Source organism: Dendrobates tinctorius, unplaced genomic scaffold, assembly GCF_039654945.1.
Source record: "Dendrobates tinctorius isolate UK_male_01 unplaced genomic scaffold, ASM3965494v1 ptg000107l, whole genome shotgun sequence".
Classification (NCBI taxonomy): Eukaryota; Metazoa; Chordata; class Amphibia; order Anura; family Dendrobatidae; genus Dendrobates; species Dendrobates tinctorius.
The window spans coordinates 18,415,549-18,703,906 of NW_027361775.1; the positions used below are offsets into that span (position 1 = coordinate 18,415,549).

At 44.1% G+C, this 288,358-nt stretch overlaps 1 protein-coding gene across 3 annotated transcripts; it reads left to right on the forward strand.

Moving 5' to 3' along the window:
* Positions 1 to 40,348: 40,348 nt before the first annotated feature.
* On the forward strand, positions 40,349 to 206,818 carry TDRP (testis development related protein). Of its 3 annotated transcripts, none has more exons than XM_073589211.1 (5): positions 40,349 to 40,440; positions 50,907 to 51,002; positions 117,129 to 117,188; positions 194,933 to 195,036; positions 205,221 to 206,818. In XM_073589211.1, exons 2-5 carry the CDS (start codon positions 50,925 to 50,927, stop codon positions 205,564 to 205,566), a joined length of 588 nt encoding a protein of 195 aa, XP_073445312.1. In that variant the 5' UTR covers positions 40,349 to 40,440; positions 50,907 to 50,924; the 3' UTR covers positions 205,567 to 206,818. The 3 variants fall into 3 exon arrangements, with proteins under 3 accessions (XP_073445312.1, XP_073445313.1, XP_073445314.1); XM_073589212.1 differs by lacking the exon at positions 40,349 to 40,440 and adding an exon at positions 50,390 to 50,408; XM_073589213.1 differs by lacking the exons at positions 40,349 to 40,440; positions 117,129 to 117,188 and having other exon boundaries at positions 50,735 to 51,002.
* The last annotated feature ends 81,540 nt before the right edge of the window (positions 206,819 to 288,358 follow it).

Consider the following 288,358-nt stretch of genomic DNA (forward strand, 5'->3'; position numbering starts at 1 on the left):
CAGAAAATTTCTGCACAAAAACCTTAATCCCTTCCCAGAAACTGCACCTATTTTTCCGCGGCGGTTTTTGCGCGTTTTTTGCGCGGTTTTGATGCGTTTTTGATGCGTTTTTTACCGCAGCGGTTTCTAAAAGCATGGGAGAAGCCTAAACCGCGGAAAAAAACGCAAAATTAATGTGCATGCTGCGTTTTTTACCGCGATGCGTTTTTTTTTGCGGTAAAAAACGCATCAATGTGCACAGAAAGTGCAAAATGCATAGAAATGAATGGGAAGCTTATTTTTAGCGGTTTTATAGCGGTTTTATAGTGAAAACCGCGGTAAAAACCGCTAAAAAAACGCTGTGTGTGAACACAGCCTAACTGAGGTGGGACAGTCTGTCCATAGGACAATAATCAGTCGTACACTGCACAAATCTGGCCTTTATGGAAGAGTGGCAAGAAGAAAGCCATTTCTCAAAGATATCCATAAAAAGTGTTGTTTAAAGTTTGCAACAAGCCACCTGGGAGACATACCAAACATGTGGAAGAAGGTGCTTTGGTCAGATGAAACCAAAATCAAACTTTTTGGCAACAATGCCAAACGATATGTTTGGCGTAAAGGCAACACATCTCATCACCCTGAACACACCATCCCCACTGTCAAACATGATGGTGGCAGCATCATGGTTTGGGCCTGCTTTTCTTCAGCAGGGACAGGGAAGATGGTTAAAATTGATGGGAAGATGGATGGAGCCAAATACAGGACCATACTTGAAGAAAACCTGTTAGAGTCTGCAAAAGACCTGAGACTGGGATGGAGATTTGTCTTCCAACAAGACAATGATCCCAAACAAAGAAAAATCTACAATAGAATGGTTCATAAATAAACGTATCCAGGTGTTAGAATGGCCAAGTCAAAGTCCAGACCTGAATACAATCGAGTATTTGTGGAAAGAGCTGAAAACTGCTGTTCACAAACGATCTCCATCAAACCTCACTGAGCTCGAGCTGTTTACCAAGGAAGAATGGGCAAGAATTTCAGTCTCTCAATGTACAAAACTGATAGAGACATACCCCAAGCGACTTGCAGCTGTAATTGCAGCAAAAGGTGGCGCAACAAAGTATTAAGTTAAAGGGGCCAAATAGTATTGCACGCCCCACTTTTCAGTTTTTGAATTTCCACAAAAATTTAAAATAACCAATAAATTTCATTCACCTTCACAATTGTGTCCCACTTGTTGTTGATTCTTCACCAAAAAAATTACATTTGGAATCTTTATGTTTGAAACATGATATGTGAGAAAAGGTTGAAAAGTTCCAAGGGGCCCAATACTTTCGCAAGGCACTGTAAATAAAGAAATATATAATAATATGAATATGATGTGCAAGTAAATATAACCAAACAAAAAAATGAGAGAATAAATAATTTTATTGAAACTGCATATGATAATATTCAATGTTAAAATTGTGCACAAACCCTCCAAAAGAGGGGGGAAGAAAAGATGAATTAGAATATGAAACATAACTTCAGTGTCCGATGGGTGAAAAAGCAACTGGAAGACATACAGGTATGTCCAAAGCCACAGAATCTATAGATTCAGACCATCCAGAAATGACAACCCACATGACAAGGAGGTAAGGAGTAATTTAAATTCATAAATAAAGAGGTTTCTGATAAAGAATTGACCAGATTCGACAGGAAATTATCTCCCAATCACCTCATACCATGCACTGTCCTCCCTCCCCCACTGCATCTAGCTCAGTCTCTGATTTTGAACCAGTCACAGAAGAAGAAGTAAGCAGGCTCCTTGCATCTTCTCGCCCAACCACTTGCACCAGTGACCCATTTCCGTCACATCTCCTCCAGTCCCTTTCCCCTGCTGTCACCCCTCACCTAACTAAAATATTTAACCTCTCTCTCTCTTCTGGTATCTTTCCCTCCTCATTTAAGCATGCCATCATACATCCACTACTTAAAAAACCATCCCTCGACCAAAACTGTGCCGCTAGCTATAGACCTGTCTCTAATCTTCCCTTAATCTCTAAACTCCTGGAACGCCTGGTCCACTCCCGTCTTATCCGCTATCTCTTTGATAACTCTCTTCTCGACCCTCTCCAATCCGGTTTCCGCTCTTTACACTCTACTGAAACTGCCCTCACTAAAGTCTCTAATGATCTACTAACAGCTAAATCAAATGTTCATTACTCCATGCTAATTCTCTTGGATCTCTCTGCAGCTTTCGACACTGTGGATCATCAGCTCCTCCTCAATATGCTCCATTCCATTGGCCTCAAGGACACCATTCTCTCCTGGTTCTCCTCCTATCTCTCTGACCGCTCCTTTACTGTATCTTTTGCCGGTTCCTCCTCCTCTCACCTTCCCCTTACTGTTGGGGTTCCTCAAGGATCGGTTCTAGGCCCCCTCCTCTTCTCCTTGTACACTGCCCCTATTGGTCAAACAATCATTAGATTTGGTTTCCAGTACCATCTCTATGCTGATGACACCCAATTATACGCTTCTTCTCCTGACATCACGCCAGCCTTTCTAGAAAACACCGGCGATTGTCTAAGCGCTGCGTCTAACATCATGTCTTCACTATATCTGAAACTGAACCTGTCAAAGACTGAACTCCTTGTGTTTCCTCCCTCTACTAATGTACCTATACCCAACATTGCCATTTCTGTGTGTGGTTCCACTATTACTCCCCAGCAACATGCCCGCTGTCTTGGGGTCATACTAGACTCCGAGCTTTCCTTTGCCCCCCACATTCGATCACTGGCTCGCTCTTGTCATCTGCACCTCAAAAACATTTCTAGAATTGTGACTTTTTCTTACTTTTGACTCTGCAAAAACTCTTACTGTTTCTCTTATTCATTCTCGTCTCGACTATTGTAACTCTCTTCTAATCGGTCTCCCTCTTACCAAACTCTCCCCTCTCCAATCTGTCTTGAATGCTGCAGCCAGGATCATATTCCTCACCAATCGTTACACCGATGCCTATACCTTGTGCCAGTCATTACACTGGCTACCCATCCACTCCAGAATTCAGTATAAACTTATTACCCTCACCCACAAAGCCCTCCATGGCTCAGCACCACCCTACATCTCCCTTGTTTCAGTATACCACCCTACCTGTGCCCTCCATTCTGCTGATGACCTGAGGTTAGTATCCTCAATAATCAGAACCTCCCTCTCCCGTCTCCAAGACTTTACACGTGCTGCGCCAATTCTTTGGAATGCACTTCCCAGGTCAATACGATTAGTCCCAAATCCCCACAATTTTAAGCGTGCCCTGAAAACGCATTTATTCAGACTGGCCTATCGCCTCAACACATTAACCTAATCTATCCCTGTGTGGCACAGCCAAAAGTCTTACCATAACCAGGTTCCCCGCATCATGTTCCCACATGCTTTATGCATCCATTAGCCCTCTGTGTCTGTACTGTTACACACTTAACATTTTGGCTGGTACATACAATCAGGGCAACTGTTACCACCCACCTTTCGTGTCTACCTCTTTCCTCATAGACTGTAAGCTTGCGAGCAGGGCCCTCATTCCTATTGGTATTTGTTATAATCTATGTGATTATTGTTATGCTGTAATGTCTATTGTCTGTACAAATCCCCTCTGAAATGTAAAGTGCTGCGGAATATGTTGGCGCTGTAGAAATAAAATATATTATTATTATTAATAAGAGCTCCCAAAATACTAAGACATCATGAGCCATAAAAATTAGGGAAAAAGTCCCAAATTATCAATTTAACAGGCAATGTTATATTGAAAATGTAAGACCACATATCATTTGGCCAGGTCAAAGAAGGACCTAACCACGATTTATATACAAATAGAAACCACAAATCACAAGTACATGACAAAAGTAACATTAAGGACAAAAACAATCAGACATGGATGTCCTGAATATAATCCAGCAAGAATAGAGATGACTGGAACAGGCCAAAGGATCAGTCAAGAATCCAAGCGATCATGATCAATCGGACGGCACTTTTATGGTGATGCGCCTGGTTTCCTTTATACATCAACCCCCTGTGAGTGCGGCTGATTGCGTATGACGCACTATTCCATCCATGGGAATTAAGTCCCAGGTCACATGGACGGAATAGTAAGTCATATGGCAGAAATGGGTTAATATATACTGTATTTAGGGTATGTTTCCACGGTCAGTTATCGCTGTGGATTGGACACTGCATACATCTGCAGCTTCTAATCCGCAGCGTCCAGATGTTAATGCATAGTGGAGGGGATTTTATGAAATCCCATCTCCACTATGCGTGCAGGTGGAGCTATGGGAAACAGTTGTTTCTGTAACCCCCATAGAAATGAATGGAAAGCCATGAAGGGCTGTGATTGGAATAAAAATCAATACATGAAAAAAATATAAAGGGCATGCATACCGTTTGTATTGAAGAGGTCGTCCACTACTTTTTCATTTATGACTTATCCTTGGGATAGGTCATCACTGTCTGACCGGCCGGGGTCCGACACCCGGCACCCCAGCCGATTAGCTGTTATCGGTGTCAGCTAGGGATGAGCGAGCATAATCGTGGGTATTCGGTACTCGGCGAGTAATGCGGTACTCGCGGTACTCGGAACATAGCGAGTATTTCACTACTTGCCTCGCACTACTCGGATCTCCCACCCAGCAGTTGCCAATCACAGTAATGCCACAGCCTTCCTGGTTGTGGACGGCATTACTATGATTGGCTGGCCGCCCAGCATCATCATAGGCTATGAGTCACCATAACCTGACTCTAAGCCCTGCCGCCACCATTTTCTGCACATTGCATGCAGAACACAGCAAGTGTAGGGAGAGTGTGAGCAGCTGCTAGGGAGAGTTGTGTTTTTTTGTGCAAATCATCCAGAAATCCTCTGTAAAACCCAAAAGCTCTTTTCAGAGCTGAAAGTATAAGGTCAGGGACTGAGTAGTGACAGTTTTCCCAGCTATTTTTGGGGTCTCATTTACCCCTGCAGGGTAGTTTTTTTGTGCTGTTGCGGTGCTGCTGCTGTGTTCATAGCAAACAGGACGCACACACGGTACTGCACAACTGACACGCAACCAGCACTGCCTGTCTTGTGTGGTGACTAGGGTGCGTATTCTCGCCTTAAACCTCAGGGCAATTTTTTTGTGCTGTTGCGGTGCTGTGTTCACAGCGAATAGGACGCACGCACGATACAGCACAACTGACATGCAGTCAGCAACGCTGTCTTGTGTGGTGACTGTGGTGCGTAATCTCGCCTTAAACCTCAGGGCAATTTTTTAGTGGCAGCACCGTTGTCTTGTATGGTTACCTTGTATGGTTACTGGGGTGCGTAATCTCACCTTAAACCTCAGGGCAATTTTTTTCTCCTGCTGTGGTACTGTTTGTAAAACACAAAGCAGTACTAGGCTGTAGTGCTACCTTCCACAAAGCACTAACTGCTCCTTGTTCCCCAATATCTGCATCTGAACATCTGCAACTATAGCAGAAAAATCCAAAATTCCTAAAAAGGCTGTTGTGAAGGGACAGGGACGTGGACGTGGGGTTGTTGGTGCCCAACAAGGCACAGAGTCTGGGAGACTGAAGAAGGTTGATGCATCTAGGTTCCTGGCGAAATTTCCCGGTCTGGAACATAAACGGGTCTGGATGCCAGAAGAACAAGAGCAGATACTGTCTTGGATGGCTGATAAGGCCTCAACGAAATGTTCTAGCAGCACCCAAGCGTCCATGACAAAACAGTCTACTGTCCATACAGATAATGCTGGATCATCCTATTCTCAACCTGTTCCTAGTTCATCACTCAGTCAGGAGTCACAGGAAACATTTGACCCCAACCTTGGTCACTCCGAGGATCTGTTTAATCCATTTCCTTGCATTGCCTCTGGCCTCTCACCGCGCAACATTGAAGAGGAACGTGAGGAGGTATCGTCTGCTGATGATGGCCAAATATTTGAAACCCCACGGCCAGAAGAAATCCACTTTCATCCACGAGATATACCGGGTGAAGAGGTGGAGGCTGATGGTGATGACACACAGTTGCCATCTGGCCAGTCGCCAATATCAACACGGAAGGAGGATGACATGGACGACGAGGTGGTCGATGATGAGACCACCGATCCGACCTGGACCGTTGGCACGCATAGCCAGCACAGCAGCACAGAGGATGAAGGTGAATACGTAGCACCAACAAAGGCACCAAGGGCTACTGGTTTTAGCAGAGTGCGAAGTGTGTCAATTGTTGCCAAGAGCAATCCCTCTGTGCCCCAAGTCAAGGCAAGGGTGCGTTCAGCTGCTGTCTGGAAATTTTTTTCCGATAGTCCTTCTGAACCAAATGTCATCTGTAGCATCTGCCATAGGAAGCTGAGCAGAGGCCAGGGCAAAGGCAACCAAAGCACCACAATTATGCGGAAACACACGGCAGCAAAGCACCCTAGTCAGTGGGCTGAACAACAGGGTACCAAATCAGTATTTGCGACTTCAGGTCAAACCACTGCCATGTCGCCTGTGATATGTTCTTTCCAATCTGCTGGGCATGAAGCAGGTGATCATCATACCTCTTGCTCACAAGCTATGGTTGCACAGACACAGGCCACAACAAGTTCATCCACTTGTTTGTCCCAGGAAAGCGTCCAATTGTCCGTGCCCCAGATGTATGAAAGGAGGCGTAAATACCAAGCCAGGCACCCACAAGCACAAATACTGAACGCGCACATTGCCAAGTTGCTAGCCGTGGAGATGTTGCCGTTTAGGCTTGTGGGGACACAGTCTTTCTGTAATCTTTTGGCTGTAGCTGCCCCACGATACACGGTTCCCAGCCGGCACTATTTTTTCCGGTGTGCCGTCCCCGCAGTACACCAGCATGTCTTAAACAATCTAAAGTGTGCTCTCACCAACGCCGTAACCGGGAAGGTCCATCTTACAATAGACACGTGGACAAGTACTTGTGGCCAGGGACAATACATCTCTGTCATGGCACACTGGCTCAACTTGGTGGAGGGTGGAACAAAGTCTCAAACTGGACCATCAACACATATCCTATCCACGCCACGACTAGCGGGCCCAACCTCAATCAGTGTTTCCGCCTCATCATATACGTCCAGTCTCCCCTCTTCCTCCTCCGCCTCATCATCCTATGCTGAATTACCCTCCACATCACTCCCAAGTTGGGAGCTGTGCAGCAGCGCATCGGAAAAGCAGCAAAACGCTCTGCTGAAGCTGATCTGCTTAGGTGAAACACCACACACTGCAGAAGAGCTGCGGCAAGGAATAAAACAGACTGATCAGTGGCTCTCCCCACTGCAACTCCAACCTGGTCTGGTTGTCGGCGACAATGGGCGTAACCTGGTGGTGGCTTTAAAGCTTGGGAAGCTGGTACACGTGCCATGCATGGCTCATGAGCTTAACCTAGTGGTGCAGAAATTTCTAAAAACACCCTGACTTGCCGCACCTACTTGAGAAGGTGCGCCATATTTGCGCCCATTTCTGCCACTTCTCAACCGCTGTTGCCGGTCTTGCAGCGCTTCAAAAGCAATTTAATTTGCCAAACCACAGACTCACTTGCGACCTGCCAACACGGTGGAACTCAACATGTAATATGTTGGCAAGGGTAAGTGAGCAGCAGAGGACACTTTCTGAATACCAGATTAAACATGCCGTCACACTGAGACTCAGCCAAGACACATAACAACTGTCGAGTGGGTGTGGATCGCTGATATTTGTGAGGTGCTTGATAACTATGAGTACTGCTTGCGAGCGGTGATCAGGCTATTATCAGAGTAACCATCCCTATGCTATGTATGCTGAAAAAAAAAAATCGCTGCAGAATCAAAAAATGGAATCTTTGCGTGCCCAGCAGCTGGGTATGGTGCAAGATTTCACAATGCGTGATCCTACCCAGCCCAGCCAATATCATCAGGTAACATTGCGGGATGAAGATGATGATGAAAATGAGGAGGGAGAGGACTTCTTTTTCATTGGTACCAAGGGGACACCTCATGCTACAGAGGGGAATCCCAACCCCATCTTCATGTCCAGCATGGGTGGGCTGGAGAGGAGGAGGTGGAGGAGAGTCAGTGTGAGGAGAGGATGGGTATTGTTCCTCCTTCAGGGGTCACAGAACATTTGCCTCTTTGCAGCTTGGCACACATGGCACACTTCATATCTGACTGTGCCAAGACCCTCGCGTAATCCACATTTTCAATAGCAACCTATACTGGTTGGACACCTTTCTAGACCCACGGTACAAGGGCAAATTTCCTTCGCTACTGTTGCAGTCACCAAGGGGTTTCACAATGGAATCCTTCAATAAAGCCGTTGTCGATCATTTGATGGCAACAGCACCCCCAGACACCACTGCTAGCAGAGATACCAGCTCTGTGCAACAGTATGCATTAATGGGGAGGGATACGCCAAGCAGGTCCAAAAGAGGTGGTGGTAAAATGTCCACAAACTGGGCCATTTTCAGTAATCCGGCTCATCACCAAGGACTAGCTGGAACAGTAGCAATGTCAAGGAGGGAGAAGTTGAACAAGATGGTCAACGACTATCTAAGTGACATACCTGCATCCTTCCTGACGCTTCTGTACCGTTTAATTACTGGGTATCCAAGCTGCATAGTTGTCCCGACCTCTCCTATGCCTTGGAGGTGCTGGCCTGCCCTGCTGCTAGTGTGATGTCAGAGCGTGTTTTCAGTGCCGCTGGGGCAATCATCACAGATACACGCACACGGTTGACTACAGAGAATGCAGACAGGCTGACTCTGATAAAATTTAACAAGGACTGGATTTCACAACAGTATTTAAGCCCTCCAGATGACAGTATCCCAACCTAAAGTCACCCAAAACTTTATTTTATTTAAAATTGGTGATCACGTCCATCCCTTCCCATACAAGCCCCTTTTCTTCTTCTTACACAAGTTTTCAAAACCTGCTTCTGACACATGTACCTCATGGTCAATAAGCTAAAAGCAATGTTACGTTAATTATTTCCCATCGGAGGCACTTGTGATGAGAATGAGACCCTTCTTCCTTCATCAACCATGCTATCATGCCCCTTGGGCTAATTTTTGGACACACTTTGGCTATACCTGGACACTGGACACTGCAACCTCTATGCTAGTAGTCCTAGCTTCATCATAATTGTTTGGCCCTTCAGACCTGTCTTGCTTCCTTCATCAACTATGAAACAGCCCCTTGGTCTATTTTTTGGAGACAATATGGCTATGCCTGGACACTGAGCACTGCAACCTCTATGTTAGTAGTCCTAACTACGTCATAATTGTTTGGCTCTTCAGACCTGTCTTGCTTCCTTCATCAACTATGATACAACCCCTTGGGCTAATTTTTGGACACACTATGGCTATACCTGGACACTGGACACTGCAACCTCTATGCTAGTAGTCCTAGCTTCATCATAATTGTTTGGCCCTTCAGACCTGTCTTGCTTCCTTCATCAACTATGAAACAGCCCCTTGGTCTATTTTTTGGAGACACTATGGCTATACCTGGACACTGGGCACTGCAACCTCTATGCTAGTAGTCCTAGCTGCGTCATAATTGTTTGGCTTTTCATACCTGTCTTGCTTCCTTCATCAACCATGATACAGCCCCTAGGGCTAATGTTTTGAAGACACTATGTCTATGCCTACACATTGGGCAGTGGCACAACAAGGACAGTAGTCCAAGCTTTATAATTGTGAATCCCTTGTGATGAAGATGATGATGGGTGGCTTCTTCCTGCATTAACCATAACACAGCCCCTAGGGCAGATTGCTCTCCTTACACCACTTACACACTTAGCTGTCAGAAGATCGCCTCTATCATCACTCGCTCTTACGGCACTTCTGATATATCAATGGCACTGCGTAAGTGGCGTACGAGTCCCACTCTTCCGGCAAAAAACCACAGGACTTCAAATAGTGTTTGTACATTGTAGTGAAGCAGTGGTATAAAACCACTCATGCAGCCCCTGACCAGGTGCCCCCATGTTATATACATTTGTTTACAGCATACATTTTTTTTTTACATTTACACATTTTATAGCCTTTTTCTCAGTCCCCAGACCGCTTTATAGGGTCCAGCAGACAATTACTCGCATTTTCCATTGACTATCATTGGACTCGCTGCTCATACCGAATACCCGAGTATTATGGTATACTCGGTACGAGTATAGCGAGTCCGAATACTTCACTACTTGCTCATCCCTAGTGTCAGCAGCTGACACCGGCCCAAATTACCATATATACTTGAGTATAAGCTGAGATTTTCAGCCCATTTTTAGGGCTGAAAGTGCCCCTCTCGGCTTATACTCGAGTCATACCAGGGGGTCGGAGGGGGAGCGCGGGTGTCAGATCATACTCACCCCCTCTTGGCATGGTCTCTGCAGCCCCCTGCTTCTCCCATGGTCTCTGGCACCTGTGTTCAGCGGTCACGTGGTACCGCTCAATATGCGCATATTCATTACTTTAATGAGCGGTACCACATGACCGCTGAAGAAAGAGCTGCGGCGCCGGAGACCATGGGCTGCACATAGATGCGCCAGGAGGGGGTCAGTATGACGGGGGAGCCATGCTATATTCACCTGTCATCATTCCACCACTCTGTCCTCCGCGTCCTCTGGCTGTGACGTTCAGGTCAAAGGGCGCGATGACAGTTAGTGCGCGCCCTCTGCCTGAACTGTCACTGACAGAGGACCTGGAAGACAGCGGTGCACAGCGGTGGAACGGGGACGGGAGAATATCCAGCATCAACACCGGCATCTGGCCCCCATAGCGCGCCAGTGTCCCCGCCTGCTCAGGACACTGGCACCTGGCCCCCAGTGACGAGAGGTGAGTATGTCTTTTTTTCTTTTCGCAGCAGCATATGGGGCCTATTCTATGGAGCATCTTATGGGATCATAACCTTTATGGAGCAGCACATGTAGCCTATTCTATGAAGCATCTTATGGGGCCATAACCTTTATGGAGCAGCATATGGGTCATTCTATGGAGCATCTTATGGGGCCATAAGCTTTATGAAGCATCATATGGGGCATATTCTATGGGGCATCTTATGGGGCCATAACATTTATGGAGCAGCATATGGGGCATATTCTATGGAGCATCTTATGGGGCCATCAAGATATATGGAGCAGCATATGGGGCATGTGCTATTGAGCATTTAATTGGGCCATAACCTTTATGGAGCAGCATATGGGGCATGATCTATGGAGCATCTTAGGCCTCTTTCACACATCCGCCTGTCACCATCAATCAAAATCCGCCGTTTTGCAAAAAAAAACGAATCCGTCATTTTTCTTAGTGGATCCGTTTTTCTTCCTATTGACTTGCATTATCGGTGGATCTTGACAGATGGTCATCTGTAGGATCCATTTTTTCAGGGATCCGCCAAAATTTTGGCGTCCACTGACATGACTGGACGGACGCTGAAACGTTTTTTTTTGCTGGCCAGATCCGCATTTGCCCAGAAGAATTGCCTTTGCCGGAAATTTAACCCTAAATCCCGTTCTGGCGGCTGAGAAATATTCTCTCTCTCCTTTTTCCAGGCACGGGTTCCTTTAAAATTCAACCTTACACGGATCCGTAAACACAACGGTCCGGTGCCATCCGTTTCTTTCAATCCGCCTATGGATCTGTTTTCCGCCATTTTACCGGATTTCGACTGAGCTGAAAAACGGATGTGTGAAACAGGCCTTATAGGGCCATAACCTTAATGGAGCAGCATATGTGGCATATTCTATGAAGCATCTTATGGGCCATTATTAACCTTTGTGCAGCATTATATGGGGTGTATTTTGTATGGAGCATTATATGGGGCGTAATTTGTATGGAGCATCTTATGGGGTCATCATGAACTGTATGGAGCATTATATGGGGCTCTTGATTCAATATGGATATTCAAAAACATTTAGCCTACTAATGTCTCAATTAATTTTACTTTTATTGGTATCTATTTTTATTTTTTAAACTTACCAGTAGCTGCTGCATTTTCCACCCTAGGCTTATACTCGAGTCAATAAGTTTTCCCAGTTTTTTGTGGAAAAATTTGAGGGGTCAGCTTATACTCGGGTCGGCTTATACTCGAGTATATACGGTACTCATTTGCGGAGCTGGCAATCTTCTGATAGTGGCCGCCGCAGGGTACTGCACATCCGCTTCTTATTGATTTGAAAATGGCCATCCATAAGTGACTACTTCCGGCCAATACCCGCCACCAATAACAACTGATCGTGGGGGTGCCGGATATCGTACCCTGGCAGATCATTCATTGATGGCCTATCCTAAGGAAAAGTCATCAAGGATAGAGTAGTGTGACAACATCTTTAAATTTACATGCAAGTTCACAAATACACTTTGGCCAGTATACAAATATATAGACCCACGATGCGTCAGGACAATGCGTTTAATAAATACATGAACTCCACTATTACTTTAAAAGTGAGAAACATAAGGTACTTGGCATTTTTTTTTTATCACAGAGCGCAATAGCCATCCAATCACAAGAAGGTGTACCTAAAGATGGATGGTTCCTATCACTAATTTCCATGTGCCAAAACTGCCTCATCTGAATGGAGAAGTAAAAGGACAGCAGATAAAGCTCCCAATTAAAACCTTTTATCTGAAAGATGGGTGAATAAGGATACTGAGCCCTGGAGGGAGCCATACTTCCCAATATGTACTACAAAAAAAATAAAAAATAGGGCCCGCAATCCTTTAGTATTAAATGTATGCCCAGGTGCATAAATATGCTATGTAGCCAGTATTCAAACATATACAGTAGATAAATATTTATGATCCTAATTAGTTTCTTGCATACCTGTATTAACCTAATAAATAAATCATTTAAAAAATGACTTGGGGTTTTTAATAACCAGCCCAGGTAAAGCAGACAGGTGCGGGCTTATATTAACAGGCTGGGAAAGTCCAGGGTTATTGGACTCTTCCCAGCCTAACAATACAAACCCACCACCTCTGAATTGGCACATCCATTAAACAAGCCAATTTGGGCACTTTGGTTCTTCCCGATTGCCCTGGTGTAGTTACGATCAGGGTAGCAAAACAGCCAAAGAGGGTTAATACATTTGCAAATTACTGTACATACACAATGCGTCAGCACACTGTGGCTAATGAATGCATGAACTCCAATATTGTAATAAACATTAAAAACTTAATGTCCGTTCTAGGGCTCAGCACCCTTATCTGCCCATCCTTACCAGATAAGATTTTAATTGCAAGCTGTGTGCCTAGTTTTCTTTTACTTTCCCATCCTAATGAAGCCTGCCTTGGCACATGGGGAGGTAGGTTATTTGTGATAGGGATTATCCATATTTACTTACACTTTGACATGGTAGGGTGGCTTTTCCACTCTTTGATCAAAAAATGTAAGCTCCTTAGATCTTTAACGTTTACAGCAGTAGTGGAGTTTATGTATTCATTAAATGCAGTGTGCATAATTTATGTGTAAGGAATTGGAATAACCTTTTTAAAGCTAGTTTTTAACACTGATAGCCTACAGTAGTTTAACCAGTAGGAATCCAGATCCTCAGATTTCTACCCAGTGCCAGATTGATGTGCCAATTGCCCACCAGTGATATTGATTCTGGGGGCTTGCTGCTTAGTCACAAAAATATTTCCTGATTCTTTTTAACAAATTTTACTCTGCTTTAGAAAATGAATGAAGAGATGCTTCTTTTGTCTGTACATTTTACATTAAGTGTACAGTGCTCAGTTGGGGGTATGGGCGGCTTGCTCCTGCATAGGGGCCCACCATGGGATTCACTCGTAGTCCTGTGGGCCATTCTGAGACTGCTTCTATCCCCAGTGTAGCTGATCATTAGAAATAATTCATTGTTTACTTTGGCACATCACTATATATACAAGTGTGATTGTGCCTAGGTGCAAATTTTCCCTTCAGCAACTGGGCGTATACCACAGAATGTCTCAGTGGGAACTGTCATGTTTTGATTGGCCAGCATCAATGGGGAATAAGCAAACGCCCAATGAGAACTTCTGTGAAATACACCCAGTTGGTTGAATGGAAAATCTGCATCTTTATTACCAGTGCATGTAACTTTGAAACGGAGGGGCACAACAGAAAAAGAAAAACTGTTCCAGAATCAGTGGAGATGGTTTGAATATAAAAAAAAATAAACCAGTGAAAGGTCTTCTAAGTGGAGAGAAACAACTGCAGACTGGTGGGTGCAATAGTCAGAGTGACTGTACCATGTCTACCGTTTATTGTGTATTAGTTACAGTTTTCCACTTTCCTTGGATAATTTCCTCATGTATTTTTCACTGATATACACTGTAGTAGTTTAAAGCACCACTCCAGCATTTTTTTTCATCACTGTAGTGACACATCAAATCTAAGGTCACCGACCATAGTCTTATACTTACCCGCCACCATCTTCACCTCCTATCAGTGCCTCTCAAGTCAGAGCCACAATGAGGCTCTTGTAAGGAGATGGACCGGGCTGCGGGTACCTTTACAGATCTGGTTCCGGAACTGATGAGGCTGTCTCCCATGTTGCCTGGGGGAAGAAATGAGGGACCAGACCAAACTCATGACCCGGGTAGGAGGGGCCAGATAAAAGAAAAAGCATACGCGGCGGGCAGTTTGGCGTGAATCAGCAGCATACAGCAGGTTGAGCAGTGGGCTCCATCCTCTGAGCACCGAAGTTTTGACCCATCATGCTTATCGGGTCCCGCCGTCTTCAGCGTGACTGTTGGAGAGAGAGGTTTTGTGCGCTCTGTGAATGTAAGAGAAGGAGGTGCTCAGTGACCGTGAGTACTGCGCACGTGCAGAAGGGAGAAAGACAGATGCCGGGCAGAGACACACGGCAAGCCCCGCCAGTTGCTACACTTCAGCCAATGATTGTTCTTGGAAGTACTGCAGCCCTTCTTACTTTGGCCGCACAAGTGTTACGCCCACAGGGTGAGAAGATGTATAGTGGACTCGCTACACCACTGATGGTGCAGTGGTAGCTGTATACCCAATACACAAGAGACAGGAGAATGAGCTTCAAAAAAAACCAAGGATGTTTATTAAAGGAAGCAAACAAACGGAAAAGGTGCCTGAGGGAAGAACCCTCTGGACCATGACACAGAACCAAGTAGTGGAGCACCGGGCAAGGTGTACCCCTATATAGGGATTCCCCCATCACAACACCAGGTGACCTTAATGCCGCGATACACAGACCAGAGGGATGACCCGTACAGACCATATAGAGAGGGTGGCAAAAATCCCGGAAGCTCTCTGTAATCTCAGAAAGGCTGATCTAGAGTAATTAGTAAAAAGACAGCACTAGTCTTAGCATGCAGAGCTCAGTAGAGTGTGGCCTGAATGGGAGACAACAATCCCACAGAATAAACACGTTATTCAGGCACTTCCCTCAAGGTGAGGATGCCTTTATTGCACAAGATATCACAGGACAGACAGTCCTAATAGAAAACAGGTGCCCTGCTGTATTAAGTATGTGCAGGAAGCGGGGCGCACCTCCTAAGAGCATTACCAGGAGACCTGCCAAGAGGATGCAGGTTCTTAGCAGAGAAAGGAGCCACTGATTGTCTGGAGCCACAGACAGGGTGAGTAGTACCAGTGGAGCTGCGAGATAGGTGCCGGTCTCCCTGTGCAGTGGAGACCGGGTCTGTGGTTGAGGGCATGACAACAAGGTTATGGATTGGGGCTCAGTGGAAGGTGCTGGTGACCGACCACTGCCACCAGAAGACGGACCGTCGTTTAAAGGACCCCATCTGTGGACAATTTACCGGTCTTTGCCGGCGCTACAACCCCTGCAGGATCTACTGAGGAGGATCTTAAAGAACATGATAAGTTTTGACAATTGGACTGCTGCTATTCTGCATTTTATACTCCCGGTTTGTTTCTTGCATTAACTCTTTGTTATGGTTGCGGATCGCACTAAATATAAAATATAAGGGAGTGCGATTGCAACCCGGGGTTCACCGTGCAAAGATAGAAACTGCTGCTCAGTAATGGCAGAGCACTAAACACCGGGGGGGATTAACCGCTGAACCGGTGTGTACAGGAGTGAACTCTGTTACCTCACAGAGCCGCTGGAACAAGTGCCAGAGTCTGTTTATTCTCACCGGACTCGGCAGGAGAGCATTAGTGCTAAGACACAGGACTCTGCTCCTAGGACACAGGGTTAGAGCCGCTCTAGTCCCACTAGCGCTCAGCACCGCAACAGCGATGCCTGAACAAACACTTAAAGAATGCTGTGCCCTGTTAGAAGTCACAGGGTGCAGTTGAATGTTGCTTACCGCACTATGTGTGTACAGCGCAGCTCTGGCGGACGCCACTAACCAGCCTAAACTCAGGACTGGAAAGTGCATAGGATGCGCATGGTGCCACACTAACGGATGCCGCAGTACCTGTGGTAGCATAGTGCCTTAGGTAGAGTGGCGCACTCTGGCGCTAGTGTAGGGAAGTGGACTGACCTATGGACCTGTCTGCAGCAGGAAGGTGAATGAAAAATGTGCCATATAAGTACTTGATGTGAACTGGTGAATATGTATGTGGGGAGACAGCTAGAGACAGTGAAAGATGGTAAAGTACTGGGTTTTGACCACTAGTGGGAGACCAGGAACAGCAGGAAAAGGAGACGGTGCAGTACTAAGGTTTGGCCACAAGTTGGAGGCAGAGAGCAGTGAGAAAAGGGCTTAACAGCATCTTAAGGCTAGGAAACCACATAGTCATGGTGGGCGGAGTTACAGGGACTTGAGAAGGGGAATTCCCAGGGAGGGGAATAAATAGGGAGAGAGAGTTCCAGAAGGAAGCCAGTCCAGGAGGAGGAATTCAGCAGATCAGGAGACTGAAGAAGGAAGAGACAGAGGAAGAACTCCGGGAGGGACTGGAAGGAGAAACAGTCAGGGGGTGGCCCTGACAGGAGAGCCGCAGGACAGAGGAAACCCGGGGGTACCAGACGAACGGACTCGGACAGGTGAAGCACTGTGGTGGTGGGCCTAAGGCAGCCACAGTGAAAGAACCGTGAGGGATGTCACTGTAAAGGACAGAGAAGGTTAAAGGTACCCGGACCTGTGCATAGAAGCTGTTGTGCTGCTGTTGTGTTGCTGTGGTCGTCGGGAGGATGGCCAATAAAGAGGACCCCCCAGTCGGCACACATACCTACACTAGCATGTGTGAGGAGCTAAGAGCACTGTGGCACTAGGCAGTGCCACAACTCGAAACACTATAGTGTCCTACAAATAATATATTGGCACTTCTACCACAACAATACACGTTTATGGGCAACAAGATGTAATTATTAACCCAAAATGAAGTGAACCAAAAAAATTATGTAATAAAATAACACAATTTTATTAAATAAAAAAAGAATTAAAAGGACTACATATCATTATACATAACATACCCCTAGGGGAAAAAATGCACAGATCAAGATCAATAATATCCCAATTGATCATAAATATACATTAGATGACACAATATGTTCTGGTATACCAATGAAATACCCCATACCATTGCTAATGCCCATCTACCTAATCATCATCGCTGTAAAATACAATTATCAAGAGTACGCAATATTGTTTTGCAAATTATCAATGCTTAAATTACCTCAAAAGGTCTATTACAATATCCTCAAATACAATTGCTACCCAAAGATAATAACACCATTACTCAAAGATAATAACAGCATTTCTCATAATAGTCTAGAACTAAATGTATCAGCAAAAATGTCTGCCTGAATGACCTACAAAAGTCTGTTACTAAATATCTGAAATAACGATTGCTGCCCAAAACCAGTAGCGGTACCACTCATAATTACCTTAGCAAAGTATGGAGATGATCGTGGTCCTGTGCAAAAACCCCTGCGCCTCGACACGCGTTTCGCCCTCTTGCTTCTTCCAGGGGCGTGCCCGTACCAGATTGTGAACTCTTTTTATATTTACAAAGGGCCAATCAATGAGCTGCATACATCGTCATGTGACATCTATAAACACGCCTCCTAAATGATTTCCAGGAGTGCGCAGTGACAAGCGTGAAGTAAAAATACCTACGTTTCCAAGAGATATCACGGCGCATGCGTCAGTCTTCACATTCCAGGATAATAAATCTACTTCCTGCCATGCGCAGAATGAACCACACGCTGAAACGCATACGGGCCATTGTAATAGCACTGTAAGAAGTACACGGAGTGAAGACAGAACGCGCATGCGCACTACCTCAGATGGAAGCAAATTATAGATCTCAAATTGCCTAAAAATAATATAATTTCCTCAATTAAAAGTAAATATACTCCACCAATAAATCTATAATATATTAATTTATAAAAATATACCCGCCCACAATAAATAACTAGTGAAAAAAACGAAAGTGAATATCATGATAAAATAAAAGTGTTTATGTATATATTTAATTTTTAAAAAAAATCATACAACATAAAATCCTATACTAATTATGGAACCATATACATCAATTTTATTCATACAAAAAGTGAAAGTGCCTATATATTATAAAATAAATAAAGTTTATGCTTACCCATATTTATGCTGTGTTAATTAATTAAATACATCAATATTATTGATTCAATAAAGTGCACGTGCCCTCATATTATTTATTTAATTTTAATATGTATAAATTTCTACTACCAATGCCCTAATATAAGACCATCCATAGATAGCCAAATTAATTATAAATTATCCAAGTGCAAATCACCCAATAACCAATATATATATATATATATATACACTCACTGGCCAATTTATTAGGTACACCATGCTAGTAAGGGGTTGGACCCCCTTTTGCCTTCAGAACTGCCTCAATTCTTCGTGGCAGAGATTCAACAAGGTGCTGGAAGCATTCCTCAGAGATTTTGGACCATATTGACATGATGGCATCACACAATTGGCGCAGATTTGTCGGCTGCACATCCCTGATGCGAATCTCCCGTTCCACCACATCCCAAAGATGCTCTCTTGGATTGAGATCTGGTGACTGAGGAGGCCATTTGAGTACAGTAAACTCATTGTCATGTTCAAGAAACCAATCTGAGATGATTCGAGCTTTATGACATGGCGCATTATCCTGCTGAAAGTAGCCATCAGATGTTGGGTACATTGTGGTCATAAAGGGATGGACATGGTCAGCAACAATACTCAGGTAGGCTGTGGCGTTGCAACGATGCTCAATTGGTACCAAGGGGCCCAAAGAGTGCCCAGAAAAAATTCCCCACACCATGACACCACCACCACCAGCCTGAACCGTTGATACAAGGCAGGATGGATCCATGCTTTCATGTTGTTTACGCCAAATTCTGACCCTACCATCCGAATGTCGCAGCAGAAATCGAGACTCATCAGACCAGGCAACGTTTTTCCAATCTTCTACTGTCCAATTTCGATGAGCTTGTGCAAATTGTAGCCTCAGTTTCCTGTTCTTAGCTGAGAGGAGTGGTACCCAGTGTGGTCTTCTGCTGCTGTAGCCCATCTGCCTCAAAGTTCGACGCACTGTGCGTTCAGAGATGCTCTTCTGCCTACCTTGGTTGTAACGGGTGGCAATTTGAGTCACTGTTGCCTTTCTATCAGCTCGAACCAGTCTGCCCATTCTCCTCTGACCTCTGGCATCAACATGGCATTTCCGGCCACAGAACTGCCGCTCACTGGATTTTTTTTCTTTTTCGGACCATTCTCTGTAAACCCTAGAGATGGTTGTGCGTGAAAATCCCAGTAGATCAGCAGTTTCTGAAATTCTCAGACCAGCCCTTCTGGCACCAACAATCATGCCACGTTCAAAGGCACTCAAATCACCTTTCTTCCCCATACTGATGCTCGGTTTGAACTGCAGGAGATTGTCTTGACCATGTCTACATGCCTAAATGCACTGAGTTGCCGCCATGTGATTGGCTGATTAGAAATTAAGTCTTAACACACAGTTGGACAGGTGTACCTAATAAAGTGGCCAGTGAGTGTATATATATACATACACACATACATACATACACATATATAAAAAACCCTATGAATTTAATATTATTAAAATTACTACAATATTATTTGACAGAATACATATCCTAAAGTGTATATATCTATAATATTCAGTACCAAACTTTCAATACATCATACTTCATTATACAATATATTTATTATAAATAATTAATTTTCAAAAGTGCACAAAAAAGTGAACTACAACCATAAAAATAAAAATACTACAAGCATAAATTCAATAAATAAGCAATTCATGTTCCTTTTTATTTCTTATTTATCTTTTTCTTCATTTTTTTTTCTTCATTCTTGATATTTTTTGACCACTCACGCCTGTCAAATCAGGCAGACTCCGGATACAGCATAAGAAAATAGCACAGGAATGACTCCAAAATATACTAAAAAAATAAAAATTGTTTAATATGAAATCATCAAAAAGAGATGAAAGACAAAAACCCTAACCCAAAAAATACCTCAATAGACATGTCTAACTCAAAGGAAAGCCCCAAAACCAAAGGTTCCATTAAGACCATCTGGACTCAAAGTACCCAAACGGTAGATCCATCTACTTTCTACCCACAACAAAGCTCTAGTTAGATCTCCCCCTCGAACCCCAAATCCACCTGATCTATCGCCTGTTTCTTCAAATCTTTAGCATTACAATTATGTGCAATTATGTGCAAGAGCATGTTAGGGATATCAAGAAGGCAATAAAGAATGAAAAGTTGCACAGTTAAAACCAACTGTTGGTCAGATGTTAAAATATGGTCAGAAAGGTTAATTACCTGATAACGATCCCTAGAGTCACGCCCCTTCTTGGCTTTATGAAATATTTCCGGGAATTTCTTATCCCCAACTCTGACATGTATATCACGGGAAACTTCAACATCACTAATAGAGACATTACTACCACCTTCTGATAAATTTGATATATTGGAAACACTAGATTGTGTTCTCATCTTCTTCGATCCATTAAATTGCCATCTATAAATTCTATTTGAGTCATAGTCATCCACATCCCGTTGGTACTTCTTTAATTTTTCTTGGCTGACCTTATCTTCCCATTTGGAAATATCCCCATCTAAATCTTAGGACCACCTAGTAAATTGATCACCCGGCATATCCTTCATTAGTGACTTTGATAGATCATCCAGCTCTTTATCAATGTCCAAAAGGGACATCGTATTAATATCAATCAAAATCTGGATGAACTCCAAAGAGCACTTTGAAGCAGCTGATGTCCATCTTGTCATAAAATCTTTATTTCCCAAATTGTATGTGGTGTACAACTGGATCCTTAACTCCCTAGGAATAATTTTCTTGTCCAAATAATTCTCTAGTGAGGATCGATTCCACCATAATTTTGTTTTTCCCCTAGGGGTATGTTATGTATAATGACATGTAGTCCTTTTAATTCTTGTATTAAATTAAATTGTGCTATTTTATTACATCATTTTTTTGGTTCGCTTCATTTTGGGTCAATAGTGCCGCAACTCGGCTGTGACTCTGACTCGGCCTGCATACCCCATCTTTAGCATTGGGTGCGCAGGCCATACCGATGTATGCAGATGCCTCCGCATGCATCATTTTGATGGTGTGGTGATTGCAACAAAATTCGACACGTTGCGTTCGACGCAGGTCGCCGCACCATCAAAACGACGCATGCAGAGGCATCCGCATACATCGGCATGGCCTGCGCACCCAATGCTAAAGATGGGGTATGCAGGCCGCATACTGACGTAGGCAGAGCTGAACAGAGGAGGCACTGCAGTGGGCGGAGCTTCATGGTGGAAGTCCGCATCCCTCCGCAGCTCTGCCATACGCTAGTGTGAAACTAGCCATAGACTTGCATTGAAAAGTCACCTCCAGCTCTCTTCAGCAATCACTAGAGCGATCCGGCAGGTCAAAAACTGCTGGAGATCGATAAAAGCGGTGGTGATATAAGGTGAAGACGGTGGCTGGTAAATATGACAGTAGGCACAGGGAACTTAGATTAGAAGCACCACTCCAGAGCTGCAATAAAAAAAAACAATGGAGTGGTGCTTTAAATATCTTCAGTATTCAATTTGTCCAAATGTTAGTTTTTATTCAAATTTGTTACTATTCTATGTTATAATATTAGCAGGTTGGATGCATTGGTTTAATATTGGGTTTAATATTTTATTACCACGCTAACAAGTGCATGTGGATATGGGTCACAGGAACCTGCATAGATTAACTACAATCCATTCCACTGAGCATTCCCCATTGAAAAGCAAGCAGAAAAAAAAAATCAGCATTGAGGTCGGCATCAGAGACATTCGCTCCCTCCTAAACCCTGTAGGCTATATATGACTGGATTAATCCAACATGTAGAGCATTTGTCCTAATAGACAAGATACAACCTCTACTGTGAGAAAAACAGATGGGGCTGAGAGATAAAAGCTGGGTGGGAAATTAGGAATGGATTCATTTAGGTGATGGAGAAGTTCATACTTTTCAGTAGAGTATCTGAGTTTGCAAAAACAAGTGCAAATATTCTTTTCTTTGGCTTTAAAAAGTAGCATCATCACTTTTTTATGATGATAAGTTCCCTTAAATAATGTTGATATAATTTGTATTATTTGTCCCCATATATTAAAGGGGTTGTCAGAGACATTAACATTGATGACCTATCCTTAAGATAGACTATAAATGTTTGATTGGTGAAGGTGTGACACCCGGAACCTCTACCGATCAACTGTTCCTGATGTCAGCGATGGTAAGAACTGTTCAGTTGCTGCACAGCTCTGACGCAATAGTGGCTGCAGCTGGGTAATTAGTACTTCCACCTGCGATTGATTTGAATAGGGAGCTGTGCTGTACAGGTCTGTAACTAAGCAGTTCTGGCAGCTACATCGAGAACAGCCGACTAACAGGGGTGTTGAGCATCACACCCCCACCGATCAGACATTGATGACCTTATCCCAGAGGGGTATCTAGGCTTTCTGGCATCCGGGGCAAGAAAATCGGTTTGGCGTCCCCCCAGCACACATGCAATTTGCACACTTAGTCATGTACCCACGAGCTGCTCTCCCTAATGCTCTCAATGTTCAGTGAAAAACTGAAAGAAGCAGGAAGAGAAGCTCGTTGTCACAGGACCAGGAAGTATGAAAATCGCATACGAGTGAAGTGTCTATGTGGTAACTGCTGGAACCTACAGAGCTGAATCCTGACATTGCAGCTTCTGAATTTTCGCAACAAATGCACTGCACACATTTGGGATTCTCCCTTGCAGATGTACAGTCATGTCAGCACATGTATGTGATTTAAATATTTCTGGCCATATTCCAACTAGACGTGCCTGGCCTCACTCCGTTCATTTTCATTGAGTGAGGCCACACATGTCTAGTCAGCATGTGACCGCATGTATGTAAATTACCGGCATTAGAGAATCCTAACAGCATTCAGTGAGCACTGTGAGAATTCAGAAGTCTGCAGTCACATAGAATGACTGCAGACTCATCACAAACCTGGACAACCCCTTTAATGTTCCTAACATAAATAAATACAGAGAATAAGTCAGTATCCCAAATAATATTTACATCCAGGTACCTTATAGATGATGTCATCTCTGGAGTCGTTCTCCTTCTTTTCTTCTTGTCCAGACCCCATGATTAGTTTTCTCACCCACATCTCATCTCTGCAGACTTCCATTTTCTCCAGTCTTCTGCAGTAAATCTCCACACGATGCCCTTAAAGATAGAAGTGTCATTATAATGCTCCTAAATAAAAATATCTGCAATTTACTGTCGCCTCACACTATTCCCCTCCCTCCTCATACTGTCTCCTCTAGCATCCCACCTGTTCACCATACTGTTTCCTCATATATTTACCCCCTCACTCATATCCCATCACGCTCACTCCCCATACTGTGTCCACATACATTCACCCGTTCGCTCCCCATACTGTCTGCACCCATCTCCCATACTGTCTCCTCATACATACTCTTCAATTTGTGTCCTCAAATCTCCCCACAAATATTAAATCCCCCATCCCCACTCCAAATCCCCCCACACATTAAATCCCATCCCCACTCCAAATCCCCCCACACACATTAAATCCCCCATCCCCACTCCAAATACCCACACACATTAAATAACCCCCCATCCCCACTCTAAATTCCTCCCACACATTAAATAACCCCCATCCCTACTCCAAATCTCCCCACACACTAAGTATCCCCCACCCCCACTCCAAGTCCCCCCACACATTATGTACACCCCCTACTCCAAAACCCCACACATAAAGTAACCCCCCATCCCCACTCCAAATCCCCCACACATTATGTACACCCCCCGCTCCAAATCCCCTCACACATTATGCACACCCCACTCTTCTCCAAATCCCCCCTCCTCTTCTCCAAATCCCCCCTCCTCTTCTCCAAATCCCCCCCTCCTCCTCCCCAAATCCCCCCTCCAAATCCCCTTCTCCTCTTCTCCAAATCTCCCCTCCTCCTCCTCTTCTCCAAATACCCCTCGTCCTCTTATCCAAATCCTCCACTCCTCCTCCTCTTCACCAAATCCTTCCCTCCTCCTCTTCTCCAAATCCACCCTCCTCCTATCCAAATCCACCCTCCTCCTATCCAAATCCACCCTCCTCCTCCTATCCAAATCCACCCTCCTCCTCCTATCCAAATCCACCCTCCTCCTCCTATCCAAATCCACCCTCCTCCTCCTCTTATCCAAATCCCCCCTCCTCCTCCAAATCCCTCCTCTCCAAATCCCCCCTCCTCCTCTCCTCCAAATCCACCCTCCTCCTATCCAAATCCACCCTCCTCCTATCCAAATCCACCCTCCTCCTCCTCCTATCCAAATCCACCCTCCTCCTCTCCAAATCCACCCTCCTCCTCCTCTTATCCAAATCCCCCCTCCTCCTCCAAATCCCTCCTCCTCTCCAAATCCCCCCTCCTCCTCTCCTCCAAATCCCCCTCGTCCTCTCCTCTTCTCCAAATCCCCCCCCCTCCTCCTCCTCTCCAAATCCCCCTCGTCTTCTTATCCAAATCCTCCCCTCCAAATCCCCTTCTCCTCCTCTCCAAATCCCCCTCCTCCTCCTCTCCAAATCCCCCTCCTCCTCCTCCTCTCCAAATCCCCCTCCTCCTCCTATCCAAATCCCCCTCCTCCTCCTCCTCCTCCTATCCAAATCCCCCCTCCTCCTCCTCCTCCTATCCAAATCCACCCTCCTCCTCCTCCTCCTCTTATCCAAATCCCTCCTCCTCTCCAAATCCCCCCTCCTCCTCTCCAAATCCCCCCTCCTCCTCTCCAAATCCCCTTCTCCTCCTCCTCTTCTCCAAATCCCCCCTCCTCCTCTCCTCCAAATCCCCCTCGTCCTCTCCTCTTCTCCAAATCCCCCCTCCTCCTCCTCCTCTCCAAATCCCCCTCGTCTTCTTATCCAAATCCTCCCCTCCAAATCCCCTTCTCCTCCTCCTCTCCAAATCCCCCTCCTCCAAATCCTCCTCCTCCCCCTCCTCCTCCTCTCCAAATCCCCCTCCTCCTCCTATCCAAATCCCCCTCCTCCTCCTATCCAAATCCCCCTCCTCCTCCTCCTCCTATCCAAATCCCCCCTCCTCCTCCTATCCAAATCCCCCTCCTCCTCCTCCTCCTATCCAAATCCCCCCTCCTCCTATCCAAATCCCCCTCCTCCTCCTATCCAAATCCCCCCTCCTATCCAAATCCCCCCTCCTCCTCTCCAAATCCCCCCCTCCTCCTCTCCTCCAAATCTCCCTCGTCTTCTTCTCCAAATCCCCCTCCTCCTCCTCTCCAAATCCCCCCTCCTCCTCCTCTCCAAATCCCCCCTCCTCCTCCTCTTATCCAAATCCTCCCCTCCTCCTCTTCTTATCCAAATCCTCCCCTCCTCCTCTTATCCAAATCCTCCCCTCCTCCTCTTATCCAAATCCTCCCCTCCTCCTCTTATCCAAATCCCCCTCCTCCTCCTCCAAATCCTCCTCCTCTCCAAATCCCCCTCCTCTTCCTCCACTTATCCAAATCCCCCTCCTCCTCCTACTCCTCCTCTCCAAATCCCCCCTCCTCCTCCTCTCCAAATCCCCCCTCCTCCAAATCCTCATCCCCCTCCTCTTATCCAAATCCTCCCCTCCTCCTCTTCTCCAAATCCCCCCTCCTCCTCTCCTCCAAATCCCCCTCGTCCTCTTATCCAAATCCTCCCCTCGTCCTCTTATCCAAATCCCCCTCCTCCTCCTCTCATCCAAATCCCCCTCCTCTTCTCCAAATCCCCCCCTCCTCTTCTCCAAATCCCCCTCCAAATCCCCCTCCTCCTCCGTCAGCTTGACAGCCAGGACAGAGAACCGCCGACTCCCAGGCCGGGGAGGCGGCAGAATGCAGCGGCCGGGGGGAGACACTGCGGACCGCCGCATTAGTAGGCCTGACTGCGCCCCCATGCCGGCTGCGCCCTCTGCCTTATCCTAAGATTCGACCATCAATGTTAAAGTCCCGGACAATCACTTTAAGAAGGAAGAAGGGGCAGACTAGCACAGGATTTCAGTTAGGCAATCTGGGGGTTGTCCTAGCTTAAAGGAGTGTTACCATCTTGGATGCGTATACTTATCTTGGATACATTCCTTTTTTGTGCTGCAGATTTAAAGGAGTTTTCCAGTCTTCTGGAAAAGTCTGCAGACACTGAATGTGACCAGTAGAAGCGCCACTGCAGCGCGAAACAGCTGTCGTCATCTCCACTCCTGCTCCTATCCTCCCTATGCTGATGTTTTAAAGAAATAGAATAAAGAAGACTTTAACCGGTGAGTGCCATCTGTATTTCTTTTTTGGTGAAGTCACTATGTGACGGCAGACTTCTGAATCCTTACAGTGCTCTGCCAAGAGCGGTGGGTCACGTGATGGCAAATATGCAATTTGCATACATACATGAACATGCCAACAGGACGTGCTCATTCTCACTTGATACAAGTGAATTGAGTGTGGTCAAACCGGAAATAAGGAAAACGCATACTTATGGTCATACGACCGCCCGCTTTAGGCAGCAATACTGGAGAATCCCAACAGTGTGCAATGTCCATACTATAAGGATTCAGAAGAGGAATCAGCCATAAAGAGTGGCTGCAGACTTTTGGCAGATGACTGATCAACTCCTTTACAGTAACTCCTATGCATACCTGTTTGTATATCAGTGCACATTGGTCTAGGCAAATCCATTGCAGAATTTTCGCAAAAACTTAGATTTCTGTCATGTATTTGAAGTTTAATGGGCCAAATCTGTGGTTGTTCAGTGTGAAATTCATGTGACCAATAAATATTTAGCAGACTATAAAATCTGTGGCATGTTCTTTAATCCAAACAGATTTTTTTTCTGGAGCATGTAAATGGGTCATAGAAATCCCTTAGTCACATGCATCGCCTGCGGAGTACTCAGCATGTGAATGTGATCTTCTGCTGCACATTTGTCATGGATTGTAATCGTGGAATTCTCCCACTGCAATCATGGTCCCTATGTAATTGTACTCCAAAGAAAGAAAAGTTAGTTGTGTTTTATTATCTATCCCACAAAATCTAACACAAGTAGACTTATCCTTTTTAGGGAAGAGTCAGACGGCCGTATAACTCAGGCGAGGATCGGGATTGCGTCGCTCAGACTGCCGTCGTCTCTCCCGACCCAAGAGTGATAGCTGCATAGAAATACATCCCTCATTGTCGGATCGGGAGAGCCAATGGCGAGTACAAGCATTGCGTTGCAATACCTGTTAGAGCTATACAGCCGTCTGACTTTTCCCTTAGGGTAGGATAACATGACCGTTTTCTCCTCATCCGAGAAAAATGGTTTGATTATTCTGCTCAGACTGTGATCAGAGTTTGATCAGAGTGACATCAGTTTTTCTTGGACATGGATAGAAATATAGAATCATAGAATCGTAGAGTTGGAAGGGACCTCCTGGGCCATCTGGTCCAACCCCCTGCTCAAAGCAGGATTCGCTAAATCATCCCAGTCAGATGTCTGTCCAGCCTCTGTTTGAAGACTTCCATTGAAGGAGAACTCACCACTTCTCGTGGCAGCTTGTTCCACTCATTGATCACTCTAACTGTCAAAAATATAATATCTAATCTGTGTCTCCTCCCATTCAGTTTCATCCCATTGCTTCTAGTCTTTCCTTGTGCGAATGAGAATAAAGTTGATCCTTCTACAATGTGACAGCCCTTTAGATATTTGTAGACAGCTATTAAGTCTCCTCTCAGTCTTCTCTTTTGCAAACTAAACATTCCTAAATCCTGCAACCTTTCCTCATAAGTCAGGGTTTGCAGACCGGTCACCATTCTGGTCGCTCTTTTCTGAACTTGCTCCAGTTTGTTGATGTCTTTTTTAAAATGTGGTGCCCAAAACTGGACACAATATTCCAGATGAGGTCTGACCAAAGAGGAGTAGAGGGAAATAATGACTTCACGTGATCTAGACTGTATGCTTCTGTTAATACATCCTAGAATTGCATTTGCCTTTTTTGCTGCTGCATCACACTGTTGACTCATATTCAGTCTGTGATCTATTAGTATGCCCAAGTCTTTTTCACATGTGCTGTTGCTTAGTCCTATTCCTCCCATTCTGTATATGCTTTTTTCATTTTTATTGCCCAGATGTAGTACTTTGCATTTTTCCCTGTTAAAAACCATTCTGTTTGTTGCTGCCCACTTCTCCAGTTTATTTATATCTTTTTGAATCCTCTCTCTCTCTTCTCTAGTATTAGCTATCCCTCCTAGCTTTGTGTCATCAGCAAATTTAATCAGTTTACCCTCAATTCCTTCATCTAAATCGTTGATAAAGATGTTGAACAATACAGGGCCCAGGACAGAGCCCTGTGGTACCCCACTTGAGACATTCTTCCAACTGGATGTGCAGCCATTTACGACCACTCTATGGGTCCGATCACTAAGCCAATTATGAATCCACCTAACAGTTGCCTTGTCCATTCCATACTTAGACATTTTTTCAATAAGGATTGTATGAGATACTTTGTCAAATGCTTTGCTGAAGTCAAGATATACTATATCTACAGCATTTCCTTGATCCACCCAATCAGTGATTCCATCATAGAAGGAAATTAAGTTAGTCTGACATGACTTATTAGTTACAAACCCATGCTGACTCTGTTTAATCACTTCATTCTTATCCAGGTACTGACATACATGTTGTTTAATAATTTGTTCAAAGATCTTTCCTGGTATAGAAGTCAGACTCACCAGCCTATAGTTGCCTGGGTCCACCTTCTTCCCCTTTTTGAAGATAGGAACAACATTTGCTCTTCTCCAGTCTTCTGGGACTTCTCCTGTTCTCCAAGAATTTTCAAAGATTATGGAGAGGGGTTCAGAAATTTCTTCTGCTATCTCCTTCAGTACTCTGGGGTGTAATTCATCTGGACCTGGTGACTTGAATTCATTTAGGTTAGCTAAGTGTTTCCTCACTATCTTTCTGTTTATAGATATCCTGGGTTCTTCTATTCCCTTAATAGGACAGTGAAGAACAGTTGATGTTACATTTCCTTTCTGAGAGAAAACAGATGCAAAATAGGAATTTAAAAGTTCGGCCTTCTCAACATCCTGTCTTACCATTTCATCATTTAATGTAAAAATCCTATATAAAAAAACGTTCTTTATCTTATCCTTTCTGTCAGTTTGTGAAAATCGCACCACACTCAGATATCATCCAATTTTTTCATGGACCCTTAGACTTGCATTGGACATGTCACAGATTTTTCCAGTGCATCATTCAGTTGAAGGGAAAAAAAAAGTCAGACATGTGCTCAACCCTATAAAATATCATGGGTGCGAGTACTACCCATGAAAACCATGGAAAGCACTTGTGTGATAAAATCGGTTGTGTGCACAAGCCTTTACTTTAAGGAGCTATGATTGAGTCTCCTGTTTCAGTCTTAAAGGGAACCAGTCTCATGATTCATGCTCCCCAATCCATGGGCAGCATGAATCGGAGACTGGTTCCTGCATTACAATGTTTTAATCTGAAACACCACAGTATTTCTGAAAAAAAAAGGTTGAATGGGACTGGGAATGAGGTGTCTGATTGTAGAGTTATGTCCCACCGGCTTCAACCTGTGCACTCAACTAAATTGACAGACCTCTACCCATATACACATAAGGAAAGATCTGTAAGTCTACCTGAGTGGGCAGGGAAAGGCTGGTGGGGACATAGCTATTTGACTAGCCACCTCATCATCATCACCGATTTCAGCTATGGTGTTCTCTGGTATGCTGCAGGGTTTCAAGGTAAACCACAGATGTTGGAAGAAAAGGAGCCAGTCTCTTATTCGTGTTGCCTGTGGTTTGGCAGCATGAATAATGTGGCAAGTTCCTTTAAAGACAACAATAATAGGTTCTACTCCAAGTCTCAACTTGTCCTAATCATCAATGGAGGCACTTTAGTAAACCAAGGATTAGGTACAGTATTTCATTAAGTATGATTAATTATCACTTCTATCCTGAAACACGTCATAAGACCGTCACTATCTGGCTGAGATCCAGATGTGGATCTGAAAGCCATGTTCGGCAGGATATTCATGGTGTTAGGTTGCTCATTCATGTTTGATCATTATTACTTTGTACATGTTCTCCAACAGTCAAGAAAAATATTGAAAACAAACATGCACACAGAGACACTCATGATAACACACAGATGAAATGCCAGGCAGTATTAGAGGAGCTTCTGGAAGAGTATCAATGAAAATAATTGCATTGAAGTTTGTATTACATGAATAATAAAGAAATGTCTAATTAGAAATCCACAAGCACATGCTTTGGCTAGTTTAAAACATGTATACGGCTTAAACCTATAAATATGACGCACAATTAAATTGCTAAAATTATTTTTATTTACTAATTATAAAGCATATCAGAAAAAGGGGGTAAGGGGAAAAAACAACAGGTAGAAAAAGTGTGCAGGGGAGTATGGGGTAATTATCAGTAGGCATCAATAATAAAATTACATACATGATCCAAATATAGGCATAATAAATAATAATAAACTGATGTGATTGTTTATGAATAAATAATTAAATAAATGAATTATTCTTATAAGAAAACCAGTATAAATCAAAAATTACAAAAGTGTACAAAAGCATATTACTGCAAGTACATAGGCCCCCTCACCATGGAAGAGACTCCCAACATGCAAAAGAGGTAGGGGTGTGTGAACTTGAACTAACTCCTATGTGGACACAAAAGTATCCAAAACACACCACTCACAAAAAGAGTGTTGAAAAGGTAACACATTTTATTCAAATATTAATTCACATTAAAAAATAGTCATAGTCATAAATGACAACATGGTACATATAAAGAGGAAAGGAATTTTACCCGGGTAAAGTGCACAACGAGGTGATAAGGGAAATGGGTACAGGCTCTGGGAATATATGTTGCTTATATAAATACCAACATATAGTAGATCAAATCCATAATAGTCAAATTAAAGTGCCTCGTGCAAAGAATAGTATATGTCAGCAGAAATGTAACAGCACATACCCACAATATCACAGATGCCTCGATGCGTGTTTCGCGCTCCGCTTTTTCACTCCCCTGACTATTATGGATTTGATTAACTTTATGTATACTGATATGTTGGTATTTATATAAGCAGCATATATTCCCAGAGCCTGTACCCATTTCCCTTATCACCTCGTTGTGCACTTTACACGGGTAAAACTCCTTTCCTCTTTATATGTACCATGTTGTCATTTATGACTATGACTATTTTTTAATATGGACTAATATTTGAATAAAACTTGTTACCTTTTCAACGCTCTTTTTGTGAGTGGTGTGTTTCAGATACTTTTGTATCCACATAGGAGATAAATCAAAAATTGCATCAAGCCTGCTGGATCAATGTGGGACAAGGCCAAAGGTGTATAAGATACTGTAAGTGTGCAAATATGGCAAGACTAAATGGTCTGCAGCTGGGAAATAAGGAGTTGTAGGGGTTGTACTCACTCAGGTGTGACAGGAGGAAAACAGGAGGCACGTTCCTTTAAAAGTTCCTGTGGATTTATTGCTTCATAAACCCCAGAAACAAAACAGAAAATAAACATCCTTTAGATCAGGCAAAACAAAGTAACAATGTCCATAGCAGGGCTCTGCTTTGTCAGGCCTGTGGGCACACAGGCTGGGTTAGTGTCCAGTATTCAAGCTCAGTCTGGAGCCAAACACACAGGAGGCCTTCTCCCTCCCAACACATAGACCATGTGCCAAACAACAGCCTGCATTATATAGGCTGTAACCACACCCAGAGGTGAGGTATGTGGGAAGCCAGACCCACCCATTTCTCATAGCTACCCGCAACCCAGTCCCAGGTGCAACAAACAAACCACTCAGTGCTTTCATGCACTAGAGAAAATACTCTGAGTTACATCACAGAGACAAGCCATCTCTGTGACATATACCTCCCATCGACTATGTGACCATTAGCCACACTACAGAGTGTTGACTATATATAACAGGGTTCACAGCATAGATGGTAAACATAAGGGTTATAATTACCACAGATTCAAAGGAGTATTCAGTAAATCAAAATAAATAAGTAAACTGAGGTAGAGAGTGTATAACATATAAGGTGCCTGTTCTGTACATAGTAAAGTGCACATGCAAAAACTAGTAAGCAGCAATTTATTGACCATCAAGTGGAGACTGCAACAGCGTGAACCTGCCCAACTCATGTTTCGCCTGAGCTTTGATGCATATTGGGCAGGTGCAGGCTATTGCGGGGTCCTCTTGGTAGTATACTGCTGCTTACTAGTTTTTGCATGTGCACTTTACTATGTACTGTACAGGCACCCAGGGCTGGCGTTAGTGCAAGGCAGACTAGGCAGCTGCCTAGGGCCCCACTCCCTTGGGGGCCCCAGTGTCTACAGCAGAAGCTCCACTGATAATCAGTGAAGTTTCCGATGTAGAGACTGGTTGAGGACCTGTAGTGACATCATGATCATGTGACCTGCCATGTGACCATGATGTCACCACAGGCCTTGAACTCATTGGCCAGTGTGCCTGTCCTCCTGCACGGAGCCTCTGAGGGGAAGGGAGAGCTATAGTGTGGAACATCTCATTCCCTCCAGCATAAAGCAGAGCATGTATCTGAGGTGTGTGTAGTCTGTGTAATTGAGGTGTGTAGTGTGTGGTATGTGTAGTGTGTGCTATGTGTGAGCTATGTTTATGTGTCTATATGAATCACATGTATCAAATGAGCATATGTTGTGCAGCTTGTGTGTGCCATGTAAGTGTGTGTATAAGTGTGTGCCGTGTACATGTGTTTAAGTGTGTGCCATGTATGTGTGTACCATGTACATGTATTTATGTGTGTGCCATGTACATGTTTGTGTATAAGTGTGTGCCATGTACATGTATTTATGTATGTGCCATGTATATGTGAGTGTATAAGTGTGTGCCATTACGTGTGTGTATAAGTGTGTGCCAAGTACATGTGTGTACAAGTGTGTGCCAAGTACATGTGTGTACAAGTGTGTGCAATGTACATATGTGTACAAGTGTGTGCCATGTACGTGTGTGTGTATAAGTGTGTGCCATGTATGTATGTGTGTACCATGTACATGTATTTATGTGTGTGCCATGTACATGTTTGTGTATAAGTGTGTGCCATGTACATGTATTTATGTATGTGCCATGTACATGTGAGTGTATAAGTGTGTGCCATTACATGTGTGTATAAGTGTGTGCCAAGTACATGTGTGTACAAGTGTGTGCCAAGTACATGTGTGTACAAGTGTGTGCAATGTACATATGTGTACAAGTGTGTGCCATGTACGTGTGTGTGTATAAGTGTGTGCCATGTATGTATGTGTGCCATGTACATGTATTTGTGTGTGCCATGTACATGTTTGTGTATAAGTGTGTGCCATGTACATGTATTTATGTATGTGCCATGTACATGTGAGTGTATAAGTGTGTGCCATTACATGTGTGTATAAGTGTGTGCCAAGTACATGTGTGTACAAGTGTGTGCAATGTACATATGTGTACAAGTGTGTGCCATGTACGTGTGTGTGTATAAGTGTGTGCCATGTATGTATGTGTGCCGTGTTCATGTATTTATGTGTGTGCCATGTTCATGTGTGTAGGCCTCTTTCACACATCCGGTTTTTGTAATCCGGCACGATGCGGCGACATTTTTCATAACCGGATCCAGCACCGGATCCAGTTTTGTCCCATAAGCTTTCATTGTCGCTGCATCGTGCCGAATGGTTATGCGTCGTGTCCGGTTGTTGCCGGACACGGCAAAAATTAGCTGTCCGGCATCTGCAAAAAACGTTCTCTGCAACGTTTTTTGTCAGCGCCGGACCGGCTTTTTCCACAGCGCATGCCCGGACTCTGTGAATGTTAACCCCACAAGTGCCCGGCGAGAGAGAGATCTCTCTCTGTCACCCGGACACTTGTGAGAGATCTCTCTCGCCGGGCACTTGTGGGGTTAACACTCACAGTGTCTGGGTGAGAGAGAGAGATCTCTCTGTGGGGTTAACCCCACAAGTGCCCGGCAAGAGAGAGATTCTCTCGCCTGGACACTCTCTCTCTCTCCACCCCACTCTCCTCTCCTACCCTCCCCTCACCTCCCTTTCAGCCGCTGTCTCTCTCAGCGGCTGCCTCTGTCCACCTCCTCCTACGGCTCCTTTAAATCTTGTCCGAGCCGTATCAGATGCCACACACACATCCGGTGTCACGGCTGCAGGCCAGATCCGGCGGCCGGACCCCACACACCGGATGTGTGAAAGTAGCCTAAGTGTGTGCCATGTATGTGTGTGTCTGCCATGTACATGTATTTATGTATGTGCCATGTACGTGTGTGTATAAGTGTGTGCCATGTTCGTGTGTGTATAAGTGTGTGCCATGTATGTGTGTGTGTGTATGCCATGTACATGTATTTATGTATATGCCATGTACGTGTGTGTATAAGTGTGTCAAGTATATGTGTGTGTGTGTATAAGTGTGTGCCATGTACATGTGTGTGTGTGTGCCATGTACGTATATGTATAAGTGTGTGCCATGTATGTGTGTGGAAGCTTGGCATAAGACACAGAACACCAGGATTGGCAAATTCGCCACTGGCACCTTGTGCTCTTCACATATGAAAGCAGGTTCACACTGAGCACGTGACAGAGGCTGGAGACGCAGTGGAGAGCGATCTGCTGCCTGCAATATCCTTCAGCATGACAGGTTTGGCAGTGGGTCAGTAATGGTGGGGGTGGCATTTCTTTGGAGGGCCGCATGGTGTTGGGCTGTGAGCAAAACCCCCATCTGTGGACGTCGGGCACGCAGACCATCTTCATGGAGTCGGTTTCTAACCGTTTGTGCAGACACATGCACATTTGTGGCCTGCTGGAGGTCATTTTACAGGGCTCTGGCAGTGCTTCTCCTGTTCCTCCTTGCACAAAGGCTGAGATAGCGGTCCTGCTGCTGGGTTGTTGTTATCCTACGGCCCTCTCCACATATTCTGGTGTACTGGCTTGTCTCCTGGTAGCGCCTCTGGACACTACGCTGACAGACACAGCAAACCTTCTTGCCACAGCTCACATTGAGGTGCCATCCTGGATGAACTGCACTACCTGAGCCACTTGTGTGGGTTGTAGAGCCTGTCTCATGCTACCACGAGTGTGAAAGCACAACCAACATTCAAAAGTGCAGGTCCCCACCTGCAGAACCACTCCTTTATTTGAGGATGTCTTGATAATTGCCAATAATTTCCATCTGTTGTCTATTCCATTTGCACAACAGCATGTGAAATTGATTGTCAATTAGTGTTGCTTCCTAAGTGGACAGTTTGATTTCACAGAAGTTTGATTTACTTGGAGTTATATTCTGTTGTTTAAGTGTTCCCTTTATTTTTTTGAGCAGTGTATAATGTGAGGTAGCGCTGTCATCTAAGTAGGGGATACAGATCCGGCACAGGTTTTCCTAAAGCATAACACAGTCCATGCGGTTTATTCCTCCTTCATAAATCCACAGACGCAACATAAACAGCATTACAGCATAGCGTCCATTATAGCTTCACTCTGGTTAAGCCTGTGGTCACACACAGGTTACTCAATGTCCATACTCAGGCTCTTCAGCCTCATCATTATCTCACCCACGTCAGGGTTCTCTCATGGCTGTTGCTCCACGCTGCAGACATCCACTCTCTCCTCTGGGACTCTCAGACGCTGGCAGCCATTACACCCAGCCACACACAGACTGTTAGCCAGGAGACAACTCTCCTCACGGGACCTTCCGCTCTGGATCAACCAGGTCCCTGCATTCACCCCATGTGACTCACCCTGGCCACATTATATGGTCCATAGCCACGCCCACTGGGTCACATGACTATGACCTCATCACAGGTCCTTCAACCACTCACATATACACTTTACAATAGCGTTAATAAACGTACCCCCTGGGTGGGTTTGGAGGTAACTAGTTCCTGACACATTGAACCAGCACCTCAGCAGTATCACTGCTGATTAACACACACATAAATCTCCATCTCAAGGCCACCCACCTTGAGATACATAACGGTCAATCCGTATTTAGCCATTCATCCATTCTCCTGGGACATCCATACAGCGCCCCCTAGTGGACACAGTGGTTACTACACCACAATATATAAACATGTTGGCAATCATTCAGCGAATAAGCAAAATGCTGCTCATTCATCGGGTGATTGGATTGTTTATGGCAGAACATAAATCATTATTCTTGGCAGCACATTACAGGTGTATATCCTGCTAATCAGAGCTGTGGAGTCGGTAAGCCAAACCTCCAACTCCTCAACTTCCCTGACTCCTGACTCTACAGCACTGGTCACTACTGAGCATCTACATAAAGTGCAACATAGATTCATCTCAGCTAAAAGCCAAGATCCTTAGATAAGGAACAGAACTGACATTTATTGGAAATTTCATAACTTTCCCAAATTATTAAGAAAAAGTTACATCACATCCTGCACCCAATGTATTATATATAGAGATGGATGAACCCAAACAGTAAAGTTCGGCGTCTGTACTGAACACTTACTGTTCGGGCTCGGACACCAAACATGGACTTCACCAGGAAGTCCATGTTACTGTCCAGGCTGAGAACCACTGGTGACTAAGCTGCTGCGAGCGCAGAGTCAGTGACCGGTGGTGATGTCGTCCATGTCACCTCCGGTCACTGACGCTGCGCTGACAGCAGTTCAGTCACCAGTGGTTCTCAGCCTGGATGGTCGCATCTTGGCACCGCCCAGATGGAAAACTATTCATCCACTCGGACATGGATTATGGTGTGGGACAGAACGACCGACAGGTGAGCGACATTGTTGTTTTTTTATTTTAGTTATATTACAGGGGAATGAGGAATTACCGTATTTTTCGGACTATAAGACGCACCGGACCATAAGACGCACCCCAATTTTCAGAAGGAAAATAGGGAAAAAAATAATAATGTGTCAAATGGGGGTCCGTCTTACAGTCCGAATTCAGATTACCTGGGAAGGGATCCGGCACAGGTGGAGGAGTGGTCACAGGGGTCATTCAGTGGTCCAGGCTCGTGCGGTGGCGGCTCTGTGCTGGGGCAGTTGGTTGTGCTGGAGCAGCTGGGCTGTACTGGGGCAGCTGGGCTGGGCTGTGCTGGGGCAGGTGGGCTGTGCTGGGGCAGCTGGGCTGGGGCAGCTGTGCTGTGCTGGGGAAGCTGGGCTGTGCTGGGGCAGCTGTGCTGGGACTGGAACAGCTGGGCTGTGCTGGGGCAGCTGGGCTGGAGCTACTGTGCTGGGGCTGGGGCAGCTGTGCTGTGGCTGCTGTGCTGGGGCTGGAGCAGCTGGGCTGGGGCAGGTGGGCTCTGTGGGGTGAGGGTGGCGGCTCTCTGTGCTCCGGTGCAGGGGCAGCGGCTCCGCCGGCATTTCCACCAAGCCCGGAGGCCCCCGCACATCCCTTGCTGGCCGCCGCCATGTTGCGGTGGCCTCCGGGAACATGGATGCCGGGAAGATGGCCGCTGGTCCGGGGACGGCGCATACACAGGTTCAGATCTCGTCCCGAGATCTCGGGATCAAGGGATGTGCGGGGCCTCCGGGCTTGGAGGAAATGCCGGCGGAGCCGCCGCCCCTGCACTAGAGCACAGAGAGCCGCTACCCCTGCAACGGAGCACAGCCCGCTGCCACCACCGCACTACAGAGCCCCACGGCACCCGCACCAGCCTCGGAGGTTAGTATATTGCGACCATAAGATGCACCCCCCACTTTCCCCCAAAATTTTTTGGGAAAAAAGTGCGTCTTATGGTCCGAAAAATACGGTAGGCGTTAGGTGAGTATAACTGTATTTGTTATTTTTAAATAAAAATGAAAAACTGTTTAGTAATATTTCTAATAAGGGACTTTATTCTGGCTGTGTCTTTATTTATCATGCAACTACTGGATTAGTAATGGAAAGGTTTCATATAGAAGCCTCTCCATTACTAAGCCGTGGGTTTGATGTCACTTGACAATACAGAGGGCACTTCAACACCACAAATATGAACCCCAATTGCCACTGCTACAGGGCAAGTGGGAAGAGCTGGGCAAAGCATCAGAATTGGCGCATCTAATTTTTTTTTTAAAAAAAGTGCGTCTTACAGTCCAAAAAATACAGTATAAAATGTATTTAAGGAGTCTGTCCATTTGATACCGACTCCACCAAAATGGACACTGACTCCCACCTGACAGCCCTGCTGCTTATAACATGATACTGTTTGGGGATAGATTGAGCTACTAGTGTTCTGTCCCCATCATTCTTCATTAGCTGGTGTAAAGATGTTGAGAAACAAGAGCCAAACGACCTCAATATTGTCGATCACACTCATTGAACGGCCTCAAATCAGCGCATGTAAATACAACCAAAATGTTTGAGTGTCATGGTGCAATATGTTAGCATTGGGGGCCTTATTTTGTTTTGTTTTTTTTGCCTAGGGCCCCACTTTGTCTAAAACCGGCCCTGCAGGCACCTTATATGTTATACACTCTTTACCTCAGTTAACTTATTTATTTTGACTTACTGAATATTCCTTTGAATCTGTGGTAATTATAACCCTTATGTTTACCATCTACACTGTGATCCTTGTTCTATATAGTCAGCACTTCTTATTTCCCAGCAGCAGACCATTTAGTCTTGCCATGTTTGCACACTTACGGTATCTTATACACCTTTGGCCTTGTTCCACATTGATCCAGCACACTTGATGCAATTTTTTTTTTTATTTATACTGGATTTCTTATAAGAATAATCAATTTATTTAATTATTTAATTATTCATAAACAATCACGCCAGTTTATCATTATTTGTTATGCCTATATTTGGATCATGTATGTAGTTTTATGATTGGTGTGTATTGATATTTTATCTATGCATGTAATTACCCCATACTCCCCTGCACACTTTTTTTACCTGTTGTTTTTTCCCCTTACCGCCTTTTTCTGATATGCTTTATAATTAAATAAACATAATTTTAGCAATATAGTTGTGTGTCATATTTATAGGTTTATGCTAATTCAGTGGATACACAACTTCTACAATATTAGTCTGTATTTATACTAAGTGTATACAGCTTGAAATGCAGAGTTCAAGTTGGTAATACATCTATATCTACAGATTATACAGCTTTTTAATTAATAATTTATAACACTGATGGGCTGTCTCCTAGTAAAGTGTAAGAAGCACATAAAGGATCCCCACTGAAATATTTACTACTGGTGACATAAAAGCGTGTGTATTTTCAAGACTATAGATTTCACTGGACTTTTGCATTCTCAATGGATAAAATGAGCGCATAGTGCATACTTCAGATAAAGGCAGGATCAGCAATACGGACGGCTGTCAGTCAGTTAGTATCAAGGCACGGATACAGCTGCCACTCTCTATACATTGAGAGGTGACTGAAACCGCGCCGACACCTTCCCTATAACTGAAAGCCCAAAGTGGCCAGGGTGAAAAGAGTTAATTTCTAAGCAGTGGGGCTCTCAGTGCTTATGCTGTACAGTGTCAGAAAGCTAATAACCTGCAGATTATCCCCATATCTGCAGGTTAATAGTGTTATTTTATATGACAGGTTCTCTTTAGCTCTTAGTTCTGCTAGATATCCATCAGACAAAAAAGGTTATTTTATGAAAACAACACCAATCAGCCCAATAAGTGAGATATCCCTGGAATCAAGCTTTCTTTTTATGCTGCTATCAGATTATTTTGCGCATGCGCAGGTCAGGACGACCTCGTGACTTCCTGCCTCGCTCCCACAGGTGACGCATAGCGTTCCACGCTTGCGTTCCAAGCGCGAGGAACGGGAAGTCACAATTTTACTGCAGAGGAAGACTGCGGACCTGTGCATGCGCAATATCAACCCGCTGATGCCGACATTTGAATCAGCTGTGCAGGGGATATTTAAAGCCGCACAATTTTGAAAGCACACATGCCCCTGTTTGAGGAAGCCTGTGAGGCGAAACGGCGCTGTCAAGGGTGGCTGTGATAGACCTGACCAGTACCTGTAACATATGTAAGTTCAGGAGATCATTATGCCCTTAGGTGACTAGCGCTTTATATGCAGCAAAATAAAGAGATTTAAGTGGCTAGCAGCTTTTCATGCAGCAAGTGGATGAACATTCCTAATGAAACTGAATCACCTTTTTTTCCCCTCAATTGTGACTTGGTAGGTGCACTGAATATAGGACTGTGCTTTTTCAATATGGTGGCTAGCATTTATTTGCAGCAGGCAACTATTGGCACTTTTCCTGCATATTTTGCACACAAAATTTTATTGCTTTAAGCACTTTATTTTTCTGAGGTATAGGTGACTGGAATTTATATGAAATAAGTGAATGCTCCTTCTGAGTGGCACTATACACAATTTTCTCAACAGTGGATTTTTGTGCAGTTAATAAAAGGCTGTGCTTTTTTCAATAGGGTGGCTAGCATTTTATATGCAGCAGACAATTATTGGCACCTCCTTGCATGTAGCACTTTTTTCATTGTGAATTTTGCACATAATCTGTCTATTACATCAAGCATTTTATTATAATTTTTGCTATCTATCATACAATAAGTTTTTGAATACATGAGTTTTATGGTGTTTTCCTGTCATATTTTCTGATATGGTTTCTGGTCTGTGTATTATCATGGCATTTTGTGCATATTCCCTTGTTTATTTTATGTATTGAGTAAATAATAAATTTTGAAGAAATTTTATTATCATGCCTCTTTTTCTGCCAATTACTAATGGTAGTTATGGTTTATGAATAATTTTTGAGGTGGTATTTATACATCTTGGACACTTTTGATACATCAGATTAGGCCTCTTTCACACTTCAGTTTTTTGCATCAGTCAAAATCCGCCAAAAGGACGGATGCTGGATCCGTTTTAGAACTGATGACAACGGATGCCACCCATCCGTTTTTTTGACGGATCCGCAAAATGAAGAATTTTAAAGGAATCACAGCCTGGAAAAAGAGAGAGAGAGAGTTGCAAGCTCCGTTTTGAAATCTTTGAGGATGGTGACGGACAGCAACTTTTGGCGGATCCTCGAAAAAAACGGATGCAACGGACAGCAATCCGTCACAATCCGCCATTAATGAAAGTCAATGGAGAAAAAAAACAGATCCTCAAAAGAAAATTGAGGATCCGTTTTTTTCAAAACCTGGCGGATTGTGACTGATTGTAAAAAACTGAAGTGTGAAAGAGGCCTTATACAGCAAAAAGCTGCTGACAGACTCCCTTTAAAAGGAATCTGTCACTGGGTTTTGGCTACCTCATCTGAAAGCAGCATAACATATCAAGAGACCCTGATTCCAACAATGTATCACTTAGTTTACTGAGTCCAGCAGTTTCACCGTCAGAGTTTTTAAATGCAATATGTAGCATAGCTCAGAAGGCTAACCTTGCCCACACCACAGCTTTCTATGTACATTGTCTATTGACAGTGAGCTCCTTAACAGAGGAGGGACCGTGGTCAGTGTAATAGTCACATGAGCTATAGTCCAAACAGTCATAATGTTCTGGTGATAAAATATTCATTGCAAGTAAACAACAGCACAGTCTAATAAGGGACACGTTCCTGAAATCTGTGTGTTCAACCGCTATTTCCTGCTGTCTTCAGATTACATAGTCAAAACCTGCTGAAGTATTCCCTTTAAGTCACTGTGCCTCTCATCTGAGATGTGCAATGTTATAACGGTAAAGTTATTCCCAAACTCAGTCTGCTCAGGCTATACTTTCCATTGCCAATGTCTCTATCTCAACACATTCAGCATACTAGTTCCCTGACATCTTAAAGTATAGTGACATTTAACAGGAACAGTGGAGGTCAAGATAAGGTCTGGAAGAGCAAGCAAAATTTCAGAGAGCTGCTCTCAGAATTGCCAGAGAGGCAAATCAGAACCCCTGCTTGACTGCAAAAGACCTTCAGAAAAATTTAGCAGATGCTGGAGTTTTGGTACAATGTTCTACTGTTCAGAGACACCTGCACAAATATGGCCTTCATGGAAAAGTCATCAGTTAAAAAAACACTCCTGCGTCCTCACCATAAAATTGAGCATCAGAAGTATGCAAAATAACATCTAAATAACACTAATGCATTTAGGAAAAATGTCTCGTGGACCAATGAGGTTAAAATAGAACTCTTTGGCTGCAATGATCATTGGTATGTGTGGGAAAAAAAAGGGCACATGCTACATAGGTGGCTTTATCATGGATGGCTTTAGGTCCTATTCCATATTAGGCTTACCACCATTGGCTCCTTTTCAGCTGTACTGTACATTTTCCATTAACAGAAATGCTATTACTTTATAGGATATTTCTTTATTTGTCTTTGCTACTTCACTTTCTGTTGCTGGTACCACAGTCTCACAGAGACGCCTCATTTGCAGAGTTTTATCTACCAAATAAAAGGTTTGGGGTCATTAAGCAGCTTAATACCAATAAAGCCTGATTTACAATGTTGCTTTTGGCAAATCAATAAAACCTTGGGGGGGGGGGGGAAGGAGGGGGTCTCTGGGAAGTAGAACTATGCACAAATACATGGTATCAAGTAATCAGATGTTAGCTTTATTAAGTAAAATCATAGTGTGCCCGTGCACAACAGTTGTGCCGTACATCTCATGACAGCACAAAAGACACTTGTGGTTTTCCTGATGGTGTCGGCCACACTTCTCAGGTACTTGCTGAAAGAGTAAACTACGCCATATTACAGTAAGCAGTACCAGTTATTGCCGTGTTCTGTAACTGGCCCATTTATCGGAGACAATCCCATTCATCGATATGGGACAGATTTTTCGTTGCATACATTTCTGCAACAAAATCTGCCGCCCGGAAATTCATCCTTAGGCCACATTCACACTTTCAGTATTCGTTGAGTTTTTTTACCTCAGTATCTGTAAGGCAAAACCAGGTGTGGGACAATCTGAGGAAAAGTATAATAGAAACACGTCACCACTTCTGCATTTTTTAACACACTCCTGTTTTTTTTCAAAAACTGATGTAAAATACATGTTTTAGTGTGCTTTTTTTGTCTCTAGTTGGTGTCATACTTTAACCCCTTCCCAATATGCTGCGTATATGTACTGCACCAAGAAAGCTGCGTTCCTGCATAGCGAAGTACATATTCGCCAATGCTATTTCCAGTCATCACGCTGCATTGTGCAGTAACCAAATTAAAATGGCTGCTGGCCATCCATGCTGTACTGCCCCCCCCCCCCTCCTGTGGTTGATCGCTGTGATTGGCTGGTCAATTCTGACCAGGTAATTACAGTGATGTCACAATAAAGTTTTAAAAAAATAAAAGTGACACATGCTGTGATTGGTGCTGTCTGAGAAGCTGCCAATCACAGCAGTCACAATGGATGGGGTGATCGTGAAGTGACCTTGGCTCATTAACCCCTTTGGTGCTGACTGGCTGAACAATAGTTGCTGAACATTCAGCGCCAAAGGGGTTAATCTAAAATAGCAATCACCACTCTGCATGCCATTTTTACCTCAGGGTTGATGTGCAGAGTGGTTGTATACCCCCTGTGTTACCTGAAAGAGACAATATCATTGGTGGCCAGTGCAGTGTCTCCTGCCTCCTGCGATGTTTCCTGCCTGTGTGCTGGCTGCTGTGTGACCAATCAGTGTTCACTGCAGCAGTTCCCCCAATCCTTGTTCCAGTTCTCCCCTCCAACACCAATTTCACTCCCAATTGTGTTTTTGGTGCACTTTTAATAAATCTTATGGTGGCCGAGACAAATTTTTCACCCAAAATCCCACATCATCATTATCCTCCCTCTGCTACTTCCCTCTTTAGGAACCATGTCATTTTATTATTTGTGTGTGCACCCCCTCCTTGTTGCCATCATGTACCCAATTGCTATGACTAAATGTATTTTTATAATCATATACCATAGACCACTTTTCGGGTTTTCTTCTTTATTTGTTAGCTCTAATTTTACGATTAGGCCATGTGCACACGATGCAGATATCCAGCGGATCCGCAGCGGATTTTACCGCGCAGAAACGCTGCATATCCGCATTGTGATGTACAGTAGCATGTTAGTCAATTGAAAAAAAAAAAAAAAAAAACGCTGTGCAGACGCTGCGGATTTTTCCACGCGATTTTCTTGTGGTTCAAAATATGCAGCATGTCACTTGTCTTGTGCGGTTTTCCACATGCTCCATTCTCCAAATCCGCAGGGGAAAACAGGAAGAGATCCGCAGGAAAAATGCAGGTCATTTGACCTGCGGATTTCTTCAATTCTGCGCGGAAAAATTCGCAGGGCTAAAAAGTACGTGTGCACTTAGCCTAAGTCTATCCGATTCATCCATGCAGACATACATTTATTTACGATGAGGGTAACACTGTTGAGGAATTATCTGCACAGATATAGATGTTAAATAAATACACAAACCTCAGTGACATAATCTGAATGTCAGCAAAAAGGTAGGCTGTACAAGCAGCCCCCCTAAGGCGAGAAGCCACAAAGCACCCACTCCAAGAGTAATATATTCATGCAAGGAGAAAAATGGAGCAAACAGGTGTATATAGTAAAAAAGTAGTCATCTTTATTAAGTAAGTACAAACAAGTATAATGACAAGTGATAATAAATAAGATCGTGAGAACAACAATACCGCAGGATAAAAAGCCAGAAGCCCCCGGACGCAGTGACAGCCGCCATGCATGTCGTGGCGTATAAAGATGTGTAACTCAATAATAAGTATCACCACGCAGCATCCACCTAGACAGTGCTGCACCGCAGAATGTAAATGTAGAGGTATCAAAAAAGGCGCTGCATGCGCCAAGTATAGAGAGCGGTGTCTTACCACTGGTGGAGGCAGAGGCTGAAGGAGTCCGGGGCCAGGTTGAGGGCGAGCCCGACGCGCGTTTCGCGTGTTTAAACACACGCTTTCTCAAGGGAAGTGTCTTGAGAAAGCGTGTGTTTAAACACGCAAAACGCGCGTCGGGCTCGCCCTCAACCTGGCCCCGGACTCCTTCAGCCTCTGCCTCCACCAGTGGTAAGACACCGCTCTCTATACTTGGCGCATGCAGCGCCTTTTTTGATACCTCTACATTTACATTCTGCGGTGCAGCACTGTCTAGGTGGATGCTGCGTGGTGATACTTATTATTGAGTTACACATCTTTATACGCCACGACATGCATGGCGGCTGTCGCTGCGTCCGGGGGCTTCTGGCTTTTTATCCTGCGGTATTGTTGTTCTCACGATCTTATTTATTATCACTTGTCATTATACTTGTTTGTACTTACTTAATAAAGATGACTACTTTTTTACTATATACACCTGTTTGCTCCATTTTTCTCCTTGCATGAACAGATATAGATGTGTTGTACCTCCTTGTCCTTCACAACATCTGTTTAAATGTGCGCCCAAACAGTAGGTTTACACCACATATGGTGTAATTTCCCCTGAGTACGCCGATACTCAACAATTTTTTTTATGTCCATTTTCTCCTGTTATCCTTGTGAAAATAAAAATTTTTGGACTAAACGAACATCATCGATCAGTTCCTTTGAAGGTTTTAGTTTCCAAAATGGGTCACTTGTGGGGTCTTCCACTATTTAGGCACATCAGGGGCTTTCCAAGTGCGACATGGCATCTGCTCTCGATCCTAGCCAATTTTGTGTTCAAAAAGTCAAAAGGTGCTCCTTCTCTTCCGAGCCCTGTTGTGCGCCCAAGCAGTAGTTTTCCCTAACATATTAGGTATTGTTGCACTCTGGAGAAATTGCAAAACAATTTTTGGTATCCATTTTCTCTAGTTACCCTTGTAAAAAAAAAAAAAAAAAAAAAAATTGGATCTAAAGTAAAATTTTTGTGAAAAAAGTTGTGTTCATTTTTTTTTTTTCCTTCCACATTTCAGTTCTTGTGAAACACCTGAAGGGTTAATAAACTTCTTGAATGTGTTTTTGAGAACTCTGAGGGTGCAGTTTTTAAAATGGTGTCACTTTTGCATATTTTCCATCATATAGGCCCCTCAAAGTCACTTCAAGTGTGATCCCTAAAAAAAGGGTTTTGTGAATCTTGTTCCAAAAATGAGAAATCCCTGGTCGACTTTCAACCCTTCTAACTTCCTAACAAAAAAAATTAGCGATCACCGTCTTCACAGCGCCATCTGGTCATCTACTCAGTCACGTGACTCCAGGGTAGGCTCCGTAATCTTACACTATTAGGCCACGTTCGCACATTCAGTATTTGGTTGGTATTTTACCTCAGTATCTGTAGCCAGGAGTGGGTGATAAATCCAGAAGTGGTGACGTGTTTCTATTATACTTTTCCTCTGATTGTTCCTCTTCTGGTCTTGGCTTATAAATACTGATCAACTATTGGTAAGTGTGAACGTGACCTTGTAGTGATTTCCAGTTACACAGTGTGATCCCATTGGTTGGAGTCGCCATAACGTGACTGAGGAGAAGACTGGGGCGGCACTGAAAACCAAGTGATGACGGCGATTAGTGAATATATCAATACACTTACATTTCCTAAAAAAATGGAATCATAATGTACCCTAGAATGGTATCAGTAAACACAGCAGCACACCACGTAAAAACAAGCCCTCACATATCTCCATTGGCAGAAAAATAAAAACCAGAAAATGGTGCCAGAAACCAGAATTTTTTTTTTAACTTCTGATTTTTCTCTCAACATTAAATTTAAAAAAATCGTTACAAGTTTGGTGTTGCTGCACTCATACAGACCTGGCGAATCATGGCGACAGGTCATCTTTATCATACAATGATCGCCGTAAATAAAACCCCCCAAAAATACAATAACTGTGTTTATTCACTGCATCTTTATATTGCACTGTGAGGAACAGGCGCCATTTCAGTTTTCGTATTCAGCACCATAAGCGACGCTGCCAGATGTCTCCTTTGACATTGTCCACATCTCACTATTACTTTACAGCCACCGCACTGTGATCCTAAGCTTCCTCCTCCATTATCCTTCTGCAAATGACCTGAAGGGGAGGAGCAACATCACAGACATGCGAGCAGACCCCGCCCACATTTACTGCAGTCGTAAGGCGAGCTGGCCGTACACTAGTACAAATATCAGCAGCTGCTCCCCCTAGTGTATAAAAGTTGAAAATATCAAAACGTTTTAAAGAATTTGTCAAATTTCCTAGCATTAAAACAATGACATTTTATTTTCTTAAAATGTCAGTACTTAACAGTTTTTCAATTTTTTTTATTTTTTTGGGGGGTGACAAATTCCCTTTAAATGTTGCAGATATTTGCGGTGGATTTCACCCACTGTAATGCAAACTCATCATATGCAGATTTTCAGGTCAGTATTTTATACAAAGTATTTTTGTAACATGCATTCAGCAGTTGTTCTGATTCTTTAGTCATCCAGAAACTGTGGGAAAAAATGTAACATGTTCCATTAGATGCTGTAATACTGGCGCAATGCTTCTAGGGGAGATTATGGTGCCATACGGAAGCACAGAGATTTAGGGCTTTGTCTGGGGCTGAGCAGATGGCGCTGCAGTGTACATGAAGCTTTAAGCCGGTTACAGACACCCTACGGTGATCTAAGTTTAGTATAATAGAGCTATGGAAGGTCAGTGTATTAGGGCAGCAATGCTGATACTATTATATGGCTGCAATGCGGCCTCCAACAGCCGGCGCTCAGTCATACACTATTAGTTATCAATTCCATCAAGTGTCGGACTGGGGTGCCAAGAGCCCACCAGTAACATCAGCTCCAGGGCCCCACCCAGTAACATCAGCTCCAGGGCCCCACCCAGTAACATCAGCTCCAGGGCCCCACCCAGTAACATCAGCTCCAGGGCCCCACCCAGTAACATCAGCTCCAGGGCCCCACCCAGTAACATCAGCTCCAGGGCCCCGCTTTTCAGCTCCATGCAAATATGACTTTATCCTTATAACCATGGTGGTTGCCCACTTTTGTACAGGGGCCACCGGAGCATTCTCCTGTCCTGTGGGCCAGTCTGAGCCTGATTCCTTCTATGTTTAATTGGAAAAAAATATATACATGATTTATTTCACTATTTTACACGCAGCGCGTTTCGAACAGTATCTTGTTCTTTCTTTGCGAAAGAACAAGATACTGTTCGAAACGCTTTGCTTGTTACTCACAACCATGTGACTCTATTTTACTGGATCTTTTGGACTTGCTTTTATTCAGAATAAATTGGAATTTTGGAAGCTGGATTTTTTTTTCTCTTTTTTGCTTTCAATTAATCAGCCCCTTTATGCTCAATTCTTAATTGTACTTCAGCTTTTTTTCAGATTTTTGGTAGTTTTTATCAGTTTTTGATTTGTACCAAATACAGTCATGGCCGAAATTGTTCCAGAAAATGAAGTATTTCTTCTAGAAGATTATTGAAATTACACGTTTTGTTATACGTGTTTATTTCCTTTGAGTGTATTGGAACAACACAAAAAATACAGAGAAAAAGGCAAAATGGACATAATTTCACACAAAACCCCAAAAATGGGCAGGACCAAATTGTTGGCACCTTTCCAAAATTGTGGGAGAACAACTTTGTTTCAAGCATGTGGTGCTCGTTCAAACTCACTTGTGGCAAGTAACAAGTGTGGCCAATATGAAAATCACACCTGAAACCAGATAAAAAGGGGAGAAATTGATTCAACCTTTGCATTGTGTGTCTATGTGTGCCACAAAAAGCATGGAGAACAGAAAGAGGAGGAGAGAACTGTCTGAGGACTTGAGAACCAAACTTGTTGCAAACGATCAACAATGTCAAGGTTACAAGTCCATCTCCAAAGATCTTGATGTTCCTTTGTCCCTGGTGCTTAACATAATCAAGTAGTTTACAATCCAATGCACTGTAGCTAATCGCCCTGGACGTGGATGGTTGAGAAAAATTTATGAAAAGTTGCAATGCAGGATAGTCTGGATGGTGGATAAGAAGCCCCAATCAAGTTTTAAAGAAATAAAAGCTGTCCTGCAGGCTTAGGGTGCATCAGTGTCAGCGTGAACTATCCATCAACATTTGAATTAAATGAAACGCTATGGCAGGAGACCCAGGAGGACCCCACTGCTCATGCAGAGACATAAAAAAGCTAGATTGCAGTTTTGAAAAATATATTTTCGAGTAAGCCAAAATCCTTCTAGGAAAGAGTTTTGTGGACAAATTAGACCAAGATAGAGCTTTTTTGTAAAACACATCATTCTGTTTACCGAAAAACAGAATGAGGCCTACAAAGAAAAGAACACAGTACCTACAGTTAAATATGGTGGAAGCTCAAAGATGTTTTGGGCTTGTTTTACTGCCTCTGGCACTTGCTATATTGATTGTGTGCAAATCATCATGAAATCTGAAGATTACCAAAGGATTTTGTCGTGATGTAGTGTAGTGGGAGAAAGCTGGGTTTACCTTCCTAGGGCATGGACCTTCCAGCAGGGCAATAACCCCAAACATACTTCAAGAAGCTCCCAGAAATAGATGGAAACAAAGCCCTGGAGAGTTCTGAAGTGGCCAGCAATGAGTCGGAATCTAAATCCCCTTGAACACCTGTGAGATCTTAAAATCACTGTTGGGAGTAGGCACCCTTCAAATATGAGACCTGGACCAGTTTGTAAAAGAAGAGTGGTCCAAAATTCCAGTTGAGAGGTGTAAGAAGCTTGTGATTGTTTTAGGAAGTAATTGATTGCAGTAATTTATTCCAAAGGGTGTGCAACCAAATATTAAGTTGAGGGTGCCAACAATTTTGTCCTGCCTATTTTAGGGGTTTTGTGTGAAATTATGTCCAATTTGTCTTTTTTCTGTTTTTTTTTTCACACAAAGGAAAGAAACGCGTGTAACAAAACATGTAATTGCAATAATTTTATAGGAGAAATACTTCAATTTCTGGAATAATTCCAAGCTGCCCTCACTGTACTTTTCATTAGGGAAGCTGCCACCTGCTTCACTCTGGCGGCCGGGAGCGACACAGCGGGCACCTGGGAGTGAGCCGCACTCAGATGCTGTGACTGCCTTGGCAGATTAGTGAGGTAAGGTACAAATGGAGGGGCCGGGACTGCAGGACCCGACTACCTGGGGCTCGTAGTCTGCAGCCATGGTGACACGAGACTCCGTGGTGCTGCAGCCGTACCTACCCCGGAGCGGGCGCTATATAGGCCGCGTGTCACCGGACCTTATATATTTGGGGATCGGGGGAGGATAGCGCAGAGGACCAGCCTCCCGGCCTCGGATGACAGTCTCCGCAGGCGCCATGTTGGTGAGGTAGAGGTGACACAGCAGCTGATGGAGGGGCTGACTCCATGACGGCGCCCCCCGGGCTCCAGCCGTGACGTCACGCCGCCCCCCTCAGTCCATTCATTGTTATGGTATCTGCCTCCTTCCTGTGACCCCGCCCCTCCATCGCCCCGCCCCTCCGCCGGCCGCCGCAGGGCTCCTGTTTCTAGGATGGAGTTACCGCTGTGCCCCGTATAAAGTTTCCCAGCTCCGGTGTTGTGTGCCCGCAGTGACTCTCCCCTCTCCGCACACAGGCCCGGGACCCCGGCGACATGTGGAAGCTGAACAAGAGCAAAGTTCTCATAGAAGAGACACCTGATGAAGAAGGGCAGGCTCCGCCGGACCCCCAGGTAACCGGGAGGGGCCACTGTGCCCCCAGATGAGCGCTGCTGGCGATGGGGAAGCCAGGCATGGAGGTAGCAGAGCGGAGATCGTGCCAGAGCTGCGGCTACACAGCGCGCTCCGGGGCCGACACTACTGACAGAGGGTGACAGTGCTGACAGCACGATGCTAGAGCTCACTACATAGCGCCATCATCAGCACTGTCCCCACTGGGGCTCACAATCTACATTCCCTACCAGTTTGTCTTTGGAGTGTGGGAGGAAACCCCGAGGAAACCCACGCGAACACGGGGAGAACATACACACTCCTTACAGATGTTGTCCTTGGTGGGTTTTTAACTTAGAACCCCTGAGCTGCAAAGAAACACCACTGCGCCTCTAGCTATTGCCGGGGAGCCTTGTCCGACTTGTGACCCAAATGTCAACTCATTTTTAAATGTGTGATTCTGTGTTGCTACATATCCAGCTCTGCTACACATTACATATCTACCTCTGCTGCACATTACATATCTACCTCTGCTACATATCCAGCTCTGCTACACATTACATATCTACCTCTGCTACATATCCAGCTCTGCTACACATTACATATCTACCTCTGCTACATATCCAGCTCTGCTACACATTACATATCTACCTCTGCTACATATCCAGCTCTGCTACACATTACATATCTACCTCTGCTACATATCCAGCTCTGCTACACATTACATATCTACCTCTGCTACATATCCAGCTCTGCTGCACATTACATATCTACCTCTGCTACATATCCAGCTCTGCTACACATTACATATCTACCTCTGCTACATATCCAGCTCTGCTACACATTACATATCTACCTCTGCTACATATCCAGCTCTGCTACACATTACATATCTACCTCTGCTACATATCCAGCTCTGCTGCACATTACATATCTACCTCTGCTACATATCCAGCTCTGCTGCACATTACATATCTACCTCTGCTACATATCCAGCTCTGCTACACACTACATATCTACCTCTGCTACATATCCAGCTCTGCTACACATTACATATCTACCTCTGCTACATATCCAGCTCTGCTGCGCATGCTGTGTGTTGCATATTCTGCTCTGTATGTTGCACAGTTGGCTCTGCCATGTATACTTCATGTTGCATAGCCGGCGCTGCTGTGCCTGTCGCCTGGCCGGCGCTGCTGTGCCTGTCGCCTGGCCGGCGCTGCTGTGCCTGTCGGTGTGCTGGGTCATTGGTGCTGTGCCTGTCGCCTGGCCGGCGCTGCTGTGCCTGTCGGTGTGCTGGGTCATTGGTGCTGTGCCTGTCGGTGTGCTGGGTCATTGGTGCTGTGCCTGTCGCCTGGCCGGCGCTGCTGTGCCTGTCGGTGTGCTGGGTCATTGGTGCTGTGAGCTTGTCATCATGTATTTTTAGTAGTCTCTCCTTCTGGGTCAGCTGTGTTTTCCCAGATTATGATGTGCAGTTTACACTAAGCAATGCCAGCAGAGGCACAACATGCAGCACCCTTTCCTGCCTGGGGCACAGAGGGAGATGATGACTCTGCCCATCTCTTTTAGCTCTGTCTGGCAGCTCATGTGTTATTCCTGCCTCGGCAGTGCCCAGGAGACCCACACCACAAGGGTTTGCTCCCCTTGTCAGGCTGGGGTTGTAACTAGCAACAAGATACAGGGCCATCACTTCTTGTGCCAGTTCCAGCAGTGGCACATGGATGCTCGGACGGGGTGTACTTACTATACCAGTACAAGGCTTGCCAGCTCCTGCCCTTGTCCTGACTTTATAGGACTCATTTGCACATTGTTTCCACTTTGTGACTTGTTACTTTGGTTTGTTGATGTTTCCTGTTGGTGGCTTTGTATTATGTAAAGGAGGAGAGACCGATTTGGGGAAACTAATGGCTTGTACCATCCTAAATATATAGGGAGAAGCCGCAGAGTTCTTTGCAGCGGGTCATGTAGCGTCTTCTGTCCCGTGTGGAGCGGATCAGTTCCTGGATGTTATGGACAGTTCATTTACAGTACGTACAATAGGCCTGGAACCAATAGCATTTCTGAATAATCGGTTCCTTCCATACCTCCTAGCTCTTAATAGGATGGAAATTGCACAAGCAGCTGAGGTGAATCTGTGACCCCAAGTGTATGTGGATTGGGGACATTTTTGCTGGTGGGGAGGTGGCAGCAAAACCTGCAATGGTAAATATCTGTATGGATTTCTTGGGACTGAAGCCGCACACTTCCTGAGTTGCAGCAGTGGTAACATGTCCGGCATACTGTGAATCCTGCTGAGTGACCTGTTCAGGATGTGATGCCTCCAAGCATTCTCCTCAATATTTTCTTTTGCATTTGTGCAAATTACCTCTTCGCCAGCTATTGGAAGTAGCAATCCTAAAAGTTAATATCGACGTTTTAACAAGTCTTGTCACATGACTTCGGATAAAAACCGAATCAGAATCTCAATTTACAGACACGTGTTTCAGGGTGTTGTCACTCCTCAGTGTAAAGCATGAGATCTGATGTGGCTGTATAGCCCTTTAACATCCAGCCAATGTATTTTAGTTGAAATAACAATAAAAAAATTGGAGCAAAAAACAGCCAAATTAAAGGATTAAACAATGTTTGGGCAAAACTGGCCTGTCATGAGTTTCTGCACAGTGAGTGAATTTGCTCACTCAGCTCTCTCCAGATTTCTACCTCCTCTTCTCATTTTGGGTTCCTACTTGTTGTGAACCCCGTTGATTACACGACTGATGATTTATCCAGACCATGTGTTATGCAAAGGACTGTAATATACAGTATATTCAGGGTCACTTATTGACTGTCAAGATTCTCCTTGTGACGTCAGTTGATCTTGGGGTCACAGCAGCGGGACCCAGAGCTGTGAGCTGATTACTTGGTATGGCAGAATATAAAAAGTCGCAACCTGCAGTCATGTGGTAACAGATCTGTATACCATCAGTGTGGCCTAACCATGGTACAATGAAGGGTATAGTGCCAATCCCATGTCCTTTAGGTTTATACAGTGGCTTGCGAAAGTATTCACCCCCTTGGCTTTTAACTTGTTTTGTTAAATTACAACTTGTGTTTAAATATTGTTGTAATCTGATTTTCATGTGATTCATCAGCACCAAATAGTCTAAGTTGGTAAAGTGAGAAAAATATAGGCATGAATTAAATTTATGGGATCAAATAACAAAAAATTGGCATGTGCATATGTATTCACCCCTTTTCCTACAAATAATGTAAAGAGTTTCTGGTACAAGCAATTACCTTCACAAGTCACATGATTAGTGACAAAAGTCCCCCCTGTGTGTAATCTAAGCATCACATGGTCTGTCAGTATATATACACACACCTTCTCTGAAAGATCAGAGGCTGCAACACCATTAAAGGGAATCTGTTACCGGAAGTTGCAGGCCTATGTAAATGGCCTGGGTCCGGTCCGATGGGCGGTGTTTCTTCTTTTTTTCTCCACCCCATCCGTGGCCCCCGTCCTCGCTCTTCTCCGGTATTCTTTTCCATTTTTCGCTGTGTTCCGGGACATAGTGTACCGGCGCATGCGCAGTAATGATTTTCAGCTTTGCCTGCAGTTGGGCAAAGCATACAGCGCATGCGCGAAGCAATATTGCTTTGCGCACGCGAGAACGATGGAGAAGAATACTGGAGAAGAGCGCGGACGGGGGCCGCAGATGAGGTGGAGGAAATGAAGCACCGCCCATCGGACCAGACCCAGGCCATATACATAGGCTTGCAACTTCCGGTGACAGATTCCCTTTAAGCAAGAGGCACCGCTAACCAAACACCATGAAGACCAAGGAGATCTCCAAACAAGTCAGGCGCAACGTTGTTGAAGTACAAGTCGGGGATGGGTTATATACGTGTATATATATTATATAAACAAAAAATAACCCAATCTCTGATTTCCCCCCCCCCCCCCCAGATCACCACAAATCCGTTATCCTCAAATGGAAAGAGCATTGTACCATAACAAACCTGCCATGAGAGAAGGCCACTCACCAAAACTCCCAGACCAGGCAAGGATGGCATTAATCAAATTAACCCTGAAGGAGCTGTAGAGTTTCCAAGCAGAGACTAGTGTATCGGTCCATATGAATACAATAAACCGTACACTCCATAGAGGTGGCCTTTATGAAAGAGTGGGCAGAATAAAGCCTTTACTTACACTCAAAAATTGTAAGGCTTTTTTTGAGTTTGGCAATCCTCCAAAATGTATGGAGGAAGGCGCTGTGGTCAGGTGAGACCAAAATTTAAATTTTTGGCCACCAAGGTAAACTCTGGCGCCAAACAAACAGCTCATCACCCGACAAATACCATCCCCACTGTGGTGGTGGTAGCAGAATAATGCTGTGGGGATGTTTTTAAGCAGCAGGGACAGGAAAAATGGTCTAAGTATAGGAGAAGATGGATGGTGCAAAATATCAGGATATCCTTGTGCAAAACCTTGTCTGTCGGTGATTTGTAGGAAAAAAACACCGTGAGCACAACTGGAGGATGGTGAAAAAGGTTAGGTTCCCAAACCGTAACCGTAGAAGTTATAAACCTAGCACTCAACTTGGATGTGATCAAAAAGAAGATTTATTGTAGTACGCATACAAAACGTTTCGGTCAATTGTGACCTTCTTCAGTTACGTGCTGTATTAGGTATTCAGCAGGGGATTATATAGCCCTATATAATCCCCTGCTGAATACCTAATACAGCACGTAACTGAAGAAGGTCACAATTGACCGAAACGTTTTGTATGCGTATTACAATAAATCTTCATTTTACCCTTCGCCACGACAGCACCCACTGGAGGTATCGGATCCGCCCCATTTGGAACAGGAAACCCTACAGAAAGATAAAAGAGGGCGGTCCGCCTTTCCTCCTCAGTTTTGTTTCTTGTTCCCAGGGAACCTCATGATATCCTTCAGGAAGACATACCTGGGCCAAATGCATAACGCCTGTGCGGTATCCACGAGAACGGCAGGGGCTGCGGTCCAGAGGCAGCGTCTGGGGAGATTCCGTTAGACGGCTCCCCCCTCGTCTGACGGATGGGGGGTGATGACCGGGTCCGGGAAGGGCTGCCCGGTCTCACCTAGGAGCGTGCCAGGTGGCAACAAGCTCGCAGGGGCCGCCGCTGCAGGAGCGGTAAGTGCGCCAGTGGGGCGAAGGAAAGAAAAAAAAGAAAAGAGAGAGCATCAGCGGTGGCGGCAGCGTGGGGAGAGGCGCAGGCTGCACACAAAGGCGGTGGCATGGTAGCCGGCCGGCTCGGATGCTCCAAAGCCCCGGAAGTAATGGGTGAACTTCCGGGGCACGATGGCTGAGAAGCGCGTCTGAACCCGGGGAGGAGGAGCGACTTCCGAAAAAAAAAAAAAAAAGAGACAGGAAGAGCTATTTAAACAAGTGCCGCCGGTTAGCGGCAAAGAGCCATGTTGTCTCCAGGGGAGGTACACGCTCCAGCAGGAGACTCTGCGGGGGGCAGCTCCTCCAGGGACTGCGCTACCAGGACAGACACCGTTCGCACGAGCGAGGTGGGAGAGTCAAGACCCAGGACGTGGTCTCAGCCATCTGATCCGGTAATAAAGGCTTCACTGGATGAGTGTGCAATATATATACTCTGCCTATGAAGCTGACTTCTCCTCCCCCCCCCCCCCCTCTTTCCTTTTGCCATGTCTCCCCTCTTCCAGGCGAAGAAAAAAGAGAAATCCAAACATAAAGAATGCGCTTTATGCGCTCAGCCTCTCCCTGACTCCTACCCCAAAAAGCTCTGTAAGCAATGCACCAGAGAAACTAGACAAGGGTCGGCAGTGTCATCAAAGGACATTCGGGCCATAATTAGGGAGGAGATGCAGACTATGGCCGGGGTCACACTAGAGAGGAATACGGCCGAGTGAGAGGCGTTAAAAGCACGCATTACACATGGACAAATGATTCTCTATGGGGCAGCTCCCATCAGCCGTATATTTCTCATCCGTATTCTACGCTCCGTGCCAATCGCAGCATGCTACGCCCGTAGTACACCAATGAAAGTCTATGGGTGCGCTAAAAATACGCATTACATACGGACCACACATGTGACTTGCGAGAAATACGCACCAGGCGTCTTTTAGCAAAGCCGGCAATTCAGTGCGCTATACAGTAAACTCACACTGACAGTTTTAATAAAGAAACAGAAGAATATATATATATATATATGCATTCTATGTGTCTATATCTATTATTTCGTTTCTGTTAGAATCTCTGTCATAGGGCTCCATTAAATGTCCATTTTGCAAGCCGGCGAGAAAATCTCAGCATACGGACGCCATACGGATTACATACGGATGCTTACATGCGCAAAATACGCGACCACACCTTGCTTACGGATGACATACGGAGCACTATTTAGGGGTCATTCATCCGTATTACGCCTGTAAGCTACGAACCGTATTTTGCGTCGGTTAGGCCTCTTTCACACATCAGTTTTTTGCCTTCAGGCGCGATCCGGCTTTTTTTTTGTAAAACCGGATCCGGCAAAATGCAATGCCGGATCCAGTTTTTCCCCATTGACTTGCATTAGCGCCGGATCGTGCCGGATGGCATTGCGTTTCATCCGTTTTTTTCCGGATTCGGCAACTTGTCTCATTCCGGCGTCTGGAAAAAACGGCTACTGTAACGTTTTTTGTCCCCGGCGAAAAAGCCGGAAGCGCCGGATCCGGCGCTTCCAGCTTTTTGCTACGATGAAAGTCTATGGGCGCCGGAATGCGCCGGATCCAGAAAAAGACGGATCCAGCCACCGGATCCGTTTTTTTTAAGTCTGCGCATGCTCAGATCCAATTGGCCAGCCCCCAGGAACAGATATAACCTGCTAGACGGATCCAGCAAAAAAACGGATCCGTTTCTACAGTGCTCCAAAATTTATGCCGGTTCCGTTTTTTCTAAAAATAGCCGGATCCTGCCTGACGGCAAAAAACTGATGTGTGAAAGTAGCCTTAGTGTGACCTCGGCCTATCACCCGTGACAGTACTCCCTCAGAGACTAGGAGCAAAAACAAGTGACCCTCAGCTCAGAGTCAGAGGAAGAACAGGGGATAATCTCTGATTCCTCACTCACATCATCATCATCATCATCAGACATTGAGGGACGTTCATGTTTTCCCCTAGATAGTGTGGATAACCTAGTCAAATCCATGAGGAACACTATGGGGTGTGAGGAGACAAAGGGCTGGGTATTAAGACGCGAGACTCTTGCGAGTTTCTCACAAATGTGACCCCGGCTTTATTGTTTGCTTCACAATGTAAAGAATACCAAAATGTATTTATATGAACTGATGCAAACCCTCAAAAAACAAAAAGTGAAATTCCAGGTTTTGAGGTAGCAAAACACGAAAAATGCCCAGGTAGGTGAATACATTTGCAAGCCACTGTATTATATATGATAAAAAAAAATTCTAAGAAAAAATAGGCAGCACTCAATAGCAAATTCCATGCAAAAAACTGGTATATTTATTGGTACATGTGAACAGGTGGCAATGTTTCTGCTGAAGTGCAAGGGAGACCTTTCTTCAGTTTTTGCATGGAATTTGCTGTTGAATGCTGCCCCTTTTTTGCTTTTTTAATATACCACAGGTTGGTGGGATACAACCCATTTTCTGGCTCCTATTCCTGTTTTTCCCTGTTTTATTCCATATACAGTATACTGTATTTATAGAGACACATCCATGTTTCTGTATGTACCCACGTATCATTGCTCTTATGTAGGAGAAAACTAAAGCAGGCATTATAGATGAGTTTGTCACAATGGCTTCACAAAAGTGGCTACTGGCTGGAAAACTAGCGTACATGCATGGATACATTCCATTATATGCTGTAATGACCCGTATGGTTGAGCAAAGAGAATTTAAAGTTAAGTTCCAAAGCTTTCAACCATATTAAACCATTACAAGTGACATACTGTGCGTGGCTGGTGCAGTGTAAGGAAGAATCCACATAATGCGTGCCCGATAATGCCGATCTGGAGCATACAGTTCTTTTGGAAACATAAAAAGGCACTGTATGGCTCTGTATGAAATTGAAGAAACAGTAAGCCTCTATAGAAGTCTATGGGACCTGCCCTGCACTCAATTACCAGTCAACCCCTCATTTACTTGTGTGTGAGGCTTAAAGGGGTGGTCCGAAGTCCAAGTTAATTTTCCTCCTAAATCCCTGTCTAGTTAATGCAATAATCTGAACTCTTTTCTAATATACCTGAATAAAAAATTCAATAGCCCTCCCTCCCTACACTGTCTAACTCCTTCTATTTTTTTTTTTCTGCTTCCCTTTTGATGACGCTTACATTTGAGAATCCCAGTGCATGCTGGGATACTCTAAGGAAGCATCATGAAGGGGTAGAAGCGGCAGTCACCAGTGACGCTCGTTTCAACGTCCGGGCTAATCCTAGCGCGATGTGTACAGTGCCGGCACGCTGTCTGTGGCCGGCTCAGATCAGCAGTCACGAGCCGGCAAGAGAGCAGTGTCAGAATACCCGGCGTCGAGACTTGTGACGCCTCTGCCAGGGGCGACGCATGAAAACGCTACCATTGGCTCTAAAAGAAGGGTAGAGAAAACTCCTCAGAAATACGAGCAAGAAGCACTACTCTTTTCTGGCTATAGCCTGTGTTTTTCATGCAGAGGAATTTAATCATAAAAAATGCTATGTGTGAACGTATTTCCTTTGTGTTAATTTGTGCAGAAAATCTTCTGTTTAAGCAAAGTGGATATGATTTCTTGAAAACTGCATGCCCACTGTGCAATAAAAGACACCGCTGAACTGTGTGTTGTTTTTTTTTTGTTTTTTTTTATTTTTTTTTATTTGTGTGTGTGCTTTTTCTCTATAGGCGTCTGTGGAGAGCTTGAAAAAATGCCAAACACTGTTTTTAGATTCAGTATCAAAAGTTGTCTGTACAAAAAGAAAACTACATTAAAAACTGGAAACCGAAAATGCATCAAATGAAGGAGAAAACGCCGCAAAAAACACAATAGTCAGAAGATTGTTATTGTGTGTTTTGTTTCAGAAAAATGCAGCATTTACGCTACGTGTGAACTCGACTTAAGCCTGCTCTCTAATTCTCTACTTTGTAAGTTTTCCCCTTTGTGTCATAGTCTGGTGATATATCTGACACTCAGGCAGAACAGTTTTTGCTTACACTAAATTTGCTTTCCCGCTACATGTCAAGTTAAGAGATAAGACTGGAACAGCTTGTCATTTAGTACTGTTTGGTCATCTGCAGCTTACTAGATAACAGGCCATGAGGGAGTTTTGTTTGGGACTTAGGATGCATTGATATTTCTTCAAAAAGCCACATCCTTGAGAAGACCATACTCCTGTCCAAAGCCGGTTTCTTCATACAGATTTTCAGGTCTATATACAGTTGTGCCTCAAAAGCTTACATACCCCGGCAGATTTTTTTGCTTTCTTGGCCTTTTTTCAGAGAATATGTATGATAACCCCAAAACTTTTTCTCCACTCATGGTTAGTGGTTGGGTGAAGTCATTTATTGTCAAACTACAGTGTTTTCTCTTTTTAAATCATAATGACAACCCAAAACATCCAAATGACCCTGATCAAAAGTTTATATACCCCAATTCTTAATACTGTGTATTGCCCCCTCTAACATCAATGACAGCTTGAAGTCTTTTGTGGTAGTTGTGGATGAGGTTCTTTATTTTCTCAGATGGTAAAGCTGCCCACTCTTCTTGGCAAAAAGCCTCCAGTTCCTGTATATTCCTGGGTATTTTTACAGTAAAAAAGACTAATAATTCATCTACAGGAAATCATTACATACCCTTTCTGTTATTCATTTAGTAGCAAGTCTCTTCCATTGGGAAGAGTCGGTCCAAGTATAAGCCAAGGCACCTACCATAATTTTGCTATGAAAAACTGGGAAAACGTATTGACTCGAGTATAAGCTGGGTATACATGGCTCCTCATCCCTATCCTTGTATGCCTGGCTTCTCATCCCTGTCCTTGACTGCATGGCTCCTCATCCCTATCCTTGTATGCATGGCTTCTCATCCCCATCCTTGTTTGCATGGCTCCTAATCCCTATCCTTGTATGCATAGCTCCTCATTCCTATCCTGGAATGCATTGTCCCCTCATCTTTATACTGGTATGCATGGCTCCTCATCCCTATCCTTGTCTGCATGGCTCCTCATCCCTATCCTGGAATGCATTGTCCCCTCATCTTTATACTGGTATGCATGGCTCCTCATCCCTATCCTTGTCTGCATGGCTCCTCATCCCTATCCTTGTATGCCTGGCTCCTTATCCTCGTCCTTGTATGCATAGCTCCTCATTCCTATCCTGGAATGCATTGTCCCCTCATCTATATACTGGTATGCATGGCTCCTCATCCCTATCCTTGACTGCATGGCTCCTCATCCCTATCCTTGACTGCATGGCTCCTCATCCCTATCCTTGACTGCATGGCTCCTCATCCCTATCCTTGTATGCATGGCTCCTCATCCCTATCCTTGTATGCATGGCTTCTCATCCCTATCCTTGTTTGCATGGCTCCTAATCCCTATCCTTGTATGCATAGCTCCTCATTCCTATCCTGGAATGCATTGTCCCCTCATCTATATACTGGTTTGCATGGCTCCTTATCCCCGTCTTTGTTTGCATGGCTCCTCATCCCTATCCTTGTATGCATGGCCCTCCATGAGAAAAGCATTAAAAAAAGAAAACCCTTGCCTTCCCTGCGTGCCCTCACATCATCTTGTTCTGGCTTGTAGCAGCTCCTGTGGCCGAGCGATCACGTGTCCTCGCTCATTAAGGTAATGAATATTCGAAACACAAGATGCTGCGAGGGTGCACGGGGAAGGTAAGTAGGGGATTTTTTTTTTTTTTTTTTACAGCTGCTCGAAACCTGCAGCTGTGTCTGTGCGCGCTCTAAGAGAAATGAATATTCATTGCCAGTGTAGTGAATATTCATTTCTCTTTAGCAGAAGGCCGAGTTATAGCCACTGCGGCCTGCTCCTGCCTCCTGTGATCCGCTGCTCCGCTGCCCCTGCCGGCTTCTGGGACAATGACTAGTGTATAAGCCGAGGAGGGCGTTTTCAGCACAAAAAATGTGCTGAAAAACTCGGCTTATACACGACTATATACTGTAATCCATTAAATGCAGAAAAAAGTCTGGTCTGGAGTGTTACTTTTTTCCAATATTTATAATGGGTTGACTATTGATAGCTGCTGCACCTTTGCACATATTTATGACCTCACATCTGAGCCATGAATACGCATTTTGGTGTAATTTTCAGAAGTTTAGCTGTGTGTCCACGATCAGTTATTGGTGCGTTGTTGACATAGAGTATTTTTGCTCCATCAAAAACGCAACATCTTACAGTTCCATTAAAGTGGATGGGATTTATAGAAATCTCATAAACACTGTCCGATTTCTTTTCTACGCAGCATAACCTGAAATCCGGAGCGTTTCAAATCAACAACGTGTCAATTTCTCCTGCCGGTACTGTTTCCGGTTTTTACCATAGACTTGAATTAGATGTGGAAAATCTAAGAGTAAAAATTGCCTGTGTTTTTAGTTTTATTTAAGAAGTGGAAGCGCATCAAAACGCATGTAATCTGCACATGACTGTATCAATAAAGTTTTATGAAAGGCAAACGCCTAAAAGTGTCTTTGTTTAAAAGATGACACACCAACAAGAGGCAAAAAAAGGCAAGATTCAAAATCTTGATAAAAATGTATTTATAAAAAACGCAAATAATGTAATTTACTTAATAGGTGCAGAAAATCAGCTTGTCGTGGGAAGGTAGCTAATCTGGTCTCTTAGGTTATGCTTCATAGATCTACTATGTAAGGGTACTGTTACACTTAGCGATACACCAGCGATCCCGACAACGATATGGATCGCTGGTGCATCGCCAAGTGGTCGCTAGTGAGCTGCCACACAGGCAGATCTCACCAGCGACACAGCAGGGGTCGGGGGTCGATACTTACCTGTCAGACGAGGCGATCCTGACGTCCTCCCGCCCGTGTCCACGCGTCGCTCGTCGGCGCCACAGGAAGCTGACGACGAGAAATGGTCCAGGACCTTCTCGCGCGATCAGCGATAACCAGCGGGGGAGCGGTTGGAGGTAAGTATCACACACATAGCGCTATCGCTAGCAATATCGCTGCTACGTCACAAAACCAGTGACGTTACAGCGATATTGCTAGCGATATCGCTTAGTGTGACTGGGCCTTAAGAGCTACCAGTTTTGGGTAATGCACCATTTGTTTCATGGGTATTTGATCCACAATTTTATTTGGCAAGATCTTTTTTAGGCCTAAGGAAACTGAATCCTGATTTCCCTGACTAGAGGATAAGGCTGTGGATTCAACTGCAGATTTGTCCGCACAGATTTGCAGGTAAAACCGCAGGTAAAGTGGCCTGCGGTTCTCCTGCGGTTTTCCCCTGCAGATTGACACCTGGGCAATGGAACAGGTGTCAAACCGCTGCAAAATCCGCAGAAAGAATTGACATGCTGCGGATTTAAAACCGCAGCGAAACCGTGCGGAAAAATCCGCAGCATGTGCACTGCGGATTTGAAATCCCATTGCCTAACATGGTACTGTACACTGTCTGCGGAACTGCTGCGGATTCGCAGGGCCAAATCCGCTGCGGCTCCGCAGCAGAATCCGCAGCGTGTGCACACACCCTTAGAGTGGTTTTAATGACCTGGGACACACTTAGATTCGACAAAAGGATTATGTTGACTGTAACCTCATCCTCTGTGGCCATATTGCCCGGACTGTCATGGAAACAACAAAAACTCTCACTGTCGCCCTGATCCACTCCCGCCTGGACTACTGTAATGCTCTATTAATTGGCCTCCCTCTCACTCGACTCTCCCCTCTCCAGTCTATCCTTAATGCAGCAGCAAGGGTTGTCCATCTGGCTAATCGTTACTCAGACGCGTCCGCTCTTCGCCAGTCGTTACACTGGCTGCCAATTCATTACAGGGTACAATTCAAAGTACTTGTTCTCACCCACAAAGCTCTCCACAGTGTGGCACCCCCTTACATCTCCTCCCTCATTTCTGTCTATCGGCCTAACCGACCGCTGCGCTCTGCAAATGACTTTCGGCTAACCTCTGCCCTAATCCGTACCTCCCACTCCCGACTCCAAGACTTCTCCCGTGCTGCGCCAATCCTCTGGAATGCTCTACCCCAAGATATTAGGACCATCCACAATTTGCATAGTTTTAGGCGCTCGCTCAAAACACATTTGTTCAGAGCGGCCTATCACATTCAGTAATCAAAGTCCTGTTTGTGTGTGTGTAGCCCATTCACTATCTCCATCTAACCCCCACCCCCTGAAGATGGCTGGACCGTCATTGTAAATACATCATTGTAAATACAAACCTGTGCTTTGTATCTCCCCCACCTCATTGTAGATTGTAAGCTCGACGAGCGGGGTCGTCTTATTTCGCTTTAATTATTGTATTGTTAACGTTGTTACTTATGACTGTTGTGTTTGAAACTGTTCAACTGTAAAGCGCTGCGGAATGTGTTGGCGCTATATAAATAAAGATTATTATTATTATGTTGTCTACCATGGATGCACATTACTGGATATATGCATTAGGATTCAAAGGGAATTGGTCATCACATTTATGGCTCATGCTCATATTGCTGTATTTTCAGTCCGAGTGCGATCTGACAATACATCAGCTCGCACTCGGACCAATGTTCTCTTATGGGGCTGTGCACATGCCCAACTTTTATTCCTTGGACAGAGTCTGCCTCTGGACAAAAATTGCATCATGCTCAATTTGCATCTGATATTTGAAACGCACTCGGCCATGCAAGTCAGTGAGTCCGTGGGAAAAATTGGAAGGCTACGAGTCCTAGTAGGGTCTTAATTTCATGTACAGATAGAATGGAGGAGATGAAGAATTTTTTTTCTCTATCATCTCCTCTTCTGAGAAAATCGGACGCTATGATCCAAGTTTAGGAGAATTTTTTTTTTTTTTTTTTTTTTTTTTTCAGAATGAAATATATTTTTCAGTGTCATCATTTTGGGTTACATAGAACTTGTTGATGAACTTTTTTCATTGACTCCAGAAGATGTTCACAGGCAGTGTTATAGCTTTACTAACCCCTTCACGACCCAGCCTATTTTGACCTTAATGACCTGGCCATTTGACTTTTAGGTAATAACTCAGGAACGCTTCATCGCATCCTAGCGATTCTGAGATTTTGTTTACGTGACACATTGGGCTTCATGTTATGGTAAATTTAAGCCAATTTTTACATTTATTTGTTGAAAAATCGGAAATTTGGCGAAAATTTTGAAAACTTCGCAACTTTAAAATTTTGAATTTTTATTCTGTTAAACCAGAGAGTTAAGTGACACAAAATAGTTAATAAATAACATGTTTACTTTACATCAGCACAATTTTGGAACCAAAATTTTTTTTCTGTTAGGAAGTTATAAGGGTTAAAAGTTGACCAGCGATTTCTCATGTTTACAACAAAATTTACAAAACCATTTTTCCAGGACGTCCTATCCTGACAGCACCATGGGGGTTGTCCTTTCATCCTTCCATGGACAGGAAATGCACGAGAGGTTAAAAGGTCCCCTCCCACACCACACTCCAGTGTTTTTCCTGTCCCTGTAAGTACAGGCACGGGAGCGCCGCAGCCGCGGCATACATACTCTATTCTTCCGACAGGTATGTCCATCCACCCAGCTCTCCTGCTCTCCTGCTGTCTGTCTATGAAGGACACACAGTGCATCACCCAGCTTTGCACATAGACTTGCCTCTGCACCTAGCATTCACATGGTATGCCTTTCAGCTAACCCCAGCTTACCCCAGTGTTATTTATGACCTTGTTTACTCTGGCTTGATCATATACATCTGGTCCACTCTTAATTGTCTGACCAAGAAGAGCAGAGACCACTCCTCTCTGCTTCACACCTGACTGCACTTAGTTGTACATATATTGCAGAGCACAAGTCTGCATAAAGACTTCAGTCTGCAGTGTGATTTCCTATAAGTGTGTTCTAGAAGTGTGAAGATTAATTTAAGAATTAAAACCAGAATTGGAACTGAAGGTAACTGGACACAGTCACTGTAAACAATGTTTCTGTTTGTTTTCACTTTCACCCCAATAATCCTTCACTTTCTGCTAATTCCCCTAATCCCTACTCCTAGTAAGGAACTGTTCATCTCTTCTTCAATCCTCCCCATCCACCTCACCTCCGCCTCAAAACTGTTCCTTAACATACAATCCTCTGTCTCCAAAAACAGACAGCCCCCTCATGCCCTCTCCTGCTCCCACCTGCTAACACTTTCTCTGCTCCTTCTCACTGCTGGTGATATCTCTCCAAATCCTGGTCCTCCTCACCACATTCCCACAGTCATTTCTACCTCCCATCCACACTCTATCACAACCTTCCGTAACCTCTCCAACCTTATACCCATTCACCCAGCCCCCGCTTCCCCAGTCCCACTAACAGGAGCTCTGTGGAACGCTCGCTCTGTCTGCAACAAGCTTTCCTACATCCATGATCTTTTTGTTACTACCAAACTCTCCTTCCTCGCCATCACCGAAACCTGGCTCACCCCTTCTGACACAGCCTCTCCTGCTGCACTTTCATATGGTGGCTTCCACCTTTCTCACACTCCCCGCCCCAGCAGCAAACATGGTGGAGGAGTTGGTTTTCTCCTGTCAGATACCTGCTCCTTCACCCCAATCCCACTGCCACCCTCTGTTACCCTCCCTTCCTTTGAGGTGCACTCTGTGCGCATCTACTCCCCCTCCAACCTCCAACTGGCTGTCATCTACCGCCCCCCAGGGCCAGCCACCACCTTCTTTGACCACTTCACCACCTGGTTACTTCATTTCCTTTCCGCGGACATCCCTACTATCATCATGGGCGACTTCAACATCCCCATTGACACTTCCCTCTCAGCTGCCACTAAACTTCTATCTCTCACTTCCTCCTTCGGCCTCACTCAATGGTCTTCTACAGCCACCCACAAAGATGGCCACACACTGGACCTCATCTTCACCCGCCTCTGCTCCCTATCTAACCTCTCTAACTCACCTCTTCCTCTCTCTGACCACAACCTGCTCACATTCTCTTCCCTCTTCACTCCATGTCTACAATCCCCACCCCACAAACTTTCACACCCTCGCAGGAATCTTAAACACCTTGACCTACACTCATTCTCTGAATCCCTCCTCCCTCTTACAGATATAAGTTCCTTACACAATGCGGATGACGCTGCCTCTCTATATAACACCATAATAGCTGTAGCTTTGGAATCCGCTGCCCCACTTACACATACCAAAACTCGCAAAATCAACAGACAGCCCTGGCACACCAGCCTGACCAAAGAGCTGAGGCGAGCTTCCAGGGCTACTGAGCGCAGATGGAAAAGATCCCACTCCAACGAGCACTTCATCGCATTCAAACAGTCCCTCACTACTTTCAAGACCACACTCGCCACAGCTAAACAAACCTACTTCTCATCTCTCATATCCTCCCTGTCTCACAACCCTAAACAGTTATTCAACACCTTCAATTCTCTCCTCCGCCCCCCAGCACCTCCTCCCTCCCCACTCATCTCAGCTGAAGACTTTGCCTCATTTTTCAAGCAGAAAATTGATAACATCAGGGACAGTTTTGGTCAACAACCCCCAGAGCCCTTCCTCCCGACTTCCCAGCCCTCCACCTTCAAAACCAACTTCTCCACCATTACAGAAGATCGACTCTCCACTCTACTCTCAAGATCACATCTCACCACCTGTGCACTCGACCTGATCCCATCCCACTTCATCCCAAACCTCACCACAGTCTTCATCCCAACCCTAACCCATCTCTTCAACCTATCACTAACAACTGGTGTTTTCCCCTCAAGCTTTAAACATGCCTCCATCACACCTATCCTCAAAAAGCCCTCTCTTGACCCATCCTCTGTATCTAGCTATCGCCCTATATCACTTCTCCCATATGCCTCCAAGCTACTGGAACAACACGTCTACCTTGAACTGTCCTCCCATCTCTCTTCTTGCTCCCTCTTCGACCGCTTACAATCTGGCTTCCGGTCACACCACTCCACTGAAACTGCCCTTACTAAGGTCACCAATGACCTCTTAACTGCCAAGAGCAAGCGACACTACTCTGTCCTCCTCCTCCTGGACCTGTCGGCTGCCTTTGACACAGTGGACCATTCCCTATTATTACAGACCCTCTCATCCCTCGGCATCACAGACTTGGCCCTCTCCTGGATCTCATCATACCTAACAGACCGGACATTCAGCGTCTCCCACTCACACACCACCTCCTCACCTCGCCCCCTATCTGTCGGAGTCCCACAAGGTTCAGTCCTTGGGCCCCTGCTGTTCTCTATTTACACCTTTGGCCTGGGACAGCTCATAGAATCTCATGGCTTTCAGTATCATCTTTATGCTGATGATACACAGATCTACATCTCTGGACCAGATATCACCTCCCTACTAACCAGAATCCCTCAATGTCTGTCCACTATTTCATCCTTCTTCTCCACTTGATATCTGAAACTCAACATGGACAAAACAGAATTCATCATCTTTCCCCCATCTCACGTGACCCCCCCCCCCTACGAACCTATCAATTACAGTAAATGACTGCCCACTCTCCCCAGTCCCACAAGCTCGCTGCCTCGGAGTAATCCTTGACGCTGATCTCTCCTTCAAACCACATATCCAAACCCTTTCCACTTCCTGCCGACTTCAACTCAAAAATATTTCACGCATCCGTTCATTCCTCACCCAAGAATCTGCAAAAACCCTAGTCCATGCCCTCATCATCTCTCGCCTTGACTACTGCAACCTCATGCTCTGTGGCCTCCCCTCAAACACTCTCGCACCCCTCCAATCTATTCTAAACTCTGCTGCCCGACTAATCCACCTGTCCCCCCGCTATTCCCCAGCTTCTCCCCTCTGTCAATCCCTTCACTGGCTCCCAATTGCCCAGAGACTCCATTACAAAACCCTAACCATGACATACAAAGCCATCCACAACTTGTCTCCTCCATACATCTGTGACCTCGTCTCCCGGTACTTTCCTGCACGCAACCTCCGATCCTCACAAGATCTCCTTCTCTACTCCCCTCTTATCTCCTCTTCCCACAATCGCATACAAGATTTCTCTCGCGCATCACCCCTACTCTGGAACTCTCTACCACAACATATCAGACTCTCACCTACCATCGAAACCTTCAAAAAGAGCCTGAAGACCCACCTCTTCCGACAAGCCTATAACCTGCAGTAACCACCGATCGACCAAACCGCTGCACGACCAGCTCTACCCTCGCCTACTGTATTATCACCCATCCCTTGAAGATTGTGAGCCCTCGCGGGCAGGGTCCTCTCTCCTCCTGTACCAGTTATGACTTGTATTGTTTAAGATTATTGTACTTGTTTTTATGTATACCCCTCCTCACATGTAAAGCGCCATGGAATAAATGGCGCTATAACAATAAATAATAATAATAATACAGGCCTAAAGGATCTTACCGGGGCCAGGAGGTGCGGGGTCCTAACCGCCAACTCCTCCGGGTCGGACGATGTAAGCGGCACCCCCCTAAGGGGGGTTCTCCGCCGGGTGTCCCGTGGAGCGTCGCTCCGGGACTCATCCCCCGCTTCCCCCAGCGCGGCTCCCGCGAGGCCCAGAATGCAGAGCGGCGGCGCGTCACGTCCGGGCGCCCAGGGATGACGACTTCCGGTCGGGGCACGGAGGACGCGTCAGAGGGCGGCAGAAGCAGCGTTCCTGCGCAAGACAAGGTAGGATAAGAGCGGGGGGAAGCGGGAGACCAGCGCACCGGCTCCAGGCAGATTGAGAGGTGACAGACGCCTAAGTTTCTGTGAAACGCCGCCAGCATGGATGCTAGGACCAGTGACCGGCCAGAACCAGCGTCCGTGAGTAAAGGGCACAGGGGCAGGATGGCCGGAGACAGGAGCTTTTTTTAAAGGGAGGACTCCTGTCTTTTTAGGATAAGGCGACACCAGCGCCAGCAACAGCCAGGACATCAGGCAAACCTAAATGCCCCATCTGTGCCAGTAAACTGCTGAGCGCATGGAAGAAGCCCCTATGCGAGGATTGCACACTCCGAATCGTCAGAGGCGAGCAGGCAGCCTTTCTCACGGAGATGCGTGCAGTAGTCAGAGATGAAGTTCAAGCCTCGGTCTTTGGAATACTACCTACTCAGTCTTCCGGCCGGTCCCAGTCCAAAAGACCTAGATGGGAGTCCGACCTATCATCGGAAGAAGAGATACGGGGCACAGACTCGGAGGAAGAGGGCGAGATTACCTCGGAACCCCTAGAAACAGGGAAAAGGTACCTCTTCACATCAGAGAACACGGAAGAGCTGCTCAGGGCAGTAAGAAGTATAATGCAGATCGAGGAAACCCCGAAAGAACAATCCATCCAGGACACAATGTTCGGGGGACTTAGAGCCAGGATTCGTCAGGTCTTCCCAGTTAATGACCATATCCGGGCAATGATCCTGGAAGAATGGGAAGATGCGGAGAAAAGACTGATCGTGCCGCGAGACTTTAAGCTGCGACTTCCATTTAACCAGGAGGACATCAGCACTTGGGACGAGGTGCCTAAGATCGATTCACCGGTGGCCAAGGTGTCTAGAAAGACTTCGATTCCTTTTGAAGATTCTTCCAGTCTCAAGGAGCCCATGGACAAAAAAGCTGACGTGCTCTTAAAAAGAGCTTGGGAGGCCTCAGCGGCAGTAATAAAAGCAAATATAGCCGCTACATCGGTCGCTAGATCCATGCACCTATGGATCGACCACTTGGAACAACAGTTAAAGGATAAAACCCCTAGGGGTGATATCCTTGAGAGTATTCCCCTGTTGAAAATCGCGACCGGTTTTCTGGCAGATGCTTCTGCAGAATCGGTACGGTTTGCGGCCAGAAATAATTCCCTATCCAACGCGGCCCTCCGAGCCATATGGATGAAAACCTGGTCGGGGGACTACCAATCTAAAAATAAGTTATGTTCCATACCCTTCTCGGGCGGGAAGGTATTTGGGCCAGCTTTGGATAAAATTCTAGAGAGTGCCTCCGACGACAAAAAAGGTTTTCCAGAGGAAAAACCAAAAAGGCAGTTTCCCTTTCAGAGATCCCGCCCATACCAGAGGCAGGAATATAGAGGGAAAGGGAAATCTTCTCGCTGGGAGTACTCGAGGGGGGGAAGAAGTAGAGCTCCCCCGTCTCGCTCCGGACAAAGTTCCAGGAGCAGAAGGCAATGACGCCATGCCGGTAGGGGGGCGCCTAAAACACTTTGCAGGGGCATGGCAGCGCATCTCCCAGAACCCATGGGTCCTCAATACAATTGCCCAGGGCTATACCCTCGAATTCACAAGATCCCCTCCAGCACGATTTGTGGTTACAAAACCCCGTTCCGAAGCCATGATAGACCCTATATGGGCAGACATAAGAGACCTGTTAAAATCGGAAGTAGTAATTCCTGTCCCAGAGGTAGAGAGAAGTCAGGGCCACTATTCTACACTCTTCACAATAAAAAAACCATCGGGGGAAAGCCGAACTATCATAAATTTAAAGCCATTGAATCAATGGGTTCGTTACAAAAGGTTCCGAATGGAGTCCCTCAAAACCGCCATCCCGCTAATAGACCAGAACGCGTCCATGTGCACTATAGATTTAAAGAGCGCATATTATCACGTTTCCATCCATCCTCAATCGCAGAGGTTCCTGCGTTTCGCCCTAGAGAAAAGAGGCAAACACTACCACTTCCAGTTTCAGGCTCTTCCGTTCGGCCTGGCATCAGCACCTCGTGTTTTCACAAAACTGGTGGCCGAAGTCGTGGCAGACTTAAGACAAAGAGACATAATCATTGTGCCTTATTTAGACGACTTCTTGGTAATATCCCGGTCAGCGTCCGAATTAAAAGAACAACTCAGCTCAATAATTTTCAGCCTCGAGAGCCTAGGTTGGATCCTAAACAGAGAAAAATCAGATCTGCGGCCCAGCACCCAGAAAAAATTCCTAGGGGTAATGCTAGACTCCAGAAGAAGGGTCTCGTTCTTGCCGGATTGCCGGAGGTGAAGAAGAAGCCCATCATGGACAAGGTGCGGCAGTTCGGCCAACATCAGGTTTCGATAAGGACCGCGATGGAAGTCCTGGGCACCCTAACCGCATGCATACCCTGTGTCATGTGGAGCCAGGCTCACACAAGAATCCTACAAAAGGAGATCCTTACGAAATGGGACAGACGGCAGTCCTCGCTGGACAAGAAGTTCCGACCGTCTCCGGCGCTGAGATCATCTCTGAAATGGTGGATCAGCAACAGAAACATCAGCCGGGGGGTTCCTTGGATCCTGTCTCCATGCGTGACCATCACTACAGATGCCAGCAGGGAAGGATGGGGAGCCCACCTAGAAGGAAGATTCTTACAAGGAACGTGGCCCAAGAGTATCAGCTTACAGTCCTCAAACTACCGAGAGCTGCAAGCAGTCTGGGAGACTCTGAAGAGAAGCGGTTCAAGACTACAGAACCAACACATAAAGATCATGTCGGACAACGTGACCACAGTAGCCTTCCTACGCCACCAGGGGGGCCCAAGGCACGGGAAACTTCAGAAGCTAGCAGCTCGCATCCTCACCTGGGCAGAAAACAATTCTCGCTCCCTATCAGCAGTGCACCTGGAAGGCTCCCAAAACAGGATAGCCGACTATCTAAGCAGACAAGAAGTCCGAACCACCGAATGGGAGCTAAAAGAGGAGATCTTCAAGGATCTTTGCCATCGCTGGGGGACACCCCAGCTGGACCTCTTCGCGACAAGGAAAAAACGCCAAGCTGAAGAGGTTCTACTCCCTCAACCCGGCGGACCATCCGGAAGAGATCGACGCCCTGGACCAGAATTGGGGAAGGGGACTCCTATACGGGTTTCCACCGATTGCCATAATACCGAGGGTCCTCAGGAAGATCCAGGAGGAAGGAGCCCGGGTGATGCTGGTCATACCTTTTTGGCCCAGGCGGAGTTGGTTTCCCCTCCTCAGAAAGATGGCTCAGAGGGGGACACTCCACCTACCAACAATACCAGACTTGCTCTCCCAGGGTCCAGTGTTACACCCAGACCCAGGAAGCCTGCAACTGGCAGCATGGATCCTGAGAGGGACATCCTAAAGTCCAATGGCCTCTCGGACCAGGTGATCTCCACATTGCAGGCCAGCCGAAAACTGGTGACAAGAGCGATATATTGTAAAATCTGGAAGAGATTCTGTACAGAAAGTGGTAGTGCCCCTCTAGACCTATCTCGGCCTGATATCCCTCAGATCCTGGACTTCCTACAGGCCGGATTCGATAGGGGCCTGACCCCGAGCACACTCAAAGTCCAGATAGCGGCCTTAAGTACCTTCTTTAATTTCTCCCTATCCTCCCATCCATGGATAGCGCGATTTACTAAAGCCACCCAGAGGCTAAGACCCACATTGAGGAAAACTGTCCCCCCATGGGACCTAAATCTGGTACTCAACGCGCTGTGTAGGCCCCCTTATGAGCCAATTTCAGAGATAGACATTTCAAAGCTCACACAAAAAACTGCTTTTTTGGTAGCTATCACCTCAGCTAAACGTTTAGGTGAGATCCAGGCCCTCTCAATCCAGAATCCCTACATTCAGATCTTCGAGGACCACATAATGCTCAAACTAGATCCAAAGTTTCTCCCTAAGGTAGTATCGCCGCAGAATCTAAACCAAGAAATAATCCTGCCCTCGTTTTGTCCAGCCCCAAAGAATGATAAAGAAAGATTGTTTCATTCTTTGGATGTTAGACGCACGGTCGCCCGTTACCTGGAAGTCACCCAGGACTGGCGACAGGACACAAAACTATTTGTCCAGTACGGCGGAAAAAATAAAGGTAGAAGTGCGGCTACACAGACTCTAGCGAGGTGGATAACAACAATAATCTCCTCGGCGTACGAGGCCGAGGGCTTGCCGGTACCTGAAGGGCTTAGGGCTCATTCCACCAGGGCGATAGCGACTTCATGGGCTGAGAGGGCGGGTGCCTCAGTAGAACAGATATGCAGGGCCGCCACCTGGTCTACACCAAATACTTTCTGTAGACACTATAAGTTGGACACTCTATCATCTAGCCAGGCGACCTTCGGTCGCAGAGTGCTACAAGCAGTAGTCCCACCCTAAGCGAATTCCTACTTTGGTATTCCCCATGGTGCTGTCAGGATAGGACGTCCTGGAAAACGGAGATTAGACCTACCGGTAATGTTATTTCCAGGAGTCCATCCTGACAGCACTGGTAGTTCCCTCCCTATGATTTGTATTGGTATCATTATGCTTGTACTAAATCTAAATAAAATTTAATTGCATCATACTGGTGTGGTACTTGGAAAAATCACTGGAGTGTGGTGTGGGAGGGGACCTTTTAACCTCTCGTGCATTTCCTGTCCCTGGAAGGATGAAAGGACAACCCCCATGGTGCTGTCAGGATGGACTCCTGGAAATAACATTACCGGTAGGTCTAATCTCTGTTTTTTAAGGGACCACCTCACATTTGAAGTCAGTTTGAGGGGTCTATATGGCTTAAAATACCCAAAAGTGACACCATTCTAAAAACTGCACCCCTCAAGCTGATCAAAACCACATTCAAGAAGTTTATAAACCCTTCAGGTGTTTCACAGCAGCAGAAGCAACATGGATGGAAAAAATGAACATTTAACTTTTTAGTCACAAAAATGATCTTTTAGCAACAATTTTTTTTCATTTTCCCAAGGGTTAAAGGAGAAAGTGGACCCCAAAAGTTGTCCAATTTGTCCTGAGTACGCTGAAACCCCATATGTGAGGGGATGGAACCACTGTTTGGGCGCAGGGCTCGGAAGGGACGCCATTTGACTTTTTGAATGTAAAATTAGCTCCAGTCATTAGTGGACACCATGTTGCATATGGAGAGCCTCTGTGTGCCTAAACATTGGCGCTCCCCCACAAGTGACCCCATTTTGGAAACTAGACCCCCCCAAGGAACTTGTCTAGATGTGTAGTGAGCACTCTGAACTCCCAAGTGCTTCACAGAAGTTTATAACGCAGAGCTGTGAACAGGAGCAATTGGACCCCAAAAGTTGTTGTCCAGTTTGTCCTGAGTACGCTGGTACCCCATATGTGGGGAGGAACCACTGGTTGGGCACACGTCGGGGCTCGGAAGGGAAGTAGTGACGTTTTGAAATGCAGACTTTGATGAAATGGTCTGCGGGCATCATGTTACGTTTGCAAAGCCCCTGATGTGCCTAAACAGTAGAACCCCCCCCCACAAGTGACTCCATTTTGGAATCTAGACCGCCCCCCCCAAGGAACTTATCTAGATGTGTTGTGAGCACGTCGGGGCTCGGAAGGGATGGAGCACCCTTTTGACTTTTTGAACGCAAAATTGGCTGGAATCAATGGTGGCGCCATGTCGCGTTTGGACAGCCCCTGATGTGCTTAAACAGTGGAAACCCCTCAATTCTAACTCCAACCCTAACCCCAACACACCACTAACCACAACTCTAATCCCAACCCTAACCCTAATTCCAACCCTAATTCTAACCCTCACCCTCATGGAAAAATAAAAATATATTTTCATTATTTTTTTTCCCTACCTATGGGGGTGATAAAGGGGGGGGGGTTAGTCACTATTTTTTTTTTTTATTTAGTTCACTGTGATAGACCCTATCACAGTGATCAAAATGTACCTGGACTGAATGAGTGAATGAATCTGTCGGGTGCCGGCCGGCAGATATCGGCGGGCGCACTGCGCATGCGCCCACCATTTTAGAAGATGGCGGCGCCCATGGGGGAAGGCCCGGAGATGGAGTGACACCGTGACTCGGGAGGTACTGGGGGAGGGAGTGGAAGTACACATCCCCAGGGTGAAGTACACCTCCCCACGTACCTGCAGGTTGGATGACCTTTCAGTGACCTCCGGTCACCCGACTCGCAGGAACGTGATTCCGCCATGACGCCAATGTGGCATCATAGGTCGGAATGGCACGGATTTTCATGACTCCTACGTAGGCGTCAAAGGACGAGAAGGGGTTAAACACACCAAAATAGCAGCAACACCTGCATTTTAACCCAGCATTTTGGCTGCAGAAAATAAGTGCAAAAACATTGTGTGTGAACATAGCTTTAGAGGTATTTTCTAGGCTTAATGGAGTTGTTTAAAAATCAATAATGGTTGAAATTGCAAAGTGCGTGTAAAAACAAGCAACTTTGCAAGTTTCATCCTCTCCATTCTCAAGGACATGCAAAGTGCTTTTTAAAAGAGCTTGATGTACTGGCCGTATCACTGGAGTTTACCTTCCGGCCAGCTTTAAAGGGAACCTGTAATGTAAAATAATGGTATTAACCTGCAGATATGGGGTTAGTCTGCAGTGTAATGGTGTTCTAACACCATCTGGCGCCAGCACTGGGAGCCTGCTGCCAGGATGAAATTAACTTTATCCCCCTTTGCTGCGTTCAGCTTCTAGTCATAGGTGTGGTACTGGTATGGTTTCTGTCACCACTCGGTGTATAAAGAGCGCTGGCTGTAACTGCACCTTCAGCACTGATTGGTAGCCGGCCCTAAGGCCCCTTTCACGCGTACCGGAGACATGTACACAAGTAGACCCATTCACATAAATGGGTCTATGCACATGTCAGTATGTTTCCACGGACCGTGTGTCCGTGGGCAAAACACGCTGACATGTCCATTTTTTGCCGTCATCATGGACGTGCACACGGAGAACACACATTTCACATTGATGTGACACGGATGGTTGCCGGGGAGGAAGCCCTACTGTAAGCGCTGTTCCCCGGCGGCTGTTGCTGAAGCCGGCCGACACTCTCCCCTGCTCTGCCGCCGGGAGATTTCCTCCAGGAATTCCCGGCACAGAGCTCAGCGAGTCCGCTCCCGGCTCTGCCCCCTGTCTGCTGGACTCCATGACCCGCAGCAACGATGGAGAAGCCCGGCTCAGAGCTCCTGCAGCTGGAGCCCTCCTGGTATCCTCCGCTGTGTGCTCCCCTCTCAACTGGTGTCAGACACCAGCCCTGTCCTCCAGCCCGGGAGCCCACACTAACCCGAGGACTCCCCGGTGTTTATCAAGTCCAGGTTGGTGATGCTGGCGATGGCAAAGATATCCGCAGCCAGAAACAGAAATGATGGTCAGTTTATCCATATCTCTCCCCCCCCCCCCCCCCCCGCCACCGCTGGGCTTCCCGGTGCCTGCTCCCCTCTCAGATGGCCGCCGGCAGAGTAGGGGAGAATGATGACAGCCAGTTTCAGCACTTGCCGCCGGGGAACAGCACTTAATATAACGCTTCTTTCCTGGCGACTGTCCGTGTGGTACTGATCTGGCACATGGTTGCCAAATGTGTGCCACAAGTAGTGCACATATGGAGACATGGATATCTCCGGTACCGTTTTTTCCGGATGTGTGAAAGAGGCCTATTGCTAAGCCTGCTGTCAGTCAGTGACGTGGGCGCAGTCACAACCGTCGCTCTTTATACACTGAGTGGTGATTAAAGCCGCGCTGGCACCACCCCTATGATTGGAAGCCAAACACTGGCGAGGGGGATAAAGTTCATTTCCTCCCAGAAGCTGGGCTTTCAGTGCCAGCGTCGTACAGTGTCAGAACACTATTGACCTGCAGGTTAATGCCATTATATTACACTCCTTTGATGCTGCTGCATTGTCCGAGAGTGCACAGTTCAGTCCACCTGCGCAGCCATGCTACTGGTCTGAGTTATTAATCTTCAGGTTGGCACCGTCCCCCCGGCAAACAGGAAACTGGAAGGCAGGGGAGCGATGCTTTCCCAAAGATGACACTTTAGAACAACTCTGGAAACAGGATTTCATAACCCTAACTATTTATATGTGCATGTAGCTCTTTCACAGACAAGTCCAGCAATACCTTTACATGGCCTGTCCCCTGTTCCTTCGTTACTGAGAAATCAGAGTTTGAATTGATATGAAAATGAAGCTGAAGAACTAGTTTGCAAATCTGAAGCCTTTGTCACTCCAGCTCTATTACCCGCTCAGTGCAGCTGCCTCCTGCTTGACTGATGGCCTCTTTCCCTGAAGTCACACAGCATAGCTCTGTTGGCCAAGCAGGAGGAGACTCTGGGTAGGAAATAGAGCTGGAGTGACAGAGGCTTCAGATCTACACCCCAATTTTCATATCAAATGGGGTGATAATTAGGCTGTGTGCACACGCTGCGGATTTTGCTGCGGTTCCGCAGCGGTTTTGGCCGCTGCGGACCCGCAGCAGTTTTTGCTGCGGTGTACAGTACCATGATTCCCTATGGGAATCAAAAACCGCAGTGCAGACGGTGCGGAATTTTCCACGCGGATTATCTGCGGTTTTCAATCCGCAGAAAGAATTGACATGTCAATTCTTTCTGCGGATTCTCCTGCGGTTTGCCATCTCCTCCATTTGAGGAGATGAAAAACCGCAGGGCAAAACCGCAGAGCAATCCACAGGTAAAACCGCAGGTCTTTTGACCTGCGGTTTCACCTGCGGATTTTACAAAATCCGCGCGGATGAATCCGCACCTAATCCGCAGCGTGTGCACACAGCCTTAGAATATTCTCTGACAACCCCTTAAATAAGAGTCTCTTGAATACATTCTAGAAGAAGCCCATATTTTCAAAGATGTGGTTTTGCTTTATGTTTGAAGTCTTGTTTTATGAGCTCATCATTATGTACTGTATACTACTAGATTTCACCCTGAAAAGCCCCATCAAATAACTGTACAAGTATACAAAAGAGAATGCTGTGTGCAGCAATTCTTATTCCCCCCCGTGTATATGAGGGCTTGCTGCACAGTTTAAAACCTTCGTCCTGTCAGAGGTTTGCATTGGGTTTTCATCAGAGATTTCACCTTTTCCTGTGAAATTACATGTGAGCCATTTCATCAGCATGTACTGTAACAGAAAATCCACAGCAGATTTATTCTGCCATGTCTGAACTCGCCTTAGGATTATGTTCCAGCAGTGCTTACAATATAGTTTATTTTTTATTTGATTGCCATAAAGCCTTTGTGTCGTTAAAAGCATGTCCAACCAAGTGTTTTGCACATCGGTGCCTTCATCAGTGGGTTCCCAATGGAGGAGACTTGTTACTGAATGAATGGCAGAAAGGGTATGTAATGATTTCCTGTAGCTGAATTATTAGCCATTTTTACAGTAAAAATACTTTCTGGTCCCATCTGACTTTACGTCACCCTTAATGTTTCTATTAATTATTTATCAATTGGTTAATAATTTATATTGTATACTTCAGAGCTACTATGTGGTGGAACCTTGTGTCAAATTAGAATATCAGATTTCTAGATGATGGACCCAAAATGGATTTTTTTTTTAAATGCTTTGTATATCAATATTATGTGATTTTATATTTTATTTTATTTACATATTGCCAGATTATCCCGCAGGAAACAATACAGGCAATCTGCTGGGGTGTTGGAAGAGGAAAGAGTTAACTTGTTAAGTGTGCCCATCAGACTAACCAGATTTTTTTCAATGCCGTTAAGTAAGATAACTTGCATATTTGCATTGATTAATAGGACTCATTGGGTCTATTCAGACTGGGTATTATGAGCGTAAAGGGGTTGACCACTACTAGACAGCCCCTGCTTAATCACATCAAGGACAAATATAAAATAAGTGATAATGACCTCCCGCAGGGTCACGTGACATTGTTGTGTCCCGTCAATGGTGCCCACTCAGTCGCTGCTTATTATGTACAGCAGTCACATCATCACATGTCACAACAATGTCACGGGTATTGTTGATAATAATGGCAGGATCGGTTCACTTTAAATACAAAGATTTTAGCTACAACCAGATTGATATCCTGAGTATTCATTATGGAGACAATTCCTAGAGCTGGCCAATTACATACAGTGAAAACCATAACGGATTTTATCCAATTATTCCCCTTGAAGAATTTTATTTGGCAACTAGCTGAAGAGCCCGGCGTTGCCTGGGCATAGTAACCAACTGTGATTAGTTATAACAAATTATAATGATTATATTGCACAGAAAAACCGTGTATCTAGTCCTATTCTGTGTGATACTGTCTGCTGAGCCGTGTATCTAATACTATTCTGTGTGATACTGTCTGCTGAGCTGCGTATCTAACCCTATCCTGTGTGATACTGACTACTGAGCCGTGTATCTATTCCTATCCTGTGTGATACTGACTGCTGAGCTGTGTATCTAATCTTATCCTGTGTGATACTGACTGCTGAGCTGTGTATCTAATCCTATCCTGTGTGCTGTCTGCTCAGCTGTGTATCTCATCCTATCCTGTGTGATAGTCTGCTGAACCGTGTATCTAATCCTATCCTGTGTGATACTGACTGCTGAGCTATGTATCTAATCCTATCCTGTGTGATACTGACTGCTGAGCTATGTATCTAATCCTATCCTGTGTGATACTCACTGCTGAGCTGTGTATCTAATCCTATCCTGTGTGATACTGACTGCTGAGCCATGTGTCTAATCCTCTCCTGTGTGATACTGACTGCTGAGCTGTGTATCTAATCCTATCCTGTGTGGTACTGGGCTCCCCCTGCAGTCTGTGTCAGAGGGTGGTCTGTGTTGGCACGGTAATAAATTGTGTTATTTCCGGCTTTACAGAAGGACGATAACACCATACAAATGATAAGAATAATAGGCCTCAGTTACCACAACTGTCTACAAAGAAAACTGTTGCTGATAGCAACCAATCACAGCTCATTTTTCATCTTTTAAACAGCTCTGGGACAGCGTGGCGAGTTTTGAGTGGCGACTTTTATGTGGTGAGGTTGGTGTATGTGTGCTGAGGGTGGTATATGTGTTGAAGCACATGGTAGTGTGTGGCGCATTTTGTGTGTGTGTTCATATCCCCGTGTGTGGTGAGTATCCCATGTCAGGGCCCCACCTTAGCAACTGTACGGTATATACTATTTGGCGCCATCGCTCTCATTCTTTAAGTCTCCCTTGTTCACATCTGGAAGCTGTCAATTTGCCTCCAACACTTTTCCTTTCACTTTTCCCCATTATGTAGATAGGGGCAAAATTGTTTGGTGAATTGGAACGCGCGGGGTTAAAATTTCACCTCACAACATAGCCTATGACGCTCTCGGGGTCCAGAAATGTGACTGTGCCAAATTTTGTGGCTGTAGCATATTTTTTTTTTTTTTTTTTTTTGGGGGGGGGGAGTGTTAGCCCTTGTTAATAGCCGGTAAAGGCTATGAAGACAGCTGTGATCTGATTTTAATAGCCTGTGAAGCTCTGTGTTTATTACCCTCTTTCCAGACTATAAAAATCAGCCCCTGGCTGTTGGCTTTGCCACAGCTGGTTAAGAAAATTAAGGGGAACTTCATGCCATTTTTTTTTCTTTTATCTGTTAGCTAAATACATGTACGGTAAGTAAGCTACACACACACTGCACCACTGCACTGATTATCTCAATGACATCTATCTCCTATCTATTTCTGGAAATAAGATTGTTTTATTAGTTAACTAGTTTGAAATGAGAGAGATTTAAGGTACTGTCACACTAAGCGATATCGCTAGCAATATCGCTATAACTAGTGACGTTATAGCGATATTGCTAGCGATATCGCTGTGTGTGATACTTACCTACGACCCGTTCCCCCGCTGGTTATCGCTGATCGCGCGAGAACAGGCTGGACTGTTTCTCGTCGTCAGCTTCCTGCAGCGCTTCCTGTGGAGAGACGAGCGTGGAGCCGGGCGGGAGGACGCAGGATCGCCTAGTGTGACAGGTAAGTAGCGACCACCGTCCCCAGCGATGTCGCTGGTGAGATCTGCCTGTGTGGCAGCTCACTAGCGATGTACCAGCGATATGACGCGGTCAGGATCGCTGGTACATCGCTAAGTGTGACAGTACTTTTACTGTCTGTAAAAGCTGATGTTAAAAACTCATTGCATAAGCATGTCAGACTGATGCTACTTGCTAAAAATCGCATTGTACTAGCATGACACTCATTCTACTTCTGGATCAATATTGGACCGAATTTTTAAAGCTAGTGTGACTCTGGACTAAGTAATGAGTAACATATAGAATTAAAATTCCCTGTTCTTGAAGAGTATTTTTAGTAAGAGGTAAAAACAAGCACTTTTGCAATCACTTGGCAATTTTACCTATTTAACAAGATGAGGCAACCCATTTATTTTTTACTTGATTATAGTATTTAGTCCTCTGATCTCCATAAAGAGAATCTTCTACGGATTTGCTCGTGTTGTATCCTTCCCTCTGTTATCGGTTACACTTATTGAGAGCCACTCGATTGCTACATCCCTCTGGCCAAATGTCACAAGTTTTTCTCTGGCTCTAGTGTAGTTGTCTGATTTTACACCAGGACCACAGGTCTGTTGGTGATGGTAGACTGCTGGGCTTTCCAGATGCAAAAAAAAGCAAATTGTGGAATCTGTTTTGTAGGACAAGCTATGGTCTGCCCCAATTAGTCAGTCTAAAATTGTTTACTCTCAGAAAGTAATGGGCAAATTGTGGCCCGCGCGTCACATCCGGCCCTATCCCTGTGTGTGTCTGGCCCGTGAACAGGCACAGGCAAACAGACTAGAATGGATTCTCCAGCAGTCCGGGTAGAAATGCAGCATGTACTAGTGAAGAGTCTTAGGAAGGTCGAGAGGAGGTGGAGCTGCCATGGTGCAGTTTGCATAAGGATTCAGAGTGGGGCAGAGAGGAGGTGGAGCTGCCATGGTGCAGTCTGCATAAGGATTCAGAGTGGGGCAGAGAGGAGGTGGAGCTGCCATGGTGCAGTCTGCATAAGGATTCAGAGTGGGGCAGAGAGGAGGTGGAGCTGCCATGGTGCAGTCTGCATAAGGATTCAGAGGGGGCAGAGAGGAGGTGGAGCGCACATGGTGCAGTCAGCATAAGGATTCAGAGGGGGCGGAGCGGCCATGGTGCAGTCAGCATAAGGATTTAGAGGGGGGGCCGAGCGACCATGGTGCAGTCAGCATAATGTTTCTGAGGGGGCAGAGAGGAGGTGGAGCTGCCATGGTGCAGTCAGCATAAGGATTCAGAGTGGGGCAGAGAGGAGGTGAAGCGGACATGGTGCAGTCAGCATAAGGTTTCAGAGGGGGCAGAGAGGAGGTGGAGCGCACGCACATGGTGCAGTCAGCATAAGGATTCAGAGGGGGTGGAGAGAAGGTGAAGCGGACATGGTGCAGTCAGCATAAGGATTCAAAGGGGGCGGAGCGGCCATGGTGCAGTCAGCATAAGGATTCAGAGGGGGTGGAGAGAAGGTGCAGCGGACATGGTGCAGTCAGCATAAGGATTCAGAGGGGGCGGAGAGGAGGTGGAGCGGATATGGGGCAGTCAGCATAAGGATTCAGAGTGGGGCAGAGAGGAGGTGAAGCGGACATGGTGCAGTCAGCATAAGGATTCAGAGTGGGGCAGAGAGGAGGTGGAGCTGCCATGGTGCAGTCTGCATAAGGATTCAGAGTGGGGCAGAGAGGAGATGAAGCGGACATGGTGCAGTCAGCATAAGGTTTCAGAGGGGGCAGAGAGGAGGTGGAGCGCACATGGTGCAGTCAGCATAAGGATTCAGAGGGGGCGGAGCGGCCATGGTGCAGTCAGCATAAGGATTTAGAGGGGGGGCCGAGCGACCATGGTGCAGTCAGCATAAGGATTCAGAGGGGGCGGAGAGGAGGTGCAGCGGACATGGTGCAGTTAGCATAAAGATTCAGAGGGGGCAGAGAGGGGGGCGTAGCGGCCATGGTGCAGTCAGCATAAGGATTCAGAGGGGGTGGAGAGAAGGTGCAGCGGACATGGTGCAGTCAGCATAAGGATTCAGAGGGGGGGCCGAGCGACCATGGTGCAGTCAGCATAAGGATTCAGAGGGGGCGGAGAGGAGGTGCAGCGGACATGGTGCAGTTAGCATAAAGATTCAGAGGGGGCAGAGAGGGGGGCGTAGCGGCCATGGTGCAGTCAGCATAAGGATTCAGAGGGGGTGGAGAGAAGGTGCAGCGGACATGGTGCAGTCAGCATAAGGATTCAAAGGGGGCGGAGCGGACATGGTGCAGTCAGCATAAGGATTCAGAGGGGGCGGAGAGGAGGTGGAGCTGCCATGGTGCAGTCTGCATAAGGATTCAGAGGGGGCAGAGAGGAGGTGGAGCGCACATGGTGCAGTCAGCATAAGGATTCAGAGGGGGCGGGGCGGCCATGGTGCAGTCAGCATAAGGATTTAGAGGGGGGGCCGAGCGACCATGGTGCAGTCAGCATAAGGATTCAGAGGGGGGTGGAGCGACCATGGTGCAGTCAGCATAATGTTTCTGAGGGGGCAGAGAGGAGGTGGAGCTGCCATGGTGCAGTCAGCATAAGGATTCAGAGTGGGGCAGAGAGGAGGTGAAGCGGATATGGTGCAGTCAGCATAAGGTTTCAGAGGGGGCAGAGAGGAGGTGGAGCGCACGCACATGGTGCAGTCAGCATAAGGATTCAGAGGGGGTGGAGAGAAGGTGAAGCGGACATGGTGCAGTCAGCATAAGGATTCAAAGGGGGCGGAGCGGCCATGGTGCAGTCAGCATAAGGATTCAGAGGGGGTGGAGAGAAGGTGCAGCAGACATGGTGCAGTCAGCATAAGGATTCAGAGGGGGCGGAGAGGAGGTGGAGCGGATATGGGGCAGTCAGCATAAGGATTCAGAGTGGGGCAGAGAGGAGGTGAAGCGGACATGGTGCAGTCAGCATAAGGATTCAGAGTGGGGCAGAGAGGAGGTGGAGCTGCCATGGTGCAGTCTGCATAAGGATTCAGAGTGGGGCAGAGAGGAGATGAAGCGGACATGGTGCAGTCAGCATAAGGTTTCAGAGGGGGCAGAGAGGAGGTGGAGCGCACATGGTGCAGTCAGCATAAGGATTCAGAGGGGGCGGAGCGGCCATGGTGCAGTCAGCATAAGGATTTAGAGGGGGGCCGAGCGACCATGGTGCAGTCAGCATAAGGATTCAGAGGGGGCGGAGAGGAGGTGCAGCGGACATGGTGCAGTTAGCATAAAGATTCAGAGGGGGCAGAGAGGGGGGCTTAGCGGCCATGGTGCAGTCAGCATAAGGATTCAGAGGGGGTGGAGAGAAGGTGCAGCGGACATGGTGCAGTCAGCATAAGGATTCAAAGGGGGCGGAGAGGAGGTGGAGCGGATATGGGGCAGTCAGCATAAGGATTCAGAGGAGGTGGAGTGGGTATGGTGCAGAAAGGATAAGAATTCAGAGGGGGCGGAGAGGAGGTGGAGCTTCCATGGTGCAGTCAGCATAAGGATTCAGAGGGGGCGGAGAGGAGATGGAGCTGCCATGATGCATTCAGCATAAGGATTCAGAGGGGGGCGGAGAGGAAGTGGAGCGGACATGGTGCAGTTGGCATAAGGATTCAAAGGAGGCGGAAAGGAGGCATACCAGAGGGCGGAGCTTTTCATTGTTGTGTACATCTGACCTGCGTAGAAATATGTAGAGGTGCAGGTCAGATGACCACAGCACGCTGCCCTTGACTCTCTCCAAGTCCTGACTTGTCACAGTGAGCACACCAGCCTCAGTACAACCCACTACACAAATCTGTAGTTTTATGAAAGGCATGTCCTAGGTAAGCATAGTGCAAGATATTGGGCTTCATACACATTTGACATGTAGAGTGCACGGATCCATTTGTGCAAATGGGAGAATTCATTAGCCGCTCCTGCGCTGTAAATAAATAAAAAAAAAAAAAGTGTGGGTTCCCCTGTATTTTTGCTAACTAGCCAGGCAAAACTCACAGCTGGGGGCTGCAACCCACAGGTGTCATCTTCAGCAAGGCTAGTTATCAAAAATAGAGAGGTCCCCATGCTGTTTTTCAATTATTTAAATAATCTCCCCATTTTTGGCAACCAGCCTTGCTAAAGCAGACAGCTGGGGGCTGGTATTCTCAGGCTGGTAAAGGGCCATGGATATTTGCCCCCTCAGCCTAAAAAGAGCAGCCTGCAGCTGTCCAGAAAAGGTACTTATTAGATGCGCAAATTCTGGCGCTTTGCCTGTCTCTTCCCACTTGCCCTGTAGCGATGGCAAGTGGGGTAATAGTTGGGGGATTGATGTCAACTTTGTATTGTCAGGTGACATCAAGCCTCGAGGTTAGTAATGAAGAGGCGTCAAAAAGACACTACCATTACTAACCCATAGTTGCATTGTAAGAAAACAGACACCCAGAAAAAGTCCTTTAATTGAAAGAATAACACAGACTCCTTTTAATAATCTTAATTAAACCATACTTACGACCTCGCCTAATTCCGCTGCAGCTCTCTGACCGGCGGGGATGATTTCGCCACTGATCAGAAGCGGTGTTTGCAACACTGTCATTCATGGCAAACAGTGGATGTTTGGGCCCCCCCATTCAAGTGAATGGGGTTCTGGTACCCGAACTTTTTGTAACTTCGGCCAAACCTGTCGGACCTGAACATCTAAGGGGTCCACCTATCTCTACTGGAGATGGGCTGCCACTACTGCAGCCTGTAAATAGGGATCAGTACAGTGGCGAAATGGTAGAGCTAAATTTGGGGTGAGTAACATCATATTTTATTTTAATTCAGCCCTGGAGATTAAATGCTAGAAACTTATAACTGGAAAACCTCAAAGGAGTTGTCCGTCCTTTTGGTTACAAGTCTGTAGACACACTATGTGACTGCAGACTTCTGAATCTTCACAGCATGTGCACTACGCGCTGTGAGGATTCTCTGGTGCCGGGCGGACACGTGACCAAGTATGCAATATGCAATCATTACATCACTAGTTAAAGTATGTTATGTTAAAAAGACAATTAAAGTAGTGAAAATGTGTTTGCTTTGCTGTAGGGGTAACACGTAGTCAAAATTGTTGGTACCCCTCGTTTAATGACAGAAAAAACCCACAATGGTGACAGAAATAACTTGAATCTGACAAAAGTAATAATAAATCAAAAATCTATGAAAATGAACAAATGAAAGTAACACTTTGCTTTTCAACCATGCTTCTACAGAATTAAAAAAAATAAATAAAACTCCTGAAATAGGCCTGGACAGAAATGATGGTACCCTTAACTTAATATTTTGTTTACAACCTTTTGAGGCAATCACTGCAATCAAACAATTCCTGTAACTGTCAATGAGACTTCTGCACCTGTCAACAGGTATTTTGGCCCACTCCTCAAGAGCAAACTGCTCCAGTTTTCTTGTGTTTGAACGTTGCGTTTTCCAGATGGCATGTTTCAGCTCTATTCAAAGAGCTGATTTAGGTCAGGGCTCTTAGAAGGCCACTTCAGAATAGTTCAGTGTTTTCCTCTTAGCCATTCTTGGGTGTTTTTAGCTGAGTGTTTTGGGTCATTATCCTATTGCAAGACCCATGACCTGCGACTGAGACCAAGCTTTCTGACACTGGGCAGCACATTTCTCTCTAGAATCCCTTGATAGTCTTTAGATTTCATTCTACCCTGCACAGATTTCAGATACCCTGTGCCTGATGCAGCAAAGCCGCCCCAGAACATAACGGAGCCTCCTCCATGTTTCACAGTAGGGACAGTGTTCTTTTCTTGGTATGCTTAATTTTTCCATCTGTGAACATAGAGCTGATGTGCCTTGCCAAAAAGTTCCATTTTTGTCACGTTTGTCAATAGGACATTCTCCCAGAAGTTTTGTGGCTTGTCAACATGTAGTTTGGCAAATTCCAGTCTGAATTTTTATAATTTTTTTTCAACAATGGTGTCCTCCTTGGTTGTCTCCCATGAAGTCCACTTTGACTCGTACAACGATGGATGGTGCGATCTGACACTGATGTTCCTTGAGCTTGAAGTTCACCTTTAATCGGTTTAGAAGTTTTTCTGGGCTCTTTTGTTACCATTCGTATTATCCGTCTCTTTGATTTGTCATCAATTTTGCTCCTGTGGCCACGTCCAGGGAGGTTGGCTACAGTCCCATGGAGCTTAAATTTCTGAATAATACGTGCAACTCTAGTCACAGGAACATCAAGCTGCTTGGAGATGGTCTTATAACTTTTACATTTAACATGTTTGTCTATAATTTTCGTTCTAATCTCCTGAGACAACTCTTTCCTTCGCTTCCTCTGGTCCATGTTGAGTGTGATACACACCATGTCACCAAACAGCACAGTCAGTATCTGTAGCCCTTTATACAGGCCCACTCACTGATTCCAAGATTGTAGACACCTGTGAGGCTAATTAGTGGACACACCTTGATTTAACATGTCCCTTTTGTCACATTATTTTCAGGGGTACCATCACTTCTGTCCAGGCCTATTTCATGAGTTTTATTTATTTATTTTTTTAAATCTGTGGAAGCATGGTTGAAAAGCAATGTCTGACTTTCATTTGTTCATTTTCATAGATTTTTGATTAATTATTATTTTGTCAGATTCAAGTTATTGCTGTCACCATTGTGGGTTTTTCTGTCATTAATTAAACGAGGGGTACCAACAATGTTGACCACGTGTGTATGTTGACTAGCTTCTAGTAGATTTTACTATAAAGCTTATTGTAACCTGTATTCTTACCGTATATACACATCTAATTAAAATAGTATTTTCAAAAACAATAAAATATTGAGCTGCATTAAGTTCAGTTGATTGGTTCGGCCCTCCACAACTGTCCCAGTTCCTCATGTGGCCCCTTGGGAAAATTAATTGCCCACACCTGGGTTAGAGCGATCGTTCATGTCATCATTATGTCATGCAGTACCTTGAGCTTTTTACACAGGGCGATGTGTTACTGATGAACACAATTGTTCCGATCACCCAATGAACAAGTGTTCCACTGTCTCGTCCGGTCATCAGCGGTATGTCTACACGTTCAGCTAATTGAGAACGGGGTTCCTGTAAACGTTTGTTCCTTGACTGTCTATTCCCCCGATTACACCTCAAGGCTGGCCTTCCATCTTACATGAGTGTCAGCTAAAAGCTATTCCTGCTGACCCCATTACACATATGTATAATACTGTTATTATTGTGCACACCTGACTCTGCCAAACATGCACATGTTCTCAGTAGATCGAGGGGAAGAAACCGCTGCAAGACACATTTGGCACCAGTTTATTTCCCTTAAGAATATAAAGATTGAGAATGTCGAAATATTACACGACAGACCCTTTCCATGACTTCTAGACCCTTTCTCACAATAAACATCCCCAGCAATCAACAAGTCATTGGCTATCCTGGAGATAGATGATAACTTGCAACCAGTAATAATAATTTTTATTTAGCGCTTACATATTCCGCAGCTCTATACAGTTTGCACACATTATCATCACTGTCCCCGATGGGGCTCACAATCTAATTTCCCTATCAGTATGTCTTTGGAATGTGGGAGGAAACTGGAGTACCCAGAGGAAACCCACGCAAACACGGGGAGAGCATACACACTTCTTGCAGATGTTGTCCTTGGTGGGATTTGAACCTCTGTGCTGCCCTAACCAAGTTAAAGAAGCACTGCCATTAAGTTTTATTACATACCTATAATGTAGGGTGAGTATTTTAATATACCCACTTATCGCTGCTCTCTCTGGGATCCAGCGCCGTACTCCTTCTCAGTGACGTCACTGCAATTGTGACCAGCTGGCTTACTTTATGCTCTATGCGTGAATTGGAGGTCTCTTTTATAATGCAAGTCTATCTAGCTTCATTCTGATGCTCCATAGATTTATACTGTACAGTTCATGCATAGCACAGCGTGACCCGGAGAGTCTGCAGAGCAGTGACGTCACTGAGAAGAGTCGTAGAGTTGGAAGGGACCTCCTGGGCCATCTGGTCCAACCCCCTGCTCAAAGCAGGATTCGCTAAGGCCGGTTTCACATTTGCGTTTCCGGGCGCAGCGACTGCCTGCGCACGGCCGGCGCTAAGCCCCGCCCCGTGCCGCGCCTCCGCTGGTAGCTCCGCCTCCAGGCGCATGATGCTGCATGCGTCATGTGTCCCCTATCTTTATCACTGAGGACGCAGGCCGTGCGCAGTATGCATTTTGGCGGCGCCTGCGTCCTTTTGACGGTGCACCGACCAGAGCCAAACGCAACCTGTTGCAATTTGGTTGCGCTCGCCGCACCGTCAAAAGGACGCAGGCGCCGCCAAACGCATACTGCGCACGGCCTGCGTCCTTAGTGATAAAGATAGGGGACTCATGCAGCGTCATGCGGCCGGAGGCGGAGCTACCGGCAGAGGCGCGGCAGGGGGCAGGGCTTAGCGGCGGCCGTGCGCAGGCCGTCGCTGCGCCCGGAAACGCAAATGTGAAACCGGCCTTAATAATTCCAGTCAGATGTCTGTCCAGCCTCTGTTTGAAGACTTCCATTGAAGGAGAACTCACCAATTCTTGTGGCAGCCTGTTCCACTCATTGATCACTCTGTCAAAAAGTTTTTTCTAATATCTAATCTGTGTCTCCTCCCATTCAGTTTTCATCCCATTGCTTCTAGTCTTTCCTTGTGCAAATGAGAATAAAGTTGATTCTTCTACAATGTGACAGCACTTTAGATATTTGTAGATCGCTATTTAAGTCTCCTCTGTCTTCTCTTTTGCAAACTAAACATTCCCAAATCCTGCAACCTTTCCTCATAAGACAGGGTTTGCAGACCGGTCACCATTCTGGTCACTCTTTTCTGAACTTGCTCCAGTTTGTTGATGTCTTTTTTAAAATGTGGTGCCCAAAACTGGACACAATATTCCAGATGAGGTCTGACCAAAGAGGAGTAGAGGGAAATAATGACTTCACGTGATCTAGACTGTATGCTTCTGTTAATACATCCTAGAATTGCATTTGCTTTTATGCTGCTGCATCACACTGTTGACTCATATTCAGTCTGTGATCTATTAGTATACCCAAGTCTTTTTCACATGTGCTGTTGCTTAGCCTTATTCCTCCCATTCTGTATATGCTTTTTTCATTTTTATTGCCCAGATGTAGTACTTTGCATTTTTCCCTGTTAAAAACCATTCTGTTAGTTGCTGCCCACTGCTCCAGTTTATTTATATCTTTTTGAATGCTATCCCTCCTAGCTTTGTGTCATCAGCAAATTTAATCAGTTTACCCTCAATTCCTTCATCTAAATCGTTGATAAAGATGTTGAACAATACAAGGCCCAGGACAGAGCCCTGTTGTACCCCACTTGAGACATTCTTCCAACTGGATGTGCAGCCATTTACGACCACTCTTTGGGTCCGATCACTAAGCCAGTTATGAATCCACCTAACAGTTGCCTTGTCCATTCCATACTTAGTCGTTTTTTCAATAAGGATTGTATGAGATACTTTGTCAAATGCTTTGCTGAAGTTAAGATACACTATATCTACAGCATTTCCTTGATCCACCCAATCAGTGATTCCGTCATAGAAGGAAATTAAGTTAGTCTGACATGACTTATTAGTTACAAACCCATGCTGACTCTGTTTAATCAGGAGAAGACCGGCGCTGGATATCCGAGAGAGCAGTAGGAGAGTATATTAATACACTCACACTATATTACATTTACATATACACAGATTTAATGAATAAAAAAATGAATAGGAATGTTTCTTTAACACTCCTAAGATGGGGATTCAGTAATCACTTTCTGCCATGGCTTACAGCCCCCTACTATGTTGTTCTATTAGGCCGGCGTCACACTAGAGAGGAATACGGACGAGTGAGAGGCGTTAAAAAAACGCATTGCACATGGACCAATGATTCTCTATGGGTAGCTCCCATCAGCCGTATTTTTGTCACATATTTTATACGGTCCGTGCCAATCGCAGCATGCTGCGATTGTCAGCGTATTATGACTGTAGTACGCCAATGCAAGTCTATGGGTGCGCAAAAAAAAAAACGCATTACACACGGACCACCCGTGTGACATGCGAGAAATACGCACCCGGTGTCCTTTAGAAAAGCCGGCAATTCAGTGCGAGATACAGTAAATGACAGTTTTAATAAAGAAAAGAAAGAATAGATATATACACACAGAATACATATACAGATAAGAATGTATGTATATATATGTGTGTATATATCCTTTCGTTTGTGTTTGAAAACCTGTCATTGGGCTCCATTATATGTCCGTTTTGCAAGCCTGCGAGAAAAAAAACGGTATACGGATGCCATACGCATTAGATGCGGATGGTTACACACCCTGACAACGGCTGACATACGGAGCACTATTTAGGGACCATTTATGCGTATTATGGCCGTAAAATACGGTCTGTATTTCTCTACATTGTGTGTGACTCCAGCCTTATGCAGGCTTTTCCTACATCTGTTTCTTATAGGAAGAGCCAACTGGATGCAAGACCTGCATCATATCACATATCACACAAATCACATATCGTATAAACCCTGGTCATGCTCATCCACAATAACCAAAGTATAAAGGTTACCTGGGTAATATTGGTGTACACAAGAACCGTTCTTTATCATTTCTGTGACACCCTGCAGTATAGTTACTATTTGAATAATACTACTACTGTGTATATTTCATATTCTTTAGTCATCACTGTAAAAGGAACACTGAAATAAGAAGACAAGGTGTTTTTATGACATGTACTGTACCTTTCATCGTTGTGAAATATGAAAACACCTTGTGAACTTGCCACTTCCTTGACAGGTAGATTTGACTTTTAATACTGTTTATACTGTATATTTTGGCCAGCTGTAATAAAGAATATTGGACAAAATCCATATATTGTATCCATAATTGAAAATAGTTTTTTTTCCATTGTCACAGAATATTTCATGTTTAGACACCTCTGCAATCATGGGATTCTGTTTGTTGAAGTGAATCTGTCAGCAGATAATTGCTATGTAATCTGAAGACAGCAGAAGATGTCTGAAACACAGAATTTAGCGATGTCCCTTTTTTGGCTGTTTTCTGGTGTTTACTTACAATGAAGGTTTTATCGCCAAGAGATTATCACTGCCTGGACTACAGCTCATGTAACTGCTAGATCAACCACACCTTTTCCTCTGATAAGCAGCTCACTGTCAATAGACAATGTACACAAAAAGCTGTGGTGTAGATGGGGTTAGCTGCATCTAAAAAGTCTGAATGTGACAGATTGCTGCTGACAGATTGCCTTTAAAGGGTAGATTAGAGCCTCCACCCCTATATCATCTAAGGATGATATCGTATTGAGTCTTAAAACAGTAACCTACACACAGTGTCAGGTCGGCACCGTTATACTGATTAAAATGATATCTTGGTTGGCGAAATCCATCTTGCGGTTGTTTCTTTAATCTTTATTTTCAGTTTGTAGTTAATGAGATTCTCCTGCCTTAAGGCTGAGGTATGTGGTGCTCTGATTAGATATTTGTAATGCAGACTGCTGACAGGTCACTGATCCCTCACTGACCTGCCCCCTAGTTTGCATAATGAATATCTGTATATACTTAAAAAAAAAACCAAAACACTTCTACGGGCTGGTGCCCGCTGCGCTTGCGCAGTAGTTGCTATCGGTGTCAAGCTGTGATCCGAGAGCTGCTACTGCACATGCGCCGGCGGCGCTATCTTGAGGAGGTTTTTTTTTTTTCTTCAGTAGGATGGTGCCGCCGGTGCATGCGCATTAGCAGCTATCAGATCACAGCTCGACACCGATAACAGCTACTGCGCAGGCTTGGCGGGCGCCATTTTAAAATTGAATAAAAGGTATTATTGGCACACAAAACATGTGATTTTGCTGCAGAACAGGGGCCATGGCTGGCACCTGACTGCAGAAGAGTTTTTTTTTTTTTTTTCAGTCTGCATTATGAATACCTAATCAGAGCGCAACATACACGAACCCCGCCTTAGGGCACGAGAATCTCATTAACACAAAACTGAAAAGAAAGATTAAAGAATAATCATAAGATGGATTTCATCAACCAAGGTATCATTGTGTCAGTATAACGGCACCGACCTGACACTGTGTGTAGGTTACTATGCACAATCCTGCTGACAGGTTCCCTTTAATGACTGAAATGTATATCAATAAGAATTCTCACTCATTGTTTTTGCTGTGGTGTTTTTTTGTCCTTTTTCCACTGTATTTGAAGCATTGATGCAGATTTGAAGTTGAGTAACAGTAGGGATTAGTGTGCATGAAATTATATTCACTTTACTTGGACTGTTAAAATAAGCAGAGCTCCTGCACCCAAAAAAAAAAAAAACTGCAGAAAAAAACAGTATTTTGACTATGATGGAACATGTCCTTTTAGGTTAATTTTATTTTTAATGCCATGGCTTTTATTAGGTTAAAAATAACTGACTAAATGTAACTCGTCCAGTTCTGTATCCAAATTGTCACAACTACTGACTACATGCGTATCACTGCTGGGCTCAGTAATTGGCTGCAGTAGTCATATGCAGTGAGGTCTTGACATCAACACTCCAGCCCGGAAGCAAAGACAATGGCAAGTGGAGAGATGCTGGAGCAGCGGTTGGCGAGTAGTTGCTCTTTTTGTTTTATTTTTTTATCCCTGTAAAGCCTGGGAGATAAAAAGAAAAAAAAAAAAACTCCCTCGTAGTAGTTGAGAGATAAACTTGATGTAATGCATTAAAGGGAACCTGTCACCAGAAATAACGCTGTTAATCTGCAGATTAACCGCATATCTGCAGGTTAACAGCGTTATGATGCTGTCCGTCGCCTGCTTGCAGCCGCATGCAGCTGGGAGAAAATGATTTTTGTGTTGTTTTGGGATTCGTGGGGGAGCTGTGGAGACCTTGATTGCTCGGGTGGAACTAAAGAAGTCTCACCAACCCCGGAGCTTGATTGGTTTCCCCTCTGTGTAATGGTGGGAGATGAGGAGGTAGTATCCTTTGAGGCCGACATTCCTGAGATAGGGGAGACCGAAGGAAAGTTTGGGCCCACCCAACATAGGGACCTAACTTTTAAAAGATGCCTTCAATTAGGTAACCGTTATAAACAGCATAGCACAGGAGCCGGAGGCTGACACCAGGTTTCCCTATTTCATGTTTAGTGGGGGATTAGTTACTAAGGTAAGAGAGGAGATAGTGGAATAATTGTTGGTACCAGGATCCTATAGACAGAGGGTGTTGGACGGCCCATTCACAAGTCTTGGGTGGCCATCTGGGGGTGGACAAAACTCAAGAACGAGTCAAATAGTTCATTGTATTGCCCCAAATGTCACAGGGAAATCCTAAGGTATTGCAAGTCCTATTACACCTGCCTGCTATCTGCTCTCACCTCTTCTTTCTGAAATCCACTCATGCCACTACCTACCAAGGCAAGATCGGGACCCCATTGAAACTCCATGTTTGCTGGTTACGCCTGAAGGGGACATTGAAGACCTCACAGTGGCCAAAACACTGTCAACGGCCAGAAGCAGCAATGTCCAAAATTACTGCAGCAGAACCAGGACCTGTTCTCATATTTTCCGGCGTGTACAGATATCGCAGAACATGATATTCTGATGGAACCCCATGTGCGGGTGAATTTGAAGCCCTACCAAATTCCAGAGACCCCCTGAGAACTGATCTCCTAGGAAGTGGAGCATATGATGAATCTCGGAGTCATTGAGGAATCTAAGAATGGGTGGTCTAACACCATTGTCCTTTTTTCCAAAACCCGATGGAGAATGGAGATTCGGTATTGATTATTGGAAGCTGACCAAAGTCTCCAAGTTTGGCTCATATCTAATGCCGCGTGTTAATTAGCTGATCGAAAAAATTGGGACAGCAAGATACATAACCACCTTGGCCCTATCAAAGGGATATTGGCAAATCCCCATTTCACAAGAAGCCAAAGAGAAGATGGTTTTCTCTACGCTCAATGGTTGCTTCCAATATGTCTGGATTCAATTCGCACTGCAGGGAGCTCCGTCCACCTTCCAGAGGACGATGGACTAGATCCTCACACCCCACAAGAATTACGCTGCGGCGCAAATTTACAATATCGTAATCTTCAGCCTGGATTGGAGAAGTAATCTGGGAAAGATCCAGGCAATATTTGATGCACTCAGGAAGGTGGGATCTCTTTAAATACGAAAAAATGGGGAAAGAGGATGCAAAATACCTTGGATATACAGTATATAAGGCAGAAGCAAACTCAAACTCCAGATCAATAAAGTGGAGGCCTGAACTGGCCAAAACCAGTATTAGAGAAACAAGTTAGGGCATTTCTGGGAATCGTAGGGTACTACAGGAGGTTCATTGCAAAATTTGCCCTGGTGGCTGCACCCCCTGACCTACCTTCCTAAGTCATGGCCAAATGGACATCGGAGACGGTCTTTCAAGAACTGAAAGTAATTCTGTGTAAGCAGTCAGTCCTGATTGCTCCTGACTTTAAGAATTAATTTGTACTCCAAATGGACGCCTCAGAAGAAGTTGGATTAGGAGCTGTCCCTTCTCAGTAGATACACGGAGAGGAGCATTCTGTTCTCTACTTGAGTAAGAGTAAGAAACTGTCGGCATGTCTGAAATGATTCCATGCTAGAAATGAATGTTTGGCCAAAAAGTTGGCGGTCACATTGCGATACTATCTCTTAGGGCGAAAATTTAAATTGGTGTCAGATCATGCCACACTCAAGTGGATCAGGAAGAAAAAGGGGGAGAAATGCTCATGTTACCGCTGGGTTCTACCCATGCAGGATTTCCGCTTCCATGTAGAACATAGAGACGGGACTTACATGTTAATGTTGATGCCCTCTGGAGAATGCCATGTTTATCCACAATAGAATGTATTGGATGCGGTAAATCCGCATTGTTCAGTCAACAGATACGGCTTTGCCTGATTTCAACACTGCGCTTTGGACGCTGCTACTAACTGATCGTGGGCACGTAGCCTCAGAGGTTCACATTTTATCACCACTGACCCTCCACAATTACATCACTAAAACACTTATCTGAAATGCACACTTAATGCCAGTTTTCATACAAGCCCCATAGTGTTCCTTAACATACAACCCTCTGTCTCCAAACACAGACAGCCCCCTCATGCCCTTTCCTGCTCCCACCTGCTAACACTTTCTCTGCTCTTTCTCACTGCTGGTGATATCTCTCCAAATCCTGGTCCTCCTCACCACATTCCCACAGTCATTTCTACCTCCCATCCACACTCTATCACAACCTTCCGTAACCACTCCAACCTTATACCCATTCACCCAGCCCCCGCTTTCCCAGTCCCACTAACAGGAGCTCTGTGGAACGCTCGCTCTGTCTGCAACAAGCTTTCCTACATCCATGATCTTTTTGTTACTACCAAACTTTCCTTCCTCGCCATCACCGAAACCTGGCTCACCCCTTCTGACACAGCCTCTCCTGCTGCACTTTCATATGGTGGCTTCCACCTTTCTCACACTCCCCGCCTCAGCAGCAAACATGGCGGAGGAGTTGGTTTTCTCCTGTCAGATACCTGCTCCTTCACCCCAATCCCACTGCCACCCTCTGTTACCCTCCCTTCCTTTGATGTGCACTCTGTGCGCATCTACTCCCCCTCCAACTGGCTGTCATCTACCGCCCCCCAGGGCCAGCCACCACCTTCTTTGACCACTTCACCACCTGGCTACTTCATTTCCTTTCCGCAGACATCCCTACTATCATCATGGGGGACTTCAACATCCCCATTGACACTTCCCTCTCAGCTGCCACTAAACTTCTAGCTCTCACTTCCTCCTTCGGCCTCACTCAATGGTCTTCTACAGCCACCCACAAAGATGGCCACACACTGGACCTCATCTTCACCCGCCTCTGCTCCCTTTCTAACCTCTCTAACTCACCTCTTCCTGTCTCTGACCACAACCTTCTCACATTCTCTTCCCTCTCCACTCCATGTCTACAATCCCCACCCCATAAACTTTCACACCCTCGCAGAAATCTTAAACACCTTGACCTACACTCATTCTCTGAATCCCTCCTCCCTCTCACAGATATAAGTTCCTTACACAATGTGGATGACGCTGCTGCTCTATATAACACCACAGTAGCTGTAGCTTTGGAATCTGCTGCCCCACTTACACATACCAAAGCTCGCAAAATCAACAGACAGCACTGGCACACCAGCCTGACCAAAGAACTGAGGCGAGCTTCCAGGGCTGCTGAGCGCAAATGGCAAAGATCCCACTCCAATGAGCACTTCATCGCATTCAAACAGTCCCTCACTACTTTCAAGACCACACTCGCCACAGCTAAACAAACCTACTTCTCATCTCTCATATCCTCCCTGTCTCACAACCCTAAACAGTTATTCAACACCTTCAATTCTCTCCTCCGTCCCCCAGCACCTCCTCCCTCCCCACTCATCTCAGCTGAAGACTTTGCCTCATTTTTCAAGCAGAAGATTGATAACATCAGAGACAGTTTTAGTCAACAACCCCCAGAGCCCTTCCTCCCGACTTCCCAGCCCTCCACCTCCAAAACCAACTTCTCCACCATTACAGAAGATTGACTCTCCACTCTACTCTCAAGATCACATCTCACCACCTGTTCACTTGACCCGATCCCATCCCACTTCATCCCAAACCTCACCACAGTCTTCATCCCAACCCTAACCCATCTCTTCAACCTATCACTAACAACTGGTGTTTTCCCCTCAAGCTTTAAACATGCCTCCATCACACCTATCCTCAAAAAACCCTCTCTTGACCCATCCTCTGTATGTAGCTATCGCCCTATATCACTTCTCCCCTATGCCTCCAAGCTACTGGAACAACACGTCTACCTTGAACTGTCCTCCCATCTCACTTCTTGCTCCCTCTTCGACCGCTTACAATCCGGCTTCCGGTCACACCACTCCACTGAAACTGCCCTTACTAAGGTCACCAATGACCTCTTAACCGACAAGAGCAAGCGACACTACTCTGTCCTCCTCCTCCTGGACCTGTCCTCTGCCTTTGACACAGTGGACCTTTCCCTGTTATTACAGACCCCCTCTTCCCTTGGCATCACAGACTTGGCCCTCTCCTGGATCTCATCATACCTAACAGACCGGACATTCAGCGTGTTCCACTCACACACCACCTCCTCACCTCGCCCCCTATCTGTCGGAGTCCCACAATGTTCAGTCCTAGGACCCCTGCTCTTCTCCATTTACACCTTTGGCCTGGGACAGCTCATAGAATCTCATTGCTTTCAGTACCATCTCTATGCTGATGACACACAGATCTACATCTCTGGACCAGATATCACCTCCCTACTAACCAGAATCCCTCAATGTCTGTCCACTATTTCATCCTTCTCCGCTAGATTTCTGAAACTTAACATGGACAAAACAGAATTCATCATCTTTCCCCCATCTCACGTGACCCCCCCCCCCCCCCCCCCCAACGAACCTATCCATTACAGTAAATGGCTGCCCACTCTCCCCACTCCCACAAGCTCGCTGCCTCGGAGTAATCCTTGAAGCTGATCTCTCCTTCAAACCACATATCCAAGCCCTTTCCTCTTCCTGCCGACTTCAACTCAAAAATATTTCATGAATCCGTTCATTCCTCAACCAAAAATCTGCAAAAACCCTAGTCCACGCCCTCAACATCTCTCGCCTTGACTACTGCAACCTCCTGCTCTGTGGCCTCCCCTCGAACACTCTTGCACCCCTCCAATCTATTCTAAACTCTGCTGCCCGACTAATCCACCTGTCCCCCTGCTATTCCCCAGCTTCTCCCCTCTGTCAATCCCTTCACTGGCTCCCCCTTGCCCAGAGACTCCAGTACAAAACCCTAACCATGACATACAAAGCCATCCACAATCTGTCTCCTCCATACATCTGTGACCTCGTCTCCCGGTACTTTCCTGCACGCAACCTCAGATCCTCACAAGATCTCCTTCTCTACTCCCCTCTTATCTCCTCTTCCCACAATCGCATACAAGATTTCTCTCGCGCATCACCCCTACTCTGGAACTCTCTACCACAACATATCAGACTCTCACATACCATCGAAACCTTCAAAAAGAGCCTGAAGACCCACCTCTTCCGACAAGCCTATAACCTGCAGTAACCACCGATCGACCAAACCGCTGCATGACCAGCTCTACCCTCGCCTACTGTATTCTCACCCATCCCTTGTAGATTGTGAGCCTTCGTGGGCAGGGTCCTCTCTCCTCCTATACCAGTTATGACTTGTATTGTTTAACATTATTGTACTTGTTTTTATGTATACCCCTCCTTACATGTAAAGCGCCATGGAATAAATGGCGCTATAATAATAATAATAGTGGCTAATGTCTGAACCTCTGCTGTGTGGAACTTGCAGCAATAATGTGGCCAGATACATTTTTGTAGCGTGAAACATAAATTGGGCAAAAGTTCCCCTAAATGAAGATATGTATGTTTTACACTGTAAGCTTCAGAAAAGACAATAACTATTAGTATGGAACTGGAAAACCTAGTCCATGAGCAAGCTCCAGTTGGCTTCTACCTGCCTTGCTTTGCTTGATTGACAGTTTTTTCCTTAGATATGTAAATATGTCAGTCAAGCAGAGCTGTGTGTGAAGATGGTGGGAGTGCACTCAGTGATGCCAGCTCCACTTTAAATGATCTCATCTCTGAAGTGCCGCAGCATTTCAGAGTAAAACCATAGATATCTACAATTGATTTGGGCCGTGATTTGAGCAGCATGAATCCCTGGTTACAGATCTGTGTATGTGTGTGTGTATATATATATATATATATATATATATATATATATATATATATACACATACACAGATATATATTTATATTATTTCTTTTTTTTTTTCAGACCCATATACAGTATATTGGTATATAAATCCAAGTGTAGCTGTCAATTGTAAGTGATTGCCCCCGGTTTATCTTAAATGAATGACATATGGAGCATTATAATAAAACTTCTTCACAAGATTGTATTTGGCGTCCATAGTTTCTATGCAGACCTATAGGCCACAAACTAACTGTATAGTTTCATCTTTATACTGCACTCATCATACTGTCTACTATTTGGTGATATGAATTGATATAAACTTGGCGCCAAACACACATTTTTAATGGCAAAAATTGTCCTTGGGCCTCATGTACATACGGTAGTTGTAAAATGGATGGATGTTGTCCATATATATAACACCTTGGAGGCAAGGAAAGGTTTTTCTTACATATTCCCTGTGGCATTGGGGGGCTTTGGCTTTATGATCTGGAACTGTAGGGCATCTGATCAGTGTGGGGCTGAAAAGCTGGGATAAAGCAATACTTCTTTTGCCCCATTAATGATTTGTCTGCCCATGGTTGATTACACAGCAAATTGTCTATTCTGATTTGGGGGTGCAAGGTGGGATTTTGAATTTAATATCTTTGCAATTCAGGAGAGTGAAATCCAGGGCAAATCCGATGCAGAATAGGAGAAAAATACAATATTACCCTTAGGTCTTATTCAAATGACTTTATATCTTGTATATCATCAGTAGTTTACAGATTGTGTCATGGTCAAAATTTCTGGCCCAGCGGCAGGTTTCCTGAATTGAATTTACAGTACAAAGGCATATACAGTGCCTTGAAAAAGTATTCATACCCCGTGAAATTTTTTACATTTTTTTTTTCATGATGCAACCACAAAATTAAAGGGGTTGTCCCATGAAAATAGCACATTTTAATCAATAGATATTGGGTTATTATTAAGTTCCATAATAAGACGCGCTAAAAAAAACCTGTTCCTGCACTGAGATAATCTTATAAATGTGCCCCTGCTGTGTGCTGTGTAATGGCTGTGTCTGACCATACAGTGACAGGGTCTGATCATACCACACCTCCTGGGCAGGGGAAGAAGCAAAAGAGAGGATACAGACAGGACAGTATGGGGCCACGGCTGCTGTTTTCTGTGAGATAAAACATTTCCCATCTTTGTACATGATGTAGAGGCTGAAATTTTTGCCCATTCTTCTTTGGAAACAAGCTCTATCTCCGTAAGCATCTGTGAACAGCAATTTGTAAGACTTGCCACAGATTCTCAATAGGATTTAGGTCTGGAGTTTGACTGGTCCATTCACACACATGAATATGCTTTGATCTAAGCCATTCCATTGTAGCTCTGGCAGTATGTTTAGCATCATGTTCCTGCTGGAAGGTGAACCTATGACCAAATCTCAATTCTTTTACAGCCTCTAAGGGTAGGTGTCCACAATCAGGAATAGTAGCATTTTGGACACAGCGCACTTGCGCTATGTTCAAAATGCTGCAATCTAGGTTACAAGCACAGTGGATGGGATTTATAGAAACCCCATCCCTACTGTGCTTCTATTTGGCGCTGCGTAAACTCACCCACAGTGCGGGTTTATGAGCATTTCAATTTCTGTTGCGGAAATGCCAGTCTCCACAACAGAAATTTCCACAATAGAAATGTCTAATGCGGTAAATCCACATTGTTCAGTGGACACATGCGGATTTACCTGCGTGATTAGAATGCAGAGTTTCAGACGCCGTGAAAACCCAAAGCGCTGCTATTTCCTGATCATGGGATCGTACTCTTAACAGATTTTTCTCTAGAATTGTCCTGTACTTAGCTCCATCCATTTTTCCATCAACTTTTTCTTGTCCCTGCTGAAGAAAATCATCCTCATGATGCTGCCACCACCGTGTTTGACTGTAGGGATGGTGAATTCAGTGTGATGTGCAGTGCTAGTTTTCCAGCACACACAACGCTTTGATTTTAGCCCAATATGTTCTAATTTGGTCTCGTTTGACCAGGACATCTTCTTCATCATACTAGCTGTAACCTTGTCTACATGGCTCTTGCAATCTGCAAATGGGACTTCTTATGGCTTGCTTTCAAAAATGGCTTTCTTTTTGCCACTCTTCCACAGAGCCCAGTTTTATAGAGCATTTTACTAATAGACATATTCTCCCACCTGTGGATCTCTGCAGCTCCTACGGAGTGATCATGGCCCTATTGGCTAATTTGTGAGCTCCTTGATAGGGATTTCACTTTAGGTGGGCAGCCATATCTTGGTAGTTTTGTCATACTCCTTCCTTTTTGAATGACAGATTGAACAGTGCGCCTTCAGATATTCAGAGCTTGGCCTGTTATTTTTTTATTCATAACATAACCTTGTTTGCTCTTCTTCCCAACTTTCCCCCCGACCTGTCTGGTGTGTTCCTTGGTTTCCATGATGCTGTTTGATCCTTATTGTTTTTAATCAAACCTCTGAGGCTTTCATGGAACAGCTGTGGTTATACTGAGACTAAATTACACACAGATGGATACAATTTACTTATTATGTGACTTCTGGGGCGGTTGGTTACTACGTTTTTTTTTTTTTTCTAGAAGTATCGGAATATTGAGGGCTGAATACAAATGCACAGCATAATTTTCAGATTTATTTTTGTAAAATAAAGAGATAACCATGTATCTCATCCTTTACATTTCACAAATACTTGCGTTTTTTTCTCACAGAAAATCCCAATAAAATACATTTAAGTTTATGGTTGTAGCGTGAAAAAAATATATATTTGAAAAAGTTTATGGGTATGAATACTTTTTCAGGGCAGTGAATCTAATGTTAGTTTTGGTCAGAAACCAGTGGCCATGGCAGGACTTGCAGCCATAATACAGATTGTAAATTATGGCCAAAATATAGTCATGTCATTGGGAATTCACACTCTAACATAAGGTTATAATATGTTATAACCTAATGTGATACTAATATTATCACATTTTTAACATACTAACTTGTTCTAAAAGTTCAAACATAATTTGAGGAAAAACATGAATGAAGTAAAAAAAAAAAATACTGTGTGAGTTAAATCACAAAATAGATGCAAAAACAGGTCACTTCTTGTTCATTCTGAGCAGGAGTTTGCTTCTTGCTAGTTCAACATGTTAGAAGATCTTCTTTGATCTAGTCAATGTTGTATTTGGTTATAAAGGAAGTGTTGAGACATGCAGAGATGACAGAGATGCACTGACATGTTACCCTTTTCATCAAAGAGAGACTGTGTATATTGAAGTGTTTTTTTTCCCCAACGTATATGCTTAGATTTACACAGCCTCTGTTTTGTCTATATCTCAGAGGAATTATAACAAACACTAGTTTTCCTCATTATGCCTTTTTAATATTGTTTGTGTTTTTTACTTATGGGAAAGCCAATCTTGCATTTCTTTTTGTAGTAGATGTTAAAAAATGTAGCCTTAAGGCATGGAAGCAGACTGGTCTTTGAACTGAAATGTGAGATGTATAAAGACATGCTGTTGAAATAAATACATTGTGTGTCTTGAGACGATTACAGATGTACTACAGTCATGGCCAAAACTTTTGAGGCCGACACAAATTTTGGTTTTAACAATTTTGCTGCTTTTGTGTTTTTAGGTCTTTTACAAATTGTCTCTTCAGAGAGGAAGAGTACTAGAACTCTAGTGACACTTATTGGAAGTAGCAATCCTAAAACTCAGTATCAACCCTCTAGCTAGCGAGCCTTGCCACATGACGTGGGATAAAAGCCAAAATCTCAATTTGCAGACACTGTGTTTCAGGCTACTGCCCCTCATCAGTGGAAAGTGTGAGATCTGGTTTGGCTGGGTGAAAGGCATATGACCGGGATCCAAAAGGTAACACTTCTATTTGCCAAGAGTGACATGTCAAGCCTGACATGCCATGGTGAGGAGACTTTTAGCCTTGCAATCAGGGCTGTGGAGTCGGAGTCGTGGAGTCGGAGTTAGTTTTGGTCGGAGTCGGTAGAAATGTACCGACTCCGACTTTAAAAAAAAAATGTATTAATATTTCATAATTGAACTTTCATATGAATTTTATAAATGTTACTCAAATATATATGTTCTATCAAACTATGAACAACAGTGGTAAGCAGTTCTGCTGGAGATAGAGACATTTCTTACTTCTTGTGTGTCACTGTTCTCCACTGCCCTTATCTAATCTTATACTTGGTTAACCTCATGCTGCCCCAACCCCCCTACTTACAATGTATGAAACTGAAAGTGAAAATGTGTTGCAAATTCTTAGTAGTAAAGCTCCTCCTCTAGACTAGATCATACTAGGTGTGCGTCTTCCAAGCATCTCACAGCTGCCTGCTACTCAGAAGAGGAAGACTGTAAGAAGTATTATCCTTTCAACAAACTTTGCATCAGTTAACTGTGAGTACATGAGGAATAATAACAGTATTACTGACCACTATATCAGTTGTACGACTTGGCAATAATTTTGTACAATTGTTTTTAGGAAAAACAATTGTCATTTGGATTGTGAATGCAGAATTAAAAACCTGAGAATGTCAAAGAAGCATCACATTAAATCAGCTGTATTTGAACATTTCACCATCACTCAAGATAGAAAACATTATGTCTGTCAGTGTATGACAAATGATCCAGACGAAAACAAATGCTGTGAAGCCAAGATGAGTGCATATTCAGGCAAAGATAAAAATGCTCCTACCAGAGCTTCTAATCTAAAGAGACATTTACAGCGCTTTCATCCAGAAGTACTGAAAGCAGTGGATGAGAAAGACTGCATCCAAACCAATGAACCAGTGCCCAGCTCTTCCAGCCAAACAAAGGAGCAGAGAACTTTGCAGCCATCAGTTGCAAGATATTTTGTCAGTGACAAAGTTACTGTGACAATGACAGTAGATACATTTAAAAAACAGATCATAGAGCTTGTTTTAAAGGATAGTGTGCCTATTTCATTATTTTCACGACCAGCTTTTATGTGTCTGAATGGGGAAATGGCCCGCAAGCTTGGTGTTTCTCTGGAGAGAGAGTATTAGAAAATTAGTAATCGAAGAAGCATTTAAACAAAAGGAAGAACTTAAAAAAACTCTCAAGGGACGCTTTCTGTTTCTTAAAATGGATGCCTGCACACGTCACAGAGTGAACTATTTTGCCATCAATGTCCGATTTGTTTGTGACAAAAATGAAATGGTTACCAAGACATTGACAGTAAAAGACACCAAAGCTCATCACACCAGTGAGTTTCTCCAGGTCTTGGTGGAAAAGGTTCTGCAAGACTATGAACTTAAAAAAGAGCAAGTTCTTTCTGTCGTAACTGACAATGCTTCAAATATGATAAGTACTATTAAGCTAATGAATGAGAGTAATGATGGTGACCAGCAGCTAGAAGAACATTCTGGGTCCACAGACACAGAAATGTTTGAAATAGAGGAACACAGTATTGTAACTGAGGAGCAAACTGAAGTTGCTTCTTATGAACAGCAACATGATAGTTTAGATGAACTTGTTGAAACTGTGTCAATATGTTCTTTCATTCATCACATGCGCTGTGTTGTGCATACGCTACAGCTGGCTATAAGAGACAGTCTGCAAGAAGGACATGCTGCTGCACTGATTGGCAAGGTGAGAAAATTGGCTACTGTTGCCAGAACCCCTAAAGTTGACTCAATTTTGAAGAGACGTGCTGGAAAAGGGGCAATTATTGATCAAGCCACACGATGGGGCAGTACTTACTTAATGATTCAGCGCTTGGTTGAACTGAAAACCTTTCTTGTAGACATGGCTAACCCTCAACTGATGCTAAATGAAAGTCAGTGGAATCAGGTGACTGAGCTGGAAAAATTGCTAGAGCACCCATTTACAGTGACTAAAAAATTACAAGCAGAGGACTTAACTCCAGGTATTTTCTTAAAGGTGTGGAAGAACCTGATGTTTCGCCTGTCCCAAAGAGGAGGGTTAATTGCAAGTGGCATTGCTACATCAATGAAACGGAGAGAGGAGCTACTATTACAAAATAACATTCTTTTGGCAGCTGTTTATGTAGACCCAATGCATCGGATTCTTCTAGATGATCAACAGCTAAGTAAAGGAAAAGAAGCTCTGTTTGAAATAGCAGTAAGGATGAAAGGGTTGCAGAACAGTCAGGAGGAACAAGAAGAATTTGGTCGTCCTGCCACATCTTCACCCTCATCATCAACTGATGAAGAATTTAATTTCGAAAAATATTTGGATCACAAGGACCGTGCAAAGCGTTCCCGCATAGAAGAGTCATCCCCATCAAGGAACACAGCCAGTACATTTCAGCAGAATTTTTCATGTGCACTAAAAGAAATTGAGAAATTTGACCGTTCATCAAAAATAACAGTGCAACAAGCGATTCCTCTGTTTCCTGACATTGTCAGAGATGTTGCCTGAGTGGTTACTGCTTTGCCACCAACACAAGTTAGTGTAGAGAGGTTGTTCTCTGCTCTCAAAATAATTAGATCAGATTTGAGGGCATCCATGAAGGAGGATCTGACAGAGGCAATACTTTTTCTGAGGACAAATTTATAGATTTCTTCTTATTAACTGCATAAAAGTGTTTATTGCATATTTACTTACAGTTTAGAAAAGTTTATAAAAGTTATTTGCTATATTCTAATTGTATTCTAATAAATGTAGTTTTTGCTCTAAGTGGTCTGATTACTTATATGATGGTGAGAAACTGAATAAGCACGATGTTTAATATTTTACAACAGTAAATTTGTTGTTATGAATTGGCCATTTATGAAGGAGCCGGAGTCGGAGCCTGATAAAATCCAGGAGTCGGAGTCGCAACTGTGGCTTACCGACTCCACAGCCCTGCTTGCAATGCTCCTCTGAGAGCATTTCAAGATCTTTTAGTCATGTTTCTATGATTATTTTATATTGAGGCATCTAGTGAGCGTGTGCAAAGGTCATTGTGGAGGGAAGGGAAGCAGGAGGAGCTGTGACATCTCCTTTTAGGATTGGTGGATACTGTGTTTTCAGCGGAGGCTTTATCAGTCATTGTAATCCTGCTTCTGATGATAAGGAGTCAGCTGAAAACTGTTTCTGAAAGGATAGGAAGTATGCCTCTAAAATAACCTCAGTGGCCAGTGTGAGAACTGAAAGTTTACTGTTTTTAATAGAAATCGTGATGTGAAAAAAAAAAAAATTGCCAATTTTGTTTTTAAATCCAGTCATCTGAACATGGCTTGCAGAAATCGAGCGCATTTATGTAAATAAAATCTTGATTATTTTTTTTTTAGATGCAGAGATTTTTCTAAAAAAAATGTGCAAATGTGGCGCCCCTGAGTGTTCAGCCGCCACAGAGGTACTGCACCTCCTCCTGAGGTGTGGTGCCCCACCATCCAGGTAAGGTGGAGACACCTGACCATGCTCCAACACCTGCATCCCACACAACACAGCAGTGTAGCAAAGCACCCTTTGATGGCTCTCTGCTTGCAACATGAAGCGTGCTGGGAGGCGGGTGGAGTTTAGTCTGCACTAAAAGAGCGGGAAGAGCGTAGGATTTAGTCAGTTTGTCACAGGAGTCTGACGAGGTCAGTCTGTGAAAGGAGATCCCCTGAGTGGGATGGATAAAGGAAGTGCTGCAGCCGACCTCAGTGACCTGGGTCCACTGGCACAGGAAAGGAACTTGGATAGAAAGCCTGACTCTCCATAAGAAGGAAAGTATTAGTACGGAACGTGAGGAGAAGAAGAGAACTAAGGATTAGGGTTAGAGGAGAACCCTTCCCAAGTTCTGAGCGCAAGGCCGGGGTCCGGTCCCCGAGGTTGTATGGATACTAATGGTCCTGCAGCAGACACCGGAGGAATAGAAGTTGTCACCACTTTATTCCCACACCAGACTTGGGGGCACAACAGCATCTATAGTGAGCCGGGATTAGGTAGTACGGAGTTCCCGAAGCAGGCTACAGCTGTCTGCCGTACAAGTAGAGTTAATAGGAACATCTGACAGGAGGAACTCCAGTGTAACTCAGTACTGTGAGTACTTCACTAAAGGCGCTAAGAGGGAGACGTTCAGAAAAGGCATCTAAGTTGGCGGAGTGTTGGAAAGGAGTACTTCATCTTGCCTGGAGGTTGGCTGAGCTCCTGACCCGGAGGACACGGCACGGATGCGGGCTCTTGTGCCACAACAGACTGTGAGTAAAGCTTTGGAACTACATGCCCTGGTGTCCTCCACTTATTCCTGCGTCAACCTGCCCGGCACTGCTACATCCCCTGCGCCCGACACTACACCATCTGTGTCACTTCATCTCACTGCCCTGGTACTACAGCCCTACCTGTGAAGGGCTACACCATCATTGCTGCACCACATCTGTCCCAGAGGATCTGTCTGCAGCGTCGGCTTAACACCTTCATTGCCGAATACCACAGGTGGCGTCACAAAACATTCATTCATAAACTTTAATCATCATAAGCACACCGAACATTCCCCCCTTTTACAATGGGCGCCCAGGGCCACGGGCCGGGTCCCAGCTGCCGTGACATCTCCCATTGAAGCTCATGTTGTTCGTCACCAGTTTACGTTGATTTTTTGTATTGACAAGGAAATAGGGGAAATTATTTAATGTTTAATATGATTTTAGTATTTTTTTATGTTCTTTATGTTCTTTATGTGCCCTAAAAAGATCAGACATTAAGATGGGTGATGGTGGGAGGAATTTAGTAATGTTAAAGCTTTTCTTATCCTGTGACTGGAGCCGCCATCAGCCCCGATCATGTGACTAGATTTCCCCCAACCTATTGGTCTCATATCCAGCTTATCGGTGACCACATATCGCCTGATCCAATGGAGGCTGTTAGATTACCGCTCCCTCCATTGTATAAAATAAAAATATCAGAAAACAGCCGCACTCGAGATATGATTTTTCAAATGCATATAGAAAAATTTATTGAAGTCACCACAGAAAAAATCAAGTGTTGAGGTAACGTTTCGACCCTGTATCAGGTCTTTCTCAAACCTCACTTTAAGTAGAACAAAAGATTGAGATGGAGAGGCCACAGCGGAGTAAATGCAAGAGGATCATAAGAAGGGCTATAAACCATACAGGGAAGTCCGGCAGGGCACAAGGAGGGACAGAAGTCCTGGTATGTGCTGAAGGTCTGGGGCAAATGCGCAAAATACGTGACCACACCTTGCTTACGGATGACATACGGAGCACTGTTTAGTGGTCATTCATCCGTATTGTAAACTACGGACCGTATTTTGCATCGGTTAGTGTGACCCCGACGTTTGGTCCCAGTGATATCCGGCACTCGGTCAAGGTGAATTTCCCACAGTGCAGAGGAGCCATGGGTAGTATATGGCTTGCTATATATTTCAGGTGGGAATTCTGTGAGGGAGCCCCTTAATTGACCTTGGATTTTGAGGCAAAAGAACACATCTTAAACAGACATGTGAACAAAGCCCAAACGAGTGTAGCAAAGAATAAGAGTGCTGTAGACCATTGGCGGAGTTAAGAGTGAGTAAAAACCAAATAAAAGTATTTTGACGTTAATTCTGCAAGTGTAATGATTGTCAGTATGGCTTTAGTATAACCATTACACTGGAATCAAGCTAAGACCGATGCATTGAAGCTGGTCCCGAATTACAGAAGCGATTGGGATCTGAGCTGATAGACGAGCATCGCCTTCTCCTTCATTACTATTGTGCATAAAATACAAGACGCTTTGTAAACTACCGTCTTAGGCCTGTTTTACACGTCCGTTTGTGTCCATCAGTCAAAATCTGCCGTTTTGCAAAAAAAAACGGATCCGCCATTTTTCTTGGCGGATCTGTTTTTTTTCCCATTGAGTTGCATTACCGGCGGATCTTGACGGATGGCCATCCGTTGGATCCGTTTTTTTGCGGATCCGCCAAAATTTTGACATCCGCCGACATGCCCGATCGGATCATGCAACGTTTTTTCGGGCGGCCGGATCCGCATTTCTCACTGCGCATGCCCAAAAGACTTCACTCAGCCGCAAATTTAACCCTAAACTCTGTTCTGGCGGCTGAAAAATTCTCTCTCTCCCTCTCTCCCGCTCCCCCCCCCCCCCCCTTCCCCAAGCAGCGGTTCCTTTAAAATTCATCCTTTGACGGATCCGTTAAAATAACAACAGTCCGGTGCCAAACGTTGTGGTCAGTACAGGAACGGATCCGTTATCCGCCATTTTAGCGGATTTTCACTGACCAAAAAAACTGATGTGTGAAACAGGCCTTAGCAGCGACCGGGAATGGGCCATTGTGTCACTTTAGTCACAGGAGAAGAGGAAACGACAGGGAAGGGCAGGGACAGTCATGAACTGTGTGGCTGGTTGTCGGCTCAGTAAACATTAATAATATAACACATTGCTAATGATCATTTATCTTCTAGTTTTCTGTAAATATGCGCCAGATACATTTTTACCACAAGTACTAGTTTAAAAAAAAATATATATAAGCAGGTTAAAGTTTATTTAAGGAATCCATGTAATTGCATTTTCCCCAATGTGTGTCTTGAGGTTTATTAATCTGTCTTATTGCCAGTTTAGCTTGCAGCATTCCTTGAATAGTCCACATTCCTGTCAATAAACAGGTTTGGCTTTCTTTTTTCATTGAGCAACAGAAAACCATAAAATACATCAGTAAAGTTGTACAGAAAGCATGTTTTATGGCTTATACTAGATATCCATGTGTTTTACTAAATCGGTAATGCACGGTGGCTTAGTGGTTAGCACTGCAGCGCTGGGGTCCTGGGTTCAAATCCCACCAAGGACAACAACTGCAAGGAGTTTGTATGTTCTCCCCGTGTTTGTGTGGGGATTCTCCGGTTTCTGCCCACACTCCAAAGACATACTGATAGGGAATGTAGATTGTGAGCCCCGTCGGGGACAGTGCCAATAATATCTGTAAAGCGCTGTGGAATTAATGGCGCTTTATAAATGAGTAAAATAAATATACACTTTGTACAATTCATATACTAAATGCCTTGGGTTCCTTTCACATAGCGTTTTTGCCAACAAAGTGAACGTGTGCTCTATCACGCATCATTTTCGGGCTTGTATGCCTATTGGAGGCGGATATACAGACGCAGTCTACTACTTCTGAGTGACCGCTTCCAGTAGGCGTATACGTCTGAAAATGATGCACGGCGCACTTTCACTCTGTCAGAACCATTATAGTCTATGGCCCCATCAATGCTTATGTATCGATCCCATTTTGCAGGGGGTTCAGACGCAAGCCCCAACGGAACCAACAAATGTGGGGGAAAACTCTGTGCGACCCTCACGTAAAATTTTTTTAGATGTTGACTTCATGTGAGTAGGAGATAAAGCAGTGCTGTCCAACCTATTGAAGGGATTAACCCCATCCCTATAGATGAGTGTTGTTGGTTAATGCTTGTAAGCACAAACACTTTTGCATTGCCTAGGAAACCGACCAACTGATACTGTCTTAGCCTTGAGGAAAAAAAGACATGAATCTGACCATAAACAGTCACAATACATCGGATATAGTAAACCAAAATTATACTTTATTTAGATCAGGTGATAACCAATAGGATAACAAAACAATGTCTAAATATATATAAAAAAGCATATAGTAAAAAATAAAGGGCACACATCCAGAAAAGTATTGACTATGTATGGTATATAGCAGATGCTAATACATGTTTAGCTAGTATAGAACTCATACATGTAAAGAGCCAATGCAGAAAGACAGGGTTGTAATCCTAAGCACATAGTTTCATAAGAAAAATTGTCCTAGTTCCTGCAGCATATTGCCCCCCTGACAAATGCGGTAACCGAAACATGCGTCGGGGTGGACGCCACTCGGAAGATGGAGACTGATACTGTAAGTCACTATACCATACTATACTATATATGTTTCTCTAAGCATGTAGATTCCTGCAATGGTATACACCATAGGTGATAAATACTGATTCATATAGGACCAATATGTTGCAGGAAGATCGATTTTTCTTATACTATATGCTTAGGATTACAACACTGTCTTTCTGCATTGGCACCTTACATGTATGTGGATTCTATACTACCATCCATGTATCAGCATCTGCTATGTACCGTACAGTATAAGCTGATATAATTTTTTCTGCACTAGCGCGTTACCTATTCATTTTGTCACATATTTTGTTGGTAGATTTGATATGAGCTATATATTGGATCTTCATCTATCTTAAAGTGCCAATCCTTATGGACTTCATGTTGTTAGTTCTGTATTGATTTCCTTCCTCTGGACATTAGTCAATACTTTTATAGGTGTGCGCCCCATGTTTTTACTATGTTTTTTTTATATATATTTAGACATTGATTTGTTACCCTATTGGGTATCACCTGATCTAAATAAAGTATAATTTTAGTTCACTATTTCTGACGTATTGGGACTCTTTATGGTCAGATTTGTTATCTTTTTTTTTTTCTTCTCATGGCTATTTACTGACTGTCCTGTTATTTGACATGCGGTACATGGTCCAGTCTTGACGGTGCGCCGACCTGCACCAAACGCAACCTGCTGCAGTTTGGTTGCACCGAGTTTTTTTTTTTTTTTTAAACCAACTTCGGAATTTTTTTTTCACCACTTGATAAAAAAGATCCTAGACATGTTTGGTGTCTATGAATGCGTAATGACCTGGAGAGTCATAATGACAGGTCACTTTTAGCATTTAGTGAACCTAGCAAAAAAGCCAAGCAAAAAACAAGTGTGGGATTACACTTTTTTTTTTTGCAATTTCACTGCGCTTGGATTTTTTTTCCAGTTTTCAAGTACACGACATGCTAAAACCAATGATGTTGTTCAAAAGTACAACTCGTCCCGCAAAAAATAAGCCCTCACATGGCCATATTGATGGAAAAATAAAAAAAGTTATGGCTCTGGGAAGAAGGGGAGCGAAAAATGAAAACGCAAAACCGGAAAAAGCTCCAGTCATTAACGGGTTAACACTGCAATGTGTAGAAGGTTTAATTTTTTGTTCTGTTTTTTTTTTTTTTGCTCACTAGAAATCCATGATCAAATACTGATGATAAAAACTAAAATACTGATCAAACAGTGATGAAAAAAAAATTGAGCCCAGTGCTACAAAAATAAATACTACAATTTACAGGGACCAATGTGAATATGGTCTTAGCCTGATGTAGTTAATGTTTAACCCATTAGTTCATTCTTCACTGTATATTTTACTTGTGTAGTTTTGTTTAAAATTAACCAGTAATAAGAATTCCTGTCTAATAGCCCACAATTGTAGTTTCACTGCCATTGGCTATAACATGTTTAGACTCATGTACAGAAGTTAGGCTAATTTATGCTTGGTTCTTGGATCCAGACATTTGTCAACCCTTATGTATTGCAATACTTCTGTAAAGGTACAAATTTACCTCTGTAAAAAAAAATACACAGGCCTTTTAGTCTTACATTTTTATCGCTTGAAAAATCTTGGTCATTAAAAGGTCGTCCACTACTTTTAGGCTATGTGCACACGCTGCAGTTTCTGCTGCGTTGTACAGTACCATTGTTTTCAGTGGTAATACCAAAAGCGCTGTGCACATTTTTCCGCGCGGATTTGCTGCGGGTTACAATCCGCAGCATGTCAATTCTTTGTGCGGATATCGCTGCAGTTTCACACCTTCACCATTGTAAGGTGTGAAATCGCAGGCTAAGCCGCAGGTCTTTTGACCTGCGTATTTTTCAAAATCTGCACGGAAAGATCCGCAGCACTTCCAACTACGTGTGCACATAGCCTTAGGGTCCCGTTACATTTAGCGATGCACCAGCGATCCCGACAACGATATGACGCGGTCAGGCTCGCTGTTGCGTCGCTAAATGGTCGCTAGTGAGCTGCCAAACAGGCAGATCTCACCAGCGAAGTAGCAGCGGTCGGCGGTCGTTACTTACCTGTCAGACGCGGCGATGATGACGTCCTCCCGCCCGCGTCCACGCGTCGCTCGTCGGCACCAGTAGGAAGCCCAGCAGGAAGCCTCTGATGAGAAACGGCCAAGGACGTTCTCACGCGATCAGCGATAGCCAGCGGGGGAGCCGGTCGGACGTAAGTGTCACACATAGCGATATCGCTATTAATATCGCTGCTGCGTCACTAAATCAGTGACGCTTGAGCGATATTGCTAGCGATATCGCTATGTGTGAAGCCCCCTTTACACTGATGGCCTATCCTTAGGATAGGTCATCAATGTATGGTCATACGGGGTCCGACACCCTGCACCTCCACCAATCAGCTGTTATCGGTGTCTGTGGCTGCTGGCTAGAAGTACTCACTTATGGAGCTGCTCCATCCAGGAGGCAGATGTGCAATATCCTGTGGCAGCCATTACAAGTAGGCGGAGCAACCCATCAAGAGAGTACTCCCATTCGGCGACCGCCACCGTTATCGGCTGATTGGTGGGGATGCCGGGTGTCATAGCCCAGCCAATCAGACATTGATGTCCTATCTTAAGGATAAGCCATCAATATTAAAGCAGTAGACAACCTCCTTAAGCCAGAGTTTTCTGGTAGATGTGCAGACCTATACAGTATGTTCATATGGAGTTTTTATGGTTCCAAAATAAAGTACATGTTTTTGTACTTGAGACCCTGTTTTCATAAAAAAAAAAAAAACCCATAAGGGCCTCATGTTATTGGCTATTATAACATTTATTGTGTAGTCTCCGAGCAAGTGAATGAGTAGGAAGACCAGCACCACTGTGAGACCTGCAGCCGACTTGCAAATCTGTTAAGTGAAAGTTGTTTGCACCTTGCCCCTGGAATCTTGGGTGCTCACTATTAGAAAAAAAACAGTTCAGATACTGTCCATTCGCAAAGAAAAGAGGTGGCACTCCCTGTTCATTTTATTGATTCGTTTTATTTTATTCACTTTATTGGTCCAATTTTAAAACATATCAGCAGGAAAGTATTCGTGTGGTACACACCGGATGACGGCTGTTTCATGCCTCCTGCACGTCCTATGTTTATTGTGTACTCCTATTAAATCAGAGCTGAGCTGCGGCACGTGAGGACAGCCATTACAGTGTGTGGCGCTGTACTGCTCTGCCTCTGTGCATTGTGCACATCCGGTCCTGTTGGAGCGGAAAACAGCTGACAAGTGGGTGGGGGTTAGGACCTGCCTGGTGTAAGAAGAAAAAAATGGACAGATTTTGTATCATCATATGCCAAGTTCATTGACAAAATAAAGTATAAAAATATTTTCCCTTATTGTAAACCCCAAAACAGAAAAAAAATAAAATGACAGAATCAGTCTCTTTTGGTTATATCCCCTTGCAAAAACATGGGATAAAATAGAACAGAAGTCATACCAGTTAAAACTGCAGCCAACCTTACTAAAGTAAAAAAAAAAAAAAAGTACAGCTCTCAGAGTGTGGTGTCCATGTCCAAAAGGTGATCTTTGTTTAATGCAAGCAATTTAAAATGTATTACCAGTTCATTTTTAGTGAACAACGTAAAAACATACCTAAACAAAACACCAGAATTTATTCTATATGTAATATATTTTTCTTTTTTTGCAATTCCAGTTTACCTGTTATAAAGTGGTGTCATTCAAAACTAAATCTTGTCCCACAAAAATTCAAAACCTCATATGCCTGTATCAATGGAAATATAAAAAGTTCTGCCTCTTTCAAAGTGTGGAAGAAAAAGAAAAGCAAAATGACCATGTCCACAAGGGGTTAATCAGCCAGCCAGATAATAATTAAAATTCTTACTTAATGCCACATTTACACGTTCAAAACTCCTGGTATTGACTTACAAATACTGACCAAATACTGAACATGTGAACGTGGTCTAAGAGAAAGGAGACTGATCGATGTTTTTAAACAACCCATTAGGGCTATTTATTGTGGGCCTGTTTTGAGACCTGTAAGGCTGTGTTCACACACAGCGTTTTTTTAGCGGTTTTTACCGCGGTTTTCACTATAAAACCGCTAAAAATAAGATGCACAGTCATTTCTATGCATTTTGCACTTTTTGTGCACATTGATGCGTTTTTTACCGCGAAAAAAACGCATCGCGGTAAAAACCGCAGCATGCACATTAATTTTGCGTTTTTTTTTTCCGCGGTTTAGGCTTCTCCCATGCTTTTAGAAACCGCTGCGGTAAAAAACGCATCAAAACCGCGCAAAAAACGCACAAAAACCGCCGCGGAAAAATAGGTGCGGTTTCTGGGAAGGGATTCAGGTTTTTGTGCAGAAATTTTCTGCAATGTGTGCACTTAGCCTAAGGCTATGTTCACATGTGTTTTAGGTATTCAGTTTTTTTTCCTTCTTTCCTTAAGGAGACCGATCTGCAATATGTCAGACACAAACCGTGCCCAACTGATCCCATTGAATATAAAACAGTTTGTCATTTTTATCAAAAAGTATAGTGCAGCCTGCTGGGGTTCTTTTTTTTTTTTTTTTTGTTTTGGAATAATAAAAGCCATAATGTATACGCTGATGTAGCCTAGAACTAATAATTACAGATTTGCCAGCATGACCGGAAGTGGAATATTTGGAAATACTCTACTAACTGGTAACTATTCTCTTTGTAGAGTAAAGACCAGTTGCTCCAAGCCGACCTGCAGTCCCCAGTGTCACAGCTTGCTACAAAGGTATGTTACTAGATTTGCAATAAGTTCAGTTATCTTTGCATTAAATTCAATTTATTATATGTATAATTTTCTTGATGGTGTATATATTTTTTTTTTTTTACCTGTATGGTTTATCCTACTTAATCCATGCAGTGAATGATCAGTGGAATAAAAGTGGCTGTAGATCTTGGGCCTCATTCACATGTCCGTGTTTCCGTACGTGTACACACGTAGTACCCATTATAAACTATGTTGCTGTGCACATGTCATGTTTTTACATGGACCGTGTAAATCACTCAGAGACATGTCAGTTTTATTTACCTGCAGTGCAGCATGGATGACAAGAGCCAATACAAGTCCGTGGGTCCATGTGCCATCCGTGTGCTGTACATGTTTAGCCCCTTTATGACCTATGATGTATATGTATGCCATAGGCCGACTCCCCCTCTTTGATGCTGCTTCTGCTCTGGGTCCGCATCTATTCAGGCATATGTGCCCCTAACAGTTGCGGGTGGAATCACGATCCACCCGTAGCTGTAACATATTAAATGTCGCTGTCACTTTCTAACTGCAGTATTTAACATGTGCTCGTCACTAACTCCACCCATCGGCTCCCGTCACATGATCGCAGGGCGCAGATGGGTTGGCATAACGGGGTCTGCAGGAGTCCTCTGTGCTTATTACCGATCTGCTGTGAGCAGCCCCTGTGGTCGGCGTTCATAGCAGCCCTACCATGTGTAGCACAAGCGAATAGACGATTGCAACTTCAAGTCTCTTGAGACTACTGAAGCAAGTGAAAAGTAAGAAGAAAATGTTTTTAAAAATGTAAAAAAAATAAAGGTTCAAATCACCCTCCTTTTTTCCCCCATTCAAAAATAAAAAACAATAAAAAAATACACATATTTTGTATTGCTGCGTTCAGAAATACCCGAGCTATCAAAATGCAACAAGAATTAATCAGATTGGTAAATGGTGTAAAGAAAAAAATAAAAATATCAGAATTACAGGTTTTTTTTTTTTTTTTTTTTAGTCGCCACAATATTGCAACATAAAAACATCAGCTCAGCGCGCAAAAAGTAAGCCCTCACCCAGCTCCAGATCCCAAAACATGGAGACGCTACAGGTCTCTGAAAATGGTGCCTTTTTAAATAAAACAGAACCTAGACATGTTTGGTATCTGCGAACTCGTAGAGACCTGGAGAATCATAATTGCCTCCCAAACTTTACCTTAAGCACACGTGGAGAGTCCCCAGGATGTGCCCTGCCCCTTGGTAAAGTTTGGGAGGCAATTCATTGGACTTCTTTAGGTCAGCAGCACTTATATATGTATTTCTCTGTTATTTACCTAACTTTTAGGTTGCTGCCTTGTCTTAGCCCCTTGGATCTATTTGCACCTGCACTTTATTCTATACATGATTCCTCATATTTGCACACTGCTATATCTTTTTGATTGCAATTTTTACCTTATGTAGCGGCATATACATTTGGCATTTTGAGCATTGTGGTTTTAGAATATATCTTCAATATTTATTATTTTACCGCCTTACTGCTATATTATTATTTTGCCATCAATGTTCTCCCTCGTGTGGTGCCCCCTTTCTAGTATTTGTCCCTCACCCCACCTTACTCTTTTGTTGTATACCTCCTTAATAAATATTTTCATATATTGAATGATTGGACATGTCTTCAGTTTTCTTCCTTTGTTGGTTACGCTATTCTTTAATACATAGGAAAAAAAATGATTATACACATCTTCCCTCCACTCGTACGCCGTGCTTCGTCCTCTTCTGAAGCTGGCAGCTGACTTCATTGTCCAAGAGAAGGAAGCGCATGACGTCACTGCCATGTGCCTCCAGTTACGTGCACGCCGACATCAGCTAATTGCCTCTGGCTGGCAGCTTGTATCGCAGTGCACTGAACCAATGGGTCTCTGCACTGCAGTACACTTCAACTGAATGTGCATCCTGGGACGCACATCCAGTTGAAGTTTGTGCTAGGGTCGACCGACCTCGCTTCCACGTCCCAGATACTTATGCCCCTGTTAGTGCATCCTTCTTCCCAGACTACACAGCTCTTCTGTTCACTATATTGCCTGCTTGGGATAGAAGAGCATGTGACGACCTATGCTTCAACCTCCTCCAACTGAAAAATAATGATCATTGGGTTAGATGTTTCTCATTTGGACAGGTCTGATCATGTTTTGCCGTTTTACGAACAGAATCATAGAATCGTAGAGTTGGAAGGGACCTCCTGGGCCATCTGGTCCAACCCCCTGCTCAAAGCAGGATTCGCTAAATCATCCCAGTCAGATGTCTGTCCAGCCTCTGTTTGAAGACTTCCATTGAAGGAGAACTCACCACTTCTCGTGGCAGCCTGTTCCACTCATTGATCACTCTAACTGTCAAAAAGTTTTTTCTAATATCTAATCTGTGTCTCCTCCCATTCAGTTTCATCCCATTGCTTCTAGTCTTTCCTTGTGCAAATGAGAATAAAGTTGAGCCTTCTACAATGTGACAGCCCTTTAGATATTTGTAGACAGCTATTAAGTCTCCTCTCAGTCTTCTCTTTTGCAAACTAAACATTCCCAAATCCTGCAACCTTTCCTCATAAGACAGGGTTTGCAGACCGGTCACCATTCTGGTCGCTCTTTTCTGAACTTGCTCCAGTTTGTTGATGTCTTTTTTAAAATGTGGTGCCCAAAACTGGACACAATATTCCAGATGAGGTCTGACCAAAGAGGAGTAGAGGGAAATAATGACTTCACGTGATCTAGACTGTATGCTTCTGTTAATACATCCTAGAACTGCATTTGCCTTTTTTGCTGCTGCATCACACTGTTGACTCATATTCAGTCTGTGATCTATTAGTATACCCAAGTCTTTTTCACATGTGCTGTCACTTAGCCCTATTCCTCCCATTCTATATATGCTTTTTACATTTTTATTGCCCAGATGTAGTACTTTGCATTTCTCCCTGTTAAAAACCATTCTGTTAGTTACTGCCCACTTCTCCAGTTTATTTAAATCTTTTTGAATCCTCTCTCTCTCTTCTCTAGTATTAGCTATCCCTCCTAGCTTTGTGTCATCAGCAAATTTAATCAGTTTACCCTCAATTCCTTCATCTAAATCGTTGATAAAGATGTTGAACAATACAGGGCCCAGGACAGAGCCCTGTGGTACCCCACTTGAGACATTCTTCCAACTGGATGTGCAGCCATTTACGACCACTCTTTGGGTCCGATCACTAAGCCAGCTATGAATCCACCTAACAGTTGCCTTGTCCATTCCATACTTAGTCATTTTTTCAATAAGGATTGTATGAGAGACTTTGTCAAATGCTTTGCTGAAGTCAAGATATACTATATCTACAGCATTTCCTTGATCCACCCAATCAGTGATACCGTCATAGATGGAAATTAAGTTAGTCTGACATGACTTATTAGTTACAAACCCATGCTGACTCTGTTTGATCACTTCATTCTTATCCAGGTATTGACTTACATGTTTAATAATTTGTTCAAAGATCTTTCCTGGTATAGAAGTCAGACTCACCGGCCTATAGTTGCCTGGGTCCACCTTCTTCCCCTTTTTGAAGATAGGAACAACATTTGCTCTTCTCCAGTCTTCTGGCACTTCTCCTGTTCTCCAAGAATTTTCAAAGATTATGGAGAGTGGTTCAGAAATTTCTTCTGCTATCTCCTTCAGTACTCTGGGGTGTAATTCATCTGGACCTGGAGACTTGAATTCATTTAGGTTAGCGAAGTGTTTCCTCACTATCTTTCTGTTTATAGATATCCTGGATTCTTCTATTCCCTTAATAGGACAGTGAATAACAGTTGGTGTTACATTTCCTTTCTGAGAGAAAACAGATGCAAAATATGAATTTAAAAGTTCAGCCTTCTCAACATCCTGTCTTACCATTTCATCATTTTCATCCTGTAAAAATCCTATAGCATCTTTGACTTTTCTTTTACTTTTGACATATCCCCAAAATCCTTTATTATTGCTTTTTACATCTCTTGCAAGCCTCAATTCATTTTCAGCTTTAGCTAATCTGATTTGTGCCCTGCAGATTCTGCAGACAGCATTATATTCTTCTTTAGATATGCCTCCCTCTTTCCATTTTATAAACATTTTTTTCTTCCTTTTTAGCATGTGCTTAAGTTCTGTGTTCACCCATCCTGGTTTCCTTAAATGCTTCCTATTCTTCCCTCTTTTCGGAATTGTTAACAACTGTGCTTTGAGAATTTCATTTTTCAAGATTTCCCATCCTTCCTGGACATTTTTGTCTTTAAGGATATCCAGCCATTGGATTCCTCCAATTATCTTTCTGAATCCCTTAAAATCTGCCTTTCTGAAATCTAACCTTGACGTCTGAGTCTTCACAGGTCTTCCGCCTCTAGTTATCCAAAATTCTAAAATAGCATGGTCGCTACCTCCTAGGGTTCCAGCCACTTTTACCTCCTCAACCATTTCCTCCCTGTTTATAAGGATTAGATCCAAGGTAGCAGTTCCCCTTGTTTTCTCCCCTACCTTTTGGAAGATAAAGTTGTCAGCAAGAGAGGATAAGAATTTCCTTGACCTGTTAGTTTTGCCTGAGAGAGATTCCCAACAAATGTCTGGATAGTTGAAATCTCCCATGACAACTATGTCATATTTTTTGGAGAACTTGGCCATTTGATGCATAAAGAGTTCATCCATATCTTCAGCTTGCACAGGCGGCCTGTAGTAAATGCCTACAATGGTGTCCTTTCCATTGTTCTGTCCTTGTATTCTTACCCAAACAGTTTCCACAGAACTCCCAGTCTCTGAAGCTTCAATCTCTGTGCAGATATATGCGTTTCTAACATACAATGCAACACCCCCTCCTCGTTTATCAAGTCTGTTTCTTGCAAATAAGTTGTATCCTTCTAGTCTTGTATTCCAATCATGTGTATCGTCCCACTAAGTTTCAGTGATTCCAATGACATCATATTTCTTTTCCTGTGTTAGTAGTTCCAATTCTCCTTGTTTGTTGCCCATGCTTTGTGCATTAGTATAGAAACATTTTAGTTTGTGATTGGTTTCTCTTTCTCCAATATTTTTATTAATTAGATTCTTTCGTCTTTGTTCTTCCTTTCCACTTCTATTAGCAGAGTTCTCAATAGCATTTGTCAGGTGTATGGCTTTTTCTGGTCTTTTGCTTCCCTTCCCATGTTGTTCTAGTTTAAAGCTCTCCTTACAAGTGTAGCAAGGCGACTTCCAAATACATGCTTTCCAGTCTTCGTAAGGTGCAACCCATCTCTAGCAAGTAGTCCATCGTATAAGTAGTTCACTCCGTGATCCAGAAATCCAAATCGTTGCTGACGGCACCATCGACGTAGCCAGTTGTTCACCTGCAGAATCTTATTCCACCTCCTTGTTCCATGGCCATCCACTGGGAGGATGGAAGAGAAGACCACCTGCGCTCCCAGTTCTTTCACTTTCTTGCCTAAGTCTTCAAAGTCTCTGCAGATGGTTTCCAGGTCGTTTCTTGCGGTGTCATTTGTCCCCACATGTAGTAGCAGGAATGGGTAGTCATCTGTAGGTCTGAAGAGTCCTGATATCCTGTCAGACACATCTTTAATTTTTGCACCTGGAAGACAGCACATTTCTCTTGAAGTTATATCCGGTCTGCAGATAGCGGCCTCTGTTCCTCTCAACAGGGAATCCCCCATGACCACCACTCTCCGTTTCTTCTTCACAACATTTTTCTTTCTCCATCCAGGAGGACTCTGAAGGCGTACAAGGTTGCTGTTTGTTGGCAAAGTCTTATCCTGATGTATTTCTTCATCATTTTCCTGCGTGAGAGCCTGGTACTGGTTCCTGAGCAGTATGGGTGCTGACTGCCTCCTGATCCTCCTGCTTCTCTGGGTCACATGTCTCCATTCCTCTGTTTCTTCAGGTGCACTTCGAATTTCTTCTCTTTCTGTAACATGAAGAGATAATTCTGCTCTGTCCAAGAACTCTTCACCTTCCTTAATGATCTTCAACGTAGCCAACCTCTCTTCGAGATTTTGCAACTTTTCCTCCAACAGGGACACAAGCTTGCATTTGTGGCATGTGAAGTTTGGCTTTTCCACTGGTAAGTCTGTGAACATGTAGCAAGAAATGCAGCTCACCAAATGGCTCCTGGCCTCTTCCATCTTGAGATTTCTTAAAAACGATGAAAGATGAGCCAAAATTTCCTCTTTTCAGCTGCAACGGCCAAAACCCAGAGATCGTTGAGCTCGCGGAGACTCTTCACTTATCCCAGAAGGCACTGGGAATATGCAAATGATCTCCTCAAGACTCTTCCCCTGGTTTTCCGATTTCCTCTTTTCAGCTGCAACGGCCAAAACCCAGTGATCGTTGAGCTCGCGGAGACTCTTCACTTATCCCAGAAGGCACTGGGAATATGCAAATGATCTCCTCAAGACTCTTCCCCTGGTTTTCCGATTTCCTCTTTTCAGCTGCAACGGCCAAAACCCAGTGATCGTTGAGCTCGCGGAGACTTCACTTATCCCAGAAGGCACTGGGAATATGCAAATGATCTCCTCAAGACTCTTCCCCTGGTTTTCCGATTTCCTCTTTTCAGCTGCAACGGCCAAAACCCAGTGATCGTTGAGCTCGCGGAGACTCTTCACTTATCCCAGAAGGCACTGGGAATATGCAAATGATCTCCTCAAGACTCTTCCCCTGGTTTTCCGATTTCCTCTTTTCAGCTGCAACGGCCAAAACCCAGTGATCGTTGAGCTCGCGGAGACTCTTCACTTATCCCAGAAGGCACTGGGAATATGCAAATGATCTCCTCAAGACTCTTCCCCTGTAAATACTGTGCAGTCTGTGAGTATTGCTCAACTAACAAGCAGACCGCCAATAAGTGGATCTAACACTTATACATTAGCAAGTGTCACAAAATCATGTCCCAATAGATTTGTTAAAAATCTAAAAAAGACAAAGCAGCAAACCCTTTTAAGCTACTTAAAGCCATAGCCATTTTTAACAACCCATAATAAATGGGTCTAAGATTGGATATGACAATTTGAGACTTGATGTACTCATGGTACTAAATCTGCTCCGTTATGATTAATTAGGCTCCGTAAGATCTGAAGAAAGAAATTGGAAAAAATGAAACCTGTTTTTTTTTTTGCTGCTTCTGTAAAAGTGCCATCAAAATATAAAATGAATTAACCCATATGGCAAACAGAGGCAAAAAAGTTGAAACAGTAGAATTGTTTTTTTTGTGTTGTTGCAATTCCACCAACAGTTCAATTAGTGATCAAAACATCGTATATGCCCAAAACGGGGCCAATAAAAAGTTCAGTTCAGCACACAAAAATCCATCGATGGGAAAATGAAACCATTACGGGTCTCAGAAAATGGAGACATAGACCAATTATTTTAGTTATTTATGTTTTTGTTAAAAATTTCAGTTTTTTTCTTGCTTGCAAAACAAGCAAAAAAAAAAAAACCTTTATAGGTTTGCTATCGCCGTAGTCATACTGACCTGTAGAGTCGCACTGCCTGGTCATTTTTACCACACTTTGAACACTGCAAAAAAACAAAACTTGGACAAAACAATTTTGGAACTGTATTTTTTTTTTTTCCCATTCCAGCACACATCAATTTTTTTCCTATTTTCCAGTAGATTGTATGGCCAAATGAATAGTGTACTGAAAAAAAAACAAGCCCACATACAGCTATGGAGACTGAAAAAATTGCCCGGTTGTGCAGGGTTAGTTATTTTGCCATTTAAGCCCCATTCCTCAAAGCAATAGGAGAATGAAATGAGCACATAAATGTTTGGGTGAGCGTTTCTGTGCCAGGGCTGCCTGAATTGCATTCTTTCCATGATATGTGCTGCATTCCATCACCATCATCAGTGGGGTTTATCTTTTTCATCAGCCCATTGCAGCTTGTACCAAGCCTTCACTTACTCATCAGTATCTATTTTCTCTTCTGAACACAAATTTCCATTTTATTAAAAAAAAAAAAAAAATCTAGGGACACTACTGAAAGTTTGTAGATGGGTGATATTTATGATGGAAATGGGTGAAAATCGGCACAGGGCAAGCCCTAGATATCCCCTATTAGCACACCATCCGAATTACAAGGTAATGTGACGGGATGTTTGATTCAGAGCTATCTCGGTGCATACACAGCAGTAAAAGGTTACATTTTATGATTTTACATTAGTTTCTACAACATAAGCTTGCATTTATGCACACGACAGAGAATGGAGCCAGCAAATCTACCCAGTGTGAACTTCCCCTAAGGATAAAAAAAAATGTAAAGGGAAAGCTTGCTTGTTCCTGATTATTACCTGCCAGTGTAAACATGCCAGAAATCACCCAACAACGAGCATAACGCTCATTCTTCTGGTAATTAGCTCGTTTATGCTGGCCAAAAAAGTCATCAACAGCAGCACGTCTCCTCATGTAAAAAGGGGATGTGCTGCCAATTATATACTTTATGGATCACAACGATCATATTGGCAATCATTCTGTCCCCGCCGTTGTACGTTCGCCTGTGTGAGCAGGCTGGTTAATGAGTGATAGATTTGTATATAGGGGATCGGCATTTGTTAATGGTACTTTGAGGGGTTGAAATACACGTCTAACTGTTCCTTAAAGGGAGTCTGTCACCTAATTTTTGGCCTATCAGTTGTGGCCACAGCCATCAGGGGCTTATCTACAGCATTCTGTAATGCTGTAGATAAGCCCCCAATGTAACCTGAAAGATAAGAAAAATGAGTTAGATTATACCCACCCTGGCGTTCGGTCTGGTCCGATGGGTGTCGCCATCCCGTCCGCCGCCCCCCATCTTCATACCATGATGTCCTCCACCTTGCTTCTCCCTCGGCTCCTGCGCAGGCATACTTTATCTGCCCTGTTGTGGGCAGAGTAAAATACAGCAGTGCGCAGGCGCCGGACCTCTCTGACCTTTCCCGGCGCCTGCATACTGAAGTACTTTACTCTGCCTTCAACAGGGCAGAGAAAGTATGCCTGCGCAGGAGCCGAGGGAGAAGCAAGGAGGAGGACATCATCGTATGAAGATGAGAGGCGCCGGACCGCGACACCCACTGCACACAACTCCGCCCCCGGTGAGTATAACATAACCTGTTGTTCTTATCTTTCAGGTTACATCGTTGGCTTATCTACAGCATTACAGAATGCTGTACATAAGCCCCTGATGGCGGTGGCCGCAGCTTATAGGGCTAAAATTGGGTGACAGATTCCATTTAACTGACTTCTTAGAAACTGTCAAGTCTTTTTCTGTTTTAGAAAATACTTGCATTCTCCATGAACTTATAACCCTTTAGATTCCTTTCCTGTAATCCTGCGTCGTGACATTCCTCTTTTATTCTTTTATTCCTTCTAGCAATTTAGGAATGACTTGACAAGTGATATGAGAACTCCCAGTTGTCAAAAATGTGTGTGTCTACAGAGTTTGGCAATTGGCAACACTGATTGGACAGTGTGAGACTCTGTAGAGACACGCCCCCAACTAGTGACACCCACTTGTCAATTGTATTTAAAGCTCAACCCAGACTTCCTCTTCATGTTCGGTTTGTCCAAAGGCGGTGACAGTGATGCCAGCACTGATTGGTGTCGGGCATCACGTGTCACAACACCGCATCACAGCCTTGTGAACGCAAGTGCCAACTGCGCTGGAACAGAGTAGTCTAAGAAGGCGGTTGTGCTAGTAGTGGACAACCCCTTTTAATATCGTAAGAACAAACTAACCGGTAACCTTAGAAATTTGTGAGTTTGATCCGAGTGTGATCAGTGTGCTCTGATTTTCTCTCATGAGGAGAAGATGGAAAAATTGTCTCTGTTCTGTCAAGCCACGTAAATCGGACTGCAGCCAGATGTTGTCACAGTGCTGTCTGATGTTTTCCATGCAGCCATTGATTTGCATGGCCGAGGGGGCTCTGAATATTGGATCAAATTTGAGCATGCTGCAATTTTTTTTTGTACTCAGTCAGACGCTGTTCGAGGTAAAAAACCTGACATGTGCAGGGCCCCATGAAACAACATGGACACGAGTGCTATTTGTCAAAACGATGGCACTCTTTCGATTAATACGACCGTCTGCCCGAGCTCTTCAAGTGATAGTAAGGCTGTGTGCCCACAGTGAGGTTTTAGTGAATTTTTGACTCTAGCAGAGTGGATGGGATTTCTAGAACTCTCAGGCCCTCTGTGCTTCTTTCTGAGGCCTGTTTCACATTTCAGTTATGTGCTCCGCATAAACTGACCTGCCGTGTGGATTTCAAATCGGCAACATATCCATTTCTCTTATGGGTACGCTGTTTTCTGTGTCCATTTTCTCCCTAGACTTTCATTACATGCGCAAAATCTGAAGATAATAAACCCCAATACGTTTTTAGTGTGTTTCCGTTTTTGAAACGCATTAAAAACACATGTAATCCGCATCTAAGTACATCAATAAAGTTTTGTCAAAACCAAATAAGAGGAAGTGTCAAAAACAGTGCAGCTTTATTTAAAACATGACATGCCAACAAGAGACAAAGAAGTGCAATGTTACAGATGTGAAAACAAACAATGAAAAAAATGCAAGCAACCTAATTTACTTAATACGTGCAGAATATCTGCAGCTTCAAAAATTCACCAAAAACTTATTGTGGTTACATAGCCTGAAGGTTTTGTCTCGAGATCTTTGTCCTGAGCGCCCTGCTCCTCGGCCTCCCCGCTTCTTGCGTGTTGGTGGAGAGTGCGATCCTGCCTGTTCGCCAGTTCAGACCGGCGGCAGTGTTGCGCCGTTGGTCTCAACTGCGTGCCCCCGATGCTTCTAGATGAAGCCGATGCACCATTGGGGTACTGCAATTAAACTGAAACTGATGGAGATAAGGAGCTAACTGCGCACTCCAGTGCCAACCATCTTCAGCTGTAAAGCGCTTGTAAGCGCTGCGTATATTCGGCCACCACTTCTAGACTGCAGCAGTGGCTGATAACCTAGGCAGCATGCCATAAACAGTAACATAAAAAAAAAATCACTTCTGATAGAGGCGCTATGATGGCAGAGTGAGCAGGGCTAAACCATAGGCATCCAGCAAGTGTATTCTGTACAAACATCTGTACCTACCTGTGGACATGTACCTGTTCTGTGTTTTTGTGGATGCTAAGCCTTATATAATTCTACTGCTGAATTCAGAAGGTAATCTAATGTAGATTACATAATGTATAATACCACACTGTCATTTCCATACTGGAAACTTTTCTTGAAGTGGATGATTGCGCAATGTAAAAATGCTCCATCCCAGAGGCTGCCGTCACGGAGGACTTATCTCTGATTATGTTTGCTAAAACTTGACATTTACAAGGTGCTGTGAGGTTACCATAACCTCTCCAGCAGAAGGAAGCACTGCTTCCTCCAACTATTGATTCCTGTGTAATAATTGTGCATCTGTTGCCTTTTATTATTTCTCATGGTGTTTGATCTGCCTATGCTGCTTTTATTTCTCAATCATCATAATAGCGTTGCCCTTTTCTCTCATCACTTAGATTGCTTGTTCGTTCAAGCTTCTATGCAATTTTTGAGGGAAATTGTTCTTATGAATGATCTTGGTAGACATGCGAGCCCTGTAAAGCAATGAAGCACAGGCTGAATGGAAAGCTTGCCACACTTTTCTGAACCTCTCATTTCAGAAATATGGACTTTGTTTGGACTGTATGTCATGTTTTTCCATGTTCATCTGTTACAGGGGTTGCGCCAAGTAGATGACCGGTGGGACTTATCCTGAGATTGAGACTCTGCAGAGCCCAGTCTAAATAGAGTGGCGGTCGAGCATGCACACTTACCTTTCGTTCTCTGTCGGAATACTGGAGATAGCCGAGTTCTGCTCAGCAGTCCCTTAGAGAATGAATGGAGGAGAGGGGCGCATATGTGTGACCTGTGCTCCGTTCAGATAGGGCTTTGCAGACCCTGAATCTGTAGATAGCTGATAGCCCCAGCAGACTGAACGATCAAAAAGGTATCCCATATCTTATAGATAAGTTATTCTCTATCTACTTAGTACAACCCCTTGTAAGGTGGCCATAAACATACATTAGCACCAATCTTCCTGAGAGCAGTAGGTTTGTATGGGGACCTTGTCATCTCTAGCTAACATGTCAATAACCTGCCAATCTGCATATTGCCCTTTTGTGTTTTATGAAATATATGCTCAGAAATACATTTTATGAGCAATTCCAAGGTTCTAAAGACTACCAACTAACTTAATGCCTACTTTATAAGTCCGAAAAATCACAACAGTTTTCCTGATGCCGTCCAATCTGCAGGCACCATGTTATAGTTCAGGGGAAGCGGAGCACACTGATATGCAGATTTGTGAGAAAAGATTCCGTAATAATCTATGTTTTAATCTTCTGCTCTTCCTGGGGTTTTGGGTCCAGTGGGCGGAACGGTCAGTGACTGACAGCTCCTGTGTGCATTCTCATACAAAGACAGCTGTCAGTCAATGATAGGACCGCCCACTGAACCCAAGATCCCAGAAAGAGCAGAGGATTAAATGATTAAATCACATATACTGAATCTTTACTCACAAAACTATATATCCGTGTACTCCACGTCCCCTGCTCTATAACATGGTGCCTGCAGAATGGGCGGCATTTTCATGATGGCAATTTCTCTTTAAGGTTGCTTTTGATAAAATGAGCACCTTAGGGATGTTCCAATGTGGAAGAAAAGGCTACTAGGCTCAAAAATCAGCCCCATTGATCAAGTAAAAAAAAAGCCTTGTGAATAGAAATTATAATTTGAATATGCCCTCGCCACGGTCTTTTTGCTCCTTGCATAGTTGTCGCTAATCCTCATAGAAAGACACTGAATTGTCCTTAATTGAATAATTTTCTTAGTAGAAGATGAGCTGCTTTGGAGAATTTCCGCACTAAGTGGTTAACCGCATTATTGGTCACAGGTTAGGTAATTATATAGCAGTATTGACCATCTACCTTTATCATTAGGTATGCAATATGTGAAAAAAGTAAACCAGTGGGAACTCCTTTAAAAAATAGCGTAAAATATGGATATTTAGTAGGGGACCTAACACAGAGACTGGGCAGTTGCCATGGGACTGAAGTGACCCAGCTCCCATGAACTTTTTATTTTTATCAAAGGAATCAACGCTTTCATAATGTAGGGTGGACATTCGCTTTAGAAGTGAAGATTGAATTTATTTGGAAGGAAACTGCGTGGTGAATACAGGCTGATTGTGAGTTTATCGTCCTGCTGATGTACGATCACTGTCTGCGCTGTAAATGTTACATTTGTCATTTTGTCCATGCAGCTGGTTAAAATGTAAACTGCTCAAAAAATAAAGGACCACTTAAACATAGGATCCTATGTGTTTAAGTGTTCCCTTTATTTTTTTGAGCAGTATATTTGTGACTGTTCACACCGTGACCAGATACTAATGTGATGGCCGTTCTCAATTTCTGTTTGCATATGCTATAACCTTGAAAGACAATACTGCAGTTTTGTGTATGTACAGTAACTACATGTGACCAATCCCACCTAAAAATAGACAATTGGCAGAGCAAACACGGACATTTTTTTTCCATTTGAGATTTGCTATACAAATCAAGTAGACTATCAATATTTGATATTAAAGCTGATCGGACCCCTATAATTTGCTAATTTATCCTTTTGGCAGAAATCATTCAGAAGGGTTTTGTATCTTTCTGTTGCTGAGCCTAAGGCCGGCGTCACACTTGCGAGTGTTATGTGAGAAACTTGCGCATCAATACCCGTTGCAGCCACCGGCACTTGGATTGGAGTGTGTGGCTGCATGTATTTCTATGCAGCCGCACATTCTGGTCCCGAGTGCCCGTGGCAGCTCCGGGTATGCGAGAGGCTTGCGCGAGTTTCTCACATCAAACTCGCAAGTGTGACCCCCGCCTAAGAGTACATTTGTCTGTGTTTCTTGCACTCAGCTGGTGAACAGTCTCTTCTGTGCTGTCATCCGACTTAAAGGTGTCATCCTTTATGAAAAAAACCTTCTGTCATGTGCACAGTTCTGTGGTTTAGTTAGTTAACTTCTCGAGGCTCCGCACCGTGTCTCTACCTCTGACCCAGTCTCTGTTATTCAGCTGCAGTGGTAACGTCATGTCGACATTGCTGTAGCTAATCGCTGAGCTCAGTCAGCTGTGGCGGTGTCGATGTGATCACTGCAGCCAAGAAACAGAGTTCATGGCAGAGATGAAAAAACAGCGCTGGACCCTGGGAGACTACGTAAAGCAGTTTATCTTCAGCAAACTTTACATATCAGGAATTTTTTTTGTCAAAGGGGACTAACCCTTTAATCCTCACACATCATTTTACAGCATTATTTACAGAATTTTCTGAGGGGTTTTAACAGCACTTTACTTTTTGCTTTTTTTGTGGTCAGATGATACTTAAAAGCGACATATCTTTTAGTTCAATTCTGTCTCTTCAGCGCCTCACTTCTCCTGCTCACTTCCATTTCCATAGACTTTTATAAACCACAACTCACATCTCATCCCTCTGTGAGCTGGAAATCTGACTTTACTGAAGACTGATTTTACCTTTACCTGTGGAATTGAGAATGAACAATTAGTCCAGTTGGAGAATGAAGCAAGTTGCAAATTTTTGGGGTAATGCACTGCCGTGGAAAAATTTTGTGACTTTTAGCGGTTTTTACACCATTTCTGGCCAGCTTTGATAAAGTGGACATAATTGGCTTGTAACTGTGTGAGGTGATCCCCAACTTGTCAAATTCATGGCAAGTGGTGGTGTACCTTATGCAACAAACCTTGCTCTAGTCCTTGACTGGGGTAAGATTTGTGGTAGTCGTACACAGAGGTGCTCACTATTTCGCACCTTGCCTGATTCATTTAGAAGTGTGTGTGCCTAATATATATATATATGTATTGTGATAAAATACTCCGGGATCGCCTTTGCTGGGGTCAAAGGTCACGTGCGTTCAGCATGAAACTCAGGCGCAGAGCTGGGATACGGGTGTAACTGACCCTGGGTCAGGTTTATTAACGGTGAAAGCAATGCAAAAGGAAATAAAACATAAAACAAATCCTTGCCTGTCCGGCACTAACTAAACAATGGACAACCTAACTACCAACTGGCGGGCTTCTCCCGTCCAGCCAAACCACAGTTGCAGTGGGCACTGCTTCCACTCACGTGTGTCTCCCACACCGCAGGCTCTCTGTGTTCCCAGGCTGAGACACTCACCCAACCACCTGGCATCCTTTTATATCCACCTCCCATTATTCATTAGCAAGCAGGTGCGATACTGACCAGACTAGGCCACATAGGAAAGGAATCTGGGCGAGATATACCTGCCCTCATCCACTATTCCCACATGATTCTCACAAAATATATATATATATATATATATATATATATATATATATATATATACACACTACCATTCAAAAGTTTATGGTCACTTAGAAATTTCCTTATTTTTGAAAGAAAAGCACAGTTTTTTTCCAATGAAGCTAACAGTAAATGATTCAGAAATACACTCTATACATTGTTAATGTGGTAAATGACTATTCTAGCTGCAAACATCTGGTTTGTAATGCAATACCTTCATAGGTATAGAGAGGCCCATTTTCAACAACCATCACTCCAGTGTTCTTATGGTACTTTGTGTTTACTGACTGTGTAAGAAGGCTAATGGATGGTTAGACTACCCTTGAAAACCCTTGTGCAAGTATGTTAGCACAGCTGAAAACAGTTTGGCTGATTAGAGAAGCTATAAACCGGACCTTCCTTTGAGCTAGTTGAAAATCTGGAGCATTACATTAAACTCTCAAAATGGCCAGAAAAAAAGAACTATCATGTGAAACTCGACAGTCTATTCTTGTTCTTAGAAATGAAGGCTTTTCCACGTGAGAATTTGCCAAGAAACTGAAGGTTTCCTACAATGGTGTGTACTACTCCCTTCAGAGTAGAGCACAAGTAGGCTCTAACCAGAGTAGAAAGAGAAGTGGGAGGCCCTGTTGCACAACTGAGCAACAAGACAAGTACATTAGAGTCTGTAGTTTGAGAAATCGATGTCTCACAGGTCTTCAACTGGCAGTTCATTAAATAGTACACGCAAAATGCCAGTGTCAACGTCTACAGTGAAGAGGCGACTCCGGGATGCTGGCCTTCAGGACAGAGTGGCAGAGATAAAGCCATATCTGAGACTGGCTAATAAAAGGAAAAGATTAATATGGGCAAAAGAACACAGACATTGGACAGAGGAAGATTGGAAAAAAGTATTATAGACCGACGAATCCAAGTTTGAGGTGTTTGGGTCACACAGAAAAACATTTGTGAGACGCAGAACAACTGAAAAGATGCTGGAAGAGTGCCTGACGTCATCTGTCAAGCATGGTGGAGGTAATGTGATGGTCTGGGGTTGCTTTGGTGCTGGTAAAGTGGGAGATTTGTACAAGGTAAAGGGGATTTTGAATAAGGAAGGCTATCACTCCATTTTGCAACGCCATGCCATACCCTGTGGACAGCGCTTGACTGGAGCCAATTTCATCCTACAACTGGACAATGAACCAAAGCACACCTCCAAATTATGCAAGAAGTATTTAGGGAAGAAGCAGGCAGCTGGTATTCTATCTGTAATGGAGTGGCCAGTGCAGTCACCAGATCTCAACCCCATTGAGCTGTTGTGGGAGCAGCTTGACCGTATGGTATGCAAAAAGTGCCCATCAAGCCAAACCAACTTGTGGGAGGAGCTTCTGGAAGCATGGGGTGAAATTCCTCCAGATTACCTCAGCAAATTAACTGCTAGAATGCCAAAGGTCTGCAATGCTGGAATTGCTGCAAAGGATTCTTTGACAAAAGCAAAGTTTGAAGGAGAAAATGATTATTTCAAATAAAAATCTTTATTTCGAACCTTGTCAATGTCTGGACTAGATTTTAAATTCATTTGGCAACTCATTTTATTAATAAAAGTACGAGTTTTCATGGAAAGCACAAAATTGTCTGAGTGACCCCAAACTTTTGAACGGTAGTATGTACATATATAATTATTTTTTTTCTTTTTCAATGAATGATTAGCTTTTTTTTTTCCATTTGATCTTGGAATGTTTTGAGCTCTGATTTTTTTTTTTCTGGTGCCAGAACTGAAGATTTGAGCTTGCTGTGCGGTTACGTGCCATGCAACTCCACTGATCTCTCTGAGAGACCAACTAACTCGTGTCAGGATTATGTTCACTTGCATTAGTACAACTATGTTACATCTGATTAACCCTTTTTTATTCCTAAAACCATCAGGTTTTCTGGCACCTATAGACAGTGCACTGTAGTCAGATGTAGAGGTGTTTCACCAGTATTTCCTTTTTCCCAGCTATCATGCCTTAAAGGGAATCTGTCAGCAGCTTTTTTTTTTTTTTGGTACCTCATCTAAGAGCAGCCTGATATTATCAAAGTGAAGTTGAATCCAATGATGTATCATTTAGATTACTGGCTGCAGCCGTTCTCACATAATCAGACGTTATAGACTTCGTAATGCAGCGGAGCTGAGAAAGCTATCCCCACCTACACCAGGTTTTCCCTGTACAAAATCCAAAGAGAGTGAGCTGCCTATCAGAGGAGGGGGGATGTCAGACCAGGGCTCACTCCAGCTAGTCACAGCAATAATAAACTACTGGTGCTAAAACAATCATTGGAAGCAAGGAAAACCAGAGCTTGATAAGAAAGGCATCGCTGCAATCTGTATTTTAACCCCTACCTCATGCTGTCTTCAGATTTCGTTTAAAAAATCCGACATATTCCATTTTAAAGAAGAACTCCTCCCATCAATCAATTTAATATATTGCAATCATCATATTACATAGCACTGTGTACATGGGCTAGTTTCACACTAGCGTTCTCGGGCGCAGGGCCGCCGCTTAGCTCCGCCCCCGGCCGCGCCCCCTCCGGTCAGCTCCTCCTAGGATCGCATGACACTGCATGCGATTAGCGTACCGTATATTTAGCGTTTGGTACACTGACCGTGCGCTGGTCTGATTTTGCTGGCGCTGCGCCCTTTTGGCGCCGCGCTCAGTGCACAAAAATGCAGCACAGCGCGTTTTTGTAAGTACACAGTCAATATATTGCGGTCATCATATTCTATAAAGATGATAAAACGTTGATGGGAGTGCTTCTTTAACTATTGCTTGCATGATTAGTTCTTTCAATACTATATTTAGTCCATATAACACTGTAAATTAGGAAATTATTGGTCATGACTAGTGTATCCTGTAGAAAACTACAACAACAAATTCTGTGCCATTAGTTGAATTATTTCCCACACTGATAAACTATAATAAATGGTGAACATGGTTGTCTTGTTACTAATCTTGTGTCTCATCTTACTGCCGGGGCCAGTTTGGAGCAGTTCAGTTGATTCATTATTTCATAACTGAAACATTAGCTTAAGATTTCTCATCTTTTAATCATTATTCTTTGGTGAGTAAATCGTGTTACATTTCTCCTAGCTGGGACTATAGATTAACTGATTAACACATTTTCCACTCATTGTGTGTATATGCACAGTATATGTGTGTGTGTGTATGTATGTATGTATGTATGTGTGTGTGTGTGTGTGTGTATATATATATATATATATAATTTAACCCCTTAACTACCACCAATACGCCTTCCAAAGACTGTAGTTAAGAGTACTTATTCCTCATTGCCGCTTTTTAACGGTGCTAATAAATAAGGGTGGTAGGTGACATCCTGAAGAACATGACCAGGGCCAATTTTTCCGGTCCGCTGTCACGTGATCACTGTTATTCACCGAATAACAGTGATATCATCTCGGTCCTCTGGCTCTCCGTGTTATCTTCCTTGAAAGAAAAAATGGAGGGCTTATGTGAAGTACGTCCGCCGAGATCTGCTGCCCAGTACCCAGCTTCACTAGGGAATTTTTCCTATTGGTTCCTGTTGATCACTATGATAGACCCAATCACAGTGATCAAAATAAAAAATAGTAAAACAAATTCCACTTTGTCACCCCCTTAGTTAGATAAAAATTATAAAATAAAAAAATTTGAATTTTTTTTCCATTCTTTGCAGTTGGAGTTAGATTTGGATTTTTTCAAAAGTAAAAAAAAAATGATGATGATGTGATGGCTAGTATTGAGCACAAGTGATTGCTACTTGAGTTTACATTGGGTGCTCTGGTTGGCATGGAATATCGCGGATCTCTGCATGTTTTTTTGAGAGTCTAACCACCGCAAAACATGCGGGGCGGTGACTCTAGCATGTCACTCGAGCACCCGCGATATTCGGTGCATACCACAGCACCCAATGCAAACTGGAGTAGCGAGCACATGTGCTCAATGCTAATGACAACATATTCAATATGATGACTTAATGTTATCAAATTCTGTGTCCTACTTGTGGGTTCAATGTCCTCATTATATCCCTGGATAAAATCATTGAAGAGTGTCGTTTCCAAAATGAGGTCAGTTGTGGGGGGTTTCCACTGTTTAGGCACATCAGGGGCTCTCCAAATGTGACATGGCGTCTTCTCTCGATTCCAGACCCATTTGCTTTCAAAAAGTCAAATGGCGCTCCTTCCCTTTTGAGCCCTGCCGTGCACCCAAACAGTGGATTTTCCCCACATATGGAGTATTGGCGTACTCAGGAGAAATTGCACAACATATTTTTGGTCCATTTTCTCCTGTTACCCTTGTGAAAATAAAAAAAAGTTTGGGTCTAAAGTAAATTTTTCCTTTCATATTGCTCCAGTTCTCGTAAAGCAACTAAAGGGTTAATAAACTTCTTGAATGTGGTTTTGAGCACCTTGATGTGTGCATTTTTTAGACTGGTGTTACTTTTGGGTATTTTCTGTCTTATAGATTCCTCAAAGTGACTTCAAATGTGATGTGGTCTCTAAAAAAAATGGTTTTGTAAATTTACTAAAGTAGACACAACAAAGTAACAGACGTTTACTGGGAATTACTAAGATCATTGATTCTTTTTCCCTGCACTATAGAAAATGAAAGCTATGTGGAATGGAAAATACAATGAAAATGAATTAGTCAGATTTTAGATTTTGCATTTGCTGACAAGTTGGCTGATTTTCCTTAATCTAACAGCAGAAAGGCAGTCCTATTCCACGTTGGTCATTTTATGGCAAAGTTTACAACCTCCTTTCTCTTTAATGAGAGCTACTTGGTCATCCGTCAAAATTGGATTATTGTGTAGAGTGCCTTAATGGATAGGTTTATCCCATATCAGACTTCAGGTTTTGTGCCAGAGATCTGAAGCAGCACCAAGTGATCTAGTCAGATCAATTTGCTTGAGGAGATCAGATTATATGATCAGATGATTAACCTTACCTGACTGCAAATACCTCTGAATCAGCAGCTCCTACCTACATGTGCAAAGTATCTGTCATCTGTTATGCAAAAAGTAAAACTGACTTCGCTATTTGGAGAAACATCAGTCTTTTCACGGTAGTTGTTTTTTTTTCTGTAAATCCTCGCAGAATTTTGTGGGTCAGTAGCAGATCTCTTTATAGGCTGTGTTGTATTATGTTACATAATGACTTTAGACAAAGAACTCTAATTTGAGACATTTCAATTGACATCCTGCACCTTGCTTTGGGCATGCGGTGCAAGTTCACATTTGGTGGTCGGGTAACTAGTACAATATAGTATCAAGGAGCTGCAACCTCTATTGTAATATATTAAAAAGTATACCGGTATTTAAAATCCAAAGAGCTGACACATAAAAGATGGCGGGTGAGACAATCGGGGGGCATTTACATACTAATATGTGAAGATAAAATTCTAACCAATTTATTCGGGTCAAGAGTATATCATATATTTGTGTGTGTATGTATGTATGTATATGTATAAAATATATATATATATATTGTGGTGTAGTTACCACTATGTCAGCTAGGGGGCGCTGCGTGGGTGTCCCAGGACGGGTGTACAGGCACATTCAGTGTGGTAACAGGAGCAGGGTCCTAAATGACCATTATGGGTCTCAAGGTGGGTGGCCTTGGGATGCAGGCTCCAGGGTGTATTGATCAGCAGAGGTACTGCTGATCTTTCTGTTACACTCTGTCAGGGAAGCCTGTGTGTGTCTATACAACGTTTAGTGATGTCATAGTCATGTGATCACCTGTGGATGTGGTTACAGGGCTATGTAATTGAGGTGTTTGGCACATGTGAGAGAGTGTGGAGGGAGTCTGTCTGAGTGTGGACAGACTTCCATGTGTCCAGGGGGGACACTACAGAGAGTGTATATGGGGAGGACTACAGCTCCCAGCATGTGCTGAGACTCTCAGTCCGAGTCTGAAGCCACGGACATTTCTGTTCCTTTGCCTGAAGTGAAGCTTACATTTCAGTGTTATGCTGTCTATGGTTTATGGAGTAATAAACCTGGTGGAATTTTAAAGGAACGTGCCTCATGTTTGTCTCCCGCTGCACCTAAGCGAGTCACATCCCTACAATTGGTGGAGAATGCGGGCAGCGACTCCCAGAAGCACGTGTGGCAGTGCTGGCGATTCTGAGCCAGGAGAGCAGACGGTCTGACAACCGTGAGTAATACTGACCGAGGTCAGAGAAAGTGACTGTGTTAATATTTGTGGGATACCTCTGAGGAGAAGAGGCGTCCGAGAACTGTGTGGCCGACACAGATAACAGACAGGAGTCTGTGGTGCACTGACCAGGGTCAGTGAGAGACTGTGTCCCTGGAGGGGTCAGTGTTGGGAGGAGCCCTGAAGCACGTGCTATGACCTTGGACCTGGTGAGGCGTGTGTTGGGCAGTCTCAGGTGGAGACGGATGTCCTGAAGAGCACTCGCTGAGCCCCTGGACCTGGTGAGACCGGTGTGTTGGGAAACCCTGGGAGGAGGGCTGCTCCCTGAATAGCACCCGGTGTGCGCCTGTGTGTTGGACGGTCTCAGGCGGAGACGGTACGTCCTGAACAGCACACGGACAGGACATGAGAGACTGTGCATGTGTTTTTGTTTTTTTTTTCTTTTCCTCTGCAAAACCTGAAGGTGCTTGCTGTGGCTCAGTGGGGTCACGAAGGTCTCGCAGCACAGGGACCTGGTGTTTTTCCTTTTTTGGGATCTGCCCTGGGAGCATTGGTAGCAGACGCTGTCTGTCTACACCATCCTGCTGCAGCTTTATTGCATATGACTAAGCGGATACAGTAGTTGTGGCTTTACACAACTATTAAGGGTGAGTACCCTGTATCATTGCTTCATAACCCATTATACCTGCACTGGTAAGGCCCTATGGGTGCACTTTTGTGGTTTTTATCTTTGAGGGTGACAAGCGGTTTCCGGTAACCCGGCGGGGTTAAGAAGGGGACAAGCGGCTTCTGGTGGATCGGTGGGTCCACGAAGACTGCGCAGCAGGAGCTGCAGTGACACCAGCCGCTGTGTATGTGTGTGAACAGCAGCCGGAGGTGCCGGTGATCAGTGACAGCAGGAGCTGTGGTGGTGCCAACAAAGACTTGTGTGGTATCGTTAAAAGACAAACTGTACTGTGTGAACTGTGGCATAAGAAGTTCTGCAGAACGGACATGGGGAAATCCCAAAAGGGGGCGGTGACCCAAAAGGGAGTGGTAACCAAAAAGGGGTGGAGTCCCAAAAGGGGGCGGTGACACAAATTGGAGTGGTAACCCAAAAAGGGGTGGAGTCACAAAAGGGGGCGGTGACCCAAATTGGAGTGGCAACCCAAAGTGGGCTGGTGGTCCAGAAAGTGGCTAAGTGTGCAAGTGTGAAGAAGTGACAGCACTGGGTGACTCAGTAGGTATGTCTGGAGTACCGCAGTGTATGTGCAGGTCTTTTTCAGAATGTGGAATATCCTTTCCGGGTAGTAATGATGGGCCACAGATGTGTACAGTGATGCTGCACCGGGAAGGAGCCTTTGGTCGGCTGGACTCAGAGAGTCAGGTGACTCTGACAGGAAGGCCTCTCGTTTTCTCTCTGACCGAGAAAAACGTCAGGGTTCGCTGTAAACACGGGGTCACGGTGAACTATGCAGTAGACACAGTAGTGTTTGAGGGGACCAAAGGTGGTGAGTGCCAAGGTAGAGGTATACCACGGGACTTAGTCTATGCCTGGGAGAGGGGCCGGGACTTTCTTTTGTTTGATGACGTTTGGTCGGACGGTGGAGATGCTTCGACTGTGGGGCAAGCAGACACTGAAACAGTGACGGCTCCTGACATGGACAGGTCAGAGGTAGAACTGACCAGAGGAAGAAGTACATCTGCCCAACTGACGGACCTGACGTCTCGTGATAAGACAGATGGTGGGCTGGGAGATGAGACTACTGGACTAGACACATTGGTGCTGGACGGTAACTAGAGGGTTCACTCGACTGGTGTGACTGACCCAGTGGTACCCTTTGATGATATAATTAAAGAGGTAGTGGTGAGACACGTGCTGGCCAAAAGAGAACAAGATCGTGAGATACAGCTTATAAAGGAGACTGTAACAGAACATGTCGAACGGGAAAGAGTCCTAAGGCAAGCAGCTGAGCACTGAGTGGATGAGCTGGAGAAGGAAGTCTCTGAGCTCAGAGGTCACCTGTCAGCGTGTAAAACCATGAACAAGACCCTGTTGGAAGATATGGAGGTGCTCAGAGAGGCCCAAGAGAAGCATCAACAGGAGATTCTCAGGAGAGAGGATCAGCGTCGCTACCTGGCAGAGGAGCGAGATAAAGTTCTGCAAGAACTCAGTGGAGTAGTAAAAGGTCTTCTACAGGAGAAGTGGATGGGCGAAGACGTACAGCGGCCTTGCCCGACTGATAGCAAGGCAGAACTGCCAAAGCCCATCTTGGAAAAGGGTCCTGAAGACTGTAAATCTCAGGAAGATGGTGAGCCAAGAGCTGCACAAGACAGTCACCCGGTCTTGGCAGATACCTTGAGGGCAGTGTCCGTGGGAAACCCAGAGCCATCTGTCCAGGATGAGAGCAAGTCCATGACCTTCAAGTGCGTGATGGAGGTACCCGAAGACGTGCGAGAAGCGTGTGCCAGCGAAGGTGTGCATGAGACCTTTAAAAAGGCAGTAAAGGCCTATAGTGTGAGCTGGGCACCAGAAACAGACCAGTTGGTGATACTGGCAGAAACGGAAGACACAGAGAGAAGGGTGGCTGTCTTGAAGGAGATGCACCTACAATGTCTCCGCACGAAACAGATGCTCGTGGAGCGTAATAGGAAAGCCGCTCGACGTCTGGAGCTTGCAAGGGAGGCTCAAAGTCGGCTGGGCTTTGTGGAAGACATAATTCCGGTACCCAAAAATCTGGTGGGGAAAGTTGTTGGCAGACTTGGAAAGGTAATGCAGGAGATGGTGAATCGATCCAGTGTGAAGAGAGTGAGGATCCCACCTGCTGCTGAAATCCAAGCCGCTGTTGAAGATGACATGGTTCCTGTCATTGTGGTTGGTTCGGTGGAAAGCATTGGGAAGCTTCGCATGCTCCTGGAATATCGGGTAGCGTACCTGAAGGAGATTGAGCAGCTAAGACAGGATCGACTGCAGGTGAATAAGCAGATACAGAATGTCAGGTGGCGTCCCCCTCCAACCCAAGGTGTAAGGACCCGAAGGGATCCTCCAAGGAATGAAAGGACAGGTAGTCGAAGGCAAGAACGTCGAGAGTCCGCAAGTGGCCGGTCTAATCTTAGTAACATAGGCACGAGACTTGGTGGTGGACATAGCGACAGAGGGTCAGACTCAGACCAGCCAGTTGGCCCAGCTGGACGTGGGACTCATGACCGTGCGAACTGGGAGAGCCAGTCAGTGAGAGAAAGGTCGCGTGATGGAGCACACTGCAGACAGGCGGAGACTAAAGAGTGTCTGGTCACACTGACGGACGTTGACGGGAAGGCCCAAGGCCGAGATACTGACCGCTGGGGGCAGGGGAGGCCTAACGTAAATATGCAGTATGACTACCGAAACAGACGGAGATGGTCCTCCCGACTGGTAGGGCAAGGTGACATGGGTGCCAGGTCTCAAGATCCCTGGGTGATGTCATGTGTTCAACCCCACAAGTTTGAACAGAGGGGGGAGGTATGTGGTGTAGTTACCACTATGTCAGCTAGGGGGCGCTGCGTGGGTGTCCCAGGACGGGTGTACAGGCACATTCAGTGTGGTAACAGGAGCAGGGACCTAAATGACCATTATGGGTCTCAAGGTGGGTGGCCTTGGGATGCAGGCTCCAGGGTGTATTGATCAGCAGAGGTACTTCTGATCTTTCTGTTACACTGTTTCAGGGAAGCCTGTGTGTGTCTATACAACGTTTAGTGATGTCATAGTCATGTGATCACCTGTGGGTGTGGTTACAGGGCTATGTAATTGAGGTGTTTGGCACATGTGAGAGAGTGTGGAGGGAGTCTGTCTGAGTGTGGACAGACTTCCATGTGTCCAGGGGGGACACTACAGAGAGTGTATATGGGGAGGACTACAGCTCCCAGCATGTGCTGAGACTCTCAGTCCGAGTCTGAAGCCACGGACATTTCTGTTCCTTTGCCTGAAGTGAAGCTTACATTTCAGTGTTATGCTGTCTATGGTTTATGGAGTAATAAACCTGGTGGCATTTTAAAGGAACGTGCCTCATGTTTGTCTCCCGCTGCACCTAAGCGAGTCACATCCCTACAATATATATATATATATATATATATATATATATATATATATATATATATATATATATATATATATATATATATATATATTAGTTCTAAAGTGCATAAGTAAATAAATTCACAAAGCTACCAGAGAGTTAAATATTCCTACTATCAGGCTATACAAAATTAGTGAAAGTATACATGCATTTTAGCTAGTGAACCTGCACATACAAGTAGCCCCCGAGGTATGAAGTAAATGATTACATGTAAACCATATAGGTGAATAGCTTACTCGCCCACCAAGCACCCGAGGCGCATTTCGCCAGTGCTCCATCAGGGGTATGTAGTACAGTATATTAGCAGAATGACCCCATAATCACTTGAAGGCATTCTTTTAAGTTCATGTTCATGTAGGCTCTTTACTTAATGGGCCAATAAACAGAAATGTTAATAATAAATTCAGAAAAATGTATATTTGAAAATGTTCTCCCAAACTATTGATAGAGGACTGAATTTTAAAGGGGTTTAAGAGTCTACAAAATGAAGATGACTTCATTAAATGTAAAAAAGAAAAAAAAAACCCTTTCCCCTTTAATCCGCCACTTTCTCTGCCTTTGTTTAATTGATTGCATCGATGAGAAGCTGTTGGTGCAAATGACCACTGCCAGCCAATCACTGGACTTAGTGATGATGTGGATAGCATGGTCCCTCAGTAGTTAGCATTGCAGCGCTGGGGTCCTGAGTTCAAATCCCACCAAGGACAGCATCTGCAATGAGCTTGTATGTTCTTGCCGTGTTTCCTCCGGGTTCTCCGGTTTCCTCCCACACTTCAAAGACATACTGATAGGGAATGTAGATTGTGAGCCCCATCAGTGATAATGTCTGTAAAGCGCTGTGGAGTATGATGGAGGATATAAGCAAAGAATAATAAATAAATGATTCTAGCATGTATGACAAACAGCTGATGGGGCCTGTAGCAACATATGGCTGCTGGAAATGTTTTGTTACGATAGCGTTACCAAAATCTACTGTAAGAGATAGTACAAGACAATGGTCTTCAAGGATATGGCTCACAGTATCTCTTAATGGGAACTTGTCATCAGATCCATGCTGTCCTACAGGATGAATCGGAGCCTGGCTGTGTGACTGTTGCCAGGCATGTTTTAGTCTGAAATGCTGCTGTGTGGTTTGGACTATATGAAAAGACAAGGCTAGTCCAATGATGTTACCGGCGTCTTTTCCCTGCCTTTCTCCAGTAGATTGACAGGTCTCTCCCTGTGTACACACATGCTGCAGCATTTCAGAGAAAACATGGTTTGAAAAGTCGGACGTGTACTATATGAAGAGACAAGGCTAGTCAGCTGATGTTGCTGGCATCTTTTCCCTGCCTTGCTCCAGTTGATTGACAGGTCTCTCCCTGTGTACACACATGGTGTGGCGTTTTGAAGTACAGTAAAACATATCTGGCTGAAATCGTGCATCTGGACTCTGATTCTTTCAGCCTATGGTTGACCTTTAAGGTTCCTATTTACATTAGAGATCTGTCAATCAAGTGATCACAGCTGACGGCTATCTCTCTATACATTTTCCTATACACAGGATTACTTGGCTTGGCTGAGACTACCAGACCCTTCTGGCTGCAGTTATCTGGAGGGAGAACAAAAGGATTGGCCTTTGGAAAACGATGAAGCCGGATCCGTCTCTCCCCCAATATCATCTGTCAGGGGAGAGTCGAAGGATCCCATACTCATTAGCTTGTCGGCCAATCCTGTCAATATTAATGTATTTTGACTAACTTTAGTCTATTTTGCATAAATTGTGAAAGGGATGAATTTACAGAATTATCACCTCTCATTGTTGGTCCAAGTTATTAGATGGTTGTTACCGATCCCATGTTTATAGCACACAGTTTTAAATTCCTCTAGTTTCCTATACAGCGGTTCGCTTGACCTGGTGTTATAAAACGTTCAAATTTAATTTAAAAAAATAAAATCCAGATCTAATTTGGCAGGCGGCACTGAATGTCTTTATTTTCTAGGCAGTTTATACGGTTCCATCAGTGGTAGTGTGTGTGTGTGTGTGTGTGTGTGTGTGTGTGTGTGTGTATGGGCCCCAGTCTAAATTTTGCATCAGGGCCCATTGGACTCTAGATTCACCACTGCCACCTGCTATGATCAGTCTGTAAGCAGGTTGCGGGATGCAGTGATGGACAGGAGACAGAACAAGGGTTAATAAGTTTAACAATTTAATTTAACAAAGTATAAGCTCCTCGCAGAGAGATTAATGGTTAAGAGTTAATGCAAGAAACAAAACAGAGTATAAAATGCAGTTTAGCAGCAGTTCAATTGTCAAAACTTATCCTGTTCTTTAGGATCCTCCACAGCTGATCCCGCAGGGGTTGTAGCACCGGCAACGACCGGGAAGTTGTCCACAGATGGGGTCCTTTAAATGGCGGTCCGTCTTCTGGTGGCAGCAGTCGGTCACCGGTACCTTTCGCTGAGCCCCCAGTCCATAAACTTGTGCGGCGAAAGTAAGAAGGGCCGCAGTACTTCCAGAAACAATCGTGGGCTGTAGTCAAGCAACTGGCAGCGCAGGCCGTGTGTGTCTGTCTGGCACCCGGCTTTCTCCCTTCCGCATGTGCGCGGTACTCTGTCATCGAGACACGGAGCCTCTCTTGCCTACAGTCCTGCTGAAAATGGCAGGAGCCGACAAGCACGACTGGTCGCAGCGTCGGTGCTCATGGGACGGAGAACACTGCTTACCCTGCTGGTTTGCGCCAAACTGCCCATTGCTGCGCTTGCTTTTTCTTTTATCTGGCCCCTCTTCCCTCCAGGCAACATGGGAGGCAGCCTCAACAGTTCCTGACCCGGCTCGATACAGATACCTGCAGCCCAGTCCAGCTCCTTACAGGTGTACGAATTAAGCTTATTTGTGAGGTTCACCTGTTATTCCAAATTGTAAAATGTACTAAGTAATTGTAGAATTCTGTTTTATTCTTTGTCCTAATGAATATATGTATATTAAGGAATGTATCCAAAAACATTCCAACATTGATGCATTGCAGACAAGGAAACTGCTGCGCTGGTGACTTTAGTTTGCTATCTCTGCATGAAATCCTTTGGATGAAACTGTGGAGCACGGTGTCTGGGTAACTTTCTCATTTTAAAAACATACTGTAATAATGGAAGATGGAATCTTTTGTTTCTCAGTAACATGCAGCACTAAGGTCTTATTCGTTCATCCCTTCATGCGTTATGGATATCATTTAATTCGCTGAATGCTTGATGCCTACACCATGAGGTTTTGGCAAGTAAAGGATGTAATCCATTGTGTTTTATGGTCTATCTTAAAATACAAGTGAGTACATTGCTTTCTTCAGTGAATATTCCAATTACATCTCTACCTGTTCTAGACAAAGCTCAAAATACCCACCCAACAGAGGGGCTGGCCAGTTATACAAGTTCACCGACATGTCAACCAGTTACTTCTGTATGGCCTCATTCCGACATCTGTTATTTTTCATGTATGCAAAGAAACTGATTTTCATCACTTTTGGTCAGTGTCTGTTTTTACCATCAGTGTTGGGTCAATGATTTTCACATATGAAAAAATAAATGAATAAATGTATTAGAAAGTTTCTCCTATTCATAGCAATGTTAATCATGGACCATGCATGGATTACACACTGATGCCACCCGTGATCTTCATGGACCAATAGACTTGTAGGGACAATTTTAATACCTGACTCTGGTCAAAAACGTCTCCTTGATTTATTTTTTTTTGTGCGGAGACACTCTGCAAAACCAGACGTGCCATAGACTTTAATGGTTACATGTTCTATCCATGAAAAACACAATTACAACACATACATGAAAAACTGACCCCCCCCCCCCCCCCCCGGCTGTAATTTACTGGCGAATGAATGAGAAGCTGGGGGCCCATGCTCAGTGACTAGCAGTGATGTTATTGACACCTCTCCATTACTAAGCCTTACAATTGAAAGGTGACATTAGCCCCGCAAACATTAACCCCATTTGACACCGCTACAGGGCGAGTGGGAAGACCCGAGCAAAGCTCCAGAATTGGGCAGCTGCAGGCTGCTGTTTTTAGGCTGGGGGGGCATATCCATGGCCCCTTGTCAGCCTGAGAAAAGCAGCCCACACCTGTGAGTTTTACCGGGTTGGTTCAAAACCATGGGGGGAACCCACATCAGGTTTTTCATTCATTCTCCTCTTCGCGTGCCAAACGCCGGCAGCTCAGGGGAAAATGAGAGCCGCGTTCAGCACCTGCCGCCGAGGGACAGCGCTTACAGTAGCGCTTCTTCCCCGGCGGCCATCCGTGTGGTACTGAGGCGGCACACGTGTGCCGCACGTATTACACACACGGACAAACGGACACTGATATCTTTGGTACCGTTTTTTCCGGTACCGTAAATATACGGACATGTGAAAGAGGCCTTAGTCTGTTTCAGTAGGCTCCACAATCATGGAGAAGACTGCTGACTTGACAGATGTCCAGAAGGCAGTCATTGACACACTCCACAAGGAGGGTAAGCCACAAAAGGTCATTGTTAAAGACGCTGGCTGTTCAGAGTGCTGTATCCAAGCATATTAATGGAAAGTTGAGTGGAAGTAAAAAGGGTGGTAGAAAAAGGTGCACAAGTAACCGGGATAGCTGCAACCTTGAAAGGATTATTGAGAAAAGGCCATTCAAAAATTTGGGGGAGATTCACAGAGTGAACAGCTGCTGGAGTCATTGCTTCAAGAGCCACCACACACAGGCGGATCCAGGACATGGGCTGCAAGTGTTGCATTCCTTGTGTCAAGCTCTCATGACCAATAGACAACGCCAGAAGCGTCTTACCTGGGCCAAGGAGAAAAAGAACTGGACTGTTGCTCAGTGGTCCAAGGTGTTGTTTTCAGATGAAAGTAAATTTTGCATTTCATTTGGAAATCAAGGTCCCAGAGTCTGGAGGAAGAGTGGAGAGGCACACAATCCAATCTGCTTGAGGTCTAGTGTGAAGTTTCCACAATCAGTGATTGTTTGGGGAGCCATGTCATCTGCTGGTGTAGATCCACTGTGTTTTATCAAGACCAAAGTCAGCGCAGCCATCTGCCAGGAAATTTTAGAGCACTTTACGCTTCCCACTGCCGACATTGCTCAGTTTCCACCATCCCCCTTATTAGATTGACAGTTCTGGCTCCATGTAGCAAGAGAAAGGCAGAGATAGATGGAAAACAAGGAGCTGGAAAGATGTATAGAAATGATGATCCCCGCCATGATGCACAAGCGCCTATACATGGTATGAACAATGATTGTGTGCTAACAGAGAGCCTTTAATTCTCCTACAAATATGTGAATAAATTGACAACTGGGTAGACTGTCCCTACACCTCTGTGTTAATTGTCAATCTCTGAAGAAGCGAGCAACTTTTACAAGGGAAATTCAACCACTGGGTCGTCATTTTTTTTTAAAAAAGGCGGCTAAAGGTAAACCTTTTGTAATCACAAACTCTAGACTTTGAAGGTAAAACTTTTGTTGATTGACTTGTCAAGAGAAATCTCAGTATAAATCCCTTGCTTGCTGAAGTTTATACACGTTAGTGTTTTTTTTTTTTTTTTTTTAAATGTATCTTCTTTCTCCTGTTAAAAATTATTAAAATTCTTCTCTTATTAAAATTTTTCTAATCCTCGCAGGCTTCAGCACTGCTTCTCTGTTGTTGCCTTGGTCATTATTGACCGGATTCTGCAGTAACATCATGCCTACAGCGCACATGACCACTGCAGCCGATCGCTAGAATCAGAGTCTTGTGCGGCCTACATCAACAGTCGCTGAACTTAGTGATTAGCTGCAGCGGTGATGTGCACTGTAGTCATGACCTCATCACTACAGCCAAAATGGCTTGGAGGAGCAGCAGAGAGCTGACTCGACTGGAGGAGGGTGAGTATTATCAGTGTCTATTTTACATGAATAAAAGCGTGGGGACCAGTTTTGTTAATGTGGAAACCCCCTTTAAGATCTCATGCTCTGTGATATTTTGTTGCTCGATGTAGGACAGAAAGTAGAATGCCAGAGATCTGTTTAATAGTACAGGGGAGCGGTTCTGCGGTGATTCACGCCATTGACATCTACTTTATAAACAGTTCAAACGCTCGAGATTTCATCCAGTTTATTAATGCTTCCTAGAATATCCCACTCTCTAATCTTTCCATTTCTGGATTTACCTTGCAGTAATCTTTGCTCCTACTATAATATAAAGCAGTTACGCTGCTTTACTTGTTATAAACTTGTGGATTAGGGAAATCTATTTTATTCACCATCTGGCCTTATATACGGCAGTGCAGTGTGCAAGGGGTTTACTGAGCGTGGCTCAGTGGGTAGCATTGTTTCCTTGCCACACTAGAGTCCTTTCAGTCCAACCTAGTGCACATATGATAATTTCCCCTGACAAATAAGTGGTCTGCTCGTTTGTTGGGTGATTGGCAGCCTAGGATTGCTTGTTTGCGATAATCATGCGGTTGTAAGCGGACCTTTAAATGGGACAGGAAGGTAATAAATGCTTCCTATCCCTCTACAGCACTACGGAATATGTTTGCATAGTATAGGCAACAGCAAGCCCTTACTGGATCTACCTTCAATAATTGAAGTGAACATTAGGACGTTATGAATAGTTCACAGGATTTCCGTGGAGGAATGAAAGCCAATGTCTTGCTCAAGTTGGTTATGAAGTAGTTTCTATATACAGCTTCATCAGCAGGTGGAAAAAAGATGGTTATTGGCAATGGTTGGACGTCAATGGTTCTTGGATGCAATTTCATACATGCATTGAGATAGTTTGATGCTTGATAGCCTTACTCTTCCTGCTTCTCGTAAAGATTTTTTGACAGCAGATAGTCATATATAATCTGATTTTGCCGTTACTGTTGATACATAAATTAATCACTAACAGCCTCTAATTTCTCAGTTGCTGACCATTTTTACAAAATTGACAAATCTCCAAACTACATAATGGATATATATGGATATATAGCTAAAGGCCCCTGTTATGAACGAGTCACCGTAGGAGGCAAAAACAGAAATGCTACCTAAGTCCAGAAAATCAGAGAAGTTGGCAGCTATCGGATTGCAGACCCCTGAACCTATCAACAACAACTAGCAGTAGCCGTGGGGGGTTCCTACGGTGCCCTAGACCCCTCGATCACAGCCGGAGAACTACATAGCCTAAAGACAGAAAGGGAAATTTAAACTGCCCCGGAGCAGACCCCAAAGCAATAGGCAGCCCTCAACATATAATGACGGTGAAGCAAGAAGAAAAAACACTAACACAGAAAGATAGACTGAGCAAATGATGGGGCCCAAGCTAACTAGATAGGACAGGATAGAAAAGCTGCTGTCTGCAATCCGCCAAAAACCCTATCAACACAAGAGCCAACAGACTGACAGGGGAAAAAGGCCCTGAAGACGCTAGGCTTCAAAAAGACTATGTCAGTACTCAGGTATTTTCTGAAGACCGAGCAAAAAGACACAAACGAATTCAGCTCACCCCAGCAGGGAATGGCAGAATCCAGAAAAGCAAGGCAAAATAAAACCAAAACACAAATGCAAAAAGCAAGGCAGAAAACTTAGCTTTTGAGGAGCAGGAATCAGACTGGTCTCCTAGAATCCCTCAGAGAAATCACCAGCCAGGCAGAAGGGCGTCGGCTGCCTTATATCCAGTCAGCAACTCCCGTCACCTCCACCAGCTCAGGTGTTTGGCAATCAGCCTCACTACCTTCCTTCAACAGAAGAGGGAGTTCATCAGACCTCAATGGTGAAGGGGAAAATGAACTCACAACAGGCCCCCATACACAAATTGGTGGTCAAAACTCATTCTATGAATGCTACAATTGTTTTACATTTTCACATTGCCTATAAAAATGTATAAAGACATTCAGTTCCCCCTCCCAGATTAAATCTGGATTTTTTTTTTTAGATAAAATGTAAATGTTTTGTAACATCAGGCCAAGTATAGGAAACTAGCTGAACTTAAATTTGTGTGCTATAATCATAGGATTGGGAACAGACCTCTAATAATTTGTATCATTAATTCTATGTGCTCGTCACTTTCACTATTTAATGTAAAGTAGAAATGAAAAGGTCCCAACTTACATTCTACTAAAGTAGGTTGTCCCTGCCAATATGATCGTCTGGCAGGCTTATGTGTATGGGAGTATCTCAACTCGCCAATGAAAGATGTTGGGGGAGAAAATGTCCCATTTTGGACAAATGATCCTTTTGTTCTTCAGAAGATAAAGAGGAGTCTGGCAGTGGTTCTCACAGCAAGGACATTCAGCTCAGGGTGATCGGCTGAGCCATTGGGAACCTGGAGCAATCACTATTAACTGAACAATTGTTTAGGTATTGGGGGTCGGGATAGGGGCTTAAAGATCAAGCCTAGTCTGGCGTTAAAGGGAATCTGAGAGCAGCATGTTTTAGAGGCAGAGAGCCTTATTCCAGAGCTATACCACTTACTGGACTGCTCAGTGCAGTTTTTATAGAATCAATGTTTTTCCTGCTGTAGATGTAGTAGTGGTCAGAATGCTGAGCTTTATATAATCCCGACCACAATAATGATTGGGAATTTCTTGTATACACTGTGCATTGTCAGCAAACTGCCAATCAGCTGTAGGGTTACACAGATTAGCATGACTGGCCATCACGGGAGACCTAGTCATGCAGTGATAATCTCCTGTTGATAAAACACTGATTGTTTTGAACCACAATATACGTCTTAATATTTGACACATCCTTGAAATCCGAGTCTTTCTCTATATTATGCTGCTCTCATATTAAACTGCAAAAGTCTGTGGACAAATTCCCTTTAAGTATTTTAAAGATAATAATGACACTCCAGGAATTCTATGAAGTGAAGTAATCTTTGATAGGTCATTCTGTGATAGAAGAACTGGCACCAACTTTCGCCTTATTGTAGAAAAGCTGGGGGACCGTCTTCCAAGCAGCAGGGATCTCGGGCGCCAGTAAAAACAAGTAAATATTTTGAAATGTGTGAAAGGAAAAAACTGGCACTCACCATCCCTTAAAATCTTCCTTTATTCATGAAGTTTAAAACATGGCCATTCAGGACCCATTGAAGCTCAGAGGAGCGCTAAGGGGCCATCGCCCTAACTGAGATTCATTCTCAACCTGCTGCCATGTTTTCAACTTCATGAATAAAGGAAGATTTTAAGGGACGGTGAGTGCCAGTTTTTTCCTTTCTCACCTTCCACAAAATTTATTGATAGGTCGATATAGAGAATATTCCCAAATCGCGAAGGGCGGATGTTTGTCATTTCAGACCTTTAACGGCCGTCTACTGACCTCTTCACTTTATCATTTACCTCTCAATGTGCCTAGGCCTCAAATGAAATGACAAAGATTTTTTTTTTTTGTTAACGTTTATCAGATTTGTTCATTTTGGCATAATAAACTGACTTCCAGTCTGTTAGGCATGTATCCAATATATGCCTAGGGTGATATATGTCCCTCCCATTGTCTAGACATCTAGTTGCTGTGGTTGCTACGCTAACACCTACGGACGCATTCACACTCCATGATTATCGTTAATGAGCACTCCTAGGTTTGCTCGCTTCACATTAATCCTGCAATCTAAGCAGGCTACCGATGAACGAGCAAAATACTTGTTCGTCAGGTGAAATAATCTTTCGTGCTGCACAAAAGATCATCGTTCTCGCCATCACGTTTTCCTGTGTAAACAGGCTTCACGCTGCTGAGAACAATTACAGATCTTTCTGTGTGCATCGTTAAGTGCGGCCTGCCTGTGTAAACAGGCCATCACACGAATGCCGATGGGTAAATATTTACCCATTGGCTGTCATTTATGCCACACATCAAGTGGTGTAAAGCCATCATAAGTAGTTACATGGCTGAGATCAGAGTTATGTCCCATCCCGGCTGTTGCGATGGGATGATGGCTGTAATAACCCACTACACTACACTACATACCTTTACATCCACAGGATTCGATTGTACATTTATTTGTGGTAAGAACACTGCATCTTTGTGTGCACAGCTCATCCATGTGCCGGGCTTATAATGCATGGTTAAGGTTGCCCAAATTTTACTAACATCCAACTGATGATAGTGACTATTTCTAAGTATTTATGAAGATAATTGCAAAAAGAGAGGGACATCATAGCTCTATCCGGCTATGTTAGAAACAATATGGTAAATGCAGAGGTCTGCATCTGTGTGATTGAGGAGGGAATGGACATGGGTCTAATTGATAGCAGACTGGTGCTAATTTGCCTTAACAGATCCTACTGCCATTTCTCCGTCCGTCCACGCTTATTCTAATTGTGTACTGTAAAATATCGATCTAACTGCTTTATGGCTCCTGCGTAACCAGACCAGTAATAACAAGTCCTATCTGCCTCTGCCTGGCACCCTGACATGCAGTATTTGATATTCGGGGACCATCAAACCCTTCCCATAAATGAGAGCCTAGCGTCCATCTTTTGGGTCATGTATATTTTGTATTGTCAAAGACAATCTATTTCCTGAGACTGTTCACATTTTATTTCTAAAAACGATGCAAACAATAGAACGCCCTTCACCAGTTTCACAAGTCCGGTATCTTCCATTACTGCTTCACGTGCTGTCCCAATCTTTGGTTTCATCTCCTCGTTAGACCTCGAATGTTTCCAGCTCTCACCATCCCACGTCTCAGATCACTGACACTGTCGACAGGATGGTTGACGGATACACTCTCACCTTTCAGTGCCTTCTCATCAGATAACATGGTGCTCGCATTACAGTGGCAGCATATCTTTGTGTACTTCAGTGAATGTGCATATTAAGACTGGATCGATGATATATTTTATGACATAGTCCTGTGGATTTGGTACTCCTTTTCAGAGTGGATTTAAGACTGAAAATACAACAAAAGTAAAACAAATCCAAGTGAACAGGAATTTTCCGAACACAATTGTAAATCCATGGCGTGACACAAACTTCACCCATTCTAATTAGGATAAGAAAATACATTTTCAGTACCCTGGTCCAGTGGTCCTATCAGCATTCCATGGCCGCTGGGTGGGAGCCTTGCCCACCACCTCCTACTGTACCTCACAGCACCTATGGCTCCTCTTTTTGCCTGGCACAACATCATTGTTGCAGCTTGACACAATGTTTCCCCAGGCCAGCAAGTGAAAAGAGGAGCCATGGATTCAGTTGGATGGGAGGTGGTTGGCAGGGCTCTTGTCCAGCAACTACGAAATATTGCCCCACATGGTGGACCACTCGGTGTGATTGGTCAAAAGTTTATGCATGAATCCATTTTGCAAGTTCCTGCCCCACCACTTCTCCTTACTGCTTCCAGGGTCCGCTGCTCATCTACACCCACATGGTCGACCACTCAACGTGATTGGTCAAAAGTTTATACATGAAACCATTTTGCAAGTTCCTGCCCCCACCGCTTCTCCATACTGCTTCCAGGGTCCGCTGCTCATCTCCACCCACATGGTGGACCACTCAATGTGGTTGGTCAAAAGTTTATACATGAAAGCATTTTGCAAGTTCCTGCCCCACCTCTTCTCCATACTGCTTCCAGGGTCCGCTGCTCATCTCCACCCTTCCTCCTTTGGCGGGATTGGTACGGGACTGATGCCCAATTAGTGGCTACAGCACCAAGATGTTTCAGAGACAGTGGTACGGAGGAGCGGTGGGAAATCAGTAGGTTGGAATATCATGATTTTTATAACCTGAGGACGTCTTGAAATATAACCCTTTAGCTGTTGTAATAATGGAAACAATGGCACTTGTACAGTCTGTAAATGAGCATAATCCCTCGTTTTTATTTTTTTCTTTTACTTTGTGTTTTTTTTAGTTTGAACTGTGTTTTGATTTTTTTTTTCTTTTTTCCCTTTAGAGCAGCTTAATAATAATATTTAGATAAATGGAGATTTATTTTTACAAGCTTCTGGAAGTTGCTTATCTATGGAATTTAGAAGTCAAGCAACTTTAAAGGAGACAAATCAACATCTTCACATCTGCATCCGTAGCTCCCCTCTCTGTGTGGATGAAGTGGTTTATATTGTTTTTGCTTTTTGCAGCGGTTCCAACTTTTAAGTGGCCATTAATGACAATGCCAATGTAAACACTTAGGGTGTTAGTCTCTATATTAAGGGGCTTAGTGCATTTTATTTTTTATTTTTGTCAAGATGCCCAATTTTCTTGACTATTTTTATGCAGTTTATTTACATAGCGGCACAGATAAAAACTGTCTTGTCGCTACACATTTGTAATACATGAGAACACTACTGGCAAGAGAATGACTGTCAGGATAACTTGTATTTGGACAAAAGATTAAAAAGAAAAAAAAGCTGCTAGCTGCCAGGTCTTGAGGTTCAACTAGGTAGAGCGAGCAAAATACTCCTTAATTCATGCCTGTGGTTATGCAGGAGATGAAACCTAGTTTGTTCTTTTCACGGTCATGACCCTTTTGCTCTGAATCTCACAGATCTAACTCCTGATTTTAATGGATGTGTAAATACATCCATTGACCTCTATGGGTCCGAGTGCTGTCCTAGACCAAATCGGACAGCACTCAGACCCTTGGATGTGTGAATGTAGCTTCACAGTGCTGCACAATTAGGAAATCATATGAAGTCCTCATTATATGATTTTTTTTTTTTTCTGCTGACTGCTAAGAGAAAAATATAAGCGCTAAACAAAAATTTTTGTAAATCCTCCCAGGATTATAAGATTTCTGCAGTCCATAAGGAATAGAAATACCGAACACCCTGAAAAAAAATTAAAATAAAAGGCTTCTTCGGACTTTTTCATGTTTTGAGCATCACCTTCAAAATTACGGTATTCAAGCTCTATAGAGCCCTGATTGAACTGTTATTTTAAGATCCAGCCACACATATAATTTGAGGTCAAAACTGTGTCTTTACCCCTTTAGAACATTATCACTGTTGTTTTAAGGCATTCCCTTGCCTTTTGTTCATCGTTATTTCATTACCGGATGATAATACATATTCAGGTTTTTCATAATCTGCCACTACGTGTCTGTACATGAGAAAACACTATGTGCTCTATATATGATTTGAATATAGCATTTTCACCAGTATTCCCTTCTGTAGACTCAAGAACTTGTTAGTTTTCCATGAACTCTTCTCAGGGACGGGCAGACGCCATCTATGATCTATATGGGAATAATGAGCACAGGAAATTCTGCTCCACTAGCTTTATCTCTTATGTACAAAGCAGCAACATTATGGAGAACATTATGCAGCAGTAATCAGCAGTGTAGCTGTAAATCCTGCACTGGGGTGAAGTAGCAGGAGAATAATTGAAGCAACAGTGTCTTAGTGTGTCTGATTATTTTCATCTATGCAGATGGATTTCCCAGGGAATTTAGAGAGTTGGGGAGTTGATAAAGTAGAGGAGTCATATTTTCCTGTAATAGCATACATTGTTTCATATTTACACTTGCCCTAATACTTTATATAAGTAAACTTAAACAACTGTTTTAATAAAACATTCATTTTAGTCTTTACCTTCAGTGACCATTTCCCTCAATGATCTGCTCTCCGCCTGTTACACTGCTCGGATCACTGCTGGATTCTCTTACTGTCCCATAAAAGTTTAATTAGTAAAGCATCCAGGCAACCGTCCTTATGTTTAGTTTCTTTAAACTTCTAAAGGATTGTATCCACTTCAGACTTGTAAAAGTACTTGCTACTTCAGTTATGATTTAGGCTGTGTGCACACGATGCGTTTTTGATTCATTTTTGCTGTGTTTTTTACGTGGATATATGCTCCAAAAATGCAATGGAATACTTATTCAAGGTAATTCAATGACAATCTTGAAGTGTTGTGCACATGATCAGTAAATGTCCGTCCATATTTGCAGCATTTTGTCTTCTGCAACACCTCAATTCTTTTTGCGTTTCTGCAGCGTTTTTGACTCATTAGCTTCATTTAAGTCAGTCAAATCTGCATCAAAAATACAGGTGTAAAAAGGTTTGTGTATTTGCTGCCAAAAACGCTGTGAATTGTCACAGGAAATTATGTCAGAAGGTGGAAGAGTGTGTGGGTGGAGAATGTGTGTCTGTGTGTTTGTGTACCCAATGTCATGGTCACGTGTGACTGGACACACCGCCTCCAGCAGAGCGACTTTATTTGACACGCGTGACCCTGGATACACCGCCTCCAGCAGGGCGAATTTAAATAATAGAACATGCAGCCGGATACACTGTCTCCAGCAGGCGAATTTCAGTAGTACACGTATGTCTGGATACACCGCCTCCAGCAGGGCGAATTTCAGAATAAAGGGGAAAACCAGGACAACAATTACAATGGTGGCCCTGTGATAGGGAACGGGGACGTGGAGACCTCCTGCACTCCCCTGAGTCAGTGTCTCTACACGCCTAACGATCCTTAGGCCGGTTCCGCACCGGGCACCGATCAAGATACCTGAAATCCCTAGCTCGCCCTGAACCAATCCCTTACTAGTGAAGTGGACGGTGCAGAAACTAATCCCACCACTGCACTAAAACACACATTGAGGAAAGTGACAAACAGGGAAACACCACTTAGCTTTGCTCTGTTGCTAATGCTCCAAGCAACAGAGTCCGACACCTGAGTGCATCTTTTCCTCCAACCGGATCCAACACTTGAGTGCAGCTTTCCAGCAAGAGTCCCGCATCTGAGTGCAGCTTTCCAGCAACAGAGTCCAGCATCTGAGTGCAGCTTTCACCATAGCTGCCACTCCACCAAGCTTTGCAAGAACTCCTCGCTGACACCATAGCTGCCACTCCACCATGCTTTACAAGAACTCCTCCCTGACACCATAGCTGCCACTCCACCAAGCTTTGAAAGAACTCCACCCTGACACCATAGCTGCCCCTCCTCCAAGCTTTGCAAGAACTCGCTGACACCATAGCTGCCACTCCAGGATTCTGACTGGGTTGCCTGGGAATTTTCTCAAGTTCCTTCCTTCATCAAGGATGGTTGGAAAACACCAATATCACCAACAGTGAGTGAGAACACCTGACACACCTTTTATAGTTGGGAGCCAGAGTCTCACACCTGTTAGAGATTCCCGCTCACCACCAAACTAGAACAAAAGACACCACTGTGCAATAACACCAATGACCACCGGGGGCAAAACCAACTCCAAGCAACCAGCTCAAAGGAAAAAAAAAGGTTACTTATTCAAAACCTGTCATATCCAACCTGGATCATGACACCCATGCAATGAACAGCCCATAGTGATTGTACTTTGGCCGCGTCTGATGGAGGAATTTTCAAATATATACTCGTCTATAAGCCGAGATTTTCAGCACATTTTTTTGTGCTGAGAAGAATGCCCCCCTCATCTTATACATGAGTCATTGTCCAGAAAGCCGGTTGCTGTGGCACAGTGACGGTGGCTTCAAGAAGACATCATACTCGCCCTCCTCGCACCATCGTTGCTTCACTGTCCCTGCATCTGTTCCCCAGTGCTGGGCAGTTACATGGTACTGCTCATTAAGGTAATGAAGATGCACGCATCTCCACTCCCATAGGCATGGAGCGCATATTCATTACCTTAATGAGCGGTACCACGTGACCGCTGACCACAGGAGGAGCTGCCAGCGCCAGGTCAACGGAGATGCAGGGACAGCGCTAGGAGGGTGAGTAGGAAGAGGGGGGTGTGAGTCATGCGGGAACGGGGGAGCCGAGCTATGTGGAACCGGGGGAGTTGAGCCATGCAGGACCGGGGAGCCACGCATAGCAGGACAGGGATAAGTGGACAATGCATACCCGGCTTACAGCTCTGTCAAAAATTAAGAGACCACTTTCAAATGTTCAGTTTGTCTGATTTTTCTCTTTATAGGAATATTTTTGAGTAAAATGTAAATTGTTCTTTTAGTCTATAAACTTCTGACAACATGTCTCTGAATTTCCAAGCAATAAATTTTGTATTTTTTTTTCTGACAAAGAAAAAAGGCCAGAATTAAAGAAAAAAAAAGCCCAGTACTTACAGACCTCAAATAATGCTAAGAAAACAAATTCATAATCATTTAGAAACAACAATACTAATGTTTTAACTCAGGAAGAGTTCAGAAATCAATATTTTGTGGAATAACCATGATTTTTAAAAACAGATTTCATGCGTCTTGGCATGCTTTCCACCAGTCTTTCACACTGCTTCAGGTGCAAAAATTTAAGCAGTTCTTCTTTGTTTGATGGCTTGTGACTATCCATCACCCTCTTGATTACATTCCAGAGGTTTTCAAGGGGGTTCAGGTCAGGAGAATGGGCTGCCCATGACAGCGTTCTGATGTGGTGGTCTCTTAATTTTTGACAGCGCTGTATACTCGAGTTAATAAGCTTACCCAGTTTTCCGTGGCAAAATTAGATGCCTCGGCTTATACTCGGGTCGGCCTATACTCGAGTATATAGTTACTTGTTTTGTACTTTTCTTTTCACTTGACTTTTTTTGAGGACTTCAAAAAATAGTAATTAAAACACACAGTAATTCCATATTGTGACATAAAAAGGCATGAACAGTACAACATTGAATTAAAGCTTATTGGCTCTGTGTATTGAATTCTTCTTTACATTTGAACAATTATACTTGGAGATGATACTTTACAATTATACGTAGAGGAGACAGAAGGGGTACCAACAGCAGTAGACTTAGTGTGATTGATCAGTGATTTAAGCTACAGAGAGGAAGAGGACAGAAATTATAGTGCCACCTATTCGAAGTAGCAATCCTAAATATCAGTTGCGACTCATTGAAGGGCCTTTTCACATGACTCTGCAAATGAGTGCCATGGATGTGACGTCATCAGAGGACGGAAGGTGTTGGTCTTCTTGGTAAACACCGGAAGTTGCCAAAAGATGCGCTGAGGCAAAATCTGTTTCTTGTGTGGTAAGTTTGGCAGCACCTGATGCCGCACATTCTATTGCTGGAGGAGATTCAACAGCGCCTGAAAGGTCTGGTTGTGGTCTTGGTGAACCCTAGGTGCCAAGCATCTCCGGTGTAGGAATTTTTTTTTCATGTTAGTGATATATGAATCTTTGGCAGTCTGCAACCTTTGCAGCAGGAAAGTAACCATGGACTTTCATGCTTGAGTAGTCTATGAACTATGGCTTTTCATCAGCACATTTAACAACCTCACCAGCTTATTTGGGAAAAGTAAGTTTGCCAGCATCTGAGCAAAGCTCAAGTTGTCCTTTTATGCCGTCCCTCACACTTGTCTTTCAGGTAGCTTGGCCACATCCTCAAATAATATTTGGCCAATATAATCATCACCAACATTGTCAGCACAGAAAGGAGTGCCCACCTTGTGCTGTTACGTGGAGGAGAAAGTGGTCTGCTCTGTCGACTGGTTTCTGAGCTTGTATGTGCACCGCACCACTGACAAGTGGAGCAGGAAATATGAACAAGGAAAGTACGGTACATAGTTTTTCACAGCTCGTATGGTGAATATTTTGAATGGCAGCAATGCACCAAAACCAGGACAACCACCGCCATGTGTCGGATATACTCTTCTTTACATTCACCCCCACCCAAAGACTTTTCGTTCACAGAAGGTATTGCACTGCCATGCAGTTATATACTTTGCAAGTATGGGCGACAGAAGCCATACAGCGCAAGAGTTGTTGCTGTGAATCAAGGTACATATTTCACACAGGATGGTTCCCTGTCAACAGCAATTGGGCATTGTCATGAGTGAAAATGCCTGGAACATTCTGGCTTCCTTACCTTTTGAGGAAAAGTAACTCTCCCCCCTTGGATGTCTCACTTTGTGAATTTAATCATGCAAAAATTCTTAAACGGCTTGAGAAAGGTGGTAGCTATGGCCAGGAAAGTGTCTGGGGATTTCAACCATTCTTATATGGCGAAGCACACCTTCCAGGCGTTGCAGAAACTGAATGATCTGCCTGAGTGCCACCTGATTTTTTGATGAATTAATTGCTACTTATGTTGGAGCATCTGTATGAGCAGCATGAAGTGGTGACTGATTATGTCATTCAGAATGCAAACTGTAGACTGAATCCCACCATTGGCAGCTATTGAAGGACGTATATCTCATACTGAATGTCTTTGAAAAAAAACTGCTAAATTTGGTATCAACAAAGTTATGTGCCTCACATTTATCTCATAAAAACTACTCCCAAGCTAATAAGGATTCAGCAGAAGATGGAGGAAGAATAGCTACTTATACATAATCTTACCTGCCCTGGCTATTTAGAGACCATCAAAATCAATTTTACATGCAGTTGGGTGGAGTGGACGGAGAGGAAGAGGAACAACAGCACTTGGATTTGGAGGGGGATATAGAATTATTCCAGGCAGATGCAGTTCAAAGTGAAATTTATAATGTTAACGATGATGTTTACCTTAACTACTAAACGCCGTAGCATGGTTTGGAAAGTGTACCAATGGGGCCTTCATTTGTTCTGGTGAGCATGTTTTTGGATAACTGGTGTACCATTAGCATCATGTTAAGGAATGACTATGGGATAGCTCTTAGACTACTGGTATAAAATCAAAATGGGAGAAATTTTGTCTGACTTCAGGTAAAATTGGTGTATTAGGCTGGTTTCACACTTGCGTTTTTTTGCGCTGTATTTTAGCATGCGTTTTTTCCCCCTATATTTTGCATAGGATGCGCTTATGTGCGCATACACATGCGTTTGTATACGTTTTTACGCGCATGCGTTTTTTTGTGGCGTGCGCTCGGGCGCACAAAATGCATCCTGTTGCATTTTTTGGGCGTCCGACTTGCTTCAGAAAAACGCATGCCCACTATAAGTCTATGGGTGCGCATATGTGCGCATTGGCATGCTCATGTATGCGTTTTTTTGCGCATGCGTTTTTTTGTTTACCATTAGTTAGACAATGGAATTTAGGTGTTTGGGTTAGAGTTGGGGTTAGTTAAGGGGGGTTAGGGTTAGGGTTTGGGTTAGGGTTAGTAGGGTTTGGTTAAGGGTTAGTTAGTATGGTTTGGTTTAGGGTTAGTAAAGTCATGATTAGGGTTAGTGTGAGGGGCCAACTAATGTTGGAAAAAATGCAAACGCGGTAAAAACGCATACAAACGCATAAAAACGCTGCGTTTTTTTCATGCATGCTCATAAAAATGCTTGAAAAAAACGCAGCATTTGTAAGCGTTTGTATGCGTTTTTTCTATGCGTTTTTTTGCGTGAAAAACGCGCTGCAAAACAAAGCAAGTGTGAAAGTAGCCTTAGTAGATTACGCTGTGTGCTGATAGCTGAGAGACATCTTATATAAAAACAACTCCCTCCTAGGGAATCACCAAGCAATGTGTAGAGCCATTAGTGAGTGTGTGTACCACTAGTGACTTGTGAGGTTTCCTGGTCCCATTGTGGCCAGTCCTGTATCCAAAGTCCCCTGGTGCCGGAGCAACCGGTGCCTGAACATTGTTCCACGGTCCGTGTACGGCCAAACCCTGATCTAGTATCCTAGACCATTGTGTCTGAACAAGCCCTAATCCGTGTCAGTAAGTGTTCTGTAGAGGTGCCAGAACTTACTAGTCTGAATGGAAACCTAGCCCTAATCAGTGTCAGCGTACCTGACCCCTGTGGTTAGCAGCTGCAGTACCCGGACCCTGCCCAGGAGTGGTACCTGGTGGCCACCTGCAGTCCAGTCTGTCTCCACCATCTGGAGCACCAGGGGAACACCAGCTCAGCTATACCCCTTCCTAGATAGATTAAAAAACATGTCGCATGCACAAATGTGAACAAGTCGGTCGGACAGTGTTCACACCACCCACTGACTGAAACACAACAAGAAAACACAAAATGACAAATTTGCAAAAATACTCTGCAGTAAAAAATGACAGTAATCTGCAAGTGCTGGATAATAAATACAGGGTATTTAGTTGATACGTTTTTTGCAAAAAGTGTATACCAAGCTGCTCCACCTCGTCACGGTAACCCTTCACGGAGCAGTCCCTATCTAATGTATTTAAAACCTGAACATGTGAACAGTGTCTAAATGAACAGGATACAGACAGGCGCCTGTTATGAATGGGTCACCGAGTAGGGAAAAATAAACAACAAGCTAAGTCTCAGAAAACCACAGAAGTTGGTAACTATGCAGATTGCAGATCCCTGAACTTAACCGCACAACTAGCAGCAGTCGTGGAGCGTTCCTACGATGGTCCTAGATGCCTCGTCACAACCGGAGAACTACATAAGCCTAAAGCAGGAAAAGAGGAAAACTAACTGCCCCAGAGCAGACCCCAAAGGAAAGACAGCCCCCCACATGTATTGACGGTGAAACAAGATGAAATTACAAACAAAGGCAGGATAATAGGCTGAGCAAACGATGGGGCCCGGCTAACTAAACAGGACAGGAAAGGAAAGACACTGTCTGCAATCTGCCAAAAAAACCTACAAAAATATTGTCCAACACTTCTGATAACAAAATTAACCCTGAAGTCACTAGACTTCTACACCTAAATCAGCACTCTGAAATATTCCTAGACAGAGCAAAAAGAGGCTAATCCAATAAGGGACAAAAAGCAGCTTGGCAAATACTGATACATAGGAGTGGAAATTCAGCATAGCCCCAGCAGGGGCAGGCTGACCACACAAGAAACTGAACTGACCAGCAAGCGCAAGTGAGAACAAAAGCAAAAAACAAACTTAACTTGAGAAGACTGGAAGAGAGCTGAAGTCCAGGACCTGAGAAGCAGACTGAATCACCAGCACTAGGATAGAGCGTCCGCTGTCTTATATCCAGTCTGATACTCCAGAAATCCAATCGTTATCTTCCTCATCAGGTGGAAGATCACTACAACTTAAACCAACCTCACTACCTCCTGTCACCACCAGAGGGAGAACGGGAGGGGAACTCTCAACTGGTGGAGCCGAAAATGAGTTCATAACAGGCGCCTCTTAGTATGGGCTCATGGTGTAAGACAGCTCATTTATGTGCATGTCACACAAGAGAGGGGTGGGGTCTCCCACACCATGCAAAGCAAGGAAAAAACGTATTAAAAACATGTCACATATGTTTTAAATACATTAGATAGGGACTGCTCCATGAAGGGTTACCGTGATGAGGTGGAGCAGCTTGGTATACACTTTTTGCAAAAAACGTATCGACTAAATACCTTGTATTTGTTATCCAGCACTTGCTGATTACTGTCATTTTTTACTGCAGAGTATTTTTGCAAATTTGTCATTTTGTGTTTTCTTGATGTGTTCCCTTCCTAGATAGTCCTGGTCCTGTGGCACAGTATGTCCACAAATCCATACGTACCATCATAGGGTGTAACTGTTTGCTTGTCCTTGGGCACCGCTGATCCCTAGTCCTCTATGCTCGGAGCTGTATCGGCAGCTGAGGCAGCAGCGAGAAATCCAGGAAAAAAATTGAGCTATCTTATGACACTAGATGCCCGACTGGAAGTCTTGATGTCTAGACAACCTGAAACTCCTGCTCCCGAATTGGAACCGGTCCTGTCAGATCCGCCTCTGCACTATGGGAATCCATAACAGTGCCATGTATTTCTGGAACAGTGCACTTTGAAATTTTCAGCCAGCGATTTTCCTCTGATCTAGCCATGGTGGGATTCCTAATGTCTTACCTAGCAGGAGATGCCCTGGCATGGCTCATTCCCGTATGGGAGGAAGGGGCGCCTATCATGTCTGACCTGCAGGCCTTCCTGGTGGCCTTCCAAATGGTCTTTGGTGAGCCAAACTAATAATCTCCCTTCCAAGCCTACAGGAGCAGACCAGACAGATGTTGGGAAACAGTCACTTCTGGCCCTTTCCTTTCAAAGACCACCCACTCGCAAGCCTGTTGATGCATCTGAAGGTTGACAGTGTTTGGCAGGCGAAGCAGAAGCGGAACTCAGTCGTGAGATGCTATTGCGGTATCCCTGTGATTGTGTGGAACATCCTGACGGTCTTTGTCCAGTTAAGTTTAAAGAACTCCAAAGCCTTGGGCCAGTGGGAGAATCTGCCCTTGGCTGGAGTATTACCTCTCCACTGATGACTATGACTGTGTCCGTAGAAAGTGGAGACCAGTTCAGCGGAAGAGTTTGTGCTTCAAGTCGTGAAAAGTCTGTGCCATACTACCGTCTGACATCTCCAGAATCCAGTGAGGGTGTTACCAAGTGACAGATGAGCCCTATTCAGAGACAGTCAAGTCATGTCTGAACAGCTTGAGCTCCAGATCGGAGCGTTATACATGGAGAAGATCGCCTTCCATGTGCTGTCTGGTATGCCCATGGGTTGACCAGCCCTTACAACCCAAGTGCTCGTTCTAGTCTGGGGACCCCGTTCGGTGATTTGTTTGGGACAGTCGCGTCACAACAGGTGTCTGGTCACCATATGTCCTGGTCAGTCAGCAATGTTGCCATCTTCTCCACCCGGTCTGTTAGTCGCCGAGTCGTGTGCTGGTGCCTCCAATGAAGGGAAGGCCCAACGATTGTAACAGTGATCTGCCCACAGGAACATGACGTGTTGTCTTGGATACCAGGCAGGACCAGAGGAGGTATCTTCAGTCTCTAGGTGGTTTAGTGAAGAGAACGCTTGAAGAAAAAGGTGAGTACTGTAGCGTTATTGCTGGTGCCCCTGCGTGGTGTCACCTTCCGCCTCCATGTAGGGAAGCCAGCTAACTCACCACCCAAGCCCCACTGCATTGCCAAGCAAAGTGTACAGTCATTTCTGAGTAAGGTGTACTACTAGTGAGTTATGAGGTGTTCTGGTCCCGCTGCTGCCAGTCTCTTGAACCTGTATCCCTGGTCCCTTGTGGCCAGTCCTGTATTTGAAGTTCCTTGGTTTTGGTGTGGCCAGTACTGTATCCCAAGTCTCCTCGTTCCAGAACGGCCTGGGCATAAACCTCGTCCCCTCATCCCGTAGCGGGGAATGCATGAATCTCGTCCCGTCGTCCATTAGCAGCCAGTGCCTAATCATTGTCCCCCAGTCCGTGTATGGTCAAACAGTGATCCAGTATGCTAGACTGGCGTGTCTAAACCAAGCTTGAATCCATGTCAGTAACCGTTCTGTACAGGTGCCAGAGCTTACTAGACTGAACAGAGACCTAGACCTAATCAGTGCCTGGGGTCAGAAACTGCAGTGCTGGGCTCTGCCCAGGAGTGGTACCTGGTGGCTACCTGCAGTCCAGTCTGTCTCCACCATCTGGAGCTCCAGTTAACACCAGCTAGCCACTTAACTACGTCTCTTCCTGGGCAGCCCTGCCTCTGTGGTGCAGTGGGTCCACAAATCCATATGTGCCACGGTAGGGCATAACAGTGTGCTTAGCCGTGCCATGGCTGCAACAGCCTTTTTGTTGTTTGCTTCACAGTAAAAAGAAAACCAAATGTTTACAGTTCTAGGCATGTTCCTTATATGAACTTATTCAAACCCTCAAATAACAGTGAAATACCAGGTCGTGAGGTAGTAAAACATGAAAAATGCCAGAGGGAAGGGTGAATACTTTCACAAGCTTTATTTAAAATCATCGTGATTTACATTTCCACCTTTTTATGGGTAACATTTTATGAGGACAGATCTGTACCATTTCAAGTGTTACATGTGCTCATAGTCATGGTGAATTGAGTATGATGATGCATTAAAGGCCTCCACGTCAGAAAAAGATGGAAGTATTTAGCATGTTGAATATCAACATCTGACCATGTTCTTATTATATCCACTAAAAGAGGAATCTGGCAGGGGATTATTCCCACCTCTCCATGACCAACACATGAATTACTTGTCCATATAGGGTGTGCATTTGAATGGGGTGGGCTAAGGACACATCCTGTTGGAAGTGTATCTCACATAGTGTGTACAGTCTCATAGACTATCACAGGTATGAGTGCTAGCCATGAAAAATGAGGATAGCACTTGTACATGAAAAACTGAAATGTGAAAGATCCCTTAGGGTATGTGCACACGGTGCGGATTCTACTGCGGATCCGCAACGGATTTGCCTCTGCGGATCCGCTGGCATTGTACAGTACAATGCAATTCAATGGGTTTTGAAAACTGCAGTGCACATGCTGCGGATTTTTCTGCGGTTTTAAATCCGCAGCATGTCAACTCTTTCAGCGGATTCCGCAGCAGTTTGACACCTGTTCCATTGTCCAGATGTTAAACCGCAGGGGAAAACCGCTGGCAAATCCGCAGGAAAACCGCAGGTCACTTTACCTGCGGTTTTACCTGAAAATCCGCACGGAAAAATCCGCAGCTCAATCCGCACTGTGTGCACTCACCCTTAGGGTGAGTGAGTCGTCAATTTGTTTAATAGTTTATAGAAAAAAATTACACTTGCCACGTATCGGTGATTAAAGGATGTTCTCAAGTTTGAAATTTATTCCATATCCAGTAAATATTGAATTTTACCCCCAGCAATAACAAGAACCGGGGCTCTTACTGAATGGAGCAGTGGCTGATCATACACACTGCTGTTTCATTCATTCTAATGCACAATATTCGGCAATATCCGGAGCTATCTGTAGAATGAATGGAGTGGTAGTGCGCATGATCGACCTTTGCTCCATTCAGTTCGGGCCCTTCAGAGTTATCTGATGGATAGGTAATAACTTTAAAACTTGAAAACACCCCTTTTAGGCTAGTTTCACACTAACGGTTTTCTGCGCTGCGTTTGGTGCGCACATCAAACGCGTGACAAAAAAGCATACAAACGCTTGTAAACGCTGCTTTTTTTGTCGCATTATCGTGCGCGGTAAGGCAAAAAAAACGCAGCGTTCGTATGCGTTTTTTATGCGCATGGTGTCACAATCACAGGAGCAAAATTCTAGAAAAATTCTTGCATCAGACACCACCAATGGGACAGCAGTGGGCTTGTGTTATGGAAATTCTTTATATAGACCCAGTTTACAGCTGAATTCTTCACATTTCCTTGGATTTTCTCTTGACAACATGGATCTGCGCTGGAAGACTTTTTACTTCAACTTGGATCTGGACATCAGGATGGCTCAGGCTTATGCAGTTGCTTGCCATCAACAAAGGGAGAGAGAGACACAGCGAAGACTCCAGCAGCGGCGTTTGTGGATACATCCGATTGTTGATCTCCGGGAGAGCCGTGGAGCGTACCACACCCTCTACAGCGAGCTACAGGCAAACCAGGATAAATTTACTGATTACACACGGATGTCCCAACAAAGCTTCATGTATTTGCTTGGTCGTGTCCAAGATGCCATCCGGAGACAGAACACACAGCTCCGTCGTGCGATTCCTCCTGAGGAACGGCTCCTGGTCACCTTACGGTACGTAGTATTTAAAATACAATGCCTGCCTAATTTTATTTGTTCTCTCAGATGTACTATGAAGTATTGTTCTTCCATGTACTTAGCCACAGGCTGCAGCATTATTGTTATGCCATGTAGTAAAGAAAAGGCTGCATATTTATGTTGATGCCTTTTTTTTTTTTTTTTTGTAAATTTATGTTTTGGTGATGTAAAAATCCAGATACACAAATATTAATTTTTGTTGTTTCTCTGTTTCCCAGATTCCTGGCTACTGGAGAGACCCTCTCTTCACTGCACTTCCAGTACCGGCTTGGAATCTCCACCTTGTCGGGAATAGTTGCGGACACATGCCGGGCTTTGTGGGACATTCTCTTTCCAGAGTTACCGCCCCTCCCCACCGTGGAAAAGTGGATTGAAAATGCAGAAAGATTCTGGACAGTCTGCAATTTCCCCAACTGTTTGGGTGCGGTGGATGGGAAACACATCCGGATTATAAAACCAAAAAGAACTGGATCAGAGTACTATAATTACAAAAAGTACTTCTCTACAGTGCTCATGGCCATTTCTGATGCAGACTGTAAGTTTGTTGCAGTGGACATTGGTGCATTTGGGCATGGGAATGACTCCCAGGCTTTTAAGAACTCAGACATGGGCCGGAGGTTGTATGGCAACCAGTTCAATTCCCCCATGCCACGTCCTCTTCCCAACACTGAAGGTCCACCACAGCCCTTTGTAATGGTTGAGGATGAGGCATTCCAGAGGTGCCAAAACCTACTCAAACCCTACTCCAGCCGAGACTTGGACCACAACAAAAGAATTTTTAATTACAGGCTGACCAGGGAAAGAAGAACTGTAGAGTGTGCCTTTGGTATACGTGTCTCTAGATGGCGCATTTTAACCACAGCCATTAATCTGAAACTGGAAACAGTGGATGAGGTGGTGAAGGCCTGTGTGGTTCTACACAATTTTGCTATGGTTAGAGAGCACCCGAACTTTGAACTTGATGATGCCGCTCCTAACCCCTTGCCAGAATTAAATCAGCACCCTCTCAGGTCATCCGTTGAAGTTGGCCAAATGAGGGACCAATTTGGGGCCTACTTCAACTCAGATCTAGGATGGGTGGCCTGGCAAGACCAAATGGTGTAACAAAGTTTACTTTTGTGTTTATGTTAATAAAAAAAATTTGTTGATACCTGTACCGAGTGCACTCTGTCTGTTTACACTTCAATATAATAATCAACTGGCCAGGTGTAGTATTGAATTCATGATGCTGTGTTTTGTGCATCCTTCATTTAATAGTACTCAAGACCAGGTGACTATACATACACACAACTTGTATGATCTTTATTATCTTTACACTTTGATTTTTGTGTGATGCGACGGTGGAGATAATACAACTAATATTTGTGTCACCTGTCATGATGTTACAGTTATTCATTTTGGAATGCAGGAGCATCCATAACGATTTATGACACCTAAAAACACTGACTATCCATATTAGTTGGATTAGCATCACTGTGGCCAGTTTAGAACTCAAGACTGTATACATAATAAAGTTGATACAACTTCTACAATACCCAGGCCTGGTGTCATGCTGAAGTGAGGACGGCAGAACTAACGCATCCACACTTCAGACGCTTATCACACATTGTCAGGAGAATACACATAAGAGGTTAACTGCAGCAGTGCTACAGTCTGAGTTATATGTAAGCAGACTGAAGCGACGCTGCTGGTTACAACTCATGTGTATTCACCTGCCCAGGTGTGATCGTTCTGATACAAGGCCAGGGTATTGTACATATGGCGGGTATTTTCCACACACTCTGAATAGAGGATGAGGTTAATTACAAGGTCCATCTATAATAACCTTAGATTGTATCAAAAAAAGTTAAATGATGTTAAAACACACCATAGTGAAGTTACTGTTTTGGATACAAACCAAGGTACCAATAGATAGGCCGTGCACTCAACATCATCCTCTTTTCAATCTGTGTTTTATTACCTGACTGAAGAGACTTATGTGGAAAATACAAGTCATATAGATTTCTGGTTTTGACTACACATATCTCCAAGATTGACACACGGAAATGTGTCATTAATGGAGCTATGTGTTGACAAAAAAGAAAAATGTACGGTGCAGTGTGTGTATGGCGCAGTGTGTGTTGGCGGCGAAAGACACATTAAACCAAACTTTTTTTGAACAATAAAAATTGCACATTTTATTTTTTTAAACTAAAAAAGGTTATTTTTCTTTTGAAGGACGTTTGGGGGAAGAGTGGGATACTTTGGGGGTGTGGCGAGACGAGGAACGGCTGGAAATTGAGGAAGGGGTTCTAGATGAAGGCGCTACTAAAGTACTGGGGGAAGGGAGATCAGGCATGGAACTGGAGGCTGGTTGAGAAACATTGGAAGGAGAGGGGGGACTGACTAACAAAGTCTTTTATTTCTTCTTTGGGGCAGGAGTCACCTGCCTGTACCGACTACCACCTTGTGACCGCCTTATAGTTGTTGACCGCCTCAAGATGTTGGATCGTGTCTGTGAAGAATAAAATATGGAATGTGGATCTCCCCTGGGCTGCTCGGTGGAGGTGCTGGCGGTGCTCCTTGCAGGAGAACTTGTGGTGTCGGTGCTAATTGAAGGTGAAGTGTGCACGGTGCTTCTGGTTTGAGAATAGGTGGCGGTGCTCCTATCAGGCAAAGCGGTGCTCCTGTGATGAGGAGTGGTGGCGGTGCTCTGTGTAGGCGAAGCGGTGGTGGTGCTCCGAGTAGGTGAAGCGGTGGCGGTGCTCCTCTGAAGAGGGGTGGTGGCGGCGCTACGATGAGAAGAGGTGGTGCTCCTCTGATGATGAGTGGTGGAGGTTCTCCTGGAATGATGAGGAGTTGTGGCTGTGCTCCCATGCTGATGATGCGAAGTGGTGGTGCTCCGATCCGGAGATGATGTAGTCTCTGTGGTCCGAACAGAAGAGGTGGCGGTGGCCCAAGCAGATATTGCGCTGGAGGTGCACCAAGATGTGGAAACGGTGGCAGTACTGGTGCTCCAGACAGGAGCAGCGCTTGACATGGTGGTGGCGGGGGTGGAGTGTCCAGCAGCACTCAGCATTGGTGTGGTGTAGTGGTGTCCGGCTTGGCTAGGAATGCAGGTGGCCATGCTGTGGTATGCAGCAGAAGTCGGTACTGTGGTGAAGCGAGTCAGTGGTGGCACAGGTGGGAATGACACCACTGACTGCTGCACTTAATGATTCTGCTGCATAGCCTGCAAGAAAGCAGTGTTGCAGGCGTGTAACACATTCAGCTGTTGCTCAGGACTAAGGTGATCCTCCTTGCCCCGTTCAATTTTACTAAAGAAATGGTGCGCTGGTCTATTGAGGTCGGCCTCCAGCTGTTCAAGGCGCTGGTCGGAAGAGTGGATGAGGTGTTCCATGTGGTTAAAACTACGTTCCATTAGTGAAAAAACACTTTCCACTCTTTCGGCCAGCGTCTTGAGGCTGGCATGAAAGGCTTCGCTCAAGTGCATGAACTCGGGCATGACATTCCTGTCCGAGACCCTCTGCCGCTGGCGGGTAGTGCTCGCATAACCAGTGGCAGAGACCTGGGACAGGGGAACACCTGATTGACCAGCATCCTGGTCACCAGCTGTCTGTGTTGCTGACCTGCAACTTAGAATTGTAGAGTTGGAAGGGACCTCCTGGGCCATCTAGTCCAACCCCCTGCTCAAAGCAGGATTCGCTAAGTCATCCCAGACAGATGTCTGTCCAGCCTCTGTTTGAAGACTTCTATTGAAGGAGAACTCGCCACCTCTCGTGGCAGCCTGTTCCACTCATTGATCACTCTGTCAAAAAGTTTTTTCTAATATCTAATCTGTGTCTCCTCCCATTCGGTTTCATCCCATTGCTTCTAGTCTTTTCTTGTGCAAATGAGAATAAAGATGATCCTTCTAAAATGTGATAGCCCTTGAGATATTTGTAGACAGCTATTAAGTCTCCTCTCAGTCTTCTCTTTTGCAAGCTAAACATTCCCAAATCCTGCAACCTTTCCTCATAAGACAGAGTTTGCAGACCGGTCACCATTCTGGTCGCTCTTTACTGATCTTGCTCCAGTTTGTTGATGTCTTTTTTAAAATGTGGTGCCCAAAACTGGACACAGTATTCCAGATGAAGTCTGACCAAAGAGGAGTAGAGGACAATAATGACTTCACACGATCTAGACTGTATGCTTCTGTTAATACATCCTAGAATTGCATTTGCCTTTTTTGCTGCTGCATCACACTGTTGACTTATATTCAGTCTGTGATCTATTAGTATACCCAAATCTTTTTCACATGTGCTGTTGCTTAGCTCTTTTGCTCCCATTCTGTATTTGCTTTTCATTTTTATTGCCCAGATGTAGTACTTTGCATTTTTCCCTGTTAAAAACCATTCTGTTAGTTGCTTCCCACTGCTACAATTTATTTATATCTTTTTGAATCCTCTCTCTCTTCTCTAGTATTAGCTATCCCTCCTAGCTTTGTGTCATCAGCAAATTTAATCAGTTTACCCTCAATTCCTTCATCTAAATTGTTGATAAAGATGTTGAACAATACAGGGCCCAGGACAGAGCCCTGTGGTACCCCACTTGAGACATTCTTCCAACTGGATGTGCATCCATTTACGACCACGCTTTGGGTCCAATCACTAAGCCAGTTATGACTCCACCTAACAGTTGTCTTGTCCATTCCATACTTAGTCATTTTTTCAATAAGGATTGTATGAGATACTTTGTCAAATGCTTTGCTGAAGTCAAGATATACTATACCTACAGCATTTCCCTGATCCACCCAATCAGTGATTCTGTCATAGAAGGAAATTAAGTTAGTCTGACATGACTTATTAGTTACAAACCCATGCTGACTCTGTTTAATCACTTCATTCTTATCCAGGTACTTACATACATGTTGTTTAATAATTTGTTCAAAGATCTTTCCTGGTATAGAAGTCAGACTCACCAGCCTATAGTTGCCTGGGTCCACCTTCTTCCCCTTTTTGAAGATAGGAACGACATTTGCTCTTCTCCAGTCTTCTGGGACTTCTCCTGTTCTCCAAGAATTTTCAAAAATTATGGAGAGGGGTTCAAAAATTTCTTCTGCTATCTCCTTTAGTACTCTGGGGTGTAATTCATCTGGACCTGGAGACTTGAATTCTTTTAGTTTAGCTAAGTGTTTCCTCACTATCTTTCTGTCTATAGATATCCTGGATTCTTCTATTCCCTTAATAGGACAGTGAAGAACAGTTGATGTTACATTTCCTTTCTGAGAGAAAAAAAATGCAAAATAGGAATTTAAAAGTTCGGCCTTCTCAACATCCTGTCTTACCATTTTATCATTTTCATCCTGTAAAAATCCTATAGCATCTTTGAATTTTCTTTTACTTTTAACATATACACAAAATCCTTTATTATTGATTTTGACGTCTCTTGCAAGCCTCAATTCATTGTCAGCTTTAGTTAATCTGATTTGTGCCCTGCAGGTTCTGCAGACAGCATTATATTCTTCTTTAGATATCCCTCCCTCTTTCCATTTTATAAACATTTCTTTCTTCCTTTTTAGCATGTGCTTACGTTTTGTGTTCATCATCCTGGCTTCATTAAATGCTTCCTATTCTTCCCTCTTGTCAGAATTGTTAACAATTGTGCTTTGAGAATTTCATTTTTCAAGATTTCCCATCCTTCCTGGACATTTTTGTCCTTAAGGATATCCAGACATTGAATCCCTCCAATTCTCTTTCTGAGTCCCTTAAAATCTGCCTCTCTGAAATCTAACCTTGATGTCTGAGTCTTCACAGGTCTTCCTCCTCTAGTTATCCAAAATTCTAAAATAGCATGGTCGCTACCTCCTAGGGTCCCAGCCACTTTTACCTCCTCAACCATTTCCTCCCTGTTTATGAGGATTAGATCCAAGGTAGCAGATCCCCTTGTTTTCTCCCCTACCTTTTGGAAGATAAAGTTGTCAGCAAGAGAGGATAAGAATTTCCTTGACCTGATAGTTTTGCCTGAGAAAGATTCCCAACAAATGTCTGGATAGTTGAAATCTCCCATGACAACTGTGTCATATTTTTTGGAGAACTTGGCCATTTGATGCATAAAGAGTTCATCCATATCTTCAGCTTGTACAGGCGGCCTGTAGTAAATGCCTACAATGGTGTCCTTTCCATTGTTCTGTCCTTGTATTCTTTCCCAAACAGTTTCCACAGAACTCCCAGTGTCTGAAGCTTGGATCTCTGTGCAGATATACGCATTTCTAACATACAATGCGACACCTCCTCCTCGTTTATCAAGTCTGTTTCTTGCAAATAAGTTGTATCCTTCTAGCCTTGTATTCCAGGCATGTGTATTGTCCCACCAAGGTTCAGTAATTCTAATGACATCATATTTCTTTTTCTGCGTTAGTAGTTCCAATTCTCCTTGTTTGTTGCCCATGCTTTGTGCATTAGTATAGAAACATTTTAGTTTGTGATTGGTTTCTCTTCAATATTTTTATTATTTAGATTCTTTTATCTTTGTTCTTCCTTTCTACTTCTAATAGTAGAGTTCTCAATACCATTTGTCAGGTGTATGGCTTTTTCTGGCCATTTGCTTCCCTTCACACGTTGTTCTAGCTCTCCTGATGAGTATAGCAAGGCGACTGCCAAATACATGTTTTCCAGTCTTCGTAAGGCGCACCTCATCTCTAGCAAGTAGTCCATCGTATAGGTAATTCACTCCGTGATCCAGAAATCCAAAACCTTGCTGACAGCACCATCGACGTAGCCAGTTGTTCACCTGCAGAATCTTATTCCACCCCCTTGCTCCATGGCCATCCACTGGGAGGATGGAAGAGAAGACCACCTGCGCTCCCAGTTCTTTCACTTTCTTACCTAAGTTTTCAAAGTCACTGCAGATGGTTTCCAGGTCATTTCTTGCTGTGTCATTTGTCCCCACATGTATTAGCAGGAATGGGTAGTCATCTGTAGGTCTGAAGAGTCCTGATATCCTGTCAGACATATCTTTAATTTTTGCACCAGGAAGACAGCACATTTCTCTTGAAGTTATATCCAGTCTGCATATAGCTGCCTCTGTTCCTCTCAACAGGGACTCCCCCATGACCACCACTCTCCGTTTCTTCTTCACAACATTTTTCTTTCTCCATCCAGGAGGATTCTGAAGGCGTACAAGGTTGCTGTTTGTGGGCAGAGTCTTATCCTGATGTATTTCTTCATCGTTTTCCTGCGTGAGAGCCTGGTACTGGTTTCTGAGCAGTATGGGTGCTGACTGCCTCCTGATCCTCCTGCTTCTCTGGGTCACATGTCTCCATTCCTCTGTTTCTTCAGGTGCACTTCGAATTTCTTCTCTTTCTGTAACATGAAGAGATAATTCTGCTCTGTTTAAGAACTCTTCACCTTCCTTAATGATCTTCAATGTAGCTAACCTCTCTTTGAGATTTTGCAACTTTTCCTCCAACAGGGACACAAGCTTGCATTTGTGGCATGTGAAGTTTGGCTTTTCCACTGGTAAGTCTGTGAACATGTAGCAAGAAATGCAGCTCACCAAATGGCTCCTGGCCTCTTCCATATTGTCAAAGAGATTTCAATGCGATGAAAAATGAGCCAAAATTCCAGTGATCGTTGAGCTCGCGGAGACTCTTCACTTATCCCAGAAGGCACTGGGAATATGCAAATGATCTCCTCAGGACGCTTCCCTTGGTTTACCGATTTCCTCTTTTCAGCTGCAACGGCCAAAATCCAGTGATCGTTGAGCTCGCGGAGACTCTTCAATTATCCCAGAAGGCACTGGGAATATGCAAATGATCTCCTCAGGACTCTTCCCCTGTGGCTGTCGGATGGCTGGGACGGGTCCGAGGTCGATCGATGAGGAACCGCTCCAGGGACAGATGGCAGGGTGCTACTCCAGGTGCTGTTGAAACAAAAGTTAAAAATTGGTGTCATGCATTTACAAGAAGGATCATCTGTGGAAGATAAAATCACCGATTATGTTCAATGAAAACCCAGAAAAAAAAGAAAAAGAAATTATACTTGCGCTCTGGTGGCAAGGACCGGTCGTAGGAATTCCAAAGCACGATGATATCGGTACTTGGTTCTGCTCCTTGCCGATGTGCTGTCCCTCAGCACGAACATCAGTGTTGAAACGGTCCTTCATAGAGCGCCAACGTGTGTGGACTTTGTTCACTGTTGAAAAAATAATAAAATAAACATTATATACAATGCACAGCTGGCAACATCTTGTATAATCACGCACACCTGATTTCCCTTGTCAAACAGTCAATGCGGCATAAAAAAAAAAAAACAATACACAATGCATTGACTGTTGAACCTGAGGACACTTGTGTGTTCACTGCCAGAATATATCTTGCAGTAAACACACAAGTATCATCAGGTGCAAGAGATAAAGCATGAACAATACAACATTACAATTCACAATTCATTCAATCTTGATCCTGAGGACACTGTTATGGTCCCTGATAGAATCTATCAGGAAACAAAACAGTATCCTCAGGACAAAGACTCAATGAGGCATCACACAGCAGGGAAATACTTACTAAACGCCTTCTTTAAAGTTGCAGAGGCGCTGTCCCAGCCCTCCATCAACGCAGTGGCCACCTCATTCCAGAGCTGCCGGGTCACCACAACGTCCTTGTACTGCTGGTCACGGCTGTCCCACAACGGGACACTCTCCTGGACAAGGATGATCAGTTGTTCGTTGTCAATGTACAGGTCTTCATCCCGTTGTGGAACCTAGAAAAGAAATACATTAGAATCGTGGAAATTGTGGAGAACTGTATAGAGAAAAAAAAAATAGAACATGAAAAACAGGACATAAAAACAGGAATAGAAAACAGAATTTAAAATAAAAGGTAACTTTAAATAATGGATACTTAAATTGCGTCTCCTCCCCGCCGGGCCTTGTGTACGCTGCTCCGGCTGTTCCGGCTCACTTGGTTGGTCCGTCGCTGAGGTCTGTAAAAAAGAACAGAAATAATTACCGATTTGTAGAGGCAGGTATACTTACACAAAGGCAGCAAAATACTCACCTCACGCTCTGCTTCTTCCAATTCTTCCCTGTATTGGGATCCAGAAGACATGCTGGAAAAATAAAAAAAAAAACATTAGTACATAATATATTTTAAAGGACAGGCTCACATAAATTGATTTTAGAATACTCACATTATAGCTGCTGTGTTCTCCAAAGTAGTGGATTGTCTCTGGCTGGGTGGATGTTGTCTTGTCTTCTTTGTCTTGCAGTCTGTCTGGAGAGTAATGATCTGGCACTACATACCCCTTCTTTTATCTACCCTCCTTCAAAACAATGTTGCTTGTTTAGGGGGTGTATTAAACAAGTGTCTAGACATTGTTTACTCTGAAATCGCACGTGCTCAAAAAGCGCTGACATGCGCACTTCACAGCGCACGTCAGCGACACCATAGACTATAATACAATTTTTTGCGCATTTCGTGCGCTGACGCACGCATGTGATTTTTTTTTTTTTTTAACGACGGGCGGAACAAAGAATGCAACATGTAGCGTCCGGCGCGGCTGGTCGCACACCTGGAAAATGCGCAGTGCAGGCAAACGCTGGGGCCCGCGTGCAATCGCTGGACACTGCGCATGCCATTTTAAAGATGGGGGACAATTGTGCGTGCGACCGATAGCGCACAATGCACTGCGCGATAAAACGCAAGTGTGAAACCAGCCTTAAAGGGAATCTGTCGCCACATTTGACTTATCCAAACAAGTATTAATATAGGCATACAGGTTTTAGAATGCTGATGAATGTCCTTCCTGTATGTCTCATATCAGATGTGGTGTTGTGGATAAATCATCTTTTAGCACTTTATGTAAGTGACCTCTTCCAGGCTTTGGGGAGGACCCTGCCTGGAAGACCATTCTGCCCCCAGAGCTTATTATAAAAGGAGGGGAGTTATCATTTGTGAGTGATTATACCTGATATATCTGCAGGTTCCTCTCCGCTTCCTTCTCACAGGCAGACAGGATTGCAATACAGCAGAGCTCAGAGAGAAGCAAGAAATGTGTTTACAAGAAGACAAAGTTCAGTTCTGCTGTTTTGTGTTACTTGTCTCACTTGTAGCTCCACCTTCATGTAAAATAAAGATAAAGATGATTTATCCACAACAAAACATCTGATATGAGGCATACAGTTAGCACTTTTTTCAGCAGTTTATAACCTGTATTCCATATTAACTCCTTTACCCCTCAAGCCCATTTTCACCTTCATGACCATGCCAAATTTTAAAATTCTGACCAGTGTTACTTTATGTGGTAATAACTCTGGAATACTTCACCGGATCCCAATGATTCCGAGATTTTTTTCATGACACATTGTACTTCATGATAGTGGTAAAATTTGTTGAATATGACTTCAATTTATTTGTGAAAAAATCAGAAATTTGGCAAAAAATTAAAAATTTTGCAAATGTTCTAACTTTTTATTCTTATGCCCTTAAACCAGACAGGTATGTCTCAAAAAATAGTTAATAAATAATATTTCCCACATGGCTACTTAACATCAGCACAATTTTTGAAGCCTAAATTTTTTTGTTAGGAAGTTATAAGGGTTAAAAGTTGACCAATGATTTCTCATGTTTCCATCAAAATTTACAAAACCATTGATTAGGGACCACATCACATGTGAAGTGACTTTGATGGGCCTATATGGCAGAAAATACCCCAGATTGACACTATTCTATAAACTCATGGTGCTCAAAACCACATTCAAGAAGTTTATTAACCCCTCAGGTGCTTCACAGGAACTGGTGCAATGTGGAAAGAAAAAAATAAACATTTAACCTCTTTTCACAAAAATTTTACTTTAGACCCACAGTTTTAAATTTTCACAAGGATAACAAGAGAAAGTGGAGCCCAAAATTTGTTGTGCAATCTCTCCTGAGCACGCAGATACTGCATATATGGGGGAAAACTACTGTTTGGGCGCACAGCAGGGCTCTGAATTGAAGGAGAATGCTTGACTTTTTTAATTCAAAATTTGCAGGAATTGAGAGAGGACACCATGTCACGTTTTGAGAGCCCCTGATGTGCCTAACCCCCCTATAAGTGACCCCATTTTGAAAAGCAGACCCCTCAAGGAATATATCTAGATGTGTAGTGAGCACCTTGAACCCCTGGGTGCGTCACAGAAATTTATAACGTTGATCTGTGAAAATAAAAAAAACTTCTAATTTTTCCCACAAAAATGTTCTTTTATACCCAATTGTTTTAGTTTCACAAAGGTAACAGGAGAAATTGTGCCATACTATTTGTTGTGCTATTTCTGCCAATTACACCCATATCCCATATGTGGTCGAAAAATACTTTTGAGTCACAGTACAAAGCTCAGAAGGGAAGAATCTCCATATTGGAGTTTGCTGGAATGGTTTGAGGCTGCCGTGTCACGTTGGCAGAGCCTGTGAGGTGCCAGAACAGCAGAAATCCCCCATAAGTTATGTAACGAATGGAAGAGGAGGAGATGGTGAAGTTCACATTCGTTTTTTATTTTTAAAATGGAACCTCGGGACCACGGTCCAGGGGGCTCCGAAGGGGACGTAACTAGTGAGCCCCGGGTACCCGTAGTAAAGTCCCTCAGACAGGACCAGAATGGAATACCTGGAGCACACAACTGCTACCTCCACACGTGGCAGCTGTCCCAACGGGACCAGGAGGGATGACAGAAACAATAGCAGAGTCCGTAATGAGGCGGGTCCTGGATCTGGGTAATTGGTAGATAGCAGGCTCCAGTAACCTTGTCACAGTTCTCGGACTCGGATGGCTGTTGGCAGAACGGGATGGCTTTTGCACAGATGATTGCAGAGATAGTCAGGGTTATCAGGATACAGATTATCTGTGGATACAGATAGCATGAGAGAATGCATAGAGACTGCAAATGCTGTGCAGACTGGTTAGCAACAGAACCGGATGTAACAATGGTTGATACGCATTGCTCCGGCGCTCTCCCTATGGAGGAGAAGCCAGAAATAGCAGCCACTGCGCTGCCATTGGATAATTACCAGATTTTGAAAAATGCACGCTGTCCCTTTAAGAAGCCAGGGGAACGCGCGCGCTCGAATAGCTTTGCTTATAGACCTGCTGGCCTCCGGCCAGGAGCTGGAGGAGGGGGAGGGAATACAACGCCGAGGAGCAGCAAGAGAAAGGCAAGGAGCACGCAGCTGTACAGGGACAGTGTGCAGACCAGGAGATGAGAGACCAGCATGGGGTGCAGCGGCAGACCGGGGCGCAGGGCCAGCATGGGGAGCGGGTATAACAAGTTACATCATTTTACAAACTACACTTCTCAATAAATTCCCTCTAGGGGAGCAGCGAACATGTGTCTCAGACATTTATACCTTTGGGCGTTGAAAAAAGAATAATTACATTCTTAACAATAAAATGTTTTAGCCCCCAAATTTTAATTTTTATAGGGCTAATAGGAAAAAATAGACCTTTGAATTTGGTGTTATTTCTCCTTAGCATGCCAATTCCCTACATGTAATCGGGAAATACTTTTGAGGCACAGAGCAAAACTCAGAAGGAAAGGAGTGCCATAATTTAATGCAGATTTTACTGTTAGGGTATGTGCAGACGATTAGTAAATGCAGCTGGTTGAACGCAAGAGAAATTTCACCCATAGAATGCATTGGACATGGAGAATCTGCAGGGTTCAGTGAACACATTCGGATTCACCTGCGTTCAATAAACTGCAGCACTTTGGACGCAGCGGACATGTGCTGCATCCAAAGTGCTGTCACTTCAAGATCGTGTGAACCCAGCCTTATGGTTTGTGGGTGCCATAAAGCACCTTGAAAGCTCCTGAGGTGCCAGAACAGTAGAACCCCCATAAATGACTCCATATTTCAAGCTATACCTCTGTGAATTCATCTAACGGTGCAGTGATCATATTGGCACCGTGGGTGTGTCAAAGAATTTTATATCATTGGGCAGGGAACAAAAAATAATTTACATTTTGACCACAAAAATTTTGTTTTAGCTTCAGACTTTCCATTATCACATGGGGAAATGAGTAAAATTGGCACCAAAATTTGTCACACAGTTTCTGCTGACTGTGGCAATACCTCATATGTGGCTGTACACTACTGTTTAGCCACATCGCGAGAATCTGGAGGGACAGAGCGCTATTTGCCTTTTTGAGCACCCATTTTCCTAGAATAGTTTGCTGACTCCATATACAGAGCCCCTAACTGCTATAAGTGACCACCTCAAGTGACCCCATTTTGGAAATTACACCCCTTTGGGAATTTATGTATAGGTCTAGATTTTGACTCCATGGCGTTTTCCAGAAACAAGCAGCAGTGGATGTTGCTGAGTGAAAATAGCAATTATTGCTATTGTAGTGCCTGTACATTGTAGTGCTTACTACGTTGTAGTGCCCAGTACATTATGCCCAGCTTGTGCTACTGGAGAAATTCACTCATATATTAAGTGGGCTCTCATCGCTACAGAAATGCCAAACGTGGACGATATATGAGGTTTAGACACACTGTTGGACTCAGAAGGGAGGGGGCATTTGGATTTGCGAGTGCAGAATTAGCTGGATTTCTTGTGGTGGTCAAGGAGCCACAGTGCTTTTCCAGAGCCTTTATACAGTCAGTCATGTGAGGGCTTGTTTCTTGCGGGACAAGTTGATGTTTTTATTAGTACCATTTTCGGGCACTTAACATTTTTTTATGTGGCACATTCCTTACACAGTGTTGTCATTTGGTGAAGTCGGAGCCGAGATAAAATGGATGACTCCAACTCTTAAAATATATAATAAATTGGGTACAGTAGTACAATGCAGGATGTGCTGTGTTTTCATATTTTGGGAAAGTAATTAAATGTCTGTTCTGTTCCTCATCTAAGGATCTCTGCTTTTAGTTGAGATGAATCTGTGCTGCACTTTATGTACATGCTCAGTAGTGAGGCAGTGCTGTGGAGTCATAGTTGAGATGAATCAATTGTATTTTTATATGGTATGCATGGCTGAATTCCACCCTCTTTACCATGCTCCTGAATGCCCCATGTGAACTGCATTGTATTTTTTATGATATGCATTGCTTACCCATCTTCTTGTATCCATAATTGTACTTCATTCTTGTTATCTCTGCCACACATCTAAGTGGTCTGTATAACTCCTTCCCCCTTTTATGACCTTTGCTTAACTATGTGCATTTGGCCTGGGCAGTCACACCCCACTTTCCTTCACAGCTGATTGTGTTTAGCTGCACATATATTCAGCACCATGGGTCTGCTCCAGACATAGTCGGCTCCATCTACTTCAAAGTACATATTTCTAAGTACTCTGAATTAGACTAGAATTGGACTGGAATTGACTGTAAGGTAACGGACTATAACACAACAACAATGTTTCGCCTTCTTTTTACTATCACCCCCATACTACTCTATTTCTCCCTAACTCCTGCAATCCCTCCACCCAGTAAGGAACTAGTCCATCCTTCCCAGCCATCTCACCTCTTCGTCACAACTGTTCCTCTACATACAATCCTTTTTCTCCAGACACACACGGCCACATCATGTCCTATCCTGCTCCCACCTTCTAATACTTTGTCTACTACTCCTCATTGCTGGCGATGTATCCCCAAATCCTGGTGCTCCTCAACACATCCCCACACTCATTTCTAACATCCTGTCAAGATACTCTACACTTTTTTGCAACCATCACAACCTCATACCTATTCATCCAGCCCCCACTCCCCCGGTCCCCATACCTGGAGCCCTATGGAATGCACGCTACGTCTGCAACAAGCTATCGTTTATCCATGACCTCTTTATCACCAACAAACTCTCCTTCCTTGCCATTACTAAAACCTGGCTCACTCCCTCTGACACAGCCTCTCCAGCTGCGCTTTCCTATGGCGGATTCCATCTCTCTCACACCCCTCGCCTCAGCAACAAACGTGGTGGAGGAGTTGGCTTGCTCTTCTCGATACCTGCTCTTCTCAGATACCTGCTCCTTTACCCCAATTTGTGTGCCACCCTCCGCTACTCTTCCCTTGTTCGAGGTGCACTCCGTCCGCATCTATTCCCCCTCCAACTGGCTGTCATCTACCGCCCCCCAGAACTAATCATCTCCACCTTTCTCGACCACTTCACCACCTGGCTACTCCATTTCCTTTCTGCTGACATCCCCAACATCATCATGGGCGACTTCAACATCCCCATTGACACTTCCACCCTGGCTGCCTCTAAACTTCTATCGCTCACGGCTTCCCTTGGCCTCACTCAATGGTCATCTGCGGCCACTCACAAAGATGGTCACACGCTGGACCTTATCTTCACCCGTCTCTGTTTCCTCACTAATCTCAATAACTCACCCCTCCCCCTGTCTGACCACAACCTACTGACATTCTCTTCCCTCTCCTCTCCTACTGCGCAACCCCCGCTCCATAAACTCGCTCACCCTCGCAGGAATCTCAAACACCTCAATTTACAATCACTCTCTGAGTCCCTTCTCCCTCTTACAGACATACAGTTGTGGCCAAAAGTATTGACACCCCTGCAATTCTGTCAGATAATACTCAGCTTCTTCCTGAAAATGATTGCAAACACACAAATTCTTTGGTATTATTATCTTCATTTAATTTGTGTTAAATGAAAAAACACAAAAGAGAATGAAGCAAAAAGCAAAACATTGATGTATTGGCACCCTCAGCCTTATACTTGGTTGCACAACCTTTAGCCAAAATAACTGCGACCAGCCGCTTCCGGTAACCATCAATGAGTTTTTTACAATGCTCTGCTGGAATTTTAGACCATTCTTCTTTGGCAAACTGCTCCAGGTCCCTGATATTTGAAGGGTGCCTTCTCCAAACTACCATTTTTAGATCTCTCCACAGGTATTCTATGGGATTCAGGTCTGGACTCATTGCTGGCCACCTTAGAAGTCTCCAGTGCTTTCTCTCAAACCATTTTCTAGTGCTTTTTGAAGTGTGTTTTGGGTCATTGTCCTGCTGGAAGACCCATGACCTCTGAGGGAGACCCAGCTTTCTCACACTGGGCCCTACATTATGCTGCAAAATTTGTTGGTAGTCTTCAGACTTCATAATGCCATGCACACGGTCAAGCAGTCCAGTGCCAGAGGCAGCAAAGCAACCCCAAAACATCAGGGAACCTCCGCCATGTATGACTGTAGAGACCGTGTTCTTTTCTTTGAATGCCTCTTTTTTTTTTTCTCCTGTAAACTCTGTTGATGCCTTTGCCCAAAAAGCTCTACTTTTGTCTCATCTGACCACAGAACATTCTTCCAAAACGTTTTAGGCTTTTTCAGGTAAGTTTTGGCAAACTCCAGCCTGGCTTTTTTATGTCTCGGGGTAAGAAGTGGGGTCTTCCTGGGTCTCCTACCATACAGTCCCTTTTCATTCAGACGCTGACTGATAGTACGGGTTGACACTGATGTACCCTCGGACTGCAGGGCAGCTTGAACTTGTTTGGATGTTAGTCGAGGTTCTTTATCCAACATCCGCACAATCTTGTGTTGAAATCTCTTGTCAATTTTTCTTTTCCGTCCACATCTAGGGAGGTTAGCCACAGTGCCATGGGCTTTAAACTTCTTGATGACACTGCGCACGGTAGACACAGGAACATTCTGGTCTTTGGAGATGGACTTGTAGCCTTGATATTGCTCATGCTTCCTCACAATTTGGTTTCTCAAGTCCTCAGACAGTTCTTTGGTCTTCTTTCTTTTCTCCATGCTCAATGTGGTACACACAAGGACACAGGACGGAGGTTGAGTCAACTTTAATCCATGTCAACTGGCTGCAAGTGTGATTTAGTTATTGCCTACACCTGTTAGGTGCCACAGGTAAGTTACAGGTGCTGTTAATTACACAAATTAGAGAAGCATCACATGATTTTTCGAACAGTGCCAATACTTTTGTCCACCCTCTTTTTTATGTTTGGTGTGGAATTATATCCAATTTGGCTTTAGGACAATTCTTTTTGTGTTTTTTTTCATTTAAGATAAATTAAATGAAGATGATAATACCAAAGAATTTGTGTTTGCAATCATTTTCAGGAAAAAACGGAGTATTATCTGACAGAATTGCAGGGGTGTCAATACTTTTGGCCACAACTGTAGCTTCCCTTCATAACACAGATGCTGCTGCCACTTTTTATAACACCACAATAACAGCAACACTTGATTCGGCTGCCCCCCTCACGCAGAGCAAAACTCGTACAATCAACAGGCAGCCCTGGATGACCAGCCTGACCAAAGAACTGAGACAGGTTTCCAGGGCCGCTGAGTGGAGATGGAAGAGAACCCATTCTACTGAGCACTTCAGCTCATACAAGCAGTCCCTTGCCAGCTTTAAGTCCACGCTCTCTGCTGCTAAACAAACTTCGCATCTCTCATATCCTTCCTGTCTCACAACCCTAAACAACTCTTCAACACTTTCAATTCTCTACTCCGTCCCACAACACCTCCTCCCCCTCCTCTCATTTCTGCTGAATACTTTGCCTCCTTCTTTAAGCAGAAGATCGACAAGATCAGACAAAACTTTGGCCCGCAGCCCCAATGCCCCTCTTAGCCGCTCAGCCCTGTTCTGCAAAAGCCAGCTTCTCCACCATGACAAAAGATCAGCTCTCCACCCTTCTGTCAAGATCACACCTCACCACTTGTGCCCTCGACCCACTCCCGTCTCACCTCATCCCTAACTTGGCCACAGTCTTCATCCCATCTCTAACACACCTCTTCAACCTTTCACTTACAAATGGTGTCTTTCCCTCATCCTTCAAACATACCTCAATTACACCCATCCTCAAAAAGCCCTCCCTTGATCCATCCTCTGTGTTTAACTATCGCCCGATATCTCTTCTCCCTTACGCCTCAAAACTACTGGAACAGCATGTATATCTTGAACTATCTCCCACCTCTCCTCCTGTTCCCTCTTTGACTGGTTACAATCTGGCTTCCGACCGCATCACTCAACTGAACTGCCCTAACTAAAGTCACTAACTACTTACTAACCGCCAAGAGCAAGCGACACTACTCTGTCCTCCTGGACCTGTCCTCTGCCTTCGCCACCGTAGACCATTCCCTCCTGCTACAGACTCACTCATCTCTTGGCATCACAGACTTGGCCCTATCCTGGATCTCATCATACCTAACAGACCGAACATTTAGTGTCTCCCTCTCACACACCACCTCCTCACCTCGCCCCCTGTCTGTTGTTGTTCCTCAAGGCTCTGTCCTAGGACCCTTACTATTCTCCATCTACACCTTTGGCTTGGGACAGCTCATAGAATCCTACGGTTTGCAGTATCACCTCTACGCCGATGACATGCAGGTCTACCTATCTGGACCCAACCTCGCCTCCTTACTGACTGAAATCCCACAATGTCTGTCTGCTATCTCAGCCTTCTTCTCTGCTCGCTTTCTCAAACTGAACATGGACAAAACAGAATTCATCATCTTTCCCCCATCTCACTCTACCCCTCCACCAGACCTATCCATCAATGGCTCCTTTCTTTCCCCAGTCCCGCACGCTCGGTGCCATGGGGTGATTCTCGACTCTGCGCTCTCTTTCAAACCACATATCCAAGCCCTTGCCTCCTCCTACCGCCTCAAACTCAAAATATTTCCCGGATCCGCTCATTCCTCAGCCACGAAACCACAAAAACACTAGTGCATGCTCTTATTTCCTGCCTCGACTACTGCAACCTCCTACTTTCTGGCCTCCCCTCTAGCTATCTGGCTCCGCTCCAGTCCATCCTACACTCTGCTGCCCGACTAATCCACCTGTCTCCCTGCTATTCCCCAGCCTCCCCTCTATGCCAGGCCCTTCAGTGGCTTCCCATTGCCCAGAGGCTCTAATTCAAAACCCTAACCTTGACATACAAAGCCATCCACAACCTGTCTCCTTATTACATCTGTGACATGGTCTCTAGGTACCTACCTGCACGCAACCTAAGATCATCTCCAGATCTCCTTCTCTACTCCCCCCTTATCTCTTCTTCCCAAAACCGCATACAAGACTTCTCCCGTGCTTCCCCCATACTCTGTAACTCTCTGTCGCAACACATCAGACTCTCACCATCAACGGAAACCTTCAAGAATAACCTGAAGACCCACCTGTTCCGACAAGCCTACAATGATCCTTGGTCTACTGAACCACCGCACGACCTGCTATACCCTTTCCTACTGTATCCTCACCCATCCCTGTAGACTGTGAGCCCTCACGGGCAGGGTCCCCTCTCCTTATGTACTTGTGTGTCCCTTGTCTTACACATGTTTATTATACTTGTCTATATTTCCCCTTTTCACATGTAAAGCGCCATGGAATAAATGGCGCTATATAAATGCATAATAATAATAATAATAATAATCATCTGTGCTGCACTTTATGTACATGCTCAGTAGTGAGGCAGTGCTGTGGAGTCATAGTTGAGATGAATCTGTGCTGCACTTTATATACATGGTCAGTAGTGAGGCAGGGCTGTGGAGTTGTAGTTGAGATGAATCTGTGCTGAACTTTATGTACATGCACAGTAGTGAGACAGTGCTGTAGAGTCGTAGTGGACTTTAATCTGTGCTGCACTTTATGTACATGCTCAGTAGTGAGTTAGTGCTGGGGAGTTGTAGTTGAGGTGAATCTGCTGCACTTTATGTACATGCTCAGTAGTGAGGCAGTCCTGTGGAGTCATAGTTGAGATGAATCTGTGCTGCACTTTATCATGCTCAGTAGTGAGGCAGTGCTGTGGAGTCGAAGTTGAGATGAATCTGTGCTGAACTTTATGTACATGCAAAGTAGTGAGGCAGTGCTATGGAGTCGTAGTGGACTTTAATCTGTGCTGCACTTTATGTACATGCTCAGTAGTGAGGCAGTGCTATGGAGTCGAAGTGGACTTTAATCTGTGCTGCACTTTATGTACAAGCTCAGTAGTGAGGCAGTGCTGTGAAGTTGTAGGTGAGTTGAATCTGTGCTGCACTTTATGTACATGCTCAGTAGTGAGACAGTGCTGTGGAGTTGTGGTTGAGATGAATCTGTGCTGCCCTTTATGTACATGCTCAGTGGTGAGGCAGTGCTGTGGAGTCGGAGGCGAGATGAATCTGTGCTGCCCTTTATGTACATGCTCAGTAGTGAGGCAGTGCTGTGGGGTTGTAGTGGAGATGAATCTGTGCTGCAGTTTATGTACATGCTCAGTAGTGACCAGTGCTGTGGAGTTGTAGTTGAGATGAATCTGTGCTGCACTTTATGTACATGCTGAGTAGTGAGGCAGTGCTGTGGAGTTGTAGATGAGATGAATTTGTGCTACACTTTATGTACACGCTCAGTAGTGAGGCAGTGCTATGGAGTTGGAGTTGGGAGTCAGGGAAATTGAGGAGTTGGAGGTTTAGCTTACCGACTCCACAGCTCTGCAGAGAAGCAGTGTGACTAAAGTGAGATCAAAATATGCTTAGTTTTGACCTAGTGAACAGGTCCTTTTAAGGCTGCATGTTTTTTTACTAGCACATTGATAGGCTTCTTCTTCCACATATCCACATTCACCCTCAGGTAAGATGGGTGAGATTTTGAGTAATGACCACCCATTTTTAAGGGGAATATTTTAACCTAAGGCTGTTGTAAAATGTGTTTTGTAATGCTTCATAACGTTTAGTAAGCTGGGTTGGAAAGCATAAAACTCCTTTACGTGGCCCCTCTGTATGTCAATGGTCTGTAGTATACAATAAAAGGTTGTTCTTAATTGTTTAAGTAATGCTGGATGAATTCCTGGAAAGAAATCTGGCCCTTTCATCCCTCCTTGTCCTTTTCCTTTTTCCTGCCTATTGTAGGTGGTGTTTTTCACAGCATGGTATAGTCAGACACTTGGCAAGAGATGTAGGGGCATGCATTTTCTCAGTATGAGTGAGCACAGGAGAGGTTTACACCGTAGAGTTCAAGTATTGTCAGTTTTCCGCTGCTTGAGGAAGTAAAGGAAGGAAGTATCCTGAGCTCAATATAACAAGAGGGAAGCACTCTTAAGACAGCCAGGCCGTAACTGACAGAAAAACATTTAAACTTTTATGATCCTCAAAGGTATGCTTCTGTAATATTTATCTGGTTGTAGCAACAATATGTAGTCTAGGCTAGTTTGCTTGTCTCTGAACAGGTATTTTGCATGCTTAATTTCCCAGAGAAGCATTGCGTGGCTTATAAGATGTCTTACACTGGCATGTCACTCTCCACAAGGAGAAAACTTACACCTTAGAACTTAGAGGCCTGTAATACAGTCAAATCAGATCTCATGCTTTGGACTGTGGAGGGGCAACACCCCGAAACACGTTTTGAAATTGAGATTCTGGTTTGGCAAGGCTCGATAATGGGTCGATATTGACTTTTAGGATTGTTATTCACAATAGGTGGAACAAGAGTTAAAGTCCTCATTCCCTCTGAAGAGGTAATATGCATATTTGTGTTCAAATACTTACGGATCACACTCTTCTCCCATACACAGCTTAATTCCAGGCCTCATCTGAAACAGATGACCACATCTCTGATTAGTCAGCTCACACCAAGTCTTTTGTGTAGACCAATGGTTGCTTTCCCAATGTAAGCCTCTGAGAATCGCATTGAGGCTCTCATAGACTGACATTAACCCCTTTCTGACATGTGACGTTCTATATCGTCCATGGGACCCGGGCTCCTATGCCCATGGACGGGATAGTACGTCATAGCCTACATGCTGCGCTCACGGGGTGAGCGCCGCTGATCGTGGTTGGGTGTCAGCTGATTATCACAGCTGACACCCGGCACTATGTCAGGGACGGTCACGGACCGCCCCCGGCACGTTAACCCCTGGCACACTGCGATCAAACACGATCGCAGTTTACCAGGGGTTTAGGGAAGCATCGGCAGGGAGAGGGCTCCCTCCGTGCTTCCCTGCGACCCCCTTAGCAGCGCGATGTGCAGCACTGCTGCGGGGGCCTCCTTCCCTGCAGGTCCCCGGATCCAATATGGTGGCGGGGGCCTGCAGGGAGCCGGCTTCCTCACTGCCTGCAAAGTGCAGGCATGAGGAAGCCTTCTGCAGTGCCTGTGTCAGATCGCTGATCTGTCACAGGGATCTGTGATGTGTCAGATCAGCGATCTCACACATGACAGTGATGTCCCCGTGGGACAGTGTAATAAAGTTAAAAAAAAAGTGTAAAAATAATTTATAAAAAATCGCTAAATTAAAAAAAAAAAATTCCCTAATAAATTAATTTTTTGGAAATAAATAAAACAATAAAAGTACACATATTTAGTATCGCCGCGTCCGTAACGACCCGCCCTATAAAACTGTCCCATTAGTTAACCACTTTAGCTAACCCCTTAAAAAATAAAAATAAAAAACAGAGCAAAAATAATGCTTTATTATCAGACCGCCGAACAAAAAGTGCAATAACGCACGATAAAAAAAGACGGATATAAATAGCCATGGTACCGCTGAAAACGTCATCTTGTCCTGCAAAAAACGAGCTGCGACACAGCATTATCAGCGAAAAAATAAAAAAGTTATAGCGCGCAGAATAAAGTGATGCAAAAATAATTATTTTTTATATAAAATTGTTTTCATTGCATAAAAGCGCCAAAACATAAAAAAATGACATAAATGAGGTACCGCTGTAATCGTACTGACCTGAAGAATAAAACCGCTTTATCAATTTTACCACACGCGGAACGGTGTAAACGCACCCCCCCAAAAGAAATGTTTGAAATGCTGGTTTTTGTTCATTCTGCGTCCCAAAAATCAGAATAAAAAGCGATCAAAATATGTCACATGCCCGAAAATGGTGCCAATAAAAACGTTACCTTGTCCCGCAAAAAAATAAGACCTCACATGACTCGGTGGGTCAATATATGGAAAATTTATAGCTTTCAAAATGTGATTCAAAAACTATTTTTACAATAAAAAGCGTGTTTTAGCGTATGACAGCTGCCAAACATAAAAACCCCCCTTTACCACCCCCTTAGTTAGGGAAAAATAATAAAATTAAAAAAAAGTATTTCTTTCCATTTTCCCATTAGGGCTAGGGTTACTACTGAGATTTGGGTTAGGAGTCTGTGGTTAAGGTTGGAATTAGAGTTGGGGGGTTTCCACTGTTTGGGCACATCAGGTGCTCTCCAAAAGCAACATGGCGTCTGATCTCAATTCCAGCCAATTCTACGTTGAAAAAGTCAAATGGTGCTCCTTCCCTTCCAAGCTCTGCTATGCGCCCAAACAGTGTTTTACCCCCACATATGGGGTATCAGCCTACTCAGGACAAATTGCAAAACAACTTTTGGGGTCCAATTTCTCCTGTTACCCTTAGGAAAATAAAAAATTGGGGGCAAAAATATCATTTTTGCGGGAAAAAAAATATGATTTTGTTCTTTTCACGCCCGGGCGTTATAAACTTCTGTGAAGCACTTGGGGGTTCAAAGTGCTCACCACACATCTAGATAAGTTCCGTGGGGGGTCTAGTTTCCAAAATGGGGTCACTTGTGGGGAGTTTCAACAGTTTAGGTACATCAGGGGCTCTCCAAAGGCAACATGACACCCGCAGACCATTCCATCAAAGTCTGCGTTCCAAAACGTCACTACTTCCCTTCCGAGCCACGACGTGTCCCCATACAGTAGTTTTCTCCCACATATGGGGTATCAGCGTACTCAGGAAAAATTGTACAACAACTTTTGGGGTCCAATTTCTCCTGTTACCCTTGGGAAAATAAAAAAAATTGGGGACTAAATGATCATGTTTGTGGAAAAAATGATTTTTTTATTTTCACGCCCGGGCGTTAAAAACTTCTATGAAGCCCTTGGGGGTTCAAAGTGCTCACCACACATCTAGATAAGTTCTTTGGGGGGGTCTAGTTTCCAAAATGGTGTCATTTGGGGGGGTTTCCTCTGTTTTGGCACATCAGGGGCTTTCCAAACGCGACATGGTGTCCGATCTCAATTCCAGCCCAAAAAAAGTGTCAAATGGCGCTGCTTCCCTTCCGAGCTCTGCCATGCGCCCAAATAGTCGTTTACACCCACATATGGGGTATCAGCGTACTCGAGACAAATTGCACAATAACTTTTAGGGTCCTGTTACCCTTGGGAAAATAAAACTTGGGGGGTGAAAAGATCATTTTTGTGGAAAAAATATGATATTTTAATTGTACGTTATAAACTTCTGTGAAGTCCTTGTGGGTTCAAAGTTCTTTCCACATATCTAGATAAGTTCCTTGGGGGGTTTAGTTTCCAAAATGGGGTCACTTGTGGGGGTTTCCACTGTTTAGGCACATCAGGGGATCTTGAAACGTGACATGGCGTCCGATCTGAATTCCAGCCAATTTTGCATTGAAAAAGTCAAATGGCGCTCCTTCCCTTCTGAGGGCTGCAATGCGCCGAAACAGTGGTTTCCCCCACATATCAGGTATCAGCGTACTCAGGACAAATTTCACAATAACGTTTGCAGTCCAATTTCTCCTGTTACCCTTGGTAAAATAAAAAAAATTGGTCCTGAAGTAATTTTTTTGTGGAAAAAAAGTTAAATGTTCATTTTTTTTTAAACATTCAAAAAGTTCCTGTGAAGCACCTTAAGGGTTAATAAACTTCTTGAATGTGGTTTTGAGCACCTTGAGGGGTGCAGTTTTTAGAATGGTGTCACTTTTGGGTATTTTCTATCATATAGACCCCTCAAAGTGACTTCAAATGTGATGTGGTCCGTAAAAATAAAATGGTGTTGTAAAAATGAGAAATCACTGGTCAACTTTTAACCCTTATAACTTCCTAAGAAAAAAAATTTTGGTTCCAAACTTGTACTAATGTAAAGTAAACATGTGGGTAATGTTACTTATTAAGTTTTTTGTGTGCCATATGTCTGTGATTCAAGGGCATAAAAATTCAAAGTTGGAAAATTGCGAAATTTTCAAAATATTCGCCAAATTTCCGTTTTTTTCACAAATAAACGCAAGTTATATGAATGAAATTTTACCACTAACATGAAGTAAATTTATGTCACGAGAAAACAATGTCAGAATCACCGGGATCCATGTAAGCGTTCCAGAGTTATTACCTCATAAAGGAAGAGTGGTCAGAATTGTAATAATTGGCCCGGTCATGAACATGCAAACCACCCTTGGGGGTAAAGGGGTTAATTAATCAACTTCTAGTTCACATAGAAGACATTCTATAGCCGGAAAGTCTGAATTGCAGTCATATGGTTCAGATCAGGGCTGGTATGGGGCTGTGTATGGGAGAAGACACTGATCGGTAAGTTCGTATGCACATTATCACAATCGAAGCAGATATTGCAGTTTCTAAAGTCTGCTTCTGTTAAAGGACATTCTGCCAGTTTTTTTCTTTTTCTACATTGGAGACACTAAGTAATTTTCACTTTTTTGTGTGTAAAATCTGTCCTTAAGACCATTCTAGATGAGAATATTATTCTTGACATTTCAAGTACCAGGTTAATATTATGTTACACTGCTGTCTGGCTGCCTTACTCAAAGCTCAGCTACTGGGAGAACATTAACTTATTTCCGCCCGGGACCCACCGCCTTTCAGTCATAGTTGTGCTCGGAGGAGCTAGAGTCATCGCTCAGACCATTTGTGAGCACCAGCTGTAAACACGCCCTGACACTTTAATAGACAGCTCATTCTGCCCAGTTTTGCTGCAGAGCAAGTTTTCAATCAAAGTGCCAGGCGGTGCTTACAGCCACCGATCACTGTGCACTCAGTGGTGACTGTAGCCGCTCTTAAGGCCCCGTTACACACAATGATGTCCCAGCGATCCCACCAACGATCCGACATGGATGGAATCGCTGGGACATAGGCTGATCGCTGGTGATCTGTCACATAGACAAGACTCATCAGCGATCAGGACCAGCGAGCAAGCTGGTATCTAGGGTAAACAGCGGGTATCCAAGAGCCGCGCGGCTCTTAGTTACCCGCTGTTTACCCTAAATACCAGCGTGCAGCGTCGCTGATCGTTGGTCTCCCACTGCCACACGCAGCGATACGTACTGGCCAGCGGGAGACCAATGATCAAAAAATGGCCCAGGACGATCCTGCACGATCAGCAATACCCTGCGGGGGGGGGCGATCGCTGATGGATGTCACACACAGCGAGATCGCTTGAGAGATCGCTGCTGCGTTAGGGTGGTTTCACATTAGCGCTTTTTAAGCGCACGCACGGCCGGGGGTAGCTCCGCCCCCGAGCCGGCTCTCTGCCCGGCGTGCCCGCCCCTTGCTTGTAGCGCCGCCTCCTAGCGCACAGCGGCGCCTGCGATCGGCGCACCCTATCTTTAGCATAGGGTGCGCAGATCGTGCGCAGGCCGTGCGCTAGTTGCGCTTTGACCTGCGCTGCGCACTTTTGACGGTGCGCCGTGCGCGCCAAAATCAAACTTTTCAGCAAGTTATCAGCAAGAACAAGTGAAGTCTATCATATTTACTGCCTGTTTCTGTATGATAAATGTTCTGGAAGACACAAAATACACTTCCAAATATACACTTTGTATTCATCAGCTCACCCTTGAGCAGACACACTTACCTGCTCTCACCAGATATGTCTGCCAAGTAATTTAAAGTACACTCAATAGGAGAACTGAACAAAGGAGCCTTTATTTTCTGCTGCCTACATAAGTAGAGGTTTGCTTTTAGACTACTTATTCTGTATTGTTCAGATAACTGGGACAAACATTTAAAATTCTTCAAGGCTGTTCTTGTTATGTGAAAACTCTTTCTCCAGAAGGTGATAAAACTTCATGTTCCAAGCACTGGAATAAAACACTCACAGTGTTTGCCTGCATATTGATTCTGGGAATGAGTTCTTTGCAGAATTCATATTCGCCATGTAAATCAAAGAGAGACGCTGAACCATCTGCTGCGCCAATCTTTATTTCACTGTCCAGATCACATGAATAACCTTTTTGTCATTCATTTCCAGGTCCAGGGCGCCAGCTTTCGTGGCTGGAAGGATGTGACGTCCATATTTAACAAAGACGATGAACAACAACTGCTAAAAGGATCAAAGTCTCCAAAGTCAAAAGTGTAAGATTCAAAGAGATAAAAATTAAGCTAGTCTCTACTCCATATTTGTCATGTTACCATAATCCGTAATAATGCATAACATTTATATGGCCGTCTTGAGTATAAATGCTTAATGATTGAATATATCCATCATGCTGATCGGGCAACTACTGCAGCTATACTCGCAAGATTAAAAATAATTTAAATGATGACTCACAAAATATGATCACACTATAACAAATGTTTTTTTTAAATGGATTTTATTAGACAAGCAGAAAAGTACAAAAATGTGTGTATAGTATTTGCGTGTGTATGTGTGTACAAATATTACCGTATACACTACCATTCAAAATTTTGGGGTCACTCAGAAATTTCCTTATTTTTTAAATAAAAGCACAGTTTTTTCCAATGAAGCTAACATTAAATGATTCAGAAATAAACTATATACATTGTTAATATTGTAAATGACTATTCTAGCTGCAAATGTCTGGTTTGTAATGCAATATCTTCATAGGTGTGCAGAGGCCCTTTTCCAACAACCATCACTCCAGTGTTCTTATGGTACTTTGTGTTTGCTAACTGTGTAAGATGGCTAATGGATGGTTAGAATACCATTGAAAACTCTTGTGCAAGTATGGTAGCACAGCTGAAAACAGTTTGGCTGATTAGAGAAGCTATAAACCTGACCTTCCTTTGAGCTAGTTGAGAATCTGGGACATTGGACAGAGGAAGATTGGAAAAAAGTGTTATGGATAGACGAATCCAAGTTTGAGGTATTTGGCTCACACACAGAAGAACATTTGTGAGACGCAGAACAACTGAAAAGATGTTGGAAGAGTGCCTAACGCCATCTGTCAAGCATGGTGGAGGTAATGTGATGGTCTGGGGTTGCTTTGGTGCTGGTAAAGTGGGAGATTTGTAAAAGGGATTTTAAATAACGAAGGCTATCACTCCATTTTGCAACGCCATGCCATACCCTGTGGACAGCGCTTGATTGGAGCCAATTTCATCCTACAACAAGACAATGACCCAAAGCACACCTCCAAATTATGAAAGAACTATTTAGGGAAGAAGCAGGCAGCTGGTATTCTATCTGTAATGGAGTGGCCATCGCAGTCACCAGATCTCAACCCCATTGAGCTGTTGTGGGAGCAGCTTGACCATATGGTACTCAAAAAGTGCCCATCAAGCCAAACCAACTTGAGAGGGGCTTCTGGAAGCATGGGGTGAAATTTCTCCAGATTACCTCAGCAAATTAACTGCTAGAATGCCAAAGGTCTGCAATGCTGTAATTGCTGCAAGGGGAGAATTCTTTGACGAAAGCAAAGTTTGATGGAGAAAATTATTTCAAATAAAAATCTTTTTTTTGAACTTTGTCAATGTCTGGACTAGTTTTTAAATTCATTTGGCAACTCATTCAATTAATAAAAGTATGAGTTTTCATGGAAAACACAATTGTCTGGGTGACCCCAAACTTTTGAACGGTAGTGTATGCGTGGGTTTCCTCCGGGTACTCCAGTTTTCTTCCACATTCCAAAGACCTACTGATAGGGCTCACAATCTGAATCCCCTATCGAGGACAGTGCAAATAATGTCTGTAAAGCGCTGTTGAATTAATGGCGCTATATAAATGAGTAAAATAAATAAAAGAGAGAAGAGAGAAGTGCGGCTGTGCTGCTCTGCTGGTAAGGAATTCACAGGATTCAGATGAATAGAAATTGATTGCAGTTTAGTTTATACCCAACGCCGCATTTCTAGGTCAAACTTACCCCTTTCTCAAGGAGCCATAATAAAGAGAGTTCCTTACCAGTAGGGCAGCACACCCACATTTCTCTTTGGTACATATTGACATTGGTCTATCCAACCAGCGGATCAGCAGCAGCTGGGGTATTCTTATCTAAGGCTATTTAATTGCTGTGGTTTCACAGCATCACAAGGTGAGCCCAAAAATCCACAATAAAACCACATGCTATTTGGTTAATGCCCTATATCCATTTTTTTTCAATACCTAGGCTCCTAGCATAAAGTTAACTTTTCACTTGTCTTCCCAGAGCCAATATGGACCAAAAACTTAATAGTTTATAAAAAAAAAAAAGCATAGATGATACGTATCATTATTATTTTTGTGAAAATCCCTGCTATAAAAATGTCACCTTAGTTTGTTTACCTGTATGGAAAAGGCTCTAAAAAATGTACATTTTTATTTCACCATCTCCCAGAAACCAGAATAAAGCCATAAAAAAATCACATAGCACACACCTCAAAATGATACAAATTAACATCAACTCATCTCACAAAGAACAATCTCTTCTTCAGCTGTGTTGATGAAAAAATGAATTTATGGCTCACAGAATGTGATGGCTTAAAAGCATTTAAACTATTGTATATACTCGTGTATAAGCCGACCCTTGTATAAGCCGACCCCCTTAATTTTGCCACAAAAAAAACTGGGAAAACTTATTGACTCACGTATAAGCCTAGGGTTAATGGTGGTCCAAGAAGATGCTCCATAGATAAAACCGCCCATATGCTGCTGCACAAGGGTTAATGCTGCCCCATAAGATGCTTCATAAATACCCCCATATGCTGGCCCAAGAAGATGCTCCATAAATACCCCCCATATGCTGCTGCACAAGGGTTAATGCTGCCTCATAAGATGTTCCATAAATACTCCCTATATGCTGTTGCACAAGGGTTAATACTGCCCCATAAGATCCCCCATATGCTGCTGCACAAGGGTTAATGCTGCCCCATAAGTTGCTCAATAAATACCCCCATAATATGCTGCTGCACAAGGGTTAATGCTGCCCCATAAGATGCTCCATAAATACCCCTTATTTGCTGCAGCCACTGCTGTAATAAAAAAAAAAAAATGACATACTCACCTCTCCGTCGCTGGGGGCCAGGTGCCGGTGTCTTAAGCCCCCGGCACCGGCGACATTTACCGGTCCCTGTTCCATCGTCATCCACCACTGTGTCTTCTGGGTCTCTGCAGTGACAGCAGAGGGCGCACACTGACTACGTCATCGCGCCCTCTGCCGTCACAACAGGAGGACCCGGAGACACAGCGATGGAACCGGGACAGGTAAATAGTCTGCCCCGTCATACTCACCCCCTCCTGGCGCAAGGTGTTCTCTGCTGCGGCAGCCCCTGCTTCTCCCTCTGTCGTCTGCTTCCTGCATTCAGCTGGTCACGTGGTACTGCTCATTAAACTCATAAATATGCGCATATTCATGAGTTTAATGAGCGGTACCACATGACCGCTGAACGCAGGAAGCAGACGTCAGAGGGAGAAGCAGGGGCTGCAGAGATGTGCCAGGAGTTGAGTATGGTCTCTGACCCCCTGCTCCCCCTCCAACCCCCCGGTATATGACTCGCGTATAAGCCTTGGGGACTTTCAGACCAAAATAAAGGGCTGAAAATTTCGGCTTATACACGAGTATATACCGTATGTGTTTTTTTTTTGTATTTAAATTGACTTTACTGTACAATTACACTGCTCAAAAAAATAAAGGGAACGCTAAAATACCACATCCTAGATATCACTGAATGATTATTATTATTATTTATTTATTGTTATAGCGCCATTTATTCCATGGCGCTTTACAGGTATGGAGAGGTATACATAAAAACAAGTACAATAATCTTAAACAATACAAATCATAACTGGTACAGGAGGAGAGAGGACCCTGCCCGCGAGGGCTCACAATCTACAAGGGATGGGTGATAATACAGTAGGCGAGGGTAGAGCTGGTCGTGCAGCGGTTTGGTCGATCGGTGGTTACTGCAGGTTGTATGCTTGTCGGAACAGGTGGGTCTTCAGGCTCTTTTTGAAGGTTTCGATGGTAGGTGAGAGTCTGATATGTTGTGGTAGAGAGTTCCAGAGTAGGGGTGATGCGCGAGAGAAATCTTGTATGCGATTGTGGGAAGAGGAGATAAGAGGGGAGTAGAGAAGGAGATCTTGTGAGGATCGGAGGTTGCGTGCAGGAAAGTACCGGGAGACGAGGTCACAGATGTATGGAGGAGACAGGTTGTGGATGGCTTTGTATGTCATGGTTAGGGTTTTGTAATGGAGTCTCTGGGCAATTGGGAGCCAGTGAAGGGATTGACAGAGGGGAGAAGCTGGGGAATAGCGGGGGGACAGGTGGATTAGTCGGGCAGCAGAGTTTAGAATAGATTGGAGGGGTGCGAGAGTGTTTGAGGGGAGGCCACAGAGCAGGAGGTTGCAGTAGTCAAGGCGAGAGATGATGAGGGCATGGACTAGGGTTTTTGCAGATTCTTGGGTGAAGAATGAACGGATTCGTGAAATATTTTTGAGTTGAAGTCGGCAGGAAGTGGAAAGGGCTTGGATATGTGGTTTGAAGGAGAGATTAGCGTTCAGGATTACTCCGAGGCAGCGAGCTTGTGGGACTGGGGAGAGTGGGCAGTCATTTACTGTAATTGATAGGTTCGTAGGGGGGTCACGTGAGATGGGGGAAAGATGATGAATTCTGTTTTGTCCATGTTGAGTTTCAGAAATCTAGTGGAGAAGAAGGATGAAATAGTGGACAGACATTGAGGGATTCTGGTTAGTAGGGAGGTGATATCTGGTTCAGAGATGTAGATCTGTGTGTCATCAGCGTAGAGATGATACTAAAAGCCATGAGATTCTATGAGCTGTCCCAGGCCAAAGGTGTAAATAGAGAACAGCAGGGGCCCAAGGACTGAACCTTGTGGGACTCCGACAGATAGGGGGCGAGGTGAGGAGGTGGTGTGTGAGTGGGAGACGCTGAATGTCCGGTCTGTTAGGTATGATGAGATCCAGGATAGGGCCAAGTCTGTGATGCCGAGGGATGAGAGGGTCTGTAATAATAGGGAATGGTCCACTGTGTCAAAGGCAGCCGACAGGTCCAGGAGGAGGAGGACAGAGTAGTGTCGCTTGCTCTTGGCGGTTAAGAGGTCATTGGTGACCTTAGTAAGGGCAGTTTCAGTGGAGTGGTGTGACCGGAAGCCAGATTGTAAGCAGTCGAAGAGGGAGCAAGAAGAGAGATGGGAGGACAGTTCAAGGTAGACGTGTTGTTCCAGTAGCTTGGAGGCGCAGGGGAGAAGTGATATAGGGCGATAGCTAGATACAGAGGATGGGTCAAGAGAGGGCTTTTTGAGGATAGGTGTGATGGAGGCATGTTTAAAGCTTTAGGGGAAAACACCAGTTGTTAGTGATAGGTTGAAGAGATGGGTTAGGGTTGGGATGAAGACTGTGGTGAGGTTTGGTATGAAGTGGGATGGGATCGGGTCGAGTGCACAGGTGGTGAGATGTGATCTTGAGAGTAGAGTGGAGAGTCGATCTTCTGTAATGGTGGAGAAGTTGGTTTTGAAGGTGGAGGGCTGGGAAGTCGGGAGGAAGGGTTCTGGGGGTTGTTGACCAAAACTTTCTCTGATGTTATCAATCTTCTGCTTGAAGAATGAGGCAAAGTCTTCAGCTGAGATGAGTGGGGAGGGAGGAGGTGCTGGGGGGCGGAGGAGAGAATTGAAGGTGTTGAATAACTGTTTAGGGTTGTGAGACAGGGAGGATATTCCAGTTGCAAATCTTTATTCATTACATAGTGTAATGCGTTGAGAACAATAAAACATAAAAATGATCAATGTAAATCAAAATTAATATCTCATGGAGGTCTGGATTTGGAATGATATTCAAAATCAAAGTGTAAAATCAAATTACAGGCTGATCCAACTTCAGTGGAAATGCCTCAAGACATGGAAATGATGCTAAGTAGTGTGTGTGGCCTCTACATGCCTGTATGACATCACCTGGGCATGCTCCTGAAGAGGTGGCGGATGTTCTTCTGAGGGATCTCCTTCATGACTTGGATTAAAGCATCAGTCAACTCCTGGACAGTCTGTGGTGCAACATGGCATTGGGGAATGGAACGAGACATGATGTCCCAGATCTGCTCGATTGGAGTCAGGTCTTTGGAACGGGCAGGCCAGTCCATAGCATCAATACCTTCATCATGCAGGAGCTGCTGACACACTTCAGCCACATGAGGTCTAGCATTGTCATGAATCAGGAGGAGACCAGGGTCCACTGCACCTTCATATGGTCTCACAATGGGTCTGAGGATCTCATCCCATTACCTAATGGCAGTCAGGGTAACTGTGGCTAGCACAAGAACGGATGTGCAGCCGTCCAAAGAAATGCTTCCCCACACTATTACTGACCCACTACTAAACCGGTCATGCTGAAGGATGTTGCAGGCACCTGAACGTACTCCACGGTGTCTCCAGACTCTGTCACGTCTTTCACATGTGCTCAGTGTGAACCTGCCTCTCATCCGTGAATAGCACTGGGTACCAATGTCGAATCTGCCAATCTAGATGTTCTCTGGCAAATGCCAATTGCCCTGCACAGTGTTGGGCTGTAAGGCCAACACCCACTTGTGGATGTCCTGCCCTCATATCACCCTCCTGGAGTCTGTTTATGACAGTTTGAGCAGACACATGGATGTTAGTTGCCTCCTGGAGGTTATCTTGCAGGGATCAAGCACTGCTCTTCCTGTTCCTCCTTTCACAAAGGAGGTAGCGGTCCAGCTGCTGGGTTGTTGCCGTCTTATGGCCCCCTCCATGTCTACTGGTGTACTGGCCTGTCTCCTGGTATCTTCTCCATGCTTTGGACACTGTGCTGACAGATACCGGTACCCTTCTTGCCACAGCTTGCATTGATGTGCCATCCTGGATGTGCTGCACTACCTGATCAACTTCTGTGGGTTGTAAGCACCGCCTCATGCTACTGTACAGCACCCCTGGAGGTGAAAGCAATGATAAAATGCAAAAGTGACCAAATCAACAGCCAAAAAAGATGGGAACAGAGAAATGGTCTGTGGTCACCCCTGCAGAACCACTTCTTTATAGGGGTTGTCTTACAAATTGCCAATAATTTCTACCTGTTTGTTCCATATGCACAACAGCAGGAGAAGTTGATTCACAATCAATATTGCTTCATAACTGAACAAGTTGATTTCACAGAAGTGTGACTGTCTTGGAGTTACATTGTGTTTAAATGTATCTTTATATTTTTGAGCAGTGTATATAATTTTGGTATCACCACAATGGTACTGCCCCCCTAGAATAAAATTAACCTTTCACTTATTCCACTTGGTGGGTGAGAAATGTTTTTTTTTTTTTTTGTTTTTTTATTATTTTTGCTTTCCAACACCCTTGCCAAAACAAACTACTAAAGTTTTTCAACACATTAGCTTTGCATCAAAATAGTACCATTAAAAAATGCAAATAAGGGCTCATGTATTGACTAAAAAAATAAACCGATATGGCTGTTGGAACACCGTAATGAAGATTAAAAAAAATTGTCATACTCAAGACCCAAGATAACTAGATCTTTAAAGAGAGTCCATCACCCCCTAAATGCAATTTGAACGGGCTATACATTGTAGGGGGCTTGATCCCAATAACAACCATACTGGCACTGTACCTATTACTGTTAATAGAAAAAAGGGAAGAAAGTTCCAGCGCAAGGAATGGAAAATTAAAAATCCATTTTATTGTGCCAATGCATATTAAAATTCCAGCAGGTACAGCATATCAGTCGGATGACTGCAGAACAACGCGTTTCGACGCCTCAGGTCTTAATCATGTTACTGTTAATCTTTCAAAATACTTGAAAAACCCTTCCCTTCACAAGTGTTTGAAGAAATGAAAGACTCCTCCAAAAACTTCCCAAATCAGAAGCATTTCCTAAGGCACTTTGCACTTGATAACGTGTTGTTTTTGAAAAACAGTTCTATATGCACATACCCTAAGAGTGTGTGTACACAACATTTTTTTTCTGTTTTAAAGCCCAACTACAAAAGTGCTTATTGAAAAGAATGAACATGTGCAATTCCATGGAAAATTAGTTGCTATTCAGTCTTTTGAGAGGGTTTTTTTTATAACACAAGTCGATGAGAAAACTCAAGACCTTTTCTAGTGTTTTGTCAGCTTCAGTGCTTAAAAAGCCACTTGCAGTTTCTTTATAATGGAGCCTGGGGTAAGTCTATAAAATCTGGAAGTAATAAAGCCAACCTCAAAAATGCTGGATAAACACTCAAAAAATACACCTGCTGCCAAAAAACATTTGAAAAGCACTGAGGAAGCAGCAAAAAATGCTTAAAAGACACTTTTGGAGAAAAAACCTCTGGTGTTTCCTAAAGCCTTCTCCTCCTGAAAAACTGGGTGGGTTCACCTGTGTGACAAAGATGTCTTGTGCACATACCTTATAGGGGTTGACCACTACTAGGACAACCCCTACTCATTCCCCACACTTGGCCCCGACAAACAATAAAGTTTATATTCACCTCCCGTGCCGGTGCCGATCCTGTGGTGTTGGCACTCGCTTACTCCGGCTGTTCTGACACATGACCCAGGCACCCAGTCAGCGCTGGCATCGCTGTTCCTGCCTTTTTTTGAATTGAACATAAAGAAGTAGTCCGGGCTGCAGCTGATCTCTGACTTACCCTTCATATTCAATTCGACAGAAGGTGGGGACAGTGACGCCAGCGGTGACTGGGTGCCGGGGTCATGTGTCAGAACAACTGCACGGGAGCCCCGGGGAAAGCGAGCGCTGACACAGGCAGTGAGTATAATATTTTATATTTAATTGGGGCCAAGTCTGGGGTATCACAACGTGCACTACTTGAATATTTGGTCAGTTTTTTACCTCAGTATTTATAAGCCAAAATCAGGAGCAATAAGAAAAGTTCTGGATTTCTCACCCACTCCTGGTTTTGGCTTACAGATACTGATGTCAAATATTGAACGTATTGCCTAATGTGTCTGTCTAGAGTTTATAAGGTACCGCATGCTGCAAATATGCTTTGGAATCACCGCTTTAGATATTGTCTAACTATCATGGAGCAAAAAAAAAACTAAATGTGTAAAAGCATATAGCTCCAACCAACATGGCATATCAGTCACAATGAGGAGCTGCTTTTTGTTCTTTTTTTTTTTCATCTTCTTGGTAATATGTTAGCACAACATGGTGCCCCTATGTTTCCTTTAGTAGCGTTCACAGATCTGGGTGACCTGCCTTAGTACCGTTCATTTTTTTTTCGGACATTGCAGTGACCTATAAAGTTTCAATGAACCATACACACATCAGTTATTAAAATAAATCCATGTGTCTGATCCGTGAGACTCCGCACGGGTCCTAGTCTCAACTATTTTTTGAAAGTAGCAGACTCTGCCATTAAAGTCTGTATAAAAACAGGTGACACAAGGAAGGAAGGAATACTTCGTACTTCAGACTTCCACCCAAGTTTCATCCATTTCTAACTGATAAATTGGTAAAATCCAATGAATAAAACTAAGTTCAGAAATCTACCCACTTCAATGGGAAAAAACTGATGCAACTAGATTACGCCTGAGAAAATAATCAGTCTATCTCTCGGATGGCTCAATAGTTAGTGCTGTTGCTTTGTAGCACTGGGGTTCTGGGTTCAAATCCCACCAAGGACATCTGCAAGGAATTTTTGTGATTTATTTATTTTACTCACCAATAACTCCACAGCACTTTACAGAATCACTGCCCCCATTGGGGCTCACAATCTAGATTCCCTATCAGTTTGTCTTTGAAGTGTGGGAGGAAACAAGAGTACCTGGAAGAAACCCACACAAATGTGGGGAGAACAAACTCTTTACAGATGTTTGTCATTGGTGGGATTTGTACCCTGGACCCCAGCGCTGCAAAGCTGCAGTGCTAACCACTGAGCCACCATGCTGTTTCCATGGGTTTCCTCCAGGTACTCTGCTTTCCTCCCGTACTCCAAAGACACACTGTTAGATAATTGTGAGCCCCAATGGGGACAGTGATGGCAATATCTGTAAATGTGGAATATGTTGTTGCCATGAAAGTAAGCATAATAAATAGATGTGTGAATCAAGCCTTACACAATTATGTTGATGTGGTCAACGTGTATTCCTATATCTCTTTTTTTTTTTTAACACTGATATTAGCATCATGCTTTTAGATTTGATTATACCTAGGAGCAGAATAATGACTTGGTGGTGTTTTAGTTGGCATAAACCAACATAATTATTCTGTTTAATTACCATACTATTAAGCTTGTCATGTGAGACCGCTAAATGCTATTGACTTTGCACAAATGAGCTTACCCTTAGTTTTCACAACCTTACAACCCCTTTCTAACCACCGTGTCTTTTCTCCTCATATGCAGACCTTCTGTGAAGACAAAAGATGAAGTAAAACCCGAGAAGAAATCTGGCTTTTGGGACAGTTTGGCAATTAAACAAAATATTCAGCCTAAAAAAGCTGACGAGATTGAAGGTTGGGAGCCTCCTCAAATTATGGCTGAAGACCCCCATTCCTTTCCAGAGGACCCTTTAGATGACAACCATTCTTGGCAAGGCTGGGAAGAAGAAAGCAAAGGATCCTCTAAGTATACAACTTTGGCAAGTTCTGGAAACAGTTCTAGGTGGAGTATCAAGTCGGCGGGCAAACTTGTCAGTATTAGACGGCGAAGCAAAGGCAACCTCACTGAAAATTGGGAAGAGTTAGAATGACATAGCTAGAAATCTCCTAATATGCAATATCTTTCCACAGGTTTCATGTCATTTTATACCAAAATCTCCGAAGTATTGTATACCTATGTGTTTTTATATTTAAAGGAGTCCTTCGAGAATCAATTTGCACTCGTAACCTGTTTTTTTATATTAGAACTTAGTAGTCTAAAATGGCTCACTTTTCTTTCAAAAGAAAAAAAAAAACCCACCTGTGAAAATGTTAGGGTGGCCTTGATTGTGCCTACATAACACTTGGATAACTGAAATGAAAGTTGGTGTTACCAAAAACAGTAATTCCGTAGAGAATGTATACACTGGTTGTAACTTAAGATTGCCTTATACTGTTAGCAGTACAGGGTATCTGCCTTGCACATTATACTGTCAAGTGCCTGTATTTCACCTTGATAATGTATTTGAGATGCACAGCTTAATTTATTGATAAATTAATTTACGTTATTGTTTCTTTTGACTGAAAAATGTACTTTTTTTCTTCTTTTTGGCATTTTTACTTTTAGAAAAGAATTACATAGAATAAATGTGTGTTTCATACCATTTTATTAGATCAGATTTTCTTTTCTCCTAGTAGAGTACACAACATACTTTGCATATGACCAGTAGATTATGTCTGGTTGTGTATTATCTATGTAACGCTGCCCCTTTAAACTGGGCTTTATACCATTGTGAAACTACTGGACCCAGCATGCTTGGCTATTTAATGAAATGTGTTGGGGATCACTGACTTTAGTGTTTTTAAGCTCCGTACAGAGGAAAGATTTTTCCTTCTTTTCTCTGCTGGGATCTGCTGGAGCTTAAAAATATAACTGTGAACGAACCTTGGGACTGACCGATCGTATTGGGGATCTACAGCCGCTGTAGAGTCGCAGGCTTTCTACCTCTGCTGTAGACCAAAAAATGGGGTTTCATTGTTATTGCCTAGAAGAGGTCATTTTAAAAGGCTTTTGCATGTTAGACTCATTTTGTTTAGATGATATTTTTGTATATATAGGAAGTCAAATGTCTTTTTAATGAGTATTGGATTGTGATCCTTGCCCGTTTGTAAATATGCATGGTTAGTTGCAGAGACTTTACCAAGGTGACATAACTTTGACTGACGGCTTCAGTCAGTCTCTCCATGCAAAGTAGCATCCGTTCTATATGTTTAGTGCATTTTTTGTTATTGTCTTTGTTTAAGTAACTGAAGAATATCCTTTGTATTTTTTCATCTTGAATAAAGAATTCAGTTGCACCCACATCATTGGTGGTGATTTACTTATCTAAATGCTTTTATAGATGAAGTAGAGATAAAAAACGTACATATTCTTTTGTATAAAATGTGACGAAAGCTTTGAAAAGACACTATTAGGCCGGGATCACACTACCGTGTGTGATGCGAGAAACTCGCAGGAGTCTCTCGCATCAACACCCGGCACTGTCGCTGGCACTCAGGACCGGAGCTGCGACTGTATGTATTTCTATGCAGCCGCATCTCCGGTCCCGAGTGCCAGCGGTAGCGCCGGGTGTTGATGCGAGAGACTCCGGCGAGTTTCTCGCATCACACATGGTAGTGTGATCCCTACCTTACTGTAAGATGTAGTTGTATACCTTTTTAGTGTGACTGCACTTGTAAATGGGATTGTCCAGGACAGAAGTATTGGTCATCTATTCATATTATAGGTTGTCTGCATGTTATTTTGGGGGCAGTAGTCTCCTGGCACCTCCACTGATAAGCTGGGCTGGGAGCGTCTAGAACGAGCTGATGTACCGAGGCCAAGATCTTCTAGTACGAACTGATGTACTGAGGGCTGGGAGCGTCTAGAACGAGCTGATGTAACGAGGGCCGGGAGCATCTAGAACAAGCTGATGTACCAAGGGCCGGGAGCATCTAGAACAAACTGATGTACCGAGGGCCAGCAGCGTCTAGAACGAGCTGATGTACCGAGGGCTGGGAGTGTCTAGAAATAGCTGATGTACCGAGGGGTGGGAGCATCTAGAAATAGCTGATGTACCGAGGGTTGGGAGCGTCTAGAACGAGATGATGTACTGAGGGCCAGGAGCTTCTAGTACGAGCTGATGTACTGAGGGTCAGGTGCATCTAGAACGAGCTGATGTACCAAGGGTTGGGAGCATCTGAGCTGATGTACCAAGGGTTGGAAGCGTCTAGAACGAGCTGATGTACCAAGGGTTGGGAGTGTCTAGAACAAGCTGATGTATCAAGGGTTTGGAGCATCTAGAATGAGCTGATGTACCAAGGGCTGGGAGCATCTAGAACAAGCTGATGTACCGAGTAGAACACATCGCTTAGTGGCAGCTGCTGGGTACTGCACCTTATCTACAGTTCAAAAGAACGGGACTTAAAGCAAATAATGTGAACAGGAACTAAAGAGAAGTACTTGACATCAGTCACTCAGCAATGTACATGTTGATGTGTTTTGCCCCATACATTACATAGGACCCACTGCTGGAGCAGATTTCGGCTGATTTGGCAAGGATGCCAGATATTTGACCCCAACCACTCTCATATTCCATTCTGGACAATCCCTTTAATAGAGAAGAAAAGAGAAGTGAGGTACCTTGATATTTTAAAATGTGTGCATATTTAAGGCTTTCTGCTATTTTATTATGGGTTTTCAGACATTCCAACTTCTTTTACTGTTGACTATATACTCCTATGAACTATTTTACATTATTAGATATTTTGAAGGTTACATCTAATTTCATTAGACTAAAGACACCATAACTAGGATGTAGCACTTCTTTATGATCACTGTTGAGGGATGCGGAGGGTGGTGAGGTTTGACTTCCTGGACCCCACTATCATGAGAATAAGGGCAGCTACTCTGATTTAGTGATTTGTCCCCTTCACTGATTTCCCCTGAACAACTGTATCACAACTCCACTATAGTGAGAACTGGAAAATCGTAAAAGTGAGCGTAGAGCTAAATAGTCAATGTGGCCTCTTCATTCTCACATTTTGAACCCCGACTGATCTTAAAGTAATGGTGCATCCTTTTAGTATCCTATTACTTTATATCTTGGTGATGGTCCAAGAGAACCTGTCAGCAGGTTTTTAGACCCCATACTAACATCATCACAGCAAAGTTCCTTTAATGATGATCACTTCCAAACCTTTATATTATAATTCTGTGTATCCATTAGTTCATAAGGCAAATTAGTGGCCCATCATAAATGTTTACATGTTACATGCATCACCTGTAATAAAGAGGTTATACCCCACATACATTATACAGAGAGGGTTGTCTGTCTTGGCCTTTTCTTAATGGCTGGACATGGCTATTTCACACAAGGTGATTGGTTTAAAAATTGGGTGCAACTATGGAAACATATGTTATATTATGGAAAATAATAACCAATATGACCAGACACTCTTGGCCTTAAAGGAAATATGTCACCAAGTTTTTGCCACCAAATCTGAGAGCAGCATAATGTAAAGACCGAGATCCTGGTCCCAGGGATGTATCTCTACCTTGGCTATTGCTGAAGATTTGATAAAATCATGAGCTCTATGTAACCCGCCCCACCACTGATTGGCAGCTTACTGAATATGCACAATATACACATGAAGATGTCAATCAAAGGCATGGGTGGGATTATACAGTGCTCAGCAGAAAACTGGTAGATCTACAGCAGATATTTTATCAAAACTGCTTTAAGCATAGAATCGTAGAGTTGGAAGGGACCTCCTGTGGCCATCTGGTCCAACCCCCTGCTCAAAGCAGGATTCGCTAAATAATCCCAGACAGATGTCTGTTCAGCCTCTGTTTGAAGACTTCTATTGAAGAAGAACTCATCACCTCTCGTGGCAGCCTGTTCCACTCATTGATCACGCTAAAGGTACTGTCACACTTAGTGATGTACCAGCGATCCTGACCAGCGATATGACGCGGTCAGGATCGCTGGTACATCGCTAAGTGGTCGCTAGTGACCTACCACATAGGCAGATCTCACTAGCGACATCGCTGGGGACGGGGGTCGCTACTTACCTGTCACACCAGGCGATCCTGCGTCCTCCCGCCCAGCTCCACACGTCGCTCATCGTCACAGCAGGAAGCGCCGCAGGAAGCTGACGACGAGAAACAGTCCTGGACGTTCTCGCGCGATCAGCGATAACCAGCGGGGGAGCGGGTCGTAGGTAAGTATCAGACACAGCGATATCGCTAGCAATATCACTATAACGTCACAAGTTATAGCGATATTGCTAGCGATATCTCTTAGTGTGACATGCCCTTAACTGTCAAAGTTTTTTTCTAATATCTAATCTGTGTCTCCTCCCATTCAGTTTCATTCCGTTGCTTCTAGTCTTTCCTGGTGCAAATGAGAATAAAGATGATCCTTCTACAATTTTACAGCCCTTGAGATATTTGTAGACAGCTAATAAGTCTCCTCTCAGTCTTCTCTTTTGCAAGCTAAACATTCCCAAATCCTGCAACCTTTCCTCATAAGACAGGGTTTGCAGACCGGTCACCATTCTGGTCGCTCTTTTCTGAACTTGCTCCAGTTTGTTGATGTTTTTTTTAAATTTGGCGCCCAGAAATGGACACAGTATTCCAGATGAGGTCTGACCAAAGAGGAGTAGAGGGCAATAATGACTTCACGTGATCTAGACTGTATGATTCTGTTAATACATCCTAGAATTGCATTTGCCTTTTTTGCTGCTGCATCACACTGTTGACTCATATTCAGTCTGTGATCTATTAGTATACCCAAATCTTTTTCACATGTGCTGTTGCTTAGCTCTATTGCTCCCATTTTGTATATGCTTTTTTCATTTTTATTGCCCAGATGTTGTACTTTGCATTTTTCCCTGTTAAAAAACATTCTGTTAGTTGCTGCCCACTGCTCCAGTTTATTTATATCTTTTTGAATCCTCTCTCTCTTCTCTAGTATTAGCTATCCCTCCAAGCTTTGTGTCATCAGCAAATTTAATCAGTTTACCCTCAATTCCTTCATCTAAGTCGTTGATAAAGATGTTGAACAATGGAAGGCCCAGGACAGAGCCCTGTGGTACCCCACTTGAGACATTCTTCCAACTGGATGTGCAGCCATTTATGACCACTCTTTGGGTCCGATCACTAAGCCAGTTTTGAATCCACCTAACAGTTGCCTTGTCCATTCCATACTTAGTCATTTTTTCAATAAGGATTGTGTGAGATACTTTGTCAAATGCTTTGCTGAAGTCAAGATATACTATATCTACAGCATTTCCCTGATCCACCCAATCAGTGATTCTGTCACAGAAGGAAATTAAGTTAGTCTGACATGACTTATTAGTTACAAACCCATGCTGACTCTGTTTAATCACTTTATTCTTATCCAGGTACTTACATACATGTTGTTTAATAATTTGTTCAAAGATCTTTCCTGGTATAGAAGTCAGACTCACCGGCCTATAGTTGCATTGGTCCACCTTCTTCCCCTTTTTGAAGATAGGAACAACATTTGCTCTTCTCCAGGCTTCTGGGACTTCTGTTCTCCAAGAATTTTCAAAGATTATGGAGAGGGGTTCAAAAATGTCTTCTGCTATCTCCTTCAGTACTCTGGGGTGTAATTCATCTGGACCTGGAGGCTTGAATTCATTTAGGTTAGCTAAGTGTTTCCTCACTATACTTCTGTTTATAGATATCCTGGATTCTTCTATTCCCTTAATAGGATAGTGAAGAACAGTTGATGTTACATTTCATGTCTGAGAGAAAACAGATGCAAAATAGGAATTTAACATTTCGGCCTTTTCAACATCCTGTCTCACCATTTCATCATTTTCATCCTGTAAAAATCCTATAGCATCTTTGACTTTTCTTTTACTTTTGACATATCCCCAAAATCCTTCATTATTGCTTTTGACGTCTCTTGGCTGTGGAGTCAGTAAGCCAAACCTGCGACTCCGACTCCTCAATTTCCCTTACATCGACTCCAACTCCGACTCCCACACATATTGCTTATATTTAAGTGAAAAATTTATTGTAGTATAATGTGAACATCAGACATTTAATCATTTTTATCATCCAATAATCAAGATATTTAGATAGTACAGAATATATATTTATTGGAATACAACTTTAGAACACAAAAAACTGTAATAAATTGTATATATGTAATATACTATGTAATATCGATTACATATATACAGTACAGACCAAAAGTTTGGACACACCTCATTCAAAGAGTTTTCTTTTATTTCATGACTATGAAAATTGTAGATTCATTCTGAAGGCATCAAAACTATGAATTAGCACATGTGGAATTATATAATTAACAAAAAAGTGTGAAACAACTGAAAATATGTCTTATATTCTAGGTTCTTCAAAGAAGCCACCTTTTGCTTTGATTACTGCTTTGCACACTCTTGGCATTCTCTTGATGAGCTTCAAGAGGTAATCTCCGGAAATGGTCTTCCAACAGTCTTGAAGGAGTTCCCAGAGATGCTTAGCACTTGTTGGCCCTTTTGCCTTCACTCTGCGGTCCAGCTCACCCCAAACCATCTCGATAGGGTTCAGGTCTGGTGACTGTGGAGGCCAGGTCATCTGGCGTAGCACCCCATCACTCTCCTTCCTGGTCAAATAGCCCTTGCACAGCCTGGAGGTGTGTTTGGGGGTCATTGTCCTGTTGAAAAATAAATGATGGTCCAACTAAACGCAAACAGGATGGAATAGCATGCCGCTACAAGATGCTGTGGTAGCCATGCTGGCTCAGTATGCCTTCAATTTTGAATAAATCCCCAATAGTGTCACCAACAAAGCACCCCTACACCATCACACCTCCTCCTCCATGCTTCACGGTGGGAACCAGGCATGTAGAGTCCATCCGTTCACCTTTTCTGCGTCGCACAATGACACAGTGGTTGGAACCAAAGGTCTCAAATTTGGACTCATCAGACGAAAGCACAGATTTCCACTGGTGTAATGCCCATTCCTTGTGTTCTTTAGCCCAAACAAGTCTCTTCTGCTTGTTGCCTGTCCTTAGCAGTGGTTTCCTAGCAGCTATTATACCATGAAAGCCTGCTGCACAAAGTCTCCTCTTAACAGTTGTTGTAGAGATGTGTCTGCTGCTAGAACTCTGTGCATTGACTTGGTCTCTAATCTGAGCTGCTGTTAACCTGTGATTTCTGAGGCTGATGACTCGGATGAACTTATCCTCCACAGCAGAGGTGACTCTTGGTCCTTTCCTGGGGCGGTCCTCATGTGAGCCAGTTTCTTTGTAGCGCTTGATGGTTTTTGCCACTGCACTTCGGGACACTTTCATAATTTTTCCCAATTTTTCGGACTGACTGACCTTCATTTCTTAAAGTAATAATGGCCACGTTTTTCTTTACTTAGCCGCTTTTTTCTTGCCATAATACAAATTCTAACAGTCTATTCAGTAGGACTATCAGCTGTGTATCCACCAGACTTCTGCACAACACAACTGATGGTCTCAACCCCATTTATAAGGCAAGAAATCCCACTTATTAAACTCGACAGGGCACACCTGTGAAGTGAAAACCATTTCCTGTGACTACCTCTTGAAGCTCATCAAGAGAATGCCAAGAGTGTGCAAAGCAGTACTTTGAAGAACCTAGAATATAAGACACAGGATTTTCAGTTGTTTCACACTTTTTCACACTTTTTTGTTAATTATATAATTCCACATGTGTTAATTCATAGTTTTGATGACTTCAGAGTGAATCTACAATCTTCATAGTAATAAAAATAAAGAAAACTCTTTGAGTGAGGTGCGTCCAAACTTTTGGTCTGTACTGTGTGTACATATATATTGTGTGTGTGTGTGTGTGTGTGTGTGTATATATATATATAATATAGCACTATGACTTATCTCAGCTAAGACAAAGCCTAGATCCTCAGGCTACATTCACACCATGGGCGTAGCCAACATCAAACCTGTGGGGGCAGAACCTCATACTGCATACCTCAGCTGCTGCAGAACCTCATACTGCACACCCCTACACTTGAAAATAAAGCCTGCACCTTAAGAAGATGTGATGGTGATGAATGCAGTCTATTTATTCCAACTATGAATTGATGTTGATGTGTTACTGAAGACGAGCAATGCCTGTCCTGGGCGTCCTTTTGGGCAGCTATGAGGTGTACCTGACTGGTGCTAAAAAAAGGAGTGTTAGTCTGTGTACTACCCGGTTTTCATTCTTTTTGGTACAGATACGATCTGGATAGACAGATATGGATAAATGGATAGATAGAGCAGATTTCTAATCTGTTTTAGCTATTGAAAACATTATCTATGAGCTCAAAAACCTTTCAGGTGATGCAGTTTTTTAAAAAGCTGATCGGCTTTTGCAGCTGAAAAACGTATCCTCAAAAAACGCAGGAAAAACGCTGTGTATGAATGTAGCCTTAGATCAGGAATATAACAGCCATCTATAGGACATTTCATAACTTTCCCAAATTCCTATGAAAAATATTCAGCACATCCTGCATTGAATTACTGAACCCAATTTATTATATATTTTAGGAGTCGGAGTCGGTCCATTTTATACAGACTCCGGCTCCACCAAAATGAGCACCGACTCCGACTCCACAGCCCTGCTTGCAAGCCTCAATTCATTGCCAGCTTTAGTAATGTGATTTATGCCCTGCAGGTTCTGCAGACAGCATTATATTCTTATTTAGATATGCCTCCCTCTTTCCATTTTATAAACATTTCTTTCTTCCTTTTTAGCATGTGCTTAGGTTCTGTGCTCATCCATCCTGGTTTCCTTAAATGCTTCCTATTCTTCCCTCTTTTCAGAATTGTTAACAATTGTGATTTGAGAATTTCATTTTTCAAGATTTCCCATCCTTCCTGGACTTTTTTGTCCTTAAGGATATCCAGCCATTGGATCGCTCCAATTCTCTTTCTGAATCCCTTAAAATCTGCCTTTCTGAAATCTAACCTTGACGTCTGAGTCTTCACAGGTCTTCCTCCTCTAGTTTTCCAAAATTCTAAAATAGCATGGTCGCTACTTCGCTATTTTACAAGCAGCAGTGATACATTGCTGGAATCAGAGGCTCTGCCCTTACATCATGCTCTTTTTAGATGAGGTAGCTAAAACCTGGTGACCGATCTCCTTTTAAAGTGTTTGTCCAGTCCAAATCAATGAATCTCCCCAGTGCATGCACTGTGTGCTCTGAGGATTCGCCAGTTTCTGAACCAGGACAGGAGAGTATGTATGAGTTATACATACACCGGGCCAGGGCCCGTCAAGTGGCGGCGGCAGTCCGTCTAGTGACACAGCGTCCATTTGGCGTGGCCGACTAGAGGGCGTAGCCTTGGCTCAATACAATTGTGTGGAAGCGAAGCTGCGCCCTCTGGCTGGGAGTATGTATAACGCATACATACTCTCCGGCAGTGCTTTTTTTGCGACGGTACGGCGTGCCGGAAATCTGAAGGTGCTTCAGCCGGGGTGGGGGAGCGGCGGCAGGAGCCGGTGGCTGGGAAGTCATACTCACCCCACCCGTGCCTCCCTGAACGTCTCCTGCATCCTCCTTGTCCCAGCGCTGACAGCTTCTTCCTGCCTTCAGCGGTCACATGGTACCGCTCAATAAGCTCATGAATATGGACGCCCATTGGCGTAGAAGCATATTCATGAGCTTAATGAGCGGTATTATGTGACCGCTGAAGGCAGGAAGAAGCTGTCAGCGCTGGACAACGGAGGATTCAGGGACGTTCAGCGACGGCACAGCAGGGTGACTATGAAGGAGGAGGTCGGGGGCTGCACAGAGGACGATGGGGACTGCACAGAGAAGGTTGGGGGCAAATATTGCGTACCGGCAAATAATTTTTTACAAAAAAAGGCCTGCTCTCCGGTCACTGGTCAGAAACCAGCGAATGCCCGCAGCGCAGAGGCGTGCACTGGGGAATTCATGTCTGCAGTCACAGAGAGTGAGTGCAGACTTAGCAATTTGGTCCAGACATCCCCTTTAAAACAGTCCATGAATACCTTTTACTTTCATGATGTGAGGCACCAGTTACGCTCAGGTGGTTCTCTTGAAATCTCCCCCTTTACAAATCTCACACGTCTGAGTCAGTATATTCATATACTATATGCTTTGCATCTATATTTCACTAAGATAAGCTCTTTATTCAATATTCTTGTAAATGAAATCTTCATGACTATTGTAATCACTTGCACATAAGGTTTTATTATTCCTTCACCAGAAACTGATTTCCGTACATGGATATTTGCAAGTAATTTCATTGTATTTGGATTTTACAATTACTGAGGACATTTTGGAGGGTCTGTGATTGAATGGATCCATGTTACTCATCCGCATTTGAACTTTTCAATTACAATAACAAATTGAAGTTCTTTGCTTTCCTCATGTCATGACAGCTGACAGCTAAGAAGTAAAACAGATCACTGACAGATTATTTTATGTAACTTTTTTTTGTAATAAACTTTTGTGTAGTGATCTATGCTGATCATATTGGTAAAACAATAATGGGTGGCTTCAGATGAGTGACTGTCAGAGCACGACAAATCTGTTCCTCTTTCCTGGTTCCACAAATACACTGTAATTGCTGTAAGTGAAGCTACAGTGGGTACGGAAAGTATTCAGACCCCTTTAAATTTGTCACTCTTTGTTTCATTGCAGCCATATGGTAAATTCAAAAAAGTTCATTTTTTTTCTCATTAATGTGCACTCTGCCCCCCCATCTTGACTGAAAAAAACAGAAATGTAGAAATTTTTGCAAATTTATTAAAGAAAAACTGAAATATCACATGGTCATAAGTATTCAGACCCTTTGCTCAGACACTCATATTTAAGTCACATGCTGTCCATTTCCTTGTGATCCTCCTTGAGATGGTTCTACTCCTTCATTGGAGTCCAGCTTTGCCTAATTAAACTGATAGGACTTGATTCGTAAAGGCACACACCTGTCTATATAAGACCTCAGCTCACAGTGCATGTCAGACCAAATGAGAATCATGAGGTCAAAGGAACTGGCCAAGGAGCTCAGAGACAGAAATGTGGCAAGGCACACATCTGGCCAAGTTTACAAAAGAATTTCTGCAGTACTCAAGGTTCCTAAGAGCATAGTGGCCTCCATAATCCTTAAATGGAAGAAGTTTGGGACCACCAGAAGTCTTCCTAGACCTGGCCATCAAGCCAAACTGATCAATCATGGGAGAAGAGCCTTGGTGAGAGAGGTAAAGAAGAACCCCAAGATCACTGTGGCTGAGCTCCACAGATGCAGTAGAGAGATGGGAGAAAGTTCTACAAAGTCAACTATCACTGCAGCCCTGCATCAGTCGGGCCCTTATGGTAGAGTGGCCCGATGGAAGCCTCTCCTCAGTGCCAGACATATGAAAGCTCGCATAGTTTGCAAAAAAACAAATGAAGGACTCCCAGACTATGAGAAATAAGATTCTTTGGTCTGATGAGACAAAGAACTTTTTGGTGATAATTCTAAATGATATGTGTGGAGAAATCTAGGCACTGCTCATCACCTGCCGAATACAATCTAAACAGTGAAACGTGGTGGCAGCATCATGCTATGGGGATGTTTTTCAGCTGCAGGGACAGGACGACTGGTTGCATTTGAAGGAAACATGAATGCGGCCAAATACAGAGATATCCTGGATGAAAACCTCTTCCAGAGTGCTGTGGACCTCAGACAATGACCCCAAGCACACAGCTAAAATAACAAAAGAGTGGTTTCAGAACAACTCTGTGACCATTCTTGACTGGCTCAGCCAGAGCCCTGACCTAACCCCTATTGAGCATCTCAGGAGAGACCTGAAAATGGCTGTCCACCAACGTTCACCATCCAACCTGACGGAACTGGAGAGGATTTGCAAGGAAGAATGGCAGAGGATCCTCAAACACAGAAGATTCATGGCTGTACTAGCTCAAAAGGGTGCTTCTACTACATACTGAGCAAAGGGTCTGAATACTTATGACCATGTGATATTTCAATTTTTCTTTTTTAATAAATTTGCAAAACTTTCTACATTTGTTTGTTTTTTCTGTCAAAATGGGGTGCAGAGTGTACATTAATGATGAACTTTTTGAATTTACCAAATGGCTGCAATGAAACAAAGAGTGAAGAATCTAAAGGGGTCTGAATACTTTCCATACCCACTGTACATATCCCATGACTCCCTGTCAATGAGACTATTGTAGGTAAATGGATGCACAAGTAAAACAAAATGCTGGAAATAATGGACAAAGCAAAACTCTATGGTTATCCAGAGTATTTTTTTTATTAAGATTTAAGAACCAGCATGGTAATACAGACCAATCATTTTAATGTATATTAAATGGGAATCTCACAGAATTTGTACTTCTGTAGACATAATGTATTTTTATTAGGATCTGTTGTCTCTAGCGTCATATACAATGTAAGGAGCCGTGATGGATCTGTTGTTCTAAAAGATCCCAATATTTTATAATGGGTCTCTGGTTTCCATTTTTTGTTGTGGATAGAATGACAGCTAAGTGTTGGAAACTTGATGCAGAACTAAGTATGAAAAGAGCTTTTTGCTGTATTCAAGAAAATGTCATCAGTAATCAATTTTTAAATAAAAATATGTTTAAAGGGAACCTTACTGCTCTTCCCACTGCAGGTGATTGATGGATCATAGAGAGAGACCTGTCAATTGCTTGTAGCTGGGAAGATCCAGCCGGGGTCAGCACTAGTCTCGTGTCTGGCTATGGTCCGCAGCTGATAATTCAAAGTATATTCTCTCTGAAAAGCTGGAGCGTTTCAAAGAATAATATATCTGGCAGCAGTTGTGCAACCATGCTGTGAAACATCGCCTGACAGGTTCCATTGTTTGTTTGTTTTTTCTTTAGAAATCTGTGTATCCTTATAATTTAATGTATAATTTAATAAAATCTTGAAAGCTTGCAATGTCACACTAACCATTAATATTGATACTGAACTCATATTTCCGACTTTATATAATACACTTTTCAATAGTTATCTCATTGTCATTAAACACAGGATGACAAAGACAGAGAAAACTTCTGTATAGAAATAGTCCTAAAATTACCTTAAAGGGCTTGAATTTCAAAGTCCAGCTTCAGCTTCCAAATTTTGGGATCCCAGAATGCAGAACCGGATCCCAAAACTCTCAATAACCCACAGTACAAGAGCGAGATCTCGCTCTATGTTGTAACCCAGCACTGCAGCGTACTTTACTTAAAGGAGTATTCCCATCTCCAAGATGCTATCCCAATATGTAGTAGGTGTAATAATATTAGCAAATACCTCCAAATACTGTGTTACGACCACTAATAAAATGACAGGTAGTTGTTAGTGGTCGTAATCACGGATACCTAAGTTCCTGCAATGCTGCACATGTGAAAAGAGACATAGCGAATGAAAAAAAAACTATACTACATTTCTAATTGGAGGTATTTGCTAATATTATCACTATTACACCTACTACATATTGGGATAGGATCTTGGAGATGGAAATACCCCTTTTAATTGTTACCGAATGGTACCTCCTCTAGTGATATTACCATTCGGTACCGCTTATAAAATACATAGCAGGATTGGTTTAGGGCAAAGAGCGATAGCTCGCTCTTTGCAAAAGGAGCCGTGAAGAGTTGTGGTATTGCCAGAATCCCACAACTTAGAAGTTTGGACATGACTTTTACTAGAAAGTTGGGCTCTTTCAGGGGTTTTAGGTGCACTTACGAGCACTTTTGACAATGTCACAACAAATCACCAATATGGGGCTCTAAACTCATATGTTAAATAAGAGCGCTTTAAGGGTGAGTACACACAGTGCGGATTCCATTGCGGATTTGCAGGTAAAACCACAGGTAAAGTGACCTGCGGATTTGCCAGTGGTTTTCCCCTGCGGTTTGACACCTGGACAATGGAACAGGTGACAAACCGCTGCGGAATCCACAGAAAGAATTGACATGCTGCGGATTTAAAAACGCAGCAAATCCACGCGGAAAAATCCGCAGCATGTGCACTGCGGTTTTGAAAACCCCTTGGATAACATTGTACTGTACAATGTTAGCGGATCTGCAGCGGATCCGCAGAGGCAAATCCGCTGCGGATCCGCAGCAGAATCCGCACCGTGTGCACATACTCTAAGTATCATAAAATAATATAGATGCTACATCATCTTTTGATGGATCTATGACTCACAAGAGGTTGACAGCTTTACAAACAATGCTAGAGTTTAACCAGATATAGCCAACTAAGGTCTAACTCCCATTACATTTTGCAACGTATGCATCACGTGAAAAGAAAAAAGATATAAATCACTTATAAAAATAGAACTTAATACAAATCAGTTGGATACTACAATGTTTCTGTATGTTTTATTTTTAGGTTCATAAAAGCATTGAAAAAGAAGGAATGTCTGAAAACAGTAGCGTAGCTACCGTTGGCAAGAAGGGGTGGTCACCCCGGGTCCCATGCTCTGAGGGGCCCACCTGTGCACATCGCGCCCATACAGTTACACTCTGCGGCAGAGCAGGGAGACTGTCTCTCTGCACTGCCACCTGGCCGCTATGGAGCCCCAGTGCAGGAGGGGGCCCAAAGCCAGCATCGGACCCCCCTCCCGTTATCGCAAGTTCAACTGTATCTTCTGGATGCCGATACAGTTGAAGGCACTGATGAGACAGGGAGTGTCACACTCTCTCTCCCATCATTCCCCTCTCAAAGACGATGTTCCTGACTCAGACACTGACAGTGGGCGCAATGACGTCTTTACTTGGCGTCCGCTGTCCTGAGATGAACAGGTGCTCGGAGCAGCGAGGAAGCCTATGGGGAGTGCATTATACTATATAAAGTCTGTCTATGGTGGTGCATTATACTATATTAAGTCTTAATATGGGGGTGCATGATGCTGTATAGAGGCCTATGGAGAGTGCATTATACTATATAGTGTCTGACTACAGGGGTATTTTTTACTATAGAGACCTATGGTGAGAGTATTATACCAAATAGAGTCTGCCTATGGGAGTGCAATATACTATATGGAGGCCTATAGGGGTGCTTTATACTGTATGGAGGCCTATGGGGAGTGCATTATACTATATAGAGTCTGCCTATGGGAAGTGCATTGTACTATAGAGGCCTATGGGGGTGCTTAATGCTTTATGAAGACCTATGGGGAGTGCATTATATTATGGAGGTCTATGAGGAGTGCATTTTACTATACTGAGGACTATGGTGTAGTATAGTAAATTGGGGCTATTGTTAGGGGGCCATCATACAGTGTGGGGATTATAAAACTGGGCCTCATACAGCGTGGGAAATAATGCGGGGGTCTTTGTACATTGTTGGAGCCGTCAAACAGTTTGGGGGCTACTAAGAGGTCAGTATACTGTGTGGGGGTACATTACAGTGAGGGGGCATTATACAATGTACAAGAGAACGTCAATCTGTATAGAGGGGAGCTGTGCTGGTGGGAGACACGGGACATTATTAAATGTTAAGTGGGCACTTATTGTTAAAGGGGAACTTAGGTTATTGTGACTGTCAAAGGGGCACACATAGGGCATTATTACTTTCTAGGGGCAAAATATGGGCACTCTTTTCTAGAGAACTTACAGCATTACTATATTCTAGAAGTCGGTTTTACCTTCTAGAAGCCACACAGAAAATACAATAACAGGGACACATGGCATCAGCAGCTCAGTGTTGGGGTATATCAGCAGAACGAGGAGTTTTTACAGGTTGGGGATAGATGGGTATGGTGCCTGATATGTGAGCAAATGTCTTTGTTGTATACTCTGCAGCTGTGTCGTGGCTGGAGTAGTTGACTTCTTGGTCAGAGCCAGATGATAAAGACAGGAAAAGTGAACGAATCCATCAGTAAGAATGTCACCTGTAAGTCACTATCTGTAACTGTACTGTAATCTCTTATATGTTCTGCAGGACTGATATCTACCACTTTCTGGTCACCATATGACTGTAATATCAATATTGGTTTTTGCATAGTATAGAGATTACGTTCAGTAAGCGCCGTCATCTGCTGAGGTTCTCCTACATCCACTATTAGGGTGCGTCACCCAGTTGTAAGCAGGGTTACCTGGGTAGGGGCCCACTCAGAAGTTTGGCCCCTCTCCCCCATACCAAAACACTAGCTACGCCTCTGTATGAAAAGGTGCCAAAGTTACACAGTAGAAGACAACACATGGAGTGTGAGTATTCCACATTGTGGAGAGGAACTTTTCAATAATTGTCACATAAACTATTACAATTCCTGCTGCCATTTTTCCAAGGTGCTTTGTAAAAATAAAAATCGTATTATAATTCTTGTCCATGGACAACTACTACAGTTTTCCCTACCACCAGCTTGAATAGATTCTCCCCTATGGGTCAAGTTAGTCGCTTGTAGCACCAAGTGATATTTCTATATTGTTTCCTATGTACACTACCGTTCAAAAGTTTAGGGTCACTTAGAAATTTCCTTATTTTTGAAAGAAAAGCACATTTTTTTTCCAATGAAGCTAACATTAAATGATTCAGAAATACACTCTATACATTGTTAATGTGGTAAATGACTATTCTAGCTGCAAACGTCTGGTTTGTAATGCAATATCTTCCTTCATAGGTGTATAGAGGCCCATTTCCAACAACCAGTGTTCTCATGGTACTTTGTGTTTGCTATCCGTGTAAGAAGGCTAATGGATGGTTAGAATACCCTTGAAAACCCTTGTGCAAGTATGTTAGCACAGCTGAAAACAGTTTGGCTGACTAGAGAATCTATAAACCTGACCTTCCTTTGAGCTAGTTGAGAATCTGGAGCATTACATTTGTTGGTTCCATTAAGCTCTCAAAAGGCCAGAAAAAAAGAACTTTCATGTGAAACTCGACAGTCTATTCTTGTTCTTAGAAATGAAGGCTATTCCATGCGAGAAATTGCCAAGAAACTGAAGATTTCCTACAACGGTGTGTACTACTCCCTTCAGAGGAGAGCACAAACAGGCTCTAACCAGAGTAGAAAGAGAAGTTGGAGGCCCCGCTGAACAACTGAGCAACAAGACAAGTACATTAGAGTCTGTAGTTTTGAGAAATCGACTCCTCACAGGTCCTCAACTGGCAGATTCATTAAATAGTACACGCAAAACGCCAGCGTCAACATCTACAGTGAAGAGGTGACTCCGGAATGCTGGCCTTCAGGACAGAGTGGCAAAGAAAAAGCCATATCTGAGACTGGCTAATAAAACAAAAAGATTAATATGGGCAAAAGAACACAGACATTGGACAGAGGAAGATTGGAAAAAAGTGTTATGGACAGACAAATTCAAGTTTGAGGTGTTTGGATCACACAGAAGAACATTTATGAGACGCAGAACAACTGAAAAGATGCTGGAAGAGTGCCTTACGCCAGTAGATCAGGAGGACGCAGATCAAAATACAAATATGCAAGAACCCTGTCATTCCTCCGGTCGACTATGGTGAGCAGAAGGTAAGTATTCCCCACCCCATTTACTAAGTAAAAATGTTTACATGTATAACCTTTTCTTTTGGTTTCAGCCAGGGCCAAGCAATAGCAATGTATTAATTACATTTTTTTTTATATCACAGCACTGTCTGCAGCACTCGGGAGCCTGCAGAGTTGAACCCTTCTGGAGCAATCCCACAGGAGTCCGCCACCGGGGACCACTTGGACAGACCCGACCCATCTGCACCGTCCCTGCCTTCCCTCACATCTAGTCCCTCGGTCCCATCCACCCACGCTGGAGCATCGTGGCAGACTTCGATACATGAAGCTGCTGGTGACGAGGTAGCTTTTCCTTTACCCCTCCCCTCTGACACTGATGCCACCTATAGAACACCTTTGATTTCTGTCCGGCAGCGCTAGAGGGGTCAGGAAAGTAATTATGCACCCGAGTTCTTGCATCTAAATGCATCCTTCCAGAACTCGCTGAAGCTGTTGTCCGAGCAAATGAGTGCTGGATTCAACCTCATTAACAATAGCATGCTCGAATTGAGCACGTGTCTGGATAGGATGCATTTCGATGCAAGCAAATCGCCTAATCATTCGTTTTTCCAGGCAGTAGTCAAGCGCATAGACAAGCTATCTTCTGACCAGCAGATGCAAGTAATGCAAGCCTGTCAGTTTGCTCTAGCGCAAGTTGGCTCCCAAGCCCCTCCACCCGCCCCGGTAATTCCTCCTGCATCTGCCCCCCCTCCAGCCACTGTCCCACCTCCCCCTCCTGTACAATACCAGCTTCCTGCCCTGTATGAGCTTCCTACCCCACACCAGCTTCCTGCCCTATACCAGTTCCCAACCACACCTTCTGTGTCTCCACTCCCTGCCCAATACCAGTCTCCTTCCACACCCATCATGCCCCAAATACAATCTTCTCCACCCACCACTTCTAATGTCTCCCAATCCCTCTACTCCACCCCTTCACCTCCCACTGCTGAAGTGGTCCGCTCTGTCAGCCCCTCCAGTACTATCTCCACCCCAAATTTTCTTAATTTATAAATCTGTATAATAAATACAAATTTATTATTTTTTTTAAACAAAAAAAGCTTTATTGTCTTTCAATTAATTAATGATAAGGTACAAAACTTTGGGTAACAAAGTACAAAACTTTAGTTAATAAAAAAAATTGATGGTGTAATCACAAATATGAAAACTGCAATAAGTTTGGTACTCCAACATATATTATATCAAAAGACAAAAATATCAAGCCCTCTCATCCTGCCAATTCTACTCTTCCTTGAAGTGAAAAAAAGTACTCTGCAAATTTGTCCCTCATTCTTGAAACTGCCACAGGACTTCGAAAAGTAATATCCTGATAATCCGCCAAGGTGGTTTCTACAAAATTGTCATCCATGGCAATCTGTTCCTTGCATATTAGGAAATTGTGCAGGACCCCACACCAGCTTTCACCACCTCATCCACAGTGTCAGTCTTCAGGTTAATAGTGGTCAAAAGAACTCGCCATTTGGATGTGAGAATGCCAAAAGCACACTCAAGCATTCTCCGCGCTCATGTTAAGCGATAATTAAAGACTCGTTTCATTGGCGTCAAGCCACTACTTGCGTATGGCTTCAGCAGGTGTTGCAAGAGTTGGAACGCTTCATCTCGAACACATACAAATGGCATTGGTGGCTCAGAGGTTTCAGGAAGAGGTCTTGGTGGTGAAAATTGGAAGCTGCCCCATATAATAGACACCCCATTGCAGACAATTTAAAAACTTGAGATTGGAGCGGCCATAGGCCCCAATATCGACCACTATGAACTTGTATTGTGCGTCTGCAATGGCCATAAGCACGATGGAGAAATATTTCTTGTAATTAAAATATTCAGAGCCAGATGCAGCTGGTTTGACAATCCAAATATGCTTACCATCCACTGCACCCAAGCAATTTGGAAACTGACAAATCTTTAGAAAGTTTTCAGCAATGTCCAGCCAACTCTCCGTTGTGAGATGTGGGATATATTCCTCATGTAAACAGTCCCACAATGCGCCGCAGGTGTGTTTTACAATCCCCGATATGGTGGAAATCCCGAGCCAGAATTGGAAATGAAGTGAGGAAAGGGATTCGCCAGTTTCAAGGAATCTGTTAAGAAAGGCAAGACAATAATTACTACAAACTACCAGCAACAACATTAGTTATAAGTCTGATTTAACAGGAGATACAAAAAAAATGGCTTACCGAAGAGTAACCATCAAACGCTCCTGTGAAATTGAGTCATTTTCTGTTCAGTGATTGGGTGGATCCAAAAATGATGCGCTTTCTTTCTCGCTCATTTTCAAGAACGCTTCCAAACGATTCGCATCAAAAGTAAAATCCACATAGATCTTCACAATGTTCGCAATCACACCTTCCATTTTTGCCACTTGCTCTACAACCTGTCAAAATGGGGTGTAGGAACATTGTATATACAGGTTTTCAGTAGCGAATAATGTTTGGGAGCCTCCCATTGGGCGTTTTTAAAAAAACGAATCCGTCGAAAAACGGATGAAAAACTCATGCGACTGATCAGTTTTTTCTCCGGATACGCTAGTCAGATCCGTCGAAAAAACGGATCCATCACATCAGTTTTTCACAATCTGCGACGGATCTGTCGATCTGTCAAGCCAACGGATTGTGACTGATGGCAAAAAACTGATGTGTGAAAGAGGCCTTAGGGAGATTGCAACTGGCCACTGTGTTATCAACGTGCAGTCTCCGTCAGGCAGGGGAGCAGGCATTTTCCTGCTCTCCTCCTTTGCTGTGTTCTGCCTCATGAATCCCGGTGGGCCCGTTCAGGTGACGAGGCCGGGGCGTCAGCCCCCTCTCCTCCCCAGCTGCTACGCTACTGCCCAGAATGGTTTAATCAGTGGACAGTCCCAAAAAATGTGAAATATAGAACCTCTAGACAGGGCGCAACGCCAGCAAAGGGAAGGAATAGATGTGTCCATTTTATGTAAAAATTAAGGTACCAGAGATGAAGGATTTCGTATTGATTTTCTTAGGATGAAATACAAGATGCAGTCTTGACTGCTCTGGTCCAAATATTTCTCCTTTCTTCCATGGTCACTGTTTTATCCAGATTTTCCTCCCAATTGAGCATATTAGAGTTTCTAGTTGGGGAATCTGTGTCTGGAGCCTGTAGAATATTATAGGTACTAGAGATTAAACCTCTGGTTGTTGAACTATTCTTACACAGTCTCTCAAAGGAGGTAGGAATGGAGATCTGCAGACCAAGGAATAATGATGATGCAAAGTGCCTAATTTTAATATATTGAAATAATGTAAGAGAATAGAGGAAGAAATTTGTTTTCAGCTCATGATAGGAATGTAGAATTCACGTTTTATAGTTAATTATGTCAGTGAAGTTAAACGAGCCAGATTGAGTCCATACCCCTGTAAATGAGTGGGTTAAATTTTCAGGGAAATTCGGATGGAAAAGGAAGGAAGTTAGGGCAGAATTTGTTGATGTCAGACTGAATTTTTTTTTTAGAGCAGACCCTCCATATATTTCTGGTGTGCATCATTGGACCCAATAGGTCTATTGACGGGGGATTGTAAACCCTATTCCTGATCAGGGAGTTTGGGTGAGCTGGGGCTAACCATAATTTTTTAAATCTCCATCCATTTCGTATAGACAGGTTTAGAAGAACACGATGGGATCGTGCGGAGGTGTGATGCCCAATAATAATGAACAACGTTAGGTGCCGCTAGACCTTCCATCTTTTTATCTGCCAACATTACCGACTTTGGAATTCTATGACGTCTTCCTGCCCATATGAAATTTAAAGTGACTGCTTGAAAAGCACATAAATCTCTGAGCAGGACCGATATAGGTAAAGTCTCAAAAAGATAACATTTTTGGGAGGATAGTCATTTTTATTGCTGAAATGCATCCAAATAGTAAGAGAGGAAGTGATTTCCATTTTGTCAGTAAGGATCTCATTTCTGTATGTAATGGAGGGAAACTGTTCTCATATAAAGTGGAATACGAGGTTGTGAGATTAACCCCTTAAGGACTAGGGGTATTTCCAGTTTGGCGTTTCCATTTTTTGCGTCCCTTCTTCCCACGGCCATAACGTTTTAATTTTTTTGTCAATATGGCCATGTGTGGACTTGTTTTTTGGGGGATGAGTTGTAATGGCTCCATTGATTTATAATATCATGTACTGGAAAATGGGGCAAAAATTTCCAAATACGGTGAAATTACAAAAAAAAGTGCATTTCCACAACTATTTTTTGGATTTTCTTTTACCATGTTCACTAAATGCTAAATCTGGCCCCCCCAATATGATCCTCCAGGTCATTACTAGTTCACAGACACCAAATAAGTCTAGGTTCTTTTTATCTAAGTGGTGAAAAAAAATTCCAAAACTTTGTTAGAAAAACAAAAAGCACCTCCATTTTTCGTGATATCAGGTTGGGTGAGGGTTCATTTTTTCCGTGCCAACATGATGTTTTTAATGATACAATTTTGGTGCAGATATGATCTTTAGATCATCCATTATTGCATTTCAATGCAATGTTGCGGCGACCAAAAAAACGTAATTCTGGCGTTTTTGCCTTTTTTCTCACTACGCCGTTTAGCAATCAGGTTAATCCTTTTTTTACTGATAAATTGGGCGATTCTGGATTCGGCAATACCAAATATGTGTATGTTTGATTTTTTTATTGTTTTATTTTGAATGGGGCGAAACGGAGGTGATTTGAACTTTTTTTTTTTTTTTAATATTTTTAAAAATATTTTCTTATACTTTTGGTATGCTTCAATATTCTCCATGGGAGACTAGAAGGGGCCACAACCCGATCGACTCTGCTATATAACAAAATTACTCACTTGCTATGAACACCGACCGTCGGGTGTCGCTCACAGCAACCCGGTAGTGACAACCATAGAGGTCTCTAGGAGACCTCTGGTTGTCATGCTTATGAAAAGGTGACCCGCGATCATGTGACGGGGTCACCGGTGTGCGGATTTCCGGCCTGATGGCCGGAAGCACAAGTTTAATGCCGCTGACAGCGTTTGACCAGGGGCGCACCTATAATGAGGCAAGTTGAGCCTGTTGCCTCAGGCGGCAGGCAGCTGCTGTGCACAGGGAGCCACATGCGCTCTGCTACCCGCAGCACCTATAATTTAGCCTCTGCACGCTACCCACAGCACCTACAATTTAACCTCTGCACACGACCCGCATCACCTACAATTTAGCCTCTGCACGCTACCCACAGCACCTACAATTTAGCCTCTGCACGCTACCCACAGCACCTACAATTTAGCCTCTGCACGCTACCCACAGCACCTACAATTTAGCCTCTGCACGCTACCCACAGCACCTACAATTTAGCCTCTGCACGCTACCCGCAGCACCTACAATTTAGCCTCTGCATGCTACCCGCAGCACCTACAATTTAGCATCTGCACGCTACCCACAGCACCTACAATTTACCCTCTGCACGCTACCCGCACCAACTAGAATTTAGCCTCTGCACGCTACCTGCAGTACCTACAATTTAGCCTCTGCACGCTACCCGCAGCACCTACAATTTAGCTGCTGCATGCCGCTTGCGACCCTGTTGGATGTTGAAATGGGATATGTGAAGTCAGAGAGGTGATTGCTTACAGTGTGCCCTGCCATCTGTGAGATATACTAACTGGAAAGCGATATACTTGAATCGCTCCGATGTGTGTTAGCTGGAAAGGCAGAGCGCTGTTTAGGTGTGGTGCCGGTGATCCCCGATTCATACCACATAGCGGTCGAGGATAGGCGCCCAGGCCCGGATTGATAATCTGCCCAGGAGGGCATTTGCTCGGTGGGCCGGCGGCTCTGATTTGCAAATTTGCCACGGGCCCTTTACAACTTTTGAACAAGCCGGTCAGCGCGCGCTGCCTCTTGTGCACGCGCTGACAAGGACGCGCGCCAGCCCTCCTTAAAACGCGCACAGTGGCTGAGGCTGCCCCTGTTGATGACGCGTACACGGCTACTGTGGCGGCACTTGTCGTGACGCGAGCACGGCGGCCGTGACGGCACGGCACTCAGCGGGGACAGCGCACACAGGGGCTTTATATAAAAGGTTTTTTTTCCTGATCACTGTCACCGGCGAAATTCAGGATCCACTCCAGCCTCCTCTCCTCTGCATGTCCGACACTGCACATGCTGCAGCTCCTTATCGCTTTCCCCCTCAGCACAAGGATCTGGGTAAGTCCCAGCCAAGATCAATGTGTCCATATACTGTACATACTATATGTAATACTGCTAGTGCTGTATATATAGAATCATAGAATCGTAGAGTTGGAAGGGACCTCCTGGGCCATCTGGTCCAACCCCCTGCTCAAAGCAGGATTCGCTAAATCATCCCAGTCAGATGTCTGTCCAGCCTCTGTTTGAAGACTTCCATTGAAGGAGAACTCACCACTTCTCGTGGCAGCTTGTTCCACTCATTGATCACTCTGTCAAAAAGTTTTTTCTAATATCTAATCTGTGTCTCCTCCCATTCAGTTTCATCCCATTGCTTCTAGTCTTTCCTTGTGCAAATGAGAATAAAGTTGATCCTTCTACAATGTGACAGCCCTTTAGATATTTGTAGACAGCAATTAAGTCTCCTCTCAGGCTTCGCTTTTGCAAACTAAACAATCCCAAATCCTGCAACCTTTCCTCATAAGACAGGGTTTGCAGACCGGTCACCATTTTGGTTGCTCTTTTCTGAACTTGTCCAGTTTGTTGATGTCTTTTTTAAAATGTAGTGCCCAAAACTGGACACAATATTCCAGATGAGGTCTGACCAAAGAGGAGTAGAGGGAAATAATGACTTCACGTGATCTAGACTGTATGTTTCTGTTAATACATCCTAGAATTGCATTTGCCTTTTTTGCTGCTGCATCACACTGTTGACTCATATTCAGTCTGTGATCTATTAGTATACCCAAGTCTTTTTCACATGTGCTGTTGCTTAGGCCTATTCCTCCCATTCTGTATATGCTTTTTTCATTTTTATTGCCCAGATTTAGTACTTTGCATTTTTCCCTGTTAAAAACCATTCTGTTAGTTGCTGCCCACTTCTCCAGTTTATTTATATCTTTTTGAATCCTCTCTCTCTCTTCTCTAGTATTAGCTATCCCTCCTAACTTTGTGTCATCAGCAAATTTAATCAGTTTACCCTCAATTCCTTCATCTAAATCGTTGATAAAGATGTTGAACAATACAGGGCCCAGGACAGAGCCCTGTGGTACCCCACTTGAGACATTCTTCCAACTGGATGTGCAGCCATTTACGACCACTCTTTGGGTCCGATCACTAAGCCAGTTATGAATCCACCTAACAGTTGCCTTGTCCATTCCATACTTAGTCATTTTTTCAATAAGGATTGTATGAGATACTTTGTCAAATGCTTTGCTGAAGTCAAGATATACTATATCTACAGCATTTCCTTGATCCACCCAATCAGTGATTCCGTCATAGAAGGAAATTAAGTTAGTCTGACATGACTTATTAGTTACAAACCCATGCTGACTCTGTTTAATCACTTCATTCTTATCCAGGTACTGACATACATGTTGTTTAATAATTTGTTCAAAGATCTTTCCTGGTATAGAAGTCAGACAGTCAGTATCACCTACATATGTTATGTAGGTGATGCTGTAGTAGCAGTGTAACCTATATAATGTATATACAGCACTAGCAGTATCACCTATATAATGTATATGCAGCAGTGTATATACAATATGTAGGTGATACTGCTGCTGATTTATATAATTGCACTATCACCTATAGATTGTATATATAACCTTTGCAGTATCACCTATATGATATATACAGACTGCTCTCTATACATTATGTAGGTGATACTGCTCTATATACATTATATAGGTGATACTGCACAGTATTTCCTATACATTGTATATACAGCATTCTGTGTACATTATGTAGGCGATACTGCAATTATACACAGCAGTTGCCGTAATATAGATGGACTGCTGTGTATAATTGCAGTGCCACCTACATAACATATATGCATATACTTTCAAACATACGGAAGCAAATGCCAAATATTTTTTTTAAAAAATAGATAAATCTATGTTGAACAAAAAATTACATAAAATGTAAAATTTTAATGGGAAAAACAAGTTACAAAATAGATCTGCAAACACAGGGGTAGCTATACCTAAAGTATATGGTATGTTTGGTATCACTTTTTAGAATTAATATCCTTTTTATAAAAGGATGAAAAGGTGGTAAAAAATGAGCAAAAAAAGTACTTCCCTTATGTGAATTTAACCCATATTCATTACATCAAGAAAAGGGGTTAGACTCTCTCAGGACATATATTTGCACGGTTAGTGCTTGTGAGAGTCAACGTACAAAAACCAAGTCCCGTAGTATCAAGGGTATACATAGTGGTAAGGTGCATCGTGCCACTATAAGTGTTAGTCGCAGTCTCTGACAGGCAGGAATCCAACGGTGGCACCGACAACAGCGGCACATGCAGTCTCTGTCCACGATAAAGAAACAGCCTCTGGGGAAAACAGGATGCTGGGCGGTAAGCAGGGGTCCTGCTCTCACCACTCAAAGTCACAAGTTGACACTCAGAACGTGTCACCACAGGGACAGTGCCGCGCTCCTTGGTCAGTCCAGCTAATACTCTCAGGGGCTCAGATCTGTCACTACGCACGCAGGCCTGTACGCACTAGCAACAGTCTCAGGCTTTTCAAAGGAGTCGCCTCTGGTCACGGAGGCTGGTGGGTCCACGTTTACACAGAGTGCACTCACCGCATACTGTCGGTCATCTCAGTCCTCAGCAGGAGGTCTCTTTTGAGTATACGGTCACTCTTGGGCAGAGCGGGTACGGTACTCACTGTCTCCTAGTGTACGGCACCTGGCTTAGTGCTGCACATTCCGCTCAGCTGGCACAGCTCCGCACACTCCGCTCTGCTGGCACGGCTAATTCCCCCAGCACTACAGCTCCTATTCCGGGAACCAGCAGCACGGCCTGTCACAGGGCCAGCACTCTCTGGAGGGGGAAGCAGAGCGTGCTCTCCTCTGCTTTGCGCGCTGCACTTACTTGGCGCCAACTCCTGCTGCAGCGTGCACTTTTCCTTCTTATACCCCTGTGTCAGCGTGCTCTCTCTGGGCTCTCCCCGCCCCCTTCTGTCAGCAGGTAACGCCGTCTCTCCTCTCCTTCCCTCCTGCAGCAGGGGAAGGTCCTCCTCCCTCAGGCTTCCCCCCAGAAACAGAGGATGCAGCCCTTTCAGTTCCGGACCAGGCATGCAGGTACTACCCACAATCCAGTCCACCTCCTTACACTTTAAATGTCTGAAAAGTGAGGAGACCAATTCCTGGAGTTTTGGCAGAGGAATATTGTCCCATTCTTGTCTGTTGTAGGATTCCCAGCTTCTCTACAGTCTTTGGTATTCTTTGATGGATTTTTCATTTCATAATTCCTCAAATGTTTTTTATTGATAAAAAGGTATGGACTTCAGGTGCCCAGTTCATCACTCAAACTTTTCTTCTGTGAAGCCATGCTGTTGTGATGAAAGCAGTATGTGGCTTAGCATTGTCTTGCTGAAACATGCACGGCTTTCTCTAAAATAATTGCTGTCTGAATTGTAGTGTCACAGTCCTGTTAAGGTCGGCATGCAGCCACCGCTGAGCAAGGACTCACCCACACTGCAGAGGGGCCTGGGGTCAGACACGGCTGAATAGTTCAAGCAAACAGGACCTGGAGAAGCTAAAGTCAGTGAGCAGTGAAGGACCTACGGTCATGTGACCACAAGGGGGCGGGGCTTAGCGTCCTGCTATCAGAGATAGGCAAAACACTAATACAGGAATTCTCAAAGTCAGACAAACCGGGTCATACACAGAGATAACAGTAAAGTACCAGGGATGAGACAGAACGGAGAGTCGGGGCCAAGCAGAGATCAAAACCAAACAGACATAGAAAAGGTACCAAGCAGAATCCAACAAGCAGTATCCAGAGAACAGACAGAGTCATACACAGAGTATCAGATAAATAAGAACACAGAACAAACACACTCGGGTCACCACACTATGCCAAGGGCAAAAGTATGACTGACGGGGATGGGAGCGTCCTGAGGCTATAAGTAGCTATCCCAGAACCAGGGAGAGGCCACAATCATAAGCCCCAGGTGTGCAGGTAAGCCTGCACTGGGATCACAACCTTTAACCCCAGAAATGCCAGTCATCAGCACTGGTTCCAGACATTAACCCCACGTGTGCGAGTCAAACCCGCACTGAGATCATGACAGGTAGCATATGTTGTTCTAAGGCTATGTGCACACGTTGCGGACTTGCTTGCAGAAACTTCCCCATCACTGCCTTCCCCCATCACCCCCATCATTGCCTTCTCCATCACCCCCATTATTGGCTTCTCCCCATCACCTCCATTATTGCCTTCTCCCCATCATTGCCTTCTCCAACACCACCATTATTGCCTTCTCCCCATCATCCCCATCATTGCCTTCTCCATCACCACCATTGTTGCCTTCTCCCCATCACCCCCATCATTGCCTTCTCCATCTACACACACACAGACACACAGCATCATTCACCTCTGCACATTCCCCCGTAGCGCTACGCATGCACGCATACCCACACTACCACTCATCTCTACACACACACACAACACACGTACATACAAAAAAAACACACACAGAGCATCTCTCACCTCTCTGCACGCTCTCCCGCAGCATCACCGCCTCCTACTGCTTCCTCTCTCTGGCACAGCCAGCCACTGAATGATTATGTCATCCAACGTCTTCCAGGCAGGAAGCAGGATGCCACAATAAAATACTTTTTTTTTCTTTATTCCTGGAGTGTCGTAAATCTCCTTTTCCTGACTCCGCTGCTATTTTCTCTTGTAGGCAGCGGAGCTGCTGGGATCTCTCCCTGCCCACCGCACATGAGGGCAATCTGGCCAGGGTTCCCCCAGAGTCTCAGGCCCAGAGAAACAGGCCAGATTGCCCTCATTATTAGCTGCCCTGGAGCCTCTGGACCCCGGTGCAGCTGCACAGGCAGTATGTCCGCCCTTGTGGGGGTAAACCATTGTTTGGGCGCATGGCAGAGCTCAGAAGGGAAGGAGCTCCATTTGACTTTTCAATGCATAGCACAGTGTCAGATCAGCAATCTCACAGGCAGTGAAGGTGGCTTGATGGCACCTGTTCTCAGCAGGCACTCGCTAGCAACCTCCATGCAGGACCCGGAAAGACCCCGCTGCCATCTACGAGCTGGAACAATGAGATCGCATCGCATTGTTCCGGAGGGAGAACGCAGAAAGCCACTTCCCTGCGCGATTCTCTATGCCACTATCAGTACTGACAGTGGCATCAGAGGCGTTAAATGCCCATGATCAGTGCTAGCACAAATCGTGAGCATTGCTGTGGGGTGTCAGCTGTCACAGTTGACACCCGCATGAAATCGCCGCGGCGCTCAGCGTGAGGCCGCGCGATTGTGAGACCATACTAGTCCTACGGTTTGCGGGAATGCAGTTCCCGCAAAGCAGTACTAGTACAGTGCATGTTGGGAAGGGGTTAAAGACTAATTTTAAGAGAATATATGTTCACTTCTTCTGATTTAATACCTTGGTTATATTTATGATTATGGTACAAATAGTTTACAGGAGAACACCAGAAAAGAATTGACATTGGGTCCCCTTATAAAATCGAACCAGCAAAGGCTAGGTAGATAGCTGCGGGCTGATATTAATAGCCTGGGAAGGGGTCATGTATATTGGCACTCCCCCAGGCTAAAAACATCAGCTCTCAGCCGCCCCAGAAATGGCTCATCTTATAGATGCGCCATTTCTGGCACTTAGCCTCGCTCTTCCCACTTGCCCTGTAGTGGTGGCAAGTGGGGATCATATTTGTGGGGTTGATGTCACCTTTGTATTGTCAGGTGACATCAAGCCCATGACTAAGTAATGGAGAGGCGTCTATAAAACACCTTTCCATTACTAATCCTATAGTTTTATGGTAAATAAATACACACAGCCAGAATAAAGTCCTTTATTTGAAATAATCACACATACTCGTTTATTGAATCTTAATTTACCATACTTACTGAACGCCTAATCCCCGATGCCATCGTCTCCTGCAACAAAAATAAAATAAACCAACATATAATACTATCCTGTCCAAGTAGTCCATTTAATACTGAGTGTCCCATGGCGATTTCACGTGTAGGACAGTCACATCGGGAGATGTGACCGCTCTACCCGGCCTCCGGCGATACACTGACAGGAGGTAATTGCTCTCGCAGTGCATCACTGTGCTGCCATGAGAGTTCACTGGAGTTCATCAGCTCCGGAGCTCTCACGGCACTACCGCTGTGAGAACTTTCTCACGCAGCAATGCTGTAAGTGAGTGCACCGGAGTTGATCAGCTGATGTACTCCGATGAACTCTCACGGTGGCTAAGTGATACACTGCAGGAGCGATTACCTCCTGTCAGTGTATAGCCGGCGGCCGACATTGACGTGGGACACTCGGTATTAAATGGACTATGGCGAACAAGGAGTATATGTTGGGTTATTATTTTTGATTGCTTGAAGGATGCGTGGGCATCGGGGATTAGGTGTTCAGTGAGTATGTACATTGTATGTGATTATTCTAAAGGTAACTCCACAGGCCCAGTCAGATTTGACAGCAGAGATGTCATTCACAATACTGACAGCTCAGCACACTCCTGCCTCAGATTGGGCAGCTGAGCTGTCACTCGCAATCCTGACATATTAGCACTCCCCTGATCCTAAAGGGTGGCTGAGCTGTTGACACACACGGAAAATGCCACACCTACACTTACAGACTACAGACTAGAAAGGTTCTAGCAGCACAACTAAAATCACCACCTAGGACATAACTCCCTAAAAGGCCATTGAGGGGTTTCTCGTACTTCTGAGGAACCAGAGGGGAGGCCGCAACACACTACAACAAGGGAAAAGGAAAGTGTGAAGTAAGAAAAAAAAGCCAAGGGGGGAAACTAAAACACATTCATATAGGGTAGAGAGGGAAAGCTAAGGAGAACCAAAAATAAAAGAAATAAATCTAACCTCACAGAAACCTAACAGTGATGAAAAGAAAAGGTGCTGGGAAGGAAACCAAACAGCCTCACTGCAAGAGTACAATTGGAGTTTATGAAGCAAGGTAAACACTTTAGCTGCAGGGCTGGAACTCCTGAACACACTTCCACCAAGAAGTGTAGCCAGCAAAGAAGTGCAGTGAAGGATGGACATATAAAACCACACCCAGAATGTAATAGGGCAAACCAAAATGGGAAAATGATAAACACCTGGAGAGGAGCAAATCAAGAAAAGAAAACAAATAGAAATCATCAGCTTCTGAATAGGGAAGAATAGCTCAGCAGACAGATAAACTGACCACGCAGCAACAGGTCACCAGATGGAATCCCCAAACCAAGCTATTACTCTCTTTTATTATTACGTATAAGGTGACTTGAAAATTGACTCTTCAGCAGTTTTCATTAGTACCAATTAATTTTCTAGCATACTCCAAACTTTGAGATGTGTTGCTGCCATCAAACTCTAGGTGAGTTATTTTTTCAACTGAAATAGAAAAATCTCTAACTTTCAACTTCCTAAATGTTCAATCTTCCACTGTGAATAAAATATGGTTATAGGAGATTTAAAAATCATTGCATTCTTGTTATCTTTACGTTTTACACAGCATCCCAACTTTTTAGGAACTTTAGTTGTAGTAGTTTATCAGTTATCTCTTGCTTTTTTAGCATTTTTAATACGTAAAACATTAGGAAGTTGGATTCATGTACTGTATGTATAAGGTATAGTCCAAAAACTGTCGGCCTTTTAATGTGTTAAAGCAGGGGTGGGGAACCTCCGCCCCATGGGATGCATGCCCTCCCCAGTGATATATATGCCGTCCAGATCTCCCCAGTGATGTACATAACCCCCAGCCCTCCCAGTGATGTATATGTACCCAGACCCCAGTGATGTACTGTATATGTCCCAGCACTCTCCAGTGATGTATATGACCCCCAGCTCTCCCCAGTGAAGTACATGCCCCCAGCCCTCCCTAGTGATGTATATGGCCCCCAGCCCTCTCCAATGATGTGTATGACCTCCAGCCCTCCTCAGTGATGTTTATGCCCCCAGCCCTCCCCAGTGATGTCTATGTTACCAGTTATATATATATGCCTCCCAGCCTCCCCACTGATGCATATGCTTCCCAGTCCCCCAGTGATGTATATGTCTCCCCAGTGATATCTATGACCCCCAGAGCTCCCCAGTGATGCCTATGCCCCAGCCCTCCTCAGTGATTTATATGCCCTCAGCGTCTTCTGTGTTGTATATACTGAAGTTTTGTGTCTTCTGATGTACAGTATATGCCCCAGTGTCTCCTGTGATGTATATACTACAGTCCGAGTTTCTCCTGTGTTGTATATGCCCCTAGTGTCTCCTGTGATGTATGGTATATAGCAGTTCTAACTTCTCCTATGTGATGTATATACAGCAGTCCCAGCTTCTCCTATGTGATGTATATGGTTTACAAAACTTATTATCACAAAGAGTTGACTGCGTTTGATACTGACGCAAACCTGGAAAAGCGGTTGTGAGAAGCAACATGTTCAATATCGCCTAACATCAAAGCCGCACCAAAGAGAACGCTGTCACCACATTAGTGGTGAGTTAATTAATTGTTTGATCAAATATAGTAGAGTAGTTTTCAAGTTGATAATTTTGTGCAGCCCCCAAATGATGGCAGAATTTTCCAAATGACCCTTGGCAGAAAAAAGGTTCCTCACCCCTATGTTATAGTAATAGCCTCATCGAGTCTAAGAGTCTTTCACATATTGTTGTCAGGAATCTAGACATCATTATTTCTAGTTTATGTACACGTGGAGACATCCTGCTCTAACCAGTGATCTGACATAACTTTTTTAGTTTGCTATTGTGTTTATGTCAGATCTATTGTTTCAGCTTTTAAGTTATTTTGGTCGTACAAATCATTGGTAACCTATGGTGCATTCAGGAAGTTTTATCCTACATTAGAAACAATATCCAGAACACAGACATAAAAAGCAGGATACAAATGATAAATAGCCCTTTGAATTTTAATGAGTGGTCCATAAAATGACTATAATACTTATTGTAATTCATTTTGTACTTATATATTTTACCAAGAAAATATTAGTGTTATTATAACTTTTTTATTATATAAAATGATATACCGTATATACTCGTGTATAAGCCGACCCGTGTATAAGCCGACCCCCTAAATTTGTCACAAAAGACTGGGAAAACTTATTGACTCGTGCATAAGCCGAGGGTGCACACTGAGTGGCCCCAGATAATGCTGCACAGTGAGTGGCCCCAGATAATGCTGCACAGTGAGTGGCCCCAGATAATGCTGCACAGTGAGTGGCCCCAGATAATGCTGCACAGTGAGTGGCCCCAGTTATCCTGCACAGTGAGTGGCCCCAGTTATCCTGCACAGTGAGTGGCCCCAGTTATCCTGCACAGTGAGTGGCCCCAGTTATCCTGCACAGTGCGTGGCCCCAGTTATCCTGCACAGTGCGTGGCCCCAGTTATCTGCACAGTGTGTGGCCCCAGTTATCTGCACAGTGTGTGGCCCCAGTTATCTGCACAGTGTGTGGCCCCAGTTATCTGCACAGTGTATGGCCCCAGTTATCTGCACAGTGTGTGGCCCCAGTTATCTGCACAGTGTGTGGCCCCAGATAATGCTGCACAGTGTGTGACCCCAGATCATGCTGCACAGTGAGTGGCCCCAGATAATGCTGTACAGTGAGTGGCCCCAGTTATCTGCACAGTGTGTGGCCTCAGGTATGCTGCACAGTGAGTGGCCCCAGTTATGCTGCACAGTGAGTGGCCCCAGTTATGCTGCACAGTGAGTGGCCCCAGTTATGCTGCACAGTGAGTGGCCCCAGTTATGCTGCACAGTGAGTGGCCCCAGATAATGCTGCACAGTGTGTGGCCCCAGTTATGCTGCACAGTGTGTGGCCCCAGTTATGCTGCACAGTGTGTGACCCCAGTTATGCTGCACAGTGTGTGGCCCCAGTTATGCTGCACAGTGTGTGACCCCAGTTATCTGCACAGTGAGTGGCCCCAGTTATCTGCACAGTGTGTGGCCCCAGATAATGCTGCACAGTGAGTGGCCGCAGATAATGCTGCACAGTGAGTGGCCCCAGATAATGCTGCAGTGAGTGGCCCCAGTGGCGCTGCTGCTCTCTTCCTGCTTCAGCTCATTACATATGCGCATATTCATGAGTTTAATGAGCGGTACCACGTGACCGCTGAAGCAGGAAGGAAGAGCAGCGCCGAGAACATGGAACAAGCAGTGGGGCTGCAGAGGGTGAGTATGATTTCTGGGGGACATCAGGCACAACAGGGACACTCCTTTAGCCCGACATGTCAAGTTGGTGCATGGGGGTGATGAAACACAAATTACATTTCGGGTAATTGAGAGAGTTCAACCCACTGTTAGACAGGGGGATTGGGACAGTAGGATTTTACAGCGTGAAACACGCTGGATTTTCTGGTTGGAATCACAGAGCCCTAGTGGCCTTAATGAGCAATTGAATTTTGTGAGCTATATTTAATCCGGGTTCTTGACAGGCTCCAGCCTGCTTTTTTATGTGTTATTTCTTATTGTTTGAATATTGGTAATTTTGCCAAACATTGATGTATATTATTTGTTAGGTTTTTTCTTGGGGTACATGGTTGTGTTCTGTGGAAGGGCAATTTATCTTAATGATAATTATTTTTTTACATTTTGGGTTACCTTTGTTGTATATTTACATACATTTGTTTGATAATATTGTTGTTCATTTAGATGACATTCCATCCTGATTCGCATATGCCCTTTGAGCGTATTTTCGTTCTTTGGGCTACTTAGTCAATTAGGACTACTGCCATTGTGATCGCCCTTCTAGTGATGGACTTCCGATGTTTACTTTGTATATAGATCATGTGATCGGAGCATTGTTGCTAAGTGACCGCTTCTTCTTTGATGTAGTTCCTGTGTGTGGAGCGCATTCTGCGCTCCATTCACCATTACTGAGGAATGTGGCGTAGTAACCGCCCCTTTTTTTGATGCATTTTCGGTGTATTCGTCACTAATCATGTGACCGGTAATGACGCTGCATATGGGTCGCGGGAGTCTTCAAATGACGGCGCTTCAGGTACAGTCCACGCCGCACTCTGCATTTTGTTCAGCCGGTGGGGGATGGGACCCCTATGATTTTGCCCCTGATGAACCCTCAATGATTAGGAGGGGGAAACGCGTCGGGCGTGCGTTCAAGGCACATCAATGGCTGATAAGTATTTGTTTTGATTTTTGATTGTCAGACCAACTTTGCTTTGTCTATATGCATTTTGTTGTTATCTATGACTATTGATGGCCATTGCGCTTGATGGCACATTGTCTCTGGTGCCATAAATCTGTCATGGTAATCATTTTTATTGCAAAGAGCTTTTTGAGGGACTATTAGGTCCTTTTTTAATGGATTGTCTCTTTTGCATTGTAGGTTTGCAATTATGTGGCTGAAGTGTTGCTGTTAATATTTATGGTTTTTGAGCCTGTGATTGTAGACGGTTTTTAGGCAATATTATTGATATATGTCCCTCTGCAGTATATTTCACTACGAGATAAGATTTATGAGCTGCAGGGACTACAGTTTTTTCTGCAGCTTATGTATTTTTAAGCACGAGATAAGTTATTCATAGCTGCATTAATATTTTTTCTTTGAGTATTTTTTGATTACGAGATATATAGCACTTCAGTACCATCCTTTTATTTGGACATATTTATGTCTACCCATTAGGGGTTTTTTCGGGTATATCTGTTTGTGTGTGTTATACTGTGTATCCCTTTTTTTGTTTTGCTAGTTGGATTTAGGGTGTTTTAGGGCTACCGACGTTGAGCGGGGGCGCCACATCGTCAACAATTAGGGTGCCAACCTCCGCGGCTAGGAAGGGACACATTAGGGTTTATCAGGGAGAGGTTTCCCCCCCTTCCTTTTATAGTGATATATATTTGGTCACTTAATGAAACCCATTATCACCTGGCATTTAGGTTTTGTTTTTATTTTTATGATTATTTAATAAAGGTTTATTTTTAGGGGTCTTTTTCTATGTTTTGCTCTCTTGGTTTTCAAAATATGATTTCTGACAACCCTGCTCCCCCTCCCTCGCTGATCCCCCCGGTATATGACTCCTGTATAAGCCGAGAGGGGGACTTTCAGCCCAAAAAAAGTGGGCTGTAAATCTCGGCTTATACACGGGTATAAATGGTATACACTTATTCCTTTAAGACAGGAGTGGGGAACCTCTTTTCTGCCAGGGTCAAATTATGAACTGAAAATCACACTGCTATATTTAGTCAAACAAAAAATCAACTCACAGCTATTGAGACAGTTGGAGCTGATTCTCATTGGTTCTACGTGTGATGTTAGGTGGCATCAGTGGTGTAACTAGAGTCCGATGGGCCACAGTGCAATATTTGGATGTGGCCCTCCCATCCTAGTGTATATACAGTATATGTTCTCCATCCTGGTATATATGTCCCTCATCCTGGTTTATGTCCTTTATCCTGGGCTCCATCCTGGTATGTATGTTCCCCATACTGGTATATGTCCCCCTTTCTGCCGCATTTCTTTAATGCATAGAAAAAATAAGCAATTATACTCATCTTCCCTCCACTTCCCCTCCACGTGGTGTCCACTTCTGAAGCCAGCAGATGACTGCAGAGTGCAATCAACAGGAGCGAATGGTGTCACTGCCATGCACCCCTAGTCACATGCACGCTGACATCAACTGCTGGCCTCTGATTGGCCAGCAGCGTGTATTGCCGCGCAAGGACCCAATAGTTCTCTGCCCTGCAATACACTTCAGCTGAACGTGTGTCCGAAGACGCACACCCAGTTTAAATTTGCGTTGGCATCAGCGGGCCCCCATCCACACGGTTGCAATACTCTCAATCTGACCATTTCGGGTATATACAAGCATTGTCCCTGTATCCACACACCATTCTTAAAGACAAGACTTACGTCCCTTGGAGGTTATGCCAACAAAGAATCCAAATGGTATGCTTCCTTGATGTCCTTAAGTAGGTCTTGATTATGAACCACTCCCAGGAATCTAGAGTCAGGAAGAATAGTCTTAGGAGTTAGTGGACGGGTCTCTGTTGAATGAATCCTAGAGAGTGCATCAGCCTTTCCATTGCGCGATCCTGGCCTATAAGAAATTACAAAATTAAATTGGTTTAGGAAGAGATTCCAACGAGCCTGGCGAGGAGTCAGGCACTTAGCCCACCTGATAAATTCAAGGTTGTGATATTCTGTCAAGACGACTATTTGCTGTGCAGCTCCCTGAAGAAGGTGTCTCCAATCTTTGAAGGCTGCAATAATGGCCAGCAATTCTCTATTGCCCACATCATAGTTTCTCTCAGCTGAAGTCAACCGCTGGGAAAAGAAAGCACAAGGATGCAAGACATTCTGCAGTGTGTATCCTAGAAGTGTGTATCTTAAAAGTGTGAGATGATATGAAAATATGAATTAATCCAGAATGATGCAAACAGACTGTCCCCTCTCACCTGCCACCATCGCACTCTAACCAGCAAGTCTATCTATTCTCCCTACAGGTACGTCACTCAGCTTTCCACAAAGACTTCTTACCTCTGCACATGGCATTCACTTGGTACGTCACTCAGCTTTCCACAAAGACTTCTTACCTCTGCACATAGCATTCACTTGGTACGTCACTCAGCTTTCCACAAAGACTTCTTACCTCTGCACATAGCATTCACTTGGTATGTCTCTCAACTAACCCCCTGCTTTACCCCAGTATTATTCATGACCTTGTTTACTTTGGCTTGATCATATGCATCTGGTCCACTCTTAATTATCTGACCAAGAGGCGCACAGACCACTCCTCTCAGCTTCACACATGAATGCACTTTGTAGCTCATATATTGCATAGCACAAGTCTGCCAAGACTTTAGTCTGCAGTGTGTATCCTAGAAGTGTGAGATGATATGGGAATATGAATTAATCCAGAATTGAACCAGAAGGGAACAGAAGGTAGCTGGAAAGAGTCACTTTAAAAAATGTTTGTTTGTTTCCACTCTAACCCCTATAATCCTTCACTTTCTGATAACCCCACTAATCCCTACACCTAGTAAGGAACTGTTCATCTCTTCTTCAATCCTTCCAATCCATCTTGCCTCTTCCTCAGATCTGTTACTCAACATACAATCCTCTGTCTCCAAACACAGACAGCCCCCTCATGCCCTCTCCTGCTCCCACCTGCTAACACTCTCTCTGCTCCTCCTCACTGCCTGTGATATCTCTCCAAATCTTGGTCCTCCTCACCACATCCCCACAGTCATTTCTACTTCCCATCCACACCCAATCACAACTTTCAATAACCACTCCAATCTTATACACATTCGCCCAGCCCCAGCTTCCCCAGTCCCAATAACAGGATATCTGTGGAACGCTCGCTCTGTCTGCAAAAAACTTTCTTTCCATGATCTTTTTATTACTAACAAACTTTCCTTCCTCGCCATCACCGAAACCTGGCTCACCTCCTCTGACACAGCCTCTCCTGCTGCACTCTCATATGGTGGATTCCACCTTTCCCACACTCCCCGCCCCAGCTGCAAGCATGGTGAAGGAGTTGGTTTTCTCCTGTCAGATAACTGCTCCTTCACCCCAATCCCACTGCCGCCCTCTGTTACCCTCCTTTCCTTCAAGGTGCACTCTGTGCACATCTACTCCCCCTCCAACTAGCTGTCATATACCGCCCTCCAGGGTCAGCCACCACCTTCTTTGACCACTTCATCACCTGGCTACTCCATTTCCTTTCCACTGATATCCCCACTATCATCTTGGGCGACTTCAACATCCCCATTGAGACTTCCCTCTCAGCTGCCACTAAACTCCTATCTCTCACTTCCTCCTTCGGCCTCACTCAATGGTCTTCTGCAGCCACTCACAAAGATGGCCACACACTAGACCTCATCTTCACCTGACTCTGCTCCCTATCTAGCCTCTCTAACTCACCTCTTCATCTCTCTGACCACAACCTACTTACATTCTCTTCCCTCTCCTCCTCAGGTCCACAATCCCCACCTCAAAAACTCGCACACCCTCGCAGAAATCTTCAACACCTCGATCTACACTCACTGTCTGAATCCCTCCTCCCTCTTACAGACATAAGTTCCCTACACAATGCGGATACCGCTGCCATTCTACATAACACCACAATAGCTGTAGCTTTGGAATCAGTTGCCCCTCTCAAACATACCAAAACTCGCAAAATCAACAGACAGACCTGGCACACCAGTCTGACCAAAGAACTGAGGCGGGCTTCCAGGGCTGCTGAGCGGAGATGGAAAAAATTCCACTCCAATGAGGACTTTACCACATTCAAACAGTCCCTCACTACTTTCAAGGCCACACTCGCTGCAGCAAAACAAACCTACTTCTCATCTCTCATATCCTCCCTGTCTCACAACCCTAAACAGTTATTCAACACCTTCAATTCTCTCCTCCGCCCCCCAGAACCTCCTCCCTCTCCACTCATCTCAGTTGAAGACTTTGCCTCATTTTTCAAGGAGAAGATTGATAACATCAGAGACAGTTTTGGTAAACAACCCCCAGTGCCCTTCCTCCTACCTGCCCTGCCCTCCTCCCCCAAAACCAACTTCTCCACCATTACAGATCGACTCTCCACTCTACTCTCAAGATCACATCTCACTACCTGTGCACTTGACCCGATCCCATCCCACATCATCCCAAACCTCACCACAGTTTTAATCCCAACCCTAACCCATCTCTTCAACCTATCACTAACAACTGGTGTTTTCCCCTCAAGCTTTAAACATGCCTCAATCACACCTATCCTCACATCTAAACTCAAAAAGCCCTCTCTTGACCCATCCTCTGTATCTAGCTATCGCCCTATATCACCTCACCCCTATGCCTCAAAACTACTGGAATAACACGTCCATCTTGAACTATCCTCCCACCTCTCTTCTTGCTCCCTCCTTGACCACTTGCAATCCGGCTTCCGGCCACACCACTCCACTCAAACTGCCCTAACTAAGGTCAACAATGACCTACTAGCCGCCAAGGCCAAGCGACACTACTCTGTCCTCCTCCTCCTGGACCTGTCCTCTGCCTTTGACACAGTGGACCATTCCCTATTACTACAGACCCTCTCATCTCTTGGTATCACAGACTTGGTCCTATCTTGGATTGCGTCATACCTAGCAGACCGGACATTCAGCGTCTCCCATTCGCACACCACCTCCTCACCGCGCCCCCTATCCGTTGGAGTCCCGCAAGGTTCAGTCCTAGGGCCCCTGCTCTTCTCCGTTTACACCTTCGGCCTCGGACAGCTCATAGAATCTCATGGCTTTCAGTATCATCTCTATGCTGATGACACACAGATCTACATCTCTGGACCAGATATCACCTCCCTACTAAACAGAATCCCTCAATGTCTGTCTGCTATTTCATCCTTCTCCGCTAGCTTTCTAAAACTTAATATGGACAAAACAGAATTAATCATCTTTCGCCCATCTCACGTGACTCCCCAACAGACCTATCCATTAAAGTAAATGGCTGCCCACTCTCTCCAGTCCCACAAGCTCGCTGCCTCGGGGTTATCCTTGACACTGATCTCTCCTTCAAACCACATATCCAAGCCCTTTCCGCTTCCTGCCGACTTCAACTCAAAAATATTTCATGGATCCGTACATTCCTCAACCAAAAATCTGCAAAAACCCTAGTCCATGCCCTCACCATCTCCCGCCTTGACTACTGCAACCTCCTGCTCTGTAGCCTCCCCTCTAACACTCTCGCACCCCTCCAATCTATTCTTAACTCTGCTGCCCGACTAATCCACCTGTCCCCCCGCTATTCCCTGGCCTCTTCCCTCTGTCAATCCCTGCACTGGCTCCCCATTACCCAAAGACTCCAGTTCAAAACCCTAACCATGACATACAAAACCATCCACAACTTGAGTCCTCCGTACATCTGTGACCTAGTCTCCCGATACTTACCTGCACGAAACCTCCGATCCTCACAAGATCTCCTTCTGTACTCCCCTCTTATCTCCTCTTCCCACAATCGCATACAAGATTTCTCCCGTGCATCCCCTCTACTCTGGAACTCTCTACCACAACATATCAGACTCTCGCCTACCATGGAAACCTTCAAAAAGAACTTGAAGACCTACCTCTTTTGACAAGCCTATAACTTGCAGTAACCACCGATCCACCAAACCGCTGCATGACCAGCTCTACCCTCGCCTACTGTATCCTCACCCATCCCGTTGTAGATTGTGAGCCCTCGCGGGCAGGGTCCTCTCATCCTGTACCAGTCGTGACTTCTATTGTTTAAGATTACTGTACTTGTATGTATTATGTATACCCCTCCTCACATGTAAAGCGCCATGGAATAAATGGCGCTATAATAATAAATAATAATAATAATAATAATTCTTCTCACCTGTTCCCTGAAAGAGTATAGCTCCGACGGCACAGTCTGAAGCATCCACCTCTATTATGAAGGCAATTTCGGGGTTGGGATGCACTTGGATAGGTGCAGTGGTAAATATATCCTTTATATGAGAAAATGCTTCTTGGGCTTGAGGGGTCCAGGAGAACCTAGACTCTTTCCGGGTAAGTTGTGTGATAGGTGACTCTACCTCAGAGAAATTCCTAATAAAACGTCTATAGAAATTGGCAAACCCCATGAAGCGCTGCACCTCCTTCACATTCCTAGGAACTGGCCAATCTTTTATGGCTTGGGTCTTGCTTCCATCCATACTAATTCCTTGTGTAGACATTACATACCCCAGAAATTGAATTTCGGTCCTATGGAATTTACACTTTTCAAGTTTGATGTAAAGATGGTTCTGTCTTAGGCATTCTAAGACCATTCTCACATGTCCATAATGTTCCTCTGTGGAGCTGGAAAAAATTAAAATATCATCCAGATAAATCACCCCAAATGTATCTAGGAGATCCCTGAAGAGGTCATTCACCAAGTGTTGGAAAGTGGCTGGGGGGTTACACAGACCAAATGGCATGACTAGATATTCAAAGTGTCTGTAGCGTGAACTGAACACAGTCTTCCATTCACCCCCAGGTCTAATACAGACCAAGTTATAGGCCCCACGGAGATCTAGTTTATAAAAAATTTTGGCATGCCTCACTCTCTCCAATAACTCCGGGATCAAAGGCAATGGATAACGGTGTATAACGGTAACCTTATAGAGATTCCGATAGTCTTTGCAGGGTCTCAGAGAACCATCCTTCTTCACAAAGAAGATGGGTGCACCTGCAGGAAATGAAGAGTGGCGTATGAAGCCCTTGGCTAGATTTTCATCTATATAGTCCTTCAAAGCTTTTAGCTCGGGCCCCGCCAGGGGGTAGATCTTACCAAAAGGTATCTCTGCTCCAGGCAATAATTCAATTGGACAATCATATGGACGGTGAGGGGGAAGCTGGTCAGTGTTCTTCTTGTCACACACATCCGCATAGTCCTGGTATACAGCTGGTAGTTCCGGTACTCACATGGTTCCTTTAGGAACAGAGCAAGCTGAAACTTCTGGACTCATCTGTTTCTCCGGAAAGTCTAGTTCCTTGATCTCCCAGTTAATTGTTGGGTTCTGTGCCTGCAGCCATGGTAGCCCTAGAATAATGGGAAAGTGGGGAGAAGAGATAAGCATAAAAGACAGTTTTTCCCAATGATCTTTACCCATAAAGACCTTCAAAGGCTCCGTTTCCTGATCCACTGGTCCAGAGGTCAGCAGGGAGCCATCCACGGTCTCCATCTGTACTGGAGTAGCCTTCTTCTCTGAATGCATCCCATGTTTCAGAGCAAAGGAGATATCCATAAAATTGCCGCTTGCCCCTGAGTCGATCATAGCAGAGCTAGACACCCAGACAGAGTCAACCCAGAGTTTGATGGAAAGGAAGTAATGAGAATTGTTCTTCTTACAGCTCAGCTGGGACACCGCTGAGGAAACTTGAAAAATTGCAGCGTTCACACAGTCCTCAGCCTCAGAACTAACGGAGTTTAAGTCTGAGAAATCAATATCTATGGCTGCAGATCTCTCTGGAGCCTGAGGCTTGGACGCAACAGACCTCCTCTCGCAACACTCAGTGAATGACCGCTGCAGTAGTCTTACGAGAACAGCTGGGGCAGTTTATAATGAAGTGCCCTGACTTACCGCAGTAGAAACATAGATTTTCTTTTAGGCGATGTTCCTTGCGTGCATCACTAACCCGTCTCTGTACCGAGTCCACCTGCATGGGTTCATGTTCTGGTTCCCGTGTGATTTTACTCAAAGGTTCCTTAGCTGGGGAGGAAGGTAGGAAAAAGTTAGTGCGATTACTTTCGAACCATCTCTCCTGTCGGCGTTCAGTAAGACGAGCATCGATATGGATGCAGTAGTTAATAAAGGCACCTATCGCAGTGGGAGGGTCTGCGCGAGCAAGTTCATCCTTTATCAGAGGAGACAACCCTTTCCGAAAAATAGATTTTTTGGCGGAACTGTCCCAAGTGGTATTGAGAGCCCATCTCCTGAAATCCAAGGCATATTCAGCTACTGAGCGCTTACCTTGGTGCAAAGTTAACATGGCTGCTACAGCTGTTGCACCTCGGTTGGGGGTCATCAAACACCTGGCCCATGGCTAAAATGAAAGCATCAAGATGATTCAAACATTCATCCTCAGTTTCAATCAGAGGTTTTGCCCACATCAGAGCCTTGTTGGTAAGCAGCATGATTATAGTAAGTACTTTGGATCGTTCAGTGGGAAATTGAGAAACAGGTGCAGAGAAAAACAGGTTGCAATGGTTAATAAATCCCCTGAATTTTTCACGTTCACCGCCGAAACAAAAAGAGGGCAACTTGGGGATCCCAGAACTTGGCATTATGGCTGGAGCCTAAACTAGTTCCTCTGGAGCCTCAATCCTGGCTTGTAAATCCTGAGTAGTTTGTCCAAAAACTTGCACACCAAAAACTTGCACATTGTGATTAGTAAGGTCTTGCAGGCTTGTAAAGCAGGTTTCTAAAGTCTGTATATCTGCAAGGATTATATCAGTCACTCTGCACAACTCCTTTATGCAAGCCTCTATCTTCCAGATCCTTTAAGGCAGAAGTACTGGAAGGAAAAAAAAAGCACACAATAGTGTTTAGCTGTGGTAACACTCCAGAGTAGAAAAGAAGGGAATGCGCTCACCTGGAATGGCTGTGAGAAGTCACAACCACTGTCATCACAGAAGATATAAATGGATATCTGACATCTACTGTCACAGCAGACACGGCCTTCCCAGTCCCAGCAGACACCAACGTTGGCTTCAGAATCTTGTGATGTACTGTGTACGATTCATATAGCGTCTTGTGCTTGGGTGCGAGGAAAACACAGGAGACACAGGTGTGATTAGGAAGGACTTGTATTACTTCATACAAGTAAGCAAAAGGGTTCACACAGTTTGCAGATACAAAGGCAGGAGACACAGCAGGCAAGAGTAAATTTTAAGCACAGCAGAACTTCCACAACAGGTTCATGGACTCTCTGTTACTTCCCTTGCAACTATGGATTTAGCAGGCAACAGGTTTCCAGTGTCCACAAGTGTTCCAAAGTTCCTCAGCAGCAGATGGCTGGAGTACCAAGTCCAAGACTTCCAGGAGGCAGGTCACAGCAGACTTGATTCTGAAGCACAGATTGCTCAGCTGAGGCTTCTTAAGAGGCAAGAGGGAGAGAATCAGGGCGGGAACATGAAAGCTGGAAACTCCATACTGAGGGCAAGATAGCTGCAGCAAGACAGAAAGCAAAATGGCCGACTGAAAAACTGAGTTTCAAAAAACATGTCAAAAGAGACTGCGAACCTTACACAGGACATGCTTCTGCATCTATATATCACAGATGACACTGGGGCATTTCTACATCACATAGGAGACGCTGGGTCATTTATACATCACTGGAGAGGCTGAGGGCATAAATACACCACTGGAGAGGCTGCGAGCATATATACATCACTGGAGACATGACAGTATATATACATCACTGGAGACATGGGAGTATATATACATCACTGGAAATATGGGAGCATATATACATCACTGGAGACATGAGGGCATATATACATCACTGCACAGGCTGGGGATGCTGCTGTTTCCGTAGTCAAATTTTTCGCTGACTCTGCCCACAAATTATGTCCTGAAGCTACACTGACTAGTGTCAGCTCGTAATCCTTCATTGAATGTGTCAACAGTGTTCAGTAATAAATGCTGCGTGCCCATGCTCGCAATATAAGGAGCAATTAAAGGGCTTGCGGCCGGCAAAACTCAGTCGCCAGCCTGAGCACTGCATTCCTAGGCAATCTGCCTGAGGGTTGCAGTAAAGAACATTGCGGCAAATGGCCTGCGGGATGGAGATTCCCCACCCCTGCTTTAACATTATGCTGTTATAATGATCTGCGTCTTTGATACAAACTATGGATACTACTTATATTTACATTTGTTATTCCCATCTCACACATTTATGACATATCCAAAATATATGCTATAAATGTCTGATAGGTGTGAAGACTTTCACCCCTGATGTATTGGCTACTACCTGCTCCCTTCATTCACTTTAGTTCCAGTATCAGCCAAATAAATAAGCAGAATAGACCCAACCACAAATATTTAATGAAAATGCATTTATTTTGATACTTTAAAATTAATATTTGCCTAAAAATATGAAAATATATTTTCTTTTGTTAAATTAACAAACTTTGACATGAATTCCTTTTCACTGTATTCTTTGGGAAAAATTTAAATGTAGTGAAAAATGAATGTCAGTATGCATAAATTACCACATCTTTGGCTTTTTATATCATACTATATTCTCAACTGACAACAATTCTATGTCTTTTAATGGCCTATAATATCACAAAAAAATTATATTATCACAAGCCTGTCTGGAAACACTAAGGAAAAGTCCTTACCAAGGACACCAACTCATTTCAGACTGGTTACATGTCCTAACACTAAATGGCTACCGAGTTTTGTGGACATACTGTACATAGACGACTCTATCACCACATTTTCCCATGCACATTAATCTTTTCCTCTGTTGATTCTTGATAATGAGATACTGGAATTTGTATTTATTACATTGATGTTAATTGATTTATCTTCGTAGCAACCGCACATGTTCTATTTTCCCTTTCCATGTGACTACAAAAGAGAGATAGTGCAGTGTAGATCCGCTATTGACGTCAGGCAATATGAACGCAGTGATTTCTGTTTTCATTTTGCTATTGCAGTTCTTAAGGTCTTTTTGGAAGTCCCAGTTCAGCATCTGCAAATCATTGCCATCTGTTCTATATTTGCCAAATCTTTCACTTTTAGGTTTATCTTAAAAAAGTATGTGGGTCGCCCTCCCTGGGCTGTGGGGTACTCGGTACTGGGCCGGTGTCGGCGGGATGTGTCAAAGCAGCGGTGACCCGGTCCGTGGCCCTGGGCGCCCAATGTAAAAAGGGGAATTGAAGTGGTGGAATGTAGTTAAATGAATAGTTCGTGACGCCACCTGTGGTGTTCGGCAAGTGAGATGCAGATCCTCTGGGGCTGGTGGTGTGTTGCAGCCAAGATGATGAAGCTCCCCACAGGTGGAGCTGCGGCCCCAGGGCAGTGTAGATGTAGGGGTAGAGGAGAGGCGCAGGCAGTGTAGAAGCTGGTACCCAGATGTAGCGGTACCAGGTGTGTTGGCGCAGGAATGAATGGAGGACACCAGGGCTTGTAATTCCAAAGCTTTACTCACAGTCAGTAGTACACACAGGTGCCTGCCTCCATGCTGTGCCCACCGGGTCAGGGACTCAATCAACCTCCAGGCCAGATGGAATGCTCCCTTCCAACACTCCGCCAACATGTGCCTTTCTGAACGTCTCCTCTTATAGCGCCTTTAGGTGTGAAGTACTCCCAGTACTGAGTTACACTGGAGTGCCTCCTAACAGATGTTCCCAAGAACTCTACTTGTACGGCAGACAGCTGTAGCCTGCTTTGGGAACTCCTTTCTCCTGAGTCCCGGCTCACTAGCAATGTTGCTGTTGTGCCCCCAAGTCTTAGATGGGAGTAGTGCATTTACAGCCCACTACTCCACCGGTGTCTGCTGAAGAAACATTAGTGTCCATGCAACCTCGGGGACCGGGCTCCGGCCTTGCGCTTAGAACTTCTAGGCAGGGTTCTTCCTCTAACCCACATCCTCTGTTCCCTTTTACTCCTACATTCCGTACTCGTCTTTCCTTCTTATGGAAGCTCAGGCTTCGGTTCAATGTCTTTCTCCTTTCCTTTCCCGTGCCAGCAGACCCAGGTCACTGAGATCTGCTGCAGCACCTCCTTCTGCCATCCCTCTCCCAGGGATCTTCTCTCCTCATTCCCTTCTCTGAACTGAACTCAAATTCTAAACCTTCCCACTCTTTTATGTATTCTAACTCCACCCGCCTCCCAGCACGTTTAGTGTTCCCAGCAGGGAGCCACCAAAGGTGCTCTGCTACACTCCAAGCAGGGAGCCACAATGTGGCTTTGCTGAACTACTGTATTGTTTGGGATGCTGGTGTTGGAGCGTGGTCAGGAGCCTCCAACTTACCTGGATGGTGGGGCACCACACCTCAGGAGGAGGTGCAGTAACTCTGTGGCAACTGAGCCTCAGGGGCGCCACAAGAGCGTCATGCATTCTCTAAAGATGACTCTGATATAGGCTGTATTCCGTCATTGCAGTTGAAAATTAATTTGAAAGACTCAACCCCAGTAACCAAAGTTACATGTCGATGCCGAAACCATTACACTGTGAAGTGAAAGAATATTTACAAGATCTAATCAACAGAAGTTGGGTCCAAAAGTCAAAGTCATCTTATTCCTCTCCTATTGTCTGTGTTAGGAAGAAGGAAGGAACGTTGAGACTCTGCTGTGTTTACCGGGAACTAAACCGAAAGTCAGTACCTGATCGACATCAGATACCAAAGATCCAAGATATGCTGGATAGCCTATCAGGAAGTACCTGACTCTCTGTCCTCGATCAGGGTAAAGCAAATCACCAAGGGTTTGTCGAGGAGTCCAGTAGACCCTTGACAGCATTCATCACACCATGGGAATTATATGAGTGGATCCGCATACCATTTGGGCTCAGTTCAGCTCCAGCAGAATTCCAGAGGAGCATGGAGTCATGTTTAGAAGGATTGGGGGACGGTATCTGTCAGCCATACTTGGATGATAATGTGGTACACAGCAAAACCTTCCGAGAGCATGTTGAACACGTGAGGACAGTACTTCAGCGGTATCAACAACATGGAGTTAAGTTGACCCCAAAGAAGTGTGAACTGTTCAAAAGGCTAGTCCGCTTTCTAGGGAAAATTATGTCCGGAGAAGGATATACCATGGATCCAGCAGAAATCGCTCCGGTAATGGCCTTAAAAGATAAGCGGTCTTCTACTTCATAGGATTCCTCTCCTACTATCGTACTTATATAGCCTGTGCTTAAGAGACTTGAATTGTTCTGAATGTGCTGTGACATTAAACTACACTGTTCATGTTCATGAGGACTCTATTAGTTGTATCTGTGTGAGCAAGTGGATTCATCTTGTGCCTGAGGAAGCTGCAGTACATGGTCACCCTGAGTAACGGTTCCCTCAGAGTTCCAAAGAATTCATGAGACCTGTTCCACCCCTATCTGAACCTAGCGGCGTGCACGTAACATACATTACAAAGTTTCTTATAATTGTATGTACTATTGACTTATGCATAGCTGGTTGAAAGTACAGTTCAATTTTAAAGGTTTTATTGAAAGAAAATCCAGAAAATTTGCACACGCAATCATGATCACTACTCCACAGAACTACCAGAAACTTGACAGTAAATAGATGTATATGACATCTACAGCTTTTCTCAAAATCTCTGCCTTTCTAACATTGAACTATAAGTTTAGTGACCTTTAAATATATGTATATTGTATGAAGCAAGTTTGGATCATATTGTCATAATTGTCTTTGTAACTGCATTTTATTTCACACCATTTATAAAGCATTACACATGTCCCCATTGATAATAATAGGATTAGCAACATGCACTTTTGAAAAATGTCAAGTGCTCTTGCAAAAAGAGGATTTAAAAAGCTGTAATATGACCTGTGAACCTTTTGTTAAGATCATAATTGAGCTTTTTGCCAACAACCAAATCTTCACTGGTTTGACATCTTATCCTGCTCTGACCTTATTTAAAATAACAAACCTAAATTTATGATGGCACGGTACTCTGCCAATGTCCAGAGTCATACGATGCTGTTCTATTCGAGGTGGGCAATGGCAGTGTTCCCATAGCAGGTGTCATAGAATTATGTATGACAGCTGTAAAGGGAAATAAAAGCATTGGCTGAAACTTGGCACATTCCTCTTCTGTGCCAAACCTTAGTGCAGCAGAAATACTACTCTATATGGCCATTATTTATTTCTGATGGGATGATTTTTTCTGGTGCCTCCCAACCTTACAATTCTGGATTACAACCACTAGTCAAAAGAGTATGAAACAGACTTAATGTATGCAATGCACTTTTGTTATACTTTACATTTGTTTTATTGGCTCAACAGACATTTCTGCAGTCAATGCATGTGACTAGATTGCACTGTGATTTGCATTGCTTTAGTCACTTGTAGGTGTGAGAGAACCCGAATGGTAAAGATCATGGTCCGTACCAGACACCTAGTGTCCGGTTCTGAACCCCGTACACATCTGATGTACGTCTGATTTTCTGTTTGGGTTGGCCAGACTAATAAAGCTTGTTGAAAGTCTGCAGCATTAGCAAGCTAATCAACAAGCTTTTACACCGTGGGCACTCCTGCTGCTATCACAGCCATGCCAAATATTGGGGCACACCACATCCTCCATTTTGCTCTTATTAGTTTAGGGAAAGGAAGCAGCTGATGTGAGGGACAGAATCTGATTGCACACACTGCAAAAAAGATGCTGTGTGTACTCTGTGGGAGTACTGTGCCAAAAGCCGCTGTGTGTACTCTGAAACCCATATCTATGGACTACTGTGCCAAAAGATGCTGAGTACTCTGCAACCTCACCTGTGGAAGTACTATGCCAAAAGCTACTGTGTGTACTCTGCAATCTATATCAGTGGGAGTACTGTGTCAAAAGCTGCTGTGTGTACTCTGCACCTCTGACTGTATGAGTACTGTGCTTTTAAGACACTGTGTACTCTGCAACCCTGCCTGTGAGAGTACTGTGCCTTTAAGCCATTGTAGGTACTCTGCAACCCCACCTGTGAGAGCATTGTGTCTTAAAGCCGCTTTATGTACTCTGCACCCCCCACCTGTGGTAGTACTATGCCTTTAAGCCGCTGTGTGTACTCTGCACCCCCCGCCTGTGGGAGTACTGTTCCTTTAATCCACTGTCTGTACTATGCATCCCTGCCTATGAAAGTACTGTGCCTTTAATCCACTGTGTGCATTCTGCAACCCTGCCTGTGGGATTACTGTGCATTTAAGCTGCTGTGTGCACTCTGCACCTCCGCCTGTGGGTGTACGGTGCATTAAGTATTCACAGAACTAGGATACTTATGGAGTACAACTATCAAAAAGTTATTTTACAGAACAAGACCCCAATAGAATTTATAAAAAATACCTTTTATTAATAAATCTAAAAATACTGGTGCACACAAAACCATCACCAAATTACCAAAAGAAATAATGAAAACCTAATAGAGAAAGGACCAGGGGGGTGCCTGGCCCTAATCTAAAACTGTACTGAACCCTACCTGTTAGCGGAGGTTGATACCCTATTCCTGTGCAAATGGTGCCCCCGCTCACCATCGGCTGTCCCTTCTATCCTTAGAAGACCCTATATGAAGGGGATGAAAGAAGCTATCACAGGATAGAATCTATCTTGTACCAAAAAAATTGTATATAGTACGGGGAGGGTTATGACAGGTATAGAATATGAAATGTCAGATGAAAAGTGGTGGCCACGCTGTCCCTGTCCTAACCCTACCTATCAGCGGAAGTTGGCACCCTAGTACACCAAATAGCTAAAATGGTGCTCGACGGATATCCCAACCAAAGCCCTGATAGGGTGGCACATGTTAAGGAGCTGAAACTCCTAAACCCTCCATCCAATTTTAATGTGGATACCCTCAAATGAAAGCTGAAAATCTGAACTTCAACTGCATCTGAATTGTTTTGTTTAAAATTCATTGTGGTAATGTCTAGAACCAAAATTAGAAAAATGTTGTCTCTGTCCAAATATACACTCACTGGCCACTTTATTAGGTACACCATGCTAGTAAGGGGTTGGACCCCCTTTTGCCTTCAGAACTGCCTCAATTCTTCGTGGCAGAGATTCAACAAGGTGCTGGAAGCATTCCTCAGAGATTTTGGACCATATTGACATGATGGCATCACACAGTTGGCGCAGATTTGTCGGCTGCACATCCCTGATGCGAATCTCCCGTTCCACCACATCCCAAAGATGCTCTATTGGATTGAGATCTGGTGACTGAGGAGGCCATTTGAGTACAGTAAACTCATTGTCATGTTCAAGAAACCAATCTGAGATGATTCGAGCTTTATGACATGGCGCATTATCCTGCTGAAAGTAGCCATCAGATGTTGGGTACATTGTGGTCATAAAGGGATGGACATGGTCAGCAACAATACTCAGGTAGGCTGTGGCTTTGCAACGATGCTCAATTGGTACCAAGGGGCCCAAAGAGTGCCCAGAAAAAATTCCCCACACCATGACACCACCACCACCAGCCTGAACCGTTGATACAAGGCAGGATGGATCCATGCTTTCATGTTGTTTACGCCAAATTCTGACCCTACCATCCGAATGTCGCAGCAGAAATCGAGACTCATCAGACCAGGCAACGTTTTTCCAATCTTCTACTGTCCAATTTCGATGAGCTTGTGCAAATTGTAGCCTCAGTTTCCTGTTCTTAGCTGAGAGGAGTGGTACCCAGTGTGGTCTTCTGCTGCTGTAGCCCATCTGCCTCAAAGTTCGACGCACTGTGCGTTCAGAGATGCTCTTCTGCCTACCTTGGTTGTAACGGGTGGCAATTTGAGTCACTGTTGCCTTTCTATCAGCTCGAACCAGTCTGCCCATTCTCCTCTGACCTCTGGCATCAACATGGCATTTCCGGCCACAGAACTGCCGCTCACTGGATTTTTTTTTTTTTTTCGGACCATTCTCTGTAAACCCTAGAGATGGTTGTGCGTGAAAATCCCAGTAGATCAGCAGTTTCTGAAATTCTCAGACCAGCCCTTCTGGCACCAACAATCATGCCACGTTCAAAGGCACTCAAATCACCTTTCTTCCCCATACTGATGCTCGGTTTGAACTGCAGGAGATTGTCTTGACCATGTCTACATGCCTAAATGCACTGAGTTGCCGCCATGTGATTGGCTGATTAGAAATTAAGTCTTAACACACAGTTGGACAGGTGTACCTAATAAAGTGGCCAGTGAGTGTATATGGACCTAACTGTAAACGCAATGGATACCATTTATACTGTTTGAGTGGCATTTTTCTGGGTACTTTTTAACCTGACTTTGGTTGTATATGTTAGGTGAACCCACCATTTATTTATCTTTATATGTTGGGAAAACCTCTGTAACTATGTTTATATGTCTTTTGGTTATTTTTATGGTTACCAGTGTCACCGAGTATCTCCACACTGTCCCATGGAGGTGTTCAACAATTCATCCTCCAAACCCTTGATAGAAAGAGGACATATTCCCCTAGCCACCTATGAGCCATGGTCCTGAATGTCAGCATTTCAAAATTACATGCATTTGAAATGCTACCATTCTGGCTGGTGGAGACAGTTTTAAAAAAGTGATGGCGGAGGCCATCCTGCAGTACTTTGTTCCCAGCCACTACTACTTTTCCAGGGCAGCCATCCCTGCCCATACATGTTGCAGACCACATCAGGTGTACACTGCGCAATGCCATCAGTGGCAAGGTCCCCATAACCATCGATAAGTGAACCAGTAAACACAGCCATTACATCTCACTAAGTGCCCACTGGGTAAATGTAGTGGCGGCTGGGATAAAGGTAGAAGACATTCTAGGTCATGTCCTACCACCACCTAGGATTGCTGGATGTTTATCTGTCCAGGTTTCCTCCATATTCCACTTCCTCCACCGCCTCTTCATCCGGTCACAGTAAGACCTTCACCACCAACTTCAGCATAGCCAGGGAGAAACAACATCAGGCTGTTCTTAAACTTCTCTGTTTTGGGGACAAATTCTACAGTGCGGAGGAGCTGTGGACCGTGAACAAACAGAAGACAGATGAGTGGTTGGTGCTGGTAAACTTCAAACCCAGCCTGATGGTATGCAATAATGAGCAAAATCTAGTAGTAGCTCTGGGCCTAGCCAGTTTGACCTATATCCCTTGTCTGGTGCATGTGCTGAACTTGGTGGTGCAGAGCTTCCTGAAAAACTATCCACACACTCATTGTTTGAGCTGCAGGATCACTTCTGCCTTTCCACTCACCGGCTGATGTGCGACATACCAACAAGGTGAAACTCCACATTGCATATGCTGGAGAGACTGTGTGAGCAGCAGCAGACAATAGTGGAGTTTCAGCTCCAGCACACACGGGTGAGTCACTCTGCAGAAGAACACCACTTTACCAATTGAGACTCAATGCGGGGTGTGTGCTGTGTTGCGCTGCTTTACATACTCCACCAAAATGGCCAGCACTGATGACACCATCATCACCATTACTATACCACTTATATGCCTGCTGGAAAAAACAATTCAGGCCATGATGGTTGAGGTGATGGCACAAGAGGAAGAGGAGCAGGAGCAGGGACGTCACACAGTTATCAGGTCTGTTGTTCACACATGACTCGGAGGGTTGGTTACTGTCCCAATATCAGCCAGGTATGCAACCCTACAGCCAGGGGACAGTTTAGTAGGATGATGTTGATAACGAGGAGGAGGAGGAACAGCTATTTTTGTTATGGTTCTGCAGCACAGGACTAGGGTAGGAGGGGGAAAACTGACCCTGCACTGCGACTAGGCTGATGCCCTGAGTTGGAGTGGGCGACCCATTCCTTGTGAATAGACCCACCGATGATCCTAGGCTAATCTCAAGCAAAAACCTATAGATAGGGGAAGGGGGTCCCTGAAAGATATAAGGACTGGGTACAAAAACGGGTCACCTCCTAACAGAAAACACAAAGAAGGCTGCAGAAACAAACTGAAAACAGAAACTAAGACTAGCAGAACCAGAGGTCCCAGAACTGCACTAATTAAACACACAGAAAGCAAAGCAAGGCTCCAAGCCAGACTTCAAGTGGTTTAACACTGTTGTCCAGCAAGGAATGGGAGACAGGTGCAGGCTAATAAAGGGTGATACAATCACCTGACCAAAGACAAACCCAGCCCCAGGGGAAAAAGACCAGCAGTCAGAACACTACAAGAAAATGGCCGACAGTCACAAACTGAGCAGATTCTAACAATTTTCACTGCAGAGTGGTGTAACAAGAAGCCATAAGATATCTGGAGGACTCCTGCAGAATTTGCCATTAATGAGAAGAGACTGCCATCTGCTGGCGAGCCAAAATCAAGCGGAATCAAAGTGTTATGGACTGACCTGAGTTAGCGTTATGATATTGCAATCACTAGTGGCAGCACCAGCAGGTAGCATAGTGAAGAATTAGCCAGAGGTCAGTACACGGAGCAGCAGTATGGGTGAGAGGATAAGCAGGTAGCATAGTCAGGAAATAGCCAGAGGTCAGTGAACAGGAGCAGCAGTAGAATCTTGAGGATAAGCAGCAGAAGAAGCTAGACTAAAGGATGGGAGCTCCTCAAAAATCTAGCAAGCAAGGAAGGAAGTGCAGTGCCTGGTTTAGTAGGGTACTCAATAAAGGATATAACAAAATTGAGACAATCAGGATCTTGGGGTGGAGAAAATCAGGAACAACACAGGTACTAGTATCTGGTTTAGCAAGGAACTGTCCAGTGAGCTGAATATCTCAGAGGAAAGAGCTGCCGCCTGGTGTACAAGAGCTGCTGGGTTCGAGTCCTGACACAAAGGGTGCTGGAAGATTTGAAGAGGGAGCAACCTCATGTGCTGGACTAGATCAAGTGACCCATTGGAAGAACTTCCCTAATATAAAACATCTGCGAGCCCAACATTGCTGAGTCCAAAGTGACAGGCCCCAGCTGGAAGTCTGCGCCACCCAGGTGCTCGACATCACCTGGCATGGTCCAGATTCCCCAGAAGATATCCCCAAGTACTGCTTACACTGGTCAGAGCCAGGATCTGAGCCTAGATCAGGTGACCATAGGAAGGACTTCAGATCCAGCCAGGATCTGAGCCCTGCGCTGGTCAAGCCTCCGAAGTCCAACTACGCCTGTCAAGAGCTGAGGCCCAGTCGTCTCTTCCCCGAGCCTGAGACTTCCGCCGACAGTCAATTCATAAAGAGCTTTGCGGAGACTGCAACAGGATAGGCATGGCTGTGGTAGAGGAGGTACAGTATGAGTGAGCAGGGCCGTTTACCTAAGGTACCGGGGTCGGCTGAGACTAGGCTTACAGGTTGGTGCGTGGAAGGCTCAACGGTCTTTCATAGACTCAAATCAGCTCACGAGCATCACTTGAGTGTGCTTCAGATGTTACACCTCCCAGCTGCTGCTTGCACCATTATAGTCTATGGCCCCGTCAGCGCATCCTGTTTAGCATGGGGGGATCTTGTTAATGATCTCAAGGCAGCTGGGACCATAGTCAACAAGAAAACCCTTGGTAACACATTTAAAATCCTGCAGTGCCCGCAAGGTTCCATTGCTCAAGATGGCATATGTGTAGACCCGTCTGAAGTTTGCCAATGATCACTTGGATGATTCTGTGAGCGATTGGGAGAAAGTGCTGTGGTCAGATGAGACAAAAATTGAGGTCTTTGGCATTAACTCAACTCGCCGTGTTTGGAGGAAGAGAAATGCTGCCTATGACCCAAAGAACACCATCCCCACTGTGAAGCATGGAGGTGGAAACATTATGTTTTGGGATGTTTCTCTCCTAAGGGAACAGGACTACTTCACTACGTCAATGGGAGAATGGATGTAGCCGTGTACTGTAAAATCCTGAGTGACAACCTCATTCCCTCCGCCATGACATTAAAAATGAGTCATGGCTGGGTTTTCCAGCAAGCCAATGACCCAAAACATACAGCCAAGGCAACAAAGGAGTGGCTCAAAAAGAAGCACATTAAGGTCATGGAGTGGTCTAGTCAGTCTCCAGACCTTAAACCCATAAAAAACTTATGGAGGAAGTTGAAGCTCTAACTTGCCAATCGACAGCCTCAAAATCTTAATGATTTAGAGATGATCTGTAAAGAGGAGTGGACCAAAATTCCTCTTGACATGAGGCAAACCTCATAATCAACTAGAGAAAACATCTGATTGCTGTGCTTGCCAACAAGGGCTTTGAAAACCAAGTATTAAGTCTTGTTTGCCAGAGGGATCAAATACTTATTTCTCACTGCAAAATACAAATAAATTTATATAATTTATACTATGTGATTTTCTGGATTTTATTTTTGATATTCATTCTCTCAATGTTAAAATTACCCGTTGGGACCCGTTGAAGCGCTTCAGCAGCGCGAAACGGCCGTTGCCAGCCTTTCTTGCACTCCTTATGTCACTCCCCCGACTTGACATGTTCATGATATGTCAATAAATCAGTGAAACTTCCATCTCGATGAGTGCGACCTTTTCTCTTTGCATGGATTCCCAGGATTGACTGTTTCCAGGTCTGGCACCCGAGATTCCCAGCTGCTGGGCTTCTGTATGCCGCACATCATTTGAAGTCACACGGTAACAGCGGTGCCGTCCGCTTTTTATCTTGAGTTTTGTGACTCAATGTTAAAATTAACCCGCCCTTAAAATTATAGACTGTTCATGTCTTTGTCAGTGGGCAAACTTACAAAATCAGCAAGGGATCAAATACTTATTTTCCCCGTAGATGTTTAATACTGTGCCAATGTTAAACCCAGATGATGGCGCATAGTATGTAAGAAAAAAATTAATACCAGGGGCGGGCAGGGCTGGGTGGCAGGGAGGCATATGCCCCCCGGGCCGCTCCCCCAGGCGCACAGGTTGTGATGGCAGCTTTCTCTGAGCTGTGCATAGCTGTCTTACCTTGACAGCTGCGCAGCTCCGACTCTCTCCCTCCGCCCTCCCTGGACTTCTGGTCAGGTGACATGGCTGTAGCTAGAATGAAGGGGCTCCTTGCAGGTCCTGACTACAGCCCATACATTCTAGCTGTCTCAGTAGTGAATCTGCTAGACTGTAGGGGCTCCTCTCAGGTCCTCTCAGCAGCCCATACAGCCTAGCTGATTCACTGCTGAAAATGATACAATGTATGGGCTCCTTCCAGTAGTGATGGGCAATCTAGTTCATTTTGGTGATTAGTTCACCATGACCTAGTTCACTGAAAAGATTAGTTCAAAAGATTAGTTCCTTTAGTTCAGTATTTCTCTGGATTCTGCTGAGAAGAGATTGATCAGTCCTAGTTCGTCACACAGAAGCTGTGGCTCCTAGGATGAGTTATAGTTTTGTTAAAATGATCAGAAATAGTTAATACATCTGATCATTATATAACAAACTCTTGTTAAAGGGGTACTCAGTCTGGAGAAAAAAATTCAAAAGTTATTTATTCAAGTTAGTAATTTCCTTTTTTTTCTTTTTTAAATCTTCCAGCCTCCCAGTCCTTCTCAGCTGCTGTATGTCCCACAGAATGTCAGGCTGCAAGGAGCTTGGTGTCAGACTGGGAAGATCACATGGCTTCCGGCATACAGCAGCTGATAAGGACTGGAAAGCTTACTTTTTTTTTTAAATGTATAACTTTCATCAGATTTCACTTGCCAGAGCAATATCAGAAAGCTGACCTGTGATTGGTTGCTACGGGGCAAAGAAAATCTTCCTATAAGACAGCCTGATAATTCTCCATCCTGTCCTGTGAGGAGCTGATAGGAAATGGGTCATGTGACCTGTGAACTAAATGAGCTATAGGAACTGCTGAACTAAATGTTCTATTGAGAATGAATCAGGACAGCCTAGTTCAATCTGATGCATCTCACTGAGCCCAGCAGCGCCACCTGTGGTAGTGTAGTGTACTGTCTCCTAATGATGTGTATGAGGGAGCTGAGAAGCAGTTCAGCATCCACCATTTTGAGAACAGAACAGGAGCTAGTGGTAAAGATGTTAGCAAGACTGATCTTCTAGGCTACAGGAGGCTAATCTTATCACAAAGACAGGCGAGGGGCATGAACCACACACAGAAACTCTCTCATACACACATATGAGCTGTGTCTGTCTACTGTGCAATTTCAGTTTTATTAATAATATTATTATTACTATTATATTTGTATTTGATGTGTGGTATAGTATTTTACTAACTTCTTTCCCAGCATCAGGAGCTATAAAGAGCAAGTGTAAGACAGAGCAGGGAGTGTCCTGGAGCTGGAGGAGGGATCACTCTCTGTCTCCTCCCACTTGGTGTTTAGTTCATAATGAACTAATCTCTGTCAGGATGGTGAACTGCATGAACTAGTTCACTCTGAAGATTAGTTCATTTTGAACTACTCACTCACGAACTACCCATCACTGCCTTCCAGGTACAGCGTCTACCATGACTAGAGGAGCTGTGCCTGCTGGGATCGCTTGTCAGGTAAGTATGAAAAACGTTTTTTGTTCTTTATAAAATGAATTAAATGGGTGAGGGGGCTGCAAATGATGGAGTGGGTGCTGGAAATGATGGAGGGGGGCCTGCAAATGATGAAAGGGGGGGCTGGAAATGATGGAGTGGGTGCTGGAAATGATGGAGCGGGTGCTGGAAATGATGGATGGGGGGGCTGCAAATGATGGTGTGGGTGCTGGAAATGGAGTGGGTGCTGGAAATGATGGAAGAGGTGCTGGAAATGATGGAGGGGGTGCTGGAAATGATGGAGGGGTGCTGGAAATGATGGAGGGGGTTGCAAATGATGGAGCAGGCTGCAAATGATGGAGCGGGCCTGCAAATGATGGAGGGGGCTGCAAATGATGGAGTGGGTGCTGGAAATGATGGAGCGGGTGCTGGAAATGATGGAGGGGGTGCTGGAAATGATGCAGGGGGCTGGAAATGATGGAGGGGCCTGCAAATGATGGAGGGTGCTGGAAATGATGGAGGGGGCTGGAAATGATGGAGGGGCCTGCAAATGATGGAGGGGGCTGCAAATGATGGAGGAGGTTGCAAATGATGGAGGGGAGCTGCAAATGATAGAGGGGGCTGCCAATGATGGAGGGAGGCTGCAGTGCAAGTGATGGAGGGGGTGCTGGAAATGATAAAGTGGGGCTGCAAATGATGGAGGGGGCTGCAAATGATGGAGGAGGTGCTGGAAATGATGGAGGGGTGCTGGAAATGATGGAGGGGGTGCTGGAAATGATTGAGGGGTGCTGGAAATGATGGAGCGGGCCTGCAAATGATGGAGGGGGCTGCAAATGATGGAGGAGGTGCTGGAAATGATGGAGGGGGTGCTGGAAATGATGGAGGGGGCTGCAAATGATGCAGGGGGCTGCAAATGATGGAGCGGGCCTGCAAATGATGGAAGAGGTGCTGGAAATGATGGATGGGGCTGCAAATGATGTAGGGGGGCTGCAAATGTTGGATGGGGTGCTGGAAATGATAAAGTTGGGCTGCAAATGATGGACGGGGGCCTGCAAATGATGGAGGGGGTGCTGGAAATGATGGAGGGGGCTGCAAATGATGATAGGGGATGCAAATGATGGAGGGGGGTGCTGCAATTTGCAAATTATGGAATGGGGCCTGCAAATGTTGGAAGGGGCTGCAAATGGTGGAGGGGGCATGCATATGATGATGTGAGGGAGGGGATAGGGGACTGCACATGATCGAAAGGGGACTGCACATGATGAAGTGGGGGAGAATGTGGGACTGCAAATTATGAAGTGAGGGGGGAAGGGGGACTGCAAATGATGAAGTGAGGAGGGAAGGGGGACTGCAAATGATGAAATTAGGGACAGGGACATCAATTGAATTGAAGGTGGGTGATGGGGAGAACAAATGAGGACCTGGGGGAGAGCAAATAATTTTCAGGGTGATGGGAGTAATTGATGTATTGAATGTGGGGGGAGAGCAGTTGATAATGAATAGAGGGTGGGAGAGAGAAGACATGACAATGAATTGGGGCGGAAGGGGCATATAAATATAATGAATTGGGGGAGCGGGAGGCACATAGTGGGGGACATTGAGGATGCAGTGACAGGTAATGAATTGGAGGAAGAGTACAGGGGCTAATTAGTGTATATATTTATTAGGTAGGGAAATTGCTATTTATTGTTGGTGGGGGTGCAGTGGTGAATTATAATTTATATTTGTAAAGGTGGATTATTATATATTAATGGTGGGTGCATGTCTGTATTTAGATGTGTAGTGTAGAAGAAAGGGGAAAAATGGGGAATGTGCTCTGGAAACCTTGCTCTAAGTAACTTTGCGTTATTTTATGCAGAGATGAGTCCTGGCTGAAAGAAATGATGGCGGTCTGCGTTGCATAAAAAAGAAAAGCAAACATGAGGGACTTCAGCTGGAGACGTCACTGGTGAGTCAGTGTGCTACCTGTACACTGACCCTATACACTATAACCTGTTCACTGTGCACTATATACAGAGCTCCTGTGTATAATGTCACTGGTAATCACTGTATTACCTGTACACTGTATACTATATGCAGAGATCCTGTGTATAATATCACCAGTGATCACTATACAGTATTACCTGGACACTGACACTATATACAGAGCTCCTGTGTATAATGTCACTGGTGATCACTGTATTACCTGTACACTGACAACACTATATACAGAGCTCCTGTGTATAATGTCACTGGTGATCCCTGTATTACCTGTACACTGACACTATATACAGAGCTCCTGTGTATAATGTCACTGATGATCACTGTATTACCTGGACACTGTATACTATATACAGAGCTCCTGTGTATAATATCACCAGTGGTCACTATATTACCTGGACACTGACACTATATAGAGCTTCTGTGTATAATGTCACTGGTTATCCCTGTATTACCTGTACACAGACACTATATATAGAGCTCCTATGTATAATGTCACTGGTGATCACTGTATTACCTGGACACTGTATACTATATACAGAACTCCTGTGTATAATATCACCAGTGATCACTATATTACCTGGACACTGACACTATATACAGAGCTCCTGTGTATAATGTCACTGGTGATCACTGTATTACCTGGACACTGACACTATATATAGAGCTTTTGTGTATAATGTCACTGGTAATCACTGTATTACCTGGACACTGTATACTATATATAGAGCTCCTGTGTATAATGTCACTGGTGATCACTGTATTACCTGTACACTGACACTATATACAGAGCTCCTGTGTATAATATCACCAGTGATCACTATATTACCTGGACACTGACACTATATACAGAGCTCCTGTGTATAATGTCACTGGTGAGCTCTATATTGCCTATACACTATATACAAAGCTCCTGTGTATAATGGCATTAGTGTTTTTTTTTTTTATTAATCATCTGTATTGTAGTATTCGGTCACTATATGGTGGTAGTATGTGATCTGGTTATGGTGTGGTATTATTTCTCTCTGTATGTGGTATAATTTGGCACTATGTGATGGTAATATGTGGTCTGGTCATGGTATGGAGGTATTTGTTCCTTATATATGGTTTTATTTGGTCGCTATGTGGTGGTAATATATGGTCTGGTCATGGTGTGACGGTTTTTGTCCCTTGTATGTGGTATTAATGTTCATTCTAAAAAATATATGCGACTCATTCCCTTAAAGAAAAATAAATAAAAATAAACCTAAAAAGAGTATTGGATATTTTAGGAAATGTTTAATAAGTAACAGTAGAATATGGCCCGGCCAAAAGAGTCTACCTTGTTGTGGTGGTGGCTTAAAAATTATTTTGGCCAAAACAAAAGCTGCTGGTTATGTATGTGATCTGGTGTTTGCTGGGAACTGTTAATAGATTGGTAAGTACGTGGTGTAGAAGATGAGTTTTTCCAAGAGCGGGCGGTGGGACTGTGGAAGGCTCGAGGTGTGGAGGCAGAACTGGGGTGGAGCCTGGGTGGAGTCTCAAGGGGTCCCGAAAATGTTGCCAGTATGGGGCCCCGAAATTCCTAGTGGCAGCCCTGACTGTAATCATGTGTGTGTTCTGCAGGACTGGTATCTACCAATATATGGTTCCTGAATGGTGGGACTAGTGCTCTTTTTAGTACCTTTTGTTTTTTTATTTATTTAGTAACAGCTTAAAGTGTTTCGGTCATTATGTAGCAGAAGGTGTATGGTGGTGTCATTGGTCTGATTAGAGTGTTTTGTTATGTAGAGGTAATGGTCATATTATATTATGTATTCGCGGTGTGGTGGTGATAGTAGAGTGGGCATTGTGCAGACGTATTGTTTTGGCCTTTTATAGTAGTAATATTGATCATATTGGTCTTTGCATTGTGCGTTTTTGGGTAGCAACAGTGGTATACTGTAATTATATATACACGCTATTTTAAATGGCTAAAGGTTGGTCTTATGGGGAGACATGCACTTTGGGGCTTGGGCCCTTCAGCTTTAAGGACCCAGGCAATGCCCCTGTCACACTGTGTGTTTAAATCTGTTTCTGGAGTTGTATGTTTGTAAGTAAGCTCAGTTATGGTACCATATCTAAGCAGTAACCTTGGTTCTGACACTGTATTGATGTAGTAATCTAGATTCTGGTACAATATGTATGCCATAAGCTTGGTTCTGTTTCTGAATCTTGTAGTAGACATAGTAAGCTCTGTTCTGCTTCCTTATCTCTGTAGTAAGCTCTGTTCTGCTTTCTTATCTCTCTAGTAAGCTCGGTTCTGCTCCCATATCTCTGGAGTAAGCTCCATTCTGCTCCCATATCCCTGGAGTAAGCTCAGTTCTGCTCCCATATCTCTGTAGTAAGCTCGGTTCTGCTCCCATATCTCGGGAGTAAGCTCCGTTCTGCTCCCATATCTCTGTAGTAAGCTCAGTTTTGCTCCCATATCTCTGGAGTAAGCTGTGTTCTGCTGTCATATCTCTGTAGTAAGCTCGGTTCTGCTCCTATACTTCTGGAGTAAGCTTGGTTCTGCTCCCTTATCTCTGCAGTAAGCTCCGTTCTGCTCCCATATCTCTGGAGTAAGCTCGGTTCTGCTCCCATATCTCTGGAGTAAGCTCTGTTCTGCTCCCATATCTCTGTAGTAAGCTCGGTTCTGCTCCCATATCTCTGTAGTAAGCTCGGTTCTGCTCCCATATCTCTGTAGTAAGCTCGGTTCTGCTCCCTTATCTCTGCAGTAAGCTCAGTTCTGCTCCCATATCTCTGGAGTAAGCTCGGCTCTGCTCCCATATCTCTGGAGTAAGCTCTGTTCTGCTCCCATATCTCTGTAGTAAGCTCCGTTCTGCTCCCATATCTCTGGAGTAAGCTCGGTTCTGCTCCTATATCTCTGGAGTAAGCTCAGTTCTTCTCCCAAATCTCTGGAGTAAGCTCGGTTCTGCTCCCTTATCTCTGCAGTAAGCTCCGTTCTGCTCCCATATCTCTGGAGTAAGCTCGGTTCTGCTCCCATATCTCTGAAGTAAGCTCTGTTTTGCTCCCATATCTCTGTAGTAAGCTCGGTTCTGATCCCTTATCTCTGTAGTAAGCTCGGTTCTGATCCCATATCTCTGTAGTAAGCTCTGTTGTGCTCCCATATCTCTGTCGTAAGCTTGGTTCTGCTCCCTTATCTCTGTAGTAAGCTCGGTTTTACTCCTTTAGTTCTGTAGTAAGCTCGGTTCTGCTTCCATAGCTCTGTAGTAAGCTCCGTTCTGTTCCTATATCTCTGTAGTAAGCTCGGTTCTGCTTCCATAGCTCTGTAGTAAGCTCCATTCTGTTCCTATATCTCTGTAGTAAGCTCGGTTCTGCTTACATATCTCTGTAGTCAGCTTGCTTCTGTTACAGTATCTATGTAGGCAGCAAGCTTGATTCTGCTCCCTTATCTCTGTAGTAAGCTCTGTTGTGCTCCCATATCTCTGTAGTAAGCTTGGTTCTGCTCCCATATCTCTGTAGTAAGCTTGGGTCTACTCCCATATCTCTCTAGTAAGGTCAATTCTGCTCCCATATCTCTGTAGTAAGCTCCAGTCTGTTTCCTTGTCTACGTAGCAATCTTGGTTCCGGTCTCATGTCTATATAGTCAGCTTGCTTCTGTTACAGTATCTATGTAGGCAGCAAACTTGATTCTGCTCCCTTATACAGTATATGCAGCTAGCTCCGATCTGTTCCCATATCTATGTACGAGCCTGTTATTAAAGCCTGTTATCTCTGCTGCTTTAATGCAGCGGCCAGAGATAAGCAGGGCAAAAGCACTGCAACTGGAGGGCCACTGCCTTGTGATTGCCCCCCAGGATGAAAAGTGCCAGCCAGCCCCTGAATAAGACATTATTGAATGCCTAATTATCCAGGTAGAAGCACTGCATTCAGAAATAAATAGAGATACAATACTTTGTCACGGTGCTTATTGGTCTGAAACATGATTGCACAGGCCGTACACAACTGAATAGGGTTAATGCACTAATGATGTACAACATGAAAGATAAGCAGATTCTTAGAATAGTTTGGTTTCATTTTAACGATGTTGGAGCAAAGACTAAACAGTATCATTTATAGTTATCAAACACTAATATTAACCCGGTGATTAATGATGTAGTGATAGACACCCACAACTGGACAGGAATGACAGATAATGAGATAAACATGACCTGTGACGTTCCTGAGCTGGCTGAAGCCCCCGTCACACACAGCGATCTCGCTAGCGAGATCGCTGCTAAGTCACAAGTTTTGTGACGCAACAGCGATCTCACCAGCGAGATCGCTGTGTGTGACACCTATCAGCGACCGCCCCCCCCTGCCTGGTATCGCTGATCGTTGTTGAAAGGGGTGGACTTTTTTTGATTGTTGGTCTCCCGCTGGCCAGCACGCATCGCTGCGTGTGGCAGGTGGGAGACGAGCGATCAGCGAGCTGGAGCTTGTAACCAAGGTAAACAGCGGGTTTCTAAGCGCCGCGCTTATATAGAGGTATATACATGCTATTTTAAATGGCTAAAGGTTGGTCTTATGGGGAGACATGCACTTTGGGGCTTGGGCCCTTCAACTTTGAGGACCCTGGCAATGCCCCGTCGACACTGTGTGTTTAAATCTCCGTGTTTCTGGAATTGTATGTTTGTAAGTAAGCTCAGTTATGATACCATATCTAAGCAGTAACCTTGGTTCTGATACTGTGTTGATGTAGTAATCTAGATTCTGGTACAATATGTATGCCATAAGCTTGGTTCTGTTTCTGTATCTTGTAGTAGACATAGTAACCTCTGTTCTGTTTCCTTATCTCTGTAGTAAGCTCTGTTCTGCTTCCTTATCTCTCTAGTAAGCTCGGTTCTGCTCCCATATCTCTGGAGTAAGCTCCATTCTGCTCCCATATCCCTGGAGTAAGCTCCGTTCTGCTCCCATATCTCTGTAGTAAGCTTGGTTCTGCTCCCATATCTCGGGAGTAAGCTCGGTTCTGCTCCCATATCTCTGTAGTAAGCTCGGTTCTGCTCCCATATCGCTGGAGTAAGCTCTGTTCTGCTCCCATATCTCTGTAGTAAGCTCGGTTCTGCTCCTATATCTCTGGAGTAAGCTCGGTTCTGCTCCCATATCTCTGGAGTAAGCTTTGTTCTGCTCCCATATCTCTGGAGTAAGCTCGGTTCTGCTCCCATATCTCTGGAGTAAGCTCTGTTCTGCTCCCATATCTCTGGAGTAAGCTCTGTTCTGCTCCCATATCTCTGTAGTAAGCTCGGTTCTCCTTCCATATCTCTGTAGTAAGCTCGGTTCTACTCCCTTATCTCTGCAGTAAGCTCAGTTCTGCTCCCGTATCTCTGGAGTAAGCTCGGTTCTGCTCCCATATCTCTGGAGTAAGCTCTGTTCTGCTCCCATATCTCTGGAGTAAGCTCTGTTCTGCTCCCATATCTCTGTAGTAAGCTCCGTTCTGCTCCCATATCTCTGGAGTAAGCACGGTTCTGCTCCTATATCTCTGGAGTAAGCTCTGTTCTGCTCCCATATCTCTGTAGTAAGCTCGGTTCTGCTCCCATATCTCTGGGGTAAGCTCTGTTCTGCTTCCTTATCTCTCTAGTAAGCTCGGTTCTGCTCCCATATCTCTGGAGTAAGCTCCATTCTGCTCCCATATCCCTGGAGTAAGCTCCGTTCTGCTCCCATATCTCTGTAGTAAGCTTGGTTCTGCTCCCATATCTCGGGAGTAAGCTCCGTTCTGCTCCCATATCTCTGTAGTAAGCTCGGTTCTGCTCCCATATCGCTGGAGTAAGCTCTGTTCTGCTCCCATATCTCTGTAGTAAGCTCGGTTCTGCTCCTATATCTCTGGAGTAAGCTCGGTTCTGCTCCCATATCTCTGGAGTAAGCTTGGTTCTGCTCCCATATCTCTGGAGTAAGCTCGGTTCTGCTCCCATATCTCTGGAGTAAGCTCTGTTCTGCTCCCATATCTCTGGAGTAAGCTCTGTTCTGCTCCCATATCTCTGGAGTAAGCTCTGTTCTGCTCCCATATCTCTGTAGTAAGCTCGGTTCTGCTCCCATATCTCTGTAGTAAGCTCGGTTTTGCTCCCTTATCTCTGCAGTAAGCTCAGTTCTGCTCCCATATATCTGGAGTAAGCTCGGTTCTGCTCCCATATCTCTGGAGTAAGCTCTGTTCTGCTCCCATATCTCTGTAGTAAGCTCCGTTCTGCTCCCATATCTCTGGAGTAAGCTCGGTTCTGCTCCTATATCTCTGGAGTAAGCTCTGTTCTGCTCCCATATCTCTGTAGTAAGCTCGGTTCTGCTCCCATATCTCTGTAGTAAGCTCGGTTCTGCTCCCATATCTCTGGGGTAAGCTCTGTTCTGCTCCCATATCTCTGTAGTAAGCTCCGTTCTGCTCCCATATCTTTGGAGTAAGCTCGGTTCTGCTCCTATATCTCTGGAGTAAGCTCTGCTCTGCTCCCATATCTCTGGAGTAAGCTCGGTTCTGCTCCCTTATCTCTGCAGTAAGCTCCGTTCTGTTCCCATATCTCTGGAGTAAGCTCGGTTCTGCTCCCATATCTCTGGAGTAAGCTCTGTTCTGCTCCCATATCTCTGTAGTAAGCTCGGTTCTGATCCCATATCTCTGTAGTAAGCTCTTTTCTACTCCCATATCTCTGTAGTAAGCTCTGTTTTGCTCCCATATCTCTTTCGTAAGCTTGATTCTGCTCCCTTATCTCTGTAGTAAGCTCGGTTTTACTCCTTTATTTCTGTAGTAAACTCGGTTTTGCTTCCATAGCTCTGTAGTAAGCTCCGTTCTGTTCCTATATCTCTGTAGTAAGCTCGGTTCTGCTTCCATAGCTCTGTAGTAAGCTCCGTTCTGTTCCTATATCTCTGTAGTAAGCTCGGTTCTGGTTACCTATCTCTGTAGTCAGCTTGCTTCTGTTACAGTATCTATGTAGGCAGCAAGCTTGATTCTGCTCCCTTATCTCTGTAGAAAGCTCTGTTGTGCTCCCATATCTCTGTAGTAAGCTTGGTTCTGCTCCCATATCTCTGTAGTAAGCTTGGGTCTGCTCCCATGTCTCTCTAGTAAGCTCAGTTCTGCTCCCATATCTCTGTAGTAAGCTCCAGTCTGTTTCCTTGTCTACGTAGCAATCTTGGTTCCGGTCTCATGTCTATATAGTCAGCTTGCTTCTGTTACAGTATCTATGTAGGCAGCAAACTTGATTCTGCTCCCTTATACAGTATATGCAGCTAGCTCCGATCTGTTCCCATATCTATGTACGAGCCTGTTATTAAAGCCTGTTATCTCTGCTGCTTTAATGCAGCGGCCAGAGATAAGCAGGGCAAAAGCACTGCAACTGGAGGGCCACTGCCTTGTGATTGCCCCCCAGGATGAAAAGTGCCAGCCAGCCCCTGAATAAGACATTATTGAATGCCTAATTATCCAGGTAGAAGCACTGCATTCAGAAATAAATAGAGATACAATACTTTGTCACGGTGCTTATCGGTCTGAAACATGATTGCACAGGCCGTACACAACTGAATAGGGTTAATGCACTAATGATGTACAACATGAAAGATAAGCAGATTCTTAGAATAGTTTGGTTTCATTTTAACGATGTTGGAGCAAAGACTAAACAGTATCATTTATAGTTATCAAACACTAATATTAACCCGGTGATTAATGATGTAGTGATAGACACCCACAACTGGACAGGAATGACAGATAATGAGATAAACATGACCTGTGACGTTCCTGAGCTGGCTGAAGCCCCCGTCACACACAGCGATCTCGCTAGCGAGATCGCTGCTAAGTCACAAGTTTTGTGACGCAACAGCGATCTCACCAGCGAGATCGCTGTGTGTGACACCTATCAGTGACCGGCCCCCCTGCCTGGTATCGCTGATCGTTGTTGAAAGGGGTGGACTTTTTTTGATTGCTGGTCTCCCGCTGGCCAGCACGCATCGCTGCGTGTGGCAGGCGGGAGACCAGCGATCAGCGAGCTGGAGCTTGTAACCAAGGTAAACAGCGGGTTTCTAAGCGCCGCGCTTATATAGAGGTATATACATGCTATTTTAAATGGCTAAAGGTTGGTCTTATGGGGAGACATGCACTTTGGGGCTTGGGCCCTTCAGCTTTAAGGACCCTGGCAATGCCCCGTCGACACTATGTGTTTAAATCTCCGTGTTTCTGGAGTTGTATGTTTGTAAGTAAGCTCAGTTATGGTACCATATCTAAGCAGTAACCTTGGTTCTGATACTGTATTGATGTAGTAATCTAGATTCTGGTACAATATGTATGCCATAAGCTTGGTTCTGTTTCTGTATCTTGTAGTAGACATAGTAACCTCTGTTCTGTTTCCTTATCTCTGTAGTAAGCTCTGTTCTGCTTCCTTATCTCTCTAGTAAGCTCGGTTCTGCTCCCATATCCCTGGAGTAAGCTCCGTTCTGCTCCCATATCTCTGTAGTAAGCTTGGTTCTGCTCCCATATCTCGGGAGTAAGCTCGGTTCTGCTCCCATATCTCTGTAGTAAGCTCGGTTCTGCTCCCATATCGCTGGAGTAAGCTCTGTTCTGCTCCCATATCTCTGTAGTAAGCTCGGTTCTGCTCCTATATCTCTGGAGTAAGCTCGGTTCTGCTCCCATATCTCTGGAGTAAGCTTGGTTCTGCTCCCATATCTCTGGAGTAAGCTCGGTTCTGCTCCTATATCTCTGGAGTAAGCTCTGTTCTGCTCCCATATCTCTGGAGTAAGCTCTGTTCTGCTCCCATATCTCTGTAGTAAGCTCGGTTCTCCTCCCATATCTCTATAGTAAGCTCGGTTCTGCTCCCATATCTCTGGAGTAAGCTCGGTTCTGTTCCCTTATCTCTGCAGTAAGCTCAGTTCTGCTCCCATATCTCTGTAGTAAGCTCGGTTCTGCTCCCATATCTCTGGAGTAAGCTCTGTTCTGCTCCCATATCTCTGTAGTAAGCTCCGTTCTGCTCCCATATCTCTGGAGTAAGCTCAGTTCTGCTCCCATATCTCTGGAGTAAGCTCGGTTCTGCTCCCTTATCTCTGCAGTAAGCTCCGTTCTGCTCCCATATCTCTGGAGTAAGCTCGGTTCTGCTCCCATATCTCTGGAGTAAGCTCGGTTCTGATCCCATATCTCTGTAGTAAGCTCGTTTCTGCTCCCATATCTCTGTAGTAAGCTCTGTTGTGCTCCCATATCTCTGTTGTAAGCTTGGTTCTGCTCCCTTATCTCTGTAGTAAGCTCGGTTTTACTCCTTTATTTCTGTAGTAAGCTCGGTTTTGCTTCCATAGCTCTGTAGTAAGCTCCATTCTGTTCCTATATCTCTGTAGTAAGCTCGGTTCTGCTTCCATAGCTCTGTAGTAAGCTCCGTTCTGTTCCTATATCTCTGTAGTAAGTTCGATTCTGCTTACATATCTCTGTAGTCAGCTTGCTTCTGTTACAGTATCTATGTAGGCAGCAAGCTTGATTCTGCTCCCTTATCTCTGTAGTAAGCTCTGTTGTGCTCCCATATCTCTGTAGTAAGCTTGGTTCTGCTCCCATATCTCTGTAGTAAGCTTGATTCTGCTCCCATATCTCTGTAGTAAGCTTGGGTCTGCTCCCATGTCCTCTAGTAAGCTCAGTTCTGCTCCCATATCTCTTTAGTAAGCTCCAGTCTGTTTCCTTGTCTACGTAGCAATCTTGGTTCCGGTCTCATGTCTATATAGTCAGCTTGCTTCTGTTACAGTATCTATGTAGGCAGCAAACTTGATTCTGCTCCCTTATACAGTATATGCAGCTAGCTCCGATCTGTTTCCATATCTATGTACCAGCCTGTTATTAAAGCCTGTTATCTCTGCTGCTTTAATGCAGCGGCCAGAGATAAGCAGGGCAAAAGCACTGCAACTGGAGGGCCACTGCCTTGTGATTACCCCCCAGGCTGAAAAGTGCCAGCCAGCCCCTGAATAAGACATTATTGAATGCCTATTTATCCAGGTAGAAGCACTACTTTCAGAAATAAATAGAGATACAATACTTTGTCACGGTGCTTATTGGTCTGAAACATGATTGCACAGGCCGTACACAACTGAATAGGGTTAATGCACTAATGATGTACAACATGAAAGATAAGCAGATTCTTAAAATAGTTTGGTTTCATTTCCAACGATGTTGGAGCAAACACTAAACAGTATCATTTATAGTTATCAAACACTAATATTAAACGGTGATTAATGATGTAGTGATAGACACCCACAATTGGACAGGAATGACAGATAATGAGATAAACATGACCTGTGACGTTCCTGAGCTGGCTGAAGCTCCCGTCACGCACAGCGAACTCGCTGCTAAGTCACAAGTTTTGTGACGCAACAGCGATCTCACCAGCGAGATCGCTGTGTGTGACACCTATCAGCGACTGGCCCCCCTGCCAGGTATCGCTGATTGCTGTTGAAAGGGGTGGACATTTTTTTGATTGTTGGTCTCCCGCTGGCCAGCACGCATCGCTGCGTGTGGCAGGCGGGAGATCAGCGAGCTGGAGCTTGTAACCAAGGTAAACAGCGGGTTTCTAAGCGCCGCGCGGCGCTTAGAAACCCTCTGTGTACCTTAGTTACCAGCGCGCTGATGCAGGGAGCTGGTAACCAAGGTAAACTGGGTTTCTAAGCACCGCGCGGTGCTTAGAAACCCGCTGTTTACCTTGGTTACCAGCACCCTGCACCAGCGCGCTGGTCTCTAAGGTACACAGCGACGCGAGCGCTCGTTGTCGCTGGTGCTGATCACTGGTGAAGCTGCCTGTTTGGCAGCTCACCAGCGATCATGTAGCGACACATCAGTGATCCTGACAAGTTGATATCGTTGTCAGGATTGCTGGTGAGTCGTTATGTGTGACGAGGCCCTAATGTTCCTGTACCAAAGGCAACTGAGAATAAAGAGTATTTAACAGTTGATCCTGTTCCTGAATACAGTGGGGGGAATAAGTATTTGATCCCTTGCAGATTTTGTAAAGTTTGCCCACTGACAAAGACATGAACAGTCTATAGCTTTAAGGGTAGGTGAATTTTAACATAGAGAGGTAGAATATCAAAAATAAAATCCAGAAAGTCACATTTTATAAATTACATAAATTTATTTGCGTTTTGCAGTGAGAAATAAGTATACAAAAAACAAGCCCCAACACAGGTCCATTCGCAGAAAGATAAAAAAGTTACTGGATTCTGAAAATGGCCATACAACCAACCAAACTTTATTGTTTGCAAAGCTCTGAAGATTTTTAACCGCTGATGTATAAAAAAGCCTCATAGAATCGCCCTAGTCATGGCATCTCCTTAATTGCACTGACCAGGCGATTAATGTTGGTAAGTTATTAGTACCACACATTAAATATCATAAAAATAAAACAAAAAATATCAATGGCTTTATTGCATTTATTTCACTAATTTACCTATTTCAGAATTTTTTCCTGCCTTTGATATTATAATATTGTAACACGGATGGTGTCATTAAAAACTACAACTCCTACAGCTGCCCCCCCAAAACCAAGCTTCCATTCAGCTATGTCAATGGAAAAATGAAAAAAGCTATGGATCGTGGAAGAGAGGAATGATCAAAAGTGCAGAAACGACAAAGTAATGGACAAGTCATGAAGATTGTTAAAGAGATGTAGAAAGCAAAAACCATGCATCTAGGGTATATCGCATGGTCTTCATGCTTAGATTGTTATTATTTTTTTTAATTATAATTGATGCAGCTCTGTGAATGATCATAGGCTAGAAAGTATTTGTGTCTTATTTTTTTCAGTAGGAGATACATGATTTTGGACTATTGAGAAATTTTTTAAGGTTTTGTAAGGTAGAAATATAGCAAAGTCATTAAGACAGCTTAATTCACGTTATTAGAGATGTGACTGCTCCACCTACAGGAAAGATCCTAGAAGGCACTTAGAGGAATTATATTTTTGTTTGCCTATGATGACTTCAAATGATTATTCAGGAACGTAAAGGACTTACAGATTTATATTTTCAGAGCTATGGAAATATCAGTCACTTAAAGTAGAAGCTTACTAAAAATTTGGAAAAATAGATTATATCTTAATAACTGACCAAACATTAACTGTATGTAACTATATACAAAAGAAAAAAGGGCATTTTAGCATCTACAGAGCCTAAAAATGTATGGACTGTCCATAAAAATAAGGCACTTTTTTCCCCAGTCTGTAAAAATGTTGATGTGTCTATGATTTTTATGAAGCTGGAGAGACTGTAATTTTACAGTACACAGTAAATGCAACTTTTATATCAGAATTGTGGACTTTAGACATGTATAAGTTATAATTCTAATTATTTATTATGGTTTTCCAATGTGTCTGTAAAAAATATTGTCTGAATGTGATATTTTGATAAGCTGTCCAGAGGATGCAGAAACCGGTGAAAGTAAAATGCCGTGCGAGAGGTGGCTGCATAGTGCGGGACACTGCTGTATCCAGCTCTTTGGCTGTCCTGGTCCATGGGATAGAGTTGTAAGTGATGCAATAAATGACAAAGAAATCATATATAGAACTAAAGCAAGAGGGTAGTTGAATATTTTCATAGTTTTTAAGGTTGAAGGTAGACATACAGTCATGGCTGAAAGTGTTGGCACCCCTGAAATTGTTCCAGAAAATAAAGATTTTAACTGAACGTGCATCTGAGGACACATGTTAAGTTACTGAACCGGCAGAATCCTGCCCCTGGGGAGCAGTGAGCAGAAGAGAGTGGGCCCGTCTGGGCCCCCTCTGCTCGCCAGGCCACATACTCCAGTAAGGGCAATAATGCCCTGATGGCAGCCTTGGATCCAAGTAACTACCGTCCAGTAAGCCTGACATCAGTAATGGGCAAAGTTTTTGTGGGCATTGTAAGATATGACCTGCAGAAATATATTGCAGAGAATAATGTAATAACTGACAACCAGCACAGATTCATAAAAGATACAGTAAGTCATGTCGAACTAACATGATGGATTTCTATGAGGAGGTGAGTGCAAATCTGGATGTAGGTAATGCGGCTGATGTGACTTGTCTGGACTTTGCAAAGGCATTTGATACTGTTCTACATAACAGACTTATACTTAAGCTACAGAAGCAAGGACTTGGGGGAACTATGCGGATGGGTAAGGAATTGGCTAAATGACCCGTGACAAAGCGTTGTCATAAATGGTACGTTCTCTAAATGGGATATGATCAGCAGTGGGGACCACAGGGATCTGTGCTAGGACCGATTCCTTTTAACCTCTTTATTAATGACCTTGTGGATGGGATTGAGAGTAAAGTGACGACACCAAACTATGTAGGATATTAAAATCTGACCTTGACATTACAATATTGCAAAACGATCTGGAAAAGATGACTGAATGGACAAACACTTGACAAAAAAGGTTTGATGTAGATAAATGTAGAGTAATACAACTAGGATAGAGTAATCCTATAGCTGCGTATACATTAGAACAGGAGAAGGACTTGGGTATTCTGGTTACAAGTAAGCTGAGCAGTAGTACTCAATGTCAAGCAGCAGCTGAAAAAGCAAACAAGATTTTAGGATGTATAAAAAGAGAGATAAAATCCCGCGATACCAATGTATTTTTCCCCCTCTATAAATCACTGCTGAGACCACATCTAGAATATGTGATCCATTTTTAGGCTCCTCATTTTAAAAAGAATATTCGGAGGTTAGATTCATTTATGTGGCGGGCAACTAGATTATTACAAGTGATGGAAGGCCTCTCATATGAGGAGAGGTTGGAAAAGTTGGGCTTGTTTAGCTTAGACAAAAGACGCTTCAGAGGAGATCTCATTACATGTATAAATATATGAGTGGCCATTACAAAACACTGGCACATGACTTATTATTTCTAAAGACTATACTTAAGACAAGGGGGCACTCATTAAGGGTGGAGGAAAGGTGATTCCAGCAGCTACTTAGGAAAGGGTTCTTTACAGTTAGAGCAGTCAGACTGTGGAATGCCCGACCACAAGCGGTAGTAATGGTAGACACTATGACAGTTTCTAAAAAAGGGCTGGATGATTTCCTCAATACACATAACATTGCGGGTTATAGTTAATTTAATGACAATATGTACAATTGGTGGCGAAAGGTTCGACTTGATGGACCTAGGACTTTTTTCAACCTACGTAACTATGTAACTATGTAAAACACATTCAATTATCCCAACACTGATCATATTTTATTCAGAAATACATCTGATGATGAAATATAACCACAACAAATGATAAAATAAACATGATTTCCAGACAAGAACTATGTGGTTCTCCTGAGATTCGAAGAGGTCAGTAAAGTGCTTGGAAAAACTGTGGTAATATAGAGAGCTAAGTCATTAGTAGCAGCCTTTGTACCATAAATCCTTGAGAAAAAGTATAAAACTGTCAAACTCTTGGAAGTACTGCAGTGAAATAAATAGCTTTATATACGCCTTTGTTTTGTTAATTAGCATAAATGACATTTCTGCTAATTAAAGAGAAAAACAAAGAGGTTTAGGAAATTCAGCATGCAAAAATAATGTGCTTAGCCTCATAGAGGAAATGGTGTTCTCATTGAGATTAAATTATAGTCACGATTGCATGTTAATTCACCGAATAAATGTGGAGTGCAAATAATTACGTTACTTACACCATCCAGATATGATCAAACAACCAGTTTTAATGAGCATTCAGCCAGATGTTCTATCCAAGTAAAATGACTTCACTGGATGTAATTATAGTATGTGAAATGAATGGTAAGGCTGCTAGTGGCTTTCGGTAATGTTGGGGTTACACATTCTGGGTGTGGTGTGCTTTACACTTACATCTATATTTCCTAAAAGCGATGTAAAAAAGAAAGATATAAAATAGTTTTAGGTCCCATATATACAACTTTGGAAAAAGATATAATAATAATAATAATAATAATAATCTTTATTTATATAGCGCCAACATATTCCGCAGCGCTTTACAGTTTAACAGTTTCAAAACAGAAGTCATAAGTAACAACGCTAACAATACAATAATTAAAGCAAAATAAGACGAAATAAGACGACCCTGCTCGTGAGAGCTTACAATCTACAATGAGGTGAGGGAGATACAGAGTACAGGTGTGTATTTACAATGGTGTATTTACAATGAAGGTCCAGCCATCTTGCGGGAGTGAAGGATGGATGGAGATAGTGCATGGGCTACACACGCACACTTACACAGAGAATGACTTTGATTAGTGAATGTGATAGGCCGCTCTGAACAGGTGTGTTTTGAGGGAACGCCTAAAACTATGCAAATTGTGGATAGTCCTGATTTCTTGGGCTAGAGCATTCCAGAGGATAGGAGCAGCACGGGAGAAGTCTTGGAGTCGGGAGTGGGAGGTACGGATTAGTGCAGAGGTTAGTCGAAAGTCGTTTGCAGAGCGCAGCGATCAGCTAGGCCGATAGACAGAAATGAGAGAAGAGATGTAAGGGGGTGCCGCACTGTGGAGAGCTTTGTGGGTGAGAACAAGTACTTTGAATTGGATCCTATAATGAATGGGCAGCCAATGTAAGGACTGGCGAAGAGCGGACGCGTCCGAGTACCGATTACCCAGATGGACGATCCTGGCCGCTGCATTAAGTATGGACTGGAGAGGGGATAGTCGAGTGACGGGGAGGCCAATTAATAGAGCGTTGCTGTAATCCAGGCGAGAGTGGATCAATGCAACAGTGAGGGTTTTTGTTGTTTCCATAGTGAGAAAAGGGCGGATTCTAGAGATGTTCTTTAGGTGTAAGCGGCAAGAGCGGGCAAGGGATTGTATATGGGATGTGAAGGAGAGATTGGTGTCGAACATAACACCCAGACAGCGCACCTGCTGCCGGGGTGTTATTGTGGTACCACCCACGGAGAGGGAAATGTCAGATTTAGGGAGGTTAGTACTAAGGTTAGTATATAATACTGTAATGCAGTCTGTACAAATACATAAAATGCCACCCCTGAACCTTCGTATTTTATATTTCCATACAGTCTTCAATACAGACACCATATCTATTTATTTTGTCTGTAGTGCTTAGGTCAGGTCAGCACATGACCTTGAGAGGGTGAGTAGAGCGCAATTTGTTTGTTTTTTAAACAAATTACAGCCGGTGGACAAGTTTTCAGAAACTGGAAAACCGCTTTAAAGGTAGTTTCACACAGAATTTTTACATTTTTATGCCACTGATTTCAGATCAACCGAGCAGCTCAAGAAATTCTGCATTATCAAAGATTGTAGTTTTTTCTCTGGTATTGGAGTTGAAGGATTTGTCTGGTTCTTCCAGTAAACAGACAACACTAAAGCATTACTGTAGTACAACCATACAAAGTAACACTACTGTTTATAGGAAAGTTTGTTTTTGGCATGTTGTATATGTTGTGGCTCCTCTCCACTTCGGGATCTGTCACAGAGATCTCTAACAACTATAAGGGTACTACATGTGCTAATTATCTTGATAAAGTATACATGTCAGGGGAATACCGTGATTGCAGCATCTGGTGACATGTACACCGGCAGAAGTTAGAATGGCTTCACAGTCCAATTAGCAATTCTGGCTTTCTTTGCTCTGTTTCTGCAAGGATTAAACTGTTTAGAGGGACTCTGTCTTATTATACCAGCTGTTGGTTACTCCCTGCAGGTTTAAGAACCATCCTCCTTTCTTTCTTTGTCAGTGATAGATTACCACTTCTTGGTTTGGAGTTCAGAGTTAGGAGCAAGCGGTTGTAGTAGTTTTCAGGAGATTTCTGCATCAATTTGATGTTTGTGTATTCTTCCTTATCCTCTTCGCATTTGGTATGTCTCACCCACTCCTCCCTTGCTTCTCATTTAGTCATTTTGTGAGAGCATTTGCTTGATTGTGGTTTCCCTGTATCCCTGTCTGTTTTATCCTGTCTGTCTGGTTTGTGTTATTCCATATGCATCTGTCCCATTCTTCCCTGGGTGGGGGAGGAATCAGATAGGCATTTATATAGCAGCATAGCAAGGTACAGGGCCCCAGCATCCCCACCATCAGGGGTAATCTGGGGGACAGAAATAGGCTAGGGTTCCCCTAGCTTGAGGGGCAGGGTAGGAACCCATTGTCCCTGAATATCCTACTGCAATATCATGACATTATCACTGGCCCTAACTTTATGGATCAACTATGGATCCTGTGTCTTCTCTGACAGAGCAGTTACAAAAATTTTGCCTAGAAGTAGCAAACTTACAAGCAGTTGCTGTGCAGTGCCCATTGACTCCAGGCTTAGGGCCCACTGACCCTGGGCAACTCCTGTTGGAACCCAAAATAGCTTTGCCAGATAGGTTCTCTGGTGGTCTGGATAAGTTTGTGGATTTAGAGAGGTCTGCCATCTCTACTCCTCGGGTACTGAGGAACAGCTAGTGGGGATTGTAATCTCTCTTCTCCAGGTTGACCTCCAAGCCTGGACATTTTCTTTCCCATTTGATTTCCAGTTGCCTTAGATGTTTGACAAATTTTTAAATGCTTCAGGTCCAATTAATAATGACCCTGACCGTGTCCCTCTGAGTCTAAATTATGTTGGCTTCAGCAGGGAAACCAGCCAGCGGAGGAGTATTGTCCCAAATTCCATGGTGGTCTACGGATACTAGGTGGAATGATCCCATTCTCTGTAGTCAATTTTGTCAAGGGATTTCTGAGAAGGTAAAAGATGCCTTTGTCCTGTTTGAGAAACCTGCTTCCCTGGAGGCTGCCATGTCTCTACCAACCCGAGTAAATCATCGTCTACATGGGCGACAAAAAGAGACACCTCATTTTTGGGGGTCAGGTATCAGTGGAATTCAGGGCTAAGCCAACCAAGGAGCCTATGCAGTTGGGGGGGATGACCCATAGTACCGCTCCTTCTGCAGTTCAGCGCAAATGTCTTTTTTTGTGTGGCAGGAAGGGTCATTTGATGCCTGTCTATTCATGCGTGGTCTAAGACAGCTACCAGAAAACTAAGAATCTCGGGCTGTGAGGAGGTTACCAACCCAGGTATACATATTTCAGCTATGGGAAGGTTGCAATTCTTTATACCAGCTGATATCCATTTAGGTGAAAGTAAGTTGGTTATTTTGGCCTTTTTGGATATTGGGGCGGGGTTTAATCTAATTGACTCCCAGTTCGTCCAGGACCAGGGTCTCAATCCTCATAAATTGTCTAGGACTATATCTACAATGTAACTGAAAAAAGGGGGAGGTGGGTGGGGGAGCAAAGGGGGAGAAGAATTGGCTCACCAACTGTGAAAAAAATTACCTCAGTGAGTATGCTGGGCACAAACTCCAGTTCAGTTCCTGGGCGGTAAAGGCAGCAAAGAAAGAAAAATCCAGCATCCACAGCAATGGGTAAAAGTATTAAATGGAACCTGTCAGCAGGATTGTGCTGAGTAACCTATACACAGTGTAAGATTGGCGCCATTATACTGATTAAAATGATACCTTGGTTGATGAAATCCATCTTGTGGTTGTTGCTTAATATTTATTTGTAGTTTTCAGTTAATGAGATTCTCGTGCTTCGGGGCAGGGCTGTCTATCTCCAGGCGTTTTTTAGGCAGACACCAAGGTGATAATTCTTCTTTGATAGTGAGTGGCATTGAAAAGGTTAATCAAACCTTTAGGCTATGTGCCCACGTAGCGTTTTAAAACGCACAATGAAAATCGGACTCCGTCCGAGAAATCGTGCGTTTTTTTCTGCGCGATTTCACAGCGATTTTACCGCGATTCTGTTCGCGATTTTGCCGCGATTTTCTCAAGCACTTTCCAAGCGATTTGAAGCATCGCTTGGAAAGTGATTGACAGGTTGGTCACACTCGTCAAACATAGTGTTTGACAAGTGTGACCAGCTTTTTACTATTGAGGCCGCCTATGCGGCATCAATAGTAAAAGATAAAATGTTAAAAATGATAAAAAAATAAAAAATCGGGGTATATTTACCTTCTGACGTCCCGCGCTGCCATCCCAGGCCTCAGGGTTCCCAGCGATGCCTTGCGAGACCTGTGATGACGTAGTCTCGCGTTGCTATAGCGATCTCGCGAGACCGCTAGAGGCACGCGAGACCAACGTCATCACAGGACCTTGCCGCAAGGCATTACTGGGAACGCTGAGGCCCGGGAATGCAGCGTGGGACGTCGGAAGGTAAATATACCCCGATTTTTTATTTTTTATTCTTTTTTTACAGGGGTATGGTACCCAGGGCCTGGAGAACAGTCTCCTCTACTCCATACCGTGGGTACCAACCGCACATGAGACGCTTAACTTCCCGCATGGTGGGCATAGCCACATGCGGGAAGTAAGTGATTGTCATGCATTCCTATGGGTGCGGAATCGCGGCAATTCTTTGCGATTACGCACAAAAGAATGATCATGCTGCGATTTTTTCCGCGATGCGATTCCGCCGCGGAAAAAAGCGCAGCATTAGCACAGCATGTGCGGAATGCCATAGGAATGCATGGGGTGCGTTCTGTACAAGATTTTTAAACGTTTTCGCGCCGAAAATCGCGGCAAAAGCGCTTAAAAATCGCATCGTGGGCACACAGCCTTAGAGGGGGTGACTGGATGAAAGCGCTATTGAAATGTGAAGCACACTGGATTTTGAAACTAGATACCAGGCACCCTAATGGTCTGAAATATAAAACTGATTTGTTGTATTTACATTCATTTTTATATGTAGATTTATGATTATCCTGCTATCTATTTTTGCATGTTCATGTATTATTATTACTTCTTAAATTTTATGGTGATTTATAAGTCTTTATTCTAAGACTCTTGCCTTTTTGATCCCTTATAATGTGCCGCTTTTGCTTGTCAGTGCTAATTTAATTCATGGCATGTGTTTAGTTACATCTAGAGTCTCATTGGTTAATCCCTTGTCCTTTTTCCTATTAATCTCTTTGACTTGGACACATTGTCAGGATTAAGAGCGGTTGAGCTCAAAATGCATATGCATGTGTCCCTCTTCCTCCCTCCTCTTATTTTCACCTATTAATTGTTCATGATTTTTGTTCTTATGATTTTTAAATGTTGCAATTAAAAGTCATGTTTTAATACTTTTACCCATTGCTGTGGATGCTAAATTTTTATTTCTTTGCTGCCTATACCTATAATAACTGTAGATTCTGCATTTTAAGCCAGAGGTATTTTACTCAGGTCATTCGAGATATCAGCCAGGGATGCTACCAGGTCTCTGCCGGAATATTTGTCTGATTTTGAGGATGTGTTCTCTGAATAGGGGTGTCAGGAACTTCCTTCTCATTGACCTTATGATTTCTCCATGCATTTAATTGTCTAAGAGCAGGCTATATAACATTTCAGGTCCTGAGAGGCAGCCATGAAAGACTATATCATAAAACGTTTGTCTAAGTGTCACATCAGACCCTCTTTCTCTAATTCCGGATCGCTTTAGTAAGATCGTCAGCGCTGAGTGGTTTTTATAAACGGGATCTCAGGGGGCATATAATCTCATTCGTATTAAGGAAGGGGATGAGTGGAAAACAGCCTTCAATACATCTGAGGGACACTGAAAACCTTGTGATGCCATTTGGCTTGACTAATGCTCTTGCCTTCTTTCATCACTTTTTAAATGACATTTTTAGTCACCTGGCGGGTACATGTGTTGTGATCTATATTGATGACATATTAGTTTATTTGCCTGACCTCGAGTCACATCATGTATATGTCAGGCAGGTCTTAGAAATGCTCAGAGACAATACATTTTTTTTCAAACCAGAGAAATGTATGTTCTCAGTTCAGGAGATCCCCTTTCTTGGTTATTTCTTATCGTCCACTGGTTTTCATCCAGTGAAAGTCTAGGCGGTGCATCCTGAGTGTTACGAATCTGCAACTCAGGACTAGGGTAGATGGGGAAGAAACCGACTCTGCACTAGGACTAGGCTGAAACCCTACGATGGAGTGTGCTTGCTATTCCTTGTGAATAGACCCACCGATGTTTTCTAGACTAAACTCAAACGAAGACCTATAGGTAGGGGGAAGGGAATCCCTGAGAAGTCTAGGGACTGGGAAACAAAAACAGGTAACCTCCTAGTAGGAAAATAACGGGAGCTGCAGAAACGAACGGAGAACTAAAAACAAAACTGGCAGAACTAGAGATCCCAGAACTGCACAGAGTCACACACAGAAAGCAAATAAGGCACCTAGTCAGAACACTAGCGGATTAACACTGTTGTCGAGCGAGGACTGGGAGGCAGGTGCAGGGTAATAAAGGATGATACAATCACCTTACCTAAAACAAACCCAGCACCAGAGAAAAAAGACCAGCAGCCAGAAAACCACAACAAGATGGTGGATGGTCAAAACGAAATAGATTCTAACACTGAGGACATAAAGGCATTACAAAGGTTTTTGGGTTCATCCAACTACTACCATAATTAATCAAAAACTCTTCAGTAGTGACCAAACCTCTGATGGATATGACCAGGAGAAGGACGGACTTTTCCAAATGGCAAAGTCCAACCAGGGACGCATTTGATATCTTTAAATCTGTTTTGCATCTGCACCAATACTTATACAGTCTGACATCACGCAGCCATTTATTTGTGGAAGTTCATGTGTCTGAAATGGGGGTGGGGGCTATTGTCACATCTAAAAAGTACATGGTGTCTGTGTGCATACTTCTCCAAGAAATTGACATCCACCGAGAAGAACTATGACATTAGTAATAGGGAACTCCTGGCAATATAGTTGGCTGTTGTGGAAATGGCGTCATTTTTGGAGTATCGGTGGTTGAGTGCAGGTAAGTACTGAGAGACTAGGTCACAGATGTATGGAGGAGACAGGTTGTGGATGGCTTTGTATCCCATGGTTAGGGTTTTGAACTGGAGTCTCTGGGTAATGGGGAGCTAGTGAAGGGATTGACAGAGAGGAGAGGCCGGGAATAACAAGAGGATAGATGGATTAGTCGGTGAGCAGAGTTTAGGTTAGTTTGGAAGGGTGTTTGACTGTTAGAATGCAGGCCCATAAAGCAGGAGGTTGCAGTATTTAAGCTGGGAGTTGATGAGTGCATTGACTAGGGTTTTTGCAGACTCTTGATAAAGGAATGCATGGATCCGAGAACTATTTTAGTGAGTTGTAGTCAGCAGGAAGTGGAAAGGGCATGGATATATGTTTTGAAGGAGAGATCAGAGTCTAGGGTTACCCTGAGGCAGCGAGCTTGTGGGATGCCTTAATCTATGCAGTGTAGATGAGGGACAGAAAGAGCATGTGCTCAAGTGGATGAAGCACTGCATCAAGAGACCTCTCCTCTTCTTCCACCTTAACATCACACACAGTACTGTCCTCAGAGGTGGCACCCCAATTACCCTTGTTTCCGCCCGCGTCAAAACTCTACAACCGCCTGACTGTGGGGAACCACAGCTGGGCGAGTTTGCAGTGCTGTTCACACATTCTATTGCATGGGCATCAGAGGTCTACTCCAAATATTCACAGGCTCAAGAAGAGAAAAGCATCTGCATTGATACCCAAATTTTTTTCAGTTGGATCCCAGACCAGATGAAGTAGGGTCAGAGCAGAATCCAGACCCTTGTCACCAGACGTTAATTCTTGGGGCAGGAGGTGATCCTGATGAGACTCAGATACCTGGCTCACATGGACTGTACTGTGCTATCAGGGCAGGAAGAGGAGGAGGGTGACTCTCAGGGTGAGGAGAGGGAGAACAGATAGATCCCACTTGGTGTGAACCCAGAGGCACATAGCTGAGTAGCTCAGCAGAGTAGGTGGAGGAGG

What these genes read in the sequence shown, in the direction of transcription:
- TDRP (XM_073589211.1), top strand. Translation starts at nt 50,925, where the DNA reads ATGTGGAAGCTGAACAAGAGCAAAGTTCTCATAGAAGAGACACCTGAT. An exon ending in AGGCTCCGCCGGACCCCCAG is followed by an intron (nt 51,003 to 117,128) that starts GTAACCGGGAGG and finishes TTCTCTTTGTAG; the next exon opens with AGTAAAGACCAGTTGCTCCA. An exon ending in TGTCACAGCTTGCTACAAAG is followed by an intron (nt 117,189 to 194,932) that starts GTATGTTACTAG and finishes ATTCATTTCCAG; the next exon opens with GTCCAGGGCGCCAGCTTTCG.